This window comes from Athalia rosae, chromosome 2 (genome assembly GCF_917208135.1).
Source record: "Athalia rosae chromosome 2, iyAthRosa1.1, whole genome shotgun sequence".
Taxonomy (NCBI): domain Eukaryota; kingdom Metazoa; phylum Arthropoda; class Insecta; order Hymenoptera; family Athaliidae; genus Athalia; species Athalia rosae.
This window is the reverse complement of record NC_064027.1, coordinates 2914359-3178171: the sequence shown is the minus strand read 5'-3', so window position 1 is coordinate 3178171 and position 263813 is coordinate 2914359. Positions and strand designations below refer to the sequence as shown.

The following is a 263813-nucleotide window of genomic DNA, read 5'->3' as shown; positions in this document are numbered from 1 at the left end:
CGGTCGGAAACTAATTTTTTCATAAATATCACCGCCCAAGATGGGAGATCCTCGTCGTCGGATTCGGTATATCCTTATTGAGAAAAGGTTCGAACCATCGAAGATTTTTAACAACCAAATTAGTCGGGCTCATTCATCATCCGTCGGTGTGGTATGAGTTGACTCAATTAAAATCAACTTGGTGATCAAATTATTATCATTACTACGCTATCAAAACGCGCTTTATTTGAAATAAACGAAATACGCAGCGGTACACGTTTCGAGCGTTAACGCGTTGGAAAGTGAGCGGCTCGAATTGTTTTATATTTTACAATTAGCTCGATGTGATTTAACAAGACTGTTGTCCGGCCGGTGTTCAAGATCGTAAACTCCGGGTAAATGCCGACACGTGACGTTAATTTGATGAAAGCTAATCTGGACGTGTTCTTAACTTGTTTCATTACGTACTCCGCACTTTTGTATTACACGTACGTGTCGAGCAGGAATTTGAAGAGAAAAAAAAAAGAGAACGCGGTGTACGAGCCACCCGGAGTATAGCCTCGACGCGACGTACAACGAACCGAAGACGATCTCCGGTAGAAAAAAGAAAGGCCGAAAAGAAAAACGAAAAATCGGGAGATCGCAATAACGCATTACCTTTAACCGATGTCATTGAAAATTATCGCTTCGCTCCTATGGTACGACGCACGAGTCGAATATATACGCGCTGTAACATGGGATCCGAGTTTTCTCTCGTTATTTCGTCACCGTGAAATTGCACACACCGCATTAAAAGCATCTTACGGCGTGAGTTTTACCGCCGGTGATTCACCCGGAGTATATAACGATAATCTGAACAGTGCGCGCGCCCGCTGTTAAAACACGCTCACTCCTTTTGTCCCCGATATTATGGAAGCTTTATATATATATATTTTATGGGGAAAAGTAAACGAGACGACGGTCAAACGGTTATACCGAACGCACGGTAGTCCATACGTAATATTTTAAGCGTGGGCATACCGTCGTTTACGATTCTCATTAAATCTGCAACTGGTCCATTCCGAGTAATAATCACGTTACGTTAATCACGCACGTGAATACGTACGTAACGTTCTCTCTCATTCCTTGCCTCGCGAATAAACGGGTTGCACTCGGAAGACTCCATGGGTAGTAATTGCTCGTCGCTTTAAGCTCGAAGATATTCCTGCTACGAATCCCGTGCCTCACGTGAGCAAACTTCATTGTTTTTCGACGGTCTATTTTTTCGAAGAAAGGTTGTGTACACCCGTATCAACTGTACAGTATGCGACGACACCGCACGTTTCCATCGTTACCGCGGTCCGGTCGAGCTTTCACAACTCGATGTGCGTGTAACTCAATTTCAAAACTACGCGCTTACAAAAAGAACGTGAAACGTGATATCGTTCTCGTAAAATTTGTAACGACGCAACGCCGTTACACGCACTGAATTCTGAACATCGGATCTATTCAACGTATATCGCGTTCGATCGGTCGCCGCAGCGTCTGCTGTGCCAACTTTTTCTTTTCTCCGGTGACCTGGTCTAATTTTTTTCTTTTTTTCATTCGTCTTTTGTGACAATGACCTAGAACTTTCTTCGGGAGACGGGGCGCGGGAGCGATACCCGCGCCGATCCATCCGCATAAATCACTTGACCGGTCCGCAACGACGTGAACTTTTTCTCTTACCGATTCAATTTCACTTTTCATAAAACGAAGCTAATGGATACGATAGACTGCGGAGCAGACGGTTCGATCCCTCATGTTGAATCGCAAATAAGAAGAACGGGAAGAAAATAAAAGCCGGCGATCTCCCGATTTATAATACGCTCCCTTTACGTACGAGACGAAGAGCGGGTATTCTTTCGGTCGGTATAAGGCCTCCTCTACGGCGTCCCGCAATCGCTCTTCGGACTCGGAGAAGCGGCAGCAACCTGCGTATAATAACTCGCTGATCTGTTAACGTGTCCAGCCGGTGATCCGGCAGCGCGGGTGCATATTTCAAGATCGGCATGCGTGGCGGTTTCATGGCCGTCGAGTTGCCTTGCGGTCGTGTAACTCAACTTTACAACGTTAATGCGACGGCGGCGGCGGGGGGGGGAGGGGGGGGGGAGGGGAGAGTATCATATTTCGCAGCTCGCTTCGGTGATCGACGACTCTTGTTTTAATATGCAAATTAAAATGCAAATAATTTTCCCTTGAGGGCCGCCGATCAACCCAGTGCCAAAGGCTGTTCGCCGATACTCTCGGTATCTGGGGTTGCGGCGCGAGATAGCCCCCGTCCCCTCCCTCCGGGTTCTTTGTTCATTTTTTTCATTTCTCGGAACCGACGAATTAGCGGGCATCGCGATTCGGGTTCTCCAAACGCTCGCAGCTCCGCGGAGAATACATATTGATTAGGAATTGCGAAATTCTCGCGATCGCCGGCTGCCCCGGCCAAATTATACCGGCGAACGGAATTTTATCATATTCTCGGGACTCGAAACGACCCGCTTATTCATCAAGAAAACGAGAAATCAATCTACTGGGAATCGGACGGTCGCCGAAACGGTATTCACGTATTTTCCTATACCGAATCAAATTTACGGAATTTTTATTACGGCGAGATTTCTGGCTACGAGTCTTCGAAGAACAACTACATCATTGACGGAGCGATCTCGAATGCTAATTAGTCCTAGGAACGTTCGTCGACAACTGCTTCTTATCCTCAAAATTGTAAACCCTTTTTTTCTTTCCCCATTTCTTCTCCGTCGGAGAAAAATTCGTTTCTCTCCCGTTACAACGTTCGATTGAAATTCTCGGCGGCTGCTCGTAATAGGTCTAAGTAAGCGTGATTTAATTCACGGCGCACGATCTCCTGACCCTTCGTCCGTTTACGCGGAGAGAATGAAGCCTTGTTCCATACCTTATTTCCATCCTCCTTCATCTCCGCGACGAGATCCTTATCTCCCGGAATCAAGACTCCTCGTCGCCGGAGCCTCCCTCTCGGTCTCTCGATCATTGACTCTGTCACGTGTAACTCCTGTACCAATGACTGGTTACAGGGGGACTACTCGGAGTAAACGCGTACGACTATTCATATTGGCTAGAAAATTTTCTTTATACGTACGTTGGTACTTTACGAGCGCCCGTGGTTATACGAGCAAAACACCGGATGCATACCTGCCTCTGAATACGTGCGTACCTCGTTGTCGGTGTAAAGATAAATAAATGCTGCGCGTATCGGTACATATGTACGAACGGATACGTACGCGTACACTTGCATACATAGATATGGCGATCAAAGTCACCGGATCATTACTTTCTCTTGTCCCGGCGTATATCTGGGCTATGTCTGCTATGCGGGTACCGATACCATCAGCTGAGTCGACACGACTGTTCTTACCAACGAAACGACAAACTAGATTACTGTGACACACACTCATGACCGCGGCTAGCCCGCATTACATTCAATCTGCAGCGTATTGTAAGCGCGTACCTATAACGATATACAAGCGGAAAATATATACGCAAGATAAGTGCGGCGTGTGCATACCGTTTTGTTGGCGTTCATTCAGACGGACGTTAAAATATAAACTATTATTTATACACACCTAAATCAAAACTGTCACTTTTCCATGTACCGAACCCACTCCGGCGATTCGACGTACGAAACGGGACGGTCGGATCGGCGTTTGTATATATGTATATCAATTATTTGACAGCTGGACGCCGACGGAACTGGCGTTGTAAAACGCTTCGCGGACGTTTAGAATCGTGTAACGATAAGATTGAATAAATTTTTGAATTTTTATAGATACGTATCGAGGCGAAGAATGGAGATCCGAAAACGCGTCTCCTGTCTATCGTCGTTTCAACGACCCTGTTACGTTGTTAATGTACGTTAAATTCGGAATTGTTGGAATAAAAGGGAGCGAAAGATCTTCTTTTTTTTTCTACTCGGTCTAACCGTGGAACGCAGCCTCGAGTTTATTCGGAATATACGTGCGATCAATAGAGACGTTCTCGGTGGCGAGACTCAGGGACGCGTCAGTCGGTTTATTCAATTCCGATGAGAACATCTTATATCAATGAGATATAAAATCTCGACGCTTAAGAATATCCACACGAACAATAAACGAACATCATCCCAGATTTTTTGTCACCGTAAGGTAACGCAACACCGTCACCAGATGTTTGAAGCTTTGTATATAGGATCTTTTTTTTTTTTGATAATATCTTCCTCCGGTGTTGGATTTTTGTTATAATCTCTGGGCGCTCCGGGGCTCCCCTTTCTTCGAATGTTATTAAAAACGAGAAAAAGGAATAATGAATAAACCGAGAAAAAAAAAAATATATATATATATTATCCCGTATGGATTTATAATACCGGAGGCTACCGGGTTGTTAAATCCGCCGTTGCTTCGAGTAATATAATATAGATAGACCCGAAGAAACAGAGAAAAAAAAGAAGAATACAAATAAAAGAATTTTTTTTTATTTGATATACCGGAGTTAGCGGATCGCTTATACGGGAGTATATCGGAGGGAATTGAAGAGAGAGAGAGAGAAAGACTGGAAAAAAATCTCACGCTTTAATGGGATAATAACACGGTAGCGAAAAGAAACGAATTATGAGAATAGATATACAGCGTTGTCCGCTACCGTAAAAATGCTTGAAATCAATGAACGATTGAAATATCGCTAATCAATCATCTCTACGATATACATAAGTTAAACATTCTGAACGAGCTCTGAAAAATAAAATAAAAAATAAATAAATCCACACCCGCGATCGGTGAAGCTCCGTTACATCGGGTGTCCATCGAATCGATATCCGTCGCATATAATGTCAAACGGTTCGATTCGTTGGCGAAAATCATCCGATTCGGTCTCGTCCAGCTGCAGCGGCGTATCTCCGTTCGCGCGAGTTACATCGAATGAATCATCTTCGCGCGGTATACGGTACGCACGTACGCGCGTATATCGTCGATATGTATACGACGTGGTGTAACCGCGTAAGAATCCGCGAGCGGTGACTCGACGAATATCGCGATATATGCCGTAAAGGTGAAAACCTCCGTACGGTCGCGATATTGCGTGTCTCTCCCCGGGGTCGCGGGGTCCGGGAGGGAAAAGGTACGACGGCTGCTGGACGACGGAGGTGCAGGGGCGGCGTAGCGCGGAATGCTCGCAGCGGACCGCGAATGGTGCCGGTGCCGGTACAACGGGTTTGCCTTTTACAGTCCTCGCGGCACACCGGCAGCGACTGGTCCATTCCACCTATAAAGAGGGAGCTTTGCATCTTCGCCTAAGTAACTAAGAAAGTGAAGAGCGAAGGGCCGAACGACCGGCGAACGCGATCCGCTCCCCCCGTCCGCTGCACCGTGTTTCCATTTGTATTCAGGCGTCGTTGACGTCGCGAGGCGTCGCGAGGCGCTCGCCGGAATCGTTGAACCGGTATGAAGAGACGGCCGGCCGCATCGGGGTCGAGGAAATGAAAAGCCTAGGAGCGATGCCTATCATCCGCCGTACTTTCTTCGCTGGGGGAAAAAAAAACTCGATCTCGGATCCGATTCCCGCGGCATTTTTGTTTCACGCCGCGCTAACGCCGAACTGGGACTTTCTTAGAAAAAACGGAGTATACATAAATTCTGAATTTATATCGATATAATGACGATCCGTAGAGATTTATCGCGATCCTCTACCGTTTAACGCAAATTACACACGTGTGTACGCGGATCAGACCCGCAGCCCCGCGGTTCATGATTTTTTTTTTAGTATTTTTACTTTTTTCAAATTATTAACGTCGGACCATTTTTTTTTTGTTTTTTTTCCCACCGATTCGATTGGCCAAATTGGATTCCTGGTATAAGATCGCGCAATTACCTATACGGGATGCGAACCGTCGTGTATATTTTCCCGTCAGTATAATAATTGATTCATCATTTCACATGAGCGACCTACTTCGACGTATGCATGGCGGCGTCCCTCGCGGTACCTATACTTTCAGTGAAATTATCTAAAGCTAAAAGATGCGGGTCGCGTTTTCTGAAATCACCTTTCGTCCGCGTTATCTGTACGGACTAACAATGAGCGTGGGGCAGGTTGAATTTCACCTGAAAAAAAATCGTTCATATTTTTCGACTACGTTGAAAATGTGTATCGGAGACCTGGCTCCGTGTCGCGGTCCTCGAGGAATAAAATCTTCCGTCGAGGTCGGAGAAAAAAATCGGTAGAAAAAACGAAGATGAAAATCAATGACGCTACACCTCGCGGTCGGACGTAGAAAACGATGTGGATCGGGCGTATAAGGAATTAGCCCGTAATGCGCAAGTGGGTAGAGATTATTAGCTATACCCAGTATACACACATATGTGTTCCAATAATACGCGCTGATCGAGACCATTTTATACCACGTATTTCCAGGGGGCAATCGCCTCGCGATCCAAGTACGAACGTACCGTACGTTACGCTACAGTCGTACGTGCATCTGGCAAAGATCGTCCAAGAGGTTTGCCCGTAATTTCACCCATTAGCACGATCTGACTTGCAGTTCTATATCTTGGGGAGTAACAGGAACCGGAAGAATCCAACGCCGTGATCCGTTAAAATTTGAAAATTGTTCTCCTAATTTCGTTGGGCCGTATGAAACTTGGACGCGAAGTTAACTCGAGGAGAAATTTCGGAGGGATAGAAGCGCCGAAAAGTCGTCGATTATTTGGCGTGTCAATTGGTAGCGCACACGTTGCGAAAGGAATTCTGGACATCGTCGAAGAGATATAATACGTAATTCCACGGAGAGTACGTCGACCGGTTCGGTTCGGTCCGTTCGCATAAGTTTAACTTTCCGGGATCAGAGGATAGTGACTCGGTTTCTTTCTTTCCTGTTAGTCCGGGCCGCGGTCGGGAGCCGAAACTCCTCTCGAGAATTATCTCGATAAATCTTTCGACCGTCGTCGTCCCGTATACACTCCGTTCTGCAGGGGCATCGCGCACGTGAAACTGCTTAGGCGCGCGTCTTGTTAAAACTCGATTTAATATTCTCGTTTCTTGTTCATTTTTCTACTTTTATTTTTTTTTTTTCCCCCCCGATCCTTTATACCGAAACCGAGGAGAGGACGGTAACCCGTCGAGGCCCCTGAGTCGCGACGGTGTTACGTGGGCGCTAAAACATCACCCTGTGGTCCGCCCGTGTAGGTATATTGTGCCCCCTCGCTCCCGGGGGGACCATTCAACTTCGGTCGGTGAAAATCCGCTCGCAAATCCTTTCGGGGTGCGGGCCAAGAATCTCGCGGATCGTTAGAGGTATTGTGAAGTGGTCATTGCGCCCACGTTCGCCAATCTCGACAACTGGTTACTCCGGCCGGTCCTCGTTGCCGCGGGTACCGCCGCCGGTCCTCTTCTTAAAATCCCCGCCCGGAGGCTGCGGAGTAGCCGGTAGCGAGCCGCACACGCTCGCCTCTCTCCTTTTTATCCTCTCATCTCCTTCCAGGAGAACAACGACTCGGTTGTACGGCCCAAACGTCTGCGGACGGACGTTCGCTTCGAGAGCTCCTTTTCCGAATCAATTCGAGCGTAATAACTGGCGATCGGTTGCGGCGAATGCGCACATTGGATTTCCGCAAAGGGGAACGTTCGATCACGTTCGAGTTTTTGGAAAACGGTCTCTTTTTTTTTTTTCGATTCCGAAAACCGACCGAGGCTAGGAATTCGGGAATCCGAGTCGAGGTGGAAATTTTTTTCGTTCGATCGACGATCGACGCTTGGACGGCTTCGCGGTCGGGTTGAGTCTCTCGCTTATTCAGCGGGCTCTCATCTCGCCAAATAAGGTTGCTCACCCCATCCAGTCTCGGGAGAACCCTGCAGCGAGGAGGCGATTGTGCGCTTTCGTTTAGACGCTGGCTCGTTTGTTACTTTGTTCGCCGTGGTTTGGCTGTACTCGTTATCTGAATCGGCGAATCTTACACACCCGATCGCGAGAGGCTCGCCTGGAGGGCGAAGGGATCGGTGGAGAGGGTGCGCGAAGGGGAGAGGAGAGGAGGGAGATGGTAAGAGAGAGAAAGAGAGAGAGACACCGATCGAGATGGTGGTTCGTTTACGGAACGTAAAATTAGGCTGGAAGCAATAAACTGCATGCCTGAAATCTAAATGTTAATCTCGGGTTCAGGTAGAGTTACAAAATACCCGTAGATCGAACCCTGCCTTCGCAAGATAAACCCGAATCCTTTCAATAATATACCCGTACCGGATCATCTAAGCACACTGCACCGCGAATTTACAAAAGAGGAAAGAGAAAAAAAAAAATGAAAAAATAAAAAAACAAAAAAGAACCACAAGGAATAACATACCAGCCACTTACATCATCGAGATAAATAATTCCCGTATCACCGTATAACCGCGAGTAGCTGCCATACAGGTGAAAAAGAAAGTCATTCAGACATTACAGTCGACGCCGCGCCATGTTCGCGCAGACACAATGCATCGGTGACTAGTTTCTGCAGATATTCGAACTGCCACACCTGGAAAATAAGAGTTCAATTAGATGCAGTTCGAAGTATCGCGTACATTTTTGTGTTTTTTTCTTTCTTTCTTTCTTTCTTTCTTTCTTTCTTTTACAATTCCCCTCGCAGTTTCTCCCATTTCTACGAGAGTCGAGGGTGAAACAATTTAATTCGAACGTGACGATGGGAACGAGACAAATAAGTTCGGGAAGCTCCGAGTCGCTGTAACAAAATCGAGCTCGCTCTACCGCGATTTCTTCTTCGCATTCGGTAGCTCAAATTCCACGCGGTTCACGCCGCAAAGGCACGCGCGCTTACATAGCGGTTATACTCGACAAACACGTGGGTTGCTCGGTGCCATTGTTTGGTTGAGAACGTTGACAACGGCGACTCTCCGTACAGCGGCTACCGTTCGCCATTGTGTAAAAAATTCATCCCATTACCTTTACCGGAACAGTTTTACAATACGCGCGTAGTCGTGTGCGCTCGTCCTGCTCTAAAAATGCGTCTCTCGCGCGCTTTTGTCTCGGATTAAAATCGATTAACTTCGATCACATCCTCGATTATTTCATCCCCATCTCCCCACCTGCATCTTCGAAATCTGTACGGATTGGCGACGAAGAGTTGGATTTTTCTTTCGCCGCGGTCGCGAAATACACCTGGGATTTGGTCATCGGCTGGGAATTGCAAAAAAATTTTTCAACGTACGAGATTACGTACGGTGCGGAGTTCGGAGTAACGTTGCGTCACGTGCGCGCGGGTGAGATTGTTCGGAGCTTGCGGCAGCATCGCGTATATACTATACCATATACCGGTGCGCGGCTAAATCAGCGCCCCCGACGAACGCTCTTGCATCGCAATGGGCAGCGAGCGGTGATCGGCGATCGGGGATCGCCGCGCAGCTGGGTCTCGTGTGTGTTACGCGAATACGTGCGATTCGCTCGCAATAATTGAGACTTACGACGAGACTGACTAGTCGCCGATTCCTTCCGTTAGATCGTCGCGACTGTGACCGTCGAACCGGATTTTTTTACTCGCTGTGCAATGAGAAGAGAACAGAAATATATGAGAATAAAAAAAATTTGAATTCGCCAATTTCGGCGGAACTAACTACTCCTTCGTTACACGTGTGCACCGCGCTTCCGCGGGGATCCAGGAGTTCGCAGAATCGTAACAAAGTCGCGAAACGAAGAGACGAACCCGCGGCGCGTACGTACCTGTCTCAAAAAAAGTTTCTTCGCAATGCTCGTCAATGGAGAGAGACGGAAAAAAAATTTTTATACATCGTACGACTTGACCGGACTGAAAATAAAAACTTCTGATCGAACACGTTGTATAGCTATAGATATATTTGTACTATGGGAACGTCCTGTCCGGAGTTTCCTTCGGGCGTGATTGCATAACAGAATGTAGATATATTCTCCGATCTATCGAATGTCCGCGCATAGATCTCGACGTTATTACAGTTATGGGTCAATTCAAACGTCGGACAAACATCCGAGTGTACGTAGCGAATGCCTGTCTATTCACGGCGAGTTTAGCGGTAACTTCGTCAACAATGACCCGCGAATACGCGTACGTGGTGCTAGTTATCCCACATGATCGGCATCATTTCAATTAGGTTCATTGACGAGTAATTTATTACAGCTAATTTGCAACGACCGTTCGATTCATATCCGTGAATTACTGATCTCGTACGATTTAAAGGTACTCGTTTGATTTCATTGGTCGTTTGAATACATTTCACACGAATGGTTGGGAGTTTTTTTTATCAATCCACACGATTGTAATTGCAATTTGAATTTTAGGAATCACTGAAGCGTCGGATCGGCGTCAATTAAATTAAGTTGGGAATAAATCCCATCAAGATACCCTTGATTTTTTACATTTCAGAGGAAGAAGTTAGCGATAACTCGATCAATTTTATAGATAGATCGATTTAGCTTGCGGATTCGGATTCCCGAGATCGAAATACATGAAATTAGCATAGAAAACCCAATTTCAAAAAATATCGATTTTTGACCCCAAAATTGAAAAAACTCCAAGGGGTACCCCTTTGAATTTTTTCGATTTTTGGGCCAAAAATGAAGTATTTTTAAAATTAATCAAATGACACTTTTCTGACGTATTTTGACCTCAGGAACACGAATCCGTTGGTCAAATTAAGCTACGAATTTTTCCCAACGAGATATCTCAATTTTTCTGCTCCAAAAAGCGAAAAATTGGCGATAACTCGTTAAATTTTACAGATAGATCAATTTAACTTGTGAATTTGAATTTCTGAGGTAAAAATACATAAGAATAGCATATAAAATAAATTTTTTTTTTTCGACCTAAAATCGCGAAAAATCCAAGGGGTACCCCTTGGAAAATTTTCAAATTTTGGACAAATTTTTTTATTTTTTAAAATTGATCCAATGACACTTTTTAGATGTATTTTGACCTCAGGAACATGAATCCGTTGGTCAAATTGAGCTACGAATTTTTCCCATCGAGATATCCTTGATTTTCCGCTTTTTGGATGGATACAGGGGCTGTAACTCGATCAACTCTTAGAACAAGAATACGCTAACTGCTGAGAAATTTCCGCATCTGTTCATGCTAATTATTATTAAGTTCATTACAGATGCATATCGAATTCGCTGTTTAAATCGCTTCGCAGTTTTTTGTCAGACTTCCTAATATTGCATTATAGTATCCATTGACCCTTCCCACCTTATTTTTTGGTCTCAAAACGGACAAAAAAAAAAAAAGACAACGACTCATTCAATCTTTCGCGAGGAAGGCTTCAAATGAATCGAACCATTTTTCACGCTTGGGTGTGCACAGTATTGGAAATGAAAAAAAAATTCATTCCCATCCACCGCTCCAGTCCGGAGTAAGTGTAACAAGTTCTCGACCGCACCGTATACGATATTATAATATATGAACTGAGAATGAAACAAAGCTAAAAAGGAATAAATGTTGTCGTTTTTTCTAACGCAGGATGTACACATTCATTAAGTGTTTTTTTTTTTTTTTTACTACTCTTCCGAACACGTAACCACCTCAGCGGCGGCTGTCCACGATCCGTCTTTCGTTATATTGACGCCGGTGTTTTAAAAACTAATTTTCGAGCGAAGCTAGTAATAGTTGGCAGACACGCGACAGGACGGATCGCGAGTAGCGACAGCCGAACGTTCCTCGAGTTCCTCGTATCATCTCCGCGGTCCCTGGCTTGCACGGGTCCCGCGATTCTGGCTCCGGCTTCGGGATGCATACCTAAGTATATTCGGTTCGAGACGGGCACAGAGAGTCAGTCGGTCGATGGGTGCGGACTTCGCTGACCACGACGGAGGCGGCAGCCTTGACAGCGCGGTCATCGAACCACGAACAGTTCGACCCTACTCGCTCCACGGCGACTCCCTAAGGCAGAGGTTCGTTCGCCGGTCGAAAGCACGGACTATCCGCGGGGACTTTTGAGAGAGAAAAGAAATCGAACGGGCGAAAATTAACCGAAGGAAAAAGAGGTGCGCGAAGCACAGGTGCTAGATTATATCCTCGCGACTTCTCGCGTGGAAAGTGACGCGCGGACTACGGGCTACCGCGACATGAAATGTCTCTTTACTCCACGCATTCGTATACATGTACGTACGTACGTGTTACGGAAAGCCCCGTGGACGTACGTACCCTAAGTATATGGTAATAACAGCGTGAATATTTTTCGCAAAGTTGAAATCCTTATATTTAACCGCGCGCTATAAGGATAAATTCGCTGCAGTTACAGATATTTTAGAACGAGGTGTGCGTATCGTGAAGGGGTTTTCTCCGCGGTGTACAGATGAGTGTGTTATAGCGTGATGGTTACCATAGGTAATCGCACGTTTGGCACACATCTACCTAGATGTATAGGTAACTATAGAGTAGCGTATCGCAAAGTCGAGTAAAAAATTTAATTGAATTCTCCATATAACTATTTTTAACGACGTTTCGAGGATGGGAATGTGTACGGGTACGCGTGTACCTACCGGCTGGTTGCCGTTCCGTATAAAAAGAATAAGTAAAAAAAAGGAAAAAGAAAGATGGGCGTCCTTTCAGCAAACCTGATCGCCGTCCGCGCGACCGACGCTCCTTCTCTATAGGTATAGGCACTGTACCGAGAACAGTTAAATAATTCAATACAATCGACGTGTCTAATTAATTTTCTTCTGCTGCACTGTACACACGGAGAGATATAGGCGAGCGGTATGAGCGTGTGTGTAGGAAGACAACGCGAGCGTGAATATCTGTTGGTGCAACGGAGGCGAGCCGCGGGTTCGCTAGAATTTTGATGGGCGTTTGTTATCCGGGTGAGTCCCGATCCCTCGGACCGGCTACATCCCTTTCGCCGACACAGACGTTAATTGCCGCGGGAACGGTTCGGGCCTGAAAAAAAAAAAAATTTTGATAAATCGCTTTGTTAACTCGACATATATTCGCGATGGTAATTTTGAAGCGCGAGACCCACCTACTTCGGAATGATAGGGTTGCCACCCGGGTCAAAATATAATAACCCCTTTCGATTTTCTTTAATTGAGAAGCCGACTGCAGTTCCTGCGCGATAGCGTCCACTCGAATTCTCGGATCTATAGTTTCTCTGGCTTTCACTTGTGTCTGTAAAGCGGTCGAAAAAAGGATATTCAAAACTGACAATGAACCCCGAAAAAGTGGTCTCCTTTTTTTTTCGAAAGAGAAACATCCAGGACTTTCACGTTTTTTTCCCTTTTTCCTCAAGATCCACTTGACCTTTCGAACCGGTAGGAAAAGAGAAAGATTCTTCCGAAAGTAGACGAAAGTTTGAAGAAACAGAAAAAAAAAAAAAAGAAACGACGGTAATCGCAGCGACCGAGAAAAACACGAAGTGAATCCGTAAAGTGTTTTATCAGATGAGAAAGAGCGGGACCGGTGGTGAGCGTACGTCGGTCGGTGCGTCCGACGCGTACGCCTCGTTCGACTGCAGGGTTGGGTCGCAAGGAGCCACGGAGAAGAGAGAGCTTTGTGTTCGAGAGATACGGCGGTGCCGCGTTGAGTCCTGGATCTCATATAAGGTGGAAAAGCTGCACCGTCGAAACGCCTCGAGTAGGCGGTGACGCCTGATCTTATCCGAGGATGTGAGAGGCCTTTTTTCGCTTCGGAGAATCTTTCGGAGAATACGAAATATCGGCCGCGAAACCAGATATCGGAGAGCGCGCGCGGTGTCTTTGGAATCAACCCCCCTCGTCCACCTGCGAACGATATCCCGCGGAATTCGGAGCGAAAAATATTCGGCTATACGTCGAAGGATCTGCGATATCGGGTCGATGGAAAATTTCAGGAAATCGTACGGTGAAGAGAAAATAAGTAGGATGTTTATTCGGGAGATAAGGTGTGCGGAGATATGTAAAAAGGGACGTTGGAAAGTGAGCCCCGCTGCAGAGAGAGGCGAGGAGGTATTTATCTCGTTGTGAATATCGTTCGAATTCTTGGCTTCGGTTTCTCGGTGGTATCGACCGCGTTGCAACAAAATGTATACGAGGGAATAGCCGGCAGGATGTCTAAAAATACCGATATGGCTATGTTTAATTCAACGAAGTACCTTGCAGATTGTATTGCTGTTGAGTCCACCGGCTCGTACCAGCCCTGACGCAGCGTTGGAGGCTCGAGGTGTTGACCACTCGAGGTGAACGGACATGCCAAAGAGAGAAAATCGAATGGGAAAAGAATAGGGGCCTAGGGTAGTTCGCCTCCGATATCCCATCATTCCCTTGTCTCTACGGTCGAAAACGCCATTACACCGCGTTTCGTTATCTGAAATCCGCATTTTCGATCGTTTATTGCTTAGAATTGTGTAAAACGTCATCTGGCTTCGCTAGGATCGCGTTATCGCTTTATCGCCTCGTCAAACCACTTCGCGTTATCTCTCGCGCGCGCATGTTCCAACCGTCTAGCGTTATGGAAAATAATAACGTAAATACGATATTCAAACGTGTCGAGCGTAATATCACAATTTCGCTCCACTTTTTCAGCTTTCTTCGGAAACGACTGCACAAAATCTCCGTCTCTTTATGGATTGTGAATTGAAAAATTTCACAAAACTTATTCCGATCGATTCCACGATCCACCCCAAATTGATATCGCAGAGGGTGTCAGAAGTCCTCCAAGATTCCCCAGCGCGCTGACCTTGGCGTCATTGAGTCGAAGGCGTACGGGAGCGTAGAACTTTTACCCGTTCGATACTTGGAAGGGCCATTCATCAGGGCGATCATATTGGGAGTAGCCGGACGCAGGGCGTCGTACCTGTACGGTGCGGCGATGCACCTGCAGCCCCTAGAGGTGCGAATCAGTTTATGGTTGCTCCAGACGACCTTCGGCATAAATTTCATATTCGTTATAGTCCCGGCCAATCAGAACGCCTACGATCGGAGCGGCTCGTTCGATCGAAAAGCTTCATTTTCGACCGTATAATGCCGAGTAATAACGATTAACTGCGATCCTTGAGAGGTAACAAGATAATAATCTGAATCTTTTTCTTCATCTCTTCCTTTTCTCTTACAACGACGGCCAAAGGTTCCAGGGGAATCTACTAGGCATATTCCGAGGTACCTATACTATTATGGTCACGGGTGCAAGTGTCCGTGACTTTTATTGGGCCGTTACGCCTACGGAGCTTACGGGTACGCTATTCAATGATGGAAGGTCGATTCGCGGCGGTTATCCTTCATTTTTTTTTTACAAGTTTACTAAAAGCGAAGAACTCGCGAGCGAATCGAAATTTTAACCAAGCACGTCGCGAATACGACGAAAATCACAATTACTCGAAATAAGACATCATTTTCGATTCTCGGAGAATTTCGGTCCGACATTCGCCCAGCTGCACGGGACGTTACGTCGAAAGTATATCACGGGGAGTGTTGCCCGGACAAACCGATCGTTTTTCTAAAAACCATTTGAAAATTTATCGCATTTTAAGTGGGCTTCCATTGTGAGCCACCTGGGTGTACTCTCCCCTAATAGCGGTAATCATCGCCGTCGTTAAGAGGCCGGTCAGAAACTCGTACTCGTCCATATTCAACCTCCGCCGGATAATCCGAAAAGATCTCGCTATAGATTAAACCTTTATTGCTCTTAATAATTCTCCATCCCGTCCTCGCGACCGTCGTTTCCTTCTCTTACGGCGATTATACCTCTGCGGTAAATCGACTACTTTGATTCTAATCCCGGCGATGATCCGACGAGCTGCTGGGACAGTCGAAAATAATATTCGGAGGATATCTACGAAGTCGACGACAGGCGAGACACACACGCGAAGGAACGAACGCTCGTCCTCTAATTATAATATCGTTTTAATTAGCCGCCATTTTGTAAACTCCGATTACATCTCAGGGACGAAGCGACGCGACGCTGCGCGTTCCTCTTTCGCCGATTCACAGTAGCTCCGCGGCGATACACAATTCTTGTAAACTTATAGTAGTATGAAAAGAGAAATTTGCTAGGCAAGGCCACCGATGCCGCCCGCAGGGCTAAGTCATTACCGCCGCTGGAATATAAAGTTATTACAGAGTGTACTGTGTAAGTATATAATAAGCTGCGGTTTACATCCATACAAAATTGTAATTGGTACAACGGCAGCGCGCGTATAGCGGAGCCCTAGAGGAAGGGAAGTGAGGACGGGGAGGTAGGGAGACTCGGTGCGATGACAAATGGCGAATTTATGATCGGAATCGGCTGAAATAAAATACAAAAAGAGGACAAAGGATGCTAGTCCTCGGACGCGGCAATTACGGAAATTTTTATAAAACCGATTTACGGCGAGCCATTATACATACCCACGGGACGGAGGGAATAATTTTTCTGATAATTTATCGCCGATTCTATTTTCTTCGTCTTATTTATACGACGCGCGGTTATAATACCGCGGTATAAGAAATACATCACGGTGGCGGCTACCGCCGCATCTTCGCACGAGACATTGATTAATTAATTCAACTATTTATTGCTTAATATGGAAGTTTAATCGGCGCTGTTGATCGCTGAATCGAGCTACGTTTGGTCTCGCGAGAGATGAAAAAGAAAAGAAAAAAAAAAGAACAAAAAAAACAAAAGAAAATTCACGGCCTCAAATTTTCTCCGAACATTAATAACCGCCCGCTTCGTTTTACACGAGTCGAATATCACCCTGAGGAAAACTAAATGCAAACCGGTCGCGGACTAGCTTGTGTTTGAACTTATGCCATTGATATAAAATGTCGGGACGCTTACGTACGTACGTACGTACGTGTACACGATCTTACGAAGGGTGTACGGAGGGTAGAGTAAATAAGATCTCATGGCAAAGAAACACGAGATGCGAATGAGCGAGTACAACCAATCATAAAACAGTGAAAGCCTATCATTTTTGTTGTTATCTTATCTCACTTAGCCATTTAATTCAGCGGTGGTACGGCGGTAACTCCGAGCGGAGAGGGTCTCTCTATACGAGGATCTTTATCGCGGCAAGTGTTTATCAAAGTCATAATTCGAGAGAGTCAAGTACACCGCACGTCCGTGTACGCGTACCTATTCACGAGGGTATAAAAGCGGTCAACTGGGGTTAACGTCTGCAGACGTCGTTTCGTTATATTCCCGCTTTTATACATACACACGTATAATACCTTCGGCCGTGTTAAAAATGACGTGGAATTATTCCCGTATATCCGCACGTATCGAATATGGCGGCTGACAAAGTCAGAAAGCATCACAAGCAAAATGTACGTGGTATAGATTCGTGTGTATGTATGTATGTATGCATGTATACGGCGTAAGTAATTAACTTTTTCAATTAGCTACAGTGTTCTTATCCCTCGTCGGATTGTAGTCGCTCGAAGACGCGGTGGTACAGCCGAGAATATCACGTGGCAGGAGAGTCGAGTAGCCGGAGTAGAGGCGAGGCGAGATGCCCCGCGTCTTTTCTACCTGGAGATATCTAACCGACTCGAGGAGGAGGAGGAGGATCTCGGCGCGGGGACTCGCCGCTCGGCGGACCTGAATCGGAGGATGTAATCAATTGGACTTTTTTGCCTTAACCCGGCTTCGGTTTACAGTAACGCATCAGCTGCTAACGGAGCATCATTTTATAACGTGTCATGCGTGAGAACGTGATCAGGACACGTCGCTCCGAATGTCAGACGAACGTGACTCTCGAGAGCTTGCGGAGTCCGGGTGTGTCCTTACATAATCTGAACAATTCGAGAACGCTCTTCGGCGGACGTGCGATTCGCGTTCAAGTTCGAACCTCTTGTCGTTTTCCCCGCGAAGGAAAGAAGAAGAAAAAACAACCAACGTGAACAAATTTTTAGAAAAAACGCTATTCACGGCGAAATATAAATATCAAGTAGTCGAGCGAACGGCGTTCGATTTATCGTAGATGTTCGTTCGGCGATACCGGCGAACTTACGGAGCGAAGCTCCGAGCTCTGCGGATTTCACCCCGCGGTGGGGGACTGTCTGTATGTCGCGTCGGTTTGTCGAAGGGCGTCGTACGTATTACAGCCGGGGCAAATGGACGTCGGAATCGCACTCCGTTAAGAAATACGCCGGTGCTGCGAGCTTCCAGAAAGAAGCAAACGACGCCAACTTGATTTACAGTTCCACTTTCTATCGTGGCGCCCGATCGATCTATCGTTTATAATAAACCAATAAGCCTTTAACGGACCGAGACCTACTTCGCGTTGCGTGTGCAGCCCTCTTGTACCACCGCGTGTCTCTGTGCATACACGTATATCGCGAGCGGATTATATCCGCGAAAAGATTGCGTGCCGATTGCGTCGATTATACGTACGCAACGTATAACCACCTCTATGTGCGTAACGATGTACGAGTATAAGGCGGAGGTGTTACCCGGAGGTTGATTGCGTCGCGATCCGCGATCCACCGGGATCGCTCGATTCCTACGCAGTTTCCATCTACAGTTGTTGGTCTTCGGGAAAAATAATTCGGGACCAGCCGGGAGGTATACCTTTCCGCTCTTGGTATTCCTGCCTAATATCCGACCTAGCCTTACCTGAATGACAATGTCGGTCCAACCCCCGCCGGAATCGTAATGCCTTCGTTACTCGGCTGTTCGTATTTTATTAAAAAAAAAAAAAAGACGAGATTTCTTATGCTCTTTTCAAATCTTTTTTTATCGCCTCGTGGATCACCGTTTCTTTCATATTCCATTCGTGCGCAACGATCCTCGGGCATGTAGAAATCGTGACTAAATTTGAAGATAGAAAAAAAAATTAAGGATTTGAAGAAAGCAACGGTTGTGTCGCATAGTTTTACTCCCGACATCGGTAAATCACCGGACGACCGTCATTTCGATTTTATAATCAAACTTTCGGTCTGACCTCGTTTCGTTAATTTTTATTCAACGGAGAGCACGACTCCCCCGCCCTTGATGTGACCATAAGCGCCACGATTCGGTTTGTGCGGCTTCCCATTTCCGATAACGGTTGCTTCCGTCCAATATTCCTAGCGAGACTATCCTGGAAATTCCTTTCCTTTTCCCGGAATCGAAGACACACCACGATCACAGCTAGGACATGACGCACGTTCGAAGAAAACCTTCAACCGTAAACGCGCGTACGAACAGAACGCGGAAACGAATGTATGTTCGACATCGAGTTGGCGATTTCCTGCAAGCTCGAGTCATTCATAGATCGATAATAGAATCAATAGTAGTATAGGTACCGTACACCTGAATTACCTATCCTCTTTCCCAGCGGCGTAACTGGTCCTCGCGCGTACCGCAGCTCTTCGCACGGATCACAGAAAAAAAAAATAAATAAATAAAAGAGGAGGAAATAAAAAGTTCTACCTTTATGAGGATCAGCGGTACATGGCGTGCGGTATCGGGTTCTCAAGTACAAAGAGCGTCCCGCCGAGGCGTGCAGAATCCGTTGGCAATTTGCTTACATAATATGAGATACCGACTGTGCCTACCCATATTACCAATTCTTAATGCAGATATGGCATCCCGATTCGCTAAAGCGGGGGGGGGGGGGAGGACTCCCGCGAGTTGCGATATATGTGGCGCGGGGGGTGGGAGGGTTGCCTCGCGCCTCGCAGAGTCCCGACTTCTTCGGGAGATTCTCTCACGTTCTCTCGCCGAGGTGAAGTTGTCCTCTCCGCATGCGGTGCGGCGGCGTAACTATAACTATAGGTAGGTAGGTAGGTAGGTAGGTAGGGTAGCGTACGTACGTAGTGCGATTAATGCGACCACTTTCGTTGGTAGATGACGCAATTCCTCCGCTTCAGATGTGATTAAAATCCCTAATCTCTTCGGCTGAACGTCGTACACTTGTCATCTTGTGAGGGTATACAACAAGTTCGCGGGATGGGCCAAAGTTACACATACATATATATATATATATACATAGGTACCTACTTTTACTGGATCGCGGTGCGACTTATCACCGGATAAAATCGATCCCGTGCATCCGCGATCGTCGTATCGCTCGGAAGTTTGTCAAAGCCGAATCGAGCCCGTGGGCTTGAATATTCATGGCATAAATTCATCGACCTGAGAGTCGATGTTACGTATGTATGCGTGTAAGATTACACCAGCTGACACGTACGTAACTACCGAGGCTATAGTTGCAGCGGCGTTGCATCTAGACGAGATATTTCATGGAAGGACGCCCTATGGGCGTACATTATGCTTATAATGTATGTATAAATATGCCTGAATGTAGATGCAATAACACGAAGAGGAGCCTTTACTACTCTCTACGCTACTCCCGGTAAATGTCTAGGAAGTTGTTACGTCACCGAGTCGTAGGTCATCTCCATTATATTGGAATTTCGCTGTCGAGGTTAGTGCCAAGGTGCGCGCATGTCTCGAGCCGACAATGGTTGTTCACCTCTGTACCGTGCAAAAAGAGTAGAAGAAGAAGGAAAAAAAAAAAAAGATATCCAAACTTTTTTCTTTCCGATTGAAAAACGAAAAGAAGAAAAAGAAAAAAAAAACAGCGAATATCTCAACGACGAGTTGCAAGCGTCCTCCGCGTGTACAATAATTAATAACAAACGGTCACGCTCGCCCGAACAACGAACCTGCCGCTAGCTCATCAGTCGCTAGCGTTTGTCGAGGACGTTAATTTAGCGACAAAAAGTCCGCAGAGTCTCCGGATAAACGACGGGACCATTACAATCGCGTGTTCGGCGATAAATCGCCGCTAAATGTTTATATACATTTTTCTAATAATTTAATCCTGAGCCATTTTTATAATTAACATATTCCGTCTCTCGTCCGGCTTCTGGATCCGCGAGACGTACGTACGTACGATGTACTGTACGATGAACTTTATATAGCGCGATGCGGATCGCGTTTGTGCACCGTAATGAAAAAAAAAGGCAATACATTCTACAATATGTATATCAGTTTTTGTGAAAAAATCCGTGTAATTTTACGATTGCACTTTCACCCCGCGGATTCCATTACACAGCCGCGTCGGAGCTCAGGGTCGTCGTAATTTCTGAATATGTTACACATGTAGGCATAGGTGAATGGGCATCGTGCGGGATCATTAAACGCGAATGAAATTGTACATCGCCGCTGATATTGTAAAGTAATCCCTTCGGATAGCCGGGTAGGCGAACTTTTCCAGCTGCACGGGTATATTGTATATTAATTTTTTCTAATCTACGGTAGAATTACCATTGACCCGGAGCGATTACGGGGATCGAACGACCTCCGAAGGCGGATGACTCGGTGGCGCATGTCGACATAGATTATAAGCGCACAAAGGTAGATGCGTGCGTATAGGTGTACGGTCGCGTTACAAGTAACGCGGTAAACTTTCCCCGCATATGTTACAGACGTACGCGGTGCACACACGGTGTATATCGCATCTTTGGCGCGTAAGGCAGCGCGCGTTGCGTCGCCATTATCTATACATCGATAAAGTTTTGCCGCGTTGCTCAGAAAATACGGAGAGAAGGAAAGAGGCAATCGTATAATGGAGGAAAATAGCACCGTCGGACGGTGAGGTTGAGCCCGGATCAGCGCGACCCGACCATAAAGCCACCCACGGCGAACAATATTTCAGTTCGGTAGCAAAAGTAACGCGCGAACGAAACCGGCTCCCAACAACAAACCGGGCTGCAGGAACGACCGAGTGGCGAAGCAATGGCGGAGCGGAGTGCTCGCCTCCAATTATCAGATTGACCGCCTCTCGCCGGGTTATATTGTACACCGATAAAAACGCATTCCCAAATATTTGTTAATTTATTTAGTTTCTCTGTCTTTTTCCCTTTGTACGGAGAAGAAAAAAAAATTATCAGCGGTGTATCGCGACGCACGAGCCTCCGGTGGATGCTCTTACGACTTCAAAGGGGGTTGGGGGGGCGGCTCGCGTCGCGGAACAGATATATAATTATTACGGGATGAAGAAAAATGTTAATAAAAAAATGGGGAAAAAAGGGCTCACGCTGACGCGCAGCGTCTAACCGATTCCGGTGGGTTTGGCTGGCGTCCGTTGCGGCTTTTATGCACAATAATATTTCAAAGCGTGGCTGCTCCTATTAATAAGTCATACCGCCGTGACGCCGCGGCATTGTGTCCACCGCATTGTGGGCCGCTTGCGGTCGCCTCGGCGTAATCCAGTTCCACATCCTAACCCATAAAACTAAGGGATTAAGCTGATTTACACCGACAAATAGTGCAGCCTTATGAAATCGTTACATTATCGCTTGTGCCGCCGCCCGCGCCGGCGAGCTTACAGGCAGCTGCGTACAGGTATAATATCGAATATGCAATCGCTGCATCCGGTGGTGGCGAGGCGAACGATAATCCATTCCTCGGCGTGTTAAAAATCTTCAAAATTCGACCTCGACCGGATTGCCGACGCTTGTCAGATAATTAAACTCGCATCTGCTTATATACATACATACGTATACGTACAGCGTACATTTTATTGCTCAACGGCGGATATAACATCCTTATGGAATTCGGGTGTACCTTGAACCCCGCGATGTTATTTTATTTTTATTTTTTTCGTCGTTCTCCCTCTCGACAATGAGATAACATTTCTATATCGAAATCGAACGGATTCGTCGTTTTCCCGATGCAGCTGCGGTCGGGTCCGCTAGCGTAGCGCGAAGCTGAGTGAGCCAGAGGGAAAAGGAGAGGCGAGGCGAAGCTTCGCGTCACTTTGCTCAACTGTGCAACACACGTCCGACTGCGACTTGAGTAACCAGAGGGGACCCGGTGCCACCCGGTGCCCGGAGTCCAGCAGAGCCCGGTAGTTCGACGACCCAGAGCGTTCAAGGTTGTTCCGTGGCTCATCTAAATATATCGGGCTGAACCGCGAGTCTCCGACCGATCCGCTCGCAAAAACCGGAGCCGCCGATTTCCACCGGGTTCGGTTGTCGACCGACTCTCGCATTGTGCCGTAATCGAAACAATTACGTATCTCATTTAATCGCGGGGCTATTACAGGATGGAAAAATATCCGCGGATCGATCCGACGGATCGGATTGATTGAAATATTCGCGCACGACGATCGATCGATCGCTATCGTCTACCATACGGTCGCCCGTTATCTTCGATTTCCCTTCGCGACGATCTTGTGACCGTTTCCGCCCACGGAGCAGTCGATCACCCACCGAACTTCGTCGTGTCCGCGAAACTGAATTTTCATCTATTCGCAATTACGTGCTTTCGGTGTGCGAAGAACTCTCGAAATTTACCAGGCGTACAACGGCCGATGTCCGGCGCACGAATGTGCGAATAAAAAAAAAAAAAAAAAAATGTAATTCCGCCCACACATCCGCGGACCAACGACAACTGCACCGTATACGTACAGCCGAACCACATAGGTATGTATATATATAAGATCGCTAAAATTTATCGACTGGCTGACCGCCCAACGCGTAGGGGCACGTGCTTCGCGAGTAACGCGAAGTAAATCTATCGTTGGACATACCCAGGAGACATTGTACGTACCACCTATCTGTCAGGTGCTGTAACACACCGAGCGAACTTACCGGCGTTCTCTCTCGTATGTACCTACCCAACTGCAGCTGCACACGAGTGCGCGGTGCGCAATTGTACCGTGTACGCGTACGTGTATAATAAGTACGTACGTACGTATATACCTCTACACGTAGAACCTTAGCCCGCGCTAACGCGTTAAATACGACAACTGTACAACTATCATGCGGCGAAGAATTGCCCGGATAGATATATTTCCTGCACGTGTTGTCCCGGCTTTACGAACGTACGTACGTACGTCGAGTACCCCGCGGTACGATCTATACGTACGCATATACTTACTCTCGTATATTCTGGTTTTCTATCCCACAGTCGTCAGAATCCTACGGGTTTACTGCCAACGCCACCTTAATCCAAAGCCTCCGCGGTTCGTACGTAAGTCTTTCCGCAATCGAATGAGATAATAGTTTCATTTTTTTTTTTCTTTTTTTTTCAGAGTACGACTCCCGCGATCGAATTTCCCGTTAAGGAGCCCTCGGTGCGAAATTTTGATCGACGAGTGTATTTCGCCGTACGTAACGTACGTTCTCTCGAAGCATATCTCGTCGCAGATGTGATTCGTCTCACTTTGGAACTCGATGCTTTTACCGGCGAAGTTTCATTCGGTCTATTATTCACAGTTCGAAGCAAATAGTACGGTAGAAAAGTTTGTGTACCTACGGAGAACGCGGCGGATGTCTTATTGTTTTTGCTTTATTTTTCATTAATTATAGTCAACTAATTAGTCGACCGACGAACCAATTTCACCATAGCCCGAGTTACCGGTGGAATGGAAGAATCTCTTAATCAAGTTGAGGTAATTACTCAAGCAGCGACTGCCTAAATTAGCTACAACTCGACTCGAGTGACCCGAGGTCGAGGTGAGAGTTTTCGTAACCCAGCCTCCGTTCACTGTTCACTCTCCCAAAAATTCTGTGATTCTGAAGCAATGAAAAAAAAAAAAGGTGAATAATTTTTTGGCCGCAATAAGAAACATGAACGGAGACGTGAAAATTTCGCCTCTCAGCACTCGACCCCTGTCAACGACACTTTTTCTTTCTTCTCCGTCTTCTCGTCGGGTTTGAAAATGGGTAGGTGCATATCGTCTCGCAACGGGGTGTGGCGTATTACGTGTTGCAGAAGACTGGGGATGTGCCAACATTGCTCGTAGAAGATGTATAAACACTTGATATTGTGTTCGCGTGAATACGTGTTACGTAGTTTACACATTGTACCACGTGTATAACGTAATATAGTTACAGCGGTGCTGCAGTGTTTGAAAATAGGCGGTGAAGTGTTCGCATTCGCACGACCAAAAGTTCCCATGTTACGTATTATACACGTGTGATACAAATCTGTTTCTTTGAGGAGAGAGAAAAAACCAAAAAAAAAAAAAATATAATAAAATAAAATAAAATAACGAAGAAGAAAAGAATAACTTTTGCCGCGCGAGTTGAATCGGCATTGTATAATCTTCTTTGGAGCAGCTGTTCTTGGCATAACTTCGTGAGATTTTCTTACGAAATAGTTCGTTGCGGAGAGATGACCGAGACGGTAAACTATGAGAGTCCGTTTGCGATGGAGGATAGAGAAAAAAAAATTCCAAGACTCAAGAATCGTCTCGAAGATTACGCTCAGCTGCTCGGGGGAAGGAACTCCGCGAGGGCGAGACGCGCGTTCTTTATCCATCGTTCGTGTAACCAATGGGGTGGGTGAAAAGCTCCGTGATTCTAAAAATAACGCCCCCGCAAAACGCGAGTAATTCCAATTCGGTCCGTTCGAACATTGGCGTTATTTTATTTCAAGTACACATTACATTTCGAATACGATTGTTCATCGCGATCGGAGATTCGTTGTACATGAGAAACCTTTGCGTAATATCCGCGAATAGTTCTGCTCCAAGTTTATACGGAGACAGAGAGAGGTAGGCAGTAATTTTGTTTAATAACGGACGAGTGTATACGGGATGGTAAATTTGAGGTAGATGTGGCCAGAGCCAAGGCCCGTCCTTGCCTAATTACAAACTTTGTTAATGGGTTGAGAGCGTCGTAAGAAGGCCCCGTTTCGCCGCGATCATGCGAACGAAATCGTGTGGTGTCCGTGCAGGTACACGTGGGTATACCTCGGACGTTGCACAACGCCGTAGAACTCCGCGTATCGCAGAGTCGGTGGTGGCACAGGTACACGTACTCCGGAACCGTACGATATCGGAGTACGTAAATTCGACCAATTGCAGAAATCGCGCGACAAACTTACGACCGAATGGAGACGACGAGGAAGAAGAAGAAGAAGAAGAGGTTCGTTGTTCCGTAGCGGAGGAGTATATAAACGGAGAAACAGCGAGAGACCGAGATATACGAATGTCGAGAGAGTCGAGGGAAGATAAAAGAAAACCATAAGATTATCCGTAATGAAGTAGCTAATAGGCAATTACCCGGCATTAGGAATGCCTACTCTCTCGTGGTAAACACAGCTATTAAATCGCCCCGCCGCAGCACACGAATCGTGGATACGTTTCGCTAAACGAAGGAAACAAACCTTTTGACGCTCGCGATGATCATTTACATTTCCACCGTTACAACGCTGCGTTTTACGTCTGCTCCGATATGCAACGCTACGGATGTAACAATATTCATCGTCCGATGCACCGTGAGAGAGCCAAGTCCGAGCCAATTGAAATATCGCGGAGAAAAAAGAAAAGAGAGAAAAATGAGAGAAAAGAAAAAAAAAAATCCGAACAACAAAAGGAGAGCCTCGCGTCGAGCGAAGATCAACTTTCGGTATACGAGTTGGATACGGGAGCGATTAGCTCGCAGTTGGACAAATTACCATCGCTTGTTCCACTTCCCAGCGGTCGGGAGCGCGTTTCCGTCTCCAGCTAGCTAGCTAGCTTCGCGTAAAAGTGTTCACCTACTTTTTCGTGAAAAGCTCATTACCGGGGATTCGGAACGGAAGAACAAAACGATATTGCGGGACAGTTGGGACATGCGACAAACCCGAAGACGCGACGCGTGACGATCCGCTCGAACCGTCACACCTGACGTACCGCGAACGCTAGCCGCCGCGGTGACACGCGGTCGTCCGCAGGTAGCCGTTGTCGGACGTATTCATTCCGCTATCGGTGGCCCGCACCCTGTTCAAAATCTATTTTTGAACGCGAGAAATTCTTTTGTTCCGTCTCTCGTTCCCACGACGAGCTAATCAATCAATCAGCGATCGATAACCGCATTTACAGACACGCATTGTAGATTCACATGCGGCGCAAAGTATCGCGCGGCACGAAGGATGCCGAAGAATAGGATCTTCGCCCTGACGCAGCCTTGGGAGACGCACCGCGCGCTTTATCTCGTAGGACCTAATGGCTCGCGGGTACGTCGCGTATCTGTAGCGCTGGTGCTTCGTTTCCGAGGAAACTGAAGAGGGGAAAAAAATCGATGCGAGGACCTCGGAGACAAAGCTATCGCGTTTCGCTCGCCCCCGGTCTGGGGGGGAAGCAGGCGTTGCGCCGCGATACGCGGTATCGCTCCACACCGGTTGTGTGGACGTACCGGATTACCTCAGTTGTGGACAAAAGCTGATTTCAATATTGCCCAACGGAGCGAACGAAGCCCACGGGTGCCGATCGGTGTGGCCCCTGCGGAATGCCCACGCGCCGAACCAGTTTCGTTGCGGGTCTGCCCGCTCCGAGGAGGAGCGCGTTACGTTATACCGGTCGCGAACCGTCGGTTTCAACGATTAACGCTCGATGACGACGACGGTCGAAGATGACGCTGCCGTTCGCCGATGGAATTATTACATCGGCCGAAGGCGAGCGGGCTGCCTTTTTTTCAGATGCAAAGATCGGAGGGTAGATTCGCGTCCCGTTATTCTTATTAGTAGGTATATTACGTGTATGATAATGAGAAAAAAAAAAATAAATAAAATAAAAAATAGTCACGACGATAATCACAACGAACAATGATTTTGTCGGCGATGATGATTTGCGAAAGTGTTTTTTTTTTTTTCTCCTCTCTCTCTCCTCGAACCGCCGTACAAAAATGACGGGTCGATACAACGATAATAACCGGCCGTGAAATTTTTTTTTGCACATACGATTAATTTTTAACGAACACCGTTACGGCATCTCGCGCGTATATTTGATCATCGTTTGGCTCGCTGCAGTCATTGACTTCGAATCGGTGAAAACTACTTTTGAAACTGTACGGCAGTAAATACCAGGTTTTCGATGATCCAGGCCGGATCGTTCGACGTGTCGTGATTTCTATTGGTTTGATGGAAAGTAAGAAATTGACACAATCGGGCTAGTTGTTTTGTTTTTTTTTATTCTTTTTTATTCTTCTCTTCAATCGGTCGTTTGAAAGTTTCAAATAAATATGCAAAACTGGTTGTCGCGCGTCATGCCAGTCTCGTATTTAACTAACTACCGCAATTACGAGACGGTACGGGCGCCCTAGTTTTCGCTAGAGCATCCGGACATCGCGACTCGCGCACTCCCTGCAGTCGGCACGTTGCATCGGAATAAAAGACGAAGAGGACGATCGCACTGTCCCCGTCTACAAGACACTCGGCTATCTCGTCATTTATCATTCCACCAGACACTCCTTGAATGGTAATAAGCGGGCGTACGAGGAACTCGACGAACAACAGGCGCTGGCTAGAACCGGAAAAAAAAAAAAAAAATAATATAACCGGGGACTCCTGCGGCCCGCCGAGACTACCGGCTGTACAGGAACAGCGGTATCAATGACCACGCGAAACGCGGTCACACCAGATAAAACTCCTCGCCGGGTGCCATTTGTACTCCATCACCACCGCGCAATGGGCCGAGATACCGGAGTACTTTGAACCGGTGCAATAAAGTTGATTACGCTCGAGCGCGAACACGACTCGTACTAATTCATGCCTGATTAGGTGTGTGTGTGCGTAGTCGAGTTTTTATTCAGGACTACACGGGGCGATGATCATTTGTAATTCAAAATCGTCAACGCCAAATTATTCCACGGACGGTAGAATCGAGAGAGACAGAGAGAGAAATGAGATCGTTGAATTTGACCGGAAACCGAACGGTTTTATATTTTCACGATGTGTCGACGCGGCCGACGATCACGAGTAAAATTCAAAACAAGGAAATGAAATTCTATTTGGACTTTCACGTTCAGTGAAACTTTGACCTTGTTTTCATCCCCGGCCTTGTCATCGACTAACGAGATCATTGCGCGCTCGTATACGATGTCGTACGAACGCAGGCGTGCGTAGGAAATTTAATGGAATCTATGCGATTTCTTTCGGAATACGTAGACGCGGAGTTCGTTTCCACGAGAAAGGGCGATGCGACGTATACCAACGGAGTGAACGGATCCACGGCAGCAGGCAGCTGTACTTACCGCAAGGCATACAAATGATTGGAAGGTATAGATCGTGGGAAGGTGTTTTTTTTTTTTTTTTTTTCTTCGTTTTCCTTTATCAATGATCGCCTAAAAAATGAGGATACTGGTTTTAATTCAACGATTGTATCGCGCATACGTCGCGCGACCGAATAAGGAAGAGGGCATCTCTGATCCGATCGGTATAACTCGAACCCGGTAAGATCGCGTACGGTAATGGCCGTTGTCCTATTCCGCATCATTTCCTCAATAAACCTTGAAACTCCGTGCGGCAGCACGTCTGAGATCTTTAAACAGTCCTCTCGTTTGAAATGCGCATCGGAAACGACGCAGGGGACATACCGATTACCTAACTTTCCCCAAATTTTTCATACCCGCGCACCGAGGAACCGCGATTACAATCCTCGGATAAAATGTTCGATCGAAATTCCGCGATTATTTTCACCCTTCGAAATATCATTCGGAACTAGATAACGAGGATTCGTATCCGCGGAGAGGTGTGCGTGAAAAGTTTTTAGCCACTAGCCTTGAACGGAGTACGGGGCTACGTCAATGAAAACGACTATTACGTAAAGGGGTGGACTAACTGGTAGCAGGGAGTCAGCTGTACCGGTTGTCTTTTCGCGAAACTGGAAACGTCACGCGAACACCAGACGTCGTGACCACCTCCAGCCGGCATCTTCGTTGGTTGGTGTATCTTCCAACGGCGGCAACAGTGTAGGTAACAGTACCATTCGGTGCGATGGTATAAATCTCGGGGTGCGGGCAAATTGTCCGGAGTCCAGATAGCCAGAAGGAGTGCTTCGCAAGCCTCCGGAGAGTTGGCGACCGAGGAAACGATAGAACGGTGGAAAGATGGAAAGATGGGAGGACGAAACCGTGCAGGAAACCTAGGCAGGGGGGGGGGGGGGGGGGGGGTCGGGGGAGACGAACGTGGCGTAGGTATAACAGGCTAACAGGAAATGTTGTACGGTGAACGCGCGAGGACCGGCGGGACGGCTCGCAAGCGGCTTGTATATCTGTATCTAGCCACCGCGAGATGAACTCCCCGGATGAACGTATATGGAGTTCTGTAATTGTCTCCATAGGCGCCGTAGGTATTAGCCGAGGGAAACAAAGCCGGAGCGGAGTCACCTCTACCACCGGTTGTGTAAACACGACCGGACGGCTTGTCCTCCTCGACGTCTAGCGTATCCCCCCCCCCCGGTAAATTCACGAGAAAACCATGAATCCGGCCAACTAGCACTTCCCCCTTCGGGGATGCTCGATACCCGACGTTGTTTTCCCCGCATTCGAACTATCCAGCATTAGGTACCCCCGCGCATCCGTAATTTACTTCCGGCACCGCGCGTATCGTAAATCTCCACCTTCACCTACGCCCGTAAGAACATCTCCCGCCCCCCTTTGATGTTCGCCACCGACTCGTTCTCGTTCTATCCTTAAACGCTTCCCGAAGCCACGTTCGCCGTTCTCAAACTCATATCACGGGAAAAAGGATACGAACAATAATTTTCGAGGGATATATGATTCCGATATTCCGCATCGTCGGATGCCGAATAATTTCGGAGGAGTGTCGACGACCGGAGAAAATCGATCGTAACGATTCGAACGCAACTTTTCCCCCCCCTTGGAATTGACGATTTTCTTGCGAAGCGGATGATATAACTACGGAGTCAGTCAGCCACGCGCGTTTCACGGTCGAAACGCCGAGTCATTCGACCAACTTTACACGCTGCCCCGCGTTGGCATTGAGTAATTTAAATTCAAGCGATTGATAATTTCGTCATTTCAACTATCGCGATGATCTGCCGTATTCCCACCGTATCGAACGTCCGATCGCACACGTACCGTTGCATCGTTTCGATTCAATTTCGGTAAGTGAGATAATTTCAAGAACGGGCTCCGAACGACGAAAGAAAGCAGATAGAAGTTCGCGTCGGTCGAACGTGGCGCGATATCGAGGTCCCGAACGCGATGGACGTAATTTTGAACTCACCCGATCGTCGAGCTAACGACGAATCAACGTCACTGGGACAATACTCTGCATCTCGGACTCCCGGGAACTTAACGACGCTGCTGCTCCTGACCTTTGACCAGCGAAGAAAGAAAAAAGTAGATACACATTTCGAGGCGCCTCTAGAATGGTAACCGAGTGTTGGATTTTTTTTTTTTTTTTTTGAGTTTCTGAGGGCTCGAAAACTGGTCGAACATTGCCGATAATTTGGTGAAAGGGCCCAAGCGCTACCATACACGATGATCTTCTCACTGTGGCTATATACATATACATATTTTTGCTTCTAATTACAAGCGGAGAGATATTTCATCGTTAAATTATGGTGGAGATCTGACCCCGAGAAAAATTGTAGTGCCTATCATCCAGGTCTACCAGGAGTGTGATTTACCGACTGGATTTCTAGAGCTAACTAATCAGTCATGGAACGAGGTAGAGGAGGTAGGTATATAATTATTATCTAATGAACATATTAGAGCGGGATATCACGATAAGTGAAGCTAATAGTGTGTTTTTCTATACTCTTCCGTGGAGAAAATAAAAAGGAAAGAAAAGAAAAAAAAAAAAAGAAAAAAAGAAAAGAACGGAGGAAATAAGTACGGCGGTAACCGGAGTCTTAACAAATGGAAATTTCAACGCGTTAATCTCGCCACTACTGACGTTGATATCCGACTTTCATAAGACGGGAATCGACCTGCGGCGCGATTAGTTCCATTGATTATTTTTATCATACCTAGTAAAGTTCTTCTTCTTCGGCGGCGGCGGCGGCGGCGTATATACGCGCGGCTCTTTCGTAAAGTTCCGTTACCATCAACAACCGGTCGTTGCAGATATCGAGGTACCGATATTTCCGATGAGCCAATTCGTCAGGCCGTTCAGTTGGACGATAGATCGACAATACGCGACTCGGTATAACAAGCCCGGAGGAAAACCTTTAACCGAGGGCGAAAGGACGCTGGTATCCGCTTCGCGGAAATTGTATAACCGGAGCTCGACCGGTTTCTTAATACGAAATTACACTCCAATTAGAAGACAATTAGCGTGTATTGACTGGATCTCATCGACAAGTTCAACGGCCAACGATTAATCACAATTAATGTAAATTTCACGAACACGAAGCGCACGTACGACGACCACCGCCGCGCGTCGATGCGGGTATGAACGGTAATGAGACCGAATTGATGATGGACATTTTTTAAAATCGGTATTGAAACTATTTTGAAATATTAACTCACGTTTCTATACAACGTACGTACAATTATACATACGTATAGTGAACTAGCGCTGTTGGGTAATTTCTGTTGTGTGTATATGCACCTCTGTGCGAAGTTACGAGTCGTACAAAAGCAAGTTCGTTCGCACAGTGTGATTAAGAAGAGAATCTCAACTTTTCCGAGGGGGAGAGATCTTTCCAGCCGGGGAGTCGAAGGTGTTCGCCGCGCTAGTTTCGTTACGCTATGGGAAATGTGAAAGCGACGGTCTTCGGCGGAGGCGTTGGCGATCTCACGCACGTCCTTCGCCGGCTCCTCGGGTCTCTCTGCGCTGTTACTATTACGTGGCGAAGTGCAGATATCGTACGTACCGTACGTACCGTGTTGTATGTACTCTGGATGCCTCGGTACGCCTATATACGTAACTGAGCGTAACGAGGACCTGTTAAAGTGTTCACCGTGTTTACCGATACACGCGACGTACGAACACGTCTCCATTGTGTCACGAGGGGGTTATTAATTGCCAGGAAGGAATATTAATTAGAATTCTTACGACGGTACGAGCGAAACTTCTTACATTGTTGCGTCCACTTGCAAAACACACCGCAGCTGTTGTACACCCCGTGGTCCGAATAACGCCTCGGATGTGAAAATTCTCTCCGACTAAATTAACGATGAAAGAAAAGATTTTTTACTTATTGTTAGCGGTGTACGAAGTACACGTGTGAAATCGAAATCTGTGCGGCAACGCGAATAATTTTGTAAGAAATTATATCGTTCGACTCCATACCCGCAGACCAGAGGGGGGGACAATGATCTTCCGACACCGATCGTGCGTACATCTGGGGTAATCGTGTACATTTCTTTCACTTTTCGCGACCGCTGAGACTAATCGAGGGTAATTAAAGCGCGAAAGTAATTTCGGTATTTATTACCGCAGAGCCGTTGGGTTGAAAAGTGAAAATATGACGATGATCGACGATGAATGGATCGGTAAAAATGCATCGCGGAGATATCTGGCCCGGCGTTTCGTCCGAAAACCGTAGGATACAATGCTCTCGAGTTCTCGCGCACACCAATGGGTAGCATAGCCGAGTATAAATTACACGTCGGGGCACGTCGAGCTCCGGGATGTAACGGGACCGGGACCGGACCCGATCCTCTCTTAACCGTGACAGTGAAAAGAGAGAATTCCCGCGCGCACCCAGTCGATCGACTAGTAGTCGAGTCACCGGGTACTCGAGATTGCGGCAAGTTGCGTCAGCGTCTTATTGGTGGTACTGAGCGTATGACAGCGGTTCTATCAAAGAAGTTGTACACAGTGCGCACTTACAGGACCTGTTTCATACTTGTTTGCAAAGTTAGCGACTTACCCGAGAGGCTGTCGCACACCCCGCGAGTGAGGTTCGTGCGCAGCACGGGTAATCAGACACTACTGAACATCTTGTAGAGTTAGTTAGGTGCTAGGCGCTCCGTGCTTTGTGAGGTCCGTCGCGTTAATTAGCGATGCGAAACCGGGGTCTTTTTTTTTCTTTTTTTTCTTTTTTTTTTACTATCCCTATCCTGTAACGAACTTGACGCGCCGTAAACTCGCGTGGCGCGAAAGGTACCTCACATCCCCCGTCACATCCTCGAAGCTGCCGGGCAGTTTACGCGACGCTCGAAAGCAGCTGGACCCTCGGGACGTCCGACGTGTCCAAGCGTTTAAATACATATATGTATTCGGAGTTCGAAGGCATCGAACGACGCGGTGAGCCGGTGTACACAATGGCGTAACTTTGAGACAATAGAAGCCAATGTTTCCTCGACTATTACACAAGAGCCGATTGCGTGAGTCCCGCGTAAGCAGCGCGAGTAATTATATATGACTCTGCACAAGTAGCGAGTTATGTATATGGTACACGATGCGAGTATCGGAACACGAAATATCCATGGCTCCTCCGAGTTGGCTCGTTTTCTTCTTCGTTTTTCTTTCTTCCCCCCCCCCCCCCCCATCGCCCCGTCGATTTTTTCGTTCCTTCTTTTTTTCAGAAACTATTATACGCGACGCTCGTGAATTCCTCAAGTAATATGCGGAGGGTACGCGTACGTGGGTATAACGATAGGTACGGGTACAGGTACAGGTACACTGTATATGCAAATATTATGTGCGCAGTGCCGATGCATGTCCATTAGAATTGATCGACAACATTAATACAAGTTAATGCCGACATGCTTGGGACTTTGCTGCGTCCCTCGCGATCCGAGATCTCCGATCTCACGAATTCCATCCCAACATTTCGAACTGTCTCGTCTGCCTTGAGACGAGCTATCGGCAGGGATCAGCAACGGCTTCCGACAAGGCGGCCATCTTCTCCTTCTTCTTCTTCTTCTTCTTCTTCTTCTTCTTCTTCTTCTCTATACAGTCCGTCCCGCGAACGACGGTCTAACGACAACGCGACAACGGCAACTGCTTTGAAAACGACAACTTGTTGTACGTAGGGTATGCTACATACGTACGTACACAAGGCGAATGAGGACGGCGGTAATCCGGGAGAACGAATGATAACGAAGCGGCAATGACGAGAAAGTGATGAAGGAAGGAGTAAAAATAAAGAATTGAGAAAAAAAAAAAACGGAATCTTATGCGAGACAACCTTAATTAGCGAGATACTCGGGCAACGAGGATCTGCGGCCGCAGCAGCGTTGTTCCATCTCTTCAATTTAACGACAGAGGTGTACAGGTATCTATATATATATATATATATATATATATAGCGTGTGTATGGTATACACTCGGGGTAAGAAGAAAACCGGAGACAATAATTGGCGATGTTTTCTTTGAAAAAAATTACACTCTTCGTTGTGCAGAGGCGATAAAAGTTTCACGTTGTTCAGCGGTTCAGCGGGCTTTTGGGGAGAGCCATTAAAGTTAAGGATTGGTACGCCCACGGCAATCATAGTCATTAGGCGCTCGTATTACAATGCAAATGCCTGTTAAGCTTGGCCGGTATACGAGAGGGAGAAGAAACGAAGAACGCCCGCAGAGAGGGCTCGTATACCTCTTTTATCTTTCTGTCTTTCTCATCCGCCATATTTACTTCGTGTGCAGCATACGTGTGCAGTGAAATATACGAAAAGAAGAAGAAGAAGACGAAGAAGAAGAAGGCGGATAAAAAGAAAAAGGATTCGAGGAAAAAAGGAAGGAAAAAAGGAGGAGCACGAGGAGACTCGTCGTCGTTCGAGCGTTTTTATCAAGAGTCGTGTAACCGTTTTCAGTCAAAAGTGCTCGGCCGTTCGATCTTTGTACTTGCGTGTACAGGGTTATAATACTCGCGACCGTATCACTATGGATTTAGTTCCGTTGTGGATCGGATTTCGTGAGAGACTACACCACGTCCAAAGGACAAAAAAAAAAAAAAAAAAAAAACAACGTCTTCTCGATACCCCCGATGATTTTGCGACGAGTGACGGAGCAAAAATGAAAATAATACCAGCATGTGCGGGTCAAAGTTTTCCGAACCAAAGAAATCTTTTCGCGATTTTGGAAGGTCTCTCCTTTTTTACAAAAATCAGCGGGCCACCCTGTTTCAGCTCCAAAAAAAAAACCCCAATTTCAAAACCTCGTAACTTCTCGTAGCTTTGACTCAGAGAAAGTGCACCGGGTGGTTCGAAATTCTTAAACTTCAAAATTTTGAAGTTTGAAATTCAACTTCTCGTTAACACTTTCGTTTATCCCCTCGTCCTTCTCGAAGCTGAAATGAGTTTGTTCACGCCAGCCAGCAAATACTGGTTCGACTGCGCGTTAAAAATTATCCCCACTCCGTCGTCGCGTTTATTATAACCATGCGTGAGACAGGAGGACAGAGGATGAGCGGATACGGGATGAGAAAAAAAACGATCTTACGTCGACGCGACTCTCGTCAACAGCATCCGTATCCAGAGCGACTTGATATTTCATTTCATGAAATGTTTAATTTTCAGTCTTTCGGTTAGACACGTACAATAAGACGCAGGGGGAATAATTGATTCTATAAGTAAACCGTGAAATTAATAACGGAAGGAAACGTGAGTTGCGAGAGTTTTGTGAAAAAAAGATGACTCGAGAGCGAGACCGGAGCCGTTTTGAGGCTAATGGAGAGCGCAATAGCAGGAGATATCGTTTAGGTGAATCAATCATTACGTGTACCGTGATTCCTTTTAATCAAGGCTCGCTGCACTTTGCGAAATTTTTGCTCGCAGCCTGGATAATCACCGTTTCTATTTTAAAACCGAATGACGAGGAAAATTCCGCCCCGAACGAATCGAAAATAAAATTACAAGGGAAAAAAAAAACGAACGAACGAAAGAGAAAAAGGAGAAGAGAAGGAAAAAAATGACCACTGCGTCGGATGAAAAAAAACAAAAAAAAAAAAGGCAGCTAGCGATAATTAATATGATCCGCTGCAGGTGGTATGCGTTGAGATCGCGCGTATACGTACTCGGACGATATATGTAGGGACACGCATACGGAGAATAAAGTACGCGTTCACACGACGGTAACTCAGCGTACATACCGTCTTTATAATCCACAGATTACGGGCTTCTCGAGCTATAACTCACAGTGGGTAATAATATGGGTGTGCAGAAGGTACCGTGCAGATTGCAACAATTTATAAGAGCAAGGTATCAACAGGTAAAATCCATAATTCAAGGTGACAAACCTGAATAAACTCTAAGCCCACCTCTTCGAGCTCGCTACAGGTACGTACGTTGCGCGGTACATGGACTCCGTTACACGTGTAGGTATTTGTGTGTATAATACGTAGCGCGTACGGGTAATTCGTGACTAAGTCGATAGGCATGTGCGCGAGCGGTCAATTCGCGAGCGATTGTTATTCGCCGAACGATCGAACCGTTGCCAAAAGCGTAAATAGCGAGCCACGTTTTTTTTAAGCTCCTCGAGGCACAGGCCATTGTACGTACGCGTACCGCGGCTACGTGACGTCTCATTTTATGCAGCGATAATATTTGTTAATTTATTCCATACCGCAGGAGGATTCGTCGTCGTGTGGCAACGCGACGCGGCTGAAAGGAGAAGAGACTCGACTGCCGACCGCGTGTATCTAATGGCCGGCGACTGATACGTAACGCGATAAATAATGCGATCGGGGGGTCGTCGTCTGGCCGGGCTGTTGATCGGAAACTGGGCCGGTGGTAAACTAGAATGTGAGAAAATTGGCGGAATTCCAAAGCGTTCGGTTCGAGCAGTGCGCGCACACCGAGAACTGGATAAGACGATACTCGAGACGGGATGATTTAAATATTTATGAAATATGCAAAATAATTCGTGCAACGTTTCATTCCACGGTGTATCAAAGGTCGTTCGTCTATAGATGACGACACGGAGGGGTAATCGAGGGGAACTATGAATTCCGCGTATACACATCTTATTCACCTATTACGTTATACACGCGCCGCGATATCGTCATCCGTGTACCATACACTTTACCGTAATACCGGCGACGATCGGATTTCATACTTCTGCGTAACGCGGACAAGGAGCTACGTTAGCTATTCGAGTCGATGTTATTTTACCCGGGATGGGTATGACTGTACGAGTCGAGGAGTCGAGAGTGCTATGCTTGGATTTAGCTTACACGGGATTCCTTGTAAACGTACGATCAACGGTGAGTCATCGATAACATTTATTTACTTGCGATCATTCCGAGAAAAGCGAGGATTCCTGATCTGACCGAGTAGGCCGACGTTACGGCATACCTGACATCGAGCGAGTTGCACACGTGTTCGGTTTCGCGAATTCGCATCGTCGCCGTCCGCCAAGATTTCGTACGAGAAATTTTCCACCTTCTCGTCGGCCACCTCGGATGTCGTTCGTCTCTCGGAGGCAACGAAATTCTGCACAGGAACAAACGCGCGATCGCCACTTAACTTTGCCCTCGAGTAGCCATCTGCTAATTGTCACTTCGAACGTACATCGTGAATTTGAATTAGAAAACCCACGTGTTGCGTCGTACAAAGATTATGGTAACCATTCGGTTGGCACGACGATGTTAATTTTGAAAGAAGTCCGTCTGTATAATACGATAATGTATAATGTCTTGTATAAGGATTGAATCTAAATCTGCCGCGCGGTAGACCATGTTTTTATGATAATGTACAAAAGACGCGATCGTGCATTTAAATATTAAAAATTAGCATATTGATCGAATGCACTTTTTGCGACGATCGTTTTTGGTGGCAGGTGGTTCGCCGTCGTACGTTCAACGTCGACCGTCTCAGCGAATAAGACGAAAGAAAAAAGGTTTGACGGTATCCCGATAGAATTGAGGAATAAGATCGAAATTGACTCTTGTATATTCATGTTCGAGACTCTCTCTCTCTCTCTGTATTTCCCGCCCCTCCGATCGTCTCTCGTTATGGCGAAGTGCTCAAACAATGGCCTGTGGCCTTGTCGAACGCCTTCTCTGGAAAATGATTACCATAACTTATTTGAAACATCGCGACCGTCTTCAGAGTTCAAACGGAGGAGAAAACAAAAAATTATTTACCATCAGCTCTGTAGATATACGAGAACCCATTTTCTCGGTTTTATGAATTATTTTGTAATTACGCATCGCACACGCGGGATAAAGACCGCGCAATACTGCGTGCTCAGACCGGCATTATCTCGGTTTCTAGATTAAGTACGACATTCTTTAGCATCTGCATCGGCTGTCTGGCAGATATGCATCGGACTCCATATGCATCTATAGTACGCGACTGACAAGAGCCACTAAGAATCATTGGTCCATTTGATCAGACTTTAAAAATGCAAAGGGTAGATTCCAAAGACCCAACCCCTTCGTTCTTTCAGAAAGTCAAAATCCAACTAGATCAAGTATAAGGACGTTCGACCGAACTCGAAGCGATTTTTCGGTGTCGCGGCAGCGGCTAAACACCCCGTGGCTCTCGAATCTCGAGAGCAAGTTGGGGCTTACGGGGTGATCCGCGTGGTCGCCGGGCGGGCTGGTGCGGCGTACAGCCACTCTCATAATACAGACAGATATCGACGGAGCGTCCATAAGGCCCCGGAGCCAGGCGTACGAATACTCGTTTCCACGGAGCGTGTTGCGCACCGCGGCGAGATGGTGAATATTTTTCAAAAGCTCATCGGCGAGGCGTGGACAGATACCCGGAGGCTCGCACCGCTCCGTTCAAGGTAACTCTTTGTAAGCGGTCGATACAGGACGGATATTCGGCGGGAGGCGACTTAATCGTCGGACCCCTCGCGGAGGCCGGAGTCAAGGTCCGGACGAAGTGCCGCGGTGGTTGTGCACCGAGATCTCATTGGACTCGTTCTCGATACGGCGCGCGGTGGGTTCCAGGTGGGATTATCACCGATTGACAACGGGGGACGCCGGAATCCCGCTCCCAGTCTTCGGGGGGGTGAAAAATCATCGCGAAGCGAGGACTGCGACGAGCGACGAACAGCGGTCGCGCTGCCTACCGCTGACAATTTCCATTTGAATTTCTTGAAAAATTCCGTCTCTTAGACGCTGCCTCTTTCGCCATAAAGGCGAGAACACCAGACAACAATAAGATGAGAAGTGTTCGCTTAACGTGACGGTGGAGACGATAAAAAATACCAAGTACCTTGCAATTACATCTGGAGGCAAGCGAGGCCCACGAGTAGCGAAGGCGACGAGCCGCAATACCGCGTCTCGTCGTTCCGAGCAAACTACTAACTTTAGCCTCAGACGAAATCGCGTCTTCCCTCGCCGCCGCTCCGATAATCGCGCGCTCTCCCCGGTCGAAGTAGCCGTTTTCCACTCGTCGGGCGCTGACGTATCTCCGCAGCGCTAATCGGCATCCTCCACTTTATCCCGGCGAAGTTAAACAGACCCCGCGCGACGCGGACGCGCGGCGGATAAGATACGCGACGAAGTCGCGGGGAGAGACTTGATCCTCGCGGTGGGTCTCCCCGAGTTATTACCGCCATTGTTCGCACATTATTTGCTACTCTCTACCCACGCGTAAGGCCTACGTCTGGAGGATGGAGCGGCGGCGGCAGCAGCGGAGAGGAGCAACGTTTCAGCCTTCTACCTTCGGTTTACGCAATGTACAGCAAACGAACGTATACACGACTCGAGTCCGCCCGTATATATTCCGCATCCTGGAAAGCCGATAAAAGCCACGTTCTTCACCCGTAACTCTCGCTAGTTCCACTCTCTGCAGAAGTTGCAGACTTCCAACGCCCCCACGTTTCTCGTATAGGTTCGTCAGTCGCAAACTGCACCGTGTGCGCGGCTCGATCTGTTTCTGGCACTTTGCACACAACATCCGAACTAGTTCTTCCTGAACTTTTCCGAATCTAATTGACGAAGTTTCTAACTTTTCGAGGCGCTCCGTCGAAAAGCAGCGAATCGAACGTTCGGCAGTTTTCTACTTCGGAAACGACGTCGCGTGTCCATCGTTCGTTCGTAACTCTCGCTACTTGCGGAGAACTGAAAAGCTGAGCCAGCACCCCGTCGCGTTCAGCTTCGGTATCCATAAGCCATAGAATACCGCGGTCATTCCGCTCCTCCTCCTCCTCCTCCTAACAATTGGCAATGGTCAGGGAGACACGCGGTAATACGACGAAAAAGTAAAATCCTATCGGAGTATCGAGTGCCCTCGGCTCGGCGACGCCTTGTAATTAACACTCGCGCCTGATGGTAACGATCACAATGCGCGCACCGAGGATAGCTACGGTTTTCCCGAGTCTTTCCATCGGCCAGCCAATGGCTCGCATTACCCGGTTACATCCACAGCTGTAGCTCTGCCCGTTTTTCGTCGATCTCACCGAGCGGCGTCCGTTAGGCTCTGCGAGCGTCGTCTCTCGGCATCGCGTCGTACGCCGCCGCAAGTCCTGCAGGGAATACCGCTTAGACCCGTTCGGAACCCGCTCGCCGTACATTTTTCCTCTTGGTTCAGCGCTTGAACTCCGGTTAAGCGCCGTTAGAACGTAACAGAATTATTTAATGTCCAGCTGCCCGGCAGGGCTCAACTCCTCAAGCGAATATACACCGGTCGTCGTCCACTTCGCCTGGCCAAGCGATTCCTGGAAGATGAGGAACAAAAGGTGGTTCACCCCGCCAGGCGTCCTTGACGCCGTCCACACCGGGCGCAACGGCGACGGGAACTCGCTAATCGTAATCTCCGCGACTCTTTGTCCCTCCTTTGTCATTCGATGAGCGCGCTCCGCCCGCAATTCGGACCTCTGGATTTCGAACGGACGTACGCACGCACGTTATCGGCCTCCTACTCCTCTGCCGCTAAGAGCGATATCCTTCGAAGACTCGCGCGGCGCGTCAATCCGCGAACGCGACGTCGTTCCGAACGGACGAAAAAGGTTCGACGGTATAGCTGCCAATTAGGGCGCACGCCTCGCGCATTCTTATGCGATTTCGATGTATCGCGAGCGAATGTGCCAACGAGGCGGTTGTTGTAATTTTCCTGAGGACACACATATACGCGTAGCCCAGATGCATTATTTTATTCATTAGCACCGCTCGCTGTACGGGGTCAGTTATACGGAGGTAACGATGGTCGCCGAGATATCTTAATGAAGTTGAAATTTAGCGAACCGGTCTACTAGGTGTGTGTATATATATACATACATACGTGCGCTCGCACGTGTCTTGGTTCGTGAGTCGTTGTGCGGGGAATAGCTGGTTTCGTTGACGCGAAGAAATAAGAAGTCCTCGGTACACTGGACGCGGTACAAACCGAGTCCTCGCGATATTCCGTATTATAGTATAGCTGACAAAATGGGAACTATTCCTTGAACTAATAGGATTCCCACGGGAGATACCGATCGGTATCTACGGGTAGAATCCAACTGAGTTCTCACTCGGATGAAAATCTGCACGAACGTTGTGTATACGATGCGGAGTGTATACGTATATATATATATATATATATATATATATATATACATGTACACCTTTACGTAAACGTGTATACCTATACAGGTATTCACTGCGACGTTGCATCGGTACGAAGGACGGACATAACGAGTTGCAGGTTCGTTTTGCTTCTCCTTGATCTTGAGCAGAACCATGAACCCCGTACCATTTTCTCAGCTGCGGTAGCGGCTAGGCACACCCTGTGCCGCACGGCTCGAGCTGCGGTAATAATTGTTCGCGTATTTATACTATATATATATATATATATATATAAAATGGCGACCTCGTCCTTGCAGCTTCGAGCGTGAACGCAGCGCGCCTCTCCGATGCTGTTTCTGCAATTGGCTGCTCCTGATGATTCCGCCGACAATCCACTCGTCTGTTTCGCGATCCGCCAACGTGGGAATGCCGCGGTTTTGTTTAACGAAACTACTGCGACACTATCGCGCGTCCGACAAGGCCGCTAAAGCGCCTTCAACGATCTTACGTGCAGATTATTGTTTCGTAACGCGGCGCAATATTATACGGGGGGGGGTTACCCGTACAGCGGTCCCCCCGAGCTGGACTGATACACTCCACGTTATAAGCTTAATTTCCATTTTACAGGTATCTTCGTATATATAATACAACTATATCTCCTCGGTCTTCACTTTCCCTAACGAGTCCCGCGAATTTCATCTACCGAATACACAGTTCGCCGTACGAATGGCGAGCGATGTAAACTTACACATCGTGATAATTGAACGCTAAAGTGGACGTCCGATGCTCTTTCGCAGATATGATTAAAGCGTAACAGTATATATGGAAGATCATTAGCTACTCCTTTCTCTCACAATAAAGATTTTGCGGCAATTAAACTCGACTCTGAATTAACAACCATAAATATAACAACCGTAAATGGAATGGTCGCGAAATTACGTACGGATCATAATATCAATTAGGGAGGGAGAGAGAGAGAGAGAGAGAGAGAGAGATGTGTTCCGCGGCAGTTTGCAAAACTTCGCGGGCAAGTGTTACTTCTTTCGGTGGATTGCGTTTAACGAACAAGTACCAGGTTTCTCGACACCTGATCGACCTCCGTTGAAAAAGCTTAGCCACCGACTCCGATACCTCATAACACCGGTTCAATGATAAACCGTTACCTCCGCTCGCTAAGCCCGTAATTACCGATAATTAGGGCGCGATTCGTTCTAGCGAACGCTCGCTACTTGCGCCAAAACGCATGAAATATACATCTGAAAATTTGAATCGTTGCATGTGTACACCGGGTGATCGTCGACGCGTCGATATACGCCGGGCGTATCCGAATCGGAGGTGAGTCGCAAACCGCTTATCGCATGTAAAACACGTACCTCGCGTCGGACGAACGAGTAGGATGAGCATTCGAAACGAGAAACGAAACACAATAGGATAGCCTTACGAATAGGCATCGGCGTTGGCGATATTTTGCCCGTTTGGTGGGAGGGTAGAGCGAATCTGAGAGGCACAGAGGGGAGAGCCCCAAAGGCTGGAAGGCCTCCTCTTACACGCCACTCGCCTCATGACCGGCGTCAGTGACTTCGCGTCCACCGCCACGATCACATCTTCATCCAAAAGTACGACACACCCCGTCTACGTTTGACAGCTCGGCTCTCGCTCGTTTTTTTTTTCACTATTTATCGATTATTCAGTATCGTTGAGATTTCATTAGTTTTGGTGGATCGCCGAGGCAGATAACGGAGGGACTTTAGCATCTCCTTAGTTTCACGTGATTTCTCACTCGTTATCACTTTACAGTATCTCGTACTTTAAATCAACGGATATTAACGATCCTCAAGGGATATTTATTGCGGTATTTTAGGTATTTTCAAACTGAACTTTTAACTCAAACGGAGAACATAGCTGTGTTTCCTATAAGCATTCGATCACCCGTACTTTTAGAATCGTAACACTTTGGAATAGATACAAAGAAATTATCATTGTTCTTGTTTCGATCAAGACTCAACGTTCTTCTTTCTTTAAATTTTAGAGAAAAGACGCGATACCCTGAAAAAAGGAGGCTGATTAATTCGCGACTCGAATTCAACCGTATCGAAATCACCGAGGATATCTCAGGGTCGAAGGAGAGGAAATGCTTCTGAACGTGAAGGGTCATTCGAATGCCTACTTGTAGTGCCTCGACGGCAAGACGCATCGATCGCACAAATGATCCTGATTCATCGATCGATCACCCATGAATGGATCGTGAATCTTTCCCGGATGCAAATTATCCGGAAGAAACAGTTCGAGCATTTAGATAACTTCTCTTCATCGATGTCGACGTCGATTCGCTACAACAAAAATACCGAACTCGACTTGTGAGATGTGAGAACGAAGATGAATTTTGGAACCTCCGCGATATCCGGATCAAAGTGGTGCCCCTTATACATACAGTTCTGATTGTGTTCGGATTGTGTCAGTGTGAACGAGTCATCGATTCCCCCGTACGGGAATGAAAACTTGGCCTTCGGTGTTGGATAAAATTTATTTATTTTCCATTGGTCGTAATCTTCGCTGCGTACCGTTGCCTCCGGCAACAGATATCGTTCAGTGAATACAGATGACGACATAGTTGACTAGTCTCGACTCGAGCTGTCACAAGTTCGAAAGTGGAAATCATCGGTTGATCTCAGGTACTCCTCCTCGATCGGCGTGAAGTGGTGAACGGTCTGCGCGCGTGACTTCGGGCAAAATCTTCCGATTCCCAGGGATTGATTCGGATTCGCGGGCAAGAAACGGTGACGGTAAAACTGTTCGGTGTCTTTTCGGTGACGTAACCGAAGAAAGTGTCCGACGAACCTGTTTTCCCATTGTTCGGACGAGTCGTCGACGTTTCCGCACGGATAGCGAAACGTGCGTGCGAGCTACTCGCGAGGGATACCGTGACAAAATTTCTAAAACTCACCGAGGATCCGGCTACAATCGTGACAATTAAAAATCGTTTAGCGCGTTAACGGGCGAAAGGACGCGGCGCATGGTCATCTCTTCCGAGTCCGAGCGAACGTCACTACGCTCGTGAACTTGAGCGCGGCAGACGATGAAATCAAAGTACCCCGTGCTTTACTGAAGTGAAATGAAGCCGAGAAGGAACGAAATAACGATGTCCTCGAACAGCGAATTCTCGACGATTTCCAGCGGCGAGGGCACCTCGCTGCCAAAGTCATTGCCGAGCTCGCGGGAAGCAACGGCCGAAACGAACTCGGGTGGTTTTATGCCCCTGAGGGAATTTCTGGACAGATTCTCCCTGCCGAGGGTTGTGCGCCTGGAGGGCACCGGAGGCAGACCAGTTCTACTGTACAAGCAACAACCGAGATCACTCAGGGTCACGGCTACTTTACTGATGCATCGTTACCGACACGACGTCAAGTTAGGACCAGAAATCGTCATCCCCGAAGGCTATCCAGGTGAGTTTTGGCTAATCGTTTCTCGTAACCGTCTACACATATAACAAATTACTTTCCTGTTATCTCTTGCGCTCTACGGGTTTCCCAATCTGAGTCAATGAGGCGGTGAGAAAAACACATTTTCCCGAATGACTAATTTCAGCTATGGCTACACAAAAATTCTTCGTAATAAACGGCGTGATTCGCTTTCGAGAATATCCAGGGTGTCGCAATTCCGCGTTATTTCTGTTGATCGGATTCGGTTCGATTGAACGATCAACGGAGTCAAATCGCGGCGAGTTTTGCGTCGTTTGTCGAACGCCACGCCGTCGATGCGAATTGAATCGCTATATCGCTAATGGAAAATGTACGTTTCGCGGTGAACATCGTAAACCGAAGTACTCACTCGTGGCGTGTGCCACGTGGGCGCGTGCTATTAACACCTTCACCACTTAGCATCCCTGCATCTCGGTTGTACGTATATTGTGCGTCGCTGCGTAGTGTGCTCGGTAATTATGTATGCACGAGTATAAAATGCAAACGCGTGGACGCGGTACGCACATTACAATTAGTTTTATCGTATCTCTCGTACAAGTTATATTCGTTCGCACTGTTATTTCGTACGTACGTACGATCGCGGCTGCGCATGAAAGACACGAAAGCTCCGGTGTTCGCCTATCTGATGAAATCCCACCTAGATTTGAAAAATTCCGGAAACGCGAGCTGAAATTACGTTCCCAGCAAGCTAGCGCGATGCAATTGTGCCAACATTACGAAAGATATAATTGGTGGCAAAAAGTCGATCTCTGAATAATCACGTGTCTCTTGTTGATTTAAGGAGACAATGGATGGAAACATCCGGTGCGATGAAGGGGGTAAGAAAAATTTCTGCGTATTAAATAACGAGCGAGTCGCAGCTGTAACGTGTAATTTATCGGCTGCATACGGAGCCCTCGCGCTAACGTCTCACATTCTCATGACGTGAAATTATTAATTTTCTAAATCGCCGTCTTACGGCGTATTCAAAAATCTCACGCGAGAGTCGCAGTATCGCAAATATACTACGCACTCCGACCGTACCTATTGTTGGACGGATATAGACGGAAAATTATTGCCCAATGTTTGATAAACGTAGCAACGTTTGAAACGATCCGGTCTCACGCCTACTCTCCGTTCCGGATAAACCCGGGCCGAACGAATGAAACTACCACGAGAGACTGTGTAACGGTCGATGGTCGGGTGATATACGGTAATTTTTCCTCCATTTTTTTTCCACATTACCCTTGTTCCTTTTTCTGTACATTACGTAGTTGCCGATGCGAATGAGAAATAGAAGTGAAAAAAAAAGAAAAAAAAACTCGGCGGTATTCGATTCCGTCTCACCGTAAAAAGTAATCGTCGTCGCTTCGTAACCGCGATTAGAAACTGTCTTCCACATCCAGCGTTGAACTCTCCGCGCGGTGCCACGCGAATAAAGCCGATCGATTTCACGGTCGGATTAGATGCGTAGCGGAGAATTGAATGAACAATGGAGTGGACGGTACCGACTTTTTCCTTGACCTTCGGAAAGTGATTTTCGAGTCGTCCGAGCCCCACGGGACAAAGCCGATTCTAACGGTGCGGATATTCACGCAGGGGACGACCGGTGGAGGAGGGGGGGGGGGGGAAGGGGGGGAAACCCGACGTGGCGAATCGCAGAGTACATAGTAGCGGTTTATAGTAAATATACCCGTGTAAGATATCCCCCTTCGCGATGAATTACGTCGACAATTTCTTCTCGCGTGTTTTCTAAACGCGTAATAACACAGGAGAAGCGAACCTCCGCCGACACCGACACCGTCCGATCGATCGACCGACCGACCGATCGACCGATCGGCTACGTAACGGAGTTTATTGAGAAACAAACGAGCGGGGGCAGCCTAATAATCGCGCCAAGGGCATAGGGTCAACCGCGAACCCCGACCCCGAGATCGATCATCGATCCTTCAACGATTCCTCTTCTTCTTCTTCCTCTTCTTCTTCTTCTTTACAATGATCTTCGATTCGTCCGTGTTTATTCACGTACTCGCGCAGTAGGCAATCCCTCTCCGCCGCATTTATATGGCCGGTAATTGTATATTATCGAGCGCACTATGTTTGTAAAGCTCGATCACTCTGACCGCAGGAATGTCGGACTCGATGCAAACCGAGGATGTAATCGGCAATCAAGACTCTGCTCTGCATTCAACCGACGTTTCCGCCTCCGTATAAATACACGAATTCAGTTCGTAAAATTACTTACTATCGTACAGCCCGATCGAACTATAACTTGTAATAATTCCCTCGGTATCGTTTCGTATTTGCCCTGTGTATATATCTACCTACATATACCGCGTATGTATGTACGTAAAATGACGACTGTACAAACAACGGAGAACGGCGAGCGCACGAAATCGTCGCGTATACCATAAGCTGCTACGATAATATCGTGGGAGGCTAATTTTCAGAAAACTGACATTTATCGTAGACCGAAACAAAAAAAAAGGAGGTACGTACCTAGCTTCGCACTCGCGAGGCGCGTCGTGACTCAGAGCGTAGATATGAAGCGGAGAAATAAACGCGCGGTTGTATACGAACGAGATAGGCGAAAGAAGAAGCGGGAAAAATAGAAAGAGAGCGAGAGAGCGAGAGAGAGAGAGAGAGAGAGAGAGAGAGAGAGAGAGATCGTCTGGTGGAAGGTGAGTTGCGTCCGCTGTCCTGCGAGCGCCTATGATCTATGATCTACGTTCTACGATCTACGTCGGTGACGCGTGCCCGCCGAGATATCCTACCCGGTACAACGGTGAGTGGTACACATCCAACCGGTTGATTCAGAGAAGGTTCTGCCCGATGCCGCGCGGAAGGCGAAAGGCGAAAGGAAGAAGATCTTAATAGTTGGACTCTGCGCGTCGTCACTAGGGAATTCCGGATGTCCGTACGATCCGCGCGCGTTATGTATACCTTGCTGTATCGCACGTAGTTGTACACACCGCAACCTATTAGCGAGTCGGAGAGGCGCCCAGAGGTCGTCTCAGAGGTCAGATCGATGCGTGACCGTAACCGCGTACCTCCCTCCTATAATACGCGCGTATACTATACCCAACGTAACCATAAGGTATACATCGCCAGCGACTTGTATCTCGGGTGAAATATGGTTCTGGTTCGTGCATAGGAAGCATCCCCGTTCGATTTATGGGTACGACTATAACGCACGGTAAGTAAGCTGTTTCAATGTTACAGCCGATAATTGGAAATATGGTCGGAAGATAACGAAACACCCGATGCTCTACGCTTTAAAGGAAGATCGCAGCCAACGAACTTCTTCGACTTGGCTCTCTACGCCCGTTGTACAATCCCTCTATGTGAATAAAAAAATCTTGTACCAAAAACGAATGCAAGGGAGGAGATTTTCAATATTCAGATTATAATAACAATATTGTAGAGTTGATGATTTTGGCTTTCAGATTTGGATTCCTGAGCTGATTATATGTGAGATTACTCTTGAAGAACGAACAAACAATTCGATTTTTGGGCCAAAAGTAAAGTAGTTTAAAAATTGATTGTATTACACTTTTCTTACGTATTTTGATCTCAGGAATCCGAATCTGAAAGGAAAATTGATCCATCTCTAAAATTGACCGAGTTATCGCCAATTTTCACCTTTTTGGGGTCAAAAATAAAAAATTGATTTCTTAGTCTATATTAATGTAATTTGAGCTCAGGAATACGAATCCGAAAGAAAATTTGATCTATCTGCAAAAATGACCGAGTTATTCCCATTTTTTCGCATTTTTTACCATAAAAATGGAGATATCTCAAAGGGAAAAAATCGTAGCTCAATTTGGACAACGGATTCGTGTTCCTGAGGTCAAATTACATAAGAAAAGTGCCATACGATCAATTTTGAAAAATAAAAATTTTCGGTCAAAATTTGAGATTTTTCCAAGGGGTACCCCTTACGATTTTTTCAAATTTTGGCCAAAAATTTTTATTTTTCAAAATTGATCGTGTGGCACTTTTCTTATGTATTTTGACCTCAGGAACACGATGCCGTTGTCCAAATTGAGCTACGATTTTTTCCCTTCGAGATATCTCCATTTTTATGGTAAAAAATGCGAAAAAATGGGAATAACTCGGTCATTTTTGAAGATAGATCAATTTTTGTTTCGGATTCGGATTCCTGAGCTCAAATTACACTAGGATAGACTAAAAAATCAATTTTTCATTTTTGACCTCAAAAAGCTGAAAATTGGCGATAACTCGGTCAATTTCACAGATAGATCAATTTTTTTTCAGATTCGGATTTCTGAGGTCAAAATACATAAGAAAAGTGTAATACAATCAATTTCTTAACTACTTTACTTTTGGCCCAAAAATCGAATTGTTTGTTCGTTCTTCAAGAGTAATCTCACATATAATCGTCTCAGGAATCCAAATCTGAAAGCTTAAATCATCTACTCATGCAATCGATGAAGTAATCATCAATTATTCGCTGGTGGGAGCATAAAAATTATAAGACATATCGATTGGTTTTATAATAATATTTCCAAACCTGCTGAACGATTCGCATCTGCATCAGCCGTGTGGCAACAAATGAATTGACATCGAATTATAATTTCTGTTTCGAATCACCATGTTTTTCGTTTCCCTCCTACGATGAAAAGATGAAAGGACAAAGGACTATGATTTCGAGCAGGTTTCCATAAATATTGGAGAAAATTCTTTATGTGACTTCTCGTGTAACGGATGTCTGAGCTTTGTCCGATCGGAACGGTTGAATTATTCAAACGAACGTTACACCTGGACACATGTTACATGCGATACCAGAAATATCGTAGCTTCGGCTTAGACCGACTTACCAGGGGGGCTTAAGGCCCACGACTACACGGCGCGGGATTAACGACCTCGGTTGATGTTGAAACCTCGCTGAGATCCTTCAAATGAAAAGCAAGAAAATGCAAAATACGTCGGGCGAACCCCCCGGCTCGGTCAGACGACGTCGACTTCCGTTGACAGGTCTACAAGTCGATTAGGCATCGACTAATTACCGTGACGCAATAGCTCAATGATTAATACAAGTTCAATAACCCGTTTCATCTGGAGAGGAATTCGACCTGCAGCTAGAATTTGGACGATGAATGAAATCGTTTCCTGTTTACAACTAGCGAGCTCACATACTTGAATCAGACGCGCGTCGCGGTTGCGTGTAAAAAATAATTCAGAATTCCGTGACCCACTGCCTTTACGTCGAATGACTTAATTTAACGAGTCGAAGCCATCGAAATGGAAAGATGTCGTCTCAATCATCGAGAATACGTTCCTATTGGGTCGGACGCTTTGGAGCAAACGATATTTTACCGATCGACCAAAAATCCATGGAATACCATTTTCGCGTGCGATCTAATTTATTTTGAGTAGTATTTTGAAACGACCGAGTGGTCGTCGTCGATTTTTCGTTTTTTCGTCGACAAGGAAATTGAGACATTATCGATGGGTGGGAACATTTTTATCGTTCGTTCATCGATTTATTACATTAATTCGATAACGTTCAATTTCTCCGAACGAATAAAAGGTGAGGAGCGCGCGCGCGCGTTGTACCCTTGATTGGATCGTTGCCGAAGTCGTTTATATTATCTCACTATAGTTACACGTTCAACTTTTGCATATACGGCCCCGCGCACATCGTTACATACAAACGAACCGGTAGACCGTCGTACGTGCCGCAGTTAAATTGCAGCGATAAAGTGAAATTCCGTCGATTTATTGAATTCTAGCTACTCCAGCTCCGGAATAGAAGAGCGGAAAGGCGACTCGCCCCGATCCATTCGCACGAGTGTAGGTATACCCATACGCGAACGAGCGTATTGAGATCGCTTTTTTCTCATCGTATCAATATCGCGTGAATAACGATTCTCCAATCCGAGTATAATACCTGCATGGTTAGTTGACTACATAAAGCACGCGCGCCGGACTCAGAACAGCACTTTCACGGTTGACTTCGCACCGAACTAATATTATATTATATGGGTACCACAAGATATTGGTACTTCTATATAACAAGAATTACGCGACGTTCAGATCTCGGTAACCGATATAAATTCGCATTAATAACGTCGATAGTCGGAATTTTCTCTCTATTTCAGTCTACGAAATAAATAGAAAATTACGCTCTTCGGACTACCGCCGCTTCGTTGCTGAGAAATTTTCAAATACCCACTCGAACCCCATTTATCCTCCGCGGGGGACATTCCGTAACATTCGAAACGGGATTAATTTCTTTCATAGGGTCTCCCGTTCGAAGGCTATAAAGCAAACCCCGCACCTGGGCGCTGCGCCTCGGAGCTACCGAGCATCCCTCGCACCACCGGCCATCTGTCCTCCAGGTGACCCTTATACTTCGCCGGCGAGTCACCCGCACCGCTCTCGCCTCCTCGACCCCCATAAAAATCCCCGTCGGGATCTTTGGAGTCGTGACCGCGAATACCTCACGCGTATTACTTATTACGTCGGCCTTTACAACTGCTGCTGCTGCTGCTGCCGCTGCCGCTGCCGCTATTGTATAGTTTACGTGTTCAAACGTAACGTTCGTATGTATGCGCGGTGCGCCACGTGTGTTTCTTGCGAAGAGGCATAAATATAAGTGAAATCAATTTAGAAATTACCGCAATATAAGCGGGATACGTATACGCACAAGATATAGTCCCGCCGCAACGGTGTGCAGCACGAACGAGTATTTATTAAGGATAATGTAATTGTAATTGATTTGCTAGCACTTGTATCACCCCGCGTTCCCCGTTCACCGTTTTATAATTGCCGCTTGTCAATTAGCATATATGTAAATTGATATATAACACATGATCGTAGGCATCCCGAACCCCCCCCCCCCCCCCCTCTGTCAATTAAGTCGCTCGATCTCTTCTTACGGTAAATTTTTTAATTTCAACACACACACGCATCACCAGAGGCGCAGAATATCAATCGTTCGTTTTATTCCCGCCTTTCTACGCATTTCCCCAGCTGTTCGTTTACTACATATACGATACATCCTATACGTACAACCGCTTAGCCCTGCAGTGTCAATTTCACAACTGTACATCTATTCTGTACACACGTACCATACGTACCTCATCATAGCTGAGAAAGGAAAAGATGTATCGACCCTGCCAAGGTGTTCACCATTCCGTGAGCCTCCAGGTGTACGAGAGCCGCCGCTTCAGCATGGGGGTGACGAGAGAAAGGGGCGGCTAGAATTTACGAGCATCATCGGTTAGGAGGAAGAAAAAAAAAAAAATACAACAACAACAACAACAAACTGGCACGTGCTCAGGTAAAATTTCTGGGAGAAAAAACCGAGGAGTTTCAATGGGGGAAAATTTGAGACACCCGAAAATTTGAGGTGATTCTATAATAGCCTCTGTATTGGCCGACGGGCGCTCCGAATTTTCTAGACACATTTTCTAGTCTCATTAGATTTTAGACTCACGGTGCGAGGAACATCTGAAATATGGTGATCGCCTATTCGAGTTACGAGATATCCATATTAATAGCGTGTAATGGTATCCAGTTTGAGAGGACTCGTTTGTTACCATCGGTTAAAAATAATAAGTGCTAGCCAGAAAAAGTTTTTCGAGAGTTACAAGGTTACAAGTGAAATTATATTACCGGAACATGTTTTCGCCGCGGTCTATTTATCAAATTGTGCATACGTACGTACAGACGGGTATTTTTAGCTGTTAAATTTCATATGGAAAGAAAAAACGAAAGGGCGTTGTATACCGGTATATCGATGACGCTGGACATACCTATACACACTGTATGAATTGCCTTTGCTCGAACCGCGCAATTTATATTTGAAGAATTACCCGGGCTCGTATGTACGTATTACAGTATGTCGAACGTGTGGAGAGAAAATGGTAGGCGCAATCGCATCGTGTTGCTTCGTGACTTGAGCGATACGTTTAAATAATGATGCCATAAATTACGGCGTCACGTCACGCAGAATAATGATCGATGGAAGATCGATAAATTCGTAAATCAATGATACGTGTACTCGGTCTCGTTTTCTCTACGCGCTCGATTCGTTTCAGCGTATAGAAATGCATCGCTGCGCTTCTGACTCGTATATACACTATTTGTAACCGCAAGTTATTGGCTTATTGCTAATTAATACAACAACAAGTTGCTTCTAATGGCGCTAGACATCCCGTGTCTAGTTTTTCGAAAAACATGTCGCTCGAGCGTTCGTGCGGGTTTCCAGTGACGTACGTGAAACGGGTAAAAAAATTAATCTTTCCCGATGATATTGATAAAAGGTCAATTAAGCCGGACGATAGAAAAAACTTTTATATCGCTTCGACGATCCACCGATTCTTACCGCAGTCACGTATAACAGGCTCGTTTTTCTCGAAAAATTATTCTCACATATCGCAAATCGTTTAGCGAATGTTGAAGGGAAAAAATTAATAAAGAAAAGAGAAAAACAACCCTTATCCTTTCGGGACGACTTTGTAGGCCGTGCGGCGATGGAATTTGAAAAAAATGAATACAACCGTCCGTGGTCCAGGTTTGCCGAGAATTCGATTCTATGAACGAGCCGAATGGAGAACGATGATATTATATCCTTAAGGGGGTTTAGCTCTCGGATAAAAACGATCTACAAAATTACCTTCAGGACTCCCAAGACCTTGCAGGTCTGAACACTTCGCAGAAGGCGTGGCCGCGGTGTGATCATCGAAGGTCGCCTGGTTCTTTGGCTCTCCCGCTAATTGATTTAAGAATGTCGCTGCGCAATGCGAAAACGCTGTCCGCGGTCCAGTCCCTAAAAAGTATCGAGTGCCACCCCGCCGCATGAGCGGAGATCACGTCGCCAGCCCGATTATTATCGGAATAGTTTCACGCGTCGGGGCTCTCCGGGCGACGTGTACGAGTATTCCGAAACCATTTTTGCGACGCTTCCAATCGGCGGCGGGGCGACGGACGACAAATTTTCGTCTCGTCTTCGATGCGAATGCGTATATCCGTTATCCCCTTCGGACGCATATACTTATTTATTTATTTTCGTGCAGTCTTCTCTTCCATATTTGCTCGAGAAAACGTGAGAACATAATTATTATCACCCGCGTAGCTCGTATAATTGGCCGGTGATTAGATCAATGATCATATGTAATTAGAGATTACGGAATGAGCATTATATTCATAGAAAAGCTGTGCAAGAAAATAGCAACGAACCGTTTTAATCTAATGTATATAATAGCAAGTATATTAATAAGGTTCGTTCGCTCGCTCGTTGTTCACCTTTATTTTCATTAGATTTTCCAACGGATACGCCGCAAGTCGCAATATAATTACACTACTTAACGCATTCGGCTGCATTATAACGATGTCGGATGTGCATAGAAATGGAAAGTAGAGAGATACACACCCATACACACCCAACGAATATTACGAAATTACCCGCAGCCGAGTCGTATTTCACCGATCGCAAAATTGTGCCGTTCCCCATGTAAAATCGAATTCGTTCCCCGATCTCGTTCGTCCCCCCAGAAAAATCGCTCGCGGCGTCGATCCGGCTCCGTCCACCATTGTGCCTCCTCGCACAACCCACGCGTTACGTAACAGTGCCGAATTTCACGGGATCGCGAGCGTGAATATTCGGTCAGGGCGAACGGTGCGATACGAGGCTGGGTATTAACTAACGTCATCGAACACAAAACTCCGTTACCGATGACGTAACAAGGATCGCGAGGACCGCGCGAGCTGCCGCCGCGGGTCGGATAAAGAGACGAGATGCAGGTGGAGCGAAGGGCAGGACGAGAGGAAAAAAGGAAGAATGAGAAGGACCGTAAGACAATGATGCCCCAGGCGGATTATATCCGTCGAGAATAATAAGGTGCGGAGAACGGCGGTGCGGGGGCAGCGTACGACCAAGGCGACTCAGGCAATCGATTTTTTCCAGTCCCAAGATGGGAGGAAGGAAGGGACCCGGTTCGGCTGACCCCTGCAGCCCCGTACGATGCCCTCCGCGAAAATTCCCGCGACGCGATTCCCCCGCGGGCCGCACCCTTTTCAGACTCAGCGGATGTAATTGTGTATGGCCGAATTGCATTTTGAATTCCATCGGCGTATATTGCGTTTCATTAAATAATTATTATTAACTACCTCCGGGAGTCAATTTTTTGCGATTCTCTTCGTTATATGTTTCAGAGGCAAAAAGAGCCGCCGCGCGTCCGTTTCGCGTATGTCGTGTGCGTGTTTAGTGCTAACGGTAAGATTAATTTCGATGAGACACGTATAATTACACCGATCTAGGAGCATAAAAGGTTCGCTGAAAGACCGTAATTAACTCATTGACGTTATAGAGTCGGATTTACATCATCCGTTTCGGTAACGCTTCAACGTTCGCAAAGCGTCGACTGCCCGCTTCCGAATCGAACCGACAAAGTGGAAGTCATAAATTACGCGGGTTCTCTAGAAAATTTTTCACCTCCTCCTTTTATACACATTCCTCGCGTTCGTTTTTTACATTCAATTCCGATCAGCCCGAAAAATTCGCTCAGCAATCTCCGATTAAAATCGACAATCTTTCAGAGCTGAGCGCTGGAAGTGGCGGCGGCATCTTTGACGCTCCTTATATTCCGTCTCCGCTCCGTTCTTTGGATCGACTGCAGGAGGCAGCTAGCTAAAGCCATTTTCGATGCGTGATACCTATACACACCGGCTCGCGTCTTTGGCGAAAAATAAAGAACGGTTCATGTGATGTAAAAATAAAAAGTGGCGTGGCGAAAAAACCTGCACCGGAGATTCATATCGCGGTCCGATATCTTTCACCCGGCTGATTACGTGGCTATAATATTATCATTATTATCGTTATTATCGTTATTATTATTTTGTTCCTCACTTCACCTTTGTTATTTCGACGCGACGCTGTATTATATGTCCCGTTGCCAAAATCTTTGGGATCTTCGAACGAATTATTGCTTTTCCTCCGGGCACAAAAGCGGCTGTAACAGACCACGTCCGACACACGCTATTTTCGATGAACCGTTCGACGATCACGCCCGAATTATTACCAAGTTCACGGCGTGAAATCATTGAATTAAAGGTGTGTGAATTTCTAAGAGCCTGACAATGAATGGAGAAACTATATCAGGCGTACGGGAGAATGTTACTCGATATTGGCAAGAGAAACCGATCGGGTCGTTGCGATGAATTTATAGCTGTATAGGACTTATTTTTGTAATTAGAAGAGTAACGAGAAACGACCTTCTTCAACACCTTATTCTTCCCCGTCGTCGGTCCGAGCCAACGTCTCTTTTCTTCTCGTTGCTGCTACTGAAAGAAGTAACTATTTTCTATGTACCAGTTGAATTAAAACTTAATTACATTATAGCGGTACAATCAGCTATAAGGCCATAATAACTGCAATTATTTTACAACCGAAGTTTACGAGCTGTTTGTACCGTGTACACCGATAGGTATACGTATAGGTATATCGACTTGCGTCGGGTCCGAATCAACCCGTTTCTAACTTACGGTGTGTGAGAAATTATTCAATACATTTGACTACCCGAACTGATCGAACTGTTCATACGAGGTATACGAAGGGAATGTGGGGCGTGTCTCAATTAGACGGATAATAAATTAAAATGTTTCTTACTATTTTAAACCCTTTCATTCTTCGGTATGAGTTGGTGTACCCTGCGTACCTGCGGTAGCGAAACGAGCCTCACGTTCTCTCCTGTGTACACACATTTTGTGCCGATATACCTCAGCGTGTATTAAACTTGCATCGGATCACCGCGCCTGGAACTATCGCGTCTACGACGGTAAACGTACACACGTAACGCGCTATAGTCCGGTTATACGCGCTCAGGGCACTCAAAAGTCTGGAATCGATAAATTACGTCAACCGTAATTACCGCGATGTCAAAGTTGAGTGTCAAGGGAAAATATGTTGTTAACCTGGAAGGTCCGGCATAATCTGCCCGGTAATTAGTATTTGGAGTAAACGCCCTATTCGCCCTTGGGATGAAGAGATTATCTGGTAGAAACTCATATGAGGCCAATATCGCCGGACACCATCGACTTTCATTAGCATAATCTATATAAATCTTACACCCGATCTTATCCCATTCCTTGAGTTGAATATCCCCTGGGCTCCTACGCTCCTATGGATATTACACGCCTAGACAACATCCGATAATAGCCGAGGATCGGTAACTCATCTCATGGACGCTCGATGCTCGGTCAAGGATATTATCGACCTCTCAATTTAACAAGTCTGCATTATTCAGTACGAATTATAGTACCGAGGAAGTAAATTATCTCGGAATATCCGCGTGTAACGTGTACAAACAAAAAGTATATGAACTCGAAAGAAAATAGTTTATATGCAAAACCGTTGCAATTTTCTCGGATTAATCACAAGTTTGAAAAACTTTATTTTTATTAAAACGAATCGACGCACCTTAACATATTTACCGCGTGACTGCTCTTTGAAGAGGCGTTATTCTTCTGATGAAAATTTCATTCGAATGCTCGTTGGGAAGAGACGATACGCGGCTATGATGGGATGTATAGCTGTATTAGCCCAAAATGAAGGTGTGAACTTGAATTCACGCAACCGAACGGGTGTATCACACCTGTACGTATGCGAATGGAAGCTGATTTAGGCGTATGAAATATCGTGGGAAAGTTCTCATTCGAGTTTAGTTAACAAGTCGTAATACAACTGTACGATACGGTACGGTATAGCTATAGAGAGACCACTTTTCATCCGCTAACGGCAAATTAATATCAAACAGTCTTCTTCTTATTCTTCGTATTCCTTTCTCTCTTTACTATAGCATAAGCTCGTTCCTGTGTTATTTTCTCCCTGTAAAATCGTACGTGTACGTACACAATATTCAAGATCGTAATCATAGCATCTTTCCACCTATACTAATAACGAAGCTGCTGCACGAGGTGTTGCGGGTGGTCGGGATAAATGAAACTCGACCATTGTAAAAATCATTAATTAAACCGCGACCAATTGTTAATTCAGCTATTCCAATGTTGCAGGATGGTTCTCCGTTGTATCCGGCAGTAATATGGCTGGCAGTGCGAGAGTCTATCGAAGAGTGGAAACTTTAGTGAGGGCGGGTGTGCCAGCGTTTCTTTTGACCTCACCGCTGAGGGCGTACACCCTGACTCACTCAAAAATGGGTAAGTAAGAATTATTCGAATGGTTGCTCGAGTCTGCGAAAAAAATCCGACGCAAGATAATTTAACGCACGAAGTACGTCGAACGTTCTCTCCTTTTTCATCGAGGTGCTATTAGGGAATATATGTATAATGATTACCTTGAAAAGTGCAGGCGTGCACCGAAGCGGAGAATTGAAGAAAAAAAAAAATCAAATGAGCTGTATCTTCATCATGTCGTTGCGGGTACGGCGCGTTGGAAAGCGGTTGCCCGTGACACGGAAAATATTCGCATATCCATACAACCCACTTGGGATAACGTAACGTCACTTGCAAATCATCGTCAAGGTATCGTTCGCGATACACTCGATATGGTACGTGTAATTCCACGATGAAGAGACTCGCACTCGTCAAATCGTAAATTTTCTCTAGATCTGATCGACGATTCGTCGCATATTTCATTCAACTGCGATTGCAAAACTTCAGCTACGAACCTTATTTCTCTACTCCTATGTCGCGCTGTAAAATGCGAGTCGCCAGTTTCGGCCGACTGGTGTAACGCAAATACTCCGTACGGTTTGCGTGCCCGAGTTTTGTACAAACCGCACCCCGAGCAAAGCGACGTCAGTGATCATCGTATAAATGAGAAACGGTCGACACGTGAGGCGCAAACACGTGCACGTGCGGATTGACCAGAACGTGACGCTAATTTAAAATGTGGTCAGCGGGTTTTGCATTTTCAACTACAGATTCGTATAAATCTCCAGCACTGTTCGAAAACTGATCATTTACGGGGTTGAAGATTTTTAGGATTGACTTAAAAGAGGAAAATTAATAAAAAAGCTGCTCAAATTTCGCCTGTTCGCAGAAAATGGAAACCTCCGCGCTCACTATACGAAGACAACGGTCCGCGCTGGCGAAGTTCTGCGGTTGGTTGCAGTTTTTCAAGACACGAGGCGGTACCCCTTGACATTCGGAATCAACGGCGTGAAAGGGTCTTCGGAAAGGGATCAGTACGCTCAGTGTCTGGATTCTCACGGTCGCGAAATTTTTGCCCCGCTCTCAGCGAGGGGAGAATTTTACGCGACTTGTACCAGTGGGAGTTCGGACGCTGACTGCGACGCCGTACTTTACAAGGTGCATCATCTCGCAAAGAGGGATCTGCCACTCAAGGTATGCCGCAGTTATGTAAAAGATGGTTAGAGGCGATTGCACACATACCTGTATTACGGACGACGTTGAACGGTTTTTAATTTTTACGTCCCCGCAGGTCAGACTGGTGGCTGGACCTCTGCCGGTTCCCCTACCTCGCGAATACGCGGGACTCATGCAGCTCGAGACCGCTACCAGAGGATCTATCGTTCTGGGCTGCATCGTACCGGAGAGGCCGGTACATGACCCGGAAATGCTTGAGCTTGTGGTGTCCGGACCTGGCGCCCCGAGGGTCAGACGAGCTCGACTTGGATATCCTTCGGAGGCTCGGCTTCTGGCTTCTCCGAAGCTTCAAAGATTGCTCGCCGCCTGCTGGTGAGTATACAAGACTCGAAGCGATATAACGAACGTCAAATAGTTTATCGCGATCCAACGATCGAATTGATATTTTCCCGAGATACGATATTAACGGTCTGCTTCAACAGCAGGACATTGGGCGACCGTGCGACTGAACCTAGGGTTGCGCCGCAGACGTGGCATCCGAAAAGCACCCCTGAGAAAGAGTTGAACTTGAAGGAAATCAAACCAAAGCCGGAAGCCAAGCCGATTTTACGAAGTCTCCGAGATGGCCTTGAAAATCTAAAAAAGACAGCGATCCGAGAGCGAAGTCAAACCAGGCAAACCAGCAGCGGGGGTGGATTCCTTGAAAAAATCACGAGGCTCACTCAGAGTAACAGAAGCCGTAATCCGGCGAAGAAATCCGCATCTTTCACATTTGCCGTACGACCGGAAGTGGCGATGCGGTCTACGGGGGAAAAATACGCGAGTCTAGAACCAGACGCCATATCACCCAGCAATAATTATAGTAAAGGAATAAAGCAACCCGTTCAGAGGTCGGTGTCCTCTGGGGTCCTGGAAACGCGACAACCCCCACGGGTGGAGCTTCAACCAAATTATGCCCGGGTCAGAGACAGCCTGGTACTGCCAACGACATCGCCAGATCTGACGAGGGCGAAAACGGAAGACATATATGCAGAGATCTGCGAGAATGGGACCGCGAACAACGCTGATTCTAATAATTCATCAGGAAATCATACAGTCGCAAAGGTCAAAATCATCGTTAGGAATGATGTTTCCAGTTCCTTCGTTGACGTAGAGAGGAATGGCCACAACAGCTATGTCAATCTAATCCACACGTCACAGCAAATCGATTCGATCATTAATACCGACGTCGATATTGTTTACAATACTGTATTTTGATGCACGTCTTATGGTAGTAAAAAAGAGGAGATATAATTAAGCCCTATAAAATTGTATTATAGATGTTCATAGATAGGTGTATATTCGTAGCCCATTTCCAATTCAATTATAGGTATAATTGTAAATAATAATTTGCTCATTAAATTTGACAGAATACTATTAAAAAATTGCAACAATAATCTAATAACCCAGTTCCACATTCATGTACCTTGAAAAATGGTGCCAAAGGTCTCAAATTTACAGGTCATCATATCTATATCGATTGTCAAAGAAAGAGATGATCGGAATTCGTGACTCCAGAAGTCACGATTTCAAGATTTTATATACTTTGGAAAATTCGACACAAGAGAACCAGAAATTCTTCAATTTTTGAATCAGGATTTTTGATCTAAGAATTCAAATTGACTCATATTGGAGCTGGTCGTTATTTTAATTGTATCTGTTTCCATGCAAATTGTGGGCGAAAAAAAGCTAATCTAGCCATGTCGGTAAAGAATATTATCGCTGGTTTGTATTACCTAGTGTTGGGGTCGATAGTTGTAGGAAACATTTATGCCCATCACTGAACGGCCAATGGCTGATGCCTCGGTTTCCTTGAGCCAAGTCTGTGATTAAGATTTAATGTGGTTACTGTAAACACTACGTAAATACCCGTAGCTGTTGCTAAAAAATGGCACTCAGGATTGTAAAAAAGGTGAGTTATCAGTACCTATTGTTCATGAGTACGACAATCAATGATCGAGTTATGAAACATACCCTAGTAGCAGGTAGCATAACATAACCTTTACCTCTTATATACAGCATTCAAGGTATTTCAAATTGTTTTCATTATTATTTAAGGTGATTGAATCCAATCTTCGCTCCCAAATTCTTAGATCTTCGACACCCCGGAGTTACAGCTTATATGAACCAGACTATTTAGAGGTCAGTTTTTTTTCATTCATCATAGATCACTTGTTTAGCACCTGCAAAGGTGCAAACAGGTAGAAACAAAAACCGGTCACCTATATTGATATGTTATCTATTTCAGACAGGAAAATCAAAAATACCACTGCATGACGTTCTCAACATTCGACTAAAAGGATATGATTATCCTGTATTGGAGAGTTATCAAGGACTTGTTCATGACTTAGCAGATCACCTAGGCATTGAAGTAGAAACAGGGTTAGTATTTTACAATCTTATTTGGCTACCAGTATATTCTTAAAAATCAGAAATATACCAATTTATTTTTGTATCGATTACTCTGTTCTTCTATATTATTCAGTTAACGCTGCTTCTGGTTAAAGTAGATTTGGTGACAAAATATATTATTCCAGCTGGGCCACACCAATGACAGAATTCCAGATCCGAAGATTCAAGCCAAAAAGTACTGTGGTTGCGGCTGAGTACAAACTGAAAACTTACTACAGAACCGTACAAATAGCTAATCCAACATCAATTCAATATCCCCTCCTTCTAAGACTGATAGAAGCAAGCCTTCCAGAAGGAGTTACAGTGGAGGTGGTCACACATGATCCTAAAATTGAAGAAGATAGATATGTACCTGATAAAGAACTTGTTGACCTCAGATCAAAGTTAGATGAGTATGGAAAGCCCAAGACTACTAAGAAATAGTGATTTCACTTATAACGTTTTAGTCTGTTATATTGTTCGATTGCTGCTTGATCGTTAGTTCATATGTAAATTTTATCGACTTCTTGTAGTCATTCAAGCTGAGATATACTGAAAATAAGTTTATTTACGAACAATAAAAAAATCTTAAATATATAAACAGGTATGAATAGAATAAAATAATACAGATTCACTGGCAGTCACGTTTTCATACGGTCACAGGTGTTTTCAGTTACACCATAGGCATTTTTCCTGAGTGCAACAAAGCCTCAGATCCATTGAGGCAGTCTTTTTTGCAACATGAACATTTTTGGACGGATAATATTATTGTTGGCCGTTGGTGTCCACATTGTCTTAGATTTATCGATCAGATAGCTGGTCACTAATGAACACGTTATTGTCTCTCTGTTGAAGTTAGCTACATGGAAAGAATTTCCTTGCACATTATAAAAGGCCAAAGTGGACGATCTTAATCTTAGCTGCTTCATCAGGTTGTTTCTGATGTACTTCTTTTATCGTTTTATCCTCACAGTCTTCTGCAAAATAATGATTCAGAAATACATAACATGATCGTGACGCATAGCACTTTGGGAAATTGAACGCTGAAATAATATATCACAATCAATTCACGTTTGCACGCACTTGACAAAGGCTGAAAATCTTTGAGATAATCTTCATTTCCGAGACACAGTGGAAGACTCTCAGCTAACTCCCGTTTGGGATCCATGGGGTGTAATTGTGTTAATGAACGTTTTTGAACAGGTCGGTATGGTTGGCCCTAGAAAGTAAGAACCAGTAAGATGATAGATACGAAGATATTTCACTTTAGATAGAAAATTTTGAAGAGAGTGGCTGATCTTACCGTTCCAGGCACTAAGATGTGAGTCACTGTGTCGGAAAATTTAACTTTTGGCTTTTCAGTTGATGTTGAAGTTTCAACAGCATTAGGAATTCGATTATTAGATTTGGGATTAGAGAATGGTGAGTTAATGATGGGTAATGGTGGAATATTGGAAGAAATTTTTTGTTCCTTGCTCATACTCAAGTTTGCACAGTTTTGCAAAAAACTTTGTTTTAAGTGTTTACTTTCACCTAATTTAGTTTGTAAGCGAGTGTTCAATGGTACATGGTTTATGGAAGCGGAATCAGTTTTAGTGTAATTTTCATTAGAATTGTAGGAGCTCAAGTTGTCACAACTTCCATAAAAAGGAATGAAGTCAAGATCATAATTAACTCTGTATGTTCTAGTTGATTGTAACTTATTACTGTTTTTCTGATGATTTTGTAGAATAGTTGTTATACTGTTCTGTCTCTGTAAAACTTTCGAGTTTAAATTTGGTGGCCTTGATGGAAATTGTTGGACGGTTTCATCTACATCAGCTAATCCCAATGTGCTTTGTGATAATTGATAATTTTTACTTGGCAAGTTATGGACATAGTTGTATGAATTTCTAATGCACGGTGGCGGCGGTACATCAGAGGAATGAATTTTTGTAGATTTAATTGGAGGCTGGCCATGAATTGATGAATGATTTGTAGAATCTTTGGGAGAATCGCTTAAATCGGGAATTAACTCATTGCCAAAAGACGTCGACATCAAACTACTGTTTGGATTATAAAATGATGTGGCCGATGGTTTGACTGTAGTAACAGAATTATTAAACAGCATTGATGCCAAACTATTTGCTGGAGGTGCATTGAATGATGGTGATTTTACTTGATGCAACATTGGTGCCGCGTTCATATTGAATTTATTTATTGGATTGAAACCATTGTAAAGATCACTATATGATTTACTCGATAACTTGCTACTAGGAGTACTAAATGACGTAGAAATGATTGATGGTTCTGTACAACTAAATGACAATGATTTATTAGACATACTGTCAAACGACGTTGTATCATATGCAGGGCTATTGAAGAGAGTTGTGGTCAGATTGTCGCTTTCTTGAAATATTGTAGAAAATCTAGCATTGGTTGAAACACTGTTAAGAGTTGCAGGGGTGGAAATGGTGTTAGTTTTACTTTCCAACGATTTTTCACTAATACCATTGGGAGGGTGATCAAGAACTGGCTGTACAGAGTTATTGACTGTTAAATTACTAAATGAAGTCGACATTAAGTCACCTATAACGTCGTTGAATGATCGTGGATGTTTTGTAGAATTACTAGTGGATACTAACAATGGATTAGTGTTGCTGAAGGAAGTAGAAGTCGAACTGTCGTGAGAAATGGAATTTCCTAAAGGGTTGCTGAATGACTCTGATGCAAGATTGCTACTTGGAACATTGAAAGCAGTTGACATTAAATTGCTATCGGTTCTGTGGGAAGAAACTATAGGGTTTTTAATCTCGTTGAACGATGTTGACATCAAATTACTTTTGCTACATAAATGAGGATGTAAGACTGGTAAAGGTGGGATATGACTATTAATACTTTTAACGTGACTTCGCCTCGATGGCGTACTCAAGCCACGTTTTTCTCTGGTGGGAAGACATTCGCTTTCGCTTTCATCACTGTAAGATTCACTCTCTGCGTGGCTCTCAGAACTCGAAGAACAAAGTGAACAGGATGGGCGAGAGCATGTGGAATCTGTAAATAATGAATTTCAATCGTCACCTCGTTGAGGTTTTGAGTCGGATTTGATTCCAATGTAGGGAAACGATTTTCCTTTTAGATATTTGGTCTAAAAACTTACGGGTGCTACTACAACTATTTGATCGAAGAAGAATGTTTTCAGCTTTTTCTTTTGCTACAGTTGCCATTCCGGTATCGTTGGTGATTAGGGCATAAAAATGTATATCCATAAACAGATCGTGGTCATTCAAATCGATAGCTAACCGAAAAGCCTTTTCGAACAGACGGTACCTTTCAAAATACGTACGTTTCAATAACTTCAATTCCAAAAAATTCTATCATAATAGTACAATTAATTGATCAGGGGGCGAATTTATGAATACCTTAGTAGATGATGAAAAAACCTTCTAGTCAAATCTCTCACTTCTTCACCATATTCATCTTGTACGACCTGACTTATGGGTCTGACAGGTACATGGAAGCTACCAAGTGCATTCTGTATGAGACCTTAGAAATAATTGGCACAGGGTAAATTTATAGTAAAATGCTAGTAAGTAATAGATGTTGTGTTAAATCTTTCAGATAGTTACCCTCTCTTTCTGGTATGAGCGGCAATTTAAACAAAAAGTTTGAGATTTGATTGAGGGAATGCATACAGACTTGTGGATGCGTGTCCCAATTCATTGCCAATAATAAGGATGTAGCGCGTTCTACTTGCGAAAGATTTAAATACCTTCGAACTAGCACATCACCAGATAAACTACTTCCCTCTATGAATTTTATTATTCCTAAAGGTCCCCTGTATATAATTAATTATCCAAATTTAATTCTAAAGTCATTTACACATGGAAGAGATGAATTTTGAGTCTTGGGTCAAACCTTTCAAAGAACAGTAAGAACAGAGAATCACCGTCCTCATAAGGTTCTGGACAAGAGTGAGGACTTATGCCTTTGCTCCATTCCATTCGCAGCAGCGTTGGCTGATTTCTGCTTTGATTAAGACGTAATTAGAGTATATGGTAAAAATGGTGGATCTCAAAAGCAAGCATCCAGATGATTCCACTTTGTATAATCATGTTAATTCAAGAAGACATATCAACTTCTTAGTGGATATTTTAGCGTAAAAATGAATTAAAAGTGTGAGATTAATACCTTGATGCCTTTGGATGCAAGGAATGAAATGTATGTTACAATTAAAAAGTAAAAAATTATGACTCAAAGTAATTCTAGCCCCATTATACTTGAGGTGGACATATAAATCACAACTGTTCATGTGTGCAATTGGGGCAACGAAAATGCTTGGATATTCACTCCAAAAATTAAGCTCAGCAAATTTAATTTTGCAACCAAAAATGTTCAGTTGACAGTATATTTTAATCCGTGCATTACCGCAAATAAAAAGGCTGAGACTATGAAATATTCTTGTACTGGTTAATAAACTAATTTTTCGCTTTTTTAAATACCTAAAATATGATGAAAGATCCAGGATATTAGCTGGAGTAGTATCTTCACTGAGTATTTGACTCTTCAAACACGATAACGATATATCAAAATGTTGGAACTGCCCACGTTCATTGCTGACTGTGAATGCGATTCCATCACTATGCCACGATGCTAATGTAGGAATCTTTGAAAAATATGAGTCGTTAGAAAGCAATATAAATTTTTTATCCTTATCTACTATTAAAGCGAAACAAGTACAAAGAAGAATATATTTGCTCTTGGCATAATGGTAAATATAGTACGATGTATCATGAAGAAACAACTTACAAAAGAAGCTTTTATGCTATTGTTTGTTCCTTTGGTTTGATCGTGCAGTGTCACAGACCCATCAATGCAACATAATAATAGCATGTCATGATTTGGTGAAAATTTGATGCAACTAGTATGTGTTGGTAATGGAACAGATGTTACAGCTAGCCTTTGCAATTTACCCTGTGGTGATACTTCATAAACTCGCCACTCAATTGTAACTTCTCCCTACATATCATATTTCAATGAGGAATGGCATAAAAAAAACTTCAAGAGATATGATAGTTGCAGTCAAATTCGAAATTATTAAATATAATCTGAACAGTTCTGGTGAAAGATACTTTACCTTTCGTGATACTTTCTGTTCCACAGAATGAATTATATTCTCTTGATATGTACTAAATGTGACACAGAGAGGATCAAATTCTGTACGGAGAAAGCATATTAGCTCAACTTTTGTTCTGAAAAAAATTCATCACATAAAGTCTGCGTTACAATCAGATTCAACCCACAGGTGGATCACTGGGTAATGCATTAGGAAAAGCCACATCTAAAACCTGTTGTTTGCCATAGCAACACAATTGATATATCTTGTCATCAAGTAGTTGGCATGCAAAAGTTTGTACAATAGAGACTTATAAGATCAGTTTTCCAAATTATAAGTGAACAAGTTAATTTAAACAACATGTCACAGTATTGGCATGGACACTGGACAAACGAAGCCTTCAGACCTGTACGATTGAAAAATTGGGAAGTGCCCAATTGGCATCCATGTTGGCCGCAACGACATTGCAAGACAACTCAATTTATGGCTGATAATCGGGGACGAATTTTGGTTGGTCAGAAAAAATCTACCCAATCTCCATGGGGACATTTTAAGGTAAAATAGTTTCAAAAAAAGCAGAGAATGATCAGATTTGAATGTCTTGTATTATTTCATAGAAGTTCACTGAAAATCAGGTATATGGTCATGAACAATATATAGGACTTAAATTGTTTAGCAGAAAATGATTTGTGCACAGGGTACCTGGGAATTACCAACAAAAATTAGTAGACAGGATGCTTATGAACTATCAGCTCCTCCTAAACATAAAATAAATGTGTGGATTCAACACAAGAAAGTCGATAAAGAAGGTTGTGCTGAAAGAAAAGCATTAATAGGAAAGGAGAAAATACGAATACAGCCAACAATTTGTGCTTCAATGGCTGATAATGCAGTTAAAACTGATGCATCTCAAAAGGTCAAGTCTGAGCTACCCACCGGTGCACCACACATTATAGATACTAAACCGACAACTGCGTGCACAATTCATGATACTTGCCAAATATAAACAATGATATTTATGGGTACCTGGGATCCGAATAAATCTCTTGAAGAAGTATTAATATAATTCTACTCCAAGTTTAACCAAGCATAAGCATCTTACTTATTCAAATAATCCTATTTTAATTGATCCGCAACCACTGACACATTATACCACAGAGGGTATACTCAAGTAATATTATTTTTCATGTGATAACATACCCTATGAGACGGTATAGATGAACATTGGCTCGATCATGTTCTTTGACTACAGGACTCCATGGAAATACTTCATTCATTGTTGATTTCCACCATATTAATATCTATGCATGCATAAAAATATAAATATGAAAAAAAGCAGCCATAAAAATATTCCACAATTTACAACAAGACTCAATTAGTGCTCAGCCAAATATAGTCACTTACCAAATCAGCAGTCTTATTGAAATGAATTTTTTTATCCAATCTCCGTCCGTTGGGACCAGTCAATTCAAACAACAACAGCTTAGGATCTAGTCGGCTTATTTTTTCAAAAACATGCCTTTTCGGCTTAGTAAAATATACGAGAGTTACTTGATTATCATTGTAAGTGCACAAAAAATGACTCTTCGTAATTATAACTGGAAATAAATGTTCGAGTCAGAAAAATGTAATAAATGTGATGGAGTAGAATATAATTTCCAAAAACAAAATCAGTCAATCCTCACCATCGGACATATGATCAGAAACTTTGCCAACAAGGTATTTGTCGAATATAATTTTTTGAATATCTCCTGTCGATCGATTGACCTGTATTCGAATTAATAGGCCAGAACTTAGGACTACTTGTACTATACAGTGATCGAACCATTGGCAATAAATTACAGAATGATCTTTCAATTGCTCCTGTAAAAAATTTGTACTTGCATCAGCAGACATATCAATCCTACAGAGATAAATATAATGACCCCACATTATACCTCCAAATATCTAATAGAATCCTTGAGTTTGTTGCCTTTTTTATTTTGTGGCATGCAAACCATTCCACGTTTCGTAGCGTAGGATCTTTTCCCTTCAGCGTACAAGTTATCTGTACGCTTGTCATGGTATCTATATAAATTTCAATATGTGATCGTAATTTAATAACGCAGAATGAAATTCTTCAATTGATCAGTGATAACTAACAGAATGTCAAGTTCTAGAGTGTAAAGTTTCAATGTTAGAAGAACACTTGACTTATCAAATAAGTGGGCAGTATAGATTAACGAGGTATGATACAAATAACCATATGTCTAAGGCTAAGAAAGGACCTGGAGTAAGTGATTCGCTGGCAGAAAAGTATTTTGAAAACTGGTTTCAATTGGACTGAATCTGTCAGAAACTGTTGGACCGTCAGAATCACACAATATCAATTCAGGCATTAAAAACATAAATCTTACCTGAATGCGCCCAAGTCAGTATCTTTGATGTTTACCACGTCATCAAACGTCCAAAAATTGGCTTCACCCAGTAAAATAGTCATTATCACGACTTATTTGATACCACAAACTTGGGCCTCTTAAACTTATCACATTTTAATGTAAACAGTAGTATTTCTGAGGTTATGTCCCGCTACGTTAGCTTGTCTGAAAACAATTATCTTCGATATGTCTCGTTCCCACTCTCGTTCCCTATTTTTGAACTCTCGAAGCTTGAGTCACTTCGACTTGACGGTTCGATTCATAAAGGAACGTTACACACGCGTGAAGAGTGGAAGGGTTGAGCGTGAGCATAAATACTCAACGGTAAAGGGCCATTCATGAATATGTCATTCAAAAATTCGTGAAGTGGGTTTAGATCACTGAAATAACTTCAGTGGGTTAGATCGTTCAAAGGGGTGGCTCAGACCAATCAAGAGATTGTTGTAGTCTCGCAACGAACGAGGGGATGATTCAGAACCATTCTTTCTTCAAAAGTTGAAGTGCTAAATCGCTTTACAATACACGATCGCTCGGATATCATCTTTACTGAGAATAGTTGATGCAGAAGCTACCGCTATCACATTATCCAAATTCATGAAGTTCTGATGGCAGTTACTATTGGTGAGAATGATCAAAGTCTGTAATAGGCCTTCCTTGACTTGTGTATGAATGAGATCACGATTGTTATCTATTCCTTTGAACGAATAGAGGTTAACAATTGCAAACTACATAGTTCAAAAACTCAGTGGGCGATGGCTTTTTTTGTTAAATTTGGTTAAATTTTACAGAGTCTCTCGTTTATCTAGTGATCGTTGCTTTACTATGGGGTGCTACTAATCCGTTGATTAAAAAAGGATCCCAAGGCTTGGATTCTGTGAAAGCGGCCACGCCATGGGGTCAATTTGCTAAAGAAATTATATTTCTTGTCACAAATTTAAAGGTTTCTATATTTGATTAAAGCCTACCGTGCAAAGTCCGTTATATTTCCTCACCTGAACAACGAAAAACTATCAAGGAAATCAATACAGAATCTGTGGATTATCGTTCATTTACTGTTTTCAGTACATAATACCATTTTTATTCAATCAATGTGGTTCGGTACTATACTTTTTGGCACTGCAAAATGCAGACTTGTCCCTTGCTGTACCAGTTGCAAATTCTCTAACCTTTGTTTTCACTGGTGTAACTGGATGGATCTTAGGTGAAGAAAAATCACATATGAGTAAGTGAAGACTTGATTCACAACTCATCTGGTCTACATTACGTGATTGTGATTTACTGATAAATCTCCAGTCACTCTTTGATGCGCTCATATTTTTCATTGTCTAGTCACCTATGTTGGTATGATCCTGATATTAGCTGGGACAACGTTGTGTTGCCTAGACAAATTGGATGCTCCTGAGGAAACACTAAATTAGTTCAATTAATTGGAGAACCATCAATGCTCAATATCATAACTTGTCAATATGGCCAATCGAAATCTTGGACAATCAACCCAGTATATTAGATATCTCATCATTTCGGAGACAGCAATGGCAGTTCCATGGCGACGTGTTCGGTATCCGTCCATTCCTGTGCGAGCCAGAACTACTGGTTAGTTGACTTTTTACTATCAAAAAGAGTTTTGGATAATGTAACAAATATGAAAACTTGTACGTTATTTTGAAAAAATTCTGATGCTTAATTTAAAAAATAAAATATCGATTTTCACTAAAGAAGTCACATCACCTTTGATACCTCCTCCTTGGTCACAATATCTAACACTCTTTGGTCTTTTTTTGTGTATTCATACTGGTTACTTTTGCTAGCAGCTTCCTCACCGCGACCTTTTCCGTAAATAACGTAGAAAACTTTGAGAACTGTACAGTTCAAGTTGAGACTTACAGGACAAACTTAAGCTAGATATGAACTGGAATTACGTTTATTGTTTAATCATGTCAAAGTGTTACAAAAGATAACGTGTTTTGGAGCACACTTCTATTCAACTTATTTAACATTCTCTTCTTACGATTAGCAGCACTAACAGCTAGATTATTTTAATATTCAATGTAAATTTAACAGTTGATCATTATATTATATCGTTATGGTATTTACATACAAATTTAGTTTTTCGGTATATACACACGCATCTAGCACCGATCCGGTACAAAACGAATCAATCTTGCGGATATTGGTATTCAATTCACCGGTAAAAATAAAATTATGACAAAATTTCGTCACCATTTCATGGTATTAATTTTGGTACTATTGTTGCATTTAATCAGTTACGATTATCCCAGTGATGATAAATTACGTGTATGAAACTAAGTAGTAGACTCAAAGAAACGTTAGAACTTACATTATATTAGTACAGGTATTTACAAATGCTTACTAAAGAAAGCTGTAGAAAAAAACTATAAACAACGGGTGTATAATCGCTAATATTTAACGTAATTACGTTACCTCTCTGCTGTCTTTAATTGTATCCTTTGACAAGCGTTACATATAATTCAAATAAGATGGCAACATAGCCACTCTCACGGAGTGTATTCAGCACAACTGGTGAACGATGACTACACAACATGGTATTGTAGATTAGTGACAAAGGCACGCTTACATTCTACGTAGATGATTGTTCAGTAATTTTGATTTATTAATCTGTTAAGGTAGAGTACATTTACATGCTTACAAGAATGGCACTCTAATTCACGGTAAGTGAGAAAATTATACTTGGAAACATGAAATTCAACAATTGCATTCAACGTAAATAAATGAGACGAACGACCTCTGTCAATATTTTTCAATGTCTAATATCTGGAACAGCATTTCATGCGAGCGATGAAATATTTTAGTGACTCGTGTTAGCGACAAACAATTTCGTGATATAAATCACTCATCTGCTAAAATTTACCTCCGTAAATTTAGCAGAGAGTGAGGTAGCAAGTGATACGATAAAAAGTGCACGATTATATCGTTAGTACGTACGTTGATAGTAATTCAATATTATTACAAATCGACGCTGCTCAACATTTAACGAAAATAGAAATGTTGAAAAAGTTTTGTCGGCTCAAGTCTCAATTTTGATTTACTGATTCCGTTGATTCGTAATTATACGGCTTTTTTATTACTTCGAAATCTGATGCGTCTTGCTGAAAATGCATTGCTTCTTCTATTTTGTTCTTTATCTTTGCACGTGCGTGTGTATACTGTACTCCACGAGGGTTTCTTCGGAAGAAAAAGCCGTTCGATAAATTTTCAATTTTATTAACAGTATATAGCAGTATAGCGAATAACGATCATTTTAGACTATTTCGTAATTAAGGTAATCAAGTCGCTACTTTGAGAGCTACCATAGCGTCTGTTCTCGTTATAACGGTTGACTGTTTATCCCAATCATTTTTACCTCTCGCTTTCAAATCAGCGAGAAATCGACGGTCATACATTTATTTTCGTTGATTTACATATAATATGTATAATATCTTGCGAAGGATAGTTGCGACGTAATTATTAACCGCTTAAAATTACGCATTAATTACGAAAGACAAGACTAGCATTGGTCGTCGGTGACTTTATTAGGCCCTAGATTTTTTGGTCTTGAGCTTGAACCATCCTGCGCTCTTATTCGGATCGCGTGGAACGGAAGTTGACCGATTTAAATCAGGTCTTGAACTACCGCTCCTCGATTTGTTGGCCAGGGACTCCGTAGAGACGGTTCTGTCCACCTTTTGCTTGTCCTTCGGCTTCAATGTGCTGCGACTGATCGTACCTAAGCAAATTGAGTCAAGTTCAAGGCCATGCATTATGCGAAATCTGACTCCATATTTCCAAAACCCTAAATTACCTGTCTTGGAAAGATTGTCCCGGCTACGGCGGGCATCTTTCCCACGACGACTTAGCGTTTCTCGGCTCCGATGTCTTCGGCGCATAGTAGCGACGGGTTTTTGTTGCTGTTGTTCATAATTGATCTCGAAGGGTTCGCGATAATGTCTCGGTTTCCACGGTGCTAGAACGCTAACGCTTCTGGAAACAGTTCTGGTCTGCGGTTGCAATGGTCGGTTTAGTTCTTCGCGGCTTGCCGCTCGGCGTCTCTCATTTGGTCCGGGTATTTCTCCAACTGCGTAAAAGGCCATCGAAAGTTGGTAGAATTAATTTTTTTTTCTCCATCGACGCGCACATGCGGACACGTGGGTGAAGGAATTCGCTTACCTGTTGCGGCGTGAAGATAAACGACGGACCGTTGAGATCGCTGTGAATTTTGACTCTGCTGACTACTGTCCCCGGTCGTGCTCTCCCCGGAGGAGAGTGCGCTCTCGGCCAGCCGGGGGGGCTTCCTCGGAGGTACCGTTAGCCCCGAGCTGGAATGGCTTCTCGAGTTGGTCTCATCCCGTCTCAAGTTGTTGGCATGGTCGTCCGCTCGTTTATTTCTGCGAAAGGATGCCACATAAATGGGCGTTACAGACCCGCGCGAAAATCACCCTAATTCGAGCTCGAGCTCGGTCGTTATTATATTTCCTCTGATTACCTGCGCTCTCGATTCGACGAAACTGACTCTTGGTCCGTGTCTCCGAAGAACCGGAGATTCTTCTGGACGGAGACCCGCTCCGGCGCTGAAGACGCTCCTTCATCTTCGGTCCCGGTCGTTAGAATTTCGCTTTCAGGTATTCTCGGCTTCTTGTCTACCTGCTGAACAAGAATAGATCATTTTATAAATCACGTAAATGGTCTGAAAAATTGGTCTATTATCTCGCTCGTATTATACCTCCTCCGATATGTACATACAATACACAGAGATACGGAGAGAACTTGGTTGCACGCGCGGCTGCACGATGATCGGTCGAACCGTTGACTGTTACTTATTAGCTATCGGGTATTGCATTCGTTATAGATAATGCGGGAGATCAATTCTTCCGAGGCGATTTCAAACACTCTCCAAGTGCGAGGCTAAGTGCAGTCTCTGCCTCGGTCAGGTACGTTCATCGGTCAACGATCGTGACGTAAGGACGCGAGGCCCGGCTGACGGGGCCCATTAGGATAGAACAACCACCAATTACCAGTTTGATTAAAAGCTCACCTAACTCCGCAGTCTGTGGTTTAATTTAATCACGAGATTAAGTATATACACACAGACCGTCTATATACAGTCGAGTCGAGTACACCGTGCAGCGCAAACCATCTTCGGGTCAGTGCCGAACTGATCACTTCCTTCGATCGCTCCTCGCGATAAACCATCCGAGAAATTCACGAATCGTGACCTAACGGATTTTTGTGCTTTTTTTCCGATTCTCAAGACTCGCGAAATCGATACCCACATTCTCGAGTCTTTTTTTTTTTTGTCTCTTTCAATAGACAATTAACAGAAATTCCCTATTTCCAAAGTTGTTAGAATTAATTTCGACGCAAAGACGGGATTAGATAGTTTTCGGCTACAATGATTTTTAGAGACCTCCTGTAACACCGGGATCGGTAGTCCATTGTCTCAAGGATCGTTGTTACGATTGTCCCGATTGTTGTTATTTCATAAACTTTTTTTAAGGTATAGATTACGCGTTACGTAATATCTGTAGAGGCCCTCATTCCATGTGAATTCTGAATCTGATCCGGAGTCAACGAACGGAGTTTGGTGTTGGGTTGGCAAAATCGATCCCTTCGAGGCTTGTTTAACTTCATTCTAAAATCAGACGCGCGCGGTCGCACTTACTTAACCGCGAGGAATTCGCAGGCGCGATATTGCATAACAGGAAATACCAGATACGGTTGAAAAAAAATATCCGCAGCGACAGTCGGTCCACCTACATTTGCCTGGACGTTTGCTATACACAAGCAGATGTAGACCGTCCACCTGACATCGATGCAGAAACTCCGCGGCGTGGACCTCGCCGCCGGTTAACATCTCGACTCTATCCTCCGCCTCTCTCGGTTTCTTTTGACCGCAAGTTATCTCCCTCTCTCTCTCCCATTCCGCGTCGCTTTCTCCATCGAGTTTGTTTCGTATAAGGCATAAGTATACCTGTTCCGAATCGAAAGACCGGATTCTTGGTTGCGTAACCGACTCGCGGTGTTTCCTAGGGTTCGTTACTCGCGTACGCCACCGATCCTCCGGAGATCTTTAATTACGCGATTCACGCGTCGCCCCCCCCAGTTCTCCACCGAGTGACGAAAGAATTTATTCTCGGGATGACGTCGGAGGAACGAACGCACCGACGGGGCCGGCACTCGATTCAAAAGTTGCATCATCGCTACGGATAACCGTTACCGATTCCATCTACAAGGTCGTCCGATGAAACCGACACTCGATAAATTCGAGTGGAAAATCTACGGGAGGGTTGCCCAGCGTCATGGGTGTCTAACGATCAGGCGGAATGATCGGGATTCCCGAGAGTGCGGTAAAATTAACCGTTGTTGCTCACTTTTATGTTCGATTTGGTTTTCCTCGAGAGGGACTTGAACCATCCCTTGCTCTCGGCTTCCCTCGGCTGATTTTCTCTCGTCAAGGTATTTTTCGTTTCGCGGAAGGGCTCTTCTTCTCTGGTGAGTGTTCCGGTGGACTGGGAGAGCCTCGCTGGTCGCGGGGGACTCGGACTTCCGCTAGGAGTTGACAGCCGTCTACGTCTGCTGTAGTCCTCCTTCGAACAGACAAACATGTTTCGTTAAATAACTCGAACCATTTAAAAATGAAACTAACAATAAGTAAGAGTACAGTCGACCCCAGGGGGTTCTTATATGGAAACTTCATTACTTAAGAACCGACTGCTCGAACATCGACGCCGATACCAACGGGACAATTATAGGTAGGAGAAAGTGGTACATGCAACTCGGACACGTGTTTTTTTTTGCGCGATTTGTCAGACCGATGTATATATATAAGTTATACCTCGATCGCCGCGTATATGTTATACCAACCGGTCGCACTCCTCGCACGGTGGTACGAAATACCATCTAATTTCCAAAGCGTCGAAAAACATTCTTTCCTTTATGCGTTTTTAATCGACATCTTTGCGAATGCGGCGGACGAAAAATTGTTAAAAAAATTTCTGAAATCAAGAGAATAACATCCGTCGAGTTCAGGCGAGAGAGACGGGTAGTCGAGCGCTATAATTCTCAGCGAGTGTTATTTCAGGGTTTGAGTGTTCCCTGGCGAAAGGGCCACGTTACATTATCCCGCGGGAGCTTGATGTATACGCCATTAAGGCAGTCGTCGTTTCGACCATAGCGCGGTGACGAGGAGACAAATGGAAGGATGGCAAGTGTAGATCTTCGCCGTGGGTGGTACCGACCTCCCCCGAGGATTACTTCTTACTTCTTCTCTTCCTCGTTAAAGTGTGCCGAAGGGGGACCAGGGTGGGTAGGTAGGTAATGACGGCTCGCCTCATTCCCTGATTGCCCCCGCATTACCCGGCTCCGCCGGGTAATAACTCCTCTTCGCGAGAAAGAAGACACCGTCCTCGTCCCCCCTCCCTCCCCCCCCCGCGCGCCATTTCCCAGGGTGACGCGTCCCGCACCCTTCGCGAAGCGAAAGAAATCGCGACGTCCGTTCCGTTCCGCTCCACCCTCCCTCCCCTCATTTATTTAGCCGTTTTTTTCTCTCCTTCCTCCTCCGAGTCACTGCGCGGTGGTGATCGGAGTCCTTCGAGGTTCGTAGTTACCAACTATAAACTGTTAAACGACTCGCAATGAAGAACCGATATCGCTGAGGCATCTGCATAGTACAAGGCACAGCCGCAACAACAATATCCTTCGCGGTTCCCATAACGAGTACAGAGACCGAGTCGGGAATATATACCCGCGGGGCATTGTGACCCACGCATCGTCCCGTCCGACACCCCACTAAGGGCCCTTTCGGGACGGCGGAAGAACGAGAGGACTGTTGAAGCGGCGAGGAGAAGGGCTGGCTGGGGCGTACGTTCGCCTTCCTCGGGGAATCCGCCCGGCGTTCCGACCGTCGACTCCCCCGCGCCTTCTTAGCAACGGTGCGTGGGCCGCCACGGATTGGGCTAGGTCGGTAACGTAAGCACGTAAGCCGTACGGCGTACCTGTACCCTTGTATATATTACACACCGTGTATATACATCTCTCTCTACGCGTATGTATACAAGCGGTGTATATACGTGCGCAACCGGCGAGTCCCGACAAATAACTCTGCAACGTTAAACCCGCGGACTCGTACCTCGGCCGGAGATTACGCATAAATATTTCGCGGCGCGCGTTTTATGACCTCGATGTTCCCGAGGTGGACCTTCGTCCGTCTCACGCCGCGCTATCGAAGTACGAAGAGTGGTAGAAAAAAAATGTCCCAATCTTTGGAGCGATCGATAGGCGCGGCGCGGCCGACTCTCGACCGTGGGTACGAACTTTATCTTCACTTCCATGAAATCAGTTTTCGAAACGCTCCTCGGGGATTTTCCTATCAGTTTTCTAGGTCTAGCGCACGTATCATTGTTAGCGCAGCGTCGAGATTCTCCGTGAGATCAGTCGGGATTCAACCTTCTGAATTAACCCGAGCTGCAGTCCCTCGCGACGGAGACGTATCGAAGCGCGGACCGCGTATACTTTACCTGTGAGGTCACGCGAGGTGAAACGGTGTGCAGAGATTACAGGTGTACGTGCGGACGGAAGTCGTCGTTGCCATTCCATCGACAAAAATTGGCTGCAATTATATTTCGGATCCGTCGTACACGTGTAACGTATACCGTATTCGGTATACCAGATAACAGTCCGCGTCGCCGAGGACAGACGCAGAATTCAATGTCCACGTGGAACGCCCCGGGGCCGACGTAGTCGCCGTAATAGGGCCACCCTGTCGGTCGGGCGATTATCGTGGATCATGTCTACGACCCGTGGTGTAAAAAAATGATGAAAGCTGTGCTGCACCGGTAAACGGGGAATTTCGTGTACAATCACAGCTCTTTCACCGGGTATCGGTCCGGCTTCCGACGATTTCCGTGCGGTTGACGCGATCGCGCCGCGGGAACGTGCGGGATTCTTCGTTACAGGATGCGTGTAGGTAACGGAGCAGCGCGCACGGAGTCGCGACAAAAAGTATCGAACACACAGCGGAGACGACTGCCGTCGTGAAGAACGGGGAAAAGCGTCTCGAGGAGAGAAGAATATAGAGGAGTAATAGAAGGAGGAGAGTCGTTACTCCGATGCCGTTCACCGATGGACGGGATGTGGTCTGGCACGGAATGTCCGGTATAACTACTGTAGCATCGCTAGCCAAACGACAGGCTGCGGGGTGTTTTTTGGTCAACTCGAAACGTAATTCCAGCCGGAGTAATCTTAAAAATGCACCTGAACGAGGCACGTGTTTTGTTTAATCGCGATTCTCAATCGCGGTGGATCGTTGTCGTGAAACTATGCGCAGGATGTGCGCTTCACCCGTTTGCCCGAGCACGGTGTGCACGATAGAATGTAATCCTGGAAATCCGTTGTTTAAAGGACGCGGCGTTCGTTAATGAGTGTCAGGGCCGCGAGTGCTCGAGGTGTCAGGTGCTCCGTGTGCGCTACCTCCGAGACATCTGGTCCAATTAAGTCAGTTTTACGCTCGACGGGGTTTCCGCGACGCGGTTCCGCTTCTCGAATCCAAATTCATTACCGACGTCGGACTTCCGTAGCGTACGTCGTCGGCCGTCGAGTTTCCGCGAGCGGGAAATTGGATCGCCGCGGTGCAGCTGCTGAAAGCGCACGTGTCGCGAGGATACAGGGGATACAGCCGGCATTCCCCGCTGAAGAAGCAAAAGATAAGAGAAACGGAGAAAACTGCGCGGAATTCACGTCCCGATTATTACAGCTACCGGCCCCCAGACTTTGATCAATCGAGATGAGTGAATTACGAGAAGAAACTAATTTCTGTGAAAGGGGAAAAAAAAAGTTCCAGGACAAAGTCCTCGCGCGCTAGCGGGTTTATAACAGCGAAGGTCATCGTCGCGTACACGTTACCGATCAGGTTCTTTGAACGGTGACATAAAGAAGACGACTGTGATGTTGAAAGCCGCGGACGAATAATGGGCTCGGTATGAGGTAATATGAGAGGTAGGTACGTACGTACGTACGAATGGAACGAGTAATTAGTTGGCGGTTGCAAGAAGTTTCTTAGCGAATCGTGGAAATTCGTCGATTCGACGCCCGTTCCCGCTTAATCTCAACGTAGGAATCTCTCGCTCGAGCATCGCGGAGCACAAGGAACGGGTATACACGCGCAAAGCGAGCAAAAGGGAGATATCCCTATACTACGCAGAAGAAATGAAACGAGTCGCGATTCGCTATCGGGGTGGGTTGCTCGCGGGTAATAGAGCTACAGAACGGAACGGCCCGGTCCGCTACGGTGCGGCGGAAAGTATGTACATCTACCGCTGTGTAGAACTCGCAGAACAGCGGCAGCAACGGGGCAACGGGGCAACGGGGCAACGGCAGCAGCGGCAGCAGCAGCAGCAGAAGCAGCGACGCGGCATCCGTTCTTGTCTGTGTGTATACCGACAGCTCTCTGGCTTCTTTAGCCGAGCCCGACGATCCACATTGACCAGTTGGTTCTGAAGGCCCGCCGCTTAGATACGCCGGTAGTTACCGCGGAGATGCATCTGTACCCCACCCCACCCCACCCCACCCCAGCCTTACTTACCTGTTGCAAAGTTCTCGAAGCCTCGCGGATCGAACCCGGCCTAGAACCGAACGGAGCATTGCGCCGAGTAGAATGGTATCGGCAAATTGCAATCGCGACCGCCTTGTCGGCAACTCCCATTCCACCGGGGCAACTAAAGTATCTGCCAACCCAGAAATGCTGCGAATATCCGGGATTATTTAGGATTTAGAACGACCGATCCGAGACGGGTGGGGGGGAATCGATCCGGGAACGAGATTCCGAGGCGAGATACGGGGCCGGTGTTGATGATCCTCATTTCCGCAACGTATACCTATACATTCGAGACGCGGAAAAAGGGTGACAACGTTGTACGAATCGAGAGTGTAAGATTGCGGTACGTCTTCATTTTCGTCCTTGGTTCGAACCGGCCTGCCACGCGATCGTTCTCGTTGACGTCCGGCGATCGTTATTTATGACATGCGATTCACCATTGGCGAGAATGTGTGAGCCGGGTCGAACAGGTGGCTATTGACGGAGTACGGGGTGTCCGGCCGAACGAACGCTGACCGGGCACACGGGTTTCTCAATGGTAACTATTTGAGGAATCTCGCGATCTCGCGCTTGAACCTCGCTAACCTCTTATCTATCTCTAGCAGCAACTGCAGCTCCGGCAGCTTGGCTCGCCCCGCCTCGTCGTCAGGTACGCGCGGTTTAAAACCTCTAGCTGCAATGCAGTTCGTTTCGCCAGATATTACGCCGTCCAGGCGATCTTTAACCGACCGGCCGGCCGACCGACCGACCGACCGCGCGAGCTGGACTGTGAGAAACACGACTGCGGAGCTCGGTTTGTGCCGCTATAATGCACCGCAGGGACCGGGGACTTTAACGACTTTTTTATTTATTTATTTTACTTTATTTTACACCATTTTTATCCACCTTTATTTCGAACCGTCGTCCCTCCTCGGTGTCGACTTTACACCCGATAAAAAAATACCCCCCCCCGCCCCCGCCCCCGCCACCGTACCGACCGCAGCCGTACGCAAGAATTTATCGAGGGATGCGTATTAAAAATATCGTTAATGAGAATCCGAGGGAAAAGTGATCGCGCGCGCCGAGATCGCGATTACGCTATTGGGAATCGGTCGACGTTTGCAAAACTGCGGCCGAAATTCGAATTAGATCCAGCATCCGAATCTGAGGAGTTTCGTAACTATTACACGGTCGATCCCCGTGGCCGGCAGTTTTTCTCGTAGTTACCCGCGAACTGGTTCTCGCGAAATTACGCGATCACGCGCAGCATCTTTGAGGGCACCGGAATCAACTGGTCCGTCAGGTTTCAAGGTGGAGAAAGAAAAAATCAACACAGCGCAGACGAGTATCGAATTTATTGCCGTACCCATAGATCTGCCTCGAGTTATTTGAAAAACAACAAAAAGAAAAAAAAAAATTGCACAAAATAAAAAGGATATCGGAAATTATCGTTTGCTCTTGCCGTGCGGCGCTGATAAAATACGTTAGAATTATTATTACCTGAAAATTAATCGTTATATAACACGACGCGGCGCACCGTAAGTAGAATCGCTTCATTAGTCTGTAAAGTTTTAACAGCTTCGAATTAAAACGGAACCCGAATCTCATCTGTCTCGTTTATACAACAGTCGCACTGACGGTATATCATTATTTTATCGCCTTCCGTCGGGGGCAATATAATTCTATATCATTCGGATATCATAAATCCTCCCGAAGGAAAGAAATATGGTTTTCGCGGGCCCGGTGTCCGCGCTATGAAATTTGCATTTTTTCCGTTACGGAATCCAAGGTAGTCGAAAAAAATGATCCCGACGTCCGTCATTCGCGATATCGAAAATCTTGCGAAATCTCATTCTCCGACTCCTGCAGCGCGCTCGGCAGAAGGAATCACCTCCGCATGGCAACCCGATATCGTACCTCCGCTCCATTGAACTTGATTTTATTACCGCACTCCTCCACGTATACGTACGTACGTAGGTCGGACATATAACCCGGTGAAATAATAACTCGCTCGGATATAAAGTGTAATCCGTTTAGCGAGTCATTGGCACGGATACGGTTCGCGGCGCGAGTAGCGGCTATGCAACGGCGGGCGAATCGCCGATGAAATTTTCTAGGCACGATCGGAGGCCGCGTCAGACCCGGGTGAGAATCGAGATGTAATTGTTACCGAGCGCTAGTTAGAGCCCGAAGATATCTTCGCGTGAGTTATAGAGGCGCCGGTAATAGATGTGGCCGTCAGTTCTACGCCGAGCTTCCTCAGCAATCACGAAAGATATACCCCTCGCCTCGCGAGTCCTTTATTTGTTTAACTCGTAACGGCCGTGGGCAGTGACGGGACGTTTGTTCGGCCTGAAAATATATATATCTATATATATATGTACACAGATGTCTTCCTTTTTCTTAAATCAACGACAATACAAGCGTCGAAAACGATCTTTGCCCGTCATCCTGTCATGGTTGATAACTTCGGAACGGAGAAGATCGCACGGTACGCCTATAGGTATACCTGTAACGTAGGTACAACTTCGATCCGGCGGACCTTCGTGGGCAACGGAGGGAGGTGGTATTCCGAACCGCCTCTACCCACACCGCATTTTACCGATGCATTTTCTACATTGTATTCAAATACAGAGATGGTAATTTTTAATAACGCTCTCCGCCGACACCTGCGCCGTACGCAACTACCGACACGAAACACGTGGGCTATATACGAGCGTTAACGAACGCATAAATTTCTTTTTTCATTCCGTTCGTAAGGTCTTCCGTTTGTCCTTTCGTTCGAGATCGGATGATCGCACTTCCCAGCGATACTTCCTCGACGATGTCGCACGAAGCTTCCGACGATCACTTTTCTCGGTATTTCGAAGCGATCCGAAACTGGAGACGAGACTTTGAACGTTCGTCGTGCGAAACCGTCCGAAAAGGTGTTCGCTGCTCATCCATTACGAGATCCCAGTCTAGCGTAAAGATGCAACGATTGAAATCGATATACAGATAAAATCGTTCGTCAAATGCAGAAGCGGTTTGCAAAAATTCACGATCCGTACCTCGCTGTACGCCCTGGAAACGGGGAGATCGGCGCGCGGATAACCGACGGACTATGAGTGGTGAAATTTTTCGCAACGAAATAAAGTAGGTGAATAAAAATTCAGGTTTGAATGAAAAATAAGCGAATTCGGTATAAAGGAGAAGCCACTGGATCTCGTTTACGAGACGAGGAAGGAACTGTAGATACGTATATACGCGCAAAAAATACTCTCTCGGTCTCTTCCACCGTCGTAACAATAAAGTCTAGAAACTTAGAGTCGACGGTTGGACGGAAACTGCGGTCAGCGGATATCTGTTCTTTCGAGATCCGAGTCGCTTCGGATGACGATCACGCTCGCGAATCTATATTGTGTATTAAATTCGCCTAGACTCGAACTAAACGCCGTGGGTCGCGGCTGAAACAACTTCTTCTCTCTTGTAGAAAGATGATGCAAAAGCGTGGAAACACATCCGCCGTTACACAGGGGCGGTAAAATGAAGACGAAATCCCCGCGGGATATAATATATACTCTACATGTAAAGAAGATGACGGGAGAATGAAATTCTCCTATTATCATCGTCCGGATTCTTCTGGCTCTCCGGTACAATAGGAAAGATCCGAGAGTCCGATCCGCGGAGCGCGTAGAAGAGTATCGTACTGTTATTTGTTCGCTGCAATACGACCACGTCGGAGATCAAAGAGCCCTGCGTGTCCGAGATATGCCGGACCCCGGCGTAATATCTTGTTCCGTATTATTGCGGGCTCTCCCTTGTTAGATGGATTATTCTATTACGGAGATAGTCAAATGCAACGGGGAGGGGGGGGACTCGTATAACACAGGCGTATACATAGAAACGTACGTACGTACAAACGCGCTGAATAAAGGGATCTCGAAACCGTATCAAATACCATCAATTTTCCGTAACCGTTCGATATTTCGAACGTTTTTACCCCACCGGTTACGCGCGACGTGCGACGATGTGATCGAAAATTGAACGGAGAACCTCCGTACGTCCGCCAGAGGTCAAGCGACGTCGGATTTTCGTACGAAAATAATCGTCGTACCGGACCAGCGCAACGTCGTCGCAGCTACACATGGATTAATTAATCATGAGCTAATCACATGAGCAGCTTGATATTGCCGGGATCTGATAGACCCGCAGTTCGTATATATGTATGTATACGTATATCGTGAGCATGAATATGAACCACCGGCGCGGCGTGTTAATGCGTTCGCTTAAAAACGGAGGCGTATAGAAATCTAGACCGCACTAATTAGCGTTTCATAAGAGGGTACTTGAGATTCGAGCGAGTACAATGAGCCAGGTTCCTATCGTTCGCGAATCACGGTATACCCGATCGCGGTTGAGATTCGTATTTCCACCGCATGAGCTGTTATAACACCCGCAACGATGCGAAGGCGACGTCGGTTTTCTATTGGTTTGTTTAATTTTTTTTTGGTATCAATTTTTATTTTTATGCGTGGAGCGTATTTCTGAAAGCTACGATGTATGGCGCGAATTGCGGATTTCGACGTTCTCCATGTTTGAAATTTTTTTTTTAATTCTTGAACATTGGATCGTTCCCTCTACTTCAATCCTATAAATTTCGAAGTGGCGAATAATTGACGATAACTCTATCAAATTTATAGAGAGATGAATTTAGATTCCCGAGATCAAAATACATCAGAATGGCATGTAAAAAAAATAATTCATTTTTGACTCCAAAATCGAAAAAAATCCAAGGGGTCAATGAATATGGATTTACAAACTTCATTCGATTCCCATCATCGTTCGGTAGTACAATTCATTCATTCTGCGAAGTCCAATCGGCCCACAAGCGAAACGTAACGCCACCAATTAGTACACATTCGTTTCGCTGCACACGAATTTAGTAAGTCGTATTTCGAGTTTCGATTCATCATCAAATTTTTAGAACAGGAATTTCGTTGCGAAGTTCCTGATTCTGCAGGTTTGATGATCGACGCGATCCGTGCCTCGTTCCTACCGCACCGGACCGATGATGGATCTTCGTTAGAATTGCGTAATACCGAGGTGCGCCAGGGGTTAACTCAAATTAGGTGTTTGCCTTTACAGCTCATCGGAAACTCAGCGCGGTTCTTCGCATCTCGCAGAATCGGGCTGTGAGAAAACATTAAACTTTCGAACAGAGTTTCGCGTGTTTGGACAGAGATTTATTTTGTAACTTCGCAAAAGACGTCAGTCGATCGATCCACGAGGATCGATATTCGACGCTTATCCCCCATTGGAACACCGATTCGTTTCATGTTCCCTAAATAGTACAACTCAGTCAAATAAATGTTATACGACGCGATGACTTCGACTCGAGCAATATTCCAGTCACGCAATTAGTTGGGCGTGTCGCATTGCGATAGTCGAATCTTCGCGAGTGAACGAGTGAAAAATTTTCATTCTTCTTTCTTCTTATTTCAATATTATCAAGTTTTACGGTAGATTTGACACCCCGATACATTCCGATCGGTCGACAGCTCGAGCTTTCCGCTGCGAGTGATGGAATGGTGGAATATTTTTTTTTTATTCTCATTTCATTCAGAGTCTGATCGTCGATACGCCTTCCCATTCTGTCAGCTGTCGACTTGCTTTTTATCGTTAACATCGTAACGGTACGAGTATCCCTCGCCGTTATCGCTTCTATCGCGAGCTCGAGTTTGGCGTCAGAAATCGAAGAGCGATACGCGCGTAACGAGCGGAGGTAATTGTATTAATAAAACAATCGAAATGTGAAAACGAACGTTGATTCGGTTCACGGGTAGGGTATTGTTGGCTCACCTTAATTACATCTCATTTCGCACGGCTTAACGATAACCGCGACGATATTATACACGGGAATTTCGCATGCGACTAGAAAGTTGAAAGATTCACATAACCGGCTGCTTTGTTAAATGACTTATTTATATGAAATGGAGCAACTCTTCCACGGGCACACCTCCCTACCTACCTATATTAATTACATAAAACGAAATGTGTAACGATCGTCAACGTAATTAATAATACGCGATCACCACGCATACGTTGCGCAATTTATATCATGCGATCATGAGAATTCCCTTGATTCTTATTTTTTTTTTTTTGCCTTCACGCAAAGATACTTCTGCCATTGAGAATAAATCGTTCATTTTTTTTTCGTTGTTGGTGTATAGTATTCGGATCCAGGGGATGAGGAGGAATCTCGAGAAATGAATAACGCGAATTTTTGAGTAATTTCGGATACGGCGCAACCTCTGAATTAATATTCTAGCGGACAGGGACAGGCATCCAGGTATATCCGCACGATATTTGTCGGGCAATCAGCTTCGCCGATCGTTTGACTCGACTGTAACCACCGCATCGAGGAGGAAAGCGATAGAGGAGAGGCACGCAACTTACATACGTACAAGACCGTTTGCTCGATGTAAATTATTTCAGAGTCGATTGTCCATCATGAGCGCAGCGACAGGTTCAACGGTAAGAAGGTGAACGTATACAATTATACAAACTATAAGCGTATGAATATTTAAAACACACGGCGAATATGGACCATACATCGGCGAGGCGTGTATTGTCCATTGCAATTATTTATCGTATATCTCAACCGTAGCGATATACCCGTACGGCTGTGTATGCGTGTGACGTAAACGCGTTGCAAAATTTAGTGCGAAGTACAAACGGATCTGCGGATCTTACGGCGGTGAACGGACCTCCGTGTTCGTTCGTATATTCGTGGGCAAACAGGTGTTCCAGGTGCCCTCGGGTAATTATTATCCCTCTATATGAATAAATAAATCTTTTACCAAAAACGAATGCAAGGGAGGAGATTCAAAGTGGGTCTACGACTAAAACCAAACGATATGTCTTATAATTTTTCTGCTCCCAACAGCGAATAATCGATGATTACTCGATCGATTGCATGAGTAGATGATTCTGGCTTTCAGATTTGGATTCCTGAGCTGATTATATGTGAGATTACTCTTGAAGAACGAACAAACAATTCGATTTTTGGGCCAAAAGTAAAATAGTTTAAAAATTGATTGTATTACACTTTTCTTACGTATTTTGACCTCAGGAATCCGAATCTGAAAGAAAAATTAATCTATCTGTAAAATTGACCGAGTTATCGCCAATTTTCAGCTTTTTGGGGTCAAAAATATAAAATTCATTTTTTAGTCTATCTTAATGTAATTTGAGCTCAGGAATCCGAATCCGGAAGAAAAATTGATCTACCTTAAAAAATGACCGAGTTATCCTGACTTTTTCGCATTTTTTGGTACAAATTTGAGGATATCTCGAAGGGAAAAAATCGTAGCTCAATTTGGACAACGGATTCGTGTTCCTGAGGTCAAAATACATAAGAAAAGTGCCATACGATCAATTTTTAAAAATAAAAATTTTTGGTCAAAATTTGAAAAAATCGTAAGGGGTACCCCTTGGAAAAATCTCAAATTTTGGCCGAAAATTTTTATTTTTTAAAATCGATCGCATGGCACTTTTCTTATGTAATTTGACCTCAGGAACACGAATCCGTTGTCCAAATTGAGCTACGATTTTTTCCCTTTGAGATATCCTCAAATTTATGCCAAAAAATGCGAAAAAATGGGGATAACTCGGTCATTTTTGCAGATAGATCATTTTTTCTTCCAGATTCGTATTTCTGAGCTCAAATTACATTTAGATAGACTAAAAAATAAATTTTATATTTTTGATCCCAAAAAGCTGAAAATTGGCGATAACTCGGTCAATTTTACAGATAGATTAATTTTTCTTCCAGATTCGGATTCCTGAGATCAAAATACGTCGGAAAAGCATATTAAACCCAATTAAAAGAGTGATTTATTTTCTGCTCAAAAATCGAATTTTTTTTTGGTTCTTCAAGAGTAATCTCACGTATAATCAGCTCAGGAATCCAAATCTGAAAGCCAAAATCATCCATTCATGCAATCGATCCAAGTAATCATCAATTATTCGCTGTTGGGAGCAGAAAAATTATAAGACACATCGATTGGTTTTAGTCTTAGACCCTCTTTGCTTCGTCGCAATCTATGCATGGGTCGAAATATTCGAATTTCTCGGTCTACGAGGGAGCCCGAGCTTTGCTGGAGTCAGGTAGGCACGGGCGCGCGGTTTGTTTTGAGGCGTCACCTCTGCTCAGCCCTAAAGGTCACGTCTCACAACAAAACGCTACGTTGCTGGCTACCTGACTCCAGCTGAACTCGGGCCTCCTTGTAGACCGAGAAGATTTTTCCAAGGGGTTGCGATTTTTTCAAATTTTGGCCAAATAAAATCGAACCATAAAACCTCCGCGCATCGCGACGCGGTATACATATCACAGGTACGTAAAAAAATTATTCTGGATCGACGAAAGTCGCGGGTAACGAAAGATCCTTTGGCGCGCGGATGCCTGCGATTGTTCGCGAGCCCTTTCCCATTCCGTATATAGCGTGAGATACCCATGTGTACGCGAAAGCGTGTGTGTGTGCGTGTATAGGTACAACGGTGCGCGTAAATATTGAGGGGAAAAAAAAAAGAGACGCGATACCTGATTTATGTACGGTGAAAAGGGAGAGTCGTGTAGTTGGGGTGTTCTGCGGTCGCTCGGGACGCAACTAAGGTTTCTGTATCGCAGGTCAGTTACACCGGTTGCACCACGAAAATCTATACAGGACTCGATTCTGCACCGGGGTGACCATAATACACCGACCACAGGAATTGTGTCAAATAAGAACACCCGCGTACACACTCGTATACACGCGTTGTGAAAATAAATACGTTCCATACCGATCGCCGCTGCACCTGCAGCCACCGATTTTACAAAATGACGCCTCGATTTTTGGTCGGAAAATCGGCAAAAACACGGGCGATGCCGGTACGCGATAAAATCGAACGATTTCACTGTTTCCTTTTTCAGTACAACGTCAAATAACCGATTCGATCGATAAGCGTTCGATACGTATAGTAGCGTTGATTGCTATTTGTAGATAATTAAATGCGTTCGGCGCTCGGAAAGTAATTTACAGGGTATACATATATATATATATATATATATAAAGTACAACCGGTTAATTATTATTCAGCCAGTGATTTTACGAACGATTACCACTTTTCTGTGAGAAACACTACTACTTATCGCGTGGGTATATAATATTATAATGTTTATAATAATTCCATAGAGAGGAAGATGTACGGTGGCACGTCCAAAGTTGTTGGTCCTGGTTAGGGGTAATTAGTTCCCTGAAGCGCAGTCGCCACGTGAGCCAATTTCCTCATCTCCAGATGATCGCGCTCCAAGGTGTACGTACGTATACACCGCACGATATACATATGTATGTACCTTACCTGTATAAATATACACGTAAGCGTAGGCCGTTATATGAAAAAAGTCGCGAGTAAGAGGAGCTAGTTGGCGTGGCGTCCGCCATAGGAGAGCACTTAAAATAAATCGACAGAAGCAGCGCAGAAGCAACCACCAACGTTCACAAATGACCGGCGGCAAGCTCCAGCTTTTACCCAACATAACTCAACCAACTACGTACGGTTCAGGCTTCGAGAGCTTTGAGAAGATACGCGCCGCGCATTGGCCGACCTAATGTTTCCCGACATTATGCTAATTTTCTACCGTCGAACCTCGGAGATGTTTGCCCAATCGAACGAACCCCCGCTCGCGGTATCTACTTACAACCGAAGTCGGTCGTTCCTAGAGAACCGCTAACGACGCCCTAGTTTTCATATGCGAGCCAGCCTACCGCGGAGCCTGCACCCCCTTTGCGGGGACCTCCCCAGATTTCGTTACCCGCCAACTCTAACCGTATCGATCGATTTGAATTTCCAATGACTTTCCCGAAAGGAGATAAAATAAACGACGAGGGGGGCGGGGGGGGGGGGGGGGGGGGGTGAAAAATGGACGGACGAAGGTGAATTTGTCCTGTGCGACGACGGTGCGCTTTGGCTACGGGTCGTGCGCGTAACGGGTACCTACTTATTACTTTGTCCCGTATTATACCGATGAGTGATATTATGTGTGTATACCGGTTGCCGCTAGCTCCTCAACAAATTATCGCAATCCCACGTTGCCCGGGATTTGTCGAGGCACGTTCGTATACCTTATTATCGTTATATCGACCATTTTCTGGTTCTCCGAGCCCCCCGGGGGGAAACCATTTACCCAGAGACCCATCTTCGGACGCATCGTAATTAGTGCGAGCGCGACTCGTATGTTCAAGTGACTTGATTTACCGTCTTTGTTGCGTTTGGAAAAGAACAAAAAAAAAAAAACGCAAACAAGAACAAAATAACAAAATAATTTCGTTCGTCGTGCACAGTTAGAAATGAAACATCGTGCGTCGACATCGTACAGTTTTACTCGACGGTTGACGCGCCGCGTTACGAGAGAGTGAGGATAACTCTTTTGTTTTTTTTTTTTGTTTCTTTTCAGTTCTCAGACTGCAGCATCGCACGGTCTTCTTCTCTCGTTCTATAATCATCAAATCTTGAGGAGTTATAATCGCTTAGTCATTTCTCCGAGACATGAGCGCGTAGTCACCTTACAAAAGCGACAAAGTAAATATTAAAATTTTTTCATTTAGCAGGTGCATCGTCATCCTCTCGAGATGGGAAAGCCTCTAGTTTGTACCGCTTCGACTATTCACGTCGTTCCATCTGCTTTATTTGTCTCACCGTCGATTGTTTCGAACTTATAAATTCTCCGCGAGAGAGCTCCGCCGAACCATAGAATCTCAAACAATCATTATCCTCGCTAATTCCTAGAGGATGAAAAAAGGAAAAACGAACACCGCGATCTCTGCATATCGCGTCAGCAAAACTTGCTCCGCTGTCTAGAACAAGAAAAGAAAAACAGAAAAAACAGAAAAAAAAAAGAAACCAGACGATCCGAACACAAAGACTCCCCTTATGTCCGTCATGATTCGCGTGGAATGCGTACGATATTTCCCATAGTTCGGTTTTAATAAGACCGTACGAGTATCGGAACTGCAGGATTCGTTCGTCGAAGAACAACTCGACCGATGACTCGGGTTATCGGGGCGACTTACGAAGTCCTAGGCTCGGGTTAGAGAGTCCGCTCGTCCTCGGGATATCGCGAGCGTAGTAAATAGGGTCTATTATTTGCAGGTGCATTGTCATCCCGGTGGTTGGGGGGTGGGGGGTGGGGGGGTGAATACGCTATATATACGAAGCGATTCGTAGCGTACTCGGTCGGGCCGAGTATCTCGTCCCCTGAACGCGAGGCGCGCTTTGTCGGCCCCTGTCACTTTCGTAGCTAATTATAAAGCCAGACAAAACCTTCGCATTAGCGATAATTGCCTGCAGGGGAGTAGTGACAATGCACTCGACAGGATTTACCCGTAGTTTTTGCGCTCGATCGCCAGCAAACGCCGTATCCACTGAATCCGACCGAAGTTACCATTCCACCTCCGACGCATGGATATGGCGCGGTTATACGTAGGTATAGCGTACAGCGTGTACGGTGTGCGTATCCGCGATGGCGTGGAACGAGTTTCGTCCGTATTATCAATCACCGGTTAATGGTAGCCTCGTCCCCGTACATACACACCTCGCCTAATCCATCCGAACCCTAAATTACCCGTCATCTTTCAACGAGTAATTGAAATCGGCCCTACTCCCGCGGAGAGGAAGAAGAAAAATTTACAAATTAAAAACGCGTTACGAAACCCCCACCACCCCTCCCCCTCCCCACCCCCACCCACCCACCCCGGTCGATTGAAATGTGTAATAATTTTTAATTGAGAGATTTTAGCCGACGCTCGGCGCGTAGGCAGTGGGCGATTTTCGATCTGTTTTCAGTATATCGCGGAGGGGAGGGAATTCGCGCGCGCGCGGGGTCGGCTGCGGAGCACCGCGCATTCATCAATGTGACTGCGGCGGTTCTCGATCGCGTCCGGGCGTCCGCCAGGCCGTCTTTGAGATTTATACGAATAATTCCCGAGCGCTTATACGCGCGGGGACTCGGATCGGTCGTGGCACCGATCGATGCTCGGCTATCAATTTTGCTATCGAGCCGCGGACGACTACTACTTTGCCTGGACATCCGCACTCCGCGGAGGCGTCCCTCCAGGCGTATTGGCGTTGCCCTTTGAATTTCCCCCGCAGGTTAACGCACGTCGGTATGGATTGGATCGAATTACACCGGGTCCGATGTGATTCGCTCCAACTTTTAAAGGTCGCCGATAATTTTTGGAAGAATTGGTCGAGTTTCGTGCGAGATTCGACGGACTGTTCGGACGCCGAAGTTGAACGGTCGATCGATCGACGTTCAACGGTCGGTAGCAGAACATCGGTGAATCTGGTGGTCAGGCGGTGATCGGGCGTGGGAAAACGAGCAATTTCTCATGGGTCGTAGTCTCGATAGTGTACAGTGTAGCTATCTGTAATATGCCTACGCGTAGCATCCATAACGAAGTTAACCTTCTTCTATCGGCACCCCGCTGCGTTTGATATAATTTCAACATGATCGCTCGATTGCATTTGCCCGGCGTATAATGCGACTGCAGCATCGTATACCGATACGAAACAGCTTCGCCGCTCGGCGTAGAGATGCAGCTGCGGCTTTAACTATCTATGCATTCGGATATCGACGAACCTACCCTACTATTTTACAACAGTGTACGCGTTATGGAAGGAAATCTCGATGAATTCGGACGGGTTCGTTCGCCAACGAATGCGCGCGTCATTCTCTACGAAACTTTTGAGTCCCAACGACCCCTTGTTGTTAGACTGGTGCCTGGGATCTGGTTAGAAAAACGCGAAAACGGAAAAAAGACAATGGCCAAAAGAATTTGAATGAGGGCAAATGGCGCGGCGATGTGCAGGGTATATAGGGTCGCACCGCGGAATCGAAGTCGAAGAGGACGTTCCCCGTTCCTCGTTGCGTCATTCGGAAGGTTCATTGAGCCCCGATCGACCGGAGGGCCAACGGTACAAGGGGGACTCCTTCCCGAAAATATATACGCCCGAAAAAGAGAAATACAAAAACAAAAAAAACAAAAAAAAAGAAACAAACAAAAAACAAAAAACCGGTCAACGCCTCGGTGCCGATGCTTCGGAGATGCCGAGTCCCCGATTAGCTTCCATTCATCTTGGACGATGCTCATGTTTCGGGGCCGGCTACGATCGCTTCAATGGGACCCACTCGAGTGTAGTAAACACCATCTGTATACGTATGTACAAATATACGTACATATACACGCGCTCCTGCATTCCCGTATTTCATTGCCGTTTCGCAACCAGCGTACGGATGCACTCGTGGTAAAACTTTATTATATACTAAAGATTTGTTTTTTTTTTACCGAATTTTGTCTCTGATAATTTCTGCAACCGATAAGCGATGATATTCGTGTTTCTCACCGCGAAATTCTTTATTTCTTCTCGGGAGTATTTTCGAAGGAGTAACGGATTCGTTTCGTTGATGAAAAAATAATGCAACCGAATTCCGGAATGACTGGGGTCGATTTATGCGCCTCTGGAGTCGGGCGAGGACTCGCTCGGCGAGGGGATCCTTCGCCCGTCGACAATCGGCTCGGTGATCTGGTTTCATTACTACAGAAATCTGAACATCGATCTTTCGCTATTATTATACAGACAGGCGGAGCTGCGAACGAGTAGGTAACCGCATCAAAAGATCTCCCCATGGGTGATCTCCGTTCTTTGGTGTAATAATAAATGAATAAAGAAATTTCACGTATAGCGTACGTAGATCGGGTACGGGTACGGGTACGGGTACGGGTACGGGTATAAATAAATTAACGAGTAATGATCAGAAGCAATCAGAACTGATTGGAGATGGGAGAATACACCTTACCGCCGAGTACTCAGGTAAACCCTCTCAGAGGTGTATAATTACTTAGATTATACATATCAGCATAACTAGAGCGAAAAACATCGACCTGGTTGTTAAACCACCGCGCGCGGGTTATAACCACGTGTGCGTGTGCGTGTGTGCGTGCGCGTGTATGTATCGGTATAGCGTGTACCGTGCAGGGGGATAGATATATACGCGTAGGGTATAGCTTTATCCCGCGCAAGTCGAATCGCATCGGTGCTCTTGGTGCCGTTCGTTCTTACACCGAGGGGCACGTAAGGAGTGTGTACGGTGTGTGCAACTTCTAGCCTTTTGCTCGGTTACACCGGCGCGCGGGTTTGCTGCGCCGCTATTGCCGCGTGCACATTCACTCTCTACGGGTGGCTATTTATATCCGAGATCGAATTCCATCTCGATAGAAAAAGGAAACTAGATCAACTTGACTGGATTGCTTCGGAAAAAATCACTGTACCGTATCACTGGCAAAGAAAAAAAAAAAAAAATCGATGAATAAAATCAGACAAATTGAGAAGAAAAAGAGAGAGAGCGAAAGAAAAAAAAAACAACAACAACAAAAATAAATAAATCACGTTCGATTTTACCTTGGACATTGGGACGAAAGAAGGGCTACGAGAGGCGGCGGATAATTCCGATACGGCTGGGAAGCGAATATATGTTGGTGCGAATCGAGCGTGTCATTTTCACCGAATCCGGCAAACGATCGGATCAGAAAGCGATGAAACAAACCGACGCCTAATACCGTCCCGCATCGTGGCCTTCCAAGTGTTACGTAATTGCGAAAAACTAGGAACGACGATTTGGCCCACTGTTAGTTTCGACAATTCACCAGTCATCGTGCGAGATGAAAAAAGAACGGAGAAAAAAAAACTACTGCCGCGGCTCAATCATCGCTCCTTTTTAGAACAAATTGATCTCGTTTCGTCGATTTCATTTCCTTTCGGTTTTTTTTCCGTTTTTTTTCTCTTTTCTTTTCAATTATCGCCACGAGAAAAACAGAAATTAGGACACGGTTCCGCAAATATCTTAGTCAACGATCGTTAGTTTCTCGATTTTTCAAAAGCTACCTCGCAGTTACGAGGTGAATACGTGTGTACACCGAGTAAAGTTATATACACGTGCATCGATCGTCGGTGGAGGAAAGGGGGGGGGAGGGGGGCGGATATTGATACGTAGCGATAGGCCTTACGTTACGCGATACGTACGCGATGCTCTCGTGGATATATTCACATTGCTGCACTTATACCGCGTGTTCGCATACGCGCGGGTCAGGTACATAGAGGCACATACATGCACAGGTATACCTGCAGGTGGTTGTACGTAGCGTAAAGCTCGACGGACAAAGCTGCGGCAGCAGCAGTTTCGCGTAGCTGAGGGGACACGATCGGTTTTCACAATCCGATCGCGGCGCTGCGCTGCCCAGGCCAGAGTGGATTATATAGTATAGAGTGCGGAAAAATTGCGGCCAGGTATAACGTCCACGCAGAGAGAGAGAGCCTGTAACTTCCCTAGAAATTCACTTGAGATTGCGATCTCAACGGACTTGAGGAATAAATGCTTTACCAATTAACGCAGGTGTCCTATTATTTTTGTTACCTTCTGTTTACTCGCCACTTCTCTGTACATACATATATATACACCCAACCCTCGGACTCCTCTCCGTACTCCGTGGCCTTTGCTCCGACGCATACCTGAGACTTATATATATATATTATGGTATGGGTATAATATAAGGTTGCCGGTACACGTGTATATTACCTCTACCACGTATTTCACGTATAAAATACCCGCGCCACATCGAGGAACTCGCGACGCTCTCAGCTAGACGATTTGACAAGCGGTCTCGAGGGAACGCCCGACTCGCTTGTGGTTATGAAGCAATTAACGCGCTCAATGTAACACCCGATGTATTTTTTTCTGGTTTTTCGAGCGTTCGATTCTTTTTTTTTTTTATCTCTTTTATTTGGCGCAAATGAAGGTGATTCGGTGCGATTATACACATCGCGTTAAGAGGTGTGTCTTCGATCGGAGCCAATTAGCGGATCATAATTCGGCGTGCGTGATTTACGCTACACAGCTGCGGGCTATCAATTTGTAAATTGTCGATAGAACGCGATCACAGCCGACGGGAGTGGCGATCGAGTTTACAAAAGGCGATATAATCCCCCTTCCGCGTCTCACGCCCCAAACGAATCATGGGAAGTTTGAATAATAAATTGCTCGTCGGCTAAGGTTGACCGCCAAGCATTGACGCGAAAGTGAGATAGAGCCGGGTGTAAAAGAGGGCTTCGGAGTCGTGCGATGGGAGCAAGTTGAGGTCGAGGTTGGCGCACCCTCTTCAAGACTCCGCTCGTGGGTGGACTCCGGTCCGGCCAGCCCTCCGAGGCAGAGTACGCGGAGACCGCTCAGTAATTATCCCGGAGAGCGTCGCTTCGCGGCCGTTTTATCCTCGGGAAAGATGACTTAACTGCTATAGGCAGCGCGGTAACGCGCGCGATACCGCCGGACGGCGGAGAGGAAGAGGAAGAGGAGACGCTGCGGGAGAGCTCGGACATTTCGCGTGAAAAATTAACTACCTGCCCCGTGTACGCGACGCGTACGCGTACATACACGAGCGCGCGCGCGTCTCTGCAATACTCGCGTCGTCGTCCGCCTTTTTTGTTTTTTTTTTTTCATTTTTTTTTCATTTTCATTTTTTTTGCTTTTTTCAAACACACCCCGCGCGCGAATTCCTTCGCTATGAGAATCAGATTCGAGAATTATTATTCATATCGCGCGGTCGCGTGCTCGGCAATTACAACGCCGGAAGAAACCAGATAACGCGAGATAAAATTTTCATCGTCCAACTACAACGTGTGTATATATGTATAGCTTTGGTAAGCGAGCCGGGGGAAATGAGACGTGAACGTGCGTACATTGCGCATTCATTATTATTCCCGCCCATGCCTGCGCTCCCCTCGATTTTTCTCACTGTTTCATTAATTTCCAGCTCGACTCGACTCGATTTTTCGAAATTCGGAGTCATTCGTCGCATGTGTACAGCTGCTGCGCCATGCGATGAACTTTGCGACGGTATACAGAGGAGCAGGGGAGCCACCAGCACCTCGGCCGTTCGCGTTCGTCAAGGCACGGATGATAATTGCGAGTATACTTTAGCCTCCCTACAGCGGCGCAATCCGTTTGCCTCGGTGAAGTCGGAACGAAAGGTAGACATCATATAAGAGTGGAGGAATGCGGCGGTCGTGCCTCGGTGGATGACCATTGTCCCTGTAAACCCGTGAGAAGCAACCTTAATCCTACAGGGCTGGAGGGAAGGGGGGTAGGGTAGGGCGACGGGGATGTTGACCCGCATTTAGTGGTGAATAAAGTTGATTTCGCGAAGCTGGTTGCGGGTATCAAGAGAGTTTATTCGGACTTTTGCGCGTTCGCGGATAGGTACGTCGGACGCTGAAAAGGCGTTGTTATTATTCTGCGAAGGGTGGAATGTCACCCATTAACATTCCCATAAACCGCGGTGCGCGTGTAAACACCGGCGAGCGCGTAAGAGACGTCTACGGTCGTCCCGTCCGAGGGACGACCGGGTGCGGATGCTGAGACGGGAGAAGAGCGGCGACGCCGCGAGAGTCGAATCGCGTAGGGAAGACAACGACGACGAGGAGTAGGACGATGACGATGACGGGATATACAAGAGTGGAACGGAAACACGGAGCGGTTCAACCCCCCCACCACCCCCCACCCCGCTCGCCGGCAGAAGTAGAAAGACTATGGTGAGAAATCCAATCCTTTTCCGCGGGGTTATTATGGCGATAATTTACTACTGGTTCTTCTGACCAGCACAAACCGAGCCGACAGTTTATGCATAGCCCAAGAAATTCCGCTATACCCATGGGAAAGTGTTTACACCTTTTAGAGTTGCATATCTTAAAACGAGTCGTGTTGCGGAGGGTTGGACGTTACCCCTCCTCGTCCCTGTACACCTTCTTTCGTCTTTCTTTCTCTTTCTTTCTATCTTATGTTTTTTTTTTTTTATTATTTTATTTCATTTTTTTTTTTTGTTTTTCTTTCTTTCTTATCCAGCGCCGGTGGATTCCGCCTGGCTCGCACCCCGAGCCTATGTATTATAATTTAGTTACACCCGTTTATTTTCACAGATTTATATTACACAGGCGGGTATGTAGCGTCTGTAGCGCAGGTGCCACTGTGTCATGCCGACACGACGCAGTAGGAACGCCCAGTAATATTTTTACACGACGTCGGTGCCGTAGGTAAAAATGAACGACCAAAACCGGCGCGTGGAAGCGTACGTGTTGTCCGATTTACCGGCACGGTGAAAAAAAATACCCCCGCGTAGGTAAACCGTATACATAAATACAAAACGATATTATGCCGCATTCGTGACCCCTTGCCGATTCGCCGCCCGCCCGTACGGGCGCCCGTTCAGCTCGTTATAAAATACGTGAGCAAGAGACCGCGCCGGTCTGGCATTTACTTCCATGTAAGGAAGACGTCGAAGGATACCCACCGGAGCACAAGTGGGACATTGGAGCCATATCGGGAAGTTCGGAGGACGTTCTGGATCTGTGGGATGACTCGGCGTTGTAGCGCGCAAAGGTCGATCGTCGACCTTATCCCAATTTCCTTATTCTGACGTACCTCCGAATCGAGCGTGACCTACAGCGTATATACCTTAATACGCATTTTCTGCGGTAATTGTTCAATCGTCAAATTATCCCGTCCGAAGGACCTCGAACGTCGGGGAGGGAGGGAGGGAGGGAAACCTCCGACCTTCGAAAAAACCGGGTGCGCGATTAATTTGTTCCAGTTCGTTTCGCAAATTAGGTAGATACACGGGCGCAACCGACGATCGAAGAATCGCGAATATCGGGTGAACGGAAATTCCAAGGATGGAGGAACGCGGAGGCGGGGAGAAAGAGACGACGTTATTTCCGATCACCGGCGGTCGGCGGAAAATAGCGCAAAGTACAAAGTGCCCCCCCGCCGTATCCCTTTGTGCCATCGAAGCCAATGAAGATAAAGAGCAAAGAGAAGAAGAAGCCAACGACGTTGGACGCTGCAGTCGCATGCCTTCGGGCCGCTGGTAATACGCGTGGTCGCAGGTGCGACCGCAATCGAAGCAATCAAATCCGACGAGCTACCGAGAAAGTCTTGTTTTCCTCCGTGCGGGATTGTAACAATTTGTTGTTGCCATCCCGCGGCGGGATCATGCAACGCCGATCGGAAATTATCGTTCATTCGGAACGTCGGGGAATCTTACGCCGCGGTGATAAGATTGAACGGCGATTCGAAATTACGAATCGGAAAGGAAATATCCGAGAACCCCGAGCTCCGGATGACAGAATCAAAGTCAACAGCCCGACGATCGGCTGAAAATGACAGTTTGAGAAATATCGGAGCGCGAGTTCGCAGTGCCAACTAAGTTGACCATAATCGGGATGATGGTATTTGCGGTCGCCTCGGATCTGCTTAACCCGCCGACGTGGTACGTTCGCGTTTACACGAGCGAGTGAGGTTTCCACGGGCTTCGGTAGACGGGATCGCGTTATACGCCGGCTATAGCGTGTGTAGTAGTTTTAAGTAGGCATATTCTCTCTCTCTCTCTCGAAACTTTAGCCTGGAAAAGTCTTATGAAACGAGACGAGAATCGTTTTTCGCTTTAAGTACAGTATTTACCGACGTGTCTTTACGAGTTGCGTTCAAAACTGAGTTTATAAAACCCAGCGGAACTCTCTGCGCCGTGATTTCGCTGAGGTGGAACGGAGACAAGACCGGCTGCTGCAGACGCGGTGTACGAATCTTCGGTATTACAAGCGGGATGCTGCGGCTTTGGATAACGCAAACCCATCAACGCCCATTGTCTGAACGCGCGTTCGGTCCCATGGTATGGCCGCCGCCGATCGTGAGACTCCCGCCTGGGGTTAAAAGTTTACGCAAACATCGTCAAGCGAAATAGGCACGGGGGTCGTACGGGTATTACGAGCGTCCGCGGTTCGTTCATACGATAATCGCGCTCCCACAGAACGGTGAAAAAAAAAATAGCGGGCATTATAGTCGCGGGGAGCCGCGCGGGGAGCTCCGTTTCGCCGTTTCAGTTGAGGTACAAGGTGGAGACAGATGCGTGAAGTCTCGGAGATTATGCAACGCACCGTACACGTACGTCCGACCGACCATATGGTGGCGGTTCCTTTATGCGTATCTTTGCTCGGAGCGTTGCTGCGTCGCCGAGAATCGCGAGGATAAATATAATAGGATGTGCGAAGAGCGGCGGGGCAGCGGCAACGCGGCAGTAGTAGTAGTAGGAGCAACGGCAGCGAGTAAATTGTGGAACGTACAAATCCAGAATTGCAGTCGAGAGATCGGAACGTACGTGAAGTGAACGGTGTAGCCATCAGCTGAGACGAGGGAAGATGAATTTGCCTCTAGGACAATTGCAATGTAATTACGGATCACTCTCTCGGGACTGGCGGGTCCCAATTGACTACCGAAGAAAAAGTATGGAGGTGCAACCAGAACGAGCAGCTGAGGAATCTACATCCACAAATAATTGAACGTCTCGACGTAGTTATCTCCGAAGATATCTTGGCTATTAACTAGATATAGTCCTGCTGTTCCCGCTGCCGCCGCCGCCGCCGCCGCCGCCGCCGCTGGTATTGGTGGCGGAGACGTCGGTGGCGCACCGGATCGGCACGGCCATCGCTAACACACGGATCGGATCAAAGTGTCCGAATTGTATCGTTGAATCTTACGCTTCCGTTGGTAGGCAGAGAAAAGCTCCGCGAGGTTGATCAGCGATGTGCGGTGGGACGGGCCCCTACGTATACCGGTATAATACCGGGCTAGGTGTATCCCTGTACGCCCCGGTGTTCGACGATCGGGAATGGACGCCGTGCACTTATCGGGGCACAATTTCATCGGCACTTAAAACGTCATCTTGCGAGGCTCCACCTTTTCATCAGCTGCTAATCTCGCTCTTCGCTCGTTTCTTTTTTTTTGTTTTTTTTTTTTCTCTCCACCTCGCGCGCGTTCCACAGCCCCGCCAGTCATCTTTTCCCCGCGTCGATGCGCTCAACCTACTACTACCTACTGCTCCGGTATTTTTTAACGCCTCACTCGGCCACACACATAAGCATATCCCGAACGCCGCCCGTAACACCTGTACATACAATAAAAACCTGCCGCGATATCCCCCACCCGCAGCTTATTAACTCGAGCAGTCGAGATTTCATCTCACCTTCTTAACCGCTGCAGCGGATTCGATATTCAAGACCGGAGTACCGACCCGTAATTATACCACGGAGATAATTCCGATGCGATATCCGCGCAAACTGCGAGATAACGAGGGGGATAAAAAACAAAAAAAAAACAAACAAACAAATACATCGCAATTCATTACTAATTCAATCCGGACTCCTTTTATTACGGCTGTTGTTATTATAGACAAACAAATATCCGGGTCATCAAGGACTCTCGGTTACGAACCTCCCCCCCCCCCCCCCCACTTCTGATAATCACCTCGTCACTTTCGACTAGTTCGATTATCTCTGTACACAGCTGATACAGCTTCGCGCGTCTCGACCATTGCTATTTTAGCGTCGATTTCCCTCCTCGTTATACTTCCTTCCGATTTTTCTTTCACGCCCGCGGTCATTTCGTACCCTATACCTCGTGGTTTCCGATCCGTTATGGTCAGCGCGAACCGAGAGCGGGACTCTCGCGCGAATAATATTTTCCTTCACCTTCCACGTCGGTGCTGTACCCCGCTAACGTACCGCTTGACGAGGGGCCAACTGTACAACATCTGCGAGTCCGCGTCGAACCGCCCCGTCATCCTTTCCACTCTCGATTTTACGAGGCACCTTCACTTTTGATAGAGGCGTTACTAACATGGATGAGTAGATACTCTAATCGACTAAAACGATTGATTTTAGCGCACATTCTCACCGCGGAATTAGGTACCCACTTCCACCCCGGCGTGAATTATCGTCGAACGAAATGAAAAAAATATCCACGCGAGCAAGCGAATCGAAACTATCCGTGTTGAGTATATGACGAGTCCGAGTCTCCGGTGTGACTCGGTTTTTACGATCGACGAGTAAAAGTAGTTTCGCCTCGTTATCGTCGTCGATCTTGACGAAACGGATGATCGGCGACTGGGACTCATCGTCGAGAACAAAGCTCGTTTCTTCGCGTAACAAAATCGCAGCGAGTATAAAATGCGAAGCTGACTCGAGAGCCACTCGTATTTTCGGATACGAAAATCATCGATGATCGAACGACGTCGCGACGCGGAAAAGAGAGAAAACTCATCCAACGTTATAATGGGGGTTGAGTGACTCGACGCGCCGTTGAAAACCGGACCTTACAGCAGCGGGGATGTTTATCGGTGAATTTATCATCGTTCAAAGTCATGTAGGTTTAATCAATTACGCGTGAACTTGAGAAACATTTCTGTGAAAGGTACTCATACTGCCGCGGTTGTGCTTAGCGACGCTATACGTACACGTATTATATACCTATATCATAACTGTACAACAACGATAAGAATGGATTCAACGGCGTCGTTCGCTACGCGATGGTAATTATATTTCTATTCGCGATATTATAATATCGACGCGGTGAGCAAAAAGTAAATAAATAAATAAAATAAAACAAAAATAAAATAATATAAATATATATATATGGTAAAACGAGAGACTGGAGGCAGCCCTCGACGAGCGATAGGGTTTTACTTGGGTAAAAACGAGTGACAGGCGTTGTTAATTGGCAGTCTCTAGATGGCAATTAAGATTAATAACAAGCTGGCAATCGGCCGGTTATATAGCGGTGTTGCGCTCGCTCTATCGCTCTCGGTGAGCTGCTGCTGCATGCAGCCAGCAGCAGCGGCAAAGGACAACGTGGAAAAATCCAACAACGCGGATCCCGGTGTAACGACTTAACAGTAACGGTAGGCGATATCTTTCGATAACAATATCATTCGCGCGTGAAGTTCTATCGATATACGTATACAATAATCGTTGCGTGTGCGATTCAACGTCGGGCTTTCCAACTGTATAACCGCGTTAACAATGCGGCGTTCGAATCCATCGAGGATAACGATCTTCCGGCTTAATAACGACGACGACGACGACGTCTCGCATACCTACATTAGAAATTACATTCAATTAGTGGGCACAACATTGTCCGATTATTTCCTCATACCCCCTCGAATACGTGGTACGGTTTACCTCGCGTTTATCCGATGATTCGATCGTAAATCAATGAGATCTGACGAGGAAACGGAAGAGAAAACTTGTCGAACTGAGGAAACGCGTGGGCGCTCGGATGGATGCAATATTAATGAACGTCTAGCGGGGCAAAAAACCCGAGCCGATCGACCGCGCGGTCGAAACGGACGGGGGAAAATCAGCGGGAATTCCGTCGACGAGAGCGATTTGCGTTGCGTCGTGCTTCGTATAAATCGTGAACTCCACGGCCTTGCCTATACATATATATATATATGCGCTCTACCTGTACACATTTCTCATTTGCTTGTTATTTGTTGTTCACCGATCATTATTCCATACGTACTATGTACACGTACACGTATACTGTAATATACTTATATACCTATATACATATATATTTGCATAGGTAAGCGACTGTAACTCGTGTTGCTCCGGGGTACGCCGCTATTATATTGTATTATAATGACCGAAAGTAAGACTTATTTGCCTCGATTTGCTCGGGGAACGGCCTTGCGCTCGCATTCCAGCCTCCCCTGATTTCAGGTTCGCTCGAGCGAGTCGTGTCCCAGGGCAGCGGTTACGCGTGCACAAGGTAAGGGAGGTAACGCGACGCGCGCAAAACGTCCGTCATTAGTTATTCGGCGTCTCCGCGAAATGGGTTTACGAGGAGCGTCGCGTTTTTCGACGGTCAAACCAGTTGGAAAACTGAATTTCGAGAGCGGTCGCGCGTAACTTATAGCGCGCGTTGCAATTCGATACCGAAATAGAAGAAGTCGAAGGACTCGCAGAGGAGATTCGGCGATATCGATTGGAAATTTTTTTCTCCTCCTCCTCCTCTCCTCTATTTTTCGCGCAAAATTTGGCGATCCCACGAGCTTCTTCATTTACACGTACGAAAAATAGAGCCGGCTCGTACCGGGAACAAACTTTTCGAGCATCAAATTACAACTCGACTCGTCGAATAGCTGACCATTCGAGACGATAATATACGGTTACACGGACTATCCCCGAGACTCGCCTCGTACTCGCCAATGTCCTACGTCCGCAATAGATTCGCGACAAAGATTAGAAGGTAAATTAACAGGAGAAGATGCCGAAGGTTCGGGTACAGCTGTGGAGCACCTTCGTCGTTAATTCGATTTGTGCGCGATTTACATTTGATTCCTTCGATCACTTCGTGACAGCTGCAGGCTGATTTTCGCATCTTTACCTCTCGAAGGAAATAAAACTCGACGACGTACAGATCATACCCGAGTAGGTCGTACAACGTTCGATTAAGCAAATATGCATAATAAAGCAGAGTGGGTAAATTACACGCGCCGAAGCCACGGGGCTTTTCATCGGTTGATCTTCTCGGCAACTTTCTTTTACGTACACGAATCTCGAGTCGTAATCCCTCTTCCGCGTGTATCCGCGGCGGGGATCGAGCTGCGGGGTATCACGCGAGGCGCGATCGCAGTCGCGCTTTCGTCGATCCTACGAACGGACGAGGATGAGCGCGATAGCGAAACTTCCGAGGACGTGATCCGCGGCGGTCCACGCGGTAGCGTGGCTAAGTTCTACGCGCTTATATCCATAAGAGGCATTTGCTCGAGCTTCGTCACAAATCAAGGTTAACGGCACCGAGATTCGAAGAGACTCGTAACGTTGCGTTGTCGATGCGCTTTTACTTTCGAAGTCACTCTCACTCACCGCAGAGGTCGGTGCCTTGGCGGCCTTCTCTCCCTGGGGGCCTTTCTCGGGACTTACGAGATGCTTCACAATAAAACTTACACAAGTTACATCTTACGAGTCGAGAGAGTCGATTATTCCGATTCCGCGATCGGCGTGGCTTCGAGCCTTTTTCGCCGACTCCGTGTTTCATTCAGAGTTGCCAAATCAATTTTGCTCCTGACAGGTAATAAAAGAGAGAGAGAGAGAGAGAGAAAAAGGTTTTATTTTTATACTTGAAAACTTATCGCGGATTTCTCCTTCGAAACGTTGTTGTATTTTTTATTTTTTTATTTTTTTCGTTCGCTCCTTCGGTATTTGCTCGATCGAATACCTGTCAATTTACCGATCCCAATTCGGAAACAGGTGAAGGCTAACTTCGTCTCAATATACCACGAATTTGAACGCGAGCCGTTATCCTTTCGGCGTCGGTGTGCCGCGGCTACGCGAATGTCACTCTAATTATAATCGAGAGATTTTTATACGGAGGCATTAATTGTGACGAAGTCAATCAAAAATCGGCTCGATAATTAGCCGGGATTTCATCAGCGCCGCGTACTCCTTGGCCATATCTAACGTTCCCGTATACAATCCGTAATAATGCGTATGATTTCAAGGAATCATTATATCGATTCTTCTAGCGGCGCAAATCAGCCCGTTGCGTTATGTGACAAATTAGATTTAATTGGCCGTGGTAATATGAACGTTGGCCAATTAACGGTTTTCCAGTATAAAATTTATCGGTTAATTCGATTTTTGTTTTGTCAGATCATTAAACGCGCCTCCTATATATATATAATAACGTCACAGCAATTAACTTCTACCTGTACTACGCCGCTGCAGGTTGGATTTTATTTGCGCATACCTCAAAGACCGGGAAGGAATAAACCGACCGCGCTGCTCACTTGTTTTGAACTTGACGCAACACTGTTCGAAAGTTATCGCAGGTAGAATGACTTTTAATGAGATTTGTTTCCTCGTCTACATCGCCGCGCCACAAGTCATTGCTGGGTTGACCAGTTGCATAGCTGTATATACAACGCGGAGTAGACCTCGCTTCCTACCAGATGAGGCTACTGCGGTTCAGGAAAATTCTTTACTCAAGACCGCGACGGTACGCGTAATAATTTATAATTAATTGATTCCGTACGTCCTGACGTACATCTTGACACCTGCAGCGTAGGGAATTAAATACCGTATCTCATGCGATAAGACCGCGAAAACCAACCGCCTTGGTAACACAACGTCGTTGTACCTTCGACTCGGATCAATGGAACAAAAAAGGGGGAAAAAAAAGAAGAAGAAAAAAAAGTAAAAAGGGAAAGAGTTTCATTTTAATCAATGATAAGATAAACCATTAATTATTTAACCAATGAAAACAATGGCAGCTCCAGATGTTATCCGCGTCTTTTTTTCATTTCGCCAGACGTCCTCGACGTTAAGTACTTCGATACTCCCACAAATACGATATTATATTATAAACCTGCGCACACGGTTATCGACAAATCTTATACTCGCTGCACTCTCGGTTCCCCCGACTCTTTGTCCGGACGTGAAACAAGAAAAAAAAAAAAAAAGAAAAAAAAAAAAACTGTGGAAAAATCGATTTGTATAGGTACATTTATTATATTGGTTTTAAACATCGTAGTATACATTCTTATATACTCGGAATAATCGCGGGCTCGTCTCAAAGTTCACGCAACTTACCGATCGTAGAAACCAGACGTGCCTCGCTATGATCTTTGGCGTCCGACCAACAATTTCATTTTAATAACAGCAATCGCGGTGGGTATTAGATAATCGCCACTGACCAATCAATCCGATCGTTGTAAAATCTCTCGACCGTCTATGCGAGTCACGCTGCGAAATGGGGAATCGAGTAACCAGACGCGTCGCCGATCTTCGTGTAGTCGGGATTCGAAGAGGCTGGAATATATCGTCCGTCGTTTCGGAAGGAGGATCGACGGATCATCGTCCGCTAATAACGAAGATCCTCGCGGAGCGTTATACGACGAGATTGTGCAATCGTAGCGAGAAGAGTTACACAACTCGCCGGTTCGACGGCTGCAGGGAACAATTTTATTTCACTAATTCATACCGAACTTCGTCGGTCGTCGGATCGCCAAGTTTTTCCCCCCAAGAACAACGATTCGCGTGGACCGCCACCTGCGCTCCGCAAACGCGACCTCATTCTACGTGTCCCCCCATCGAGAACGGCGAAGTGAAATAATGAATCGGTAATCGTCGATTTGGAAGAGGCAGATATCGCGTTGTTGCCACATTCTTGTACAGTATGTATATGGAAGATCGAGTCGAACCGGTGTTCGCCTGCATTGCGTCAGAGTCGAGGCAATTTCGAAATATATAATACAAACGGGCGGTACCCGCGGACGATCCAGTTTTGACGGAGCATCGAATATTGTAGCGAGCTTAATTTCACTCGGTGTAAACTTAATGGCCCGATCGGCCGACTGCTTCGATTCAACGTTCCAACGTTCGATTCAACACGAATTTTACGTAAAGTCTTATGCGAGATAAAAAACAAATTGCATCCTGTACAACGCAACGTAAAAGCGAACCGAACGGCTGCTGCGCTTATACACTCACCGCTGCTGACGTACCTCTCGGTAATCGTAAGGATATATTTTCAATTCTCTTCGGAATATCGACTCACCTGAAACAAATCGGAAGAAAATATTTTCGTTAAAAAACAATTTACATGGAATAAAAGAAGTAGTCGGTCGTTTTTCGTAAAAGTAATTTTTCCTGGCCTCCGCAAGATTCGAAGGATTAATTACAACGATCGTGTTGCAGTCTTGAATATTTTACACGCGCGTATGTGGGTAACCTAGATTCTTATCGGAGATACGTTATATGTGTGTGCAAACTGCCCACGATCCATGTGCACATATGATAAACGTACGTATGTATGTACGTCTACGCGTATATCCGTAGATATCACGTGTGGATCGAGGCCTAGCTTGCGTTAGTTTACGTCGCGTCACGCGGTGGCATTACAATATCACGTCGAGCCGGGTTGCGTTACGTTACGTTACGTTACGTTACGTTACGTTGCGTTACGTCGAATTGCATCGCGTCGCATGTCCCGACGCCCGAAGAGGCGAGTCGAGCGCAGCTTAGAACCACCGTGTAATTGCTCCGGGGTCCGATTCTGGGATATGCCACTCGATTTTCTACGTGACAATCCCGCTGCGGTTGTTAAGAATCGCTAGTTTAATCGCACACACGCACGCCCGTTTCATTACGTAACACCCGGGAAAGCTGAAAATGCACGTAAAGTCGGCACGGATTCGTGCGATTGGAAAGTCCGTTTCGCGAGAAAACGTGTACATGTTAAACATTCCCCGCATCTGATTCTAAAAAAGGTCTCAGCACGAATGAGGGCAAATTCTTGGTACCCCGGGTCGAATTTTTTCAGCGATGCACAACACGGATATCCGACGCGCGCAAATTTTGATGAAAAAACCAAAATCTAATCAGCAATGATTCTTGGTGGCGAGTCGATTATTCGCACGATCGTTAAGAATCGGCGTTCGAGGGACCGATTGCCGTGGAATCGGACGCGTTCTCCAGATCGTGCAGACGTGTAGTTTGGCGATATAGGAGGTGGAAGATCGTCGCGTGATTCGCTTCTCGGTGGTCGGTGGCGAATCGTTATGAAAATTTTTTTCTACACCGGCGTCAATCGACGGTCATGTTTCCGCGACAATTATCTCGCTCAATCGGCTACTTCACTTCACCTCGCTTCACGCCAAGGTAGTTACAATCCAGATCCTTCGTTGTACGGTATACCTACCCGTACCTCGGTAACCTGGGCGGGCATTTATCGTAGCAGTTTCATTCGAGCGTGGAGTCCTTGCGGTATGAAAACAATTTTACGAGTAAAAAGCCGCGGCGGCGGCGGCCGCCCGATCTCGATTATGTGTACAAAGTGCATAAGGTGCGATTACCGTTCAAAGAAACAATATACTTTGAGAAATCCGTTCGCGAAACGTGCGAAGGGTACGCGAGTTTAACCCGCTAGCGAACGAACGCGAGTCGATGTTGTCTTTACAGCACGTAAGTGCTCCATAAATCGGTATCATATGAATGTAAATCGGCATGTTTACGGCCTCAGGACTTTCGTGCACTTACGCCGTATATACGAAGGTATATATATGCATATATACGTGCAGGCGAACGAGTTGCGAAAATTAGCCGTTTCGTGAAAGCGTTCGAATTTAAAGCAGCGCGCGTATGCAGATAGATATAGGTATGTATGTATAACGCTCGAGCAACGCGCGGGTCGGCCATAAGTCGGTGATCGGTAAATGATTAATAACGCTGAAACCAATAATAACGCGGGGATCGCAACGCGCCCGGGGGACAGCAATTCATTTTTTTTTTTCAAACATTTCAGTCCGCAATCCAACACCCACGTTTCGCAACGCGGCGGCGCGCGAACCTCGTTTTCGCAAATCGATCGAAAAATCCAATATTTCTCCGTTCCATTGTCCGCGAAAGAATTCCGCCCGACTTCCGCTCACCCGACACCGTACCGCGTAACTCCCCCTTCCCCCGTTCGCTCGCTCTTAGCGGAAACGTAAAAATTGTCCGCTTCTTTTTTCGCAGAGGCAAAAACCGTCCTCAATCGAGAATGGGACAAGAGCGAGTTTTTTTTTTCCGCGAGCGAAGGTTGTTCCCATGATTAGACGATTAATAACAGCGGGTAACCGTAACCAGAGACGCGGGTAGCAATATCGCATTGTTCAACTCGAAGTCTTTCTCGATTTCGTGATACTCTCGTACGCGTGCACCTGCCCGCCGGGTACTTCCATGGAAAACATAAATGCACCGCGCACGCCGTAAGTGTACCCCAATCGAGGAGCTGTATCGTGATCAAGACTTGCGTCAGTTGGAAGGCTGCCGGCCATGTCACCGCGGTAATCATCAGCCACCCGCAATAATTTTTCACTTACGTAATTTTCCAACGTCGAATTATACCCAGTCAGTCGCAGAGACCCCCTCCGCCCCGCGGTAATAAGATGGGATTTATTATGAAAACATGGTTAAAAGTAATTGCTGATTCGAAACGGGTCGGTGTACATGAGACTGAATTGATTCAAGGATATTTTTTTCACCGCGGTCAATCGAACGCGCCCATCCGAATTATGAAAATAAAACCACAGTCGGCTCTGAATTTGATCGGAAAAGCAAGTTTCGCTCGAACGGACATTGCGAGTCAGGGTTGACGGAGGAAGGCTGATATAGACGATGGAAAAAACTAAAAAAAATAAAGGCACAACGAAAAAACTTGGGAACTCCTGGTCGCCGGTAGCTCGCGAAAATTCAAACGCTCTACGGGAATCGTATTAAAAATTCGATTTGTGATCCGCGGACACAATGGGCCACTTTTTCTCCCGCGACGATTGAGCGGAAATATTGTAGCCGCGCAATCCGTCAAAGGTTTTTTCCGCACACGAAGTACAAGACGACGGAAGAGAAGCGATATCATTCGCGGTGTAAACGGTGAAACAGCTACGAAACGTGGATACCTACGGACCGCCGCTCAATATCCAACGGGCAATCTTTCACGCGACAAAGAAAGTCTTTCATCTCCGTGACAGTACCGACCCAGACGGTTAACCGCAGAGCGAAACACTTTCCAATGAATCATTGAAATCACGAAACTCTCGCACCGATCTCACGAGATATATGTATATATCCTTACGCATGTCGAGGCGGGGTCGACGACACCGCGGTTCGTTTCGTATGATTTCTAATTTGACTCCGAGCTCCGTACGTAAAACCTGCGAAATGCAAGTTGCCGTTCTTTCGAGTTCCGTGCGAAAGGTGAAATATATCGAACGGGTGAAATGGTAAGCGGGTAAAAGTCAGCGATTCGAATAGGCTTCGGGACGTTGGCGTGTGGGAAGCGACAGACCCCTCGTTTAAGTGGAATGCGAGGAGACGGGCGCGAGAAACAAAGGCAGGCGGCTCTAGCCGGAGAAGAGGTGCTGCTGCCGCCGCCGCCGCTGCACACATGTCGAGGATTTTGAAAGAGAGAAATAAATAATGAATGGCGTCAAGGTAAATATCCGTCCGTACAATTCTACGGTTGGAGTACAACTCAACTTTTGCTTTGTACGATATAATAAGGTTCCGCGCGAATCCGAGCAATCCTAGAAACGTGCTTCTATTCGCTCACGAAGTATTTCCAGAGTTTCGAAATAGAAATACTCGTAATATCGCGTAGCCGCGGATATAATTGAAAACGAAAGAAGAAAGAAACCCATTAAATGAAATTCATTTATTACAACGATCGATAAAACGATTTCGAAATAGGTCCGCAACGATCCGAATAGGTGAGATACGGCGGTGCTCGATCGGATGCATGGATAATCCGATAATGAAATGCGAAATGAGATTCATTTCGAAATATTCAGTCAAATCGTTCCTAAAACTGCTCGTTAAATTGATAGACCCCCGACAGGTGGTTGTTGCATCAGAACAATTTATTTTTATCTTGTTACGAGCTCGCTTTTTTTTTTTTTTTTTCTTACTACACTCGCATCAATAGTAACGATTGATTATCGTTCACGAGCCACGCTGGTATAGGTTGGGTAAGTTAATCGAGGTTTACTACCAGCGTGTATGACACACAGGTAGGGAATTATTGCCTATAGTCACACCCGTACAAAGCGCAGCACCTTGCGCTCGGGGTGGAGAGGACGGAGGAGCGCGTGGGCGCGCGTGTCGACCCGGGTTAGGTCATTCGGGTTGAGTTAGGTCGGGGCGAGGCGGGTCGCGTCTTTCTTCCTCCTTTTTTTTTTTGCCTCCGTCTCGCTCCGTCCGGGCTCCGCGCTCCTTCGCCTCTTAGATTCCCGTCGCATTACCGATAAGTAAGTACCTACGCGTAAATCGACGTAGGGATGGAAAGGAGGCCTTTTTTTTGCAGCTCACCAAATTTCACGTAGATTTTCGATGCAGATGTTATCTAAGAAGTTGGTTACGTCATGCCGATAAATCAACGCCACTTCCTATGATTTCAGTCGGCAATTCTCAGATCCGTATGTGACCGTGCGGGAATTCTAGTTACGAAGTGGTGTGAACGCCCCTTTCCCCCAGGTAGCGGAGATTACATTCATCTACTCACGTATGCGCTATTGTGGTATCTCGCGCGCTCACACATACATATATGTATAGCCGCATGAACACAGAAATGCGTGGGCATAAATCAACGTATGTATACCGCACAGAGTTCACTGGGTCAACGATATAATAATATACATGTGCATAACAGCGTGTATGTACAGTACAGGGTGGAGCGTTCGGAGGAACCGGAAGAATTTTTTTCGAATATTCTGTACGGAAACCGAAGGGTCTCGAGGGGGCGACGAGTCGGACTGTAAAATCTTTCGGCGACGTGACGGTGAATTTTTTATTTCGAAATTCGAGAAATAGTTTAATTCGGTATCAGAAATGTGAAAGTATAAAATTGCCCCGCAGGTGAAATTAGAAATGTGCCCACCTCGTACGAACGCGTTAACCGCGGGTAAATTCGTTCACCGAGCGTAATTGTTTTAAAAAGTGCTTTTTCACCGTGAAACTAATTGTGAGTCCCTTTAATTTTCCACGCCCGGAATCCCGTTGTTCGCTGATATAGCGGAAACGGAGATTTCCTCATACGCGTGTACGCAGTGCCTGTAACGGAGGCTAGACGGAAGGATTCTTTTACAATTAAATTACCCGCAAGTGTGTTCCAATTGTGAAAGTCACTTTTTTCTACATCTTTTTTTTTTTTTTTTCTTTTCTCTCTCTCATTTTTGTTCAATTACGAACGGCTCAACCGTTGTGGAAGAAAAAAAAGAACTTTTTTCGCTCCGCTTTCGTCCCAACCTTGTCCCCGCGCAATTACAATTTGTAGGAAATATGACTCCGCGGGGAACCTAGTCGCGACCTCCGACCTCCCGAGTAGTACGACCGTTCAAATTACGTCAGATCGTAATTTTCCATATCATTCGTGCATTGCACATTTCATACACCTACACACACACTCGACTCTGCGACATGACACGAATAGAGGTGCGGGTAACACGTGGAATTATTCTCTCACATGTACGCCTATCAGAAAATGCGGAGATTTTTCGAAAATCAGCGCGTTACCTACGTTATCCGTTCAATGAATGAAGCAATTCCGAAGCACGACCTCTGACCTGGTCCGCTTACACGCAGGACATATCGACGGCGGTCGTTCTCACGCGGGTGCGTCCAGTTTCAGTGCGTCGCGGTGGGCGGATTTTTTTTTCTACCTTTTTTTTCATCGTTTCGCGGTCTGGCGTTGGCGCTGAGTGAAGCGAACGCGTAGCTGCAGGTGAAGGGTAATATTCATCCAAGGCATTGCAGTCGTAAGCGGGTTTGGTATTTTGAGTACCGTGCCGATTCACACCGTGCGAATGCGAACGATTTATCGTGGCCCTGCGCACGGTTGTTGAATCCTGTTCCTGCCAATTAATGGCTCTTACGTCAAGCCCGCGCGCCGCGGTCGTGCGGTTTCATTTTTCAATTTAGATACCTCGGTATCCGCTGCGCTCGGGGTAAGGTGTACGTGGCAGGTACATACGTACGTAAGGTGAACCCACACCGATACCGCGGGACGCGGTAACCCCGTGGCTCCGTGAAAATCGTTTCGTATCGTTCGCGAGTGTATGTATACCGTAATATACGTACATACATATATGTATATAAAAGTACGGCGATGGCGCGTAGGTCTCTCTGTTAATATATGTATACTCGGGGTCCGCGACTGCTCGTAGAAATTGAAAGTTGATTCCGAGGATTCGCCGTATATACACGAGAAAACGCACGAGGAGGACTCGGTCGCGCGTGTTTCACACGTGTATTGGTTGGTACGTAACGTGTACATCGCACATACACGTTACGAGGCACGCTGCTCACCGTTCACCGAGTTATACCGCGTGTACGCGACTTCGCGAACCCTATATGGATTCACCGAACCTGCTGCTGCAGCAGCAGCTACGGCACATCAACAACATCTGACTTATATACCCGTTTCTATTCTTGATACGTGAATCATCGCGAGCCTATTTTATTTCCATATAGTTATCTCGTTTTGTTTCGATTCTATTCTTTTTTTTTTTTTTTTTCACCGAGTCTCTCAGGTCTCCAGAAATCGAGTAGGCAACTAGTTCTATGTATTTATCTACATTACGCAGTCATAATACCAGATCTCATCCGGTTTGTAACATTACATGCTGTATGAGCGTACATAACGCCCACGCACGTGTGTACATAGCACCAGGTGCAGTCGAACGGATTTAACAACGTGAGATTTATATCGCCTATGGACATTCGGTTTGTAAGTTGGCCTAAAACATGATCGTAACTCGTACTCGAGCCGTAAATGTAACGTGTAATTTTTCACGAAGCATGAATTTGTCCTTGGACTCTAGCCCCCTGAATTCTAATTACATAGTACCATAAATATCGCGTTGCTCCAGTTAGTGGAGGTAAAAAAGAAAAAAAAAGAAATGAACAAAAAATAGAAAAACTGGTTTATTTCACGTTCACATGAGACGGCGTCAGCTGGTTCGGGGATTTTAATTCACGTCGACGGACGGCGATCGCGAAACTCGCGCCGAGTTTCGTTTGACACGCGCGCGCCCGTGAGACGGAGGATACGCGGAGTCGGGGGCTGGTGCATAGCGCACGGGTACGCGATGTCCACACGTCGTTTTACGCACATGTGTAAATAAAATCGGCGCACGTAGAGATATAGGCGGTGACCGTATATGGTGTACCCACCGGTCACCGGTCAGCCCCGTCTCGTGTCTCGTGAGGTACGTACGTACGTACGTTGGTTCGTTCTCTGTGCCTTCGCGGTTCTTACCGGTTGCCACCATCCTTATCTCGGTCACGGTGACTTCGTGAAAGTGAGAGCTGGTCTCGCGCGCGGTATTCCGCGTCCGTATGTGTATACCTGCATCATGTTCGTCCTCCGGGGTTATTACGGGTGTAGGGTACCCGGCTCCACCGTTCGTTCTAAGGTCGCTACGTGTTTCATTTCCTTTTATTTATTTATTTTTATTTTTTTTGTTTTTCAAGTTCCAACGAACGCCCCCCGTTCGATTTTGGATTATAGAATTCGAATCGTAAGTCCATTTTTTTCTCCGCCTTGTTTCGGGCAGGTATTCGGTTTCGACGGGGTTTGAAATCTTTGAGAAATGACGCAAGGTGTCGTGGCAAACTCGTGGGCGAAGTTTTCCCAGCTGATTTATACGTATTTTTTGAGAATATATTTCTGTGTGAAGAAGGAACGCCCTCGGTACGCAACGCTGGGCATTCGCCGAATTTTTATACCCACTTTTTAATTCTCTTTGCTGATTTGCATTCGCTGTTACATCACGCTTAATGGGTCCGAGGAACCGAAGCCGCACCCATCCGAGAGTGACCAAATTTATGGCCATATTGTATTTCGCGATATTTAACATACGCGTACGCCGATCAGATCCGAACGGGCAGATCGATTGGCATCGGTGTCTGATTTATTTCGTGGATAAGGGGGGCGTTGCAGCCGGAGAATTGGGAAGAATGAATTTTTCAATCTGCACTTCGGCTATCCGCAAAACGGGACGGTGCAACAACCGCTGCGGTGCTGTCTGTAGATATAATACGAGTATAATCTATAGGTAAAATGAAAGTTTTTACACACACGTGTATGAAACGTGCGGTGTACGGGTACGTGCACCACACACGTGTACAAGTATCGTATAGGCTGCCATCACCATTACCATTACCATTATCGAAGATGCTCGTTAGTGTGGCAATCGCGCGCGGGAACCGATTTGAAGAGTTGAATTTTTGTAGGAAGAGAAGACGCCTACTGATATTTTGAGACGATTGGAGGTTGATTTTTCCTTCGGAGTGCACGTACAGCTCTACCTTCATCATCGCGGTTTCTAGCAGCATCGGTTCTCGAAGAACGACCTTCGGGTATTCGTGTCCTAGATTATTCTCGCATGTGCAGCAATCCTCCGGAGCTGTATCATTATTGTTATTAGCAACGGAGGATCGTGTCATGCGAACAACCAATTATCGAAAATTTCGAGTTATGTATTACGCTGTGCGTGTGTATATAGGAGGTATGTACGCGCGGGTGTATATACCCCTTCTGAATAAAACGTATATATACGTGCAGAAAACAAAAGAAGGTCGGTCGAGAACGTTCGCACCGATGTATCACGGAAGGAATTCACTTCTCCTCCTCCTCCTCCTCCTCGTATCTATCTTATTCAGTAAATGGGTCTAATTTGCATAATTACGCCTGTCACGTCAAACGGCGAATGTGTACACGCGTGTATATACACGTATATATATGTTCGAATACGCTCGCCGAATGACAAATAAAGAGTAAAACGTCGAGAGGTTTTTGTTCGAATGACCAATAAGAGCGAAATACGCGTAATTCACCGTCCTCGGAATCCCCCACTTCTTAATATCGAGTAAAACGATCGGTTCGAGATCCTCTCGCCTCGATAATAAAATTGGCGAAAAGTTTCTCTCGTACCACCGCGGCGATATTATCCAAATGCCGCGCGTGGTTGGAAGAAGAAGCAAAAACAAAAAAAAATGTGAAAACTATATCCTGGATATCATCAAGGATCGCCGCATCGCTCGAAGGTCAATTAATCAAAGCTTCGCTCGAAAGACTCCTAAGATACAAGATGTGGTGTTATTACGAGATCCTATAAGACTTAAAAGGACGTCGACACCGCGCCCTAACGTCCGACCTTATACCTTATTATAATGATCATGCAATTAATACCTATTCCTTCCCTCTATCTCCGTTATATCTGTCACGGTGTCAGTCGTCATGGTAATCATCCTATTAAAATCTACTCACTCAGGTGCGAGTTGACACCGGCAGCTCGTTGTACGGCGTTAGTCATTTGTTCAACATCAATCAGGTGTGCAACGTTGCTTCGTTCCCTCTGCCTCGTGGTTAAGTAGCGTTCGCGATATATATAATATTATTTCCCGCGACTCGCGCGAACGGATACACCGTGTACTACCGGCGGTCTACGTATACGTGCAATACTTAAATATAGAAGAAGAAACGTGTCCCAATCTACTTACCAGTCATTACAGCTCAACACCCTATACAACAAAACCAGGCGTATTCCTACGTAATGCGAACAACCCACGGGCCCGTGTTCTCCGGGATCTTTTATTTTTCACAGGTTTTTGTCGAGAGAACGGCGGGTATATACGGCTGGCGGAACCGCGTCGTCTCTTCTTTATGATTCCGCGGCTCGAGCGAACGGGTTCAAACGAGCCACAGAAAAAAACAAACAAATTACGGGTATAATCTTGTAAAAACCGGAAGAGAGCCACCGATAGAAAGAACCCCGCGTCGCTTAGCTACATATTTAAGAACTGATTCCACTCCAAATGGATTTCAAATTGATCTACCAACGAAAGTGAGACGAGATCACCTTTTTCCCGACTGTACTTACGAGATCCACGAATAAACTTTATAAACTGAAATTCTAGAACGTATCTCCATCAATGTTTCAAATACCATATCCGTAGAGTCATGATGCACACACTGTTCCGCAAGATTATATTAAACTTGTGACATTGCACGCGCGCTCAGCGCTCGAATCCTCATGCGTATTGATCTCAGGAACAAGAATCCGTTAACTAGATTGAACTACGAATTTTTCCCATCGAGATCTCCTTGATCTGTCGGTTCTCGGATCGATAAATTGGCGATAACTCGATCAATTTTATAGATAGATCAATTTGCCTTTCAGATTCGGATTCCTGAGATCGAAATACATAAGAATAGCATATGAAACCCAATTTAAAAAAATATCAATTTTTGACCCCAAAATTGAAAAAACTCCAAGGGGTACCCCTTTGGATTTTTTCGATTTTTGGGCCAAAAATGAAGTATTTTTAAAATCGATCAAATGACACTTTTCTTATGTATTTTGACCTCAGGAACACGAATCCGTTGGTCGAATTGAGCTACGAATTTTTCCCAACGAGATATCTCAATTTTTCGGCTCCAAAAAGCGGAAAATTGGCGATAACTCGTTAAATTTTACAGATAGATCAATTTAACTTGTGAATTTGAATTCCTGAGGTAAAAATACATAGGATTGGCATGTAAAATAAAATATTTTTTTTCGACCCAAAATCGAGAAAAATTCAAGGGGTACCCCTTTGGATTTTTTCGATTTTTGGGCCGAAAATAAAGTATTTTTAAATTCGATCAAATGACACTTTTCCAACGTGATTTGACCTCAGGAACACGTATCCGTTGGTCAAATTGAGCTGTGAATTTTTCTCATTGAGATATCCTTGATTTTTTGCTTTTTGAATAGATAAATTGGTGATAATGCGATAAATTTTTAAAATCAATCAATTTTGTTTTCAGATCCAGATTTCTTAGATCAAAATACATAGGAATGTTAATTTTTTATCCCAAAATTGAAAAAATGCAAGAAGTGATGGAATCTTTACAATTTACAATTTCAACAGGATCACAAGCGTAATATATCGGTCATTATCTGTTGTTCCTCAACATCATCATTTCTTTTTTTTTTTCGCTTTCATAACTATACCACATCCTTTTGTTCATACGTTAAAAGTTGGCTACGACGCGGGGCGGTCCGTGCTTTGGGAAGAAAAAAAAGAAAAAAACTTAACAAAAAGAAGCAAACGCCCGGCTGGTTTTAGAGCCGCGTATCGACTTGTCAACTTGTCTGCGGTGTACTCAATCACTCTATCCGTTATTAATCGAATTAAACGAGGTATACGTTTATATTTAGAACTTCGCCGTGTAATCTCTTGTTACATACGTCTCGTACCGTACTCCGTGAACTTGCGACGATGAAAATAAATCAATCAATATCAACGTATCGATTCCCGCCCATGTAATAGACGTTTTTTTCATACGCCGAACGAAAACGGTTCGAGAATGAAAATAAAAGGACAAAAATAACCGCGAGTAAGATTTTTTATACTCATTTCACGGAGTCGTGAAAAAAAAAAAAAAAGGAAGAAAAAATTCGAGATCCTCGTACGGATCGGCGCGGATATTTTCAAAGTACTTTCCAGAAACACGTCGTGTACGCGATAAAAAAAATGTCTACATTCCGCGGGCGTCGTGTTGCAACGGTGCAGTTTTACAGCTTCGGCGGATCGAGGTAGGACGTACGTACGTACCACGCCTAGCAAACCCAACCCTACGTAACCTCCAGATTTTCTAGGTGTGAAGTATCCGAGTGTGATATACCCATTTATATTCGCATATATTGGCTGTCCGTTGCGTCTATATCTCTGTCGGTCTCGGTCGTCCGGTGCCCACAATGCTGGCCGGCCGGCTGCGGGGGTATGGAAGGCGACCGACTAGCGTTGGTTTGTTGCAGACACACGGATAACCGTGGCGCGCGGCCTGCAACGCAGGGACCCGGGTGGTTCGCTCCAACGTAAGACCCTGCGGTGGCCCTACCAGCTGTACGCCCAATGAGTTACGCTCACCGTAAGCCATTGGTATTCATATCGCGTCGTAAATCGATTCTGACACCAAGCCGAGAATGGGGCCCCCTCGACGTCGCCCCGAGGTTCTCAGCCCTCGCTCCCCACAGGGCTCGCCGAAATATGGAAAATTCCTCAACGAAATCAACATCTCCACCGTGAACCGGAAATGACATCGATATTTTCGGGGACGCCACTTCCACGCTGAGGGCCTTCGACTTCTGCTCGGGTGTTACCTGAGGCGACGAGTCGATCGAGACGCTCGTCATTTTTCGAATCGATCGTAACGTTGGCCCACAAATTCGCCAAACGTATCGGGGTACCTCTGTTTTCTCGCTAGGGTTGAGAACCGCGATCGTTGCGGAGGAGAGCTCGCAAATGCCGGTGGAAAGAAAGAGTTCAAGTAGCCGTCCGTCGACGAACCACGAGCGGTGCGTGTTCGAGGTATCCACCCATAGAGGTAATCGGCAACGGGCGATAGGTATTACGAGAATGAAGCGGAAAGTGAACAGCGCGCGACCCGCGCTCGAGTATCGATGGCGCCTCGGGCTCCTACGGGCGGAGATCATTTGCCTGCAATCCTGACCGGCGCACAGGTGTAAAAGAAAAAGTTCCTCTTCGACTCCGATAGTCGTGATCGAAATCCTCGGAATTCCGCCTCGCTCGAATCGAACGGCGAGCCTAGTTTTCGGTAAAATCTCGGAAGCGACTAATTACCAGTAACTACACGCGGTGGACATATTTTGAGCGAAAGTCGCTCGCGATCGGCGTGCGGCGCGGCGACAGAACGGGAGAGAAACGGATGCATGGAATCGGCGCTGGTGTAACCGTCGAAACCTTTTAACCGTTTCGTTGTAGGTATCTGGCGGTCGTCGTCGGATCACCGGGTGTTCGATACCCGCAACCGTTCGACGGCACGGAGCGTTGGAGCGGGGTACGATAAGAGGTATCGACATAACCACGAGGTGTACGGATACCTACACGATTGTCTGGCGCGCATTGTTCGATTTATAACATAAACAGCGTTGAATCGTTGAGTGAGCGAATAATACGACCTTTATTCAATTTCGCCATACGGACAGACAGACACCTGGCTACGTGTCTTTTGCAGGACCGAGTACGGATACGCGATATAATACGGCGGGTATACTACGGGTATAACGTGTGGCTCGGTGTATTATATAGTTATGTAGTACGTCGAGCGATTGCCGTTTCGATTGTTTATGAATTTCGCAAACTACAACTCAGGCCGGAGATGTTATGTATAGGTATACGCCGGTAGTCGAACGCTCCATTCACGCATTTACATTGAACATTGAAACGAGCGACTTGTGTACGTTTATCGAAAAACTGAATAACGCTTTTACTTTCGGCATTATAAATCAAGCGTTATTCTTTCGAGATTTAATTCGCAAACCGCGAGGAATTTCGCAACGGATTTGAAAAAATTTTACTCGCGAATTATTCGAACGATTTTTATCTTCGCACATGAATTACTCGTTCCCATGACGAATTACACCCATTCGGTGATGTCCCTGACCATTTTACATGTTTAATTTATTTTTTTCGTGGTATACGTATACACCTTGAAAACCGGAGAAGAGTATCGGATTATTTTATACGAGCCGTATCTGCGGTATTAATTACCAAGGAATTCCCAGAAAATTGATGACCAAAAATCGACGTTTACATAAATTTGAAGCGAGGCGAGTGCGAGGATTCGAGTTTCCTCTCTTCGTCGCCAAAGACGACGGATTTGATTCTCGGAAAAGTATTTTTTTTTTTTTCGGGAGACTTCGTTCGGTCCTCGATGCGAGTGCGATGGAAATCAAAAATCAGATTTATCAGCCTCCGGCGCACGGGGTACGCGGATTGAATTATCGAGAACTCATAGGTATCCCGTGCGCCACCGCGCGGTGCAGGCGTGCCGATTGCGAGTCGGTATAGATCGGCGAAACACATCGAGTGTTTAATGGACAAGGCGTATAATCGATAATTTTAGGCGCGGGGGTCTCACAGCGAACAGCGCGATTGAACTTTCTATAGAGCGGTGGCTTGAATAATTTATTTTTCTCCCTTTTTTTTTTCCCTCCATTCTTATTGAAAGGGCACTGACTCCACGAATCTATTATACAGATATTTTACCACGTCCGACCGCGGAAAGAAAATACCGATCCGTATCACGCCCGTACGTATAGGTACGGCGCGATGCATGAAAGAAATTTAGTGGTTGAAGTAAATCGGGTACACGTTGAGTTAATAAATTTCGAACGTGGTACGATCGATAATCGAATTTCGCGCTGAGTCCCCATTAGTTTCCTTCGTACGTACACGACTCGAACTTCGTCGAGATACCCCGGGGAAGTAGGCGATTGTATGTGAGTTTCTCAAGAATCGAGCGAACGGAATGAATCGGCTACGTTCATTTTCTCGGAGTCAGGTGTTGTTACGTAATTAGCGAAGCTGATAGTGTTGCGGTACTGCGCGGGTGGTCCTCGATCGTGCGGTGGACGCGGTCGGTGGTCGGAAATCGTGATAGTCCCGTTGCGAAGCGTAGCAAAATTTTTCCCTTTTGTCTTTTTCATCCATGATCCGTACGCCTACCGCAAAAAATTGAAAGAAAAAAAAAAAACAACAAAATCCCCGCAACGCTCTTCTCGAGAAAAAAAAACCCAATCGATGAGCCGAATAACGCCGAATATTATATCGTACTTCGTACACCGATTCGGATCGGCTGAAATTTATTCGATTTCGGCGCGTACACAGCCGACGAATAGGTGATACTGCGATCGCCTTTTGCGCGCAGCCTATCTAAGGTACATCGCGTGGAGCTCACGAAGAATTTATACTCCTTAAAAGGAATGTGTTACGCGCGGGTTACCGATCGTATAAAATCGTTTATTTTTCCATCTATTCATCATTTGCTATGCGTGGATATTTTTTCTTTTGGTTTTATTACGAGCGTGCAGTCCGTCGCCATGGGCTATTTACATGGACGAATGTTACCTGTCAGTGGGACAAACCGTGCAGCTATAAGTCCTAAGGAAAAATATTTCTTGCGAAACTCGGGTACCGATCGAACCGCGTTACACACGTATATGGTTCTCGATCGCCGGTCGTACTTGAGCCTATTTTATTTTTTTAATTCTTCCATTTTTTTTTTTTTTTTTTTTTTTCTCTTCCACTTCGTCTTCGATTATATTCTCTCGGCAGCTGTATATTATCGTTTCTGTTACGCACACCCGATCGTCGATTGCGCAATCGGTAAACGGGCTTCCGACGCAACGAGTACGATGTAGAAAAAAAAATCATCTTCGACTTTTCTCGTAACGGAAATATCGAAATAAATAAAAATCGAACGACACGAAGCGTGATTTCTATTCGCAATTTTTGAAAGTCCGCCGAGTTCGCATCGGGGGCATCGGACGGTCGAATAAATCTCCGATTATTCTCACGGCTATCAGCGGAACCGCGAAGTCTCGGCAGGATATTAGACGGTGTGTACGAGTATCGCACGGATAAGTTGGCCGACGGGCGTCGAGGGTGGCACGAAGCAACGAACGGGGTTAGAGAGATATTAATAAATAACGTATCTGGCAATATTATCTCCTCGCACCCGTCCCCTGGGCAGCGAACTCTACCAAAGTCGTAATACACGAGAGCGGGAGGGAGTTATCCGAGACCCAGGGCGTGTACTTCTTCGCTCCAAGAATCTTCCTCTCGTCCGGTAAAGGTGCGAACCGCGAACCGCCTACCGTAATGCAAAGAGACTGCATCTAGATTCTTCCGCGGTTCGCTCCGCTCTATAATCATCGCCAGTCACGCGAAGAAAACACTTGGAACTGTACGATGCACGCGCGTAGACGTGGGTGCGATTCTCTTCCTCTTCCGACACCTTTGCGTACCTTACACTTATCACGCGCGACACTCGCCCGCCCCACATCCATTCGTCGAAAATCGTTGGAACCATCGAAGCTCGTACCTACTCTGCTCTTATCGTACCGTTGCAACGATCGCGTACATTTTCACTTCCCTCCGAATCATCGAAAAATTAAGTACAATAGGTTTAACAAGTGCCACGCTGAGCTTGTTACCCCTCAAGTCCGTACGGCTGGGATCCACGTAGCGCACGTTTACACGTGTACGAAGGTGTGTGTACATTCAGGTATACCTAGAGGTATACCAGTTAGACTTTGTTCTCCGGTGAGCAGCTCTGCAGCTGGCCTTCGATCTCCTCTCTAAACAACTACGCGCTAACGTACGGTATAAGAGAGACCCGGCGCAGATGCGATTGCCGATTGTAACCGGATGCGATAGACGAAAAAACTTTCGTGCTTCGCAGAGAGTTGGAAGCCTGCCCCGGTCCAAAACGTGTTCGTCGGAAGGGGGAGGAGGAGGTCGCCGGGTACGGGGACTAACGATTAAACGAGGTGTTGATGAAAAACTGCGCCGTAATCGATCACCGCGGACGGACGGAGGGACGTACGTCGTACCCGCTACGTCGGGCTAATCGCGTTACCGCGAAACTTACCCACGGAGGTAAGGAGAGATAAATTGAAACGAGAGAAAAAAAAAAAACCGAACAACAACAAAAAACAAAAAACAAAAACGATCGAACAAATCAGGCGTGGATAAACCCTAATGCCTTGCTTCGATTAGATTATCCTTGTATTCAATTAGCGGGGGGCATTAACGGGGCCGAGAAGATCAGTCATAAAATTTGAACGGATGACACGTGCCTAATGGACGTTTCAACAGATTAATAACGTTATGGGAACCTCGGATTATCTTCCGCGCGTACGTACACGTAGAACGACTTGCGCTCGAGCTTCATTTTTTATCCGATACGAAAAAATGGGGAGATTTTTCAGCCGGCGCGAAATCTAACAGAAGAAAAAAAAAGACGAGGTATTGAAGCCCGCTGTTAGAACCACGGGGGGAATTACGACACGCGATGACGGACGTGTTTCTTTGGAAATCTTTTTTCATTTTTTTTCATTTTTTTCTTTCTTTCTTTCTCTTCATTCGCTGGATAAAAATATGAGCGATGGCTTTCGTACTCCCCGGAGTTCGTGCGCAACTGATGAACTTTTCAACCTTCTCGATTGAAATGTACCTGCGCGCACGTACGGCGCGAGGGTATGACGTGGCGGCGCGTACCTTGAACGGTGCGTGAAAACAAACGATTCGAATTTAAATAATAGCTGCACCACACCCACGCAGAACGAACAGCGACCGCGTGCAATTTCCTACAAGAGAGTGCACCCGCGACAGGTTGATTTATGCAAACCGAAATGTTTGCTCGCTTCGTACAAAGATAAAATTACGAGCGTTTGTTTGTTCGGAAAGTAAGTAGGTTGGTAGGTAGGTAGGTAGGTAGGTAGGTAGGTAGGTGGGTAGGTAGGTAGGTAGCCGGCCTTAGCGTGGATCAAGATTACCACCAAAGCGAAGCCAAGAAACAGGAAAGTAATAACGTTTAACCCAGATATAAACGAATGATTGGAAATGAATAATAAAAAAGATAACCACGATTCGGTTCGATATTAATTATGCCGAACGGCACACCTCGATCAAGGGAGTGTTGTTCCATGTTCAATGCTTCGTCGCACTTTTATATTTTCGAGCCGCGCTAATGCCTTTTTCTAGTTATAATCTCATTCGAATTGTGCAATTCTTTTTTTCTCCGCCGCCACCTCGTTACCATCGCTCCGCACTTCGCCGCGTCCCGTCCACCTCCCCGGGTAAGGCGTGGATTAATTTAATCTACTTCGTCGTTCTCCGTTCGGCCAATTTTCAGGGCGTCTGGGGCACCCGTTCGACCGACGCTCTTACGAATTATCGTTAAATGAGCGAACGAAATTTCAGCGGAATGCCTAATACCACCACCTGACCAATCCCATTCGAAACAGGTAATGGATATTGTATACGAGTCTCCTCGCAAAATGTGACCCCGAATATTGGGCAACGATGCCCTACCACTTCGCGACCATATCTAAACTCGCGATTTCGAGACAATAAAAGTGAACGCGATGACTTTCTGAATACATTAACCGAATAATGGACGGTTGCGTGCTGCTATATATTTAGTTTTCGTTATACTTATTCGTTTGATTCTAATCCTTTTTTTTTTTTTTTTTTCTTTTCGTTTTCAATTCTTTTACCATTGTTTCGCGGGTTCACTTTTGAAAATGAAGAGCAAAGGTCGCGCGGTTTCGTTGCACCGTTTTGTTTTGCCCGAGCGATACATGAGACACCGTATGTACAGCGATCGGAATTTTCATCTCTTTCGCGGCTCATTGTAGGTGAATTTTACAATCACTTCGGTTTCTATTATCCTTTCGGAGTCGAACGTGGGACAATATGTGGAACACTTTGGACCGGGTATTATTATTTCGTCTGTACGTGCAGCGTCGCGTCTGAGGTGAAAGCAGCGCGGAGTGCGACCGTTGCTTTACTGTAACGTGAGTACGTGAAAGGACAAAATCGACTGTTGGTCCGTTTCATCACTGAAATCGGCTTATGAAAAAAACATTCGTCAAAGACGAGGACCCCGTTAACGGGAAAATAATCCCGAGATAAGCGGCCGTGACGCGAGGGGCGTTCGAAATCGATTTAAACGCGTTCAATGTTGACTAACGACGCTGTTCCACTTTTCGTTCCATTGATAAAAGTTGTCGCATAAATCAGCCTCTCTTTACATCGACGAGGTACGAGGGGGGGATCCGATAATTTTTCCATTAAAATACGACCCACCCTCCCCCTCCCTTTTTTTTACATCCGTTCCGCATCCGACGCGAGAATTAACGAGGGCGGTGCCCGATTCTTTATTAAGCTAATTAATTACGGTCCCTAATAGCGGGTGTGTACCGGGGTACTCGGAAAGGTAATTTGAATCAATTTTCAGTCCGGATCTTAGGCCGATCTTGTGCACGCCGGGTTTTACTGCCCACGCGTTTGACGGCATACGAAATTAGTATAAGGCGCGGAGACAGACGCCGGTGTCGTACCGCAAGCAGGTTTTCTCGTACGATAAATACTCCGAAAATGGAACAGGTGGGCGGCCAATTGACTTTAGGACACCGGACACCGGCCAACACGCTCTCCTTCGTCGGCCCACGAGAAGAAGCTTAACGGTTAGGCGTGATGCAATTTACGTCGAGCGGACTTTTAATTACGATTTCACCGAGCTCGTCCCGAGACGTCCAACGGGGCATCTGGTGAAGAGGAGGAACGACGACGCGAAACGACGAGTTTCCCGGTCGACGTCGCTTGTTTGGCGGTAATTAACGCAAATCTAGAAACGAGTCCGCTGAAATACAGTTAATCGGATGCAGGGTCCACCGCTCGTCCCGAAGAAGGTGACCGCGGAGTTTGACATTTTTTTAATCGCGAATCAACCCGACAAACGTCCGTATGAATCTTTTCGATTCCCTCGAGCGTCTCTCGCGCGTGTTGTTGTTGACACGGTGAAGGGATAACGCGTACGAAGATTATACGTGGAAAATACTCGGTGAGCGGTGGAACCGATGAGTGGTTTGATAATGAGAACTTAATAAGCGAGATGAAATCCGGTTTTCGGAGCTCTCGAGTGCAGAGGAGCGGACGACCAGCCGGGCCAACTTTCGAGATACAACGTCCACTCCGAGGGTCTTACTCGTCCGAAAATATAATTGAAGTTCCAACGACGTTCGGATACCCCTCCCACGATGTCGCACCGAGGCGACTCGTTGCGCAAAGAATAAATAAACTCGAAATTTCAATGAGTGTGGTACTAATTATTACCCCGCAAATGACGAAGCCGGTAAACGTGACGAGGCATTTTCAGCAGTTTTTCCAAATCTTTGTTTTTCTACGATATTTACTCGAAGGCCCACGCTTATTCGAATCGATAATATTGAACGTCGATTTCGATGTCGGATAACGCATCGAACGGTTGGGTCACCTACCTGATTCATGTCGCTGTCCAGGTCTCGAGCGCTCTTCGCACTTCTGAGTTGATCGCCGCGGTACTCGCGATATCTCATGGTAACCTCGTCGTCCGTCAACGCCCCGCTGTTGGAAGTCCGATTGTTTTTCTTGGACGTCTTCTGGGACTCTTCCTTCGCCTTTTTCTCCTTCTTGCTGAACAGTTGTTTCACCTTGCTCATGGTACCGCTCTTGCCGCTCTTCTTGGCCACTTTTTTCTCGTACTTTTTGCTGTCGCCGAGACCCGAGGGCGGCTTCGAGACGATCGACTTGGTGGCTCCGTTCACGTACTTGTCGTACCTCCGTTTCTCGCTCGGCGTAAGGTCCGTGTTCCTGTCGGTGTCCCTCCGTTCGTATTTGATGAAACGCATGGTGACGAAGGCCTCGTCCTCGAACTCGAGGGGTTCGCGGCGATCCGCCTCCTGCGAGTCCCTGCGATAGTCGTTCTCGATGCCGGAGTCGGCCAGCCGATCCTTACGATCCGGGTCACTGAGGCGGCTCTCTCTGTGCCTCCGTTCGGAGTGACCTCTGACCTCGTGGTGTCGCGTGTGACGCGACTTGACCTCGTGGAAATTCCTCGGGCTCGCCGGCGGACTCTCGTCGAAGGTCTCGAGGCCCGAACCGCCCTGCCTATCCTTGCCGACTTTGAAACCGCGGCGAATACTGTTCCTCGCATGATCCGAATCGTCGAAGTAATCGAGATGATTGCGTGACCGGCGCACCGGCTTCTTAGCCTCGTCGTCCGTCTTTCTCTCCTTGCGCAGCGTACGGGTGGACTCCTCGTGGTGCGTGTATCTCGTTTCCCGGCGAATCGAGTCGCGGGCGGTGGTGTCGGAGTCGTAGCGACTCGAGTTGTAACCGCGATCGTTGCGTACCCGGGGCGGCGAGCTGTCGTACTCGTCCTGGTGAGGGTGTTGCCCGGTGTATCGTTGGGTGGTCCTCGTCTCCTTGTAGTACTTGCTACCTAGCTGACTGTTGGTCAGCTGGGAGATGTCCGTGTCGTAGTCGTCGTTAGGTCGGTCGCGGAGGTGGTCCACCACCGATCGATTAACGGGCGGCGAGGAGATCTTCCTGCCGCCCAGGGTCGGGCTGTCGAAAACAGGGCCTCGAAGATCCCTCGCGTTCACGTAGTCGGCGGTGCTCAGGTTCTCGTGGGACCTCGTCGTGTACTCGCTACGAAGAGCTCGCACCCTGGCGTTCTCCCCGACCTGGTCGAGGCGCTGAGTGGACTTGCTGATGCCGCGCACGGACTCGAAGTTCTTCTTGGGCGTTTTGGAGGCGTAGGTCTCGCGTATCGGACCCGGGCCACGGTCCAGGAAATCTTCGCTCTTGGAGAACTTGCGATCGCTGAATTTCTTCGGTGTCAGTATCGGCGACAGATTTTCTTTGAAATCGGGCCTGCGGCCCACCCCGTCGTCGCCGATGTAGCTCGGCGGTTTGTAGGGACTTCCGAGGTTCCTCGCGGCCTGGAACCTCTCTTCCGGACTCGTTTTACTCCTGTCGCTGAGGAAGGGCTTGAAATCCTCGGCGTAACTCTCGTGGGTTCTGGTCTCTACGATGTACTTGTCGCCGTACTTGTCCGTCCTTGTTTCCACCGTGTAACCGTCCCTCGGTTTCTGCTCGACGTACAATTCCCCGGGTATTTTGTTTGTGATCTTTTTCTCGTAGCCGTACACCTTTCCGTTATCCTGATGAAGTTCCTTCTCGAATATGTACTTCTCACCGTTGCTGTTCGTCCTCGTCTCCGTGATGTAAGTGTCGACGTATCTTTTCGGTGAGGCGACGCGATTCGGTATCACCGGTGACGGTACGATCGGTTTGTCAACGATTTCGTGTTCCATCTTTTTCGGTACGCCGCCGTTACTTTTTGCGGCGAACATCTCGTCGGCCAACAATCTGGACTTTATTCTGGACTCGAGGAGGTCGCGTCTGGCGCTTAGCTCGCTGGTCTTGTTCGAGATCCCTCTGTCGAGCGAAGGCCTGACGTGGAACTCTCCGTTATCTTTGCGACGGGAGTCCATACCGTCGGCCCTTCCGCGATCGGAAGTGTCCACGAATATCGTCGACGTGTATTTCTCGGGCTTACCGAACGGATTGCGATCGATCTCGTTGAACTCGTGCGTCCGCTTCGTTTCGCTGGTCCTCGATCCGTACTCCCGACCGTTGGCGGCGAATTCCCCGAAGTGCGTGGTCGCGTTTCTCTTGTCCTCGTCGTAACGCGACTTGAAACTGTTGATCTCGTTGTTGCGACGGAGATCGTTGTTGTAGGCGTAGTCGGCCCTCCGGTAATCCTTCTCAGCCGGGCTGTTCTCCCTCGACGAGTCCTTTCGTTCGAGGCCGAGGCCTTCGTCGCTGTCCGAGTGGCTACGCTGCGCCTTCTTCTTGTCCATCTGTACCTGGGCGTAAATCACACCGTTCTGCAGAGGTGGCGTCGGACTCGACTCGTTCGGACGGGTGTAGGAGAACGGTCGGTTGTTGTTGTGTCCGAAGCCGGGACTCGGCGATACCATGGTCCTCGTCAACTGCGGCGGAGGCGATCTGTCGTTAGATAATCTGTGGATCATCTTATGGATCGTCGACTCCTCGCCGAGCTGTTGCTCGTAACGACTGCTGTGCAGCATCGTGGAATCCGTTTCGTCGACGTGTCGTTTTGCTTCCTCGCCCTCTTCCGCTACGGCACTCTCGATCTCTTTCGTCGGAGTTTTCGGCTTGCCGCCGTTTTCTCCTTTTTTCGTCGACCTCGGAGGCCTCGTTACAATTATCTCCGGTACTCCGTTCGCCTTTTCTTTTCCCTTTTCCTTCTCCTTGTCCTTCTTGCTCTTGTTACCTTCAGCTGCGGTTTCCTTCTTCGACTTCTTCGCCTCGGAAGTTTTGCTGAAGTTGAAAGGTTGCGCGGCGTCGACCTGCGGCGACGCTTCGATTATCGGTGACAATTGTTTCTTGGCTCTGATCGCGCTCAGGTGAGATCCCTCCTCGCTTTCGCTACCGCTACGTTTCCGTTGCGTCCGATTGCTCGTCGAGCTTCCGGCGTCGCTGGCGCTCCTCGTTACCGGTTTACCTTTTCTCTCCAATTTCGGCGAAAATAATTTCGCTAACGGATTTTTCACTTTCTTAGCACTGGCATCGCTGGCGCTTCTTTCCAAAGCCTTTTTCTTAGCTTTTGGGATTTCGACCAGATCGTCGGTCGTAACGCCGATTTCCTCGCTCCTCCGTCTAACGTCCAACGGGATTTCCGGTCGCTTTTTATTCCTCCTCGCCGGTAGCGTGCTGAACTTCCCGGGAAGAGAAGCTACCTTGTTGTCGCGTGCGACGCACCTGAGATTACCAACTTGCTGAAGAATCAAGGCCGCTTCCTGGGCCAAGTCCTCCTTACTCCTGCTGGCGATGCGTTCCTTCCGCACCGGGGTTGCGATCAGACGACCCTCTCCGTCGCCCGCGAGAGCCGATGTTACTCGGGGAGTTTCGCGTCCTGAAACAACGAAACAAATCGACGGTTACAACACCATTGCCGTCTGTCCGTCTTCCTGTCCGCGAAGGTCTTCCTGCGATTCATTGGCGTCTCTATCTCATTAACCTCCGGACCGGAGTGAATATCGCTGTGGATTGGTGACATAATCTTGCTCCGTAATCGGGCGCATGATATTCCGCGCGGGGCCATTCGCGGCTCGTGCGTGCCCGACCGTAGCGGCTCAATTAGCCACGAAAAAAATATAAATCCAGCCGAGAAATAATCGTAAATTTTTAACACGCGAATGGCTCGGCCCTAAAATTGTTATTCTGCAACCCATAACCGCGAAGTCATCGTGTCTATTTTTTAGCACCGAAAAAAAATTTCGATTCACAACCGGACGTCCTTCGCTATGCTTAAAACACGCCCGACTCGACATTGACTTATCGATAAATGTCACGAGAAAAATTTACGATCCAGTTTGGAAACCGGCGACGTTTCCTCGATAATGGGCCGCGACGCTTCCGGGATATCGGCAAAAAAAAATAATCGAATTAATAAACCGAAAAAAAAAAAAAAAAAGGTTACAAAATATTCCGACACGTTCGGATATAGGTATACAGGTAGGTACAAGACGCGAGGTGTTTAATGGAAATATCGTCTCGCTGAGAAATCCAATTCATGTATAAGGAGCACGAGGTACGCGCGTCATGACCTTTCGATGTGCACGTTACATTTACAATACAAAGTGACGGGTAACATCTATGACCTCGATCGAGGCTCGATCCGCGCGGCGAAGGAGAATCAGGAACTGGTCCCTGGAACGTAGGATATAAGGAACGGTGGAAGGGTTGGGTCAAAGGTCAACGGGTGTGTACACAACGTCTCAACACTGGTGAGTCCGGAGAACTCGGAGTCCATCGCACGAGCGAGATCGCTATCTGAACTATTGCTGAGCTATTGCCAACCCAGCCCCCAACTTCACCTCATCCGCTACGGGATCTCCGGCGTTTCCCTTTAAATCCTAGCCGCGTCTATACCGAACTGTAACTGCGAGTGTGACTTTCCAAAGTCCATCCGTCCGTATTGTATGACCGCACTAAAGCTCTCTACGGAGGTAAATTCTGTTTACGGTTATCACCCCGATGATAACCAAAGAATAAATACGCGAGATACGCCTGTTGTGTTCTTCAATTTTTAGAGGGAGAGACCGAGAGACTCGGCTGGAAAATTTCGCAAGCAAAGTCGGAGCGTGGAACTCAATTTATCCGTATTTCATTTTTATTATCATTTTTCCAAACGGGTAATTCAATTGCCACGGGTAGAACAGCGGTTGCTTGAAATCCCATTAGTCCGGTGTAGGCTTTGTAATTGAATAGCTATAAGTTCGGTGGAAACGCATCGCGTGCTGTTATGTAACTGACAAAGCAAAAAAAGAGAAAAAAAAAAAAAAACAAGCAGCAGCAGCAGAAGAAAACAGGCGGTAGTCGGTTTAAAAAATGACGGTTGAAATCCGAGCTGGCTCGCGTGAGACTTGTTTAAGATCTAATAAATTCATCGAAGGATATACACGTATGTATGTATACACGTTCGATAACGGATTCACTTACTAATGAAAACAGATCTATAGTTATGACCTCCGGATGCGATATCACCGCTTTGTACGGCACACGTAGAGGTAATAAACTTTGCGCAGCCGATGCACGAAGTGACGGTTAATTGCTTCGCGGGGGGTTCCCACGCGCGCCTCTACCCCAACGAGGTAACGTTCGCATTTCCGACTGTTTAACTCGCACTCGAGTCGTATACCCCCCTAGCGTCTACCGTTCCCCGCAAACGACAATTCCCTGTAAGCCGCTTCGCCGCGTAAATCTCGTACGCACACAAAGGTATAGTTGGTAACAAGAGTTCGTACCTCCGTTTAAATGCGCTTTTTTTTTTTAACTTTTTACTCCCCGCACTCGAAACACGTCGTCGATAATTGGAGACGCTAAAAGACGAGAAGAGAAGCGCGGGAGTTCGATACGAATCTGGCGAAATTCTCTAGATTCTATAAATGGGAGAACCGGCGCACCTGACGGCATCTGATGAGGTCATCTCCGGAGTTCCGAAACGAGGTCAGCGAGGGCCCCAGCCCAGTCGAGCATTCGTGGAGCGCAGGAGCGACGCATCGCGTCTAATCTAATCGCGGGTGCTCGATCGAGCGGTGCTAAGCGCGACTTAATTAGCGAAGAGACGCCGCCGCGGATGGAAGGAAAGGAGGTTTCGCGGCACGGGGTATGCACCGGCACATGTACAACGGGGGGCCCCCCGAGTCGTACTCTTGGCACTTTGCACTCGCCGTTCGGTAGCGGCGGTCTTGCGGAGTGCGGCAGGTTGAACTCTAACGTAGGTACGCACGCATCCGAGAAGGTCGCGACGTCGAACAACCGCAGGCCGTTGACTCGACGGGGTCGGGAGTCGAGTCGTCGGGGGAGCTTAATGGTATTTCGTTGGCCGCGATAACGCGGTAATGAGACACCGCGGCGTAAGCTTGCATAAGAATAACTCAGGGCGTTTAATTCACTCGTGCACTTTGTCCGAGCGACGCGGTAGCGACTAAAATTAATAATCGAGTTAATTCCAGAGATACCTGAACGTTCGAAGTTTGCTCGCTGCACGGACGCTCCGTACAGGTAGGTAGGTGTAACTGTGCGTCCGAAGAAAAGGAACTCGCCAATTGGCAATGAATTCAGAAGGTGAACACACTCGCTTGGCATTAAAGTGCCGCGCGGCCGCACGCATTTGCGTCAGCATGGAAAATGCAAGTGGGTAAATCCGATACGAAAAACATTTTCTAAAGAGGTTGTAAAATTTCATTATTAATATTTTTCGTATCGGTTGTTTATTTATTTATTTTTTTTTTTTTCGTTCGAAAATTCTCGAATCAGCCGATGAAGCTGAACTCCGCGTCCGGTGTAGAGGGAAACCTGAAGTCAATCGGATTAGCATGTGACTCACGTATGTACATATTCGAAGGGTAGAATTGATAGGCATGCTCGATCGCGAGGTGAAGTCGTGCGGGATAAGAGATGGAGAGGAATGGACGGACGGTGAGGCGGAACCGAAGGGGTCTAACTTGAAATACAACTGGTAGGAACACGCGGTGCAATGATGCCTCATTCATCTTGCGGCAATTATCAACTCGTAAACCTCCGTAATATCTATTATTTACCATCCAGTGAGTGGTTTGCATCTCGTTTGATACTCCGACGACTACTACTACTACCACGACTACGACTACGACTACGAGGACGACGACAACTTTCCGCCATTTCATCCCGTATATCCGCAAACACTCGATGACGTACCGTGAAATTATTATTTCACAAGGCATTCCGTGGAGCGTCACGAGAGACTTCGAGATTCGCCGCGAAACGCGAACGTCGATGGAAAGTTGGGACTTCCGGTTGAACGGCCGATAGTTCTGATATTTTCTGGAGAAATGGTATCGGCGCGGCGTTGTTCAGAATAGTGAGATAAAAGCGGTGTTCCCACGTCCGGAGGATCATGGACGGCGGTTAATAATTAACCGGCTGTAAACGTAGTTCCGATATTAAATCTATCCTTTACGTTCGTTAAGGTGGTCAGAAATATACAAGGAATATCAGAGGCGGATAGACGCGGTACGGAGAGGCCGTGGCAAGCGACGGGGGAATAACGCGGGGAGATAACTCATAAGATAGTCGTTTTAAAAGCCCGAGCAAACGCGAGTCTTATGAACGATTTATGTTCAATTAAAGCGCTTGCAATTCGCGTACGGGTGTCCGTCGCTCGGGTTACCCGTGCGGCAGAAGCGGCGGCAGTAACAGCCGCGGTCGTACAGCCACACGGCCGGGAAGTTGAGTCGGTTATTGTTAATGTTGTTGCTTCTGCTGCGGCAGGTGCAGCAATACGATCAGCGACGGTATACGTCGAAGCGTTCGAGAGAAAACCGAGGAGTCGTGCTATTCGCTCGGGCTGCGGATACGATAGCGAGAGATGAGAGAAAAAAAAAAAAAAAAAAAGGCGACACTGGAAGTGTAGCCGGGCTACGAAGATCGGAGGTCAAAGGTCGTCCCTCTCATCCGACGCAACACCTTCGAGTTTCGCGCTTATTGCCGATACAGAAATGAGAGAGAGAGAAAAAAAAAACAACTAACGCGAGTCGGAAATCGGTTGTCGCTCGTTTGCTCTTTTTTCCCCCCTCGACGATTCTTCGTTCTTTTTTTTTTTTTCTTTCATACTTCGGATTTTTACATAAACGTATAGGGGAGCTCGGAATCGGGACGAGTTAGGTAAAGGGAGAATTATAACGTCAGTCGTACCGTGAAGCACACCGATTGACAGGACGTTAATTATTTTCAGGATTCGACCCCGCGCTCTCGAACGAACTCTCGTTAGCCAAAGTGCGTGCAAATCCGCGCGTCCCGAGACCCCCCCCCCCCCCCCATCCCAGTCCCGCGTGAACGCTTAAATTCCCGACTCGCACACGTTTATTGGCTCTCTTCGCTCGAAGTACATTTCGTATACCGGGGTTTTATCTCGTGTATACGAACCCGCGGCTCACCGTGAACACGGGATTACGGTTTACTCTCGCTTTCTCAAACACGCGCCTACGTAATTTGCATTTGTTTTTACACGCTACTTGAAATAACCGTGCGGGCTTGGCCTTGGATCGAACATGAGCAATAAGTGGGGAGATCGTTATACGGTAGTAATAAGGATGTGCGAATTTACAAAAATCCGAATCGAAACTCCTCGAACGAGATAATTAACGGGGGAACACGATCGCTCGTAAATGACATTTTAACCAAGGACGCGTGTATTTTTTCTCTTCTCGAGGAATTAACGCCGAGCTTCCGAATTAAAAGGCGAACGCTTCGGAGGCGCTGCGCACTTTGTTTCTCCAAATGAACGTCCGTGTGCACGGGTATATAATTGAAACCGTAAAACTTATACAACTATTTTTTTTTTCGCGACGTATAAGCACGCAATTTGGGATCAAAAATGGCGCCAGACGCGAGGTTTACGATCTTTAGATGAGCGTGGGATATCGGAGCGAGTGTGGAGAAAAAAAAAAAAAAGAAAAAAAAAAAGAAAACTTCCACAAACGATGCGTCTCCTCTCAACGTTTCTTCCAGCTGCAATTTAGCAATTTTATAATGAGATAAAAACGGCCCGACGTACGGCAAACGTCTCTATTATATTTAAACGAATCAGAAACGGGGCTGAACGTTGTTCGCAAAAATGAGGAAAAAAAAGCCCTTCGAATCGAATGGACAAAAAATAAGTACGTAAATTTAACGACTTTCTTGACGTATAATAAACCGGAGATCAATAAATACGTGTAATATCCGCAATCGGAGCATACATTATACATATTGGCTCGCCTAGGGGGGGGGGGGGGGGGGGGGGGGGGGGGGGGGTTTCCGGTAACAAGATCGCGTTCGATATTGTCGATGCATACGTAACAACCGAACCGATAATGCGATAGGTAATTCTTACGGCTAGCTGCTGATCCGCCGTGAATCCTCGGCGTATAATCAAGTCGACTTTAATCAGCTCATTCCGCGAATGTTAGCAAACCTTCAAAGGATAACAAGAAATAAAATGGAAATGGGTACAGGTAGAGAGAACTGGCTAAGAAAACAGGAAGAGCCGCGGAGCAGCCGATCAGTAGGTATGGATGGAAAGTTATGAGCTAGCTGAGGTTCTGGGTAACTAACTAAGATCGCGAGTCGCAGATCTGCAGTGGGCGCCGCGTGGTTCCCATGGGCCCGCCTTCAGCGGTGCTAGTTTATAGCTCCGTGATCACCTCTAAAGGGGGTTGTAATTTAGCGACTATAGCTCGTGCATGGCGCGCTATAAAAACCATTTGCTTTCGTTCTTCGCTTTATACTCTCTGTGATACCCGGTTTTTATTTACTCTCTCATTCTTCGCCTCGCGCAAATTTCCTCGCCGCTTTCTCATCCCCCTTTTTTTTTTTCAAAGAATAAAAAAAAAATTATATATACGGTAATTAAAATCCGACCACCTCGTCCACGTCGATCTTAATCTGAATTTTTCTCGCCGTCATTGACGACGCGCAGCCCGGCGTTACGGCGACTCCGTTTTCCCGTGGGCCGCGAGAGCCCCCCGTACACGCGTACGTTTCAATCCTCCGCGTGGTCCTTTTACGGACCTCGGTGCTGGTTTGAGTCCGCCTAGCTCCTCGGCAACGAGGACGAAATGAATCCGCGTGTACGCCGGTCGACCGTAGAAAATTGCGAACTGGATATACCGCGCGGACGCGCGTGTGCGCCGACGATGCAGCGTATAGAAGAGGGACCCTCGCCAGGACTCCGCCGCGCGTCCCGTAGCACCGTAGAATCTAAAGACCTGTAATCGTTGCGTTTAAGGTGCGTGCCTCGCAAACTCGCTGTGCAACGTCGAGTATACGTGCGGGGGTCAGGGGTTATGTGCATACGAATTAGCAGCCCCCTTCGAAACATGCGCGAAGCATGCCTCGATCCCCGTCGTTGATCGAGCGCTGCTTTTTCTTCTCTTCGTTTTCGTCTCGTCCACCTCTTTCGACGATCGTTGATAGGGTCGATACGATTGACGTGACGACGACGCGATTCAATGACTTTTTTCGTCGCACGAGCATCGGGGGGTGGGGTGATATAATGAGTGGTATTTTCGTGTAAATGGGGTATAAAACGCGAGTTACAGGCATAGACCAGATACTATAGGCAGTGTGTATAATACACTGGTAACGTAATATACCGACTACAAGATCGAGGATCTGCATACCGAGGAATGCACGTACTACCGTGGCGACGAACTGCACCTATAAACCTCGGGGATGCCACTATAAAATAATATAAATGGAGATTCCGCGATAGTTACTTCTGTTTAGTAGCTATTAATTTGCTAGCGGTTTGCGGAGATCTCATAGAGGACGTGGGTCGGCGGTACGTCATTGTCTCGTGTGTACACACACCGCTGTTACCAGCAGTTTCTTCTTCCGGCTTGTTACGGAAAATAGAAACTCGCTACCGCGCCGGATTCGCGAATAACGAATTTCATTCGAGCCGTTCGCTCTGTCGACAATTTTTCGATTACCCAAATGCGAAACGATCTCGCGAAACGCGATGCGGAATAAAAGTACAAGACAAACATTGAACGGGGCTCCTTTACGAGCTTTTTGTCGGGTCGTTAGATTCGAAAGATCGCGCATATACGGAGAGCCAATAGCTTTGTGTGTGGTGTGCCCCGAGGCAGGCGTATCGCGTACCTCCATTACGTAGGACTTAAAACTTGCCGCCCCTCGTTAAGTTGCGGACAAAAATCCGTAATCATATCGCCGCACGCCACCCTGACCCTCTACTTTGCCGTAATTTCGTTCGCCGTGCCTCTCTCTAATAACGCGGGATCTGATTTTATTAGATTACTTATTAGTCTAGCCGTGTTTTCCAGCTGACGTTGTCGACCGATCCGGCACGTGGAACGGGACGATATTACACTGAAATCGTAACGCCGCGATCTGCGCGGCGAACACGTCGGTTACAAGGTAAAACGCCCGCTGGAAAATTGCAGCTTATCGAGTAACGGGAAGTAGAAATTTATTTAACACCTGTACACCGTAACGCCTGTTTCGATGTAGGTACGCGAGTCGATTCGAATTGAATTTAAGCAAAAAGGGGACGACGTTTCGAAGGATTCTTCGAAGGGACTAGAAGAATATCCATGAGTCCTGACATACACACACACGCATCAGTACAAGCCCCAAGTCATATACGAATTACAGTCATATAAATTGACAAGAGAATAACGTTGCACATATGCAATGAACGCCCGGTGAATTGAGAAAAATCAGAGAAAACTTACGCTTCTTGGTTTGTTTTTTTTCCCCGACTTTTCCCACACCACGCGAACAATAATTATTTGTTAAAAAAACAGTGAAATGTTAACAACGTTACATTATTAAATATTAATACAAACTCACTATTTGGATAATTTAATAACCAATCGTGAACGATCGAAATTGTTTTAATTTATTTTAATTATTAGGAACAAAAGAAATTTTTTCGAGCCGTTAGTTGCGGCATGGAATTATGAGTTAAACGTAATTTGCTGCAGTTTTAAAGTTAGAATGAGTTAGCTGATAGAATATGCGTGGAGCTGGTATAAGTGAACAGTGCCGACTGACCGCTCGATTCGAAGGATAATTTTTTCACTCTCCTCAGTCAGCTCCGTTCCCTCCGATCGTCGTCGAGAGAGAAGAAGTTCGACGGAAATCATTCAACCGATCGAAAACCACGTTTCGTGTCCCCTTCGAATCGAAGGGCAGCCGGCACCGCGTCAGGAATTGCGGTGCGACGTCAGAAACTCACCTATCCTTTTGACGTGGACGTCTCTATTGAAGGAGACGCTGCGCTCGGCAGGTTTTCCGGCGGGAGCGGAGGTCGTAGGTAAGACGGGAGGCAGAGAATTCGGTTGAGCGGGAGCCGAGCCTCGATCACCCTCCGCGGCTTCGATCTGGGATCTCAGAGAGTCCGAACGTTGGACCTCGGGCATCTTCCTGCCTCTCGATTCCCGTTCATAACAAGATTACTTAGCCAATTTAAACAGCCTCCACCACTTTTCAACGACTCCGCTATCGCTTATACTAACCCGATATCGGTTCACCTCTCAACTCTCCTTTATACGATCACCCCCTGCACCAACTTCTGCGCGACAACCTGCAAGCCAAGCAAAGCTCCACCTTTAATGCCGACGCTCCAGACGGTCGCCGATTACGTTAGCGATGACACGCGTCCGTAGGATCGACGATTCGAAAATTTATTTTTCTACGGCTCGTTCGCGTCGCTTGCATTTCAGATTTCATTAGCTGAATTTATTCCAGACGGTTGTTTATGGATCGCTTAATGTCCGCAGCAGCTCGACCTCCGTAATTGAATAAAATGGAAAAGCAGCTGGCAAACTTCTGGCGCACTTGCAACCGGCATTATTACGGCGAAACGACACGCCGCGAGCAAAAGGCGCGTTATCTATTTCAGCTCATTCACGGGCACGCACGTGTTACGATTGTGCATCCGCAGTACTTAACCGAATGTCTCCTCCGGCTAACGATATTTTATTATCTCGTTCTTCTGCTCGTTCGCTTCGCTCTACTCGGAAACTGTTGCAGAATTAAAGCGAACACCGACGGCGGAAGGGTAAAATTAAATTCGGATTCTCGTGTCGAAGGGAAAACAAAAAGGTCATCGCCGTTCGGATTCTCGATCGCGAAGTATTTTGATTTCGGTATTAAATTTTTCAAGAATCGCCCGACGACGTTGAACTGGCGAACGAAGATCATTCGAGAGGTGCGAAGTAGCGATTAGCATACAGTGCATATTTCGTGCATCATTAAGACGCATATTCGATGCGCGGAAATAATTTATTTATACTGCGGTATGAGAGGAATTCGTAATGCAGAAGGTCGAACGTATAGGTATATCGAGACAATATAAGGCGGCGAGTTAACGAGTCCGCAACATTTCATTTCGATCGAATAAACGCGCAATAAAATTTCTAGCAGCTCGTAAATTAGCGCGCATGAAAATTTTCCATATCCATTATACCTGCATTTGTATATATACACGAGTTTTGGAATATAATATACATACCTATACGTATGCAAAATGAGAAGCATTTTTTCGAACTAAACACCGATGTCGGAAGACGGTTAAACCAGCTATACAAATGAATCGAAATTTCGAAAGTTTTTATGCCCACTTTTTTTTTCTCTCGGTATTTAGTTCTGATTTCGATGTTAAATACGAGCTTGCCTGATCAGAAATTCGACTGCCGTACACGCGAATCTAGTCGGTTGAGCTACATCAACGCTAATTTGAGTAATTAGTATTCACATGACGTTGAATCTATACGCTACCACCCGCGGTGACGGTTCCCGAATTCCCTAGCTCCGCAGCACGTGACGAGCCAGCGCCATTTTTTTTTTTCTTTTCTCTTCGTTACCGAGTTTCACGCCAGCGGGGTGTCCCGATGTATCGGAACCCGTCGAATCGGGGGCTCGTATATTCTCACGGGATTAAAAAGGCTGTCACGGGAATCTGTAAGAGAAGAGAAAAGAAGAAAAAAAAAAAAAAACACGAAAATCCGTATCGCTCGAAAATTTTATTGACACTTTGAAACGAACCTGATGCACATTACTCCGAGGTACATCGCGATATAATCGTCCTTGAAATCAACAAGGGCGACCTCCGGATCTCCCAAGGCCATCGCTGCCGCGCTGGAAATACCTTGGCCGAGGAAACGATACTACCCAACTACACAGATCCATACGGAGTGGAGATGCGACCATATGTAATGCACGTATTTCACGTGCACGCGGCGCAGATCTACGCATCTAGCATATCGTGAGGTGTACAACGCTAGACGCGAACTTGGATGCGCATCCGATTGTGAAGTGAAAAAAGAGCTGCTGGCGTAGAAAGGGCCAGCGCTACCCGCGGAGTAGCCGGGACGAGTGACTGTAATTCAAGCTCTTTATTAGCCCGGGCGGCGTATGAGAATGAAGAGAGGCCGCGGGATGAAATGAGACAATTTGCATGGACGTGATTCTCCGGGTTAAATTAAGATATTCCTTTATATCCTCGTGGAAGCCTTATTTGGCGTTGAACCCGCGCGGCCTCGCGGCGATTCGCGATGTGCGGGGGATGCTGCGTGGCGAGGACGCGAGCGGTCGAGTCCGAATTCTCCGTCGGACCGTAAAACCAACGCCGTTAAGACACAGTGTCCCCCGCAGTTTCGCGGAGCCGCCGAACTGCGACCTTACGCGATTAAAAATTCGTCCCCCGCTAGTCTCTTCGGCCTGGTTTCCGAGATAATTTTCACCTGCGAGCCTCGCGTCCGCCGTTTAATGAGAATAAAAGGTCGACCGAAATTCGTTCGAATAAACTACCGAGATAGCCGCGAGATTACGAATTAAGCTCACAGGTATTTTTCACTCGCGCGTGAATCGAGTATTAAAATTTTCGTTCGAAACCAGTTTCGCCAACCGACGCTACACACGTATAATACAGGAGTTAATTGAAAACTCGCGAGATCTGCGCCAATCGCTTCGTTTGGACACGGATTAAATATCCGTCCGAATTAACGCTGGCTGATATCCGAAGTTACCGAAGATCTTTCTAACTCCACTAAATTCAGAACTGAATCGCACTCCGCGGCCGTATCAAGATTCTCGTTAAACTCCCGTGTTCTCAACGGTGTAGAGAAAAAAAAAGCTCTCTCTCGAGATTAATAATTAGGGGAATATAATATTCGAACAAGCTTATCAATCTTTGAAAAAAAAATATATACCAACGCTGAGTTACGCAAGAGTCAAATGTACCGGCCTTGGAAGGAATTTCTCTGGACGCCGTAAATCTTGTTTTTCTTTTTTTTTTTGGATCTGTCGTAAAATTTATGAGTCTTGTTTCCAGAAAATTTTTTTTATTAATATTTTCAACATTATCGGGGTCAGCTGTAATAAATTAAACCGAATGTCACGACTTAGCACCTATTCAATAATAAGTCGTTAAAAATAACTCGGAGTTGTCGCGTTGAATCGTCTTCCATTTTGAAGAGCGGTGCAAGGTCGTTCATCGAGATTTTTTACTCCTAAAAAAAATATCAATCACCGTCAAAATTGACACGATTTTGCTTTAACCAGATTGTCGAAAGATTTCATTATACGGTAATATCTCGAAAAAGGAATATAAAATCGCGAAGCAGCTGTCTAGATAGGGACATAACCTCCAACTTCTACAGCGTCTTGTCAAAACCGTGTCAAGATCAAGGAGTTATTTTTAACGTCATGCAGTTCGTGGTTCGAAAATTTTCTACCGTATATCGCTAGTTTCCCGATTCTTAGGGTTCTCGCCGCGCATTCAAATCTCCGGTGGCTCGACGTTCGGGAGATGCGCGCGCGCGCGCCTTCGTTCGGAGCGAGAGACTTCAACGCGGCGACAGGAGATGACCGAACGGAAAAGCGAAGCGTAAATCAGCTTTCCTTATCATTTGATTTGCATAGCTCTGACACAGTTCTTAGAATCCGAATCCAAGACGGTATTTTTTTTTCTCCGTCGTTTCTCGGCTGTAGCCGCAGTGTTGAAATTTGTCGCGATGGAGTAGCTGCGAGAGGGAGAACGGAATAAATAAACGAGGCTATCCCGCAGCGAGCGGACGGATGACAGTGTCGAGCATACGACTTGCCGGTGTTTGCGTAACACGCCGATTGTTGATTCGGATGGTGGAATAAAGCGAAAATAACATAAAAAACGAATAAGACAAATCCACAGTACAAACAGTTTCCTGCACTCACAACTGCCAACAATTAACCACACGAATGACGCACTCCCCTGTTTTTGCACAGCGCGTAACATCGTCGTTCCCTCATTACCATTTCAACTTTCCACTTTTTCCTTTTTCTACGATCTACTATACCCCACAATGATTGATTTATCTTTCTCTCGCCTACAATACCTACACTGCGTACGCGAGGGACTCGGAATAAAAAGAAGAGAGTGAAACTTGGCAAAAAGAAAAAAAAAAAAAGGTATAGCGTGAATAAAAATTGTGAAACCTACAGGACTCGCGAAGGCTAGGTGGGATCGGTGATCGGTCCGATCCCCTTTAATTAGCCAGCCGAAAGTCAGACGCGTTAATACGGACGTGATAATAGTCGTATTCTTCTTTTGAACGGGGCAGAGGGCCGAAACTGTTCTCGGTAGATATACGGTAACATGCGTCCCTACGGCAATTAGATGACCCATCCTTGATGCGTATCTTCGTAAAGGGAGCAAAAAGTAAGCGAAATATAAATGTCCGAGCTGTCCGGGCCTAATGTCGCGGTGATGTATGGCCCACTCAGCCCTTGGTCCCGGCAACGGGAGAACGTGCTGTCGCTTTCAGAAAATAGAGTCCTGCCTTCCTTACTCCTCCCGCGGCAGCGGCGGGTCTTCCGCGAGATGAAGATAGCCGGCGGAGAGCGAATCTCGTGACGTGCGAATTCTACCGAGGTCTAGGGAAAGGAGACGCAACGCGCGAGCGATCTTGTTACCCGATTAAAAACTCCCCCGGCTTTTTTCAAAGTTTTTTCTCTTCTGTTTTCCGACTCTCTTTTTTTCCACTGCTCTCTAATTCATTCACCCCTATTGACGAAACGCACACGTACACGTACGCTTGTGCGCCCGTTAGCATTCGTGTGCGAGGATGATGGAATGGTGCATCACGACTACCTTCCTCGGTGATCGACATCCGCGATCAGAACCAGTTTCTCATACCTCGTAATTGAACCCAAAGCATCGCCGCGCGCATGTATCCGCTGCATCGGAGAGTAAGAAGAAGAAGAAGAAGAAGAAGAAGACGAAGAAGAAGAAGAAGAAGAAGATGATTTTATGCAAACGTAAGTACCTACCTACCTGCCTACCTAATCGACTGCAAATTCTAGGAATGGTTTTATTATTCCTTTATTTATCATATAACGTTGGACGCCGCGGTGACGTCAGACGCTAATTAAGAAATCGCAAAATATTTTTACCGCAATATTTACAGCAACGAAGAATTTATCTTCGGTTGAAAATTTGACGTTAATGAAAGCAAAGGAAGATTTCTTGCACGCGCGCTACCAGAGCTACTCCGCGGGCTCGTTAAATCCCGCAAATTATTCCTGCCTCGTAAAATAGTCGTGGGGGTAAAAAGTGCGACGTACGGGTGCAAAATCAAACGTGGCGTTGGACCGTAGACTGGGCTTAATTAATCGTTATCGTCGTTCGAGAAAATTCGAAGGTATAACGAGCGTGGGATATGTCCTTTGCCAAAATTTACCTTGATCTCAGTATTCCAATAACTCCGGCTGACACTCGAATAAAAATGTCACTGTGTACTCGAATCGTAGCTCCAGTCTAATCACAATTAATCGTCGAAACTGTCACAGGCGGTGGAAATTTGTCACCAATATTTTTAACGCTCACCAGAAACAACATTTTTAAAAAACTCAATTACTCAAAAATATGCTCAACGCGGTCGACCCAATGTCCGACCGAATTGATCCCTCGATTTTCCCTCTGATAACGACACCTCCGGCTTTTAATCCCATCGGTCACGGTACGTAAGGCGACACGTCATCCTTGTAAACACGTAGTTAACGTGCGGTACAGATTCGAATAAAAAATTTGAAAAAAAAAAAAAATTAAAAAAACAACGACCACTGTCAGAGCATCAATTATTAAAAAACCATCGGTACGAATCCCATCACCTGCACTCGCAACACTCTTGAGAAATGAAAAAATCGTATGCGGTTACTCCGTATCTGTTTTTCTTTTTTTTCGAAAAACAGTCCCGTTTGTCCAATGAGGTGGGCACTTCGATTCGGAGTCAAAGAATCGACATAAAAACAAAAAAAAAAAACAGAATATTTTCCTCAATTCCGGTCACTGATTGTAACACTTCGACGATCGCACTCCGTTATCACAGTCCAACGTCATCCGCAATCCTCAGCCGAACGAAAACCTCTCCTCACGTTTCCTCGCCGAGAGCCGAAGAACTAATAAAACCTCGAACTCGGTATGAAACTGCTGCTGCGTAGGCCGCGCGCGGTCTTCCACCACTTCGATTCTGTCCTATCCTCCTACCAGTGCAGACAAACTATCCGACAGACACGGACTCTCGGCAGGTACGGCGGTGGAAGGAGGAACTCGGAGAGAGAGGCACGGCGAGGTGAGCCTGCAACTCAGGGCAAGGTGAGGCGAGGCAAACGCCGCGAGGAGCCCGGGCACTCCGCAGTCTTTAGCGTGACTTCGTCCTCACTCGGTCAAGGTCCTCCTCCACCGAAAAGGCTCGGCCGTCCGTCCGCGTCGATCCGCGGACTCGACGGCTATACTTGGCGACAAGCGGATTCTCCGATCGCGGGTCCCCCGCCGACCGCTCGGCGCTCGGCGGACGCGCCGATTTTCATTCGTCTCTCATCGATACGCCATCTTTTGTTCCTTCCTTTTTCATCCCGGTTTTTTTATCGGACGATTTCCCACGCACGCGAAACACCTCCTACGAATATTGGGCGGATTTCTAAATGTCGCGGATGGCTGCTGCGTGGAGCAAGGCGACAGCGACGCCGTATCAGGGGATCGATTAAATATCGAGGAATGATTTGGGAAAAGTCTGGGATCCTTTCGATTTTAGATCTCGTTTCGCGGGACGCCGTGATGGGAAAATGCGCGATAATGACTTCGAGAGAATCGATCAGAACCGCGCGGGGGGAGATCCGAAGCCGCGTCCGCGATGTTTGTTTGCCAGGTGTAATTGAAATACTTTTATTATATTTATACACCGTCGATACATCGGTTATGGTGTTTGAACAATTTTGGAGCTGAAGAATAATTGGTTCAACAACGGTCGAGTCTCGACGCCACAACGACGAAAGAAATCCGTTTGCCGTGTTCACCGCGTCATGAAAATTAATAACACGGTATAACTTGAATAATTAAATACGAAGACGCGATTGATTAGATCCCTTTGTTAGCGATATTTCTCCCGATCGCCTTTTTCATTGATTACAGAAGCATTTTTGCCGCGCTGTTATAAAGGATTCATTTCACTCCTCGGAAGCAGCGAGCGAGCGAACGATCGCGCGGTGACTCATTTCATCGAATGCACGCTGAAATCACGAAGTGAATTATTTATTTATTTATTTATTTATTTTATTTTATTTATTTTTTCTCTCATCGAGCGACGCTTTTACAACAACTTATAAAAACCCGCTGTGCACAGCTTCGATGCACGACTCGTGGCGACATTCGAGACACGTGACACTTGACACTTGACATTCGTTTTTTGCGTTCGCATTCGGAGGAGCTGGTAATCTCGCTGAGATTCTGAGCCTCGACCGGTGATTGTGCGCGACTGACAATTCCGACTCATAGCCACGCATATCAGAAACGTCGCGGGTTTACAGGGGTCAGTATAACCTGAGCGACGTACCCGTTGTCGCGTACAACTTCCCAAGCGTATGTCGCGGAGTGACGGGATCGCGGTACGAGGAATACGTACGTACCATACGGCCCGAGTAAACGCACGCGAGGATCCGCACAGATATATCGTACCCGTAGTTTCATGCATGACTTCTAGCCGACTAATTTCATTTGGAGATTCGGAATTTTTTTGCTCGCGATATGGAGAATTTCACGGCTAGTTCCGCCGCTAAAGAATATAAAATCGAGTTCGGAGCCATACTTGGCAGATATTAAGTGGCGCGAGTCTTCCGTATTCAAATTAGTCACATGTTACACTCGCTATTTACTCGCAATCCGAATTATCCTTTTCTTTTAGTTCGGTGAGTTACGTTCCGTAGATTGATGGGGGAAAAAAAAACGGCGATTCAATGGGTCAGTTTGCCTTTATTACTTTTTACATTTTAATTGAAAAGGGTGAGTTTGTTATTGAGGTTCTCTTTATTATTTTTTTTCTTTTTATTCATTTATTTTTTCGCCGGTCGAACACGCTACGGTCATTTCAAAGTCAAACGTTACGATTAATCTTCTTGTCACGCGGCGAAAAAGTCGCGTCGCAGAAATCGACGCGTTCCTCGAAGTAGTAGGTACACACAACGTATCGTCGTTGACTGACTCAAAATACCGATTCACTTTTTTAGCTTCCTTTTCTGGTTTTTACGATTGTTTTATCCGTTCGACTTTTATTTTATCCTTTTCTGTTTCCCCTCCGTTTATACGAGCCGCCCACCGGGGGGCATTTTCCTCGGCTTTCGTTCCGCGCAACAACCGCGAACACGTATTTAGCAATAAATTATTGTACTACTACGAAATCGGACCGGAGCCATTAGGCAGTTTGAAATATGCGAAGGAGAACGATAGCGTATTATTTTAGGGGCGATCATCAATCACGGATCGCTCTCCGAGATCCTCCGTCCTCGTTCGCCCGCGTCTCTCTCTCTCTCTCTCTCTCTCCCTCTCTTCGTACACGTCGTTTCGAATGATCCGACGGTAAAAATTGACGATAACTTTTTTTCCCGCCAAACTGAAACCTCCCGATTTCGTCCCCGTCGTTGTCGAATCGCATTTGCACCGCAGAGGTTGACCCCTAACGTTTGGAGAGAACACTGTACGGTACGCTGACGTAAGATTTCTCCGGGGTCAATCGCGGTGGTACCCGGCCAACGGGGCAAAGTGTTTGGTTTCAATCGGCGAATATACGTAGTTCCCACTGGCCGCAAGAGCGGAACCGCACAGACGTAGTCACTTACTTCTCCGTATATACCTACTTACGGGTCTCTTGCCGATAGAATCCTGACTTGTGGGTGACTTATGGAAATCGTGAGTTCGCGTACAGCAACCGTTATATCCACCGTAGCGGTTGCGCGCACGGTGACTTATGGCCCTCGAAGTGCCCCGGGCAAGGTGAGCCCCGGAATCCTCCGATTAGCCTCAGGATTTAATTCATATTCCGCGGTTCTCCGGATTCCAGTAATTTTCTAATTCCCCCCCCCCCCCCCCCAGTTTTTTGGCGAAATCATTATCCTCCACTTTTCGTTATCGCTGCGTCTATCTCGTTACAGATCCGCCGATCGGATCGGCGATCGTTCGAGAGGCGATATAATACAATACTCGGATATCAAATGAGCAGTCTCGATGATTTTTGTCAGCGGTCGATGATCGTATATCCAACCGGTTCGCAACAGTAAACATGAGTGAAATACACACGTGTGACGTCATCAGCTGTACGAACGGCTTCGCGGTCGGCTACAAAACGCTGGACCCCCTCGTGACGAAATGTGTTAAATTAACCCTTTCTCATCCCTCGCATTTTATCGAATAGCTCCGTGGCGTTTCCCTTTTTTTTTTTTTTATCACTACCAACAGTACGGATGATCGAAGAGCCAATCGGATCATCGGGGGATGAATTTTTCGTCTCGCCGTTTCCATCGGTCGCCTGCTGCGAATAAATTTTTCGAGAACATTTCGATCGGATGATAAATCGTCGAGGATGAAGACGGAGCGACGTTCACTCGTTCGGCCGATGGAGTCGTCATTGTCATTTTAAGTTATGCGTTTAGCTGCCGATACAGTCAGCCTTGTTTGATTGTTTTGACAGCCGCGCATGGCGGTGACGTGGGTGTGCAGCTGTATTATAATCTATTTTTACAAACGCGTCGGGCGTTCGGACCGAGTCTAACGACTTGCGGCCCGCGTTCGCGCGAGCGCGATTCGAATCGCGGCCCTGCCAAGGACCTTGGAAAGTTACCCACATTATGCGAACTAGACGAGACGCTCCGGTACGTTCCGATATACGCGCGATATATGTATACGTATAACGTGGCACGCATCCAACGCGGTGCACAATGCGAGCTACACCCTGACACGCGGCCGCATTCGTATGAAGGGCTCTCTATAGTTATTAGAGGTTACGACGTAGGTAATATCTCACTCAGCGGGACTCCGCGGTAATGTTACAGCCGACACATACTACGCATATATACAACTACACCCCGGCAAATCTAGCGTCATGTTCCTCGGCTATATCCGGCTACTCTAAACGCCGGGGAACTCGAGGCGAGACGCGGTAATCTACCTAGCTCTGTAATTTGGCATACCAAGACGTTAATAGACGGCACTCCGTGCCCTGCGCAACGTCCCTCCCTCTTCGCCCCTTTTTTTTTCACAGTTTTTCGAAAAAATTTTTTAATCTCAAAATATGGAACGCGCGAAACGTTTCACGCGTTTCTTCGTCCCCGTATGGATTGAACAAATTCGATTGTAATTTTTTTTTTTTTCGTTTTTCTTTTTTTTTTGGAACAGAATGGGCATCATCGATATCTCACTCACGCGCGAGGGTTCAAGGTTCTTTCTATGGGTTAATAACGATCGTTGTTTCGTATGTACGGAAAAATAGCCGTATCGAATACGATCGTTTGTAAATTAACGTTTTGTTTCATCCCGAGTGATTCAACTTTTTGTTTTAATAATAATAGATGAAGTTATGCCATGTGTTCGATCCGCTCGCTTGGCCGTACACCTTTCTTTGATTATTATTAAATCGTGTAGACACACACACACAGAGGTACGCTTACAGTATAACCGTCGCGTAACTTATATTTCACCGAGTTGCTGCAATTAACTTACGAGTCGCGGGTTTCTGGCGGGCCAATTATTATTACACGGTACTGTTAGCTTTTACAAAGAATTAGACGTCCGATTACAAAATAAACGCGTGAGTCAAGATTCGTAAAAATTCACACATACGAACACACGCGCGTTGTACGTAGGTACGTACGCACGCGTACATCCAAACGATGTTCGTCTACCTACCGGAACAGCAACGAATTAATTAGTAGTCCGGACATCAATCAAAAATCTCGCTGTCCAGTTTATTTGGTCAAATTAGAATACGCCAACGGGGAATCGGGCATTCGACCGTCCTCTCGTTTGTTCCGTGCACCGAACATCGCACGGCACACGCGAGCCGACTCGTGTCTCGATTCATTTAAATCTTCCGTACGGTAGATTCACTCCTCTGATTATCTTCCTCGGTGTTACACGCTACGTGGACTCCGTGCGTTGCACATTTTTTAATTTTTCTTCGCGCGAAAAGGGGGATTTTTTTGATTCACTCGAGTAAGACGAGTCCGAGGAATTTACGGCGAGACTCTTGACGAGCTATTTTCCATCGAGTCGGTTATACAACGGCAAGGATTCCCGAGAATCCGATCGTCTGAGATATAATCAATTTTCTCTTTGCGCAGACAGCGCGTGATCGAGAAGATTCGACGTCGAAGAACCCGGTAGAGAAACGAAGAAACTCCTGTTTCGCAATCGTACCGTACCGCTGCGGTGACTAACTATTTGACTTGACCCTGTAAAACCTTGGACTATCATTTCAGTGATTGTAGGCGGTTCCGTGCGCCGGGTATCTCGCAGTTCTAATGATAGGGCAATGCTTAATTGAAAACACCTAGCACAATTTCACGGAGCGTACGAATTTCGGTGGTAATACAGTAATTACCGTTCTGAAAAATGTACGCGGAACGGCGACCGCCTTATTTTTTCTCTCTCTTCTGGTCCGAAATGAAAAAATAAAATAAAAAGTATAACTCAAGTCTAGTGGAACGCAACTATCGCATAGCAGAATTGAGATGAAATAATTGAAATTACGATGAACGAGCAAATGAAAAACAGAAAAAATTGACCTTCGTCGAGTAAGAGCGAAGAAATTTCGCGCAAATTTCCGATGTGAGTGCAGTATAACTTTGATCTCGACGTACTTTGCCAAAGGTAAATACCACGAGGTTGAATACTCCCCGTAAGCCTTGGAACCGTAGTCGGGAGCCAAGTTAAAGCTGTTAAAATGCAGGAGAAGAGTTCTAGACGTCGGTGAGTTGTAGTTGTAGGCACACAGCAGTCTCATGGCACAAAGGTCTTCTCCTACGTCGCAGGATCCTCCTTTCTCTTGGCTTCGCGTCACGATCTCCTATGCCGCCGGTCTGATATACCCACCTTCATTTTTATACTCTCGACACACTCTCCGCTCCTTCACTTGTCTCGACTCTGTAGAGTGAACGCGTCGATCTCGCCCTGCGGTACCTGCCCTAATTAAAACTCACCACCTCTGACGAGGGATAAATTACGCCCAAACGAAAGCTGGATACAGTTGTACCATGTAGTTCGCATGTACATAAAATTCACCAGCTGACCCACATGGCTGGGTGGTAAACCTGCGCCTGTTTCGATATGCAGCTACACCCGACGTTCGACGATTGCGGAAACGTCAACCACCTTTCGAATATTCAAACGAGTCGTACCGCCGCAACGGCGTAGCGTCAGTCGTCGCGGCATAAAAAAGGTGAATCGCAACGGCAATAAAGCATTGTTCGAGGTCGTGCGAGAAGGTGCATGATATGCATGAGAGGAAGAGTCGCTTAGCGACGTGTATGCAGTCGCGGGCTGCTCTAACTTCGCCGCTGAGCCCGCGGCTGGATAATCAGTGAATCTAATTGAATGTAATTTGCGACTCCCGCGATTGTCACTGGAACCATTGACGTCGGTGATGCGAAGAAGCATCAACTGCCTAATGAGGTGAAACAATTGATCGCGCTGGCTCATAGTCCATGATCTTGACGCGCGATTGAAGATGGATACCGCTCGAGGAAGAACGTCGAGCTGATTTCCATCCAACGTAGTTTATACACGATCATCCGCCACCGAGATGCGGCATAGGCCGGAATGAAATTATTATTGGAATTTTTTTTGTTTTTTTTTTTTTGCTTTCCAGGGAATTCCGCGGTGATCACGGTATTTTTCTCACATCCGTGAGAAAGTACGTGGAAAGTACGTACGTACGTAAGTACGTGTACGGTAAAAGTAAAAGACCATCGATCATGTAACGAGAAGATGGCGCAATCGCCTCGTCTTGCGCGTTGATAAATATTTGACAGCGATAATTATCCGCGAGGTCGAATACTCGTTGCGGAAAAAACAAAAAAAAATTATAAAGAGGAATTATCGGAATCTCGTCAACGGTGAAAGCATCTTCGCTCGCGCGTAAATATACGTACGCGCGTTTAACGCACGATTTGAATTATACATGGATACCTAAGTACGCGCGAGTGTTTCCTACCAGGGATTCGAAAAGAGTACCTTCGTGAATTTGAGACTATTAAAGGCGTTGATTCCGATTTCACTGTCCCCGAAATAGCGTGTTCGTTGCTTTCGGAGTGGACGCCATTAAAAGTAAATGACGGGAGTCCTCAATTGAATCGGAGCTTTTTACGGTCTGTTGGACGGTGGTCCTCGTCCGGACGTTACGCGTGAGTTTTAAAGGGAGTCGTGGACGCTCATTTTTCGACGCCACGATTCTTATTAGCGTCTTCCTGCTTTTTTCATCGGTCTTTGGACGACAAAAAAAAAAAAAAGAAGAAAGATAGAAAAATCATCCTTACACGAGGTACGTGGTTAAACGGACGCGAGGTAGTTCTCCTCGGGCTTTTGAAAAAATACTTTTACGAGCAAAAATTACCAGCCGATTGTCTGGCTCATCCCAAACGTACCTATGGATCGAACATGAATCGTTTTATTCTCATTTCATTTCGTCTCGATAGCTACGAGCGACGCGAACATGGGCGAGATTCGTATTTCCATTAGCCCAATCAAAGCAGACCTCACTTATTTCCTCGTCCCTTTCCTAACTTCAAATCACGCGTTCAACGTTCCGTAACTCTTCCGTTTTGATCTCTGTGCTCCTACAGCGTCATGTTCTAAAGGTATAACAGTTTCCGAATGCCGCAGTTTAATCCTCCGTGCGCGACGCTTCTTTATTGTCGTGGATAGAACGTCCACGGGCACAGCTGGTACACCTAATGACCCTAATCTCGACCCAACTGGTTTAATTGAATTCCGCACATAACGCAACCTTGTCAAAACAAAAAAAAAAAAACAAAAAGAATAATAACGAGCGCGTTTCGTCTCGAAGGACTTTTCGAGCTGCTCATTTTCCGGCAGGGTAACGTCGTTTCGATGTTTTCGATACTATCCGCAATCCGTTGAGATCTCGGGATTGAAATTTCTTGAAAAATTGGAAGCGTAAAGAAACAAAGGAGACTGGACGTCGGTTCGGAGCGCATAAAGGGAGTCGAGGTTTCCGCGGGATAAGATAACTCCGTGTCACCAACCAAATAATAAGAGCGAACATAGCTTGTTAGCCACAATACCCATCCTCTTATTCTTGTTTAAGAGCGCAGCGGTACGCGGGGGGGGGATTGAGAAAAGGAAAGGAAGAAATATTCATCGGCTAGGGCCGCGCCGCGGAGATACAGATATTCGAACGGATTCAATTTAGACTTCAGAATGTGTCGTCGCGTCGTCTCACGAGACCGCGCGGTAATAAGCTTTCCGTGAAAATTGTTCCCTCCGCATACGTTGAAACGTACACCCGTGTAGACACGCGTGTACACTCATGTATACGTAGGGGAATACGTACGTACGTACGTACGTACGTGTAACGTACTGTACCAGGGTAGTAGTATATAGACGAGTCGCCTGCGCAGGACCGGTTTCAATTTCAATCGACTTTGCAAAAGCACTAGGCATCCAGCTAGGAGCTGGCTACCTCCGAAGCAGAAGAGATACGCTACCCGTGTGTATATACGTATACGTATACACACACACGTCGTATACATAGGTATACGTGTACATTCAGCGCGGCAGAGGAGAGAGAATCGCGAAGAATCACCGGTGGAAGTGCCTAACGACCCGATATTATCGGCTTGGCAATAAAAGTTTTCTTTCAACGACGAAGCGTGTCCAGAAGGAAGGCCGCCCGTCACTCAGACGGGCGACCGACCAGGACCGCCGTCACTCCTTTGACTTCTTCTGTCATTAAATGATTTTACTTAACTGTCACCGCCTGCTTACACCGGCACCTGCGTCAGCCTCCCCCCCTCCCCCTCCCTTTACCTTATACACCTATACCGCACCCTGGGTAATGCCAATTAATTGACGTCTAACTCAGGAGCTATGGGGCGACACTTCCACGCTATACGCTTGTCACAGATCATTTGTCTCACTCAATCCGTTAGCCCCGTGAGACTCCCGTCCGTGGCGTAGCCCCGGGTATCGCGCGACGAAGAAACTAGCGACACCGAATACCCGACTAGAGGGAAAAAAGAACAACGATATAAGTTTGAGGAAAAGCCAGGTTAGCGACGATTTTCTGGAAAACCGTTACACGGACCAACCGGAAGAAGGAGTGTAGCGTGGATCGAGAAACGAGAGAGAGAAGACTGGGTGAAAAAAAAAAAAAAAAATGGGTGAAATGATCGGCGAACTCGAGGGGGAGGGAAGGCAGGGTGGCGCGTTGATCGAAGAAGAAGAAGAAGAAGAAGAAGAAGAAGAAGAGGTAAAGGTGCAGCGCTTGCGAGCCCGAGGTAGCCGTTGTGGAAGCGTAGCATAGTTGCACGCACATTCCAAGTTCACAGCCTTGACTCCTTGGCGCAAGAGGAACCGAGAGAGAGAGGCGCGCGGGCCGGGTGAAGAGCGCGACGGAGCGAAGGGCTTCTTCTTCCACGGCGATTGCGCTGGCAATTATACGCGGAGCCGTCCAGGACGGACGACTAGATTCGAGATCAGATAATCCCATCTGTCGGGATAAACGATCCTCCGGCGATTCACCGGCAATCGCACGAGCGAGAAGGAGCGAGGAATGCCTCGAGCTTCGGCTTCGCCCGTTACTGCACACGAGGCGAGGGGAGTTGGCCGCGCGTTTCCATATCTACGAATGGGAGGACTCGCGGGTTGATGCCCAGCCTCGATTATGACGGAAATATTTCATGAGGTTTAACCGGTAATAGAGAATTCGCATCGCGGTGTCGTACTATCCGCGATACCACCAAGCGAACTCGCGTGGGTGTATCTCGAGATTGCGCTGAACCTGAACGAACGCTCGGCGCTCCCCGCGTCTTACTCTATTGTGGATCGCGGCGCGCACCTCCCCGGACTACCAGTTGGCTCAGGTACGTACCTGCGTACGTACGTCAGCTTCGACGATGAAACGGCCGAAACGAAGTCGACGGTTATGGGTGGCTGAATCACGAAACAAAATGCTTAAGAGGGTCGCGTCGCGGGACATGACGCGCGATTAAAACTGAAAATATACACCGATGGGACTCGGGGGGGGGTACCGCCCACGTTCCGAGGTCGGCGGCAATGTTATCCCAATGTTAAGCGAGGCGCGATGGTACCGCGCGACGCCCACATATACGAACGCCGTCCGACGCAGGTATAGGGGCGCCGGGAGGCCACGGTGATTTTTATTTGTCGGCCAATCAACGATCGTTAGCGTAATCTCCGCCGATTCGATGAAGGGGGCGAGGAAATAAAAAAAACCGATCCAAATTATATCGGCTCAAATTTACATCCGAGACAAACGAACGACCGAATCGCGCAGCGCCGCACGTCGACGAGGTCAAAGGTCGAACCCCGTCATGATTTTAATTGTCGTCGAGGCGATCGGAACTGCAACGAGTTTCGAATGACCGTAAAATTTTCAATCGCGATCCAGGTGACCAGACGACAGGTTCGCGATGAAAAAAAAAAAAAAAAAGAAATCCGCCGGACTCCTGGTAACGGGTATACGGAATATCCGGAGCCGTCGTCCGTACGAATTGGATAGCGAAAGAAATGCGAAGCAGGGTCGATAAAAAAATGAGGATTGAATCACGGTCCGGTCGGTCAGCCTTCCGCCCGCCTGCCTTATTGAGGCAGTCGCTTTGCGATCTGCTCGTTGCCTGCCTCGCGTCGTCGTTCGCGTTGCTTCTTTGAGGCTATTCCACTCGTCGAGTCTCAACTGGAGTCGAGAGTCGAGTCAGGAGTATAAATAGCACGCGTTGGACCGGAGACACTACGGTGCTCCGCGGTCCGCATCTGTATAATATCCAAAGCCGTATCTGCTCTAGCTGTATCAGACACCTACTCGTCGCTCCGTGACCGGTATGGTCATCGAGGAGTCACCGCGTGTACACGCGACTCTCGTATGTTCATACTAATATGACCGCGTGTCCGCTAACCGCCTCGGGTATCGCCGCTGTAAAGAAAGACAATTGAATGAATCCATGCGGGGCATTAATCTTATGCTCTCTATAATACTGCACTGCACCGCACCGCACCCGATATCAGAAAAGCGCCGTATTCCAAACCAATCGTTACAATCGCGAACGAGATAAACGAGGTGTATACATATAAGACGAAAAATGGAGAGAGAGCGTTTCATCTCCTCGACTTTTATAAGTGACAAAGTACACGCTGAGTCGAACGTAAAATCGCAGGTGGTCCGATAACGGCCCGACGGCCGCGGACGTATCGAAACCGTCCGTCCGATTTCGGATCGCCTGTAATTCGGAGAGAGAGAGAGAGAGAGATATGCGCCCGAAAAATTTCACGCACGGTCCGCAACGATCCGACCTCGCGAGGGGTGGATGATTTTTACGAGTCCATAAAAAAAACTCCGTCTCGAGATCAAGCGGACGCCGTTTGCCGAGGGAACGTGAGGCGCGGGGATAACCCGAAACGAACGGCCCGTATACCACGTCGAAATGTACATAAGTGATTTTAAGGGGCGTACATAACGTCGCCGGGTGTACGGACCTCCTGGATTTCGGCTTCCCGATTTAGCCCGACGATGATGAGGACGTTCGGTCCGCGGGCTTCTACGGTGTGGATATTTTCGGAAGATGAGTTCGTTGCAAAAGTAAGCGGAGGATAGTCACGGCGCGCCCCCCCGAAGTGGATACTCGGCGTTTGACTAAAATCGCGAATGACGGGGAGCGTTTCTCTTGTTAAGGAGAAAACCCATCGTTGGCATCGTGTCCTTGCGGTATCCTCGACTCGCTTCCTAGTAAGGCTGCGGAAGGTTGATTGTGAGACGTTGAACGACCAGAAAATCCTTCGGGGCTGCCCACACTGCGGAGCCCTTGGTCTCACCTTGATATCTCGGATGACTGCATACAAATTTCGCGAGTTTCAGAAAAGGAAAAAGAAAACCTTTTTTCGCAACTCAACGTCCGTAGTCGTACCGCTGCCCGTGAGTGGCGCGGTGTAATTCCCCCGAGTGATTTTATCCCGGGTCCTTCGAGAGCCGGGTCATCGTCGCGTCGGTACGACGCTTCTCGTCGAATCGACCTCTGCGATTCCAATTATAACTCGAAACATCTCTCATCGAACTTCCGTTCGCGGGAAGACGAATCGCGGGTTCGTTAACTTTTTTCTTCGGTTTCTTTTTTTTTTTTTTTTTCTACCTCCTTTCTCACCGCGGGTGAAAATTGCGATCCCGCCGCAAGGTCGGGCGCTTTTGCCTCGCACCTCGAACCGAAAGCGGCGATCTGTTTCGTTTTTGCGGTATATTTATCGGCGCGTTTCCGACGACGACGACGACGACGGTTCACTCCCGTCCTTGACCGGGGATCGAACGTATTCGCCGCGGGTCTACGTTCGCGCGTTACGTGGTAGCGATGCTCGCATGTCGCGATTTGAAACGAATTAACGGACTCGGTATTTATCCGCGGAGTTAGAGGAGCCGAACCCTCCGTTAGTCTGGTGGGACCCCGATGATGTCAGAGCGTCGTGACTCGCCGCTGTTTAGAATTTCAAGCTGCGCACAGTCAGCCGATATGTGAAGATGTTATCTGTCCGCCGCGAGTCTTTCTCGATTTATAGCGGCTTTGCCGGGCTTTGTGTATACCTGTATACCTCAGTCGCGACGCACTCCGTTTTACCGGGATGTGTGGCAAAAATTAATAGCTGCACCTTACGTATAAGCGTTCGAAAAATATTCCAGATTTATATCCGTTCGGTACCGAGGACATTTAAATTTTCTTTCTTTTACTCATTCTTCCATTGGTTTTTTTTTGTTTTTTTTTTCTGTTGTTTTTTTCACTTCAAAACCAATGTGCAGCGGTAGTTGAAGCGGAATTCCTACCATTGGAATTGCAAAGTGCCGAGCTACCGAGAAACTTTCGATTTTCTTTTTATAACGTCGGTACAGCAGCCGGAGTAGCTGGACTGTTTGCCCCGACGTTAGCATCCGCCGTGTTCTTTTCATTTCTCTGGTTTCCTCGTTTCTTTATTTGTTTCTTTTTGATTTTTCGCCGCAATACTAAAGCGCAACTATTATACCCGTCGACTGATCCTGAAATATGCACTTTCCGGTAAACGCGAAACGTTTTGCGCGTCGCGCACGTGCGCCAGGGGATATTTCTATGGAGAGAGAGAGAGAGGCGGGGAGGGGGACGAAAAAAAAAGTGCGTAATTGATGGTAAAACTAGGAATAATAAGGTTCTCACGTAGCGCGGTATAAAAGGGTCCAAACGAAGCAGACGACGATAAAACTGACTTTATTAATTCCCCTTTGCTTGATGGATGATAATACGTGATAATAATCCTCAGCCACCGGCCGCGCCATTAGTCAGCAAAGTTTTTTTTTTCCCCCCCCCGGTTTCTTTCGCTCGGTTTTTTGTCGTCCGCCGATGCTGCCTCCGCCGATGATCGGTCGTCGCTTCCAGGGTATCGGCGTTTCCACCGTCCGATTGCTTCGCCCGGCTCCACCGGACAATGGCTAATCGATTGTAATTAGGAAACGTGCCAATCAGCCTCGGGTGATCCACTACCGCGCTCGCGCACGTCTAGCTGTAGGTACGCGTATACCTCTAATAACTATTTTTCAATCATTTCTACATCTCTGTGACGCCGCCGACTGTATTACCGATGAAAATTATTCCCCAATCTCGGGATAAAGCCCCAGGGACAACGACCCCGATTCGCGAATCGAGAAAATAATAATAAACAGCCGATCTTCGCTCCTTTTGAATCACAGAACATCCGACCAGACGCGCGGTATCAGGATGAGAAAAAAAAACTGAAAAAAAAAAAAACTGAAAAAAGTTGACAAAATTGCAGCGAAGTCGGTCGACGGTCGGTGTCGGTGTTCAACAGCGCTTGTAATCAAAGTGGAACCCGTCACGCGCTCGGACAGCGTCCTTAGGCCATCCTCGGCCATTCTTCATCTCTGACCTCGCAAGTTTCGGTGTCCAACTTGCCGCTCGGAGTAAGCAGTTGGCTACGGTACAACACATAGAGATATACTAAATTTTCCCGTTATACAAAAGCCGCGGTGACGCCGTAAGACCGTGGTGTAGTTACTACGCGTACACCGTTCGCATGTGCAGGCACGAGAGACACACGTGTGCAGCGCACGTCATTTCGGCGCGTTGTGTGCACCGCAGTTATAATGATAGGATGAAAAATTTTTCATACCCCTCTCGCGACCTCGGGAGCGCAGCAAAATTACGGTACAAAACTGTAAAAGAGAAAATTCGCATCTCGTTGAAAAAAAAAAGAAAAAAAAAACAAAACTTTCTTCTTTATCTCCGTCTCTCGTTCGTGATTCTCGGGTACAATTTGCGCCCACCGTGTACATCTACATGTATGTATATATGCAGAATTCTCCTCTTACGTCAAATCGGCGTCGTCGAGAGACTCGATATCACTACGTACCGAAGAGCGGGTAACGCCACTTTGCGAGTCGTACGCGCCAACGGTTAGCGTACAATACGTTCGCGGTGACGGAAAATATCGCTTGTATAGTTGTATCGGTCGTACGGCAACGGTGCATCTTAGCGAGTATTTTTTAAAGCCGTTCGCTCTTACAGTTATTCACGTACCCCCCCACCAGGTGTGTATACGTACGTACGGCTGGACGCGCGTCTCGCCGAAGATCATATAGATCACGGGGCTTAAGAATCGTGCGACGACGAAGGTTACGATCGTGAGGTACCGTCGCGGATCGCAGGTGTCACACCGAAATAGGTGAAAGAAGAAAACGGACGATACTTCCGATCGATGAAGTTCGACGACGCGCGGACGCTTTCTAGAGGAAGTGTATAAATATATAATCGCTGCGTAATTGATCGATTGTATATACGTAACGACGACTGATTGGATAAACGCGATGTACCTTTCTTCTTTTAGTTTTTACTCCGGCGCGTCTACGGAATTTATTCGTACGAATCGCGTTGATCGTGTTGCGATTTACAAGCCGAGGTTGCGAATCGGTTTATAAATTCAGTCGAACTTCCCGGTGTTGCGAGCGTATCCCTATCTCGTGTCGCTCGATGCTCGTTCCATTTCTTATTTTATTATTTTCGAGGCTATCGTCGCACAGGTGAGAAAATCCGTTCACCTACGGGAATCTCGTGAGTGTCCGACGTAAATCAAGCGCGTTAATGCACTTCGCGCGTCAACGTCGGGCCCGTAACTTGCCGCGGACACAAAGAGACCCGCGCGCTCCGTTGAAGGCGCGAATTACGGAACCTTCCTCGATCCTCGAAGCGTAATATTATAAATAGAGGACCCTCTAACCCTTTATTATAGACGGTAAATACGTTGCGCGGGACGTACGTAACTCGCGTGTACGTCGACGACCAGGTGGACGTATGCGAGCGGAGGGGCGGTGGCTCGCATACGGCGCGCAGCCGGATCGTTGAACTTCACTACGGAGATCCCGGGTTAATATTGCCTCCGCAAAACGCGAATAGAACGTACACGGGGAGCGAGAGCGAGTGTCTTTCGACGGGCATTTATTACCTCTAAAGTTGGTGCGGATCATAGCGCCGGCCAGCCACCTTGTACGAAGTCTCGCGTTCGCGCACCGTTACTCCTCCTCATCGGGGACATCGTATACATTCCGTTTTACGCTCAACTGCTCGCCTTTAACGATATCCCGATGGTATAGAACGCCTTGTTTATGGAGGACAAAACACAGCCGGGGATATCACCCATAGAGTACCGGTAGGACTCCGAGCGAGGAACGCCCTATCTCCTCACTGACGATAAATAAAAAACGAAGAGAAACGAAGAAAAAAGAAAATATTCGCGCGATCACCGGCCACGTAGACGCGAACAACGGCGTTCGGAAATCCAGCTTCGTATTCTCGAATCCTCCGGAAATAAAGCGCAGGAGATATCCGTGTAACGTCGTAATTTCGAAACCTTTCCAATTCCGCAGATTATTTTTTCCAATGAAAAATCCCTCGGAGCTCAGGGGATTAGGAGCGTTGGGAGATAAAATTTCTCTCCAACGAGATCAAGATTCGAAGGTTCCGCGAATGAATCAGCGAGCGTCACCTGCTCCGGTGATCGGGGGGGAGGGGGGTGGGGGACGCGGAGGGGCGCGGAGGGGATGCACGCAACGTAAACGAACGCCGGCTTTCTCTCCGGTTGTTTTGCGGAGGACTCGGGTGTACGTACGTGCGAGTGTGTCTCTACGGAGACCCGGTTGAAACCCGGATAGCCGGGAGGATATCGGTCCCCCCGAGTCGGTCACCTTGCCATTGAGAACCCCTGTCTCGCCCACGCGCCTCGCGGCCGGCTCATTCAGTTCGCGCACGGCCTCGTCGCCCTCACGTCCCGGGGGAACGTGTTTGCCCGACGTCCTCTTCCCCCCTTCTCCCTTCCCCTTCCCCCGCCCGCCAGTTTATCCCTCGAGAGAACGAGCAAAACAGATGACGTCATCCAATTCCCCGTGCGTTTATTATACTTATTTATCCTTTTACTCCTGCACTCCCGGCAGCACGGCTCGCGCATATCCTCACCTCAGCCCATAGATATTCACCCCTCCGCGTCGTCGTCCCGCCGCTGTACATATCTACGCCTATCGTACGGCTGGAAATAACCGGTCCTTTTTATTCGCCAATTACGCGAAACTCGGGGTGATTAGGCGCCAGCGTCCTCAGAGACCGGTGGAAACCGTTCGAGGATTACCCACTGCTACCATCTCTCCGGAGGAGTATCATCGACTCACGGCGTTAATCGTCAAAGGTTATTTATCGCCTCGATTAGCATCTCTTGGCACAGTTTACTTTACACGACTCGAGAGACGTACCGATCGGTTCGCTTACGACATCGCTAATAGCCGATAAGTCAACGTACGTCCTGGTAAAAGATACGTACGTACGTACGTACATCCTATACAGAGTTACAACTATTTCTAGGACGATAATTATGCGATCGCCGTTACGCGATCGACGCGTCCTCCGATTTCTTTCTTTCGAACCGATTCTTAGATCTAAGGTGGTTACCGATTGTAATTGGGCGAATCCGAGGCGGGTTGATAGTCCGAGAAAACTTTTACTTACGAACGGAGTGGCCTCCCAACGTTCGCGATTTCTTATCGATAATTTTACGGCGTCGATCGAATTACGAAGCGGATCAAACGAACCGTTTAGCGTTCGATGTGTCCGTTGATTCAATAAACGAAAGTGATTTTCTATCTCCGGCGTATCCGCAGAGGTTTATGTAACTTTCGATTTATATACCGATGCCGAACGGACAGATCGGTACGGGTACGCGGAAAAAGCGACCACGCGCCCGCGAGGAACCAGAAACCGGACCCAATGGAGCGATCGGGTTCGCGCGGCGCTATTAACGATGTATCTTATCGAGTAAACTCGATCTAATTGAAATACGATGTTAGAATACGTTTCCGCGGTGAGGACGTAACCGTTTCCTCGGCGATATTTTCAGGGAACGATCGCACCGCAACGCGGTCGAAATGTATCGAAATAATGTCGGGTATGAGGAAGCCGGCTTCCGAACTTCGTGTCGTGGTTAAGTGCAGGGAAAAGCGTCACACGCGCGCCTTCGCGAATAGAACGTGTGCGAGGGAGTTGAGTCGAGGGGACGCGACGCGCTACCGGCGCGTAATGTCCTATTATATTCAAATCTGACGTCGTTTCTCACGGCCCGAAAATAAATTTCGTAAATTTCCATCCGCGTAAACGTACATATATATAGAACATATTCGCGCGCGCTGTTCGATGTTTTTCGTGTCAAAAATTAACATTTTTTTTCAATAATTCTCAACGAAATTAGAATTTCTTTGCCGACTTCTTGAGCTTTTGTTACCGCGCGGGTCCGTATCGGGTATAAAAACTTGGACAATTCGAGCGACTCGGTAACGCACAGTCGGCTCACAGGTAATTAAATTAGACACGAATATCTCGAAAAAAGCCCATGATCTCCGCGCGATTCGGTTACAAGGACGCGACTGTTCTCTGTGCGCCGCTGAATTTATTCCTTCGTACGTTATCGTCGTTTCCACGTGCGGACTAATTAACGTTTCGAGTTTCCTTCAATCGGCACGTTTTTAATTAAATTCAACTCTAAGCCCAGATTGTTTCAGTCTCTGCCCATGTCACCGTCAGGATCCGTTCGAAACTTTTTCGGCGTTACGTCACTCTTCTCGAATATACGCCAAAGTTTGACGTATTCCAAATATTGCAAGAATAACGGACCCCTGATTTGCATTTTTAAATTCGACAGCTCGATCGTGCGATCGGAGTTTAATAATTTTTTCTATTTTTAGATCGCCTTTCATTGCAGATCGATAAATTTCAATTACGTCAAAAAGGCAGAAATTTCAACGCCGCGTTTCATAAGAGGTCGGAAACACGCGAGTGATTATAATAATCTCAGCATCGGTCGTACAGCGTTACGGCGTGACCCAAAAATTATCCAAGAAATTTTTTTCGCCATTTTTCGCGCGTTCACGCGGCAAGCGAGAGCTCATGCAATATTAATGCCCATGTTTGTCGTACTCGGAACTTTGACGCTTTGAACTTCGACTCGCTTAATTTTTTTCCTCGCTAATTTTTTTCTCCTTCCATTGATTTTTTTTTTTCTTCGTTTCTCTTGTTCACGCGTTGCTTGCGGAAGGATAAAAAACGTCTCGGCCGTAGAGGGAAAATAGACTCGAGAATTGTTGAAAAAATCGTCGAATATTGGAATGGCGGCGGTACAGGGAATTCCGCAGCTATTTTATTTACGACGCAACGGTTTGGAATCGTAACGCTGCCGTACGGTTCTATAATTTTCAGCGGAGTGCGATCACCGCGACAAAAGCATGTGGCACATCCGTACTGTTATAAAATTGAAGAGAGAAAGGAGAGGAAGAAAACGTAAACTCGTAGCACCGGACCGAGAAACCGGCTTCAAAAGACGCGTGAAACGCACTCGACGCAGGGCGAACGCGTTGGCGTAGGTACGTCTAATTGGTGCAACGCGGTCGTTAACTGTATTCGAAACTAACCGCGGTGGCTTTTATTGAAAATTCGATCATCGTTCGGAATTTATAAATTGATAAATTAATAGCGTCCGTCGGGATGAAAGTTTTTTTTTTTTTCATCGTCACGTACCGCGCATCGTGTGCACGAGGTACGTACCTATACATACATATATAAATTACGCGGGATACCCGTACGCGACGGGACGACGACCAATAAATAATTAACGGTCCTCTAATTGCGCTCGTTGCTCTTATTTTTCCGCGTCATTATACACCGTGAGCGCAAAAACTGGGGCAATTCGTTTAATCAGATGCGACGGAGCTTCGCTTCAGCGTCAAAGAAACAAGAGCAAGAAATTCTGACAAAACTCGAATAATGGTTTATTTTCAACCTCGTACAATTTTGCGGAATACGCTGTTATGAGGGGAAATTTGTCCGAAAAAAAAAAAAGAAAGGAAGCTAAGAACAAATTGTGTAGGTTACGCCCTTCTCGATGTCAGCTCTCTCGATGCACCGTACAGGTGTGTTATACGTGAACGCACTTATACCTGCATAGCTTTATAACGTCTTATGGGCGCATTTAATGTTAAATTTATATGCAGGAATGCGTGATGAATGTCCATTAGTTCTGGGCAACTGGGTTAATGACAACCATCCTTAAAACTACCTGTGCAGCGGCAATAAGCAGCGGCAGCGGCAGCGGCAACGGCAGCGGCAGCTCCAGAAGATCGTTTCGCGGGTGCGTAAAGAGCCGAGAAACCTACTGATGAGAGTAAAAAGTTGATCATCGTAAGAAACTTGGGAGCGGTTTTATAGTATAGTTATATATATATATGAGTAGCCCTCAAAGAGATCAGCGCCCGACGAGATACCGTAGGTATTACTCCGCTCACGTTCGAGAAAGCGAAAGGAAAAATGAAGCTCGGGATTTCGATACCCCGAGATAAACGGAAACGCGCATCCAGGTCGATATGTAAATCTGGTTCCTCGTGCAGTTGCAGGGAATTCATTGACGAAGACGATCCTCCGACGATAATAATTCACCGTTAGCTAAAACCGCAACGCGCGAAAGGACGCATAAATTCGTGCGTTAATTGTACCGCCCGCACGATACAATCCTACGTACAATCGCGTTAGACTCGGGCGCGTATAATTTCTATTGTCTAGTCGGGGCGTTCGCGAGCGAGGAATGTTCCACGTTGAATTACATAAGAGACGCAGCTGCCCCCTGTTAATGCACCTATACCCGGGCTACCTACCTACCTACCTACCTACCTTGGACATTGTCTTTGATCTCAATTATCGATCGCGATCGTAACTTGGCTCATATTACCACGAGCAAGGTCGATGCAGGCTGGGGCACCCGCCGTTCGAATACGTAACGACCGATGCCCACGTACTCCGACGAACGTTATCACCCCCCTCCCCCACCCCCCCTCGGTAATTGGCGAAAAGTTATTCCTTTTTCATTCATCTACGATTGTACAGTTAACGCGGTACACACTGTATTCGAAGCGGTGTTCCGTTAATTTCGCTCGCAAGTGGCGCCCACGCGATCCGCAACGGCAGCCCCGTTTCTCTCCGAGGATATTTAGCTTTTGGTTAAAAATATAAATGTGTGCGAAATGACGCAGCGAACAGGAAGCGTCGAAGACGATTTTTAGCGGCTCGCCAAACTCCGAACTCATCCGATCCGTACGCTTACACGTGAATCACAGGCTAGGTAAAAGCTGATTCGTATCTTAATTGCAATTATTAAATTGCTCGATCAACTTTACGGCTAGGATACCCATACATCTGAGTAGGCATATAATAAGACCTACGCATATCTGCGAGCTTGCGATGGACGGGTCCGCACGTTTCTTCCTCGCGCCCATCTCTCTTTCTCTCCCCCTTGTATAAGCTCTGGAAATGAAAGGGTCCTGCGGGAGATAAAGAGGAGCAAAAGACGCGCCCGTTTCCCGTGGGAACCTCGATGCCATCCCGAGTACATAAATCGAGTTGCCCCTCGTCTTATATTCTTCCATGGAATATAATCCCATACTAGGCAACTGGTGCGAGCGCACACAACGCTCCGGTCTCTCGCTTACGATCTCGCGAGATTTCTCGTTTGAAGAAAATTTTCTACCGCTCGCTAATCGAAACGATTGGTGTCAATTCTTTTGCGAAAGACGGACGTATTAGCCACGGCGCGCGTATACACACAGGTACCAACCTCTACGTACGTATCCGAGGCGAAGTTGTATCCGGAGGAACGCTCGGGATAAATTGACAACACCAGGAAGTCCTCAGTGCAATTAAAACGGACCGTGTTAAGTAAAAATTTAAAAACAAGAGACACGCGGATACACAGTGCGCTGCTGTATAACAGCACTCGGTTGTGCACCGGTCACGATTAGCCTACAGCTTCCCACGATTCTCGAATAACGTTTTCTAAACTCCGATACCGTACGCATATTTTTTACGCCTCGGATAAAAACCGCGCGAGGATCCGACCTCCTTGCGTATCCTGTGACCCCTACGTGTATGTATATATATCCGTACCCCTTCGATGGGTTCGATTCAACCGCGGGGTAGGTAGTCCGATCCTTGGCGGGAGTTACCGCGCACTCGGTATACCCTTGTAAACACTCTCTACGAATGCATTTGGATCGAAGCTCTTAAAGCCCGGCGTACGGACGACGTACGTACGTACATGTGCAGATTTATTATTCAAGAAACGTAGGCAGAGAGTCGCCCACCTTACGCCGGGACGACCCACGCAACGCACCGTTTCGTTTCGTTCCCCCGTTCGTTCGCCAATGCCTACTTAGTCTTTGAACCGGACTGTTCCATAATCCTACGTACCTACGTACTCTCCTCGAAGGAGGACTCTCCGACAAGCATCGATATGCGCGTATTCATACGCATCACATTTCCTACGTTTCACCGACGCGGCGTTGTGCGCCCGCTTGCCTACCACGCTCGATGGATAGATACACCGCCGATCCGCGTACCTCCCCCCCGTCTCTCGCACAGCTTATATTGTACCGTATTACATGTATACGTGCTCCCTACGAACGGCTAGCCCACACGATTACTCCGGTCACGTCATCGCCGCGAAAGGTGAGGGACCCGTATTCACTCGGTCGGTTCACGCTTTATTCGCTCCTCGGCTCGTCCCGATCACCTCAAGACCTGTGCGAATATAGCGCGCTCGCCGTTTGCTCCGGATCTTCTCTTCTTCGTCCTCATAGCCGTCCACGTAGTCGTCTACCTTTTACCCTCTTCCAGACGCGCGTTCCGACTGCATCCGGTGTGCAGTCCCCCGCGGTATCCGTCGGACTCCGGAGACATTTATATATATACGAGGTCGTCGTTTGTCCTTTAGCTCGGTACCACTTTCACTCCACAACCGCATTGTTGGAATATTGGATATGCTCGTGCGAGCCACCGCTGGCCGGTTACTGGTTCGTTCGATCCCGAGGAGATATGAACAGGTATTCGGTGTGTAACGCATTCCGTCGTACGGCTCACCTAGTCGTCGACTAGGTGAGGAAGGCGTCCAGCCGCTCGTCGATTTTCACCCAGACGAGCAGCGGGCACGATCCAACGATCGAGGTTTTCGATCAACCGATGTCTCCGAGTGGCTCGTCAAACGTGGAGAATTGACAGTGAGGTCTCCCCCCATTGTTAACGATCGCGCTCGTCGTTGACGTACGAACAAGCGAAACGTTGTGCCGCGAAATGAGAATACGTAAGGACCTCCTCTGTCATCGACGTGTCGCTACGGCGGCACGAACCGCTAGTCGAAAAGTCGATGACGAGGTCTCGTTAGAAACAAATGAAGCAATTTCAGGAGTCGCCGGTTCGCCGATAATCGGTACCACGGTTCCCAAAATCACGCTAACGAAACGCGCGAGCGATGAGAAAAGGAACAACATCGAGATAACGTCATCGTCCCTGAGCAGCTGTCAAAGGTTGAATTGCGCTATCGTGATTCGACGTTCTCGAGCTACACTCCGCGTGACTCGGTTGCGTTGATTTAATCGGGTGACTGAAAACGACGATCGAAAGTCTTCGCACGGGCGTGAATAAAAGAAATATAATTTTAATACACGCGTGCGTGTGTGTATATACATATATATAATGTGTATTATTTATATTGACGTACGGCGAAAAAGTTGAACGGCTTCTACAGAAGTCCTGATTCTAATCTACATATGACCGGTGTAGGTATATATACATACGTACGATGTATAACTTATGCCTCCTGCTACGGTGAGATAATCTCGATAAAATCGTTTACAACTCGTTCCTCGCTTCTCGCGTAGCGTGGCGTGGCGTACAGACGATGACCACCTCTGCGAGGTGTGACTCGTTGATTTAAGCGAATGTCCCTGCAGACGCAATTACAGAACTCATTAATCAACATTTTTTCGAACTACAAATTTAATTAAAACCCCGGTTGCAAAAATACCAGAAAAATTAATCAATCAGACTCTCGGAGCGCGCGGTCTCTCGTCTATATCGTGTTATTTCCAGAAAATGAATTGGATAATCACGCGAATCACGCTTCGCAGGCAAATACATTTTTTACCACCTATTATTCGCGATTGTTCGTCTCCCGCGATACGGTGTGGTGTACGGGTGAATAATACCCACCACTTTGAAGAATAATTTTAGGAATAACACGGGGAATAATGGCTTACCGAGCGTCATCGCTGAGAAAACTTATACAGTCTTCAATTATGAGGCATAGACTTCTCGTTAGTAAAAAACGTCGGTTGACTTTTGACTCGGCTCAAAAAATGATTATCATACAATCGCAGACGAATAGTTTATACGCGATCTGTCCGCTGTACAAGATTCCCCACTGCTTCGGACTTTAATTTTGCTACTTAACTTCTTTTGTGTCGTTTTTTTTTTTTTTTTTTTCTATTTTTGTCAAATAACAACGCTCCGGCCACAACGGAACGACATTTTTCAAGGATTTCGCAATAGCTGTCGGTCAATTTGTTTGTTCTCCGTTTTTACCTATTTTCGGATTATACAATAATTAGGCATAAAGTTTATTAGCGGGCGGTGCGGAGATGAGAAAAATTATGCGAGAGAAGGAGAAATAACGCGTGATTCACGGCACGATGTAAAATTCGCGCGCGTATTAGCTTGACAATGGTGATTTTTCATGGCTACGTAGAAACTTGTTCAGTTGGTTTCCTTAAACTTCGCAATATTATTATACACTCGTGCAGTCTTCAAGGACTCCGGCAGCCTTGACTTCAAAATCTAGAATCTCAAGCTCACGTGCATTGTTTATTCATGTACTTGAAAGCGCGTCAACGCAACTAATGAGTCACGACATAACCCTTGCCATTTAAGTTACTAACCTACATTAATTTGCACAACAAAACGCGTCGTTTTAGTACCATATAGAATTAGTCGCGTGAATACATCCATCCACCTTGTGCGCTTCAAACATTTGTAATAAAAACAATATACGATGGGTATAATGCCTCGGCTGTAATTTTATGGAAATATTGCGCAAACTTTTCACCGGGGGATTAATCGCTGAAGTGTGTAGAAAAAAAAAATAAATAAATAAATAAAAAATAAGAATGCCCGACTTCATCCTCGGAAATCCCTCCCTCAGTCGAATAAATTTACACGGACATTTTAATTAGAAATATTTTCCCCCGGTATTGACGCGTTGAAAGCCCTTCATTCCGCGGTGTAACCATATGTAGAAGGTGCGTACTCGGTTAGCTTTGAAGTTTAAATTACGTGTCGGTATACCCGCGATTACGGTGCGCCGTAGTGTCGCATCCATATAATCTTTATAAGTAATGGCATGATATTTCTGATTTCCCTGCGAACACGTGTGCCCCAATTATCATCCGACGAGTTAGCAATTTATCGGTAAAACGTTCGACTTCCACGCGAAATAGAAGAGTCTTTGACACCTACGTAACTACCTGTTCCTCGCCAAAAAGAAAGAAAGAGAGAAAGAAAAGAAAAAAAAATTAGAATCTTTCACGTTTTTATTTGCGCGTATTCGTTTTGCGCTTATTGGTTCGTTCAATTAACTTTTTAATTAATGCAAGAGCGATACGTTTTCACAGTATACGTAAACGCGCGTGTACTGTAATTATTTGTATAAATATACTAAAAACAGAAATAAAAATGAAAAAAAAAAGAGGAATTAAGAAGAGGAAAAAAGTAAAAATCCAACGTGAAGCAGCGCGTTTGTTCAGTGAGTCGTGACTCGAGGGGAGTTGACAGCGCCTTTATAAGCAGTAAACGGCATTTTTCGAGTCAACGATCGACCGAGGTATATTATACTAAGCCTGCATACGTATGCGTGTTTGATTAACGCCACGGAAGTATTATACCGGCGTTATTTGTCCTGCGAGAAAGTCCTGCCAGCAGTGATTAACCGCAGAAGACAAACGCAGTCTGGAGTAAACGAATCCTTCGTGAAATTAGCCGCGCTATAAATATATACATATATATATATATATATATGTATATGCAGATGATTGAATGAAACTCGATAAACAATTCGGATCGACACAAGCGAAACGCTAAATCCGTAATTTATTATTATTACTCCGCGAGATCGTTTTCGCATATTATACCGGGAATTCCGGTTGAATTATGCCATCCCACCAGATCCTCCGAGTCTTCGGATGGGCTATTGATATTTACCGTTGCACATCGCGGGGTCCTCGTATATGCTAATCCGAATACCAAATAGAGTCTAAAATTTAGAATGCGAATTTCGAACGTTGATGTACGATGAACCCGTGCCACAACTAATTCCGGTGATTCTCCGAATACGTTTTGCCATTTTTTAAGGATAACGACCCGGTGAGGTGTGCAAGAGAAACGACCGAACTCTGTTCTTCGATACACCATATTTAATTCTCTCTTAAATTTTTTTTTTTTTTTCTTGTCTTCTTTGAAACTCGATTTTCTTTCCAAACATCCAACTCGAAATCAGACTCGTCGTCACACCGTATAAATCGCCACAATTACTGAAACGAAAATTATAATACGTCTCGGTGCTGATACGTTAAAAGCGTGCGCGGTTCATGATCCTGATAAATTCATGGACGACTTCTTGACGCCCAGCATGAATCTTTACCTGGTATTATACGCGAAGTGCTCGGTAATCTGATCCCTGAATAAATTTGATTTTACTTTTTTTTTCACTTCAAGTCTCGCTTACCGTGTACCCTCCCTCCCTCTCCCTCCCTCTCTCTCTCTCTCTGAATACTCGGATTTGAGGCAGCGTTTTAATTGGACCGGGTACATCGTATCGCAAGACTCCACGAGCGGCAAATTAGCGAATTATAAGCGGCGCCACGATCTTCTCTTATATGCGCTCGCATCGTTATCACGTGTACACCGGTGCAACGCGTTGGCACGATGTCCCCCCCCCCCCCCCCCCCCCCCCGCTCGCGCCACCGAGCGGATGACATTTGGCAAGTCTTGTTTTCATTATACGGTTCGTTTCCAGCGTGCAGCGAAGCTTGAACCGCCGTGTATTATACCGTAGGTTGTAACAGGAGAGAGCATCTCCCCGGCGAAATGTCAAGAAGCAGGCGTTTAATTCCCAGCTATATACATATATACCCTAGCTGCGATCCGCCATGGCTCCGGACCCATCCGACTCATCCGACCCACCGACCCCGTCGACCCAACTATTCATTACTATCCGAAGAACGCCAGCGTAACCAATACCTATAGTTCATCCGCGGTTAACAGCTCCTACGGCTCGCCCTCAATTTCTCTCCATTCAAACGATCCGATCCGATTTTGAAACCCCCTTGAAAAGCGGGATGCGAGTTCCTTTCAAGATTTTTGCGAATCATTCGTGGTTCCGTGCGTCTCTAATCTCGACGATACGTGCGAGGGATCGGGAATAAGGTAACCGCGGGGAACCTGGAGCCACCCGTGTAAACACGAGTGCGGAGTGCACTAGGAAGCGCGCGCGCGAGGAGAGTAAGGATATCAACAGGTAGTCGAGCGGTGGCTGGGTATAACCGGCTGTAACCACGATATTCACGAGCCGCCGATCCACGACCCGTAATCCCCGCGATACGACGCGATCCGGAATCCACCGTGGTCCTTTATTGTGCGGCGAATGTATAAGGGACTTTCACTTCGCGAAGCGCCACTGAAAATGCACGAGGATAGGAGACGCGGCGGGTCGTCCCTCCGTACGTCACTCCGCTACGGTTATAACCAGCCCTGGTCGCTGGACCGGGTTGCGCAATTTCCGGTACACCGAAGTTGTCTCCCGATCCGCTTCCTGATTATCGTCGACTCGCCTTGTTCCACCGTCCACTTCCCTCCGACGACGACGTCCCCGACGTGCAGAAATAACGCGGTCGTATTTACCCGGTACTCGACGCACGATTTTTTTTTTTAGTTTTACAAGCGACTTCAGCGGGGGCGAATTGACTGAATCCGAACCGACGGCTCGAACCAGGCTCCGTACCGCGATATGATATATTGGCACAGCGCGGATCGCGATGGACGTGAACTCCCTGGACGTAGATTTTCATTTCCGTGGGACGACGTTTTTCAAGCGTAACTAATCGTAAAATTCGTGGACGGTGGCGTACTTCGTTGTCGATCGGGTGAACGGGCGTGGGATTAGAAATTGACGATGAAATTGAGCCACGCGTCGATTTAGTGCATCCCGTTGAAACGTCGAGAGTAGAGAATCGGGAACGACGTCTTTATCGTCTCATTCAGCGACGCGGTACTTATACATGCCTTTAAGTAGAGCCGGTAGGATTCCGCTCACGTTTCGATATGCAAATATATAACCGAGATGAGATGTATGCCGCGGCTACGTGTATTCCTTTGACTACACGAGTGGGCATATACCTACCCTAGGATCACAAACAGCTGGCTGCTGTACGTACGAATGTCTACCGTATACCGCCGAACCGTCGCGGACTCGGAATATCAAACGCTCGTCGAACGAGCGAAAACACCTTCCGTAGGCTTTCGAAGCGAACGCGATGGACGTCCAAAATTTTTCCGCGAAAAAATTGCGGGATAGCATTCTTTTGTTACCTCGGTCGACTTGGATTTTCCGATCGGTGATGGGAAAATAAGTTCGAATGTTTCACCGGCGTTGAATAAATTGTACACATATAGTTGCGAAAGTGATGCAAATAATTTGCACCTGTACGCACGTACGCGATATAGACGGAATTCCTGTTTCATTGTTGGGAAATAGGAAACGGTAACTCTTATAAGAACTTCCTTTTTTTGTTATATTATTCTACGAAGAAGGTCGCCAGGGAAACTAATATATGGGATACGAGAAAGAAACGCAGAGCAATAATAGTGACGCCAGCGGCACTCTTTGCATAACAGCACAATTGCAATTTAACGCTATTAACTAGACGTATAATTAGCGATTGTTGTACGAAAACTGTGGTATTAAAACATCTTAAAATTGTTCTCCCTAACCTGTGACACCATATTCATCGTTGAATCTCCACGGTGGTATACGAATCGCAGTTACGTATTTACATGACTGTACGTAATACCTGGCCAAGAGGAAAGATGAAAAAAAGAGAGAAAGAAAGAAAAAAACAGAAAAAAAAAAAACGGTACCCACCTACCATTGTCTCGAGATTGAATTTATGTACTTACGATGAGAATCTTGACTAAAACTGTGCCGGTTCTTCGCACCCGCGCCGACTGCCGGGACCGAGTCGATCGCATTTATGTCAAATACCTGCAGACTAGACGAATATATAACAGGTTCAATCTCCGGAGTCAAGATTCTCGGATTATTCCAATTAAACGGATTTCAACGGATTTGCGCTTACGAGGTAGAGATATTTTTTCATTCGGTCAGACAAACTGGAAACCGACTTTTCTCAGCTTCTAAATCACCTCTGAATCAGCATTAGCGCGATCGTTTCCCGCTCCAGGTTAATCCATTTTTATACTTCTCTGGGAATGACCGCCTTCGTTTATTCGAATCGCTGCTCGTGAAACGACGCGATATATTCCGATTTTTTACCACCCTTAGCTGAACTCGTGACTCTACGCGCATTTTTCTAAAATGGACGTAAATTATGCGAGAATACTTCCGAAAATGCATTATTCAATTTTGTTTTTGGAGTTATTTTTTTTATTTTTTTTTATTCAATGCGCGGCGCTATCCCTTTAGCAAAGGCGCCTCTTTCAAAATGCCGATCCTTAACGACCTCCTTCGAAGATGACCTCCAGTCGTCCTTAAAAAAAACCAGAAGTGATCCTTCTAATTGGTTACCGGCGAACCAGAAACTGACCGGACCCGCGGAACGGCTGTTTCTACTCGTGCGGTATATCGGGCAGACGCATCTTCCGAATCTTTAATGGCCAGGATGTCTAGCTGACCAATTTAAGCCCCCCATAGCCTATTTCAGTTTCGGCAATTTATCGCTCGCCGTATTTCTATTGTGTTTTTGTCCTAACGCCGTACCCCACCCGCCATGTCGTCGGTCCCGTTCGCCTGATTATCCTCCACGTCCCGCAAAATTAGGCTTCCATACTCGCGTAGATTTTTCAGTTTCGAAGATAGCCCATCGCTTCAGAACGACGCGGGGGGATTCCGACGGGTGCATAGAAACGCGAGCCCCCATATTTCGGAAGCCCTTATTTGTTATTCGTCAATTAATCACGCGCACGTTTACCGTGCGGTCCCCCAGCTAGTCGACCGTCTTTTCCCGCATTTTTTGCCATAAATTTCATCTCCAGAATTTCGCTAGGCAAACGAACCGATCTTATTTTATTTTACGCTACCGATCGAATACCCGTGTATTCAAGTTCGACGATTCGACCAATCGATGAATTATTGTAGAGGGTGAATGTTTGCGATCGATGCAGAAAAAAAATCGAAAAACACACGCTCTCCTACAAACGACGTTTGGATCATATGAGTTCTTTCCAAAGGTCGTCGCGCTCTCCTGCTATTTCTGACCACCACCGGTCTTCGCTATACCGACTCATCGGATTACGGAATCACCATCGATTCCGCTGCATCTTCGTCGAATTACGAAAGCAGCATAATTTCAGAGCGTATTAAGCCGCGCAAAAATATCACGGCAATCGGGAACACGGTGGAGGGATAAAGAAAAAAAGAAAAGAAAAAAATTAAAAAAAAAAAACTCGGGACTCCAGTTCCTCGCTTAGCTCAGTCTACGGCGCATTATAGGATTTCGGGGCATCGAATACGGCACGAAGAAGGGAATAAAAACGCCAGCATTTTGCGGACCCGGCAATTTACACCTACGGTAAAAAAAAAAAAAAAAAAAACGGCGTTCGCAACCGAGACAGCTAATTGATCCGAGACAGACATACCACCGGCGTATTTATTTTCAGACATCAGAGAGGGCCGCGATCGGCATTCCCCGGAATCACGGGAGTCTGGAGGATCTACGACTGTATACGCGAGTCCCCCGGGCGAGGCGAGGCGAGGCGACCGACTCTCACCGCCATTAGGACTGGGCCACGGTGCACACTGTAATCAGAGACACGCGTCCGATAGGAACCGATGGCTTAACCCAACCCCAAAGGTTAAGTATAGCCTTCCCGTACGGGTTGCGTTGCGCCCTCGGACCGCATGCGGCCCGGTGTGTCGTCTCCGGTACGTCTGCAGGCTCAGATTTAACTTGGGTGAGAAAAAAATTCACACGAGATTGTGCGTAGCGCGAAATTAAAATGGAGAACAGTTCGTAGGAGGATACGCGTTGCTTTTTGAGAAGGAGAATAAAAATTTCGGAGAAGACGAGAGGCGAGTGTTGCGAAAAATCGGAGCAAAACGGGAGCGGAGTTTGTTCCGGTCGCCCACGAAACTTATTGTAACGCGTTCACCGGGCGCGGGTCATGACCGAGGAACAATGCGCGGACAAATTAAGTTCAGGTTCAGACAGATGTTCAGTTTAGCCTAGTTCTCGTGCGCGCCGAGTCCCGTTGGCGCATTATTTTCGAAATCGCTTACGATCTTTGTACGTTGTTGCTCAATTCTCAACCATTATACGGTCAACGCGGCATGTATTTCACGTTGAGATATGCTTTTGTGTTATGCAGGTGTTGCGTTGCGGGAGACCGTTAACGAGGTTACTTCCTCCTCGAAGAGGAATCCGAACCGAATTCCAACGATACTTCGCAACGATTATTAGCCTGCATTTCTTTTCTGGAAATTCTTCGTTTTTATTATCGGGTATTACAGAAGCCGCAGGTACCGGGGTTTTCAGGAAACCGGAATACTCCTGTTTTTTTTTTTGTTTGAAACTGAAATGATTACTGCGGAAGTTCAGCTGATCGCTTAGCTATAGGATGGTCTTGGAATTTTTGCGATTTGTTTGACCGAAAGAGGATTCCTTCATTTTTCTCGTATTTATGCGTATATGAGAACCCCTCAATAAATACGACTGCGATTTCCGATTTCGAAGTTGAAGCAAATCATAACACCCGCATAATTCAATGTGATCCACTCATTGATTGCTACGGTATCTTAAACCAGAGAGATACAATCCGATAACCGGAAGGCAATTAAACTCGACTTTTAAACTCCACGTTGGAAATTGTCGGAGAATCGGTATGCGCAATGAATTTCTGTTAGCGGTTAATATTCGAATTCTGTACGAGCTCGTTGCAGGTATCGTTGAACGAGGAAATCGCGGAGGATCAGTTAATTGAAATCGACGACCTCGTGCGGGTTTAGTGCTTACAGTTTAGTATAATTGCTCTAATTAGAGCGCAGCTGGTAAAGTCCGTTCAGTAGTAACTATGTAGCAATTCTCTCGAGTCCTCTCAGTCCTTCTGGCATTATCGAATAAGGGTTTGAAACGATATCGGAATATCGTCTGTGCCCGTACGCCTTTATGAATTAAAAACTCCCGATTACGCGACTACACCAAACCTCGAGTCTTCTCAATAAAGCTAATCAACCGATATGCAAATTTAATTGATCATACGGAAAGTACGCCAGCAGAAACTAAACGTGGCTTAGCACTTAGGCCCTGCGTTGTGACCGCCATATTCTTTGAAACGCCGCTCGCGGTGGTCTTAAACAACGTCGGCGAAATATTTTTATTACACAGCACGCGGTACCGATGGTCGTCGATCGGTAGCCAACGACGCAGTTTTCCCATTTTTCGCATCTTTACTTTTTCCCAGAGAAACACGACCGCCGTCCGCAGCTCGTTTGCGAGGATCTTCATTTTCTGTTTTTTTTTTCTACTCTTCCAGTCTTATTATTTCGGTTTCTTCATTTTTTTCGCTTTACGAGTAACGAACGGCGTCGACCGCCAGCGTTTACGACTTCGAACCGAAGGCCGATTAGTTTTGTGGCAGAATCGTGGAAATTTAAAAAATATCCTATCCAACTTCGGTATGCGGAGTACATTATATCCACCGCAATGCAGACGACAGGTGATATGCCTTTTCAAAATTGTAACACAACTGCAGGCGCGTACCTCATAAGCAAATTTTTTGTCGTTACGTAACATTGTTATTACTACAAATTTTTTTTCTCCACGCTGTCCTCATTATTTTCCTCGAAAATTACACACGTTTCTGACGGCCAAAAAAAAAAAAAACAACAAAAAAAACCAAAGGTGTGTACTCAAAGACTGCCGGCCGGTAAAAAGTGCTTCTTTCGACTGGCGCCTGCGAATAAAACAAGAAATCAAATAATAACTCATCAACTCTACGACGCGAACGACACAGCTGCTGTCTCGCGTTGAATAAAACATTACATTCGCGAAGGTCACGACAAATATCGGAACTCCAAATTTGGCGCCTATCATTAGATGTATCCATCATCGGCTTCGCGTATATACCCTTCAGGTATATAATCTTTTGATTATACGCGCGAATAGGTTGGAATGGCTCAATCTCCTCTATTACGCGCTCCAAACGAAGAGTTATAGGCCAACGCGCGCCGAAAGTTTGCCAAAATTTTTATCCTCCGTCACGTGCGCCGTTCATCTGTACAACGCCGTTGAACGTAATCGCAGGGAATATTTCGAGCGATTCGAAGATCGAGCGGCGTGTACGTGGCTACCCTGCACCGGGGTGGCTCTGCGCAAGAATCCGATAATCTCCGGAAATTCTGAAATGGCTCGGCTCGCGTCCAGCCCACTTTTTTTCATCCCGAGAGTCGAAGTCCGACCGGTCGGGAGTGCCGCGGGCTCTGCGAACCGGCGTCACGTCGAGGCCTTGGGTGCGCCATCGCGTAAAACCGCAAATAAACGCCGTTTTAGGAAACTTTTCGTACACACGACTCGATATCCATATTTCTTACGAACCGCCACCATCTCGGTTCTCGTTCGCAGCGAGAAATACATTTCTATACTTGAGTTACGAAGCACTGTGCGCGGAGGTATAACGATAGAAAAATCTTTTCGATTCGTACAGTTCTTCGTGTATCGGAGTTTTATTTTTATTTTATTTTTTTCATTTTTTGCTTCCCGAATTTTATTCTCGCCCGCGTGGTCCATTATAGAGCGAAATCAAGAGACACGCGAAACGCGACGTGTATAGATATACTTATACGGTTGCGATGTGTCATTATAGTATATTTTGTCTTAATACCGCATAGAATCCCCCCATTATTTTTAAAAACACCGAGAAACACGGCGCAATTGCGGGGACGAGCCGAGAGAAAAACAGACCGATTTTAAACGCTGCGTCACTTCCTGTGCAGAGTCATCGCACGACGTCGCGTCGCTTCACGTGAATTCGAGTCACCGAAGCTGCCGGACTCGCATTGTAAAACCTCTAGCCCCAGACCTCCGCTTGGCTACCGCACGAACGGCCAAAACTTCGTTATGCAACTACTGGCCCACTCAGCTCCGCGGTAAAGCTATAAACGGTGGCTATCTGCCACCTGCACGCTGCACTGTGTCTCTCGGGCAAATCTCGACCTTGTCCAAGGTGAAAATTCGCCTTCATGTGAGCAGCGGGATGTACGTATATCGTATGGTTATATTTCTACGCCGCATGCTCGACATAAAAAAGATCCCGATTCGCGTGCTCCGTCGGTCCGGGTAGATAAGATAAATTATACGCGACCTTTAGCTAAGACATCAGATAAAACTACTATTTTATACACGTAGTCAGAAAAAATGGCGTCTTCGGGTTAACAACGTCCAAACTCTCGCGGGGCGAGACGTACGCATACACCCGATACGATAAACGCGGAAAATTTACGTCTTTCAGACGCGACGAACTTTTTTTTCTTTTTTTTTTCATCTCGTTCCACCCGCTTTACGAGGTGGCATTTCGTATGAAATATTCATAATTCCGTAATCCATTGACTGCGACTTCGACGAATCTGTATAGTTTCAGTCAATTTTCGTGTACCTGGATATCCGAGAAGAAAAAAATTACATACCTGACACGGCCTCGAAAAAGAACGAGCTTCGTCTCTCGTCCGGAGCCGTCTTTAATTTGTTGTATGAAGAAGAAGAAAAAAAAAAAAGAAGAAAAATCCCCGTCGAACAGGTGGGCAATTTCCCATGCATGTAGCATGAAAGAATGTAAACATCTCCATTAGTTACGTTCTGATAAGATTAGCGGAGAAGGCACTCCCCGAGGATCGTCAGGTACGCCTCGCCCCGAAGCGAACTCCGTTCGCACGGGACTCGTTAACTGCGGCTATACGACGTTAAAAATGTATGTACCGTGCATTGGCTCATAATGCACCACGGGCACATAGTTATGATAATTATATGATTACACCGATGATCATTTCGATGGTAATTTGTCCATCGATTCGAACAATTATTCTCAACTTTTTCAAATCATTTTTTTACGCCCGCTCATCGTTTTAGCGAAAATGATGTTTTTCCTTCGATCGATTATCGTGTTTCGTCATCGACTTTATTCGCGAGAAAAATAATAACGTCGCGATCGCAACTGCGTCTTTACGAATAAACCAGCTTCCGCCGCGATGTCTGCGGGTGGCTTGTATGAATCTCATCCGTAAAACTTTTACTCGCTGATGATCATACATTCGTTATTTGCCACCCTCACCCCCCTTGGTAAAATTTTCAAATTATAACGTGCAAATTGTGACGGACGAAATTCCGATCGTTAAAAAGAGAAAGACGAGGCGAAAGGAAAAAAGGAGAAAAAAAAGAAACGAAAATCGTGTGCAGCCTGTTGTAACGGTAATGAGTTACGTCTCGTACAAGCGAGATCGCGTCATTCATACAATTGGCAAGAATGAATTCCTCCGGCCTCTAGGGTTATTACCGCTAACTTTCTTCGCACTTTGCATCGCGATGAACGTCGACGAACGTGGTCCATGCACGCGTTTATTTCAGCCGCACGTGCGTGTACCTCGAGGCTGCACGCGTTCTCTCGTGTACACGCTGCTCGACGCACACACGCGCGCACACATTCGCGAAGCCTGCGATGGGCATCTCGAAACGCATCGTATATGAACGCCGCACGAACGGTTGCGTAATGGGCGAGCATGCTTCCTGAAACCGCGTCTGACGTAATCGCATCGCGTCCTATCCGTGTAACATGCACTTCGTGTATCCCCGCACGTTATGTAACCGCGGAAAAGCGCAAAGTGCCGAGATTTTAGGCCCGCCCGGTCACGTATCGCTACTTACGGATCCTCCGTCCTCTAATTACGCTGCACCTGCAGCTGAGCGGGGCGGAACCCGTGAAATTACGGCGAGGATACAGACGTGTAACGTACGCGCCTCGATATCCTCGAAATGTCGACCACGATTCAACGTCCTTCGATAAGAACAAAAACTTTATTTTTGGCTTTTTTTTCTAAATTTTCACCTATTCTCGAACACGTCGCGCCGTTGAGATCATTTCAGCAAATGGTTCGAGTTATACTCGTAGAGCAGCTACGTGTGTGTACAGTATAATAACAATAATAATAAATATGTACAAGTGAGTCGGGGAGAGAGCGGCGGTTAGAGCCGGTAGGATAAACGGAGGCAATTCGAGACGTCTGCAACTATAATACCGGAGTATAGGTATAACGATTTTTCGAAGCTTCCTACAGAGTAGGTTTTATTGTCCCCTTCGGAATAGCGAGGTAGTAGCCGATGCTTCCGCGTACAACGGAAACGTCTAATGGACACGAAGAATATGATCACGATCGCCACTATACACGTACATACGTATACCCGGCAACGAACGGCGAAGAGATAAACGGATGTAAAAGGGGGAACGAGAGAGTGAGACGTGGAGAAGTGGCGGCTACGGGGGGCGAGGGGGATGGGGGGGAGAGGGGGTCGCTTTGACGGCGAAGAGCACGAGACTCGCGGCACCGCGGGGATCCAGCTTTTTATCTCCTCGGAGCGAACATCGCGAGAACGACTTCTGGGTATACCGCCGCGGCTACCGCGATCCTTGCGAACTTGAGTCGCGACCGCGCCTATACAGATACGGCTGACTCGAAACTACGTCGAATCTTCGACGATCCATTCCGTCGTTCGGTTTTTCGGAGGTATCGTTGGTTGGCCTCAGCGAACGGAGCTGCATACCTATAACGCGTATGAATTTGAAAAATCATTCTCGCGAAAGCGTTAGATCGGCGCAATAAATCGCCTCTTTTCTCGTATTCGTTCGCGTTACAAACCGATAAAAAAATAAGGTAATTAAAAATCGATACTCTCGTTCGTTTTCAACGTGCACGCCGCGCGGTGGGATATATTCAAATTTCACGACGGATTATGCGGAACTTACGTAATACCGAGCGGTAACGATAAACCATCATCGTCGACCCGTTGCGGACGAATAACGAGCGCGTCGGTGTGTCATGCGAATTAACGAAATGGCGTAACCGCGCGGATATTTAATCGCGAGACGCATCATCCTGTTGGTCGTAAAACGATTACTCATTTGTATACCATACACGTAATGCCGATAATTCACGAACGATCGAAATTCACAAACTTCCAGCCAAAAATCATCGTTCGCGCAGAAGTACGGAGGTGGAAAAATCGATAGCTACGTGCAATAATACAGGTTCCGTCTCACTGAATGAACCACCCTGTGTGTATAAAAATGGGCGCATGTGGAGGTGTACACGGTCTATGGTATACAACTATATAATCTGGTCGTGATGCAACTAGCATCTATTGGCGTTCGCGCGACTATAGGTACGTACATGTATATACGCGAAGTATATAAGGCCTCCGCGGAGAGTTAACTAGGCGTGGGTGTGAGCATTCCAACGGTAACTCACCCTTCGCTCGTAAGGTCAGCGTCCCTCTGATTTAGTTCTTGTTATTCTCATAATCCTCGGTTAAACCGTGCGTTACATACGCCGCGCACGTAACATCGTCAGCTGGTCGAGGATAGCGGGTGTAGCTGCGGCGTCGCGACCGTTTCCGGCGCCACGAGAAAAAGGGGTGTTGTTTGAAGTACGCTAAAAAATCGAAACTGTTATTTTGGTTATTTGGAATTGAGGCGTTGTACTGTAACTCTCGTGAGACCGAGAGTAACGCGGTGATTATTCTCTGGTTCTCGTCAGTTTCAGAAATATATATAAAATGTTAATTTTACTCAGATTTCGTTGCTTCGCATCCGATCGCATCATTTCTGAACCGAGACTGTGTTCCATCGGAGTTAAACAAATAAAAGCTACATTACACACCTTGTATGTATATATATGTAAATATTCTCTCACGTGGGAATGGTGTACAGCGAGGGCTTCGAAAATCAACACCTTGTTTGTTGAAGTAATGTTGACGTTATACAGGCGTTGAAAAATAGCCTGAAATACATTTTTCGGATGGAAGAAATTTTTTTTTATTATTCATTTTTTGTTTTTTACAATATTCTAAACGCCCGATAGACAGAGGAGTAAAATTATATTTGTGAATGTGAATAGATATTAAAATGTTCGTGTTATTTAATCTACAGGGGATATATTATCTATCGCAATTTTTCTTCCTGGCATTTTTCTTTTCTTTTTTTTTCTTCTTATACATAGTAAATTCCATGACATCTGGCAAATCCGATGATTTTTTTTTTTTTTTCGCGATTTCTTGTTCTCAGCAGCTGTAATACGCGGTGGTCGGCGTGTAAAAAAGAACTCGGCAAAATATTTTCGCGCTTTATACATAGATGTAGGTAATCGAGAACTCGCTTATTTCGTTGTATTATTACATATTAGCATAAATGGTAATTTTCGAGCTGGTCTCGCCGGTATAAAAAGCGGTTTTTAACTATATAATCTCCGTTGACTTTTGTCCGTGGTATGCTAATTGCCGTATATACATTTGTCCTTTCAAGGAGATGTTTTCGAGATAGGTCAACGTTAGACGATGCCCGAGTGTAGAAACTAAAAATATTTCACACAGGTATACACGTACGATTATATACATACCTACATTACGCGTGTATATAATATCAGGATTCTTCAACGTTTTAGGAATTATTTTGTAATTTAATGCGCCTAGCCAATTCACCTCGCCGTAGAGCAGCCTGCGCACCTCCATATAGACACAATACACATGTGTATAATACAGGCGAGTTTTTAGTGCGTTTTCAAACTTCAAGGTGCGAAGAGCGCCGCCCGTTTCTTACATAACCGATCATATTATACATCCATACATAAGCATACCCGGTTACGTCTTACCACCTATAGTGTAACCGCGCTACAGATACAAGTGAATATAGATAAATATTGCATCACCTAATTATCGAGCGAGTTTGCGCAATGAATAATGAAACGCATCCGCTCATCAATCTAATTATTATTGCCTCGTTTATACGCTCGCACAATTATTTTTTTCCCGCCGCGAACCATAATGGTGCACGCGCCACGAGAGTTAAGGTCGAACATATCCCACCACCGCGAGGCGGCGTTAATAAGCTACCGCGCTGCACTCTACACGCGCCTTTTGGCATTGGACATTTCCTATGCGAGCGTTCGAGTCACCGGTGACTTCAATTCCGACGCGCGCAACGTTTTCACGCTGCAACGTCAAACGTAATTATTCCACGCCCGCGGTGTTGCGTCACTTAATATAATACAATATCTCACATCGCAAATTAATTGTCTACGCCGCTCGTACATACACAACATTGAGAAGAAAAAGAAGGAGGAAAAAAAAAATAAGCGTTCTCAACTATATATACTAAATTATATAACGTGTAGTTCGACTGAATGAATTCATATACGTGATTTTATTCTTATTTTCTTTTTCATTCTCTCGCGTTCCGTAAGTACACATAGTTAGTTGATTATGCCATTATTACAATCATCGTCTCTTGTGCCATGCAGTTAGCGGAAAGATTTACCGCAGAGGTCAATATTTAACGCAACGTACACAATACGTAGGATAGGAAAAAAAAAATTTTCCCAAACCGTTCGAGTGGTGTAAAATATATACGTTCACGCTTTAATTGATGACCATTGAGTATTTTTTAATCGCAGCGATGTTTAACTTACAGCAGTTCTCGATCCGTAAGATTTTGTTCCTTTTTTTTTTTTTTTTCATTCGATCGCTTATATGTTAGCTTCTATATACCTACATATAAGTGAACGATGACGATAATTTTAAACGGCTATTTACGACAAACGTAAATAAGGTGTACATATAACGGACAATTTGGTACGCATATATCATATAAATAGCGAGCGTTATAGCGCGGTAACTGGTTATTTTTATGCAGTACAGCCGACGCAAACGCTCGGATAGGTATATACATCTCGCTAAAGTGAATACAATTAGAGCTGGAAACGAACAAGAGCTATAACACAACATGCAACGAACCGCGGCAAAATAATCATGCGTGAAACAATCGCGATAGTTAATTACATCGGCGTTAGAATCGTGAAAGTATAATGATTATTAATCATCGCGCGGTGCGGTGAGAAAACAAAAATCGGTATACGTATAAAAATCGTTGTGCGATACTTGATGGGAAATTATATTGTATCGCCCGTATTCTACGCACATGAACAGTTCGATATAAATGCGGATTACTCCGGGCGTGTAACATAAATGGATGATTATCTATCCGCTTGTATTATTTATTTATCGATTTTGCAATTTTTCGTTATTCTGCATCGTTTCGCAACAATAACGAGGGACGTGGGAACCCGGGTGTTATGTCGCTAGATATGCGTAGCATTTTCATGCGATATATACGCATGAATTGGTCCAGGTATATATAAAACTGTGAGCTGCCATGCAAACAGGAAATGTATAATCGTCCTTGTTCGATATTGCCGTATGACTTCGATGTCCGATATTATATGAGCGCGGAAACGCGAGTGTACCTATATACCGCGGTCACCGGGGACGACGTTGCGATCATGCTTTATATTAACGGTAAAAGTGTTACAACCGGGCCGTATTAGCTTTAGTTTATATAATCGCTTGTCACGCATTGTCAACTCATTTCACTCCGTTATTAACAGCCTCTGATTGTAAGTGTTACATACGTACGCAACCGAATCCCCGCGTATATTAAAATAGACGCCAAATTATATAATTTGGCGACACTGCAAACCTGTTTCTAAAAATCTCGTCAGATTTCATTCTCGATTTTAAACATATTACCGCGTGAATCAATTAATGGATAGATTACAGAAATTACGTGTATATCTGCGGAGCCTGGAACGATCATAGGTTTAGCACTCTCGTGCAGAACAACAATATCCGAATTGCAAGTCAGTTCGCTAAAATAGAATTATCCAGCGTTTCTTTTATTCGTTCAATTTATTTTTCTCTCGTGATTTTTCTAGCCTACAGACTATATAACGCAATGTTTTGTGCTTGTCTCGAAAACCGCACCACACGGTATTGAGTTACTATATGCTATACGTGGTGAAATCGCCAAGTAATGTGGAGTGTTACGTACGATTCCAACTCCGCCGATCCCTCGAGTCCGCTTCTCTATTCCCACAAGAGATTCGAACGGAAGAAAAAAAAAAAACCAAGTTTCTCCGTATTTTTGAAATAATTTTTTTCGTTACCAAAAGTTAAGTAACGTACAAATATGTAATTATTCGGCAAGATTTTACCACGCATTGCCGAATAAATACAGTGACGAAAATAGAGGTGGATTGAATTCAAGGTCATGTGGCATCGCGGGATTACATGAGAGACCAGAGATCGCGGTTCGATCGACGGGGGTGGGGGGGGTCCCAGATGGCGAGATTTCGTGCGTGAGTTTCGTGAAGCACGCAAGATCTGGCGCCGACTTCTCGTACATTGATTCCTGATCTTTGACCCTCTTCGTCTGGTCAAATTCAATTACCCATCCATTCGTCTCATGACTAAAACGAAGCGAGACTAATCCTACCCCGTGATTTTATGTGCGTAATATTATAAAATTTTTGCGCCCAATGATTACTCGATCGATTGCATGAGTAGATGACTTTGGCTTTCAGATTTGGATTTCTGAGCTGATTATACGTGAGATTACCCTTGGAAAGCCAAAAAAAAAAAATCGATTTTTGGGCCAAAAGTAAAGTAGTTTAAAAATTGATTGTATTACACTTTTCTTACGTATTTTGACCTCGGAAATTCGAATCGAGAAGAAAAATTGACCTATCTCTAAAAATGGCCGAGTTATCGCCAATTTTCAGCTTGTTGGGGTCAAAAATAAAAAATTTATTTTGTAGTCTATATTAATGTAATTTGAGCTCGGGAATCCGAATCTGAAAGAAAAATTGATCTATCTGCAAAAATGACCGAGTTATCCTCATTTTTTCGCATTTTTTGGCATAAATTTGAGGATATCTCAAAGGGAAAAAATCGTAGCTCAATTCGGACAACGGATTCGTGTTCCTGAGGTCAAAATACATAAAAAAAGTGCCATACGATCAATTTTTAAAAATAAAAATTTTTGGCCAAAATTTGAGATTTTTCCAAGGGGTACCCCTTACGATTTTTTCAAATTTCGACCAAAAATTTTTATTTTTTAAAATCGATCGTATGGCACTTTTCTTATGTATTTTGACCTCAGGAACACGAATCCGTTGTCCGAATTGAGCTACGATTTTTTCCCTTCGAGATATCCTCAAATTTATGCAAAAAATCGCGAAAAAATGGGGATAACTCGGTCATTTTTGAAGATAGATCAATTTTTCTTCCAGATTCGGATTCCTGAGCTCAAATTACGTTAAGAAAGACTAGAAAATAAATTTTTTATTTTTGACCCCAAAAAGCTGAAAATTGGCGATAACTCAGTCAATTTTAGAGATAGGTCAATTTTTCTTCTAGATTCGGATTCCTGGGATTAAAATACGTAAGAAAAGTGTAATACAATCAATTTTAAGACTACTTCACTTTTGGCCCAAAAATCGATTTTTTTTTTGGCCTTTCAAGGGTAATCTCACGTATAATCAGCTCAGGAATCCAAATCTGAAAGCCAAAATCATCGAGTCATGCAATTGATCGAGTAATCATCAATTATTCGCTGGTGGGAGCAGAAAAATTATAAGACATACCGATTGGTTTTAGTCGTAGACCCACTTTGATTCGTCGCAATCCATGCATGGGTCGAAATATTCGCTATGAATCAATGCGACAACATTTCATTTGACAACAATCGTTATACCGACGACGGAGTGGAAAAAAACAACAATTTATAGATACGAAATTTTCACAGAGTCACCCAGTTCTCGCAGGTCTTTGAAATGAGTCGGTTCAAGAGGACGCAATCCGAGTTGAGATAATCCAAAGATATTCTCCGCCCAATTGGTATTCCCGTGAGGCAGTTAAAGGGTCTATTTCCCTCGGATCTTTCAACCAATTAGTCAGAACCGAAATCTGAGGTTTTGATCGGGCTCTTCGTTCCCGCTGTGCAACACGGCTGCATCGAGGAGCGTGACGTGTCGTTTAATTCGTTGCTCCGTTAAGCATTCCGGATCGTCGCGGAAGACGCGTACGTGGTTTTCGTTTTAAATCGGTATCGAAACCCGCGGAGGTCCGACGGCTGCGTACCGTCGGCGTAGCTTTTCGTATCCACGTTTCGTCGCGTCACTTCGCGCGGAGGATAATTCACGATCGTTGCATAAGATCCGACGAGCCGTCGGCCGGACGAACCTGCGAGGAGACGTCGTCGGCGATAACCTGACCTTGGATCGAGATTGAGCGAATCGTGTTGACGCTACGATAAATTTGCATGAAACCGATACCGATCTTACCCGCGACACGAGTTCACGTATAAAGATGCAATTAACCGGTGACAGATAATAAAATCAACGTACGTTACCAAACTCGATGCCGTATACACGTTAGCCGTTTACGAGCTATTCGCCAACTCGTTTCTTCTTTTTTTCTCCCCCTTTCCTTCTTTTTTTTACATATTATATAAATAAAATAAGCGTATATTATACACGCGGATGCTTTTACCTGGTGAAAAAAAAAAAAAAAAAAAACAGAAAAAAGAAAAAACTCCCTCGAGAATCCTTGAGATGAGTGAAAATAAAGTAAAGAAAAAAAAAAAAATAGAAAATGAATGAATAAAGTGTTGAAACCAGTTCTAAGGCGTCTATTTTAATAGCTCGAAAAAGGTGCGAGGATGGTATCCGCTGGTTCACTCACCTGCAACAAAAGATAAGTAATAATAATATTAGATTAGATATACGGTGAATCATTGCCTTCGTTATTACAGTTAAATGTATTACGAGTAAAAAATGAACGTATGAATTATATGCCCATAACGAAGTGGACGGATCGAAGCGGAGGCTACAAGATAAACCGTTATATTGTATGTTTTTAACTCCCAAAAAAAAACAGAATTAAAAAATTTGAAAAAAAAAAGACTTCGGTCGTTGGGTAAAAGTCACGCGGCAATCGAAATTCGAGTCTAAAAGATCCGAACCAGGAGCTGATATTATCCATGCCACGAAGACGTACGGCGCACGGTTTGCATTATCCCACGGGATGTATCCCGTGTGAACATTGACTCGATTCGACCAATGATGGTTCCAGAAATCCCGTAGATACATCAGTCTTTGATTCAATTTATCACTCTTCACTCAAAGATACAACAAAAATGGCGGCGCAAGGACGGTACAATTTTCAATAAAACGGTGAAAAAAATTAATAGTTTCAATGCACGAACCGAAACTTTACTCGAATATTAATTAACACGAGGAAACTCGATGTAATGTAAAAATTTGTAATAATCGAAACATTCATTAATTTTTTGGTCGATGAAAACAGTTTTTTGTTTCTCTCTCTTTTTTCAATTTTTTCACAACTTATTCAACAACTTCGATCTCATGCAAGAACTGACGAGGGATTTCTTTCGTGAGACATTTGGAACAATTATCTGTCAGTGCATTAACGCAAAAATCGTGGGATTTTCGATCGATTTTGACGCGTTAATTTCTTTCTATAAATCTATATAATTAGTTCGATATCTGCCCCGATTGTCGTTAATTATTCCGCAGCTTTTATACTCGTTGTACGATTTTAATCGTCCAATATCCGATCCCGTTATAACGTATAAAACACGTGTGTACACCACATAAACAACAGGAGGCTGCACGTATCCGATAATAATTCATATATACGCACGGCGTATCGTGACGTCGCGTACGGACGTGTACGTGAAAGAAACACAAGAGAATAAGAAAAAACAAACCGAACGATAATTGTATTTTATCCGAGCGTGTAATTATATACGTAATAAGGATTACGTCCCAACGCAGGCCGACGCTCTCAGCGATCGGCAGACGTAACTTCTAACATTACACGCGGCTAACATCCTCCGTTTGTAACTTTTCACTACTCTCCTTTTCTACGGACGTAATTGTACGCACGTCGATTTCGTTGTTCCCATCGGCGAGGATCGATTGCTCCTAGTCCGAACGGACTATTGATATGTGGCTATTTGAAATCACAACGATCTGTACGGAACTTACAAATCGCGACGGAAAAATTAAAACTAACCCGAAGTATATCAATAAGGAAGCGTCAGGGTCGCACGCTCCGAAATATGTAACGTGTCGCACATCCGCGTTGTCGTTGGTGACGGTGGTGCAGGTAACCCGGGAACAAGATTCGCATACAACGCCACGAACACTCTCTCAAACTATACGAGCGTCGAACGCGTAACCACGCTCGGAACCCACGGGGTTCCGAGGACCGGCGAACGAAGGGCGGGGTTGTTGTTGTCGTGTGCGGTAAGGAGGACGCTGCAGCGGCACCGACCTCTCCTCTGCACCAACTGGGTGTCCGCGAATTAATAATTTCACCCGCGTCTTTCACTCGCCGATTTTCCAAATCGACGTACGTTCGCATTCGTTCTCCGACCCTCCCCGCCGCATCGATCGTTGCAATTTTTTTCCAACAACTTTTCAAAATTCAGGGAAACGTCGACGGAAGGAGGCGAGAAGGCATCCGCGTACACCCCGTAGTTCGGTGTCGGGGGGCACGCGAAGAGGATAAAAAGGCGGGGAGGGGGGAGGAGGGGGAGGAGGGGGGGGTTGGGGGGGAGATGTTACAAAGGGACAACAGGTAGGACCGGCCTTGGTCCATTGACCTCGCAAGGAGAGAATCGCGCCGCGGAGAATACGCGCGCTGCTCTCCGGACGTAGCTGAACCATGAGCGGTGAACCACCGGGCTCCGAATGGACCAGCGTGGATCACACGCCGGGGTCGTCGAACCTTTCTTCTGATTTAGTCCTCGCGAATTACTTCACGCTACGGTTACCACATTTCCCCCTGTTACACCCGCGACGAGGGGATACCCGCGCGGAGAAAGAGGAGAGAGAGTGAGCCGAGGAAAGAGCAAAAAAAAAACGACAAGGGTATAGTATACGTATGAGGTGGAACGTCGAAACCGCACCGATATCGTCGATTCTTCGTCGGTTTTCATCTATAGGCCGCTGTTTTTCATCGGGGGTATTTTTTCGTTAGAATTTCGTTCGCGCTACCGGTGGTCTTCGTGAAATTACAGACGTTCACGGATACCGGTGTATAATGCCGCTGGTTTCGGTTCGCGTATATGTATGTATTACGGTGAATGATTTCAACTAGCTGTGATCCGAACGTGCCACTTTATGAGATAATGTAAGACGAGCAAGGTCAAATAATACGATACGAGACGGTATACAGAGGTATACAGGTACGCGTACGTAATACCTCCGTAGTTGCATCGTGATTAATATCTTTATGTAAATAGAATAGGTTAAGACGTTCGGAGCTCGAGTAGGTATACACGGTCGTTATCCGAGATGGACTCGGGTTAGACCGAGTCGATGATATTCACGCGAGAAGCGATGGGTATGAAACCCCGGAGAGAGCGACCACCCCGCGCGAATTGTTCGTTCGTTTGTCCACCGAAACGAGCGTCTTCTCGAAATTCGCAAAAATTATCTCGCCAGGCCGTACATCCTTCGTTTCCTTCGAGGAGGAAAAATGAACGGAGCGTCCGAGGTGATCAGAGCGGACGATACGCGACTCGAGGAAGATCGTACGCGGTCGTCCGGTCGGTTCGTTCACTTTGCTAGTTTTAGATCGGCGAAGACATGTGACGAAGCGGAGAGAGTCGACTTATGACGTCTATGTCAACGCGGACGGTTTACCCCGTACTTACGGGTATATTGCAACCCCGCGAGTAAAGTTTGCCACGCACACACGTCTCACCCCACCCGTACGTACGCATAGACGGGCGCGAGCGCGTTATACCACCACCGCTTACGAGAGTCATTTACATATTCATGGGGCTCGAGAACGCAAATTAATATACACCGAGTAATACGACCCACGCGACTCTACCCATCCGTCGAAGGTATGGGAGACCCGCGTACGTACGTACGTGTGCACACGGCTCACGTGTACCCAGGATAGACTTGGGATCGTAGTCGCGCACACACGGTGCAATTTTAAATGCGCATCGGCTAACGAATTACGATCACTCTTCATCGTAATAATTAAGCGAATCGCCGAGCGAACGGAAATGGGAATATAACGTTCCGAAGGGAGCGAGCTACTCGTAAATATTATGTTTTAACACGCCAAAGTAACGAAATTCTAATAGTTGAAAATTCATTAACTCTTCGTATTATATTTTCATGAGAAAGAAGCCGCGCATCTTCGCCGAGACCGGGACGAACTAATGGCAACGTAATATCGTCGATCCCCGCATCCGTTTGCTCGGCGTTCGATCCCCGTTGTACCAAAAATAGAAATGAGAAAAAATTAAATTAACGATTGTTCGACAATCGAGCGAGCCATTATATCGGCCTGTACACGTGTACGCGTAGGTACGACGAGCCGCCTGGTGTAAGTGCGGATGATGGAATTAATATATACGTTGTATAATACGCCCGGTATGAGGTGTATACTTTTGTTGGAACGGACGGAGTGATTATAAAACGTGATCTAATGACGCTGGACGCTTTTAGGCTGTTAAGATCGGTATCAGAGCTCCATTCGCAATTCTAAGTCAATCGCTTCGAACGAGATGTGATCTCTATCATCCTCGAATTAGAAATATCAGAGCTCCCCGATAAGTGGGGTACTTAAGTATATATCCGCGAAGAAGAGTCGAGGAAAGAAATGGAAATAAAAATAGAAAAATAGAAAAACAAAGAAAACAAAAAACAAAAAAAAAAAAACAGGCAATTCTAACATTCCTCGCGTAATGAAACCAACGAAACGTCCGTCCGGCATTCGGTTACTTTTATTTCAATGCCTGAGAGATACGTGTACACGTAGCGTACGTTTGTCAAATGGTTCTGCGAACTTTAATGAGTTCCGTAATATCCTCGCTTGTTTAACGCGTGTACCACATTAATATGGGCTCCGTTAAGACCCGGCCGCTGGCATTCATTGAAATCAGTGGAGAGCAGTCCGCGGAGCGCATCCCGGTAAACCAGAATTATTAATATAAGTTAGCGTCGTCGGCGGCGGCCTTTATACCACGAGCTTCGAGCTCGCTTATAGCTACGTTCGTTCTATTCGTTCCAGCGTTGGTTCCAGTACTTAGAATTTTCGGCCATCAGTCATTCGCTTTTTGCCTCGCCGTTTCTTCAGGGGGTGTTCAAAAGCGACTTGGCATTCGTTTCACCGGGCGAGTCGTTCGGACCGATTATCTGCGCGAGCGCATTGATTCCGAATATATTCTGATTGCGCGAACGAAATTCATTGTTCTAATTACCGTAAACTAACGGTAGGGAGCAGCTCGTTGGATATGTAGAAATTAAATAGGTCACTAATTTCATTATTGAAAGCACGGTGATTAATCGAAGAATAGAAGAAATTTCGACCAGCTGCAGTCGCACTAGTGATCGAGTCGAAGCAAACTTGTAACAGTGCATGCCCTTACCGTCGTAACGCAAACGGAATCGCAGGGCTGACGTAAGGATGATTACGACACCGTTCGCATAAATTGTCACTCTTCTCTTTTTTAGTTTCCTCCATTTTTCCCATATCGATAATGCATAGCGGGTATTGTGAACGTCTGCGTCGGGAGGGACGTGTGCGCGGAATAGTTCGCTATTCAATTCCGCAGATCCGGTGTGGAGCAGGCGACGACTATAGTCGCAAAATTTATTTTCCAATTTAATTGCAAAGAGCTCTGGCGAACCGAAGGCAGTGGAGGAGACCGACCGGTGAACGGCAGCGGCAGCAGCGGCAGCAGGAGCAGCAGCAGTTTTAAATTTTTTTTTCCAGATGTGCATGTGCGATCAACGCACATGATAACGAATGTTACAGGTGGTAGTTCGTTGTCGAGGTAGGGAATTCTCGGCTTCTAGATAATCGAGCATCTCCAGTATATATACATACATACGTACGTACGTACACGCCCGGGCGTACACGTATACATATACGTATGTGTAAGACATACTGCCGAAGGGGTAAAAAGAAAATCAAGTGAACTGAATAACTGGAAATTCTCTTGTGAGATGGCATCTTGGTATTTCAATCGTGCGAAGCTCACGATACAAATTTTAATTAAATAACGACATCGATACGTCTTACGCAAATAGTTGATAATATAACGAGCAAAAAATTGCCACGCTGAAATTGCTTCACGCGTTTCACTCGTATTTATGTATATTACACACGTACGTACGTGTATACGTATAATAAAATATACGACGACGGTGAATATATGAACGGATAATTACGCAGGTATAGCCTCCCTCGGCTAGAGCGAGAATTGCAAAATTTTACTAATCCTATAACGCGGCATCGCGGCGTGTGGGAGTACCAACGTAGGTGGCAAATCCGAGGGCAAATCGTTAATTCTTCAGCCGATGAATAATAAAAAAAAAACATCAACGATCGCATAAGAAATTAATAATTTCTACGACTCTCAAATATCAACTCACTTTCTCCAGGTCACCGATCGCCCCGCCATTTAATCTACAACGTGCGAAACCCGTTCAATCTCAATCGTCCGCGGAAATAAACGAAACGGTATCGATCGCCCACGCAACCACCCTTGTAATCCCCGACGCCCTAAATATACTCGCACAAAACACAGTTTTTTTTTTTTTTTTTTTATCAGTTTTTACCCTAAGAACGAAATACAGCGCTCGACCGAAGTGCTTCGACTCGTTGGTCTTCCGGTTGTTTTGTGCGTGCGGACTGCAGACACGTGCAACGTGGCTCATTTGAAATCGTCCTTGAGAAAAAAAGCTCCGAACAAAAAGCGGTTTAGTAGCGCAAGCTGCGCACACCTCGTTGCTTTTTACGTCGAATGTTTTTCATTACCATTCGGATGATTCGGAAGCGAGTATGCCTCCGGACTTGAATGGAGTTTCCGGTGAATTGAACGGATTTCATTCAGGGGGGTTTGAGAGGGCCACACCTATTCGGATTTTATCAACGATTGGCCAACGGCCGATCGTTGAACCAGATGCTGTCAGCGCTCGACGACTCAATCGTTTCTCTAGACCAGACCCCATAAATCTATGTTTAGTACTTATATAGCCCCGCATGAGGACCTAATGTAATATCATATCGTATATCATACGCAGGAACGGTTACGATCCAAGGGCAATTCTTCGCAGAGTTGACGCGACGACGAGACTGCTTCAATTTTCATAGGTTTTTATGGAAACAAAATTGAACAAATCAGTCCAAATCAAAACACAAGATATCCCATGGGACGAGATTGGCGATGGTTTCTTGCCAAGATCTCGCTTGTTCGGAGAATCAAAAAATTTTTCGAAAACTGAAAACGGTTCGGGTGGGATCGTTGTTCGCGTTCGCGAATGGCTCGCTTTCTTCGCTGAGCGCCGGCGGCCTAGTAGGTATATAAAATAAAGCATTGCTTATATTTTTTCGAGTATATCCCATATAACGTTTACTCCACTTCGCATCGTAAAGTTTAACGACAGAAATAAATAGAATTACACCGGCCATGTGGAGCTATCTGACCGTTCCAGCTGCAGTTGGTCGTCTTTGCCACGAGACAATAGGCATTTCCGACCCATTACACAATTAAGTTTCACAATCTTATCGGTGTATCGTATTTTGAAAGGGAACAGGTTGAAAATCAATTACTCAAACGTTCGCGATCGCGGACAACTACTATTTCGTACGGATGAATTCCGTCGCCTCGTCCCCTCCCTTCGTCATACACGAGGATTAATTTACGACAGAGGTGGTCATCACGTTCGATGAATTTATGCCATCCTATTATTTTAAGGACTTCCGCCAGGCTCTTCGAAGTCTCGTCCGCGAGTCCACGGCTCTCGGAATCGAGCAATAACTACGTCGCTGATGAAACGAAGATGAACATCGAGTGCGAATGAATTCTTTACCGTCGCCGGAATCGGTTGCATTGTGTGGAAATGATTCGGTAGAAATATCCGCGCAATAAAATTTCGCACCCCCCCTCGGCCGTTTGCAGATAATTTTCATTTCAGCCATCGGTAGCTGTACCGCGGTATACCCAACCCACCGGCTGTCATCTCGCCAGTCATCGTCTGTATTACGGGATTAACGTTTCACGATTAATTAACTCACGTGACTAATTAATTGAGCGGCTTCGTTCCGACGGACTTTAATCACGACCACATGCGATCCCATATTTGCCTAATTGCTGGTTAACCAACGTTCGATACTAGAGTACGACAAATAGAACATACCTCCGTATATGTATACCTGTAATAAGTTCATCGGACGGGCCATCGAAGACCGGCGGAATTCCGAAGTCCCTAAAAATCACCCCGTTCGACGGTGGATCTTATTCGCCCCCGAAATACCGAAACCCCCTTCGACCTCGAGGTTGTTGATCGAGGCGGTCCGATCAGCCGCGCCGCGTACGTTGCCTGAGTTCACGAACGATCGGTAGCTCCGAACTCGCGTTATGCCCCAGCCGGGATCATTTCTCGTTTATCCGAGTGCGCTACGTTATCTCAATCTATCAATCACTTCGTGACATTTCCCCGGTATATAGGCGCGATGGAAGTGGGCGGTCTTACCACGGCGACCTTTGACCCTTCGGAGCGCTGCCTTGCGCCTTGTCTTATACACTACCTGCTGCAACGCGGTGCACAACACTCGTTCGACGTTCCTTTTTCACGTTCCTTTTTCTTCTTCTCCTTTTTCGTCCGCTTTGTTTTTTCTTTTTTTTGTTTTCTTTTTCATCGCCCCGCCGCACTCGTAGGAATGCCGTAACAAGCCGCTGAGCGTACGCCGCGTACGTTACACACCGGTTCGAATAAACGCGAACGGCGAGGGGCACGCGATAGGGGTGGGTTCGGCTAAACGGTCGTAGAAAATATTCATCCGGCGCGCGTTCCTATACGTTACGGATCTTGGCGCAGTCTGGTACACGCCACGGTGAAAAGTGCGCATCAAAACAACGGGGAGTAGTAACTACCTACATGAACTGAGTAGCAATTAATTAAGTCGGTATCACCGCGCGATGCTGTACGCCAGAAGGCGGAGAGGCTCGACGCGGCGTTCCCGCGGTGCGGAGGTATGCATAGGCGATGCGATGACGAATGGATATAACCGGGGCCGCGGATCGAGAGGCAAAAAGCTCGAGGTATACATCGCCGAAGGGGGGATGACGACGCGCTTAAAGCAGGTGCGATTGCGGGGTAACGCGCCGGTTCGTACGTGTACGCGTACAGCGCAGTAGCGTGTGTATCGGAATCATCGCGTTTTGAAAATTGGAAAAAAATCGACGTTCGCTAATTAACGTCTGCGACCTTGAATGTGACTAGCGAATAACAGCGCGTGGGTATGCGACGGCTAGGCGCATCCTCCGATAAATATTACACGTACCGGGTGCATATCGCGGGGGGGGGGGGAAGGATGAGTTGGAAGTAACGAGTACAAGACGTCGCGGGGATGGATTCTCGGAACTAGGACCGACGACGCGACGCGACGCGAGAGGCGTCGGATGCCCGCGCAAAACGAATGAAAAATGGGGAAAAAAACGACGAAACGCCCGGACGACGCGAAATATATATACATACGTGTACGCGTACGTGGGTACCGATAATTCTAGCGTATTTCGTAATTTCGAAGCGTCGTTTCGTCCTTGCGACGGCGCCCACGTTGCACGTTACACACTCCGCGCAACGACAGAAACGCGGCGAGTGCTGGCGCGCGACTTTGGAATTTGCATTTCCAAAGGACGCGCGGTGACTCCGCTCGCGTGTGTAGCTCTTTATAAGCGGAGTTATTGTTTGGTTCGACTCCCAGACAATGAACAGCTGCTAGAACCCTGAAACATTATTTCGTTACTTATACCTACTCATATATATATACAACTACAGACATTGATGTATTTACGACGAACCAGTTGCGTGCGAAACCAGACGCGACACGTGGACGGATTGTTAAAATATCGAGGACTAAGGGCGCTATCAAAAAATAAATTGAAAAAAAAAAAAGAAACCCACACCCGCCGCGGAATAATAAACCGATAAACGCGAAGCGCGGATCGGAAGGGTACGTGAGTTGCGGCTAATCATCATCGTTCGCGAAAATAGAAAAGTGGTTATTTTTCTATTACGTCACGCTCCGCGAGCGACGCGGAGTAAAATAGCGAAATGATTACTTAGCCGCCTTGTTTGTTCCTCATGAAGAACGTAGAGCGTGTGCGTTTGCTCAAGTTCGCCGTGTACTTAACCGTGATAATATTTAACGCAGCCCGTGTAATGTTTCACCCATTACCGACCATTAGCGAGAAGTTTATGCGACACACTCTATTGTACATTATCTACTGCAAAATTTCCAACCGCCCCCCCCCCGCCGCGGTTTTCAACGGTACGGAGAGAAAGAGAGAGCGTGACTCTTTTAGAAAATGAATAGAAATTTCGCGAATAACTAATTTGGAAATACCGTCGATGACGCGTGTCGCCGCAAAAGCAAAAAAAATAAAAAATTAGAATAAACATGTCATATATCGCGTTACATTCCGGGCGCGACGATTGCACACATCGCCCGGTCTTCGCGATATAGTTGTAAAATAGTTTGTTCCACATGTGCAAACACGTACCCGTCACATATGACACGTATATATGTAGTGTCATAAAACGCGTGACGTAATAGAAAATATTATGTACCTACTACGGAAGGTTTGCCGCGGTTACAAACTCGCGGAATGACGAAGCCTCGCGTTAGTCGCGGTGAATCGCGTTGTGAAAAAATCACGAGCTAAAATACACGAATTTTGACAATCGGCGCTCGCGTCGATCGAGCACAAAGGAAGTGCGGACGAAAAATTTTCTCAAGTAAAAAAAGGAAGAAGAAGAGGGATAAAAAAGTTCGCATACGTGCAGCGAATATCCTCGCGTTGACGCTACTTATACCGCACCTTGAGATAAAACAGAAATCAACAAACAAAAAGAAGAGAAATTTGAAAAACAAAATGGAGGAGTACGCGGCGTATTTTTCTACGATTCGAGGCGATTAATCTTGTCAAGAGTTGTTCGCGAGGCTCGGCAGCCGCGCGCATGGCTCCCGATTTTTTTCATCACTTTTATTCATCTATTTATTACCCCCGCGCGGCGTGAGCTCGCGGTTATCACCCTCGTGCGAGAGAGTTATTTCGCTCCGTCGGACGCGCCGCATTTATCCAGATTGATGTCGGTAAACACGTGGGTGGGATTTGTTGAAGGCCAGAATTACGGTGCGAGGAACGAGAATCACGTCGCGGGGGATGAACGAATAACGCAGGGAGCGAATCAGCCGTGCCGCGGCAACGTAGCGCGCGGCGAGATATTGAAAAATCGGGCATCGCGAAGACGGAATAAAGTGGAAATCTGAACGGTGCAACGATTATGTAGGTGAGTTCCCCGCGTACGTACCGCACCGCGGTCACGACGCATGAATAAGATTGATTTCCTTCATTACGCCGCACGGCCCCGGGATAATTAAACGCGCGCATCGCATCGCATCGTACGCGTACATGTGTATAGGTGTACACCTATACGCCGTATAAATTATAATCGGGAAAATAAATCCCACGAATCCAGCGGGACGGGGAGCTACACTTTTCGTCGTGTACACGCGGCGTACCCGCTGCAGTTACACGCTCGCTAATAAGAAACAACCAAGCGGTGTCTGACCGAAGGCATTAAAATCGCGTTATTACTGCCGCTTTGCGGAAATATTCAGTTTATGCGAGCGAAACGAGCCCGTAACACCGGACGTATAATGAACGACGTTTTAGTCACAACTATGCCGCATGCTTCAGTTATTATTACCCCTGAGGATCGTTTGAGCAGGAGCGGGAATTCACTCGCTCCGAAGCACGGAGCAGCTGCGCCGCTCCGCAATCGCGATCCCGCTGATTCAATTCGAGCGACCTCTCGACCAAACTTCCGGAAATGGTGGTCAATCGTTGGAATGAAAAAAGAAATAAGACGTTGGAGAGAACGTCTTTCGTCCGGGGCTCAAGGACTCGATCGGCATTTTTTGAAAATTTCTTCGCCCGCAGGTGCGAGAAGGGGAGAGGGGCGAGGAGGGTGGTCTCGCGCGGAAAAAAAAAAGGTCGGGTAATTTTCATAGCGGGAGAGTCGACGACCTGTTGGAAAAAAATTTTTTTTCCCTCACAGCGAATACATATAGCGAGGCTCGTGCGGATGAAAAAAGAGATTTCCGGTCCTCCCCACTGCAAGGATTCTTCTAATTCGTTTCACTCCTGCTAACGACCACCGACGTGCCGCGGAGAGAACTACCGACCACCGAGGGACCACCTCACCGCTCCAACAACTCACTTGCTCCTTTTTGCACGGCGATATATATATATATATATACATACGTACACGAGACCAAACGGGTTCACCGCGCAGCGTCCTCGAATTAGCGAAAAACAATCCCGTACCACACTATAACGCACAAACGATTCCCTCCTAGGTGTTGTAACTTCTTCGTTCATACCTTGGGGACGATCTTATGAAATCGATCGCGCACTTCGCAAACCGGTACGACGTCGATACGACTAAAGGAATAAAAATATTTTCAACGCACACAAATCCCCCCCTTCGGATTTATTATCCGGCGGTATAATCAGCGTCGCCGCTTCGCTCCGGAGTTCTCCGGAAATTGGACCGATCTAATAATTCCCATGCTCATCTGATTACGCGTGTATATATATATACATACATATACGTTTGTCCCGAAGGGATGTGTTACGAGTTATGCAGATGTGCGCGGAGGTGACGAGGGCGTTACGAAATCGATCGATACCCTAATTGAAATGAATTCCCGACGGTTACAGTTGAAATTAGATTCATCCATCGCGCAAAGTGTAGTGGAAGTGGAGGATCACGGTTCTCGCTGTGGGAGCGAAACGCGTGGGTCGTGTATACGGGACGCGGTTGCCGTATGTAACGTGGTTCGCGTGATACGGTGGAACGAAATGAGAAGAAGCTTAAAAAAAAAAAGGAGAAGAAAAAAAGAAAGAAATAAGGGAATCGGGAGCTAGGATGTTTGAAAAATCAAAATACCTGGAATAAAGAAGGAGAGAGAGAGAGCGGTGGCCGCACGATTAACGTATCGAAAGATGATGTATCGGAGAAACCGGGGGGGGGGGGGAAAGAAAACAAAAAAAAAAAGAAACTGTGAAAAATCGAGGACCAAATAAATAAATAAGTAAATACCTGCACAAAAGAAAGAAGGGGTGTAAAAAATGATAAATAACATGTAATCTTGGCACATTATCTTCTCTCTATACAAGATTCGCTTTCATTGGTTTAATACCGAGAAGAACCGTGATAAACAAATACCTCACAAGAAGCAAGGAGTTGGCGCCATTTTGTTCCCCACGTTGTTACAACCATTATCATTATTTCATACGCGGGAACTTATACCCTCCATGCGATTATTCGATCAGCTGCAGCGCGCGAGAGGCTGCGGTAGCTGACGGTGCAACGGCTACCAGCCGCTCTTCTCGATGTATACTCTTGTACGACCTTCACGCGAATCGGCTTTATTGCCACGAATATAACATCCCGCTCGCACACACACACATATACGTATACCTACGTACGTATTATAATTCAAACGCCGCGCGGACGACCTTATCGCGAAAGATTTCAGCGATCGCGACTTCGCGAAGAGGTGGTAGCCGCCGCTGCTGTCGCATCAGGTGCCAAGAATTTCGGCGATTCGGATCGCCGGGAGGACGGAGATTATTAATTTTATAGCTCGACGCGGCGCGCGGTCGCGGACGATATTATACCTACTTTTCGAACCTTGACGTGTGGTCGATCTTCGTGGAAAATGCAGGCTGTAAGCGGAGTAATCGTTCTAAAAATAACGACGTCGCAACAGGATCGGCTCGTTAGGGAGGTGTACACATCACAAACGCGACGAACGATACACCGAGCGAACGCGTTGCGACGCGTGCTTGAAACAAAATCGGCCAAAAATTCGCTTCGCGGGGACCGACGAAATCCACGGATAATTTTCGGGGCGCAAAGTAAGTCGGGTTCCACCCGCGCGACATCTCATTGCGAAGAGGCCTCGAGCGCCGCGGGTACGTCTCGGAGGTTCGAGAGCGCGCAAAAAAATTGCGGCATATATAATCGTTCGAAAGTATGTATATACGTTATATACATATATACACACGAGCGTTTATTTTCAGGCGCCAATGATTCGGCTCGATTTTTCCGACTCATCGAACAAAAGTTATTTATTTTTGTCTCGCCGGCGTATTAGCTGACCGAGACTCTAATTTCCGCCCCTTGAAATTTGGCGCGAATTCGTTACGACGTACCGAAGAGAGGGGCGTATCGTGCGGCGTTCTCGTCCTCTGATCTTCCACGAGTCATCCGGGTGAAGCTTTCTGCGGACGGGAAGTGCACCACGGGCTACGAGCGAAGGTCGCACGGGCGCGAGGAGTTGTCCGTTAGCTCGAGTTCGTTTCGACGGTACCTATCCTCGTTTCGGCTGCGCCGCTACCCCGCGATTCCATCGCGCCGCGGGTGCGACCGCGACGCGTCGCTCCCTCGATCGTAATTGTCGCCTCCTCTCCGACCGTGAGAAGAAAATGAAGAGGGATGAAAGGCGCGCACGATCCGCGTCGCTGCCGCCAAAAAACCGAAGACGTAATGCGATTTTTTTGCATGATCCCCGCATCACCGCCGGTCAGAGCATTCTCATAATCGCGCTATTCAATTTTTGATCCGCAATGCGCGCAATTACGTGAGAATTAATTATCGTCGTCGTACTGGTACCCGCGTGGCTAAATGGACCCTGAAAATGCCCGGCTGGTAAAGAAAAAAAAATCGACTCACCGGAGAGAGAAATGTTTTTTTTTGTTTTTTTTTCTTTTTTTTAACTCTCCACTCGTTCCGCGGCGATATTCTTCAACGACGGGTATATTATACGTGCTTTTCACTTACGCGACGCCCGGATAAAAGGTTCTCCGATCGAGCGCGGCCGGTTCGGCAAAAACGTTTGATTGTCGGGCAGTTCGAGGAATATGTCGGGCGGAGAGTCCGACATTTCTCTGTACATCTTCGTCGAGAATTCCGAAGCTCGTAGTATTCCGGTATCGCGTCGTTCCCGCGGAGACGGCTAGGTACGTACGCAAGCCGTATATTCGAGTGCGGAGGCGGCGAGCCGGTAGCTACACAAGGGTTACGAAGAAGGGGGCTCTATGTCAGGCCGGTTTTCTCGGTATTGGCGCAAAGTTGGATGGCTTCATTAACGCAAGGTCATACCAGATATTCTCCCCTTCCTCGAACCCGTACAGACACCTATACCTCTGTGCGAAGTGCATCGTTCCGAGGAGGTGCTCCGCCGTTTCTCGGGACTGTTTTATCCCCGTACCCTTCATATATACACCGCAACGGCGAGGACTCCGCGTATGCTCTCGCATTCCCCGCACTTGTCAAAGAAATATCCCCTCGAGCTCGGCGCTCCCATATTTTACAGGCCCAACATTGTAAATATTCCGGTTCCGCGAGACTTAATTATTACGGTGACTCGCAACCACCGACAACCCCCAGCGAATGGGGTCCCGGGCTCCCTCCTCTCTTCGATTTCATTATTTCATCGATTCGCGGGAGAATCTCTCGTTCCGCGCCCACGTCGATTCTTTCGGTGAATTTTTCACGTCGAACGATCATCGGGTTAGAAGGGTGTGTAGGACGTTTTCGTGTAGGACTGCAGCCGATATAGCTCTTCGAATCTCGTCGCGCGGGAGTAGCGAGTCGAATTCCTTGGAATTAATCGCTGTTGGATATCATACGCGAAACGCACGCGTGTTTTTCTAATTATTATTATTATTATTGTTCGCGACGACGAGTCGATTTAGGACGACCGATCGACGCGTGTGTGTCGAAAATTTTCGGCGTATATAATATGCGTGACATACGGGACACCCGCGCTTAGGATTATTAACAATAGGCAGATTTCGCATGCCAGTCAGACAGTCGGGGGACGTGCGAGGTGTGGCCCTCCGAGACCCGAAGAGTCTACGAGACGCCGTGGATTGTATAGTGTAACACGAGTCGCATAAATTCACCGAGAATTGTATACAAGTGTTGAGAAACGTACGAGGAATTCGATGAACATTATTTCCCTCGCATTCGATTGTATTTGAAAATTATCAGCGAAATCGTCGACTAGCTTTTATTCATTGAAAAATAAGAGAAAGGAGAGGAAAAAAATTGAGAGTTTTCCGTCACACCGAATCGCGATGGGACACGTGGTGCGACGTGATCGGGGGCGCCATTTTTTTGCCACGTCGAGAGAACCGCGTGACGAAGAGTGGGTATATAAATATTAATTCGGATCTCGTAGCGAATAAAAAAGAAAAAAAAGAAAAAAAGAAATATCAAATTCCGTGGGTGAAGGATCCGAGAATCGAGACGTGAGCCTGAAATACAGTCGTCGATCGGTCTCCGTATGACGTAGGCATGGCGTGGGTGTACCGCGAAGGAGAACTACCCATATAGGATAATGTAAGGTGTTCGCACGTATCGGCCACCGCTGCCGCCGACTCCTCGCGATTCATCGTCAGTGGGCAGTTGCTTGTGTGCGCCGATCAAAATTGCACCGAGGTGTAAGTTGGCCGTACGCGTTTCTCAATTAGATAGAAAAACCGACAGATCGCAAATAAATACACCGATTTTTATCGGGAGATGAAGGAGCGTCTCGTAATGGGAGCAGTTTAGCGAAACATGGAACATTTATGAATGTGTAAACGAGGGACCCGGCGGGTGGAATGTTGCAAGCATTTTGCCGGTCAGCACCCTATAATTGAACATTGTAAAATCGTAGGAGCATAAAACGAAGGTGATGCAGGCTCGTGTATACATATATTTACTTTTAAACGGTACCTATATGTGCGCAACGCTTAAGCTCTTATGAACTTAGGCACACATCCGCCAACGCCACACCGTTGCCGGTCTTTTGTTTAGTCGCGTTCCGTAGTAAATTTTATGGTTTTGCCCTTTCAGCGATAGTTGGGTTGGGCTAGGTTATTTCATTCGAGGTTACTCGAACGCGTATAACTTTACATACTGTATATGTATGTATACAGGCGGGCGCAAGGTGGGTTCGCGGTTGCGATATACTTTTCCTACGTGTGTACGAATTCGTATTACCTACGAGTACGGAAAATCGGGTGGGGCAACGCGGCGCATTCCATATAATCGGAATATACTCCGACGAGGCTGATGAGTTTACGATTTCGTATCGCAATTTTCAAATAAATTTCCAGAAACCTCCGTACGTACATATGTACCGCGGGTTTCACATTTCAACTGGAAAATACGACCGCATCAAGCCGACGGAATCCGCGCATTTAATATACAATTTAAACTTTCTTGTTACGAAGATACTCAGCGAGCGTAATCTCCGTTTTATATACATTCGTTATAACTTGTGCTTGAATTTATTTACATACGTAGAGACGTTTTAATCTGGTAGCGAGATCGGCGTACGGGGAGTTCCTCATTCCGCTGCAGCGTATGTTTCGGATGAAAATTTCACATCCTACCTACACTCTGCGAAATTGACCAGTTTTCCCTTTACATTTGCAGAAGTTGCGAGACACGCTTGTATACCTACCTATAATGTATACTCTCGCGCGTCTCGAGTTTGATACCGATAACGAGAAGGTGTCTTCTTAACGCTCGAGTCTCTACACATGTTGCGCGGTGTGCGGACGTTAAAATCTCCATCTCACAATCAACTGGCCGGAGTCGCTAATTGTACCCGCACTCGTATCGGCCTATCGCGCGCTCCCCCGACGTCCTCCCAGCGGGGTTCGTCTTCCGACCGCGTAAGTGCGACCGCGACGGGCGCCGCGGAGTGCAAAAAAAAAACAACCAGATATATCCACTTCTGAGTGAATCCTCCCCGAGAAGCTCCGGGTACATGTGTATCTCTGGTTCGCAACGAGCCTTTCCTCTCCACTTCGCTTCGCGCTTTATCCGCGAAAAGAAGCTTCGATCGTTCAGGCGAGGCGCTTTTTTTCTACGTCATCGCGATTCGCATCGTCAGAGTTGGAAAGCACGTTCTAGGGAGAGCGTTATTTTTGGAGAATCTTTTGACTTTTGCCAACCGCAAGCTGACGTCGGTTCGACGTACCGGTGAACCGTGCAACGCCGTGGACGCCGAGATCCCGGGATACGATTAACCCGTAGGATATAAGTATTCGCCGTCGCGTTACGATATCCACCGCAATAGCGCATTAATCTCGGAGATGATGCTGCGGCGGGTAGAACGAGTGGAAGAATCGAGGGGGGATATTTTTGTTTCACACGCGGAAGAAGAGGTAACGGATGAAGAAAAAAAATTAACGAGTTGCGCCATCGTCGGACGCCAGGGCTTTATCTTATCGAAGGACTCATTTTTCTCTGATCAGCTGGTCTCGTATTCTACTATGGCTTGCGTAGGATATCCGTTCTACAAGTGTATGCGTTTGGACGGCATGACGTAACGAGCTGGACGTTTTTTTTTTCTTTTTCGTTTTACTTGTTTCTCTCGCAAGAACGAATGACGCGTACGGTACTCATCTCCGAAAAAGGACTTTGTCACAATATTCGCGTAAAAGATGTGTCAAAAAAATAACGGGAAAGCGGTGACAATACGAACGTGTCCAACTTTCTTTGTCAGACGTATTTCGCGAAAAACTTACCCTCCCCAAATTTATTGGACTCTCGCGAAAAAGATCACTGTGATTCCATTCCATTCCATTTTGAAAATGAAATTTTTGGACGTTCGCCTTTCATTTTTCCGCGTGACGGAAAATGATCAAAATTTTTTCGTTCTTTAGGTGTTTTGAGGTCGGACGTCGGTGGTTGCGAGCACAAACTGTGTCAGCGCACTGATTGCCGACTCGTTGTCAGGTGTAGGTAGTAGGGCGGTAAAGAATTACGTTGCAACAATATGCATCGTGTGTACATCGGAGTTAGCACCGTTGGCAACGCGGCGACTGCTTTGTAAATATGTCACCGGGTTAGCTCGTTACATGCGAGACAAACCGATCCGCAGTTAGAAAACGAGTGTGCGGAGGTACACCTGTATCCGCACCGGGATAAGGAGCGAAATCGGCATACCGTAATCTACGGTATGACGCGCGCGCATTACCGGAATATTTTCCTCCTCTAAAATAGAAGACCGGTATGTCCTTTTACTTTTAGGTGAAATTCCTCTAATATTTGGTATATCGAAATAAAGACCCGGTATTGTATATATTCGTATATGTGTTTAGTATATGCGCGTATACGCGGAGGTATTTATATTTCTCACGGATGATTCTTCTGGAGAGATGAAGCATCGGATAAGTTGTACGTTTAATTTGTTAAATCATTATCAGTGATGCATCATGTGGAAATTAGCGACTTGTAACCGCGCAACACCCGACCGCACATGGAGAGTGTAACACCTGGTATATAGGGTTATATCGCCGGGGTGGTTGAAAATATATATGAGTTTGTATGAGCAATAAGATTGTAAGCGAAGGTAGAGACTTGTACGTGTATGTATATATGAGTGTACGCGAACGAAGCGTAGTGCGCGGTTGTGTCGCCGAGCCGCATGTGCAGCGTTGCTAACTACCCAGGCGTTAAAGTCACTCAGAATCATAAAATATAACCGCTTGGAGAAAATTATAATACCGAGGATAAGGTATTCCCGCCTGTATAGTTATACGTGTACCTACTTATATTATATGTGTATGCGCGTAGCGTGCATTACGCGACATGTGATACGTCGGCGAATCGCGCGAGTAGCGATCTCTCGCTTAACGCTGGATTATTATTTATATTCATTTTATTTCGTACGGGTTGAGAGTTTGAAAAATTTTTCCGAACCATTTCTGGGTTAAAATATGCGAGGTAGACCCGCTTCGGCATTGTGCGTTATTTGCATTGAATCGCTCTTTATATCGTTTAATATTTATTACCGCAACGCGGTCCGCGACTTCCGCAAGAGCTGTGGAAAAGCAACGCGGCTCGCGCGTCAACCACGGCGAACGCTCGAGCGAGCTCTATATACTCACGTTGCAGTTTCTGGCAAATTATATTTCGCGTAAGTTCTAGATTGCAACCAATTGTAATTCGTTGCTCCAGTCGCGAGACGCTACTCCGCTAAGATTAAACCATTCGCGTTCTACCAAACAACTACAAATTGCTAACTTCGAACGAGGTTAATTGTACCCACTCGCCAGTCCTTGCGAACGAGGACTTTTAACTCTCCTTTATTATTATGACAGCTTTTGGCAGGGCGGACGTCGCAACTGTCAACACTACGCATGAAGAATTCCCATTCTACCGAAACTGCTATAAATCTGAATCGATCCCAAAAATTCTGTCGAGATTGATTTCGTACGATTCAGCTCGATTTTCAAATTTCGACACCGACGATGGTCCCCGAAAAGGAGACACGAGCCTCCCAAGAAATTTGGAGAATCGATTAGAACCCCTACCTCCCGTTTGCGACGTGATTCCTCCTCCTCCACCACCACCACCGAACGTCGTCTTCTCTCTTCGGTCGATGTCCGCCGACGTGTCCTCCGATTCACACTTGAACACTGACACTTGGTTCCGAGTCCTCTCGCGGTTGAGTTGCTACTGTCGCTTCGTCGATTCACTAGGTTACGACTACTACTCGACCGACGTACGTCTCGATCCAATGAGGATATTTTTGTCCGTCGATAATGCGTAAAATCAATCAAGGATCGAGAAGGACGAAGCATATAGTTTCGATCGATCGAGGCTTTGGGGAGTGAAAAAAGTCACTCCGTATAGAAGAAGCCGCGCTCTTCACACGTTATACCTCGTGTAACTTAATCGTATATCTGCCGAATCTTCAACAAATCCATCGTTTCTCAAGCTGCGCGCTAAATGCCATGTACGAAATTTCGAATCTTTGCGCCGAATTGCGACGGTTCGATAATATTCTAAAAAAAAAACCAAGCGAGAAAGTTCGTTCACTACGATCAGCTGGCGTTCCATCCCATTTTTAGACATGTGCTCCGCCGATGACCCGCACTCGCAATATCAAGTTTGTGAATAAATTAAGCGTGAAAAGTGAATGGCGTGGCAACGACCTGTACGTGTATATTGTTACCCCCGCTATTCGAACGTGTGTCGCTCATCGACGCCGGTTACAAACATCTTATACGAAAACAGAGTGGCGACGACGTTCGTCAGCCGATCGGACTTCATAGCGATACGTCGTCATTCTCCGATCTCGTTACACCTACAATTTATTTCGGTGTCTCCGCATAGACGCGCAACATCAACGCCTCAGTAATGCGAGAGCGACGATCTTCGCAGCCGGACGAAGAACCGTGTCTCTGAATTTAAAAGGCTATTGCGATCTGCTGTGCTCTCGAGTGGTACTGACAGCGGGGTAACCGCCGATCGAGGAACACCCTTCTACCGAGGTAACCGGTGCCACCTCTACCGAGTTCCCTACGCCAATCTTGCCTCGGATTTTACTCCGCGTAGGCACAATGCGCAATGTAGAAAGGAGAGGTGTGTGCGCGCAAAGAGGTGTACACGGATAGCGTGCGTGTGTACACACACACACCTCAACACGGAGCCGAGGGGATCCGAGGTAACGCATGGAGATACACGGCGGATCAACGCTGCGGTTGTCCCTACGTGGGATGCTGCGTCGGGGATCAGTTGATAGTGGGGGGGGAGCAGGTTGCCCCCGCCATCGGGAACCTCTCGGCAATTGCAATCGCATGCATTCCCGTGTTCCACATTTCCGTTCCACGGGGATCGCCGCGGCACGCCGCCGCGTTATACCGACCCCGCCGCCTCGCGCCGGTGCGATCAAAGGAAAAAAGGTTCCACCAAACGCTGCCAATTTTCTCTCGTACTTTTCTCATCCTTTTTTTAACCCTTTAACGTTATTTTATCTTATTGCCCCTGCCGCGAGTACACGACCCATACGTACGTACGTACGTGTACGTGTACGTGTACGTATTATACACGCGCCTCGTAGAAGCTGGATCGGTATACCGAGTGTAATCTACCGTTCCGAAAGACTATTAATCCAAGTACAACATCCCGTGATGCTCACAATTAGTACACCGTACCATCGAATGGGAGGTGGAAAAAAATGCACATATATCATTTTCTTGCAACAATCTCAGTTACACTCGCGTGCAAAATACCTCGTGAGTCTGTAACGTACGCGAATAACGAATCGGACGCTGGAGGTGAAAATCTTGGAGCGTCGATCGAAAGAGGAGAGAATTTTATCTACGATTATCGTCGTCGTCGTCGTCGTCGTCGTCGTTTCTTTGTGAATTCGATTTTTTAATTACCGCCGCTGCCCAAGATGGAACTGCCCAAGAACGTAAACGATCGTTACGTAGGTAGCGAGCCGTGCGTATAAGAGTACATGTAGGCTGCAGCACACCGCCCGTTCGCACGATTGATAGAAACAGGATCCGTTACGAAACTTACATCTGACCAAAATGCAGACCCCTGCGATGACCTTTCCATTTTTGGCGGAAGTGAAAGTTCACACGACATCACGCGTGAAGTCACGATACGATTTATCTCTTTCGAAGATCAAAATCCGCTCCTCCGCAGCGTCTCTCTCTGCATCCCTCGTGCCGCCGATACGTTTCGCGTATTGCCTAATTTTAGAAATTTTCGTCCCACGCCGATCGCGTTCAACGTTCAACTTGTTCGGAATGCGAATTTTCATGCGACAAAAAAAAAAAAATCAGAGGAATAAAATTCGCCGGAGGCGAGGCTGTTTCCACGGTTGTAATCGTCGGTGCGGTTGAATCGAGCGAACAAAGTACTGACGCGACACAAACCACTCCTCGTTTGTCATTTGTCATTTGCGCTCTCAGGCATCCGCGTCTGTGTTTCAAATAAAATAACGAAAGTGATTTACGCGATCTCCCGACAAATTAAATGGATTCCCCTATGGACGACCTCACCGGTCGTCCCGGCCGGCCAGCTGTAATGAAAAGAAAACCAATTTATTAGAATTACGCTACACTCCGGGTACGTAGTGAGACCGCGGATGAAACCAGATGTCTTGGATTATAACGTTTTTCTTCTTCTTTTTTTTTGTTGCTATTTTTTTGTTTCTTTTTTTTTCCTCTCTTTTCCGACCCCGTATAATACCGAAGACTCTATCCGTGCCGGAGAGACTCGACCGACAAAACGATTTTACACCTCCTCGATTTCATTGCTCGAATTTTACGTTGCGATTAAAAAAAAAACCACGTTCCGTACCAACGCAGCGATTATTCCCTCTGAATTTTATTCGCGACTAGCGAAGACGAGGACGTAGATCGCATTCGCCACAGCCACACCCTGTGTCATCCACGTTACGATCGGAGTCTAGGAGAAGCAGCGTAGTCTCAACTCCCTGGATCGGACTTGGTGCGATATAAAATTATGGAGATTCGGTAGTCGCTCCCAACGTCTGGACCGCGTCTCATGTGTGTAAATATCAGTCGTCTTCGCTTACCCTCTTCGAATGGATTCATGCACGAGTACATCGAAACGGCTAAAAGGACGTTAGGCGAATAGATGGCGTCCATTACTCACAAGTGTAATAACGCACGCGACTCGCGTATGAGCGCTTACGATGATGGGTCACGTGTGGGTGTTGAACGAACTGTAGAAATACGACTCGGTGAAGTGACGTTTCGTCGCGAAAGAAATCGTGTCTAAAAAGCGGAAAACAAAAACAAAAAAAAATGCGGAAGCGCCAAGCGCTCTAAAAATTTCGACTTCGTGACCACAGAACGCTCTATAAATTAAGTGATCCACGATAATCGTAGATGAAGTTAAATTTCGAACCAGGAAAATTGCAGTCGATTATCCTTTCCGCGTAAATAATTTCAACGTCGAATCAGCGATTGCTCATTTTTATAGGTAGAAATGTAGGTTGGCAAGGGACCCGGGATGTTGCCAAGCGCCCGATGGCGTAGAATCAGGATGCAGATGTCGTACACCTACGTAATTATGTGCACCAGCGTTTGACGGTAGGTTTTACGAATGTTACATACGTTTAACGCCGGGTAACTTCAAAACATATTTTTCTACCCACTTGCAATCCGACCGATATCGAACCATCGATAATTTGGAACCTCAGAAGCGATTTGGTCTACTTTACCGAAAGATAAATGGAATATCATCACGCACAAAGTGAACGCCAGAGGTGGACGGATCTTCGGATGTATCCGGAGGATATTTTGGCTCACGATTGATCACGAATCACTCGATCCGGCGTAGGTGATCCCAATTAATTTATAAATAGGCATACGTTCGCGTCGTAGAGGATATTCCGACCCCCCGTGACGAAATTTCGCCGTTTGATCTACCGCGTGGTCGGTAGTCCCGCAATACGAAATTGCCGACGTTCGAATTAATGGTAGTTTTATCCTTAAAACCCCTATGACTCGGATGACCCTATTCGCGAGATCGAAATCGGGGGAACGGGTCCTCGGGGCTATTTATTGACTCGGATTTTTGCGGGCGATAGCGTGGGCCGTTACGTGTACAGGAGATCCCGGACCACCGCCATCCGCGGAGATAAACTCTCGGTTAGCCGTACAGACTACCCACTTGTCGTAACGGTAACGATAGTCAATCGAACCTATTATTATAAGTTTTGCGAAAAGTTTTATGCCTCTCGCCGCCCACATTTACCAGGCCAAATTATTGCATCGCCTACTCGCGAATTCCTTTAAAATCGCCGCGACTGAATCTGCATCCAAGTTTCGTTCCAACCAGATGTTCGCCTCAAAAAAAAAAAACATAATCACCAACTCTAGACGTGCGGAAATCAGTTCGTACGATTGTAAAAACTGGCAGAAAACCTCCCGATCTTGTAACGAAAAATCGAACTAGCGTTCGTGGCGTCGCTACGAGGGATGAAAATTTTTCGGAACCGATATTTATTCATGACTGTGTCGCGGCATGTATACTATATCCACCGGACTGTACGACAAAGTGCGGGAAGCGGACAGGTGAGAAAGGTTCGCTGTTTGTGACGTAATTCTAACGGCCTACTGACGACCTCAACCCGAGGTATTCCGCCCGTTATGGACGTCGCCCCCTCGTCCCTCGCAAACGTGTACCGATAGGCTTTCGTCGTCTCTGTTAGAAAGCTACTACCGTACGTCATATACAATGCGACTAGGTATCGCTGAAATCTATTCGCAATTATAGTCGAGTGAATCGGTGACAGCCGAACAAAAAGTTCTCCCACCCCACCGCCGCGCGATATCTTCTGACGCCAGGGTATTTTTCGCATGTAATTTCGTCGCGCGATTTCTAACAGTTTTATCGGTAACCTGTCAGGTACAAATCATCCATGGGGGCCCACGCGCCCTGGTGTAATCCTACGCGAAATAATATTTATAAGTATATCGGTTGAATGGATACTCGAATGTATAACAGGTATATAGGTACAGGTACACCCGTATGACTTGGATTTATCTGAATGCAGATCTTCGTCTAATTGTAAATAGAAATCAGTCACGCCCTACTGTCGAAAAATTTGAGATCCGACGAAACCGCCCATGTCAACCCACGTCGTCGAATTATTAGAGAGCGAATTGAGCTTTTGGCGATTAATCGATCAGCGCAAGTTCTTTCACCCTGCGAATTCGCTGACGTTGCGCTGCGTGTGAACGTATGCCTGTCTATTTTTGGACGAACCTCCCCGTCCTGCAGTGTCTGGACAATTTGACAAAAAGAACTTCGCAGCGATCGTTAGACTGCAGAAAAAATGAATCATTTTTTTAAATTGGGTTAATTATGCTTTTCTTACGTATTTCGACCCCAGAAATCCGAATCTGAAAGAAAAATTCATCTATCTCTAAAATTGAGCGAGTTATCGCCAATTTTCAGCTCTTTGGGGTCAAGAATAAAAAATTTATTTTTTAGTCTATATTAATGTAATTTGAGCTCAGAAATACGAATCTGGAAGAAAAAATGATCTATCTGCAAGAATGACCGAGTTATCCCCATTTTTTCGCGATTTTTGGCATAAATTTGAGGATATCTCGAAGGGAAAAAATCGTAGCTCAATTTGGACAACGGATTCGTGTTCCTGAGGTCAAAATACATAAGAATAGTGCCATACGATCAATTTTAAAAAATAAAAATTTTCGACCAAAATTTGAAATTTTTCAAGGGGTACCCCTTACGATTTTTTCAAATTTTGGCCAAAAATTTTTATTTTTTAAAATCGATCGTATGGCACTTTTCTTATGTATTTTGACCTCAGGAACACGAATCCGTTGTCCAAATTGAGCTACGATTTTTTCCCTTCGAGATATCCTCAAATTTATGCCAAAAATCGCGAAAAAATGGGGATAACTCGGTCATTTTTGCAGATAGATCAATTTTTCTTTCGGATTCGGATTCCTGAGCTCAAATTACATTAATATAGACTAAAAAATAAATGTTTTATTTTTGACCCCAAAAAGCTGAAAATTGGCGATAACTCGGCCATTTTCAGAGATAGGTCAATTTTTCTTTCAGATTCGAATTCCCGAGGTCAAAATACGTAAGAAAAGTGTAATACAATCAATTTTTAAACTACTTTACTTTTGGCCCAAAAATCGATCTTTTTTTTTGGCTTTTCAAGGGTAATCTCACGTATAATCAGCTCAGGAATACAAATCTGAAAGCCGAAATCATCCATTCATGCAATCGATCCAAGTAATCATCAATTATTCGCTGGTGGGAGCAGAAAAATTATAAGACATATCGATTGGTTTTAGTCGTAGACCCACTTTGATTCATCGCAATCCATGCATGGGTCGAAATATTCGAATTTCTCGGTCTACGAGGGAGTCCAAGCTTTGCTGGAGTCAGGTAGCCACGGGCGCGTGGTTTGTTGTGGGGCCTGACCTCTGCTCAGCCCCAAAGGTGACGTCTCACAACAAAGCGCTACGCTGCTGGCTGCGCTGATTCCAGCGTAGCTCGGGTTTGCTCGTAGACCAAAAAATTCGAATATTCGGAGCAGACATATCCTCAAATTTATGGTAAAAAAAGCGATAAAATGGCGATAACTCGCTCAATTTTATAGATGGATCAATTTTTTTTCCAGAATCGGATTCCTGAGATCAAAATACGTAAGAAAAGCACATTAAAGCAATCGATCGAGTAATCATTAGGAAACATCTAAAAATTGTCGATTGTGATTGTTTTTTACTCAACTTCAATTTCAAGTCAAAAAAAGAGCATGTCATTTTTTGATTTTATACTCAGGACAATGATTTACGAACTGAGAAACGAAGAAACTTGAAATATTGTTGTGTAATCTGAATATTAAAAATCTCCTCCCTTGCATTTGTATTTGGTACAAGATTTTTTTATTTTCATAGAGGGACATGTAAAAATGTATACAATATTTTCGCGGACTCTCCAGGTAGGACTTATGTTAATTGCGAATGGCTCGGTATAGCGGTACCGATTTTTGCCACTGTTCGCCCAGTGAATACGCTGCAGAGTGACGAGGAGGCGCGGTCCCCGCAAACGACGACTGCCAAATGTCAACGCACCGTAGAAATATAATATTACATACGGGCGGGTACGTACGACGCGAATTTGAATGACAAAAGATCGTTTAATTAGAACTCCTTCGGAGTTCAAAGACCTCATTGGCGAGAGATTTCGATATAAAAATTTTGCCGATGTAATTGAATCGGCGACCAATAATTGGAATAACGGTACAAAACCGCGAACGTCTTACGGAGGACCTGTAAGATCGTACTTTCGTAAAAATCATCGTACGAACGTACGCGATCGCAGAGGTGGATATGGTCCAAGAAAACTGACGAACTACCGGAAATCGATGGGACGAAAGAAAACCGTAAAAACTACTTTCGTAGAAGTAGAAATTGCTCGATTTTAAATATGCGCATACATTCGTGAATCGTGTGTCTTACTATCCACGGAAGTAACCTGGGTTTTTCCATTTATGTAGACACTCATTCACAATCAGTATATTCGCGTAAAAAAGTTTACCTAATTTTACGTTTCGCGAACGGATCCTGCGTCAAAATAATATTTCCTGGTCGACGGTTTGCTGTCTCACCTACTCTTCGTGGATCGCTTACTTCCGGTGTAATGTACAAGTATGTACTTGCTCATACATAAACTGTACATGCGTATACGTATGAAATATGTGACCTACCGTCGCTTTTCGATTCCAGAATTTACTCGCAGTGTAGAAAATCTTCGGAAAATTTCTATCCCATTATATGAATATGTTATGTACTTACATATACGTATACATATGTATACTTTACACGGTTCTGCATCGAATAAAAAATCAGGTCAACGGTATCGATGGTATCGCGCAGTAATGCTCGTGTGTCGATTATTACGAGGTCAAGCGAATGACCTGTTCGCGATTAGTCCCCTTTTTTGAACAATTTTTTGGTCCCACAACTTTTAGAATTGCAAATTGATATGTCCATATTTGGAAAGCAAGGTCAACGGTGTTAATTATATATTAAAATTGCACATCGAGTTTCGTTTGACGCTGAAAAGAGATACTTTCTAAATTATAATGCCCGTATCTACACGCAGAGTGAGGAATGAGTTTGTTAAAAAACTTGTAATTGGCATTCGCAAATTAATATACATATACTGACTTGTTACGTGTCGTCCGAAGTTGACAGCCGACGTGATTGACTCGCCCGTATACTTTGGATGTGAGAAAATGAGATGATCTTAAAATACTGCGAAACAAAACTTTGTTTTCTCGACACGACTCGATGAATTGATCCATCGATCGAAATGATCGAGTCATCTCCAATTTTTCGCTTTTCCGAGCGAAAAAATTGAGGCATTGCGATTGCTTTCAGTCGTAGCTTATTTTAGTCGAGAAATTCGTGTTTCTGAACAAGAAATACATGAAATACCAAAGAAAAACCTACTAAAAAAAGTGTCGATTTTTGAGCCGAAGATGAAGTATTTTTAAAATCGATTGCAGGGCATTTTTCTTACTTACTTTGACCCCAGGAACACGAATCCGTTGAATAAATTGAGCTACGAATTTTTCCCATCGAGATATCCTTGATTTTTCACTTTTTTGATCGATAAAATGGCGATAACTTTTCAAATTTTATAGATAGATTAATTTAGCTTGTGAATTCGGATTCCTGAGAATCAAATACATGAGAATAGCACATAAAAAAAATAGTTCATCTTGGACCCAAAAATCGAAAAAAATCCAAAGTAAATACACCCCCTAGGATTTTTGCGATAATCTGAATTTTCCAATTGAATCAACGTAGGTATGTATTGAAATAATAGAATTATTCGGTTCTAAAGGTATTTCCTTTTTATTATTTTCTTCAGTGCTGCACAAGCATAATGTTTTTCCTTCGTTCCCAAGCCTTATCTCGTGAGGAAATTAACGAGATTTCAATCCGACCTTGATGCACGACGCGTAGGTATGCGTCTAGAAAACGTAGAGGATCACGTCAATCAAACCTTAAATACAGAAATGAAAAGAGAAAGCGGTAATGCAATCGATTCTCCGCGTATGAATATAAACGATTTTAATAATGATTACATCGAAAATTGCATGTAATAATCCATAAGCCAGGCAATTTTCACGATGTGGGTATAACTACGATTCGCTAGAAAGTTCGCCAGAGCGCTGCAGTTACTCCGCGATGGATGATGCATTGGTTACAAGTCAACAAGGATTGTCGTATATCCGAGAGACCGCAAGAAATAATAATTCAATCGGTAATTCGAGTAGACGTCCGATGAAATTTTTTAAATTTATTATTTCAGATTGACTCGTGTACACTATATTTTCAGGGAATATACGTTACTCGATTAACTCGAAAAAAAAAAAAAATAGAAAAAAATTTCCCAACCTTGTCGCTTTTTCATCTTTCCATTTTACGCTATCTTTTTTTCGAACTCCGACATTATTTCACCTTCCGTTGCGCCGGGATTGAACCAGTCGAACATCATCTCGCACCGTGGGATGCGCGATTCGTCGGAATTAGAAACGAGCGCTTGAGTACCATGAAATGAAGGTTTCCTCCAGATGAGGAATGGGTGATTCTCCTACTTGGTTCGAGTGTCTCTGATAAATTGCGTCCGACGGTCGTTCCCATCGGACGACAGTGACCTATACAGAAACCCGTCTCAGCCAGGCCGGCTCGTTTTTCCGAATCAGTCGGGCCCGGAAAACGTCACCGCTACCCGCGCGGGAAAACGCAGCGCGGGGACGAAAGAAATATATATCGTCGATACGGAACGCCGCAGGGTACGGGATAATTTCCAGAGGATAGATCAGCTGTTTTACGAACCGCCGGCTACGGAACTGGAACAACAAGTTTTCCCCTCCCAGCTTCGCAGCTCCAGCTTCTCTGTTTTCTCGATTTATACTTCCACGTGATCGAACAATGGAGAACCGGTGGTCTCGTGTGTCACCACTCGAATCTAGATCGCGATCCATATCGGATATAATCTCTGCCAAGGTGCAAAGTCGCCGAGGATCCGCCGCGTATATCGTACACCGAGAACTGCTCCTCTAACGACTCGTGACCGCGCTGAAATATTTCTATCGATAAAATTTGACGTCCGGAATAGCGAGACATCGAAACTTTCGTCTCGTATATCCATTTCATTCGGAGATCCCAGTGCGGAAATAAGCCATTCGTCGACGTGACGTACCGAGGTATCGTAACTGCTACGGAAACAAATCCACGAAGCGGTATAAGCGTTCATTAAAGTATCGCGTTGATAATCCGAAATCGAATAAAGGACTCGGATTATATCGAAAATATACGAAACGTGAAATCGTCGATTAAACGCGAAACGACGACGTCCGTAACGAAGATCTGAAGAACGCGCGTAACGCACACACAGCGAAAGAAATACGAAATAATTAACCGGGCGGTCAACCGAGGCCCCGCGGCGCTACGAAGACGCGAGCGAGTACGTGAACACTTTCTTCTTAATTATCACTTCCTTATAGCGTTGCGCCGGCGAATCGCGCGGCTAGCTGCGGGGAGACAGCGGTCGATGAGGTAACGCTGTTACGAATCCCTCACGGAGCCTTTCCACCTATCCGTATAAATGAGGATAAAAATCATCCGTCTCGAACGAGGACAACGCCGCAGATCACCCGCCACTCCTCGCGAATCTCGTCGTTCGGGCGTTTTTCTTTTTCATTCGCTTCTACGATCCCGCGAGAACTCTTCCGCGCCGAAAAAAAAAAAAAAAAAAAAAACCGGAGGACCCGTCCGATGGGTACCGTCCGTACGCGGTAAATTTGTCATTACGTAACGTCGATCCGCCGATCCGGGCGATCTCCGCCAGCTTCATAGATCGTCAGCTTCGAAGACGTTACGAAGTTACATCCGAATGGAACATCGGATCAGGCGGTACGGGGTAGCTGGCGATTGTGAGCCAGTCGAGGTAAATTCCTGACTCCGAGAGCGGTTAGAAAAGCCAGACGCGCGGTATATTAATAATCTCGCTATAGAGAAAAGCTGCTGCTGCTCGGGGGTACACAGCTGCAAAAGGGTCCCCGCAGGACCGCGCTCCTCCGCCTGCGGCACTCCGTACGTACGGAGATCGCGCCGCATCGCGACGACCCACGCGATTCTCCGGAGTAGCCGGCCCCTGTCGTCGCTGAAGGACACCGCGTAGGTCGAAAGACGAGAAACTCGAGCACCGCGAGCTTCCTGCTTCCATTTTCGGAGCGGTGAAATTATTTCGATGGTATGCGAGGACCGGAGACCCCGGTGAGAACAAAATGCAGGTTATCTTCGAAACGAGTCGCATCCGCTGCCTCTGAGGAACGCTCACATTTCGCCGATGACAAATTTTACGTATAAAGAGCGAACGAGGTAGGCCTAATGGAAAGCCCATTAGGCCTCGTCCAACGGCCTAATAAATACTCGAGAGCCGACTCGAGGAATATCAATTATACATTACACTCGAACGCCCACGATTAATTATTCATTTACCGGACCCGGCCGAGGTGAATAGCTCGGCCCCCTTTTTCTCATTATACACATCAAAACGTGTACGCGCGACGATCAACGATCCGCGGGTAGGACTCGCGCGGGTGCAGCCCGCGGTGTCTTAAAATTTAAACGTCTTGACGCGTGTGCGGGAACGTTAGAGGAGGAGGAAGATGTGATGAAATCTTCTTCTTCGGGCCCTACGGCGTCTAGTAGTGAACGAATCGGATGCACTGTTAGCCTTTGATATCCCCTTCCTGTTGAGATTTCCGATCCGACCGACGCAGACTCCCAGTCTGCGGGGCTCCGGGCAACCTGAATTTAATGGCGCGTGGGAGTTGAACGACGTACGGATCCGCTGCGGTGTCTCAACGATTAAACGAAATACATATTTAATTTATATTCTTGGTTTTTCGTAATAATTTACAGTAAAAATCGAAAGTTTTCAGCTCCTCCGGGCCATCGCCATGGTCTATTACGGGTAATAGACGAGCTTGTTCGTCGTCGAGGTGTGTTTTTCTTCGAGGCGCGTCTCCGCCTCGCGTTCGTTACGCCGATAACTTCGTAAAAATATACGTCACCCGGGTTGTCGTTAATTTAAAAATTTTTGTCCATTCGCGAGACGCGATTTGCAGAGGGGCCTGTTATGCCTGCTGGACATTATACCACGGGTGATATCATCGTCCGAGTTATGTAACGACTCTTATGAGAATCCGATTTCGCGTCATCCACTTTCGCGGTAACATTACACCCGGCTGCTAAATTGGAGATAGTTACTCATAAGTGTAATTAGTAATTAATACGTTTCCCCCGCAAGATTACGAGGCGACGTTAATACCGTCCGGATGCGTAAACAAGTCGGGTACGTACGCGCGTTGCGAATTTCAAAAGTCAGGAGAGGGACGAAACGATCGCGTATCGCCCGCGCGTGGGGTCTTACGAAGAAATTTCATTTTCTCTGATCGCGGTTGTAACGGGCGCGTTGTTAACCGCGCCTCCGGGCCGACTCGTAAAGTTTCAAGGGGCATCTTTCGTTACCCCGCGACATAATTAATTGTACATTCGTATGTACTTTGATATTCGTGTATACCCGGGGGGCGATAAACATCGGGGTATACGAGAAACTCGTCGACTATTTCGAAGCCGCCTCGTCGAGAATAGGAGGAGGGGGGGGGGGGGGAATTTAATCGGGGTACTTGTCTTCATTTTGAATACCGTTCAGCGATTCTATTACTACTTATGCGGATTACTCGGTATAAGAGGCAGGCGGAGTATGGCCGGGGTAATGGAGTGGCCGTGCATACGTGGGCGGGGCACCGCATGACCGCGGAGCCGAGTTTCCACGCACATGTGTTCATTACCCGTCGAGATCATCGCGTGATTAAATCCAATAACAACATCTTGCGCCTCTTCTCCGCTTCGATTTACTTACCAATTGCTATAGATAAATCCGTAGTATCGCCGCACCGATTCCCGACCTGCGTTATACGACAGGTGAATGAATATCTACGTTCTCGTATCTTTCGGAACGTCGGATTACCTAATCGGTCCGACGACGCTTCGAATCGAATTTCTGCCGCGGCGGTGATTCGAATAAACGAAACCTGGAAAGACTGGAAATTCGAACGGAGTAGCGGAGGGTTCGGCGGCCGAAGTAATCCCGCGGTACGAGGTATTACTATACCTATACCTACGTTGATTGACTGCGATAAGGAAGGAACGTTGTTGATGTTCGGTCTCGCTGAATTGACGATATATGAAAAAAAATGAAAACGTGTAATTACGATTCGCCCGGGGTCATAATCGCGGTGCGTTTCTCGAATGAAAAATTTTTTAATCCAACAATCGCCGTTGGAGAAGGTGAAAAAATCGAATAAAATAAACGGTAATAAATTAATTAACTTTCCAGGTAAAGGGCAGAGTTCACCACCCTGGACTCGGACAGTTTTTTCAAAGCGAGTTTAACGTGACTCCTCGTATCGTCTCTGCGCCTCGTAATCTCACGGGTCGTTTGGACTTACTCACCTTTGAGAGGTGACCTTGACCTCTCCTTTCCACAACCAAATCTCGCCAAGTGTACCGCACCGGGTACGAAGCCTGAGTTAATTTCTCGGCGCTCACCGTTCAACGTGGGTTTCCTATACGATCTACCTACCGATCACACGTATTATATACATGACAAATAAATGATAGCCTTGCTTTGTCCCCGGCGTCTGCATTGCGGCAAGAAAATGTAAATTCTATGCATCACAATTGATTACCGAGGCGATCAACATGTTTCGAAACCGCTCACGTAACTTTGCGCCATTTTTTTCCTTTTTTTTTTCTTCTTTGTTTCATTCATTCGGTATAGTTTTGTATTTTTTCGTCGAGGTTTGTTTTTTTTTTTTCTCGGTTTTTTCACTTACGTAAAGCGGTACGAGTTCCGCAGACCGGCGATCGCGAATGGTGTCCACCGTTCGACACTTTTTACGCCGATCGAAACCGGATGGAGAAGGGACTATAAATATCGCGGCACGGACATGTGAAGATATACAGATACGATCGAACGGAGTAATTTAAAATGTAATTAGTTTGCCACTTTTTCTGATTTTAACAGCGTTTAAGGTAATTTAATTGTGATCGATAGTTAATCACGACTGTCTAGCATATCGAGAAAATCGCGGACACGTATAACATTGATAACCGAAGTAGCGAACCTCCGCGGGTGTTGCGATAGCGTAATATGCGGCGTACGACGACAATTCAGATAAAATAATACCGGGGCTCGTTAGGAATATATCGCGCGCGCTCTGCGCGTATAACCCCGTGAGTTACGGTAGGAAAAAAATTGATGGTATATGCGCTTTTTGAGTCGGCAATTAATCCAACGATAACCCGCGCGTAAACTAACAGGGGTGGTCATTCCGCGGCGAGCTCCGCTCGCCCGAATACCGTACGCCGTGCTTTTCGTCTCGCCTACGGAGGATTCGTGCTTTCGTCCGACTACGCGGCGATGCACTCGTACTAACGACGTGTGTAACAGCGAAATTAATGGTCATACCAAATTAGTGATGGTCGAGGCTCCGCGGTTAGGAGCCGCGTGTTCGACACGCGCGGTAGATCAACGCCGCGATATACCGAGGTGATTAAATCCGTTCTCCGATAACTGTGAATATGACGCTCGAATCCTAATCGGAGGGGGGAAAAATAATAATCCCACACCGGTAGCCGACCGACACTTTCCCCCGAAACTTTTCTCCCACGACATTTCCACGTCCGCCGCGCGTTGTTCAAATATTGTATGGAAGTAAACGAATACAAGCGGCACCGGCTGTCCGACACCCACTCGTATATCCGAACGATTTATCCTCCGACCGCTACGCCCACCTCAGTTAGATCTATCAATCGACGTCCGACTCGACCGCGACGTACGTGGTTATCACCGAACGATCCGGGGACTTCGCAGACGTCGCGAAATGATTCCACGTTCGATATTTAGGGACTCGAGCCGTGGCGTGCGGAGGGTCAGGAAGAGTAGGAAAAATGACGCGAATCGCGTGCTGTGTTTTCGTTTAATTATTACGTCGATCGACGCGAATAACGAAGCCGTGTGCAGCAGCGTCGCAACGCGACTAAAATAAGTGAAGATATCTGTAGGATGCGTCGTTCACGCTGCCATCGGCCGTAATAAAACGAGTCCGTGATGTGCTTTATTGCCGGGCGTTGATGACGAGCGGGGAAAAAAATAAAAATTCTTCACCTGGCGATAAAATCGAAGTATCCGCAGCATCTGCGTGATCTTCTTCATTTTTACATCACGTGCGTATATACACACCCGTGCGCGATATATATATATATATATATATTTCTCCGCCGGCCGCGGTTCGATCACCATCAATTTTATTACGTACATGTATGTATACGCGCGGGTATTATCGAATTCACCTGGCCGCTCACCATATGCGTAACGCATTCGTGTCACGCGCTCCGGCACTATGAATGATAATTCTTTGCGGAGCTCGTAAACTATTAATTACACCGGCTCTGCCGACTCGATAATCAGGAACTACTATCGACCGACCTATCTACCCCGCGCGCCGTTCCGCCTCTGCAGCGAGCGTTAAAACTAGCGAGTTGTATCCACAAGCGCCACGCACGTACCTCGCCTCCTCGTCGCAGGCGCGCACCCTCGGGACCCAGGGGCCACGGGAGACCCGAGGGATCGACGACACCTTCGCCATCCCCAACGGCGCGCGGCCTTAAACTTCCGAACGACTTATCCGCGGCCCTTTTACCGCCGCGAGCCCTGGGGCTTTACTTCTACCGCCAAACGGAACGGGGATATAGATAAACCGGAGCGAATGCCAATTACTAGGCCTGGTTCTTCTGGTTTTTTGCGAGCGTCGATGAGCCAGGTAACGCGGAATCGCGCTCCGGAGTGCCCAGCGACGTTCGAATCGCGTCGAGGTAGAAAACTGAGGGAAAGAAAAAGAAACCGAGGAAGGGATATGACCGGGCGCGCGAGAGGCTTCCGAATCTACGCTGGTGCCGCGGAGTTCGGCGAATCGGACGGGAAAAAAGGGCCTCGTCGAACTTCCCACGCGAGGAACGTCGGGCGTAGATCGGGACCCGGGTGGTTAGGACTCGCCTCGCAACGTATCGCGTTCGCGTAAATTTGAAAATTAAGTGGGGATCGAGCTTTCCCGTACGAGGCGAGCCCTTCGATTGCCCTCGCGTCGCGCCGCGCCGCAACCCTCGTACATCGACGCGGAGTTATCGCCTGACAAGTTGTACCAAGTTGTACAACGATGTGGATGCACGGCAATCCACGCTTGCGTTGGCAGATAAGAACACTTCGCGATGCAACGGAACGCTTTACTTCATAGCCGCCCGCTGTCCTATCTCACCCTCGATAGCAACGGCTTCGAACATTCCGCGTGCAAAGTTCGCGCAAACTTAGCGCCGTCTCGTAACGACTAACAACTCGCAACTTTGCGGATCGATCACGATTCATTCGTACCTGCGGAATACCGGAGCGAGGCTCGGAGGTTTTTTTTTTTTTCTTTTTCTCAGTCAAATTCGGAGGGGAATCGGAGCGACGGATGATTTTGGTTCGGTGGAGATTGATTTTCCGATACGCGGCATCGTCGTTCGTCGATAGCTGGATTTTTTTCCTCTCTTTCGGGTGCGATCGTTGCGAAAAATCAGCTCGAAGCTTTCGCTGCCCACGCAGAATTCTCGGACGGTATCCGTCGTTTACGATAGGAGCATCATTGCGGATGGCGAGCACACCGCGTTGCGGCCGCGCAAATGTTGTGCATCGCACTTGTGTGTCCTAAATCACTTACATCGCGATTACCCGGCTCGCGCGTATGTAATTACCTGAAATTATCATTATTCATCATCAATGCCGGTTGGTGCATTGTGGTGCTTGGTAGCCATTGCCATTCCCGTAGCCAGAGGTGGTTGATTGTGCGGAGGCCAGTTTCGCCGTGGAAAATATATCTCGGATCTCCGCGGTGCCGAGCAAGTGCCGGGCGCAGAGTCAAACGGGAATAGGCCGATAGAATTTCTCCGCTTCGCTGGACGAGAATCGGTGCGTTTTACGGAATCTAAAATATGGAGCCAACGCAGCCCGCCCGACGTCCGGAATTGACGTGATAATTTTCGCTTTTCGGATTTGGGGGGGGTCAGCGCAACGCGACCTGATCTCGTATATAACAGCGCGTAAGCGGGGTATAGGATAGGATTTAGTCTGATTATTGCGGAGTTGAAAATTAGCAACAGCAACCGCGAATTCGCGATGCTGTTCCGTGAGCGAAATTGAATAAGATTGTACGGACTCGTTTGTACTCCTTCTATCCCTTTGTCTCCCCGTTTCTCCTTTCTCTCTTCATTCTCCCGTATCTTTTTTCCTCCTTTTATCGGTCTCTCCTTTCTTTTTCTACTTCTTGTTTCGCTTCACTCCCGTGGGAAGGGATACACAGCGCGACTGTATCACAACTCATGCAGCCACCGGCCTTGCGAACAGTAATTACAATTAACCGAGCCTAATAATTATTGCACATTACACTCACAGCCTCGGGCCATGTGCCAATAAACCAAACGTGAAAAATTACCACCGGATTATATTACACGCTTTCGGCGTCGCCCCGTCGTCCGAACGGACGTTTGTTACGAATAAAGGTGTATGCTAATTGTTATGGAGGAATTGCGGAACAAAAAAAAAAAAAAAAGAAATAGAACAATTTACACATTCTTACATCGTATCCTTATCGCGTACGAAGACTAGTTTTGTAACCGAAACGCACGAGCGTTCGCTCGTACCGGAGTACAGACGGAGATCCGATTGAAACCGATCTCCGAGCGGTGCGCGGGCTGAAAATCGGCCCCCTGGCGTGACGATCGAAGGGGACAGTAAAGTGAGAAAGTGGAGTGGCATCTGTTCAGCGAAGCGCTACGTGACGGCATTACTGATCTCTTAATCGAATCACTTGACGACCGGGCAAAAAAGCTTATCGCACGACCGGCCAATCAATTTGGGAAGTACGCTATTCGAAAACAGAATGGGCCCGCCCGATCCACACCTCCGGACTTTATCGGGATCGGTTTACGCTTAAACGAACCAAGGCATCGCGATCAATCGAAGCCGCGGCCTCCGGAAGACCCGAAAACGTACGTCCGCGGTGAGGCGATCGATTTGGAAAACGGACGTAGGTACGTATTCCAAAAGTTAAAGGCTTTATCCCATCCGCGCAGGATCAACGACCATCCGAAGCGAATTTCGATCCGTTGCCGATGTGCGATTGTCTTTGCGTGAGTGCAACGTTGAAACGATCCTCGATAACGATCGCTCCCGAGTCCTGTAAATTACGTACACGCATACATATTATACTCCGTTGTAAAAAAGGATGTAACTTTTGTAGTTTCGGTGAAGAAGTTTACATTGTACGGAAAATCGTTACCATCGATGCCATCGTTGGCCGCCGTTATTTATGTTCAATGGGAGTTTGCGCTCTCGGTACATCTGAGGCAAGAGCCGGAGAGAACGAGGAGAGAAACAATGACCGGAAAAATTCTCGATCAACCGAAAGCTACAACGGAGGGATGCGGACGGACGCGAGGAACGTCTTCGCATTCCACCCATCGGGATCTCTCGAAGACCTACGCGTGCGACGCCTGGGTTGGGCCGACCTTCCTAGTGTCCATTAGCGTTTATCTCCTGTAACATATTCACCAGCTATTCACCACCCACGTCAATAAATGCCTCTCGCGGTACTCGCCTCTTACGAATGCTCCGATATTAACGCGTTGAAAAAAATTGTATCGCCACGACCTATGCCTCCGCGCATTTTTCCATTCACCGCGTCAACCCCGCGCCATCATTTTTTCGGTAACTCGTCGAACGCGAAACTTCATTCCGATTCTGAAAGGAATCGACGCGCGAAGTACGCAGAACTCGCCAGTGGGGGGCGGTTATATTACCGGTTCGCTGAATACTCGGCGGTGAGACGATTAGAATGACCCTCGAAGAAGGTTCCAGTCGTTTGCGGAATTTCCTCGCGGCTTATAGATATAGCTTCGCTGAAGGAAGGAATTGCCGCGCGGCTAGGCAACGCGGGTACAGAGTAACGAGAGCGAGTCTCCCGAGCGCGGCGGCAAAGGGACGAAGGAAGTTGAAAAGGGAGGGGAGGAGAAGGGGAGAGGAGAGGAGTGATCCATTCATCTGCAAACAACGAACGGACGGACGGGATGGACAGCTTCTTTCAATCTCTACTGGGAAACCATTTCACCGAGGCTTACCGGAGACCATCCGCAGGGGCGATGACACGCGCTCATTTGGCAAAGGTCGTCAAGCCGTAATTAAATAACAATTACCGTCTCACTCGGCGTGGAACAAGCGTATTACAATCCGGGTATCACAGCTGGCACGTACGATTAGCGGATCGTCACTTTTTGATCTACTCGAACTGTGAATCGCTTATGAAGAAACTTGGACAGACGAGTGGGATTGAAAATTAAGCGAGAATCGTTTCGATGTTTCTAACAAGTGCGCCAAAGCGGTAATTAGCGGCTCGAATGTCGTTGGCGCCGTGGCTGACTGCGAGATCTCTTTGTGATTTCTTATACCTAATGGAAATATAAGAGCGGTATTCACCGAATAATAAATAACGTTTTTCACGGAGTGAACTTTTTTTTTCGTCGTTTCGCTCGCGAGTTCACCGCGACGGTTGGCGTTTATACTCGTCGCGTCCGCGGTAGCCGAAACGGGAGAAACCAGTATCATAAGTCGCGCGTTAACAATGCCATTGGAATATCGCGTTCGACGGAGGAAACGCGGTGTTCGTTTTTCAAGAGCCCCCCCTGGACTCCGCGTCGAGTCGGGGGGAAATCGAGAGACCGCTCAATCTCATGAACAGAAATAGTTGAAGCTCGGTTAGTTCGGGAGTGACCTTCACTCCTTGTACGAAAATTCAATTTGTTCTTATTTTCCCCTTCTCGCGCTTAGTTCTCTCGGACTAATTAACTTGAGTAACTCCGGACGGTATATTTATTTAAGCCGATCTTAACCGAAGAGATTGATCACCGCATCTCCATGACGGCAATTAAAATAATCATGCGGATCCATTGCCGTCGTGAATTAACCGATTACTTCTCTCGAGACCGCTCATTTTCCAACGATATTCAAGGTCGATGACTTACTTAGTCCCCGGTTAAACGTATCGGCAAATTATACGAGGCAGAGATAAGCTCGGTTAAATTCAGACGAAGCACCGCACGCCGCGATCGAATCCGGATATACGCGTAGGTACTTACACCTACTGCGAACACGTTCCCAAGATTCGCCTCGCACGATCGGAGCGATCTTTCAACGACAATTGATCCACCCCGGAGGCAAAAGCTGGCCGATAACGCTCAAGAATATCTAGCGACCGATTATCGCGTACGAGATTGGATTCGACCGGCGCCCGCCACGCGGAATACCAAAATTATTTGGACCAGCGGACTACGGACGTTCCAGACTTCCCGGAAATGCGGTTACGGGTATCGAGTTTCAGGTGACCCTGGTGACGACTTTGCTCCTTTGGCGGCTACTCCTTCAGTTTTGTCGCTATCGAGGTCACTTTGCGAAAGACCACCCAGGGAGCCGACTTGATTCCACGGTTCGATTCTCTACCGTGAGAAATGATCGGGTGGAAATGATTCGAAGAAAGTATCGCAGGCAGTTTTGACTTCCCAAAATCACTTTTTTCCGAGAGAAGGAAATAAGGAAACAGCGAGGAATTGTTGTTGGGAACATAAAAAATAGCAGCGATGACGACGAGTTCGTCGATGCCGAACTCTTTTTGTTTCCTTATTTTTTCTTTTTTTTTTTTTTTTGTTTCAAGCGACGAAGAGTGACCGATTCTTCAATTTCATCGAATCGATTGAAATTTTCTGGGCCGCAGGTATTCAAGCTAATCAATGGGAACATTGTGGAATTGGGGGTACGCTCATATTGTCAGAATGTCCCAACTTCCCTTTGTTCGATAAAGCTTTTCTGTATTACAAGGCGTGTCGACACCTGGGTTACAAAGAGCCGTTCAATTCCCTCGCCAATCGGCGTGAAATGAAATGAATTGCGCCTCCAGTGAGAGGAGGATGTCTGGGGCTTGCCGTGTTTCTCTTCTTGTTTTTTTTTTTTTTCATTTTTCTCTACCTTCATTTTCTTCGCTTTGCTTCGCTTTCGCAGACTGCACTCACCGAAGCATCATCATTCCGCTATTCAATCTCATGGCTTTGATCCGTCGCGTCAAAACTTTACCGCGCCACATCGTCCACTGAAATGTTACACAGGGGTAAGTAATATTAACGACAATTCACTACAATGAAAGCCGCTGCAATCAGCATTCGCGTAGAATAACATCAAGTGAAAGGAGCAAACTACCGACTCCGTTTCAACTTTATTTATTTATTTATTCATTCATTTATTTCTTTATTTATTTATTTATTTATTTATTTATTTATATTTTTCCTCTCCCCTCGTTCATTTTTCTGAAATTCTTCGACGGCTCCATACTCGGCGACTTACCGCACTCCGTTAAAGGGATGCGAAGGAAAGTGGCGGTGAATCAACCGTACGTCAAAATGGGCTTACCGCATAGCCCTGGTATATCTGATCCCTGGGCAAATACACATAAGAAAGATTTGTTACGGCTCAGAACTCCGATATAATTCTATCCGAATCGCATCGTCTGGATCATACTCGAGAAAATAAGTAGACTGAACTTGCGTACAGTACACGTATACCTGTACGCGTATCGTAGCTAAATAATCCATACGCGTATCTCTCGCCGCTTACATATTCTGCTGCAGCGCGGTATGTATAATATTCCAGCTTACCTAAATGGTCATGTAAACTTCATCGTCACCTACCGGCGTATTTAGAACCCGGTGACGTTTAACATAGCGCACCTTCCGCGATACCCTTATACGAATTCAAGATTTTCTACGAACGAACTGCACAGGTGTGCACAAAGGATTTGTCATACCGTGTGCACGTATGTTTTTGGTCATCGTCATCATGCGTCCGCCGGTGCGCGAATAGTCGCGTCGTCGCGCAACGAAAATGAATGGTTCTTCGTAACCAAGTTGGAAATGATCGATAGATGTTATTCGAGTAAAATTATCGGTGAGGTACGACGTCTCGTTCGGCGAGGCGCCATTAGTTGAAATAGCGCATGCACAGGGGTAACCGAGAAGACAGAGAATCGCACCCGCGTCACACGCGCGTCGTACTTCGTAATGATAATAAATTGTAATCTGCGTATATCCAGTATGCAAATCCAGCCGGAGAGCCGTAGCTCGTCGAGCGGATGGTAGAAACCGATCGGCTCGGACGTTCGAGAAGCTTCGGAGTTTATACCGCGTGTAAGACGGGTGCAAACTCGAACGCCGTGGAAAAACTGAGGGGGAAACAAAGAGACGAGGAGACAATGCCACCGACTCCCGGCTATAGTTCCACGGTGGGGTACTACTTATTCTCGTTAAACAAGAAAATATATATTTCGCTAAACGTAATAATGCCCTCGGCGTCGCGCTATCGACCCCGCCACGCGTTAATTACCATAAAACAGCCTCTAATCATTGTAAAATACCGTTGGACGACATCAGTTGCCGTACTCGCAAGGTGCGCCGAAGCTACCGGGGCGGCGGCTATTGTCCTACCGAGACCGACCAGAAGTGGGGTAATAACGATACGGATTTCGGATCGAAGCATTCTTTTTTTCTCCATTTTCCATTTTCTGTCCATACGAATGCGGAAAAGTCCGGATCTCCAAAAGACGTGGGAATCGAATCCGCGGTACGGCGCGAAGATCTCACCGCGGGGAAAGGTGAGAGACGCTTTTAATAACGACCGTTTGGTCATCAGCCTTCGCGGCCTACACTCCGCAGCTCCTCCGCTAATAAATGACCCTTGCATCTGGCGAACATGTTTATTAGAGGTCGTCTATGAGATACGACCGCTGATTGTTCCGCTGATCAGAGTTTTAATTAAACGTTTTAAACCGCGCGGCTCGTACGAAACACGGACGAAACGACGAAAGAGTTAACGAGAACCCGTCACAGCGCGTTAACTTCATTATACAATTTGTACATACGGCTTAGATCTGTGCGCGAGTATATCGTACACGTTAACCTGGACGCCGTTTGAGAATATCGTTCAGTCTTCTCGTCTCGGTGCTGTTATTACCGTTGTTATTTGTTGATGTTCCAGACAACCCGATGGTACGCGTACACGTATACATATACATATATATTTCTCGGTAAAAATATCAAGAGTTGCACCACATCCCCGTAGACATCATAGCGGTGGGTCGTTGGCCCGTCGAGCACGTCGGTTATGCCCTCTTCTCTGTATACCTACTAAACGGCGAGTTGTTGGATCCATTAGCGCAGTCCTATAAGGATGGAATCCCGCAACGATTCTCCGAGTACTAAAGGATGAACGTACCAGTTTACTCGTCTCGGGAATTGGTCATTCGAGGTTGAAATTGAGACCGCGTAAGCGATGCCGATACCGGACCATCATCGGATCTGCCGGAAGCGTAAGTGACTAATTCAGAGATAGTCAGAAACAATTACGACGTCCCATTAGATAGAGGAAAGTGCGCCGAGTTCGCGACTCCAATAAGTGCACGGATTACACGCCGTGGTAACAAAAGTTAGGGAGATCTTCTAAGGGGAATATAATGATACTTTTATCGGCTTATCTATCGGCGAATGAGAGTTACCCTAATGCGTGTAGATTTTACCGCAAATGGTTTCTCGCCGAATGATCTCTCATTGTCAGCGTTGTTCGCTAAGACCGTGAGTCAGCGTTTGGAAAATTGAGGAGGAATGAAAATAGAGGTGGTCCAAATTGACGACGAATGTATTCGTAGCGAAAATTTCTCCGTTACCCTCGAGAGTTGTTTGAGAGTAAAACGATGATCTCTGATAAAACTGTAAAAAAACCTTCCATTTCACAGTTACGTAACAACGTCCATATTAGTTTTACGTAACGGGTGAACGACATCAATCAGAACTGTGTCAGCGTTGACAGCTGTTCGAACACGTACGTACCTATATGTATACGTAAATCGAAAGGCGATTAAAAAAAATATATAAATAAGATAAACGAAAGAGGGTGTAATTAGTTGTCTCTCCTCGTCTCTCTCTCTCTCCCTTTCTCGCATAAATATTGTTTCACCATATAATCGGTATTTATCAACCGCAATCACACGCGGCGCTAACGACAAAATTATTAACTGCAACTGTACGTGTAATATGGTTACCCAACGAGTTTAATTGCTCGAACGAAAGTCTTGGCGATCAACGACCCAGTTCCTAGCGTTGATCTTTGCTCCGTTGAACAGCGGGGTATCTCGTCACCTCGCGGTGTCAGAGATGCGCCTCTATGGTATAACCATTTTCGGTATCAACCGTACGTCATATCTGCCACATCCTGCGCCTGTATAAGTGAATATAGAAGGCACGTGTGCCGCACATACGCCGGATGGGTTTATAAAGGTGGTTCGAGAATCCCTCTGATCTGGAACGCGATCTCCTCTGGTTTTATCATCAGCGTACGACTCTCTCTTGTCGTCGTCGTACGTACCGCTCTTCTGTATACCTATACGTACGTACGTACGTACGTACGGCAAAGGTATATATGTATAAAGGTAGAAAAAGTATCGGAGTGAAGAACGTCGGCACGAGTGAATGTCAGCGGGGATGGACTGGCGGACTGACGAACGAACGCGAGGTTTGCGTCATCGCAACACTAAATTCATCCCGAGTAACGAGACGCCGAGACGAATTGAACGAAAGTGATCGAGCGGTCACGGGGTGACAACCGGCGAGCGAACCGCGAGATCCTGCGGACGTGTATACGTATACTCCCGCCGATGCAGGCTCCACGGGTTAACCGGAGCCTACGTCTTTAATTCAAATGAAATCTCACGATACCCGCCTCGAGATGAAACCTTTCCGAAGATAAATGACACGCATGCCAACGCTCCGCTCGTGATCCGTGCTCCGCGATATCGTATACACTTTTTACCTTCGTAATTGTTCGAGGCGATAAAGTACGATTATGATGCATCGGCGTTGCCTAATGGATGTCTTGCTCGGACGACTTGCGCGTTTGAAAACAAAAAATAAAACAGTGATCATCCGCACTCCAAACGGAGGTACACATATGGGTCTTGAGAAATTCGACATCGTTATTCTGGAGAATTTTGGAAATTTGCGCTTCGCTTCATATTACCCATGCCCCTAGATGGCCCCGTCCAAGAAATAACCACCGACGATTCAACTCCGTCATCGACGTAATGTAATATACCTAATCGATCCGCAGCTGTCAACAGCATTTGCTAATTTGAAAAGGATGCTTGAATTGTTTCGACCCACCCACTTAGAACTAATTATAATCTGCGCTTCGAATACGCCTTGAAAGTGGTCCATATTATACGACGGGCGAACGATTCTTTTCTTCTGTTAAAATTTAAATATTCTGTACGAATAAATGTTTTCTCCTAAATTTAGAATGGATTTTTTTTTTTGTTTTTTATGGCGAAAGGTCCGTCAACGACGAGTTTTTAAAACTGAACGTTTAACGGTAAGATATTTTTTTGAATAGACGAACAGATTCTCTTTTTTGGCATGTAATGTGTGGTGTACGTCTCGCCTCGGCGTCGTTGACATTCTGCTCTTGAGACGAAATAATTTTATTTATGACGAGGTGGTACGTGACCGCTGCATAAAAAGTATGAGGTATCTAATTCATTTTAGGAACACAAGATCTCCGCGTTTCGTGTACACGTAGTCTACAGCCGAAGAGTCATTTTACCAAAGAAAAATGTAAATACGTTTTTAAGCACTCTTACGCCGCGTCGTTTATAGTATAATATAAGGTTATACAAAAAGATCTCATCCCGGGCGATGAAATATGGGGTCACGAAGCCGTCATAAAGTTGGTACCCCAATGGAATTTCAGAGCGCAGCGTAATCGTTGCATAATTTTCCATCGCTGCATGACCAAAACTCGTTTGTTTTCGCTGAATTCATCACGGACTCGAATGCCCATTCCCACGCGACCTATAATAAAATTCAATTAGATAAGCCGAACGAAGAGAAATAAAAAAAAAAAAAAAAAAAAAAAAATAGAAGAATAAATAAAGTTAAAACGAATGAGAAAAAACACATCGTCAGATTTATGAGAAAAAGTAGAAAAGAAACCAAAACGAACGATACAAGTATTTTCCCTCGGGCGTGCGAGTCCCAAATTTATGATCCGAACTAAGGAATCTTTGTAAATCGCGAGATAGACGATCTGACAAGACGTACTAGTTTGCAATCTACATATCTTCCCACGCGTGACGTGCCCTATTGTAACACCGAACGTGCCGGCCATGTTATCCCTATAGACCACGCCGCTGACATATGCCCGCATATATATATTTATGCGTACCAGAACATGATTCGCATTTTGAAATTAGTTTATCAGCCACCGTTGCCACACGATTGCTAGAAAACGTCGATTCGAATTCATCTGTTGACGGAGATTGTTCTTCTGTCTCCTCTGTATCTGAAAAGAAACTTTACATCGACCCGCACCGCGGAAGTAAATGTGTGAGAAGAGACGGTGGATTGAAAAAAGAAAAACAAAAACTATGACACAGGTAACGTCGATGGATATCACGTCGCAAACTTCACTCCTTATCGAAGGATCGAATAGGTGAAATCCCGCAGAGGTATATCCAAATGGCCGATTCCGATAAAACCCACCTGACCAGATATCCTTCGAAGGTGTAAATTTCAACTCGAAATACGCCTTTACATGCACGTCAAATTCCGCCGAGATCGGCTGCAAAGATATGTAACGTATATGAAACGGCCACTAAACGATCGCGATATCTTGGCGACCAAGTAGCGTGTTACGTCATTGCGTCGGGTGAACGGGAGTAATATACCTGCATGGCTATAATAACAGGGTATCATTTGTCGTATCGGTTGCTCTCTCCCTGCAGATGCGTATTATACAGCTACTTTCTATTCTTTCGTGAACATGATATATATTCGAATTGTTGAAAGTGATATTTATATAGGTGGCCTGGAAGTGGGATGAAAATTGTGTAACAATCGTATCGAAGTGGTGTACGAGGAATACTTGGGATGCGTTTTATATATATGTGCGCAATGCATCTGGCGTCCTTGAAAATTAATTAATATCGCTCCGAATGAATCGACGCTCGATATGCGTGTAACGTAATTAGGCGCGTTAAGCGACCTTCGATTAGTCTTATTTGTAGATCGGTTATAGTTATAAGGTGCGTCGCGCACGCGGTAAACTTGACAAATGAATTATGGATTATGGCAAGAGAATAATAAAGCGACATCAGCAATCTGTATGCGAGAGCTCCAGTAAACAGGATGACGGTAATGCTAAACCGCAAATTGAGTAGGTGGCGGCCGATGACGTCACATTACGGTTACCAATATGGCCTCGCCGTCTTTGGCAAGACTGCGGTGTGTAGGTCAGTACAATGGGGGGTAATTCCTTTGCTCAAACCATCTTGCATCGGTTCTCTGGCTACTCGTATTATTTAAATGAAAATAATTATCCATCTATACGTACACGCAACCTGCGATCTCCACGAGCAGTGCATCCACAACTGCTGAAAGATCGTTCCTGATAATTTAGATTTAACGGGCTACAAATTACACTACTCCTTCTTCTCCGCTGTCTTCCAGGCTGAAAACTCCTGTCGGATGCACATAAAATTGCACGTCATTATTTCCTGATGACATCTTCGATGAAATCCAATACCAAAGTTATTCTGGTGTAGGCGTCGGGAAGGGAAGCGCAAGGGCGCTGCCCCCAGGACACAATGCCGACTAGTTTTCCATCGTAAACTAGAGGACCGCCACTGTCCCCCTGAGACGAAGAAGAAAAAATACAACGATCACCACCTTATTTTGCAAGTTGAATATAATTGAAAAAAGGTTCGCGTTACTCACCATACAGACTCCACCTGCTCTATTTTCATGCGCGCAAATATGAACCCGGGCCACTTGTGACCTCAGGGTGCTCTCGCACTTGGTGTTACTTATTATATTCGGGGTGAAGTATTGAAGTCTCGATGGTAAGTTGTAATTCGAATCCATAGTTTGCCCCCATCCGCTAACGATCGCACGTGCGCCTGCCGGGGGATCCCTTCTAGCCAGAGGAATCGGCGATTGCAGGGGTGTTATTGCGATCGGAGCCCTGAGCTACAAAGAGAGATTCATATAATCCTCTCGTTAGTAAATTCGTGCACCGGTATAATTAGCGGCATTTTTTATATTCTCGTCGTAACGGAGATATCGGATCTAATAAGGGCTATAAATATTTATCTGAATCAATTGGCGTCAGTTCAAGAATGCAGAATTACGTGTGAGTGATAAACGTTCGATCGATCAGGGAGTGGTAGCCTTCTTCAATAATTTACGTACGTCCTGAGACCCTATATAAATCGGAATTTGATCGATCAACCGATAAGCCTTTGAAGCGTACGCCGACTTTGAAGACGCCATCGTAAAGGAGGAAAAGATCACAGCAAACGTTGTAAACCGGGGATAAATATTTTGTCCCATTCGTATCGTCGACTCACCGTTAGAACCGCGACATCGTATTTCCAAAAGTCGGTCTTTCCGATGTACTTCGGGTGTTTCGTTATCTTAGCGACAGCGTGAGCCTGGCCTCCGTTATCCAAACTATTCGTCCCGCTGATCACCGCCAAGTTATTAACACTTTTACTACTTGTGTCCGAAAAACAATGAGCTGCAGAGACAACGTGGCGATCGGTGACGATTGTTCCTCCGCAGAAAAATACACCCGATGATCGGAGTATCACCTGCCAAGGAAATGCGCCATCCGCAGCCGTCACTCCTCCCACAATCCGACTCAGATTAGGTAACGCTAACGGAAATAATAATAGTAAGTTTGAAAAAAAGCAAAAAAATTGCCAGAGGAGCTTCCAAAAAAAAACTCAGAGGGAAAAATTTTATAAAAACAAAGATGAGTCGCTGCGAAAAAAATATTGCAGACCAAATGATATAATTGACCGATTGAACGTCGATCAATCTTACCATTCGAAGTTGTCACGACAGTCAAGAACAATACGCAAGAGAATAAACTGAACCGACGTGATCGATTCATGGCGAATTTAATCGAGACAATATTTTTGATTAATTTTCGGACGACGACGGTGTTTTATTGTTCGTCGCAGCAAAGAAGGGTTGAATGTTCGATTGTCGATGAACGGTGACTCTAATTTTTTGCACATTATGCGAACCTTATATAGATTATTTTTATTACGTGACTCTGGCCTCAGATCGTGGCGATAAGTTCCTTGGAAGATACCATAATTCCTAATAAAATGATTCTTAATGATCGTTATAAAAGTATCCGCACATCGCGCTACCTTACGAGTGTCGTTGCCAATGAGAGTGGAAAAATTGTTCAGAGGAGGACGAAAACACCGTCCCTACATTTCTATGTATTTTATTCTTTGATCTGTACTACGGCGCACCGTGGCCTGAATTTTCTCATTTCAGGAAATGTATGTTCCTAGTGATGTCGAATGTGCATGTAGATCAATCGAATTCGAACAAAAAAATCAATCTTTTTATGTTTCCTCCGCAATGTATCCAAATATTCCACAATTTTCATCGTTGATTTTTTATCAGCAAACCAATAAACAGTCGCTCGTATTTCGATCTCAAAAACAATGGAATCTAGCCCACTAAGATCTGATAAACCGTGTATCACGCCTGCGGTTTCTTTGCGGCGTTCTATATAATTGCCTTTTCCGTGAAAACACATAATCCCTCGTTCGATAGCAAATATGATAGCTTAATTATCGGCTGTAAAGCGATCGGCGGCAGTTCAAGTTTGTTTGAACATTTTGCCTAAAAACATATCTCCAGTGCGATTAAGAGGTAAGAATTCGAAAGTTGGGAATCAGAATACAAATTTTCTCAAATTTCAATAAGATTATTGTTAAATTAGTATGTGGTCAACACCGAAAAAGTTGTGAACTTACTCTGACACTTTACCGCATTTGTACTTATACTCCTATATTTTCAGCCACCTCCCATTACTTAATAGCTATTAATAATATTAATCGATGGGGGAATGTTCGAAAAATACCGAGGCGACAGTCCGGCGGTTCAAGGAGAGCTACCCCTTGCTTCCAAAGTAGGTTTCCATGACAACCCCAACATCAGTCCATTGATAGCCGCTTTTTCAGTATACAGGACCTACATCCTGCGGTCGTGAAAGCTCATTGATCATTCCGTACCAAACTCGGTCAGAGAAATATCGATTAGAAATAAAAGATTGAATGAGATCGTCGATACAGCCAGCTATAAGTATTTGCCTAACTTCGTCGTCTTCGAGAGGATTCGCGTATCACATTCTCTAAAAATTTATATCTCATGACCTGCACCGTTGCTGGTAATATCCATTTATAGGCATACGATTGCATCTATACGAGGGAAGAAATAAAATGGCAGGCACATGAGTTCCCTTTAGTCCCCTTTTTACCCTCGATCACGACCTCGCGGGGTAGGATATTCGTGTTCCTTATTTATTCTTCGACGTCATTAGACGTGACCTCGGTTCCATATGCCGTGCACAGGCGCCGCGGAGCTTCGTGACGTCACAAATCACGGGCTTTTAGGGGTGCAGAGGGTTGTCGCGCGCTATACGGGTTAGTAGAACACAGGCGTCGCGACGCCGAACGCCGCCCGGGCGACGTCTCGTTTGATAACAACACCCTCACTGGAATGTACGAGATTAGTTAGATGTCGATGACGAATTATCAGTGATGTCACTAGTAAAGTGTTGCTTCGAATCTGATGCGCCTGATCTATTTGAACCCGTCATACAGAAGTGCACCGATCCTGGATGTGAGTAACAACACGAACGGAAGGCATGACGCACGTTTAAATACGTAAATTAATTTTCCGTTTTAACACAAAAAAATTTTTTAAAAATACATTCGAATCGAAATTTCAACTTGTGGTGTGAAAATTTAAATCGATAACTATCGAGATAATGAAATTATGGTCCGATAATTTATTGAAATCTTTTTCCATAAACACCAGCTCTTTGAAGTCTCCCAAGTCTCTAATGCAAGTACTTTTAATTCATAAATCAGGGCGTACGACTAAGGTAAGATAGGCTTCGGTGTTAATTCGATAAATATTGTATTTACAGAGAAAGAAATTTATGATTTATCCAATGAACGTTTCAAATCTTGTTCACATTCGTGGATTTTTTTAAGTCGGTTGATAAAATCTTAAATAAAACTCAACGACCTAGGATAAAAATCCTGCGATTCATCCTTTTGATTATCGTTCACTTGATGCCCACAGTATAATTTTTGGTTTAGCTACAATATATTCATATATTCTTGTATTTCATTTCATTGCTCTTTCCGACCTAATACCTTACATGCATATACCTATAGCGTTGTTTCAATACTCTAATAGTCTATAATATCGATTTTAGAAGACTCTGCACTCCCTATCGCCAAGCTTGTGTTCTACATGCAAATAGACTCATAATTGTATCAAATTTTCACTTGGTTCCGTAAATACTGTGAAAAATGATCCTGGACTCCATGCTAACATACGTTGTGAGATGTATTCTTGCTCTCCATGGACAAAGGCAGTAAAAATTTGATTCTATCAAACGCTTGGAATCTATTTGGATCGCTTTTAATCGGATGATTAGATTTTTGCGACTTTTACTTTGCTGAAAACGATCGCACGTAGGCGCGTTCGAATACTCGTGGCGATTCAAATACACGCGGTTCGCTCATCGTTCGTCTTCGAGCCTCCGACCTCTCGAAAGATTAATTCGATATCAGCTGCTCGAAAGTTGCGATTCATCTGTCAGAGACATTAGTCGATTTAAAAAACATGAGCCTCGGTAAGTCAAGATAGTTAAAGGGCCGTCCAAAACACCTTAATTCCACTCTAATTACCCAAAATCACTATTGATAGTTAGCGCATTAATACTCGTTTTCTACAAGTTATATGAATTTCGGTGATAAGTTAATTGAGTCCATTGAATAACTAGTAAAATAGCAGATGTCGAGTGCTGAAGTTGTGTGTGTCTACGTGTGAATGAGATTCATCATTCCTTTGATTATTGACCAGGCTCATATGTCCTTACTTCCAGGCTGCTGTTGGTGTTGTTCGGCTTTACGCCCAAGATACAAGAGACTTGTGGATAACATATTTCCAGTCAATCCTCAGGTGAGTGTTCAGTATTCTATAGATATTGCAAAAATCTTTCTCAAGAAAAGTGAAACTCATGGAAGTGTGTGTGTGTGTAAGTGCTGAACTGACAGTAGTAATGATTAACAGTGCACTTGCCAACATGACTAGAATGAAATCCAAGGCTTTAATTTGGATGTTTTTATCACAGAATACTGTCGCATGTCGCTAAATGGATATTATTGGTGGCTTATGATTAGCCATATGCTGTAGTATTTATTTATTCTTCTCATTATCTTACCTCAAATTCATATAGTGACCAACAATAAGAAAACCATTCTTGACTGTACAGCTATTTAGAAAATGTTCTGCTCTGCTAAAATTATATTAGCAAAAATGAGCGGAAAATTCGTATCTCTTACAGGATGGCTTGGTCAAAAACAATATGGAAAAGCTGACATTCTATTCCCTCAGCAGTCCTGAGAAATTGGATAGAATAGGGGAATATTTATTTCAGCGCGCTTCCAGAGATATTTACCGGTAAGATGACATTGGTAGAAAAGAATTATCCCAAGATTTCCAACATATTTGGAGAGCTTAAAAAAAAGCAGTAGTAACAGTTGTTTGATAATTATTTTCATAATCAGACGGCGCAATGGATTTGTCGTCATTGCTATGGAAGCGATGGATCAACTCCTGGTTGCCTGTCATGCCCAGACTCTCAACTTATTTGTGGAAAGTTTTTTGAAAATGGTACAGAAGTTACTAGAGTCATCGGAACCTCAATTACAAATCATGGCAACCCAATCTGTAAGTTGAAGTGAAAAACTAAAACATTCTCATGTGTTGCATTTATACCTGAGATCAGTCTCGACCATTCATCACTTCAAATCAAGTCAATTTCATACCAATTGTTGCCTGATTTGTTTGAACGAAACTACTGATAAATACCTGAATATTATTCCCAATATATGGTCGAGACAGTGTCTTTGTTGATTGTGTGAGCGATGAACATAGCCAGCATTATGATGACTATTACTGATAATGCTCTTAGCCTGTGTAAGTTGTTGCATCGTTTGTTGCACGAAAATGATCGAGTTGGCTTCTCTAACTTTTGCTATGGAGTGTTTAGTGCGATTACAAGGACATTCTACATGATTTAATGCAGTTGAGCAATATGCTTCGTTCTCCTAGTTTGTCAGGTTTGCCAACATCGAAGAGGACACGCCGTCTTATCACACACGTTACGATTTCTTTGTATCAAAGTTCTCTGCAATGTGCCACTCCAACCACGACGACTTGGCAATTCGCAAACAAATACGCCTCGCCGGGATACAGGGGCTACAGGTGCGAATCAATTTAATGTCAAACTTAATTCTATCAGAGCCATTCAATGATCATGAAATGACCTAAAAATGTGTGCCAAATATCCTTCTATACAATTCCATTGATCAATTTTTCACAGGGCGTAGTGAGAAAAACCTTATCAGATGATTTAGTTGAAAATATTTGGGAACCAGTACATATGGATAAGATTGTTCCATCGCTTTTGTATAATATGCAAAATTCTAGGTAAGTAGCATCAACGATTGAAAACATAAGTATGTTACCAAACTTCTGCAATATACTGTACAGACTAATCACTGCAAAGTACATTATTAACCTCGTGTATTTGTGATGGTCTATTTATCTACCGATATCAGATATTCCGAAAAAGAAGATGCTACTCCAGAAAGCCCAACTGAAGAGAGATCGGATCCACCACAGTTTGCAGAGAGCTGTATGCGTGAATTAGTTGGGCGTGCTTCATTTGGGCACATACGCTGTGTGATTAGACCTGTTTTGAGGTAATCCATGGTCACAACTCATTTCCACTAAATCACACGAATGTTTTGAAAAAATATTCTAATGCTGGAAATCATACCCAATTGAATTATTTGCTATGATCACATGCATTAGTTAACTCTGTTAGTGATATTTCCTGAACTTCTCACCTCAGTAATCCAGAAAATTAACTCTATTTACAGGCATCTAGATTTGCATACACTTTGGGTTCCCAATTATTTTGCAATTCACACTTTCCGCATCATCATGTTTTCTATCCAGGTACGTTAATCGGTGAATAGAACTTCTTTGAAGTTTGTAGCATATCTACATTTTCAAATATTACCACAATGATGGTTTCATTTTTCCAGTCACAATATTCTTATACCGTGGTTGAAGCATTAATGACGCACCTTGACGATAATTCAAAATCCACTCCACAAATACGAACGAGTATTGCTGATACTTTATCAAAAATCATAGCTATTGCCGCTGGCGAAAGCGTCGGTCAGTACAAAATATAAGTCAAGCAATTAGCTTTGACCCTGGTGATAATTTTGTGTTCCATAGAGCATAATGGTTGTAATGTAAGCCCCAATTGTCTTACCGATTCTAGGTCCATCTGTGTTGGAAATCATAAATTCCCTTTTATCCCATCTTCGTGTAAGTGTGACTAGAAATTTGCCATCCAGCAGCGATGAACAGCTTTACCAAGAAGCGCTTATCAACGCTTTGGGTGAATTCGCAAATCATCTCCCTGATTACCAAAAGATCGAAATTATGATGTTCATTATGAGCAAAGTACCATACAGCGAACCAGACAGTACCGCTTCAGTTGGAAAGGGGGACGTTTTACTTCAGAGCATTCTACTGAAATCACTGCTCAAAGTGAGTCTTCATTTATTTTACACTAAAAGGCTTGCAAGGGTGTGATTGAAAACAATGTTTTTTTTCAACATAGGTTGGAACAAAATACCAAACAATTCATTTGAATACGACGTTCCCCATAAGCTTCTTAGAACCACTACTCCGCATGTCACTAGCGCCAGATCCAGAGATGAGATTGTTGGTTCAAAAAATTTTACATACTCTAATCGATAGACATCGTAACATTGACAAACTAGCTACTCCGACGTAAGTTATATTTCCTTGTCACTTGTAACGACTCTCCATATGAAATCCTTTTACCTAATTAGTATCATCTAAAATCGAATTCAAGTAACAATCAATTTTGGTTTCCAGTGTGAATGTCGCAGATCTGGAGCTGGTTGTCGAAAAATCATCTCGACCTGATGTTATCTTTGTCCGAAAGCATGGACCAGAAATTTATCTAGCTCTTTACGAATCCTTGGAACTGCCGAGTAATACTGTGGAAAATATTGGAGCTGTATACACCACACTTGCATTGCTAGCTGTTGAGCTTGCGTCGGAAGAAACAGTCTTGGAATTGCTACGGCTTGTGTTAAGCTTACAAGACCTAGCTCTCACTAGTGGGCAAATCAGTAATTCTCTGAAATTCAATCTACACTCCATTGTCATAAGCCTCTTGGTATTAATTTCTCATGTCTGCAACATAACTTCGCTCATGGATTACGCAAATAAGGTAAAAACCAAATTTAATGCCCCCAAACCTTATACGAGTATTCTTTTTATAACAAAACAGCAAAATTTTGTGAACCATTATGTAGGTTGTTGAAGCACGTGATAAAGAGGCTTCACATCTTTTACCTGAGTTGAAGTCCCGATACGATGGTGAAACTCAACTTCCAACGCGTTTACAGTCATCAGTTATCGTAGATCAAACTATCGTCAGCGAATGTTTGAAAGCAGCTGGATTAGATACTGGAAAATTACAACAAGGCTCAGGTTACAGCAGTAGTTCTCTTCAGCATAGGTAACGTTTACTAATGTACAATATAATTTTTTCTTAAAATTCTATCACATATTTAAAAGTTAACTTACCACAGATATGAACTTCCAACTAATAATTTACTTTGTTTGGTTGTACAGACATTCATGGGTCGACAGTGCTGGTCGAAGTTCAATGGCTGACATTAATGCCGGTGGAGCAGAATTAGATAGCGCAGGATCATCACCTGGTGTACAGAAAGCAAGTTTGCATTTTTAATTGATATGATTATATTATTTGGATCCAGTTTTCGTCCGTGCATTTGTATGAAACTCATTATTCATATTCACTCAACACTGAATTCCTGATTGTTTAGATCCTAAAACTCTGGGCTGTAGAAAAAAATTCGAGTTGGGATAAACCAAGGATCCTGAAATATGAAAATCAAAACTATGCATCCACATTTGCTGTAGCTAGTTCAAGCAATGATAATCCCCCTACTAAAGTAGATCTTAACTGATAATGATATCCTACTTCCCTGAAAAAAATAGCATTTCTCATTGCCAGAATCAGTTCCTCTGATCAGTCTCTTCTCGACTATGAAACTTTTTAGCTGACTAATATCAATTAAGTTGTGAATTTCGTGTGTAGAAATTGCCTGGTGAAGAATTGACGTTTGAAAGTATGAAGAGAATTCTTACTGAAAGTGGAGAGACCCGTAGAGAAGCTGAAGAAGAGAGGCGCTTACAACTTTCCGAGCTTTTCAGAACTGCGCCATTCCAAGATCTAGTTGTAAAGACACAACCAAAGGTGATTTCCTGAACTTTCAATGCGTCAGTGTCATGTTATCGGAGACTGGGGGTAACCGTATTATCTGTTTCAGCATGATATGCTTCAGAACAAGTTATCGGAAATATTCAACACGCTTACAGTCGAGCCACGCAATCCGATCCAACCTGGTATTCCGCCAGCTGATGCAAAACCAAGTCAAACGCCAGCGTATGAAGTTCACTTTCCCGAGTTATTTGTTTACTAAATTATTATCGCTATCTTTGGAAAAGTTGTTATTGTTAATTGTTTCAAAAAAGCGACATGTATTAATTTTTTTTAAAGCAATTTCTCCGTTTGTGATTATAAATAGTTACTAATAATTTATGTATGTTTTTGATGATATGAAAGTAGGGCACCAACATTTTTCACATTGTACTAATTTAACTATTCAATCATTTCTGTTTAGTTAACTTCTGTCATATTTACTCGTATCATAAATACTGACTCTCATTTCTTCTCTTCATTTGACAGAACAAGTATGTTACGTATTTTAAACTTTTTTTTTTGATTGGAGCAGCGGTGTTTTGTTACTTAGTTTTAATATCATGACCTAGTATTGAAAAAAATGAAGTTCAACACTCATAAATGATAGGACATCATGATTTATCTATTATTTGTTGTTTGTGATTATTTTAAAGAGACCTAAGCTCTGTATCCGTGGCAAATTCAAAGTTTTTGATATTCTTACACGATACACCTTTTACACCTAATTAGTTTTTCCGCCTTAAGATCGCGAAATTAACTCATAACTATTGGAATGTGATCAAGTTCCAAGCTTCCAAATATATATGTATAAGTATGTTCGTAGTCATGTGGTTTGTAAAAACTGGTAAAAACACTATGATTCGAAGGTAGTTTGAAACAGTAGGCTATTTCTTGCAGTTACATGTTTCTGGTATTGTGATAATAAGCTAGAGCGATCCAATCGTGACCTAGTTGATTCTTGGCAAAAGAATGTTATTACCGATACAAGATATTACGTTTTTGAATAAAATTTATTAATAATTGTTTGTCACATACTTGTAAAACCTACATTATCTACGAAGTTATCTAAAATGTAAGTATATAAACAATCCAGAATTATGTCCTAACTAGAGTAGAGATAATAATTTCTTTTGAAATTACATCGGCAATCACAAATAATATCCAAAATCTATTAAGACGCCTCTTTGTCCAAACTGATGAAAATATCATACCTAGATACGTTGGCGCCACTTCAAAAAACGTTTATTAGCTACGGAAGGTCGCTTTTAATCATCAAGAAGTGGTGTACTTTTGAGATGTACGAATTTTATTGACATCCAAAAATGACGAATGAGATTGTTTTTCTCACTACGTATGTGCATATTGTCAACAGCTACTATTGGTGTATCTCAATATATCTAATTATTGATAAAGACTTTGAACATCCTTGGAATTTCATTGAGATCCAAAAATTACGTAATTCGCATTACGAACGAATGAACAAAAAGAAATCTTTACATTATTGTTATTTCATATCAATGTGCTAATAAAAAAATAATTCACTGGTTTATTTAGTGAATTAGCGAGATTGGTTTTTCGCGATACACATCTGTAGTATCTCATAAGTGATTTATAGGAAAGACCTGGATAAGAGGTAAACTTCATTTGAACAGAGCAGATTATTTATTGAATTGGTTCACATAAATTACGTATATTGTATCATTGATACATTTAAATTCATCCACATTACAGAATTTTTTTACAAAATTTACAGACAACAAATATCATGAACTAATCAAAGGGAATGAAAACAGTTACGATGTAATATTGTAGAAATTGCTAAAACCAATCGCTTATTGAAAAGTCTTGAGTATGAAAATTGACACAACTTGTTTCGAACACATACAATGAAATGCATACATAAGTCAACTGTTTGTTCCAGTATTATGAGAACCGTAAAATGTCATGTTCCATGACTCAAGAGCCACTTTCAATCGAGATGATTGAACATTTGCAATATACGATAGTCAAGGACTGGGAGATAATGAACATCTCAGTTGAGTGTTATCTCTGCATCTTATGCAATTTCACTCTCAACAAACAAGTGAGTGTAGTATAATACGTCATACATGCTTGAGGTGAGTATGAATGGTTACTTATCATAATTCATAATGTTATGTTGACATTGACAAGGTTTGAAATATTCTTCAATTGGTTCTGTGCGTCGGGATGAATATAATTGATGTTTGGCTGTGAGTTAATTCTTCATGGCTCTACCTTCAACAGCTCAACGTCGAAGATAAGGGTGGCATTTGGCGGGATAGTGTGCTTTTGTCAAGGATAATAACTTTTAAATATTTCTGTTAATTGATAATTGATTGCAAACGCCAGTTCTTCTGTTATGAGAAATACTTATTCCATTTAGTAGCCTCACACAGAACAGCTGCACATGGCAAAAGAGACAAACAATAGTACATTGTCAAGATATAAAAATAAATTGTATTAAAGGATATACGCCAGGGTGTCCTCGAGAACCGTAAGCAAAATCTGGTGAACAGGTCAACCTGGCACGTTCACCAACACACATTTGAGCAACTCCTTGATCCCATCCTTTAATTACCTCTCCTTTGCCAATCTTGAACTTGAAAGGAACTCCACGATCCCTGCTCGAATCGAATTTCTTTCCAGTGCTAAGGGTACCTAGCATGAAAATGAATGCATTTGTTTTTCAAATAGTAGAATCATGGAATTGATGTAATGATAAATGACATGATAGATATCTAACTTATATTGCTTACCTGTATAGTGGACCACAACAGTTTGCCCAGTCTTAGGGTAGTTCTGGCCTTATGATTGGAAAAACAAAACAAATTACATATTGTCCTTGAGAAAAAGTAGATATAAAATTCATAATACATCAGTCATAATAGCGCAAAGTTATGCGGAAGTCATATAGGCGATTCCATATATAGAATACCTATAAAACACCGCTCAAAAAGAAGCGCATCAGCGTGACAAGAACAGAACTTTGGTTTGGCCAACTAAACCAGGTAAAAAAATTATAGGTAACAAAGTTTCAGAATATCACGAATCCTGAACGTCCTGCAACAAATGCGAGGGTTATAAAAAAACTGTAATGTTTGCCAATGGAAAAAAGATCATGTCCGTGTCTCTTTCGGCGTGATACGCGTATCAGATGTCTGCGTGATAGACCTTATTGTTAGTGATAGACACATGCGCGGTCGAATAGTGCAAAACCATGAAACGCCACCCATAATCCATTCCAAATTATCGCGACGAATATAATGAAATTTGCACAGATAACCAGAACAGATATGAAAACTAGTAAAACATTTGACCGATAAGCAGATTCCAACAAATGTAAAAATCGATACATCTGATCAAGGATAGAGCGAATGTATGGATAATTACCATCTCCAGAGGAAATAACTTCAACATCCACACCCATAATTGCGTATTTTCTGCGGAATAAATATAAAATTATTGAGTTTGATCGTTCAGCCTTGAACTATAAAACAATCCCATTTTCTATTCGTTATCAGGTTTAAGAGAAAATAATAAAAACAACGGTTAGCATTACCTCCTGCTCGAAGCACGAACCGAAATGCCCACGAAATGCCGTTCTGGGAAATGAAACGAGGTTTCCTGTGCTGTGTGTTTCCTGCCGAACGAAATTTTAACTACAAATATTGCCGCTAGAGTCGCTGCTATTGCAACTTTCCATTTGGCGGATAATTCGCCGGACGTCGATCAATAAAACACCTTATGACACCTTTAGCGGGCTCAAATGATTAGATATCAATATGAGACTTCTCAAAAATACTGATTTCTTGATACAATACTGCTGGAGCATTTTCAGAACTATAATTATTTAGGATTATTCAAAACATGTGCTTGTTAATAATGCGTAACAAGAATTTTATTTCAACTTGCACCATAATATTTATACAACATGGATAATACATCTTTGTCACCTTATTAAAGTATTCATCTATCTATTTTAGTTAGTATTACGTACATATATTCGCTCAACTGTATAAATACAATAAACATAGGACCAACTTTAAGTACACCACACGATAATTCTACACTTCCACCATCCATAATTATGTACTAATGCTCATCTTCCTAATATTGCACTATCAGCAGAGAACCGATGACCATTGCTAACGTATTCTTATCTCACAGCAAAGTAGAATGGGTATATTTGTATGTACATAATTAGCGTTGAACCTGTATCATAATTTTCACTTAAACCTACACATTATTCTTCATGAGTAATAATGCAGTTGATAATAATACAAAGGCAGAATTATTTGAGTAATTTAGTTCGAAAAATACTAATATCGTCACTACCTTAGATCATTTGTAGTATGCCTATGTATGTCATTAAACCCATCTACAATTTCTATGTTACAGACATATTTTTCATGTAAAGCATACAGTTCGTTACATGGATCAAACATGAATTATTTCTCTTCAATATAGAGTTAATAAATGGTAAACGTTCAACATGTGAAAATTATTTTTCGAATATTTGAAAACATTTTTTCCAATATTACCACAACTCTATTCACTCACTTATTGTTAGGCTGTATCAAAATTTCGTAGTACGGAATGTTAGTAACGTAGCCATTATATATTCTCAGCAATAAATTTAGGCTATAACGATTAAGCTATTACACAAGGAACTTGAAGAATACATCCCAAGTAGAATTCTTGAACTAGTCATCTGAATTATGAATATTTTTAAAATATACAGATAACAATCTCAGAGCATCATGTCAAAAAAGTCACTGTTCAGATCCATCAAATAATACGTCATATGAGAGTGTGTTCAAGGCGCGAATAAAAAAAATTGTTTCACTTAACATCTTATATTTCTGAATGTCTCTTACTACTGCAGATGCTGTAGAACGTCAGATGGCTGATAAATCCTCTCCAGAAGAGCTCTGGTTATACTTCCAGGCATTTTCTGGTGTTCCCTTATTAGATCCTCTAACGCTGCTGCTACCTGCATTGCAATTGAATTTTACAGAGTACAGGATTATAATTTAGGCATGACTGGTAGACGAATGAAGTATTTGAAACATACCTTGAGCTGAAGTTGCTCAGCTGTAAGACTATCATCATACGGAATAGGTTTGCCCACAAAGGTCACAAGCTTCACTGGAAAACCACCAAATATTGGAACAAATGGAAACCTGGTTGCTGCATAAATCCTTAGCCACATTCTTCTACCCCAACTAACGGTTCTGAAAGCTTCCCTCAAATTCTTTGTGAAGAGAGGAATTATGCTCTATTGAAACAGAATCACCTGAAATTAGCTTATCATCGCGGTGTAAATACATGACAGTGATCTACAAGTGTGTAAGGCATCAAAAGGTCAATGAGCTAAATACAGAGTTGATGATTTAGGAAACTCACCACCTTAGCATCTAGGGCCACCTTGGCAAAGCCCAATCGCTTTTTCCACATGAGTCGATAATACGAATCTCCAAATTGTGCCTCATAAACGCCACCAGGAGAAATAGCGAGCATATTTCCCTCTTTCAAAATTGCAGAGCATGTCTGTATAGTACCAGGAATAACTTTAAGGACATCAGATATAATGGACCAACCAGGAACTTTAAAGAGGAAGCGATCAGCAACGGTGTGGATGAGCTTAGAATTGTAAAGGAAAACTTTGGATATGAAATAGTATAGGTCTATTGGAATAGCACCATGGTAATAGACAAATAATACTGGCTCGTTTTCCGGAATGTTATTTAGGCCAACTATCTCGTAACCTGTTGAAAATATACAGGATACCTGAATTATGATGTATGACTGAATTAGTTCAATGGTATATTTCGTATGTCTGCCCAACCAATTTCAAAACTGATATTTGAATTAGACGAATTCGACCGTGGTCAGTAGAGAATTTCATTCTTGTAACAGCTTGTAAGTTTGATTCCTTGTTTCGATGTCATGTCTCGTTTCATTCTTAATCAGTGAAAAATATATGATATTCTGTTCCAAATCATACCATGCCATATCCAACCATGGGCATCCCATACTGCAGCTACTGTATTTCGAGCAGCATTTTTCCAGTCAGTTTCATAAGCATGTCTTAAGCGAGCTCTGCAACATAATAATCCACATGGAATTGAGGTGTCCCAATGAATGAATTGGATCTTCATATTATGCAAAATGATGTGTAACAACTAGACCGTACCTATGTAATTTGTAGACATAAAGTATAGAAGCGGTGGCGTACAGAAGAACCACAATAACTAATGGAAGTAAAAATGTTACAAGCAAAGGCATTAGTAGCCATGATAGCCAGAGCGTAAAGTCCACGTCGATGTCGATGTATTCAACTGGAAACCCAAAAGTTGGCACAAAATTAATGAAAATACTGTCCTCGTGTAGACCACTTATCAATAAATAATTATAAGGTAATCACAATAACAATAGTTGAGATATTATAACATGAAATACACCAATAAAACATTAGACTTCCCAAAATTGCACAGAGTTTGCAGTAGCTAAATTAGATTTTACTTGAGGTATATTTCAAGGCAAGGGAACTACCTAATTTTTTTTTATCTACTCGGACAAGTATTCTTGATGTAAGTTTAGACCGCTCATATATAAATAGAAAAATTTCAGAAGTTTAATAAAAACCACGTAATGAAGCTAAATTGAGGTAAAAATATAACATCGGTGAATGTATTGATAATAAAAACATAAATCATAACTGTAATCCTTCAGGTATATACAAACTTCCGTTAATTGGTATTTCAATTATTTTTGTAGGGTTAATTCGCAACATGATTTGCAATGATTTTCCGAATAAAAATAAAATGTTTACCTATAACGCCTGCTATCATCTGCCAAATACTTGGGACTATTGATATCATTTTTGAGAAAATTAGAAAACAATGCAAGTGGATGTATTATTGTAATAATGTAATAAAGTTTAATCAATCACGCACATTATCGGTGTTGTGTTTGTCGAAGCCCCACTTGCCCCAGGTATCCTTTTATTTCGGGTCTGTGGGGTTAGTTTGTATTGATACTCGACTGAAATTGACAGCTGTCACCCGTTAAACAAATCTCAATAATAATTGTCAAAAATATGATAGCGCCCATCCACCTTAAGCGTCAAATGTTGACAAATGACATCAAGTATTGTTTTTAAAAAAAATATTCAGATAATATTTCAAGTTAGAATTGAGATAGTAAGATAGCCCGTCATCTAAATCGAAGGATAGGTTAGGTGCATTGCTCGTAGTATTTAGTTCAGCTGGGTACCGTTGTTATCTTCAGCAGCGCAGGGCTACAGCCAGCAGAGATCGTTTCGCAACGGCAGGCAGGAGGGCCTTTAGGAATTTCTTTTCGAAGTAAATACATAGCTAAACATTTTTTTAGTCTCAATGATCTCGGATATTTTTATTGAGTCATAAATAAACTGTCAAGTCAATTTGCGTCAATAATTCTACAATTTTTCGTCGAAATTCGTAGGATGAGTTAGCAGAAAGGTGATCTATTAGAAAAGTGACTAACTTTGTCAAAATATACTGGCTCATGACGACCACATACGGTTTACACTTTTGTTTTATCACATTAAAGAATTGGATACTTACCAGATGAAGGTACTTCACTTACATTTTTTATTATTTTATAGTATATCTTATTTGAATTGATTGATTGCGTGCGCGCACGGTATTTTCTTAAAATTTATACTTAGGGGTGCAGCCTTCAACAAGCTTTTGTTTATCGTTGTTGTTATGATTATCTTTCCTCTTCATTTTTACTATTATTTACATTTCAACGTGAGACTGGTTCAATTCTTACGTAAAATTGTATACTTACTGTGCTTCCAAGTTGCCATCAATATATAGCTTAAACCTGCTCTCAAATCTCAGGGTCATAGATCTTCTCCTCAAGTATACCTGTAACTTTGTTGAGAAATGTGAATAAAATTTGGAAATATTTTTTTCGTCAAATATGTTATCAAAATAAATTTGAATTCAGGCAATACGGTTCTTGAATATGCTCATCATAGATGTTATATGGCTTCATAGGATTTTCAACGTACAATAACATTTGCCGCAAACTACAGTCTCAATCTGCAAGCAGAAGTTGGAGCTGTGGATAGCAATACATTGTTGCTTGTGTTTCATTCAAAAACTGAATTATTCTCTACACGTGAAAAATTACTTATATGTTTGTATCGCACTAACACTTGATGTCAGATTAATATCTGACTTGCGTCATAATAATCGGTTTTAGATTATGTCCGACGATGAAGCTACCATGGATTCAATGGATACAGAAGAGGATATCTTTACACCTCGTACTCGTAGTCTTGGTTCAACAGCTAGGAAATCAAAGAGCATACGCAACCTACGATCTCATCCCATGAATGGAGCTCACATGAACCGCAGTAATTGCAGTGTTAGGCGCAGTACGCGAAATAGAATGCAAACTTATGACAATTTAAATACTAGCTGGATTCTAGGTGATTACTTTTGTCAATTTAAGAGCAATGTTTCATCACACTGGCCTATGGAGGCTGGAACTAGACATATGGCTTTTGTGATCAATTTGTTCTCTCATTCAGGAACTCAAACATTGAAAGGATATCCCATGTTTCAACAGCCTGGCTCATCATCTGATAAAGAAATGACCGAAGAAGTGAATGATAGGAAACGTAAGCCAAGAAGACGTATACCTCTCAAATCTCGAGAGAACCATGCATTAGACAAAACTGCCACTAGACATATGAGGACACTACGTGACAGAGACCAGGATCGAGAGCTTCGGGATCGGCCTGATCGAAACAAGGAACTGAGAGACCGACAAGAACGTGATAAAGAATCCAGAGAGAAGCCAGAACATGATAAGACTTCCACAGATACGTCACCTATCAAAGAGGAATCTGAGGAGCACCGAAGACAGGATGAGGATAGATCTGAAAAAGAATTAGAAGACAGAGCGGACAAAGATCCAAGAACCAAGACAGAATTAAATGCTACAAACAACGAAAAGGAAGCTAGGTATGCTTTAGACACATCTTTTTGCTCCTTAATTCAGGTGCCAGGTAGATACAGTGTGTGTGTCATTCACAGGAGAAGAAAGTCTGATAGTTCACCTAAACCAAGAGAAGGGCCTGTAACAAGATATAGTGGTATTATGTTGGAAAAAGGTGGGAAATCAAAAGTCGAGCCAAATGATGAAGGAGTTAGTTCTCACGAAAGTGACAAACCACATCATATTGAAAATTCTGACAACGAAGATGTTAGTACCATTATTATTAGTTCTAATATTACCTCAAATAAAAAAATTATTCTATATTGCTAGAAATTGAGTTATAATAATTTGAATATTACTCAAGGGATATGAGGATATGTACACGAGGATAAAACGAACTAAAAGGGCTACCCAGCGTCAATTACCACGGGATAAAAAATCGGGTAAGGCTACGTTTTCATATCTTTTTTACTTGATCATGTTTCGTAGTTCTAATGGCAGATCCAAATGTAGCTGAGAATAGTGTAGTTCGATGAATCGTCCTAGACCTAGTTTGTACTCTATTCACAGTTGTACAAAGTGATTCGAGTGAATCCTCGGATTCTCCTAGCCCTCGAAAGTATAGCCTACGACAGAAGAAGCCAGCTGTTGATAGATTTCAAGCCAACGTTGAACCAGTGCAGAGATCATTTCGAGTTCTTAGAAGTGTGCTCACTAATTCTATGCGAAGATGCAAACATAGGACCAAGAGCACAAGCTCCAGTGATTCAAGTGATTCAGAACCGCAACGTTATGACAAGAAGAAAGGGAAAAAAGCACGGTGAATATCCAGACTTTGTTTTTGTGAAATAGCTCCACTTCCATGTTTCATCATAGAAAGTATCAGCAAGATAATATTTACAGAGTTTTGCCTGTACTCTGAGCTATGCTTTTTATTATGGTCACAAAAATTCATTTTCAACCAAAATGAGGACATAAAATACTGGTTTCTCAGGCAATCTACACTACCACAAGGTGGACCACCAGATCGCAAAGCTGACATAGATCCCATCACAGTAGACACCAACATAAGATTCAATGATGTTGGAGGTCTAGAATCACACATTCATTGCCTTAAAGAGATGGTAGTTTTTCCAATGATGTACCCAGACGTCTTCGATCAATTTCACATCACACCACCAAAAGGAGTTTTATTCCATGGACCACCAGGTGCAAATCAGAATAACATGTTTGAAAAATTATTGCGCCTGATATGTTGCATTACAATTATCTTCTTTTTTTCTTTTTCAAACCCATTAGGTACTGGAAAAACTTTAATCGCCAGAGCTCTTGCTAATGAGTGTAGCCAAGGAGACCGTAAAGTGTCATTCTTTATGCGCAAGGGTGCAGACTGCTTGTCAAAATGGGTTGGCGAGTCCGAACGACAATTAAGGCTACTATTCGAACAAGCTCAACAAAAAAAGCCATCCATAATTTTCTTCGATGAGATAGATGGCTTAGCACCTGTCAGAAGTACAAAACAGGATCAAATCCATGCCAGTATAGTTTCCACACTACTAGCACTTATGGACGGCCTGTGCAACAGAGGAGAGGTAGTTCACGATCTGAAATTCACTCTTGGGTTTAGTAGCTTAGTTGTATTATCACCATAATATACATTTCTCACCTACCATTATTTATTATAACAATGTATGATTGCAGGTTATTGTAATTGGAGCAACAAATAGGCCAGATGCAATAGATCCTGCGTTGCGAAGGCCTGGTCGTTTTGATCGAGAGCTATTCTTTCCACTGCCTCCTAGAAAAGAGAGATTAGAAATTCTCAAGATACACGTCAGTAAATGGGAAAATCCGCCTTCTCAACAGTTGCTCGAAATCTTAGCCGAAAAAACAACTGGTTACTGTGGTTCTGATTTAAGAGCTCTGTGTACGGAAGCAGTTTTACAGGGATTAAGAAGAACGTATCCACAAATATACATGACGAGTGATAGACTGCTCTTGGATCCTAAGAGAGTTGAGGTAATAATCGAAAACCAAAATATCATAAACATGAACATCTATTCTGTACGATTTTAGACCATCTATCCATAATAATGTTTGAATTTGTAGGTGAAGAAGCGCGATTTTATGCAGGCAAGCTCGATTCTTGTTCCATCGACGCACAGAGCAGCCCCATCCGCTGGAAGAAAGCTACAAACATTTTTGGAGCCTTTATTGAATCCTGCTTTAGAAATCATACTCACTACTATAAAAAAGACATTCCCTCAGGGTGTTAACCCTACTATGGCAAAGTTAGTTTCCTGTTCTCTGCTTTATATTGCTCGTCCAGTTTGATTTTCTAACAATTGTGACATATTGCAGGATTAAAATAGTTAAAGGAATTCATAGACCACGGTTATTGGTTTCTGGTGGACACAATTCTCAAGGACAAGGGCTACATCTAGCACCAGCAGTTCTGTATAAAATGGAACACTTGCCGGTACACACACTTGACGTTAGCACGCTGTTCGCAGAAAGTGCGAGATCTCCAGAAGAAGCTTGTGTACAGGTAATGCCAAGTAACTATTTCGGTATTAAATAACCAAAACTGGATTATTTGTATATCATTGAACGTGTGAAGTTTATAATCCAATAAATCACATTTCCTCATGCAAATGATGATATCTCAAGGTATTCTTTGTTCATATTGCAGGTATTCAATGAAGCAACTAGAAATGTACCTTCTATTATTTACATCCCAACAATCGATCAATGGTGGCCACTTGTCCCAGAAACGGTAAAAGCAGTATTTTTGTGTCGGATCATGGCGCTTGATCCAACCTTACCGATTCTAATTTTGTCAACTTGTGATACAAGTTATGAGGAATTACCACCCCACCTCAGAAATTTATTCAGTAAATTTCGTGGTGAGGTATACTCGATGACAAATCCAACGTCAGAACAGAGAACGCAGTTCTTTGAACCAATTTATTTGTTACAAAGTCTGAAACCACCCCCAATTAAAGACGATAAGGTTGCAGTTTTAGAACAACTGCCATTAGCACCAGCATATGTGCCAAAGAAGATGACTGAAAACGAAAGAATTTGTCTATATGAAAAGGAAGAAGCATCTTTGAGGGAACTCAGAATATTTTTACGAGAAATTTGTGCCAAACTTGCCAGAAACCGACAGTAAGTATTGACAAAGTGAAGAACTTTCTTATTGATAATAGATATGAAATAGATTTAATGAACGGTTTTCGAACTCGAAAAAATGAATGATTAATTTGTCTGCAGATTTTTCATGTTTACAAAACCAGTAGACACAGAAGAGGTACCAGACTACAATATGATTATCAAACAGCCAATGGATTTGGAAACTATGATGACCAAAATAGATATGCATTGTTATTTATGCGCTCGAGATTTCCTAGATGACGTCGATCTAATCTGTCGGAATGCACTAGAATACAACCCAGACAGGTCAGTAACATCATTGAAGTGCTATCAATTCTGAGGGTTGCTATTGGTGGGATCATTCATTCACTAAGCTCATTTGACTAGCATTGTTAACTTGGGAGATTTGAAATAAAATATTATAACAATTAAACTTCATCAGATTCGTCAGCAATGACGTCTTTGTACCTTTGAATTATAGAATTTTGTTTAACTGTTCGACTAATTTGCTTATAATATTTATGCTATCATTCATGAAGTAATGAGTTAACAATGTTACTACGCGCACATCATTTCATCACCGATTCATACTGACGTTCATGTTGTGTGTTTCCATGTCAGCTTGCGCGATAGGCCATCCCTTGGAATATTGAAGAGGTAGTCAGTCTTATCTGTTTATCCATTGCTGTTGTTGCTTTGTAGATAAAGTGGTTTTCAATTTACTGGTGAACTCTTCAAGTTTCGTATTTCTTTGTCTTGTACTCCTTGAAAGCCAGATTTCAGACTAACGTTGTAATGCATTTAGTAATATTTTACCAACCTTAGGTCGACGTGTTACAATCCAATTCGGCTAGATTACATTGCTTTCTATCAAATTCTAACAATGTCGATTTATCGATTCAGTATGAAAACATACTCCATTCAGGATTATCTTAGTTAAACCATAGGCACCTCATTGTTCTTAGGTCCCTCTATATTACTATACAGTGTCACTGATGACTGTTCAATTCAGAGAATATCGGATTCCTAACAATTTCGGATCCTCATACATTGATCCGACTTTCCATTCAGTGAGAACATCAGTGACAGTGCTATGTTATCAAATTGTTGAATACCACCACTATGATATTGGATTCTTCTTGTAGGTAACAGGTTTGGTACAATTAAGTAGCGGTCAATAAAGTTTATCTGTATTATTAAATTAAGCCTTTATTTACGAATTTAATGAAAAATGATGGCGCAGTTCCATTTCATTAGAAATCCATTTCATGAAAAATGAATTCAAACTGAAAAAAATAGGCAGATATGCATTGAAAACCACTCGCATTATTATCACTTATGTTTGATTAATCTATATTAATAGGGGATAGCTTATATTGTTGGTATTTTTTTTTCTTGTTAAATAGGGATCCAGCGGATAAACTGATAAGACATCGTGCGTGTTCTCTTCGAGATAATGCCTATGCACTTATAAAAGCAGAACTGGATTCAGATTTTGAGGATAAATGTCGAGAGATTTCTAAAAGCCGTAAAATTATTGAAAACATTGATGGTGATGCAGAAAGTAAGAGTTCAAAAACAGATTCTCTGATAAATAGTGAAAAGAATGATAAAAAAGATGCATCAACCCCAACAAGTGGTGTTATGGTGAATGGCAAAAAGTTCTCCACGACTAGAAAACGCCGAATACCTGCCTGGGCAAGAGGCTATGTGAAAAAAGTTCACAAAAAGAAAAAAATTGCCTTCGATGATAGCACCATAGAAATAATAACTAAGCAGAATATATCTCCCGACAACACTGGAGGTATTGATTTGGAAAAATTCCAAGAATTCGAATCTGAAGCAAACAGTGTGCTCAATGGGCATGGCCCCCTTTTCAATAATTCTGATTCTGAAAATGATTCACAAAATGAAACTCTGAAAGAAACATCACAAGATAATCACAATGAGGTTGAAAATTATAGAAAATCTAACGATATTAGTGAAATGGATGTGATCAGTGCTGAAGATGACAAACAAATAGAAAATGAGGGATCAAGTGCATCATCAAGACGTGAAAGTATGGATGAATTGTCATTTGCTATTGAAAGTGATTCTAGTCCTACTAAAAATGGAGTCAGTGAGAAAGTAATAGTTGATAAGAGCGAGCTTGAAGCTGCATTGAAATATACCGTTGATATAACGGAAGATTCGTCTGTAGAAATATTATGCGACATTTATGTACAACTGAGTAGGTGTGTCGGAAAATACGCGCATCAACATGATAGAACTTCACTGCCAAAGGTAAAGAAAGAATCGATTATCCCTTTGGAGACAATATCATTCGTTTTCCTAAAATCGGGAATTCGATGCTTTTATTTGGTTGTAGATTTTTCTTTCATTTCCATGGTTTTCCAGGATTTACTCAAGGAGCTGAATAGATTCGAAGAGTGTGAAGCAGCTACTCAGGAAGAGACAATAGATATTGTGAATGCAGATCAATTAGAGGAATTTGAAGAGCAGGAAACAACTACTTATGTAGACACAGTCAGCATTGTTACTACACCCGATACTCCCTAGGTCTTAAATTAATAATGTTCTTCAGACATATCAGTTTCTGTTGCGTTGTTACTTTTGAGTAACATGTAACGCATGTAGTTCGTTTCTTGAATTTATGTCTTACTTCAATATTTCATCTCAAATGACCTAATCTATTGTACAAAATTATTACTTTTTTTTGTGATATTTCCGTTGCATCATTGACAGTAGATAGGAATATTATCAATTAACTGTTTTTGTTCTACCACAAGAATATCGCAACTCTTTATTTTATCAACCATCGTATTCAATATTGAAAAGCAAATTCAGAGGGTTCAAAATACGAATTAACTTTCTGGCATATAAATAACACACCGAGCATTTCGAGTGAATGCGTAAGTCAATTTATTTTCATTTTCTCTGACGATAATGATTAAACCACTTGCGGCTGGATGAGTCAACGTTCTTCAAAGGTAGAGTGAAAAAATTTAGATCAAGTTTGAGCCTGGTAACCGTGAATCTTTCCGAATATTAACATAGATACCTGAAGACATGCATATGAGAAATCTTTCATAAGCTTTGGACAGTTGCTGAATATAGGTAATTAGGTAACAGCTGCAACGGTGCTTTGAAGGAAGATGATAATTCAATTCATTTTGCGCTGAGAGGATGGTTATTGTATACGTCATTAGAGTTAAATAATAATCGATTGACAAACCAAAGTACACGATTTTTGCTTACATTTAGATGAGTTTGAAAATTTCTTAGCAATAACACGAACAGAACTACAGTATGTGTCTCTGTACATCACTAGGAATATTATTATTATTTATCGAGTACTTCAGAGAAGTGTTAGGGTCACATGAAGTATCTCAGAGTTTAAATATGTTCAATGATTCGTGTCTTCTTCATTAGAACAATTACTATTAGCTCAACTTGTCTGTGGAATAATTGATTATTGTATCCATAAATTATTGGCTCAACCGGTAACATGAAACCATACGAATATGACAAAGGTCATTGTATGGAGGAAATGTACTTAATTGGCATTCTTCGCGATCAGTTTGCAATCTGCCTATCCTTACAATTAGATCATATTAGACGTACAAATGTCAAAAATACAAGCTGTCATTGAAAAGTACTTGCATCATTTACATTAGGTCGGTGGTTCTACTATTTTCTTTTTTATTCTGTGTATAAATTGTTTCATAATCAGGATGTCAGGTGTAACTAGTTGATAGACTGTTCTAAATCAGAAGAGTTATGTATGGCATAAGTTCTTTCTGTAATATATAATACCATTTACTGAATATAGAATATAAACGATTCGTTTTACATTACACAAAAACTACTTTGACCAAAGTTCTAGGTTTCATATTTTGTAATAATGATTGCAGAATTCCTGGCTTAGTTCGCACATGATAATAAATACACCTCCCAAGTGCAAGATGAATTTTAAGGTATGCTGTAAACGGTTGGAACTTTGCTGGTTAAAATTCCTGGAATTTTATCTTGATTTCACTTGAAAACGACTTGGTTTTTTATTACTGAATTTTTTTAATTCTTATTTGTTGGACGAAATATTAGGTGTTTCTTCAAAGTTCCGACAACGTCGATATACATATAGTTATATACATCTAAATTGTCTTGTCGATGGTAAACCTCAGCCATCATAGCTACCCAAATGATAACACTTCAGATTTCGATGTTTCATACTTACATATATTTGTCCATCATATGGGGCGTCGCAACTTTATTATTTACAGGTAAATATAATTATAGATCTGAATCATTGTAGACAAAAAATATCATTCATCGTTTCAGGATTGTCATTATTTGCCGAGCATTTAATCAAATCAATTGAATGTTTTCAACCAAATCCAATGAGATAGTTGCTCAATGATGAAAGAAGTAACAAATTTGAGACTGATCTATCAAAATTAATTTAATTTTCTATCATCATCCTTTCATTTTCATAATAACTAATATCCTGGAATGATTGTATCACTTAATTAAATCAATTATTAGCCTTATGTTTGTAATCAAATTCAATTACAGTAAGTTAGTTTTATATACATAGTGTAACGAATTTGTACCATACCAATTTAAAAAGCATACATCACTAAGGTTGTATGATTTATTTCTAAGTTTTCGACTTCGAATTTTCTATTTTCGTTTCTTTCTAAGTTCAGGTGATGTCTATCGTTCATTCACTAGCCAAATAACAAAAAAGACAAATTGTTGACACCCTTTACGATCAGAAAGTTGATGAATATCTTACATACATACAATAAGATCGAAACTTTTGTAACTTCTTTTGCGGGTAGGTCATATCCAGAAGAAAACAGTCATCTGCTCTTACAATAGTCATACAGTAAAATGAGGGTGCACTCCTTATAAGAATTATTTATCACCGTCACTCGTCGTGTGTACATGACATAAAACTATGTATTTATGGAAACCATGTCACCCTTCCATTTTACAAGGACCATGATAAAGGTATGCATTCAATGATTCATGTTTATCTGCCAAAGAGATTGAGTGCGGTGGTTCACTTGAGTTGTGAAATTTTAGTATAAATTTTTTAAATACAAATACTTATTACAGGTGGCACCAAAAACTTGTAACTCGAAAATTCCCGATTTATATAATATATGTATATCTATAATCAATATTTTTACTAGTAATAAGCAGAAAACGGTTCGTCATGTTTATTAGAAATATAAATGACACAACAAATTTTAAGTTTTAATCATAAAATTACAGTCGCCTAAAATTATGGCTTATGAATATTTCATTAAACTTTTACGTAGTCTGGAATTTTTATACTCTATATGTTTATAATTAGACTAGATCAATAAAACTCGACAGTGGTATATTTTTCAATCATAAAAAGTGAACTGTTTTAGTTGGTTGATATTTCAGTTGTCCACAGGTACAGAATTGTTTATATTGATACATAATATTATCCATAACTGTAAACTATTAATTAAATTCAACTCGTATTTTTCATTGGTTGAAAATGTAATCATATTGCTAGCAGCATGAGATTTTTGAGAAAAAAATGCAAGCTTTCAAAATTCATATTATGAGTTTTCAGTAATATTTGCCAACACTATTCATGGTGCATTTTTTTCTCATTGGTGCTATCTGCTGAAAATCAATTGTTCACTACTCTGTTGTGAATGAATTGTGTAAGTGAACTTTGCTGGTCAAGTTAAGGGCTTCCAGT

General features: G+C 45.2%; 11 protein-coding genes and 4 long non-coding RNA genes across 30 annotated transcripts; 8 read left to right on the top strand and 7 right to left on the bottom strand.

Annotated features, from left to right (window-relative positions):
* The first annotated feature begins 42718 nt into the window (after positions 1–42718).
* LOC125499793 lies at positions 42719–44336 on the top strand. Its single transcript, XR_007276784.1, has 2 exons — positions 42719–43580; positions 43994–44336. It is a non-coding gene; the product is annotated as an uncharacterized LOC125499793 (long non-coding RNA).
* A 299-nt stretch (positions 44337–44635) lies between these two features.
* LOC105691902 lies at positions 44636–61397 on the top strand. Its single transcript, XM_012410714.3, has 5 exons — positions 44636–45407; positions 58464–58607; positions 59452–59756; positions 59854–60110; positions 60221–61397. The coding sequence occupies exons 1-5, from the start codon at positions 45077–45079 to the stop codon at positions 60993–60995; spliced, it is 1812 nt and encodes a 603-aa protein (XP_012266137.3). The 5' UTR covers positions 44636–45076; the 3' UTR covers positions 60996–61397.
* A 136-nt stretch (positions 61398–61533) lies between these two features.
* On the top strand, positions 61534–62808 carry LOC105691942 (30S ribosomal protein S10). The gene is made up of 4 exons (XM_012410782.3): positions 61534–61689; positions 61836–61919; positions 62026–62159; positions 62315–62808. Exons 1-4 carry the CDS (start codon positions 61666–61668, stop codon positions 62610–62612), a joined length of 540 nt encoding a protein of 179 aa, XP_012266205.2. The 5' UTR covers positions 61534–61665; the 3' UTR covers positions 62613–62808.
* Positions 62712–69875, bottom strand: LOC105691929 (WD repeat-containing and planar cell polarity effector protein fritz). 2 transcript variants are annotated; one of them, XM_012410770.4, is made up of 15 exons: positions 69660–69875; positions 69201–69330; positions 68949–69126; positions 68668–68861; positions 68464–68564; positions 67285–67399; positions 66957–67166; positions 66650–66813; positions 66066–66173; positions 65777–65985; positions 65570–65693; positions 65308–65477; positions 63472–65201; positions 63252–63387; positions 62712–63145 (listed from the first exon to the last, which is right to left on the bottom strand). In XM_012410770.4, exons 1-15 carry the CDS (start codon positions 69740–69742, stop codon positions 63054–63056), a joined length of 3744 nt encoding a protein of 1247 aa, XP_012266193.2. In that variant the 5' UTR covers positions 69743–69875; the 3' UTR covers positions 62712–63053. The 2 variants fall into 2 exon arrangements, with proteins under 2 accessions (XP_012266193.2, XP_048505297.1); XM_048649340.1 differs by lacking the exon at positions 69201–69330 and having other exon boundaries at positions 69660–69795.
* Positions 67267–68452, top strand: LOC105691949 (protein Flattop-like). The gene is made up of 2 exons (XM_012410793.4): positions 67267–67818; positions 67961–68452. Exons 1-2 carry the CDS (start codon positions 67624–67626, stop codon positions 68267–68269), a joined length of 504 nt encoding a protein of 167 aa, XP_012266216.2. The 5' UTR covers positions 67267–67623; the 3' UTR covers positions 68270–68452.
* A 77-nt stretch (positions 69876–69952) lies between the features above and the next one.
* On the top strand, positions 69953–71395 carry LOC105691916 (transmembrane protein 234 homolog). Its single transcript, XM_020855836.3, has 4 exons — positions 69953–70301; positions 70469–70620; positions 70743–70902; positions 71010–71395. Exons 1-4 carry the CDS (start codon positions 70286–70288, stop codon positions 71096–71098), a joined length of 417 nt encoding a protein of 138 aa, XP_020711495.1. The 5' UTR covers positions 69953–70285; the 3' UTR covers positions 71099–71395.
* A 190-nt stretch (positions 71396–71585) lies between these two features.
* LOC105691908 lies at positions 71586–209400 on the bottom strand. Of its 5 annotated transcripts, none has more exons than XM_025746596.2 (8): positions 209098–209400; positions 139493–139840; positions 127629–131116; positions 76067–76282; positions 74182–74342; positions 73866–74083; positions 73501–73773; positions 71586–73425 (listed from the first exon to the last, which is right to left on the bottom strand). In XM_025746596.2, exons 2-8 carry the CDS (start codon positions 139674–139676, stop codon positions 73232–73234), a joined length of 4734 nt encoding a protein of 1577 aa, XP_025602381.2. In that variant the 5' UTR covers positions 139677–139840; positions 209098–209400; the 3' UTR covers positions 71586–73231. The 5 variants fall into 5 exon arrangements, with proteins under 5 accessions (XP_025602381.2, XP_012266151.2, XP_020711487.2 ...); XM_012410728.4 differs by lacking the exon at positions 209098–209400 and adding an exon at positions 144978–145956 and having other exon boundaries at positions 74182–74339; XM_020855828.2 differs by lacking the exon at positions 209098–209400 and adding an exon at positions 144978–145953.
* LOC105684047 (protein EFR3 homolog cmp44E) lies at positions 147514–246912 on the top strand. Of its 6 annotated transcripts, none has more exons than XM_048649346.1 (16): positions 147514–147532; positions 241361–241437; positions 241823–241938; positions 242046–242208; positions 242593–242745; positions 242864–242970; positions 243102–243245; positions 243426–243504; positions 243594–243729; positions 243839–244110; positions 244184–244356; positions 244465–244825; positions 244911–245116; positions 245233–245332; positions 245723–245881; positions 245955–246912. In XM_048649346.1, exons 1-16 carry the CDS (start codon positions 147529–147531, stop codon positions 246105–246107), a joined length of 2403 nt encoding a protein of 800 aa, XP_048505303.1. In that variant the 5' UTR covers positions 147514–147528; the 3' UTR covers positions 246108–246912. The 6 variants fall into 6 exon arrangements, with proteins under 6 accessions (XP_048505303.1, XP_048505302.1, XP_020706838.2 ...); XM_048649345.1 differs by lacking the exon at positions 147514–147532 and adding an exon at positions 230414–230441; XM_012397141.3 differs by lacking the exon at positions 147514–147532 and adding an exon at positions 239901–240081.
* LOC125499795 lies at positions 230462–234290 on the top strand. Its single transcript, XR_007276786.1, has 2 exons — positions 230462–231977; positions 232361–234290. It is a non-coding gene; the product is annotated as an uncharacterized LOC125499795 (long non-coding RNA).
* LOC105683987 (trypsin delta-like) lies at positions 235018–238447 on the bottom strand. 2 transcript variants are annotated; one of them, XR_007276777.1, is made up of 5 exons: positions 238258–238447; positions 237780–238087; positions 237148–237399; positions 236765–237064; positions 235018–235224 (listed from the first exon to the last, which is right to left on the bottom strand). XR_007276777.1 is itself a non-coding variant. In XM_012397013.2 (4 exons), exons 1-4 carry the CDS (start codon positions 238325–238327, stop codon positions 236921–236923), a joined length of 774 nt encoding a protein of 257 aa, XP_012252436.2. In that variant the 5' UTR covers positions 238328–238447; the 3' UTR covers positions 236712–236920. The 2 variants fall into 2 exon arrangements, 1 of the variants encoding a protein (XP_012252436.2); XM_012397013.2 differs by lacking the exon at positions 235018–235224 and having other exon boundaries at positions 236712–237064.
* LOC125499791 lies at positions 244886–245917 on the bottom strand. Its single transcript, XR_007276778.1, has 3 exons — positions 245773–245917; positions 245185–245318; positions 244886–245064 (listed from the first exon to the last, which is right to left on the bottom strand). It is a non-coding gene; the product is annotated as an uncharacterized LOC125499791 (long non-coding RNA).
* A 618-nt stretch (positions 246913–247530) lies between the features above and the next one.
* On the bottom strand, positions 247531–249563 carry LOC105683970 (peptidyl-prolyl cis-trans isomerase FKBP1A). The gene is made up of 5 exons (XM_012396992.3): positions 249468–249563; positions 249299–249348; positions 248665–248712; positions 248380–248566; positions 247531–248189 (listed from the first exon to the last, which is right to left on the bottom strand). The coding sequence occupies exons 2-5, from the start codon at positions 249333–249335 to the stop codon at positions 248132–248134; spliced, it is 330 nt and encodes a 109-aa protein (XP_012252415.1). The 5' UTR covers positions 249336–249348; positions 249468–249563; the 3' UTR covers positions 247531–248131.
* A 221-nt stretch (positions 249564–249784) lies between these two features.
* On the bottom strand, positions 249785–253118 carry LOC105684015 (transmembrane protein 68). Of its 2 annotated transcripts, none has more exons than XM_012397078.3 (6): positions 252744–253118; positions 252105–252249; positions 251916–252010; positions 251315–251676; positions 250983–251186; positions 249785–250901 (listed from the first exon to the last, which is right to left on the bottom strand). In XM_012397078.3, exons 1-6 carry the CDS (start codon positions 252790–252792, stop codon positions 250785–250787), a joined length of 972 nt encoding a protein of 323 aa, XP_012252501.1. In that variant the 5' UTR covers positions 252793–253118; the 3' UTR covers positions 249785–250784. The 2 variants fall into 2 exon arrangements, with proteins under 2 accessions (XP_012252501.1, XP_012252503.1); XM_012397080.3 differs by having other exon boundaries at positions 252868–253085.
* Positions 253119–253137: 19 nt separating this feature from the next.
* LOC105684014 (ATPase family AAA domain-containing protein 2-like) lies at positions 253138–261921 on the top strand. Of its 4 annotated transcripts, XM_012397074.3 has the most exons (17): positions 253138–253275; positions 253397–253527; positions 254168–254396; positions 254499–254934; positions 255007–255175; positions 255273–255351; positions 255479–255728; positions 255903–256117; positions 256208–256500; positions 256610–256927; positions 257018–257199; positions 257270–257456; positions 257601–258079; positions 258185–258370; positions 258686–258721; positions 259471–260347; positions 260462–261921. In XM_012397074.3, exons 2-17 carry the CDS (start codon positions 253522–253524, stop codon positions 260621–260623), a joined length of 4104 nt encoding a protein of 1367 aa, XP_012252497.2. In that variant the 5' UTR covers positions 253138–253275; positions 253397–253521; the 3' UTR covers positions 260624–261921. The 4 variants fall into 4 exon arrangements, with proteins under 4 accessions (XP_012252497.2, XP_012252500.2, XP_048505295.1 ...); XM_048649338.1 differs by lacking the exons at positions 253138–253275; positions 253397–253527 and adding an exon at positions 253717–253847; XM_048649339.1 differs by lacking the exons at positions 253138–253275; positions 253397–253527 and adding an exon at positions 253880–254101.
* LOC125499794 lies at positions 256309–259063 on the bottom strand. Its single transcript, XR_007276785.1, has 3 exons — positions 258660–259063; positions 256579–256706; positions 256309–256512 (listed from the first exon to the last, which is right to left on the bottom strand). It is a non-coding gene; the product is annotated as an uncharacterized LOC125499794 (long non-coding RNA).
* Positions 261922–263813: the final 1892 nt, after the last annotated feature.

Excerpts from the sequence above, each read along its gene's own strand:
- LOC105691908 (XM_025746596.2), bottom strand. The coding sequence starts at position 139,676 with ATGCCCGAGGTCCAACGTTCGGACTCTCTGAGATCCCAGATCGAAGCC. Across the intron at positions 131,117-139,492 it reads CGTCCACGTCAAAAGGATAG|GACGCGAAACTCCCCGAGTA; the intron begins GTGAGTTTCTGA and ends TCGTTGTTTCAG. Across the intron at positions 74,084-74,181 it reads TCGTCGAATCGAGAGCGCAG|AAATAAACGAGCGGACGACC; the intron begins GTAATCAGAGGA and ends ATCCTTTCGCAG.
- LOC105684014 (XM_012397074.3), top strand. Across the intron at positions 257,457-257,600 it reads CAGAAGAAGCTTGTGTACAG|GTATTCAATGAAGCAACTAG; the intron begins GTAATGCCAAGT and ends TTCATATTGCAG. Across the intron at positions 258,722-259,470 it reads TCCCTTGGAATATTGAAGAG|GGATCCAGCGGATAAACTGA; the intron begins GTAGTCAGTCTT and ends CTTGTTAAATAG.
- LOC105683970 (XM_012396992.3), bottom strand. The coding sequence starts at position 249,335 with ATGGGTGTGGATGTTGAAGTTATTTCCTCTGGAGATG. Across the intron at positions 248,567-248,664 it reads TGTTGTGGTCCACTATACAG|GTACCCTTAGCACTGGAAAG; the intron begins GTAAGCAATATA and ends TTTTCATGCTAG. Across the intron at positions 248,190-248,379 it reads TCTCGAGGACACCCTGGCGT|TATCCCGCCAAATGCCACCC; the intron begins ATATCCTTTAAT and ends ACAAAAGCACAC.
- LOC105684015 (XM_012397078.3), bottom strand. The coding sequence starts at position 252,792 with ATGATATCAATAGTCCCAAGTATTTGGCAGATGATAGCAGGCGTTATA. Across the intron at positions 252,250-252,743 it reads GATGATAGCAGGCGTTATAG|TTGAATACATCGACATCGAC; the intron begins GTAAACATTTTA and ends TTGGGTTTCCAG. Across the intron at positions 250,902-250,982 it reads CTGAGCAACTTCAGCTCAAG|GTAGCAGCAGCGTTAGAGGA; the intron begins GTATGTTTCAAA and ends ATTGCAATGCAG.
- LOC105691902 (XM_012410714.3), top strand. The coding sequence starts at position 45,077 with ATGAAGCCGAGAAGGAACGAAATAACGATGTCCTCGAACAGCGAATTC. Across the intron at positions 59,757-59,853 it reads AGAGGGATCTGCCACTCAAG|GTCAGACTGGTGGCTGGACC; the intron begins GTATGCCGCAGT and ends ACGTCCCCGCAG. Across the intron at positions 60,111-60,220 it reads AGATTGCTCGCCGCCTGCTG|CAGGACATTGGGCGACCGTG; the intron begins GTGAGTATACAA and ends CTGCTTCAACAG.
- LOC105691916 (XM_020855836.3), top strand. Across the intron at positions 70,621-70,742 it reads TTCTTGTCACAAATTTAAAG|TACATAATACCATTTTTATT; the intron begins GTTTCTATATTT and ends TACTGTTTTCAG. Across the intron at positions 70,903-71,009 it reads TGAAGAAAAATCACATATGA|TCACCTATGTTGGTATGATC; the intron begins GTAAGTGAAGAC and ends TTCATTGTCTAG.
- LOC105691929 (XM_012410770.4), bottom strand. The coding sequence starts at position 69,742 with ATGACTATTTTACTGGGTGAAGCCAATTTTTGGACGTTTGATGACGTG. Across the intron at positions 68,565-68,667 it reads TCAATAAGACTGCTGATTTG|ATATTAATATGGTGGAAATC; the intron begins GTAAGTGACTAT and ends ATGCATGCATAG. Across the intron at positions 65,202-65,307 it reads AAATAGTTGTAGTAGCACCC|ATTCCACATGCTCTCGCCCA; the intron begins GTAAGTTTTTAG and ends CATTATTTACAG.
- LOC105691949 (XM_012410793.4), top strand. The coding sequence starts at position 67,624 with ATGTCACAGTATTGGCATGGACACTGGACAAACGAAGCCTTCAGACCT. Across the intron at positions 67,819-67,960 it reads CTCCATGGGGACATTTTAAG|GGTACCTGGGAATTACCAAC; the intron begins GTAAAATAGTTT and ends ATTTGTGCACAG.
- LOC105683987 (XM_012397013.2), bottom strand. The coding sequence starts at position 238,327 with ATGAATCGATCACGTCGGTTCAGTTTATTCTCTTGCGTATTGTTCTTG. Across the intron at positions 237,400-237,779 it reads ACGATGTCGCGGTTCTAACG|CTCAGGGCTCCGATCGCAAT; the intron begins GTGAGTCGACGA and ends CTCTCTTTGTAG. Across the intron at positions 237,065-237,147 it reads GAGCAGGTGGAGTCTGTATG|GGGGACAGTGGCGGTCCTCT; the intron begins GTGAGTAACGCG and ends TCTTCGTCTCAG.
- LOC105684047 (XM_012397141.3), top strand. The coding sequence starts at position 240,000 with ATGTCACTAGTAAAGTGTTGCTTCGAATCTGATGCGCCTGATCTATTT. Across the intron at positions 241,939-242,045 it reads GCTTCCAGAGATATTTACCG|ACGGCGCAATGGATTTGTCG; the intron begins GTAAGATGACAT and ends TTTCATAATCAG. Across the intron at positions 242,746-242,863 it reads CCGGGATACAGGGGCTACAG|GGCGTAGTGAGAAAAACCTT; the intron begins GTGCGAATCAAT and ends AATTTTTCACAG.
- LOC105691942 (XM_012410782.3), top strand. The coding sequence starts at position 61,666 with ATGGCACTCAGGATTGTAAAAAAG. Across the intron at positions 61,690-61,835 it reads CACTCAGGATTGTAAAAAAG|GTGATTGAATCCAATCTTCG; the intron begins GTGAGTTATCAG and ends TTATTATTTAAG. Across the intron at positions 61,920-62,025 it reads ATGAACCAGACTATTTAGAG|ACAGGAAAATCAAAAATACC; the intron begins GTCAGTTTTTTT and ends TATCTATTTCAG.